We start from the raw sequence: 238,206 nt of genomic DNA on the forward strand, positions 1-238,206 counted from the left end.
TTTACTATCCGACAATTACACCACTTGTTGACTAGAAAAGAATTCATGATACTAAAACTGATTATTGACATATTCCAGTTGGTCGAGACATCACCGATATAGCTACAGAGCGGTGCATTATTTCGCAAGTCGAGAATTATTTGAGTAAAAATAGCTCCATCCGTCCTAGGCAAAACCTTAAATCATATTTTTTACAAAAATGCGGTATAACTTCTAGTTTGAAAACCGTCAAAATATAGCACAGCCCAGCCTGTCGAGAAGGCATAACTATTTGAAGTATTATACCAACAATAAATAAATTTAGACAAAACAACTAAACATATAGGTAAACTTGTATATTGATTAACATGTTTACAGTTTTGACTGTTTACTTACTTTTTCAAAAACAATACATGTGTATCACATTTTAACCGGCATGATTTCAAATCAGAGGTTAACTGTAAAATTGACTGTTAGGAAAATGTCATGAATGCTGGCCAGTTTTATAACAATAAAAAAGAAAACAAAAATGAATATAAGCGATAGAATTTGCAGTGAAGTGTTTTAATCAATTTTGTTTAAGACCTAGAGCCGTCTAAGGTGTCACCAAATTGATTCTAACTTATGAACACCTTAAAATGATCTTGGAATTATTCTAGCTGCTTTAATCCAATTGCTCCTAATTTGTTATGTTCAACTCCTTGCATATATTATTTTATACAAAGATGACGTCTTATTCCAAGGGGTCACACAGAACTGCAACTAAAAGACTAAAAGATGATGTATTACTGATATACTCAAAATCAAATTATACTATTTTACCAGTAACATATAAAACAAAATATACTCTTTAGATCTCAATATGTGACTTCTTTTTTCCCATACTTTATTTTTTGTCGACTGAACTTTCCTCATTTCCTAATTGCAACAAAAACAGTTTAAGGAATAGTTTCAAAATGTTGTCACTACAATATTTCGATATACATATTAAGCAGATTATTCATTCCATCACGCAATCGTTAAAAACGTAGCACCAGTATTTTTAGACAGAGGGAGAGAGATACCACCCCTCTTATTCCCCGTTTGGTAAATGAATGTAAATAGTGAGAGTTAAAAGTTTAGTGTATATAGACTGCCTTAAACCTACTTTGGAAATTAGACTTTATCATATATTGAGTTGGTCTTTCTTTAGTTTTACTGGATGAAAGTTAATGCACATTTGTAAATGAGATGCACGCGTTAGTTATGTACATTTATTGTTCACGGAAAAGAAAATCAAGGGAACCAAATGAATAATAATCACAATGATATAATCCTAGGACAAGACAAGGAAATAGTCACACACCACAAGAAACATAAAACAACCAAAATTACACGTACAAAAAAAACAAAGGTAATTACGCAACTCGGATTCAGTCTGTAATTGGAAGTTCAAAAATCATTGTCCAAATGAAAACTTGTTATCATTAAATCTTGAGTATAATTAATTGTTAGACAAGAAAATTCTCAATCAGATAGTAGTTGAATGACATTCGCAAAAATAAAAACTAAATTGTCTATTTCGACAAAAAATGCTTTTCGGGTATTTATTATTTTCCTTTTTGTTTTGGTTTTAAGTTCACATAAAGAATATAAGAGTTCGTTCTGTCACTTAGGACAATGTTCACATTTCCTGACATATAGTTTGATATTGTTTTATTTCTTAGCATTTACCGCTTTAATGTTTACATACATGCTTTGCTATTTGCAATAAACTATATAAATTTCATGTCACATCGCTCACCCTCAAAACAACCCAATTTCCGTTTTTATCATTATTGAATGTGGTTTCATAGACCAGTTTATGAAAAAGTTGTTCATTCTATAAATGCCTTATAATAGCTCCAATAGCATTTAACATTTGAATGTGTTGACTAAACACTAAAATTGTCATAGAACTTAATTCAACATCAGAAACACAATTCGTTTTCCTATTTCATTTTTATAGACACAAACGATGATCAAGTGTCAACGCACACTTAAGCCTAATAATAAGTGTTAAATTTGTCACGTGTAAAAAAATCAATGACCGTAGGCGTATCATGACCCACTATATTTCTTACCACATCTGTAATGTGTATATGAACCAATGCATGTCAACAACAACAGAAAAGTTGCGTGAAGGAGATAAACATACCTGTCTCATATAAATTTTAATGACAAACGTTGTTTAAATCCACAAATAATTTAAAACTTAATTGCTACAAGCGGGAATACAGATTACACAATTTATTTCTAAACCGCGCGACGTGATGCAAGAGATGAAATGGTATTTAGAAAATGGTGATTTACTATATTTATACGACAGAAAATGTGGACGAATGATGGTATCATACTGTCGACTTTATTGTGTCTTGTTTTCATTAATTTATGATAACTTGAGTGAATCAAATCTGATCCAACCTCTCTGAAACTAAGGAACTAAGATTAAGAAACAATACGAAGTAAATTTAATTGATAGAAAAAAATTATTGTTTATCTGATTTTGATGATGTCTTTTGAAAAAAAAATTTCATTTATATGATCCAAAACCTTGTAACGTCTTAAAAATCCAGAATTTGTGTCGAACTTTAATTGCATTTGATTGTGTCAACAACTGAAATTGTGTTCCACTTGCTTACAGCAAAAATACTTTAACATGTTGCGACTGTATTATGCTGCACTTTCCACAAAAAAAATTGGAGCAACACAAATGAGTTTTAAAACGAAATATTTTTATCATTCTAGTAAGCCTTTCACTTCACAAATAATTTGTTTCATAGCATTAATAATTAATGATTACACATAAAGCAGAACACGGGTTAACATTTTGTAAGGTGCTTCCACATACGTCCGTGTTTAAGAGATGGCATAAAATAGTCATACAGACCGTGATTATAACTAAGAACAGGTAGTCGAGAAAAAATCAATGTACCACGAAGACAGGCAAAACACCAAAAGAATACAAACAGAAACGAAAGAATAAAGGAAAGAGTAATCAAGGGCACCTAGGTTAGAGCGGAAATCAAAAGAATGTAATCCAGGGACAAAGACCAGGCTTGGAAAACAGACATACACTGCAAAGAACATAAAGGAACTAAAATCATACATACAAAGTAACAAAAGCAATTGAGCAACTCGGAATCCACTAAAAAATGGGAGCATGAACCAGGTGCACCGGTAGGGTAAGCGTCCTCTGCTTTTATAGAAACACCCGGGGTAGACGAAAGAGGAAAGGAAAACTATGACACGTTGAACAAATCAGTTTTCATGGCGCAGATGGATACATCATGATGATCCACGAATTCATGATCAAGACTATAAAACTTCTGGAGTGTTCATATCACAACTCATACGTTATGCCAGAGCTTGCCGAGGCTACGCAGACCTTTTTGTATCGCGCTAGAACTCTAACAAATAGGCTTCAGGAACAGGGTTATGTTGCTACAAGATTGAAGTCATCACTACAGAAGTTTTATGGTCGTCATCACGAACTCGTGGATCGTTATGGTGTATCCATCAGCACCATGAAAACTGATTTATTCAACGGGTCATAGTTTTCCTTTCCTCGATTGTCTACCCCAGACTTGACTTTTTATGAGCAACTCGGCTGGTGTTTCTAGGAAAGCAGATGACGCTTACCCTACCGGTGCACCTGGTCTATGCTCCCAGTTTTTAGTAGAGTCCGAGTTGCTCATTTGCTTTTGTTACTTTGTATTTATGATTTTAGTTACTTTATGTTCTTTGTTGTGTATGTCTGTTTTCCATGTCTGGTCTTTGTCCATGGATTACATTCTTTTGATTACCGCTATAACCTTGGTTCCCTTGATTACTCTTTCAAAATACAGATTTTAATTTACGCTTGAATTGTTTGGTCTAATCCATATTTCTGACTTCTGCAATGAGTATTCGTGGCCAGTTATCGATTTCCACTGGATGCCTTGTGCGTTGTATGACGTATTTTCACTTTGCTTGAAATCACCATACACACCATTCAAATTAACTTCATGACATGCTTTATACCACCATCCGCCATGGTATTTGTCTGCACAATTTTCGTTGTTCAACGAATCGTGATCAGAATCATAAGTTGAAAAAGGCATTTCATTATGTAGTGGCATATTAGAGCCTGCTTCACTCTTATTTTTACAATAGCCACTTATGTATAGTTTGTAGTGACTCTCAGAGTCTCCTACTTTAAAATGTGAGTACCATACATTTTTGGTACTTCCATTGTATGGTATGAGATCGAACCGTACGGAATAGTCACGAGCTGATGTAATAAAATGAATTTTTTTGTTGCCCAACCAAAAATCAGAATATAAATTACCAAATCCATTCTCATAATCCATCCAGTTTCTCTCAAAACTTGTTGAATTATTCCATCGCCTTTGGATCAAAAGCAAATTCGAATCAACATCATCGTTTGAAATGTGACAATAGACATCGAAAACAAATTCGGGAGTCGGCGAAATTTTGTACACACCTTTACTACAGTGTTTTGGTATAACGTTGCAGTCACGGGGTCTGTTTCTATTCATAAGTGCTGGGTCTTTTTTGATACAACAATTTGGTTTTTCTATCCAAGCCCCTTTTTTATTACAGATAATAAGTGATCTTCCTGCCATGTAGTAACCTTCGTTACACTTGATTCTAAATGCAGTTCCAATATCTCTTGACACACCAAATATTTCAGAGAATGTGGCGTGCTTAATTATTGGTGGCTGGTCCTTACAGTAGGCGGGTACACAGGTTTTTTTGCCATTGCCCCATTGGCATTTTTTTCCCTCGGCACAACCATGATTAGCACAGTTTCCTGCAAGTGACTGAAAAGTAAAACAAAAAGGTTTAATGATGTAAACGTATGCTTTGTATATATTCTCTTGGTTATGTTTATGTTCTTTGTTGTGTGTGTTTGTTTTCCATGTCTGGTCTTTGTCCTTGAATCACATTCTTTTGATTTCCGCTAGAATCTTGGTTTCCTTGATTACTCTTTTAAAACACTTCAATTAAAAATTATTACTACAACTGGCTAAAACAGAGTTTACATCTTAATCAAACAGAATCGTCGTCTTTGTGATCCTGACCAATATATATATAATTATATAATTGTTTACCGAAATTTACGGTATAACACATTTAAAAATTAATTTAAAAAAATGTCATAAAGAAACAGTCGATCTGTCGAAAACATGGATTCCTATATCTCTAGAACATATGCATGGAAAATATTCATCGACATTAGTCGCTCGAAATTGACAGAAACAGATAGTTTTCAAATACATTGCATAAAGTGTACAAAATAAAGTTTTGCAAGACCCAGGACTTTAAACTGTTTTAACACTAGTAAGCCATGGTGAATAAAACATTATATTTGCAATTTTTTTGTTCTTTTGTTTTTGTTTTTTGTTTTTTGTTTTTTTTATTTTTTTTTTTGTTTTTTGGTTTTTTTTTTTGTTTTTTTTTGTGTTTGTGTTTGTTTTTGTTTTTGTTTTTGTTTTTGTTTTGTTTTTGTTTTTTTTTTTTTTAAGTTAACCTTTTACCTTTGTAAAGAGTCTTACACAAAACATGATGTGATTGATAATTAAAACCCTCTTTCCAAATAAATGACCAAGACCTAAAACCTAGGGAAAGGGCTAAGATAAGGAAATGGGTCCGAGTAAAAAGTTTTCTTTTTGAAGGCAGAAGCTTTTCTTGTAGCAACGAAACAACCTGTTTATTAAAACTAATGAACATCAAGGTTTCATTCCTTGTATTGCAGTGGTAGAACAGCTTGGTACTGCTTTCTATTTCTATTTCGATACTTTTGGTTTAGAGTACGTCTTGTATATCCAATGAAAATTTTTCCCTTTTAGAAATCAAATGACGATTTTAAGTAAACTGTTCAAGCGAGGCAGAATTCGTATGTATTCTTAAAACATTGTCCACAACTTGTTTCCATTGAGTTAGAGAAGGACTTTTTATAAGAAATGGTAAAGCGTTTTCAATATAAGACAAAATGGACAAAAAAGCAGATATTTCTACAAGACCACTCAAAAATCCATTTATACTTGGAGAGAATATGACATAGCTGATCAAAAAAGTAGTATATAGTATTGAAGGATTATCTCCTAAGAACAGACATATTGAAATGAATGGTTATATATTTCATTACATAGATCAATGAAACAACTCAATAAAAAAATAAAATTTCCACGAATTATGTTAATTGAACGGATAACGGTATCACTTACCTTAGGCCATGTTGAAATGTCGCTAAAAGCACACCCCTTTTCATCTAGCAGGTCTTCCAAAGTTGCATTAGTTATAAGTTCGCACAGATTCCAGCTCTTTCTGTAATTGATAGCCTCACATGTAGAAGTAATAAGACACTCAGTGACACACTCCAGTAAACTCGTTTGCTGTTTTCGAATGATGACATTTCCTTTGTGGGACTTTCCCCGAAGCAGAGTCCCTAGATTGCTTATGTTGTCCGATTGTTGACATTTTTTATCCCCTTTATCACAGTAGTCTTCTTTGAGACCATCACAGTTTTTAAATAAATGGATAAAAATATATATCACAATAATATATCTCATGGCAGTGTGCCTTAATTTTTTAAATAAATAATGAAAATATGGAACCTTTATACCATTGCATCGAATCTCGTCCCCTACTTATAATTTGTTTAAGTCCTTTCACCCGTTTTATACTGCGTCAATCAGTACTTTTTATCACACATAATTCTATTTTTTACATCTGTGATAAAACGGCTTTAAATCATTATAAAAATACAATTTAAATGATATAAGTAAAAATAAAAAAAACACGCACAAACCAGAGGAGAAGAGATAAATAAATTAATGTGCAGCACAAGAAAATGGTTTATGTTTAGAGGCACATTCATGTATTTTGAATAGTTGAAATACGATAAACCAAACTCAGATCAAATTGAGTATTAATACATTTTTTCATAAACAAACCACAGCGAAATGCAATTTACATTATAGATTGTGTTAAATATGATCACGATAATTCATTATTCACGAAATGTATCATCGCTTAAAAAAGAGAGAATAATTATTCCATCTGACAGTTCTGGGATACATAATTTGTAAACATTATTTAATTTTGAACCAATATGCACGATTCTTAATTCTTTGATAACAAGAGCTTTTTATTTAAAACGTTCAATTTTGGAAATCCAGGAGACAAAACATAGTATCAAATAACAGTTGCGCTAATTGCTTTGGGAATCGCTTTGATGTTCAGACATAACGTCGTATAATAGACTATCAGTATAGTCTGTCTTTCAATTCACTACAATTCAGTACTAAACTTAAAAACCACTATAGGATCTATTTGAATATTTAACTATTTAACTAAAGAGAATAATTAAAACCCAGATGAAATGCGAGTAGATAATTTCCGCAATACGCATTTAATCGATAGCCATACAATGATTTGCAGCTGGAATTTGATTCATTACCACTATGTTTTATCAAAAATACATGATGGACAATAATTGTTACTTTAAAACTCAATGACTTTCAATACTGCGTCCACTGAAAAAAATATATTGCATACTGTTTAATTCAAATGAGTAAGACTCGTTAGAAATTAAATGAAAATATAATACAAAAAAGAAATGGTATAACGATATTCTTTCTTTCTGATCAGAAAGTTATCACAAAAATATGGTTTCTGAATTATTTAAAATACACGTACAAGTTCTTTTTTAATGTATTTTCAGTGAAGTTTATTTATCAATTTAAATGTATTCTAAATCTTGGTAAACTAAACACCTATCTAAACCAAATCTATAAGGTTTTATAAATCTCGTTCTTGTTTCCTTTTTTCTTTTCGGAATTTCCGAGTGAGAACGTATTGAAATCCGAAGACCGATCTCCATTTTATTATTTTTACTTCCGGAATATCGAAACGCTGTTCTGCAATGCAAAATGTTTTAACAGTTAATGCTTTTCGTAACATTTTTATCATGTAGAACTAGAACATTTTTATCGATATTTTTACACGGAAAGATGAGATTCACATAACCAATAATAGACCAAAAGGGATTCGTTTGAGACATATTCAATGTGTTTGTATATATATATATATCTGGTCGACCAAATTTCAAGTTTTCACGTGAAATGTACAAAAATTTGGTCAAACTAACAGTGACACTCAATAGCATACTGCTGTGACATCCATGACAACATCTCCTGCAATTATTCCAGTGCCCTATACAACTCGGGGAACTAGGCTAATCCTTTAGTAGTATCCTTTATCTCAAGTTCTTTTGGGAAGATGCAATGTATACATTTATACAATGCATTATCCCCGAAACTAGGATTGTGTAATGACTTGATATCTTTATGATAACTTGGTGTATGACCCTTACAAATACGTCAATTTAAAGATTAATTAAAAAAAAAGTGTTTACCTACAATTCTGTATTTTGTGAGCCACTTTTTTTTAAATAGGACAGGAAAAATGTTAAGGTGTAAGTTGTCTGCAAATCGATTTATTTTTTTCTGTTCGTTGTTATAATCTGAAAGAGTTTGGTCAGATATGTAAAACGCTCATTCGATCAAAATAAGTGATACATTTATTGTTTTTTTATATTTATATAAATGAGTGAATGACAGTAGTGAGTCTTCAGGTTGCCAAATAAGTTACCGGGGGTTATTTTTCCTTATCTAACACCACTTTGGTAAGAATAAAATGAAAAAAAAGCACAGGATTCATAACAGTAAAATATAAAATGCTCTATAAGATTCAAGAACATTTCATTTAAATCTAAATTTGATTGATGAAGGTGTCACTACGTAATTGAATTGTTTAAAGGCAAATATTTCAGTATTTTAAAAATATTAAAGTATTCGGTCGGAGCCATATTAGACAACTCTTTGAAGAGTATTTGTGGTATGTCACTGACTTCCACATGCATACCTTGAGCTTGATGTTCTGTTCTGCACTTTCACCTGCTTTTAAATCACCATAGAGATCTTTAAATTTACGTTATGAAAATGTTTATACCAGCACCCACCGCGGTACAATTTAGCACAGTTATGATCTTAATCAAACGTAGAAAAGGGCATGCCATTATGGGGAGACATTTCTGAATTAGCAGTAATATTGGTGAAATAGCCGCTTATATCTAGTTGATAATTACTTTACTTTAAGAATTCTCCTTACTTTGCAGAGTGACTATCTGACGTATTTGCTCACTCCAGAGTAAATTTTTAGAAGAAAAATCACAAAGTAGTCAAAGAGTAATCAAGGGAACCAAGGTTATAGTTAGTCTTTTGTTGGTGTTGAGGTATTGATCTTTTTGTTGCCCAACCAAAAGTCAGTGTATAACTTACCAAACCACTTTTCATAATCCTTCCAGTTACTCTCAAAACTGACCGTATTTTACAAACGCATTTGAGTCAAAGGCCAGGCAAATCATTAAGTGAAATGTGACAATAAGAATCGAAAACAAATGCAGTTGGAGAAATGTGTAAATCCCGTGACTACAGTGTTTTGGCAATTACTGGGTCTGGTTTTGTTCAATGGAACGGCCCTTTTTGATACAGCAATTTGATGGTCAATTTATCCAGGTATTGTCATTGCTACAGATAAGAAGTGGTCTCCCAGCCATGTAGTAACCTTCGTCACACTTGATTCCAAATGCATCACCAAAATCCCTAGACATCCTGAATGTTTCAGAGAAGGCAGCGTTCTTTATCATCGATGGTTTGTCCTCACAGTGCGCTGGTGCGCATGCATTACCTGACCATTTACATTTTTTGCCTGTTGTACACTAATGTTTGACGAAATGTCCTGTGAGAGACTTAAAGAGCAAGAAATCCAAGATGCCAAACATAAATGTATTCACATGAATTGTCTTATTATCATGCTGCTGCTGCTGATGATGATGATGCCAAACTGTTACCAGGGTATTATGTCTATCTATGTGGTGATGTGGTAAAAACTCTGCAAACATATGTCAACATATTTTTAGTATATTAAGAAAATGAAAACGATCGTTTTTTACAAAGTATTAACAATCTTTACCAAGCACTGTTTTTTAAATTGTGTGTGTGTGTTTTTAGTAACAACAATGAATGATGCTTTTGCGTCAGGATTTCAACTTAGTAGGGTAATAATAGAAATATAGAATTGAGAAACCATAGGTCTTGATGCTATGATATTCCGATAACAAAAAAAAACATTCAGGGTTTTCAACAGATCTTTTAAAATTTTCAGGAACTGAATTAATACCATTACTGGAGTAACAGGTTTCGTAGTAAGAATGAAGACCCTCTTTGACAGTTGTCAGAATGCAAGCTAATAGTTTCGAAAGAGATTTAGTAGTACATTTTTTTAGATCCAGCTATGAAGCATATTAATCTTATTATTTTATTGATTGATTATTGGGGTTTAACGCCCCGAGCAGCAATATTTCAGCTATATTCAGGCGATGAACATGAAATGGATGATAAAATGAACATGAAATGATGATGATGAAATGAAAAAAGGGATGGGACACAAGGATAAAAGGGTCGAAAAATTTTGATTGACACAAGATAAAAGGGGGGATGGGTAGGGTCGGGCAATTTAGCCTCATGTGGCGGAACGCAAAGGTTCCTACTCCTACTACCACAGCAGGGTTCTTTAACGTGCGAGGAACGTGGCATCTTTCCCACCAGGGTGCACCACTATGGTTTGCCATCAGGTTTTCCGTATTATAGCCTGACAACCCCAGCATGTAACACGCCAGGGGTACCCCATTCTAGCACCTGGGGCACAGATTCCAGTTGCTCTATGGACAAAGCGCCTAGCCCCCGGCTAGGTTTCTGAGCACTATTTAGTCGCCTTTCACGACAAGCTTAGCGCTGCAGGCCTATTCTTTTGACACCCGGACATGCACGGGGCCTTATTTTTGAGGCTACTCTAAGAAACATCATGCAGATCTTAATTTTGTAAACTCTAGGCAGTAGTCAAAAGGAATAACAAAAAAAAGGAGTCAGTAAAATAAAGGTAATATCATGTTTCAACTGAAAAGTTGGAATCCTCCGCAGTGATCTTGTGGAAATGGGGGAAATCAAATCAGGTTTTATGACGCACTAAACCTCCCGCTTCCATAACGGTTAATTATTTCCGTTATATTACAAGAAGGTACAATAAAATTGCCCCAAATAAGAGATGGTAAAACCAATCATCGACTTCGGAGGATTTAAACATACGTTGAGAGCCTTACATTGCAGCCTTTTTAGTGTGTAGTAAACCTCAACTTTTACTACATAACATATCTTGGGCCATGTTTCAATGTCGCTGAATGCGCATTCCGTATCATTAAACAGGTTCTCCCAGGTTTTCTAAAGTAGCATTGGTGTCTAGTTCACACATATTTCAGAGTCTACTGTAGTTTATTTCTTCACATTTAGAAGTATTAAAACACCTAGTGTTACTTTCTGCCGTAAACTTGTTTGATGTTTCCGATTGAGAACATATCCTTGTGACTTTTTTCCAAAAAAGCAATGTCCCGAGATTTTTTAATACATTAGACTGCTGACATTAGGAGCATTCTTCGAGACATTTTTTTTCGGCAATTTAAATTAATACTAAATATAATTTAAATGTAATGCTGTAACTCCATTACCGCAGTTAAATCTAGTAAGATTGATTTTATCTATCAAAGGAAAAAGAGAAAATACAACTGTATTAAGTAGTTTTACTCTTTCTTTTTTTTATAACCAAGAGAATGCCAGTTCTTAATGTTTTGTCGAGAAAACAGCGGCATGTGTATGCATATCATTTTGTTTTTCAAATGATCTCAATCATAGACAGAGTGATGTTGCTATGCCGTAGTTAAGTAAATGTTGAGATAGAAACCAACTGATATGAGGGGGTAAGGAGTTTTATCAAAAAATAGTTTCCTGTAGTAGTGAACAATCCGTTATCGACGAAAATGTGGTTTTATTATTCGGCACCAACCATTTTTATAAGCGGTGCTGGAAGTCTTTTTGCAAAACAATTTAAAGTATTTCTTTTTTAGTTTTTCTAATCAGTTATGGACAGAAATAAATATGAATCATTATTTCCTATTTATTTTTAAAAATCGGCAGGTCTTTCTAGAAAAGCAAAGGACGCCTACCCTACAAGAGCAACTGGTCCAAGCTTCCAGTGTTAAGCTGAGTATCATTTTCATTTATTTCTACGTCCGTGTCCTTTTTGTTATTTTGAATTCTGGTGGATTGATTTTCCTAACATTGGTAACATCATGGGAAAAAGTTAGTTATGAAATATTTATGCATTGAAAGCCTGAAAGCGAAAAGAAAAGAAAAGACATAACAATATAAACTTATAGTTAATAGTCAAATTATTCCTTGCTAAAGTTGAATAATCACTTGCACGGTTAAATTGTCGCCCGCCATGATTGACCTTGGAATTATCGGCCTATAAATGTTTTATGCTTGAGAATGCCCGTCAATTATTGAGGAAATATACAAATCAATTAACAACGAAAAATTTACGACTGAAGCCAATCGTTAGATAATGATGACATTTCCAATAAGATTCTATATTAGTCACCCGACAAGTTAATTTTAAGGGAAGTGCCAATCTGATGAAAATATTTAGAGTGGGCCAATCTAAACTGCTGACAATGGTCAATGGTAACTCAACCTTGACCAAACGCATGTGGCTAATCAAATTTCAAGAAGGAACTTTGCTGAATTTCATCAGACGTAAATTATCAACTCGTTCTTCTTAAGCAAAAGCAAAACACATGGGATGGCCGGCATGCATATTAAATTGAAATACTTTTTATCCGATATGTATTCGTCTATTTTTTTCTTTTTTTTTTTTTTTTTTTAATAACAAGCATTTTTCATTACCATTCTTGTTTTCCTTGTTTTGTTTATTAAAGAAATATTGCTAAGTTTTGAATATGTTTAACGATGTGCTTTTTAAAATTTAGAACGTTCCTTATAATACCAACAAAGCTGTAGTACGTGGGTTGAGACAAACCCACCCCCAACCCCTGCACCCCACCCCCAATCATAAACCAAAATATGATTTTCAGGTACCATTATACCTCCCATTTACGAATCCTATTGCCGCCAAAAATTAAACAGAGGCATTTTTGTACTTTTTTACTTCATTTTATACCTCGTAGGGGCAAAAATCAATTTTTAAAGTTGTTTGATTCTACAGAAAGAAGTAAACTGACATGTGTATGTATCAACATGTAGCCTATTGTCTCAACTTTACAATTGTACCAAGAAATACTATTTAATCGCCTTTTACGACAAGCTTAGCGCTGCTGCAGGCCTATTCTTTTAACACCCGGACCTGCACGGGGCAATTTAAAGTTGGTACCACAACTTAATTTACCTATGAAGCCATCCGTTTCCAATACAAGAAACGACCTCACTGAAGAAGAAACCGTTGAATTTCAGTCTGAGCAGGGTTCGAGATGGCATTTTTGTGTGTATTTGTTAGTTCTTTGTATGTTGTCCTTTTTCTGTCCAACATGATTTTGTTGACGGATTTCCTAATGTTCATTCCTTTGGGTATTTATTCTTCTTCGTGCAACCAATTTCAGATTTTTATCTGAAACTTAACTACCTATATCTGAGAGTAAATTAGTTTACGTGTTTTCATTGACTGCAATTCAGCAAAACAAAATTATTTAAAATCGATTTGCTTATCTATTTTCTATTTTTGGCATGCCTAAATTTTACACGGATCTGTACAATACCGCTGTGATGATCCCGTATACCACACCACATTCTATTACTTGCAAAACAACTTTGTTGATGGAAACGGTATACCGACAGGAATAGCGTCCATTTTTGAAATCAACCATCGGGATGCTCATGTCATTTTCGATTAACAGGGTGAAGTTACTGAAGGGGAAAAGCTCTATTAAATGATCATGTTTACTCTATGTTAAATAATTATGTTTTAGAGGGGAAAACGACATAAGCATTTTCTTTCATTAAAAATATCGAAAAGTTACAGTATTTATAACAGCAAAGTATGAAGTACACGATAAGATGTAAACGAATCTAAAGTAATAGAGAGGTGGTGGGTCATAAATATATATGCTATACAATATAATTGTTTAAAGACGGATTTCTAAATATTCGGTCGAATCCATATTTGAGAACTTTTTAAGGAGTATCTGTGGTATGTGACTGACCACCTTTGGATATCTTGAACTCGGTATTCCGCATTTTCGCTTTCCTTGAAATCACCATAGAGACCGTTTAAATGTACGCCATGACAAGCTTTATACCACCACCCACTAATGGTACAAATTAGCACAGTTTTTATCAACACTCATATCATGATCTGAATCAAACGTAGAAAATGGCATACCATTATCATAAGACATGTCTAAGTGAGTGTCTCTACTTGTGTGATGGCCGCTTATATTTAGTCGGTAATTACTTTCAGAATCCCCTACTATGAAATGTGAGTATTTAACGTATTAGATATCTCCAGCGTAAAGTTTTAGATAAAACACCACACAAAAATCTCATGTTGAGGTTAAAAGGTGGATCTTTTTATTCCCCATCCAAACGTCAAAGTATAGATCACCAAAGCCATTCCCATAATCCAACCAGTTTCTGTCAAAACTGACCGTATTGTACCATTGCGTTTGAATGAAAATTAAGCAAATTGGGATCATCATGTCCTTGAGAAATGAAACAATAGGCATCAAAACCAAATTCGGGAGTCGGAGAAATTTTGTACACGCCGTGACTACAGTGTGTTGGTAAGACATTGCAATCATGGGGCCTGTTTCTACTCATTAGAGCTGGGTTCCTTTCGATACAGCAATTTGGTAGTCTATTTATCCAGGTACCATCATTGCTACAGATAAGAAGTGATCTTCCTGCCATGTAGTAACCATCGTCACACTTAATTCTCAATGCAACTCCAATATCCCTAGACATTCCATATATATCAGAAAATGTCGCGTACTTAATCATCGATGGTTTGTCGTTACACATGATCTACTGCTATTTGACCATTGACATTTTGCAACTGCTGTACACTCATGGTTGACACAGTATCCTGCTAAAGACTGAAAGAGCAGAATATCAAGTGATTACCAACATAAGTATCCTCACCTAAAATAGATGATGATGATGATAATGATGATGATGATGCTTTTGATTATCATGACGTTGAGGACTACATGTTATTTAAAAAATTACGAAATCGTTGTAACGGCTGCATATGCGGTAATGTGATAACAAATCGGCAAAAATAAATGCTTTTCATTTTATTTGCCTTTTTAGAGTATTATAGACCAATCTTATAATTACATACATCATACATCATTCAGATCTGAATTATTAAGGACAAAAGAAAAATCAGGTTTTAAATATCAATGATCAGCCTCACATTTTTTTAATAATTTATACAAAACAAACCTTGGGCCATGGTGCAATATCGCTGAATGCACATTTCTTTTCATTAAACAGGTACTCTGAAGTAGCGTTTGCGAATAATTCGCACAGATTCCAGTCTTTTTTGTAGTTAATAGCCTCACATTTAGAGGTAATAAAACACTCAGTTACACACTGCAAAAGACTCATTCTTTGTTTTCGAATAAGAACATATCCTTTATGGCACTTTCCGAGTAGCAATGTTCCGGCACTTTTTACCACATTTGACTGTTGACATTTTATATCACCCTGGCTACAAAAGTTTTCTTCAGGGCATTCGCATTTATTTAATAAAAAGGTCAAAATAAATATAATTAAAACGTTAGAACTCCATTATCATAAGTAATTGAATCTTTTGAAACTTTTGAAATAGATGTGTCTTTCTGTCTTCTTTGCTTGTCGTTTACCTCTTCTAAGCTTCATTTGTTATAATGATTTATTTTCTTGTACGATTACCTGACTGCTTGGAAAACATGATTTTTCGATGACTGTATTAAATAATACAAAGTTTAACATTCGTTACCAAAGACAATATTAATTAACAATATAGTGTCGAATAGGGGTTATCGACGGGTGCATATCCTTTTTAAAAAAAATGTTCAATAAACTGTCATAGGCAAAGTTAATTTTCATAGCCGTAATAACTAAAAATATTATTTCATGTTCCTTGTTGTGTGTGTTGTGTTTCTTTTCTTGGTCTAGTGGTTATCCCTGGATTATTTCTTTTGATATCGTACGAATCCTGGTTCCCTTGATTTTCCTCACATTGCTTATTTGAAGAAAAGTAAATATTAATTATTTATCAATTGGAAGCTTAAGAGCTAGTAAAATGAGATAAAAGCATCATTAATCATTATAGGTAATATCATGCTTTGTTAACTTCCCATTACACATAAAATATTAACTGGTAAAACAAAAAGACATGTAGGATTGTCAATATGCTATCTGACATTCCCATATCCGATATGTTCGACAAACTCAATTAAACAAGTTTTTTTTAATAAGAAGCATTTCTTATAATCATTCCTTTTTTTATTCAAGAAATATTTGTTTTTTAATAGGTTATACGATGAACCTGTTCAAAATTTAGTAAACATGCCTTATTAGTTAATTTCTAATGGAGTTCGTCACAATTACTAAGTCGTTAAGTGTGAACAATTAGGGTCAAATAATAAAAAAAAACATGAAATCAATAAACAGTTTAAGAACAACTTTTGTATATAAAGTGCCTAAAGCAGTTTTTGTTTTGTTTGATATTTTTTGTTTTTGTTTCAATTATTTTAGGTTTTTCATTTCTTTTTCTTGTCTTATTGTTTTGTTTTGTTTTGTCCATGCATGTCACATTGTACAATTCAGTTGCATTTGATTTTATATTATTGCTGGCAAACTAACAGAACTGCCTGTGTGTCTTTAAATAATGATTTGAAGTATTTGAATACAATAAGCAGCCCCGAAACTTTGGGGAAAATGTCAGGAAGAGTTCTCAACCGAAAGCACAGATTGTATCATCGGTAGATGTTTTCTCACTTTGAAATTAGGAAGCTGTCATAACTCTTTGATGAAAAAGGGTTGCATGTTTAAAGACATTTTATCATGACCGAAGATATGTTATGCACATTTTGAAAAATACCATATCCCGAATGTTAAGTTCTCAAAAATATTCAACAGCTTTATTTAAGAGTGAATGTAGTTAGGGTCTGTGGGATTCTTTTTATCAGATGGAAAGCGTTCATTATTTCCCGAGTTTCATAGATACTCGTGTACAATAGAAACAGATCATCTCGCAGTCAATCGATTTAAAACATCATAGACAACTTTCTTTTGCGCATGGAATTCAAAGATTCAAACGTTTTTTTTTTCTTATACCTATGCTACATTCAATACTAAAACCCGCGATTTTCTGCATATTAGTACAGGCACCGGAAAAAGCTTCACGGATCTCATTTTTATCATAATTCATTTTACATTCTGTATTGTAGAGTATGTTATGCAGCGGGGGACATGTAATGTCAATAAAGAAACGTTTATAGGTCTGTGAAGGAGACTGAAATATGATCGTCTTGAATCATTAAACTGCGACGAATTGTCTAATTAACATTTTCAATAGATGTCGACATGTTAAGAAATAACTAGTTTTCTTACTCACCCTTGTGACACTGTGTTCAGAATGGCTCCAGAAAGGTATAATATATCAGTGGTCATATGATAGAAAAACAAATGTATCGGCATACAGGACAAACTGTTTTCCATGTCTGGTCTTTGTCCCTGGATTACATTCTTTCGATTTCCCCTTGAATCTTTGTTTCCCTTGATTACTCTTTCTACAATCCATTCTTGAAACTATTTAACTTTACATGCAGCTCAAGCAATATCCTGTTCAAATTTATGTATTTATGAAAATAATAGCTTTCTTCGACTGGCGGGAATATTTTACACATAATGTGTGGCGTTAACAAATGCACACCAAACTGACGCAACTGAGAGGTCTAGAGATTGTCTTTCCTATCTTATAAAATTTTTTGCGTCGATTTGAAAAATACAGTCAGGGCTATATTTTTCCAACGCGGGTTAGGTTCTTGAACAGCAAGAGGAACAGGTACGAAATGTCAGTGGATGCAGCCTTTCCAGAACTTTTCCATTAATATTGCATGGAACCTGTAAGAATAAAAAATAGTGCATTGAAAAAGACTATATTTTCAATGATAAAAATTAACTATACATTTCGGATTTTCTTGCAACGGAACTTCCATGGAAAAGACACAGTATTAAAAATAGCAAATAATGTAATACACTGTACAATCTAAATGAAAGTCATAAAAATCGTTAGTCGATGGATACGGGTTCATAATGAACTTTTAGACGAATATCTAAATATTCGGTCGAATCCATACTTTAGAACTCTTTAGGGAGTATCTGTGGTGTGTGACTGACCACCATTGGATACCTTGAGCTCGGTATTCCGCTTTTACACTCTCCTTTAAATCACCATAGAGACCATTTAAGTTCACCTCATGGCATCTCCTGTACCACCATCCGCCATGATACAATTGAGCACAGTTGTGATCACCCAGCATATCATGATCTGAATCAAACGTTGAAAAGGGCATGCCATTATGGTAAGACATGTCTGAGTCAGCGTCGCTATTTGTGAAATAGCCGCTTATATTTAGTCGGTAATTACTTTCAGAATTCCCTACTTTGAAGTGTGAGTATCTGACGTGTTTGATATTTTCAGAGTACGCTCTTAGATCAAATTTCACGGAGTAGTCTCTTGTTGAGGTTAATATATGGATCTTTTTGTTACCAAGCCAAAAGGATGAATACATATTTCCAAATCCATTTTCATAATCTGACCAGTTTCTGTCAAAGCTGACTTCCCTGTTTCGACGTTTTTGAATCAAAAGCCAGTTAGGATGGTCATCTCTTTGAGAAATGAAACAATAGGCATCAAAAACAAATTCGGGTGTCGGGGAAATTTTGTACACGCCATGACTACAGTGTTTTGGTAAGACATTGCAATCACGGGGTCTGTTTCTGTTCATAAGATCTGGGTCCTTTTTGATACAGCAATTTGGTGGTCTGTTAATCCAGACCCCTTTATTGCTACAGATAAGAAGTGATTTTCCTGTCATGTAGTAACCTTCGTTACACTTGATTCTAAATCCAGTACCAATATCTCTGGACACCCCAAACTTTTCAGAGAATGAGGCATATTTAATTGTCGGTGGTCGTTCCTTACAATACGCTGGTATGCATGTTTTACTGCTACCTGTCCATTGACATTTTGTACCTGCTGTACACTCATGGTTGACACAGTATCCTGCGAGAGACTGAAAAAGCGAGAACACCAAGTGATTACCAACATAAGTATGATGATGATGGTTGTGATTATTATGACGATGATAACTATATGTAATGTGGTAATGTGATAAAAACTCGATAAAAATGAATGATTCACATTAGAATTATAGCATATTAGCTAAATAAGATAATTTGAGACCACACTAAGATACATCATGCAGATCTAAATAATTCAGCACAAATGGTTAATCATTTTAGTACAAAAAAAATTCAATGATTCAATGCTTTCGTAAGGATTAAACAGATGTTGAAAGTATATGGTCTTAAAATGTAGCCTTTGCATTGTGTATTAAACCTCAACTGTTTTTCAATACTGTAACTAATAAGTAACAAACCGTGGGCCATGATACAATGTCGCTGAATGCACATTCCTTTTCATCAAACAGGTTCCCTGAAGTAGCGTTTGAGACTAGTTCGCACAGATTCCAGACTTTCCTGTAGTTAATAGCCTCACATTTAGAAGTTATAAAACACTCAGTGACACACTGCAATAAACTAGTTCGTTGTTTTCTAATAAGAACGTATCCTTTGTGGCATTTTCCCATCACCAATGTCCCGGGACTATTGACCACATTTGAGTGCTGACATTTTATATCACCCTGGCTACAGAAATTATTTTCGAGACATTTGCAGTTTTTCGTTAAAAATGTCAAAATGAATATAATTGAAATGCAATTCCGGATCTCCATGAATCTTTCCATTGTTTAATCTTCCGAAACAGAATTTATGAGACTTTGGTATCTTTCACTGCTTCTCGTTAACGTCTAATAAGCTTCTTTTCGTATATTGATTTTTCTTTTCATAGGAATACTAGATCTCAGGGAAAATATTTGTTTTTCTATGACTGTGTTCAATAATTCAAACTCCCTTTCGCAACTTAAGATATGTTAATTAACGGTAGCAATGAGCACATACATACCCTTTTTAGAAAAAATATTTATATTATATCAATAAGCTATCATAGGCACAGTGTGTGTTCATTGTCGTAATAATTGAAAATATCAAATCTTCAGCATTTTTCTTAGACATAGACTGAAAACAATTATTATTATATATTCCTCCGGCTGCTGATTGCAAAATTATTATATGCTTTCAACAAAAAAATCAGGCTTCCCATACAAGATATATGCCTAAAAAAGATGTGAGGGCAAAATTATAAAAAATACAACTGTAAACATTTTTTAAAGATAAGTTATTGTTGTTATTGATGCTTTTGTAAGACAAAGCAGTAAATGGTTAATAACCAGTTATTTGTTATTGTTATATAAAATAAAAATATCAAACTCGGTAAGTATAGTATTTATATTAAAAAATAACAAAATATGACTAAGAGTAATCAAGGGAACCAAGGTTATAGCGGTAATCAAAAGAATGTAATCCAGGGACAAAGACCAGACATGGAAAACAGACGTACACAACAAAGAACATAGAGTAACTAAAATCATAAATACAAAGTAACAAAAGCAAATGAACAACTCGGACTCCACTAAAAACTGGGAGCGTGAACCAGGTGCACCGGTAGGATAAGCGTCCTCTGCTTTTCTAGGAACACCCGCCGAGTTGCTCATAAAAAGGCTTTACATGCAGTTTTATCATAGTTGTTTTTTGTGTAACAAAATTTCAATTGTTTGTGTAATTCAAATTTTATACCATGCTGTAAGTTGTATAGAAGGGGAAGTATTTTGCTTGATCATACCGTTCTCTTTCTTTTTCCCTCTCGTGTTGATTTTAGGGATAGTTCTTGGTTTTGAAATTTAGAAATACACCTGAATTAATTTCATTAATTAATTTATAAGGAATGTCAATCACTATTGACATTTCAAAAGGGCTCCGTTCAACGTTGAGAAAAATCCCAATAAAGGGCAAACAAATCGTAGAAGTTTCATTCGATTTAGTAATATGTTGCTATACAATTCACAATATTTTTAAATGATTTCCATTCCAAGATGGTCGCCACTCGCATATGGAAAAAAAATCCTAAATATTTTTTTACAAATCATGAAAGCATAGAATTTAATCCCGTATACTATGTTGCCTAATGGCAATAACAATATAATTTTATAAAGGATAAAAGCAATAAATCAATAAACCTTTTTTGAAAGAATCAACGAAAGTAAGCTAATTACCGTTAAAAAAAATTAACTTTGCATTCATTTTTTGGTTTTTGTTTTTTGTTTTTGTTTTTGTTTTTGTTTTTTTTTTTGTTTCGTTTTGTTTTTGCTGAAAACCCTCAAAACTCGATTCCTAGTAATTGTCCACTCGTCAACCAACGAAGTAGTTTACCAGGCTGTATCAATGAAAGGTGTTTTCTGACTTCTAACATCTGGAATATGTGTTAACTTTACTCTAGAAAACCTCTGTTGGAAGGGCGCATATTACCGACATTTCAACATTATCCAAGGCATGCACAGTTTTTACAGAAAATTACTTCATTCCAAATGTCAAGCAATCACTAATATTGGAAACGATAAATTGATCCTTTTGTCGTAAATTTTTAGTTTTAAGGTTACCATGTGAAATGGAAACAACCAAATCCAGAATTAAAACTGTCTGTATTAGCTTTATTTAAAGTCAAATCCTTTGTGTTAAGAGTATTTGAAACAGTGAGGATTATTTGAGTACAAATATATTTCTTATTTTTTTTTCAATCTTGAACGTATTTTGTGTATTGCTGCTGATGAGAGGTTACATAAAATACGTGTACAGCATACATGAATCAGCAGTACCAATAATATTTCTGTATAAAGCAATTTCCAAGCTTTTATTAACGTCCTCAGTACTACAGTACACCGTTTTATGCAAATCAGTATATTTCACTAGAAAGAGCTTCACGGATTTAATTGTAATAAAACGTTCTTAATTCAAGATTATTATCAGAATATGATAGCATTAAAACCTATGATTTTTCAACACTGTATACTTCTATTTTCCATACTCAGTTAAAATCCCGACTTAAAAACATTATACATCGTTGTTTCTCAAAAAAAGATGGTACATCTACATACAAATAGATAGTTCTTGGTAGAGATTCCTCATATTTTGTAAAAAAAAATAATTCCTAATCATCTTCCAAATATACAGAAGATGTTTTCAAAATGCTGGAATTTTTTATCGGCAACATATGCATCTAGTGTGGTGGACGCGGTTTTCAACAAACGGTGGCTTTCCAATGGGAACAAATTGTGAGACTGTTCTTGTTGACCTATTCCTTCACTCTAATGAGGCTGACTTTATAGCTGATCTGATCCGAAAGAAAGAAGTTCGTTTAGCCAGATCCTTTGATCTCAGTTTCCGCTATATAGATGTCGTATTATCTTTAAACAATCTTTGTTTCGGGGGTGTGATGCATCGCATCTTCCCCAAGGAACTTAAGATAAAGGATACTACAGACACTGTAAAGTCAGCCTCATATCTTGACCTACACTTAGAGATCGATGGTAAAGAAAAATTATTGACCAAACGTTACGACAAACCTAATGACTCTTCATTCAGAATTGTCGACTTTTTGTATCGCGCTAGACTTCTTACAATTAGGCTTCTGGGACAGGGTTATGTTGCTACAAGATTGAAGTCATCACTACAGAAGTTTTATGGTCGTCACCATGAACTCTTAGATCGTTACGGTGTACCCATCTGCACCATGGAAATTGATTTTTTCAACGTGTCATGGTTTTCCTTTCCTCTACCCCGGAGTTGACTTATTATAAGCAAGTGCGTGGGTGTTTCTAGAAAAGCAGAGGACGCTAACCTTACCGGTGCACCTGGTCCATGCTCCCAGTTTTAGTGGAGTCCGAGTTGCTCATTTACGTTTGTTGCTTTGTATGTATTATTTTGGTTACTTTATGTTCTTTGTTGTGATTGTCTGTTTTCCATGTCTGGTCTTTGTCCCTGGATTACATTCTTTTGATTTCCGGGAATATTTGTTCCCTTGATTATTCTTATTGTATGTTCATAGAAGAGGTATACCGGCAGGGCTGTTGTCTTTTTCTAGAAACACCAATCAAGTTGTTGTAACATTTCTTGTTAAAAGGGCGATTTTAAAGTGAGGAAAAAATGACAAATCATTATGCTGGAGACAAAAAGCGAAGTTCGCGTGTGACGACTTCTATATCCTAACCTATCTAAACATCATATATGACATAAATCACGTGAAACACCGTCAAAACATGGAAAACGTATTTTAAATATACGCATGAGCAGATGAATATTTTAATTTACCAGTATTAAAAATTGATGATGCACATGTAAATGACGTAGTTATAACGTCTCAGTGGCGGAACCAGATGTGAGGGCGGGGTGCTGGAACCCCCTTTTTATTGGCAACTTTGTCAATTTCATGTGTAAAATTGACAAAAATAGCAAATTAAGTCCTAGAACCCCTTTTTTCTGAAGAACCAAGGCTGGCACTTTCCTCGTTTTGTTTGTAAATTTATAAAGCTAGAAAGCAGAATATGTTATGTCAGTGGTGATGAACAAAATAACTTAATGGAGGACGTCGACGCAACTCTTTACTAATGCACTCTATTCCATGTTTTCTAGTATTAATAGTTTTTATACAAAGTTCAAGAGCAACGAATTCCACGTGAATGTGCATGTGCGAATGACATCAGAGTCAAATTTAAGTAATGCAATATTAGTATGTTCAAACACCGATGCGTACAACTTCACGTCAAACTTAAAACTCTATACACGTCTTGTCTTTTGGTGCCGAGAGGGTTTAATGGTCCAATATTTCTATCCGAAAATAACATTTTCATCTTATGCAAGCGTGGTGGCGCAAGATCCAAATCATGGTTTTTCAGGTGGATTATAAGTCGACCCTCGGGATCCGCTATTTTTTTTTAGCAACGAATTCCACGTGAATGTGCATGCGAATGGCATTGCTTTTTATCTTGGCATTTGGGCTAAGACCGTGTTCTCCTTAAACGCTTTATGGTATATTTTCACTAATTTTGTAGCAGCTTGCTTCAGTATGTGCTTTGTCCATTATTGACGCCCGTGTGGTGACCCTTTTGTCTTATTAGCAATCATACCACATCTCCTATTTTCATATTTATTATAAAAGTAAGAAAATGCAAACACAATTATAAATAGCCATGGCATTGAGGGCAAACATTTGATCATCAGTCTGAAGGGGGCCTGACCGATTTTGAAAATAAACATTCTGACCTTGCAAGAGTCGAAAATAAATGTTATGACCTACACCTCCTTTAAATAAATATTTTTTTCTGAACTCTATCAAGATACTTCATACAGTGAAATGCCCCGATGTGGTTGAAAATAAATTTTCAGACCTGCACAACTTTGAAAATTAATATTCTGACCCCACCAAATTTTCCAGCCCCACCCCCTCAGACTGTGCACTTAGCAACAACCAATAAGAGAAACTGAAATCACATCCTTATATATCCGATAATTTTTGTTTTGTTGTTTAAATGCTGTACTATTCATTTGAAAAAAAATGTCTTAATGGAGTACTCAAAGTTAGATAACTCTGAAGAGAAAATAGAAAATTAGGTATCCCATATCCTTAAATTGCCTGAAAAAAGTTGTACGATTTCTTTGAATTTGAAGCAGGAAATTTTAAACATTCATTCATTCGTTCATTTGAAATATTTTTTTTTTTAAATTCGTGATACAATATATGTGTATTACAAATCCGGCAAATGATTTTTATGGGGGCTAGAATTTAATTTGAAGATAAGGTAGGATGGTAGGATATGGTAAAACAAAATCCAGGATGACCATTCGGGCAAAAAATAGGAAGGAAATATTTGGAAGATGAATTCAAAAGTTTACGTAAAAAGCAGTGTCTTTCAGAGCGTTGCCTGCAGCTAATTTGCAAATATCGTTCTTAAAGCCGGATATTGTTCCAATATACTGGAATATACAAGACTGTATAGACAGCAAAATGTGCATTTAATGAAAAAAAAAAGGCTATCGTAGTCGAAATTTCTTTGGTGAATAGGAGACAATAGATTGCGTGCAAATTGTACATTTAATCTGGCCAACGGATTACAACAAATTCCTCTAACTCTTACGAATTAAACCAAATTTACCTGAATTATGCACGTATATTTCAGAAGTTTGCTATTTTGAAAATTCTCTATTTTGAAATATCGCTGTCTTAAAAATTTCAAAACGTTCGCTATTTTTGAACAGCTCCCAAAGTAATCGGTCGTTAATTATTTGTACCGGAAGTTAGTATTTTTCACCATTTCTAAAATCTAAAAAAATAGATCAACATAGAGTTAAAACTTTAATAAGTAAGTCTTCTATTTACGTTCAAACTATGCTTAGATATGCAGTTAAAGCAAGTCGTACATAAAATCTATATACATTCGTGTGTACACCGCAGAACGGAGATTTAAAATCCTTTCAGATCGAACATAGTATGTTCAGTCAGACTCCCACGTGACCTTTAAGTTTTACGGTTGATTGATTTAACTGTTTAATGGATTAAGGTAACTGAAAAGGTATGGCAAATTTTATTTTTATACATTTTTCTTTTTATTTTAAGGTTAAATTGTATGTATATTCGATATTTTGTTATTCTAAATCAACTTATCTATTTCTGTTCATTGTCAACACTAGAATCTGTAATGGCAAATCAATACTGCGTGCACATTCAACTATTTAAAATGCGCCATTTTCGTATATTGACTTCTCCTTTTCAATATAGGGTTAACCTTATTCTGAAATGTCCCCAGACATATCAGGATTCATCTCTCAGAGTATTTAAATGGTATTTCTTTTATTGTCTCTAATCACATTTTCCCGGCTCCAGTCATTAGGTTATTATTTACAGCAATTCACATCAAAGCGGAACTAGGGTATCAAATTTCATCAAAATCATGTTAATAAGCAAACCTTTAGACGACGTTCCTTTCATAGAACAAAATAGAAAAAAAATAACATCATTCAAATTTACGTTTTAAGTTTATTAAAATTTTAGTGACTCAACTATAGATAAAGTTCAATTTTCGTGATTCATTGGTGAGACATAGGTCTCTGTTGAGATGGGAAATCCCATTGTCTAAACATACATGTATGACACTGGAATGAGATGTTTCTTACTTCATAGTTTAGATTCGTATTTTTAAATCAGAGTCCACTGGTGAATCCAAAAAGGCCAACATTTTTTTTTTCATTTGAATTTAATACTGTAATTGCCTTCATGTCTTTTCTATATTTTTTTATTCTGATGCGATGTTCCAGATTCTCTCATTTTTAAATTAAAAATCTATGGAAAAATTGCTTGATACATGTATGTATGTTTATAGCTATATGATGGAAAAGAAATGGCAGTGTACATGTATGCCAAGTTAGGTGTAGGAATATTTTAAATGTTAATGGTGATTTTGTTATGTGTCCACACGTTCAATGAACTAATAAGGGACCATTCATGCGTTGAATATGACCCATATTTAAGGACATATATAATAACTATATTTCGTTATAGTAAGGGTCAGTTCCTGGTTAAAATGATCGAATCTCTGCTACCAATCAATATACATGGCATTTTATGAGCTTGTTCAATTATAAGCTAATGCATGCCACCATCATATCTATATAAAAGTTCTTTCGTTAAAAAAGCAAAAATAAACAAAGTTGTTTCGTAAAGAATTTTTTTATTTTTTTTAAATTTATAAGGTCTTTGACTTACTGGTTTCCGCCTTTTAGCTTTAAGATAATAAGAAATGAATGTATTTTTTTAGAAATTCTTTTATTTTCACTTATTCAATTAGTGCTTTCTAATACGGGTTAACTGAAGGATTAACTATTTAGATTATGTCAAATTAGATAATTCATGTGAAAGTCCTAAATTGTAATTGATTAATCTATCGATATATTGCACCTGATTAATGGCAACGTAAGATTACGTACAATTTAGTAATTTTATTATTCCCCCCTTTTAATCGAAGACAATACTAATCTATACATGTACACGTATGAACTTTTGAGGATAAATATTGATTTAAGATCTCTAATAAACCATTATTTAGACAATATTGTGTGTAGGACGAATAAATTAGCTCTAAATATTTTAGTCCCATTTTAAATATGAGAAACGTGCATGGCCACTACAACGCTGATAAGAAATGAAAAATGCAGTGTGATCTAAAAATGCGTATTAAATGACATTTCTCCTGCGCAAATTTATTTATTCAACTTAAAAATGAATTTGTTATCTTTGTATAAAATAAGAAATTTTTAGGGATGCCTTTTTTTCCCAAAACTCAAACTATTTTCTCAGCATATATAGTCAAACGGCATCTGGTTACGACTGCTGATGTTTTTTTGTCTGCTGTATATATAGACTCTATTATATTGTTTGTTTGTCTGTTTTTTTATTATTGTTATTATTTTGCCGTTTGTCACTTGTAAAATATTATCAAAGACAGGGAAAAGTTCATCCCAAAATTAGCCATATAAAGTTGTTCTCTGTTGGTGGTCGTATTAACAACTCACACTTCATCTGTATACAGATATGGTCAGTTTTCTTTTTTGTTTACAAACATTTCCTACATGTATCAATTATTGATTTGCATCCACCATCTTTGTATTGATTGAAAAATTCAAATATGGATACCTGTGTTTCTTGTTACCTTCGACAGGTGAGAAAAAAGGCGTACAAATTCAAGTAGAAAGACTTTTCTAAAGGTTTAAATTCTTTTACGTTGAATTTGTGTGTCGCTGCATGATAACTTCTTTTTCGGTCATTAATTTCCTGGTGATGTTTTTGTAAGAAGTTTAGTTTTCATTTAAACTCGGCCAACTTTCATTCTATCAATGATGCAGTGTTTGCCTACAAAGTAGAATTTAATTCAAGGTTGATAAATGAAAATGATACTAAAATATGATGCATTATTTAAGAATTGGACTTTGCGGCTAAAATTTCTGAACTGATAAACACATTCGTGAAGTTTAGGAGCAACCGTTTGATTTTTCTTGGATGGAGAGGTGGGATTAGGATGAAATTTACTATCCTACTTTTTTTTATTTTGAGAGAATATATATATAGGTCCTGCATATTTTGTGTGCAGATTATTTTTTAAATATATGTTATATAAATATTTGAATTTAAAAATTCAAATGTTATTTTTATATAACACGTGCACAAAAAATAACAAGACAGTAGATCCTGCCTTTTTATATTTTTATGGCCCGTCCTGTCTTTTTATTTCTTGAAAATTTCAATCCTACAATTTTATTTCAAATGTGATCCTAGCCCATCCACTATTCAAATAAAAATCAAATGGTCGTTGCCTTAACCTCATGATGTAGCCGTTTTTGTTTGTTTTTGTTGTCAATTGTCTCTCTAATTTAAAAGTATTGTTTTTCTTTCTGTTGTCGGATATGGTGTTGTTTATAGTAAGTGTTTGTTGTTCTGGCTTAGACAATACGTTCGAATTCCTTTATATGGTTCTATCCATTATGTTTTTCTCCCTTTTTGGATTTTACTTTTTAGTCGCATGCTGCATCATGGTTCATGTCTGTTGACAACTTGTCACATTATGAACTTTACCATTCCAATCGTCTGGCTATAGAGTGCACTACTTTTAAACAATGCTTTATATGACCTGGCCTTTCAACGATTCGCCACACTAAAGTTCAGGCCTACTGTTACCTATATTCTATGAACTTTTTGAAAATTTGTGTCAGTGACTGCAGATCAAGTTCAAAAGTTAAATTTTGAAATTATTCTGAAATAATTCCTTGGTTCTTATGCCATTTTTATATACAAAAAACGACGAGGGAGAAGCGATTATTTACTCTTCTATAACAAAAAAAAATTAGTGCTTTGCTCATGATAAGAAAAAAAAATATGAGAAGCATATTTTTGTAACTTTTTTTTCATTGTTAAGGCAGGAAAACAACTGGTGACAGCACACCATTCAAAGAAAGGAAGACCTTTAACAAATAAAACACTTTGTTTTTGTTAAAAATACGAAACTAGTAAAGATCCTTACTCGGTTTTACAAGTTAACTTCCTGTCACGACTGAAATCGAGCTCTCTGTGCTTCTAAAGTTAAAGGTTAAACTCAAATTGATTATTTGTCCTCCATTACTGTATGTGTATATTGCGTAGATTGTTATCTTTATAACACCGTTAAGAAAATGTATTTTTTTTTGCATGTTATTGGGTTACCAATAAGCATACTCTTTAAACGTGATACATGTACTATAGCAGTTTGTTGTGGTAGATCAAGTTTTTTTTTATTTAGAAGGCCATATACAAGTCAATCTTTTACTGTGTACAACACACAGAAGAAGTTTGAAATTTCAATCCAGAATTTCTTTGTAGAACGCGCAACAGGAAAGACGGTTTTAACGAGCTTTTTCCTAGTAACAACCAGATCAAATGAAATGTCAATATGTAGAACTTGACATCTGACAACAATTTTACAAATTATTCCTATTCTGTATTTTCCTATCCAATTACAGAGGTATGGTTTCAGTTTGCAGAGTATTTTGGAAGACCTTTGCTCCCTTATCTCAAGAATTCAAACAACACTTAACAAAAACAAACAAACAAATACATTTAATGATTTAAATAATGTTAATGAATGCATACTTCAATAAACTTTTACATTGTCAAAAATGCAGGGATCACATGACACATCCGAGAATACCAAACCGAAAATTGTTTTCTATCTACAGATGCTCTATCGCGTTAAATATGATCACAAGGCATTGAACTTAAGTATGTATACAAACCTTGGAAAGTACCATGCACCCAAGGACTGTAGAAAATTTATAATTGTTAAATCACGGGTACTGACATTTGGGTCGAATTGTTTTGTGCACAGAACCAATTTTTTCGCATGTCATGGCTACATATAAGTATATTTAACTGGGCATTTTTTCTGTTTCATTTATCGCTACATTGTACGGACTGAAAAATAAACAACGTAAAAATGCCAAAGACACAAGTTATCTGTATAAATACAGATTTCTTTCTTCAAATTGACATATCTAAAATTACGTAATTTTTTATTCGTAACACTAATTTAAAGCACAACTGAGGACAGTGCGATACCGTACACTATTTTGAACTCTACAGGGTTCCTCGAATGATTTTTCCAATGTAGTATTTGGAAGACTGTCACATTCAGCAAAACTCAGGTTTAGTACACAGCGTTGGAATACCGTTGCCTTGCAGTAATACTGGAACAATCGAAAAGCCAAGAATCCTTTAAACTGAGTAAAGAGTGCTTTAATTACCTTTGCATTCCTGTAAACTTTTGACTATTAGTTTGGCTTGTTCGTCTACTTTCACTTATGCGCTCTTTAAATATTCTTAAGATGTCCGTAATTATTTATATAGCCCATATAGCATAGGGTGTATTATTTCATGAATGATGCTGTTGAGACTGTAACTGCTATAACGACTTTATGAATTCTAAACACGTCACACGTCTTAGCCCATCGTATTTTATCTTTACCTATTCTCGGGTGTAGAACAATTTCGAGGAAAGTAAATCCCAGAACATCCTTTCCGATCGAGTCAGATCTGTCTCCGAAAACGTTTTGTATTCTACTATCGTTGGGGAACATCATACAAACAAACAAACAAACAAACGGAAAGCTATACGACAAATTTAAGCTTCTATAATGTTTTTACACAAACAAGTATACAACAAAAAATATACATCTGCTACCGGCGAGTAAAAAGCTCAACCTAAATTCTATCCGGAAATCGGAACAGACCCGGAACAGACCCCCGAATTTCCAGAAACGGAAAAATACCGTTATGTGAACAGACAACCATCCAAAATAGACACACAACAGTCGAATAACATGCCCTGATCGGCTTGGTCAAACTGATATGATCGTCAGTGTGAACTCAAACCTTTAGGAACAATTTGGGCAACATGATTTCACAAGTTCGAATTCAATCTCCCCTTTTGACTGAAAAGAGATGAACATTTCTTTATAAAATTATCACTATGTAGATTATTATGAACATGTAGTTGTGTATATCAAGTATGATTAAATCTTTTAAGATCCACCTACAAAACATGCCATGAGGAACTCTATCGTTGAACTTCTTTTAAGACCTGATGGGTAAAATGTAAACAAAACATGACACAGCGTACAAATTATTGCCAAAACCGTTTAACTACATGTCATTTATTTAAACAATCCTAGTTTACGTCCATGAAATATTTTATGTAATACATGTAATTATGCAATAATAACATAGAAGAAATGCTGTATCGAGAGGTGAAATTTCCATACCGATCTACACCCGCGAAATGCATTTAACGGTGAATTGAATCTTCATATTTGGTCATCTGGAATAGTGCAGTAATAAGATGTATTTACTACTGACACAATAATATATATATGTGCATACATACATACATATGTTGTTGAAACCCCGTTATTATATACCGGTGTCCTAGCAAGGGCAAAATGGAGGGGGTATAGTACCCATGTAGTTGCAAAGAAGAGCAATAATAGTCACATAGGTCTAAGTCGACACATGCTTTGGAAGGATGACATCCACATAGAGTTAAACTAATAAAGATATTATAGCGTGACAAGAATATTCTTAGTGAACTACACAAATCAATTATGTAAAGGAATATATATCCTTGAAAACTGCAAATAAGAGCTTGTATTCGTTATGGGTGAAATATAATGGTACTAATTTCATTATTATCTATTGCATATTGGACTTCGGAATTTGCCACCGATTTTCCATTACTCTATTATATGGACGGTTTGAACCAGAAGTGAGTAAATTGATTTACATTTTCTATCAGTATAACCCGATGGGGTTGTTATCTATTTGACATATTCATCATATCAATTCTCGTTATTTGTGTAATCAGATATGGCATGATTATCAAGTCATAATTTTTATGGTGTTTCTAGAAATCAAAATGGTGGAACAGCTGATTACGGTCACGTGACGCGAGTCTTACTACTATTGCCGCCTCTGTTCAAATTAGCTTTAACTGGTTTGTGTGTTTGTTTCTGGTTGTTTGGTTCTGTTAATTTAGTTTTGTGAGAGTTGAAGATTAGTGAGACGAGATATAAAATGGAATATAAAAACTTAAGGGGTAAATGTTAAGGAAGTAGAAACATTGGGTGAGAATTGACAGAAACTTTTAATTGCCTATCTGATCGCTTGTGCCATTTAGGCGATAGTCATAAACCTATAAGCCTAATGGGTATTTTTATTTATTTTCCAAATAGTTTGACTTAAGTTTCCTTGTATAAGTCTAAACATTAATGTACTACTAAAAAATTGATATTTAGTAGTAGGACATTGAAATTCCCTTGTGATAAAAAACAATGCATTGTAAATGTTTGCGGAATCTAAAAAAAATTAAGTTTTATCGCATTTTACCGAGAAACAACGCATTTTACATGTATTACAACTTGTCGTGGCTTGTAACATATTGCATAACTTTACAAATTCATCTTAAATGCAGGTTCACTCCGGGATGTTTTGATAATATTAGATGTAGAAGGTCTCCCTACAATGAAAATTAATTAGCTATTATATGTTAACAACAGAAATTACTTTTAAATTTTCCCATAGAATTACGTGCCTGTACATGTAGTGAAACAATGCCTATCTCCGCATGAAAACATTGTACGAACAGAACTTAAACCTTTAACCTTATTTTATTTTTCTTCTGGGCCAGTATTATTCTTTAACACCAACTTTCTGAACAAAGTATGTAAGTACATGTAATGCAACGATTTTCTTACCCGATGTATAACGATTGATTTGATAGGGAGGAAGAATAACCGATGGAAAGTCCAAAAACTACCCTTTTAATGCATGGGCACCTTGTCAAACCGCAATTGTATATTTGAAAAGTGGAGAAGAACGTACTACCGCTCGAAATTGTTTAAAGAAAAACGAAGGATGTGAACAGATTTTTTTTTAAATCAAGAATGGAACAGACAGACGGAGTAGGCTATCAATATGAAAAATACGTTTAAAATTTAATGAAGGTTCTGACGTCAGATAAAGTGCATGTTATCCACGGGTACTATTGCACCGCGAAAGGACAGTGGTCTATAAATCTACCATTGTTTAATTTTCGTGAGCGGTAAGCATTCATAAATTACCCCTCATTGAAAATGTACTTGCAGATTCGAAAAAAGTAAAAGTACTCTTGCGTAATATGATGCTTAGTTTAACGAACTGCATTTGTTCTGACTTGTTGTGGATTATCCTTATTTTGTAAGGTAAAGTCAATGCTCTCTTTCTTTATATGTCATGTGTTCGGCATTATGCTTTTTGTTTTTTTTTCGGTGTGCATATGTTGAAGTTTTAGTGGCTGTTAACATCTTGTGCTGTTTAATTTAAGCAACTATCGATATTTATATTTATAGGCATTCAGGAGCGGATCGAGAAATTTCAAAAGGGGGGAGGTCCGATTCAGAAATGAATAAATGAGAGCCCAGGTTATCATTTGCTCGACTTGCGCAAAATTTGCATTATGTCAACCGGCCACCCAAGGATTTGTTGTTCCGTTATGGTGAGATTGCTTTATCTCAGAGAGTACCACGTTGACATCCACCGGGAAGGATTCCTTACGTAAACACCTGTTTTTTTAATTGTCAGTGGTGTATTTTGGGGATAGAAGGGGAACAAAAATTGTATGGTAATAGCCTGAAATCACCCTATCCAAATGATTTATACGCCTAATGCTATTCCGTCAAGACAATTGCTATACAAATGTATATATTTTTTTTAAAACACACACACATTCCCCTTCAACCGTTCCAATCAACAAACTTTCTCTGTAAAAAGTCGACTTTGTCCCTTATGCCATGACACTGATAAAAGTTTAACAGGCACTAAAACACATACAGGAACTTATCTACAAAATGCAAATTTAATTTTATCTCTCTTACGTAGTACCTTTAACATCAGGGTAATAAAAAACCCTAACCTTTGTCAACACGCTGAAGTGCATTGGATATTGTCTTTATCTAAACTTTCTATTTAAATTGATATCAAAAATCACTATTTAAACCCATAAACTATTTATCAAAGGAAAACCTAAGGGTTATTAATAGTGCATTGGAGTATTGAGGGTTCTCACGTCTAGAGTTATTGGTACCCATAAATCAGTTCAATTTGTCGTATTTTTGTCGTATTCATAACTCAGTGGTGTGGATTCGCGAATGTGGCACATCAATCTTTTGTGCGATTTGTAAAAGATGTAGAAATATTACATTTATTCAATATTCAATATTTTTATTTTGTACAAACTCGATCAACAATAAATTGTCAAAACCCATTGTACATAACATCATAATTAACGATGTATACAAACATGAACATGCATATTTGTATCATAATCAAAAATATCGATCTAATATTACATAGTTTTATATATTGAGTTAATATAGTTTCTATTTTCTCATTGATTAGTGTTTTCTGATAATTATAAGAGTTTATTTATTTCTGCAATATTTCCTTTCGGTGGCATCCTAAAAAAATGCCAAATCCATTTCGTAGTGTTGCACTTACATGCTTACATACAGAAAAGGTTGTCAATACAGACGGACGAACATCAAAAGTTTATACCTTAAGTTGGGATGTAAAATGACGTTCGAGCTGTTAAGAGAATGACGGAACTACGCACCTGTACAAAGCAATTTCCTGGTGTTATGGACGTGTGACACTAGTTTGTATAGTTGTGTAGACTGGCAGACCATTTCTTTTCCTACATGTATCATTATAACATTAAATAGAAATAACAAACAATAAAAATTATGTTCTTCACTTTTTTTCAGATGTAATGTACAATGTTGCTTGTCAGACTATGCATGATATTTGGGGCAGTTCTGCTGGCTAACACCCAGACAGTCACCTATAGTAAGTAAAATCGTCATAAAATAATATAAAATGGAAACTCGAAACCAAAGCGATCGAATGGTTCATTCACCAGGTTCTCTGTATCATATTATATTATGGTATTTGAGTAAGAATAAGTATACATGGTTACACAGCCAGGGAATTGTATACGTAAGCAAGAAGTCTGGGTTACACTTCTTGACATAATCCAGGCCATTTTTTCTATCAAACACCGGTTAGTGAGAAAAAGGGTGGGATGGCGTCAATCTACCCAGCGGCAGGCGTTGGTTTCCTTTCTTATTAACTAGTCCAGTGTCCACATGTCTTTCGAAATTCGGTCGTGTGAAACCATTTATACTCTCCCGACTTTTCCTGAAAATACTCTCTGTATCGTCAACGTCTGGTGCTGTTTGAAGCTCTGGGTAGCGCGTTCTGCACCTTGGTTCTGGATCCGGCTTATAATATGTTGGCCTCGAAATATTTTATACCAGATCATGCTGCTTTAAAGTACAAGTGCGAAAATGCAGATATCATTTGCATAGGCGTATCCAAGATATGGTATGATCTATCAGTTTGCAAAATTTATAAAAATAGCGTATTTTTGTGTGTATGCATGCATGAAAATGTATTCATCAAGGTTTTTTGTGGGCCCCTAATGGGCTCTCTTTGGACGAATCTCTGGATCCGCCACTGAATTGTTCCATTTTGGCCATTTTTTTTTTCGTCCTCGAAAAATGTCTGCTAATGACGCATGAAGCTAATAGATTAATATTTAGTCATCAAGTAAATGTCGTGGTAACTCCAATAATTAGTCAACCTAATTAAGAGAGAAATACTGCGCAGTATCCCATGAAGTCTCGACCGAGAACACGCATTTAAAACCATCAGGTGAGGATAATGAATTGTCATATAACCGTCCTTGTGATTCGCGTCAAGGACGTTCAACGCCCACTCATCAACACCAGTTGCTTATATTTTGAATACCTTGGTAATGAGTTAAATCCTTGGTCTCGGCCTCTGTGTCTAAATGCCATGTACAACCTCCTAAATTAAGAACCAATATTATTACAGACGCACATGCATACAATCAAACAGAACAAAAAATCAACTTGCTCAAGTACTACCCGCATCAAACAGTTGAATTTGAAAGTCAAAGGCTATGGAAAAATGTCTCTCTTCTACAGACGAATTGTTCACGTTGTTTCCCAACAATTACTTGTACTGATAATGATTTATTTATTGTTTCCTTCCCCTATCTTGCCTTACCCCGGTATGTGAAGGGCCTGAATTCCTGACGAGGTCGGGATCTATGTTGTAAACAAACATGATTAACTCATCTTCAAAAGAGTTGTCACTTATAAACCAGCTAGGATTATATTAGTTTTCTACCGTGTGTATGTTTTCCTCTTATTGCCAATTTCATTTCAAATTGTCAAAATCAGATTGCAAAAATGTTTTGTGATTTTACTCTATTTAGGGTCATTTAATGTTCATCATTACATTTCAACAAGAATATTGGCTAAATTTCAGCACAAATTTCCCTCTGACTACACAGCACAGTTAAAGTTTGGTCAGTTTTGTATATAATTTTACATAAAATTAATGTAACTTTATCATATCTAGGGCATGCCTTACCATAAAATGTGTCTAGATACAGAGGTTTGTCTAAAATTTTTATAGAAATTGAGCCCATATATATCAAAATGTAATGAACCTAAAATACAAGACAGGAAATTGTTATCACTTGATACCCATGAGGAATGAGGAGTGCTCGATAATAAACACTAGCTAAACACAATTTTACTTTCCTTTGGTGAGTTGGCCAATGAAGGTTTCACACACTGAATTAAAGATTAAATTTACGAAAGTGCCTGTTTAAGTTTGTAATATATGGTATGTTAATAAACAAATATTGCGTAACTTTCACCTTCAAGTCATCTTTGTATGTCACATAAATTGCTGAAATAACACCTACTAAATGATTCTTTCATCTTTTTAACAGACTTCTATTTATAATAGTCTATTTATCTCATTCTTGAGCAGGTTAACCATTTATGGCACTTCCAAAATTTCGAAATTCTCACAGGGTTATTCAAGTGCAACAATGATTTGAAGCATATACATTTTAGCACCCAAAAGGTAGTTGTAGGGTCAGAACTGTACCAGATGCTTATAAAATACTGTTTTTTTTTAAGTTCTTTTCTTGTACCAGTCAAAAATAGGTACAGCTGTCAGAGGCATTTGACCTGTGTTGCATAAACTACTTGGGACAAGGATGGTTCTGATCACCTATTTTTTCCTCTGTTACCATTATTTCTGTCTGATTCAATAGTCTAATGAAAGGTGGTAAGTATTTTTGCAAATTTCTTGGCCCATTTATTGAAGATATAATTTGCAAGTACATAGTGTGTGTTAGGAATTTTAAAATTGTTTTTATGTGCTTGTGTTTTACATTGCATTTAATCCCCCCTATTTTCAGACTGCCCAGAAGGATGGGTCACAGATGTAACTAATAAGAGATGCTATAAGTTTGTTTACTATCCAAAACAACCGTATGTGCTGGCTGCTAAAGATTGTGCGGTAAGTTATTTACTGTAAACAAATTGATTTTGGCTGTTCCTAATTTTCGTTAATTCTGTCAAGAATATTCACGTGTATCAATTTTCATGGTTTTAAAATATTACAAGCGCTATATAGTGTTAAAAATCAGTTTCATGGGTACTATTTTCATGGTTTTCTATTCACTGTGAAAATAGCTAAAATTAGTACACTGCGAAAATTAATACATTTACGATATTACAAGCAAATATTTTGCTGCTTTTTTCTAGTTCACTTAATACACAGACCTATTCAAAATAATTTAGAGAATAACATTTCCATAAAAAAGTTCATTTAATAGAACAAATATGGTAAGTTTTGATAATGTTCTGTATTTACATATTGAACTTAATTCCAAACCTAAACTTGCTGTCGAAAGCCACCGATTAAAAAAATCCATGAAATAAGACACCTTTGCTAACAACTATAGTACAGATACTCAGGAAGCTATTTTCTCTATTTCACGATATCACAGTAGGTATTTCACTAGTATTCATCCTCTAGAAATCGCATTTTTCTCATCCAACTAGTACATCTTGATGTTTTCATCAAATACATTTTTATAAAAATTTCAAGAATGGAGCCAACAATATTGATAGTCCTTTTAAAGCATTTTGCATGTACATGCATCTTTTTTTCATTCTTGTATGTAAAATTATTTTCAGGAGTCTTATGCAACTTTACTGAGTGTAGCTACCTCAACAGAGCACAGTTTTATAAATAACCACCTCATGACCTATGACCCTAACAGGTAAATAATGTTACAGTACCATTTCAAAGATACATGTACTGGTACAAGTATACATGTAATAACCCATAAATTCAGAATGGAATAATTGCTCAGATATTTTTGATATTTTTGTCAGTTGTGCGCTACTATTCTGATTGAAAATTACCCTTTCATGCGCGTCTGCACTACAAGAGGTCAACTGTTACTCCTCAAGTTACAGTTGGATTACCGGGAAGTTTGATGAAATAAGATATACTGGTTAAAAATTTTTTCTCATGTAATTATAGTGAATTTTGTTTTAAATGTCTGATATGATTTTTTTTTAAATTTTTCACAAACACATTTTTTTATACTCTATGGACTAGGAAGATCTTGTTTTACAAATTAAATTTCAGTCAGTTTAAACTGCTTGTAATTTAAGCAAAAAGATATACCCATAGTCATAACTCAAGTTGACTATCAATAAATGAAATATGAAGCTATAATAGCCAGAGGACAAATTGTTTGAATTTTAAACCTTTTTTAATATTGTTTGGTGAGTTTTATCAGTTTCATCAGCGACATAACATGTCTGTCACATGACAGTTTACACATGTTATATATATAGGTGAATAGATTTTAACAGCCCCTTTGACCTCTTGTATCGTTGATAAATTTATTCACCTGGGTGAAATGAAACTGCAGATTACTATTGAAACTTAAGTATCATTCTTTGTAAAAATCAGGCAATGGATGGCACATTACTTTTCTCGGTTTGCTCTTTTTTGCTTAATATATAATCAGTATACCTATAAAGCTGCCTAAAAGCCTTTTGAATTAATCTATAAGCATCTGTGACGTAGATATTTTTTTACTGCTTATATAGGAAAAATGTGTTGTTAAATTTTCCTACCATTTTTCCATTGTGCATTACAACTAAACTTCACCTATCAATATCTTAAAAAGGGCAAACTTTACAAACACTTTGATGTTTATTTCTGGAGGTTATGAGGGATAAATTCTTGGATAATATAATAAAATCTATATGTTTTTGTTACTTCTTATGCCACACCTTATATAAATTTTGCCTGGTTCTTAGACAGAGAAAGTACTCCATAAACTTTTTAGTAAATTTATAAAGAGCTTATTTAAAATCTGCCATTGAAGTGTACAACAATTTGATTTTTATGTGAAGTGGGGAGGGGGGAATAGGTAATTGTTTGTGGTATCTTGGTGTGAAATCTTGTAGTACTATTTTATGAGATCCATTAGACTTTCTAATGTTGAGTACAAAAAGGAGAGTGGTTGTAACCTTACAAGCCCCATGTGTCTGTTATTGAATGCTTGTACCTCCATAGTACATTAAACAAGTGACTTGGCCAGGCTTTCATAAAAAATCTCAAATTTAGAATTAACTCATATTTTTTTTATTTCAAGTAGTATGAGCCAAGTTTCGCAAAGAATTTAATGTTCATATTTTCCTTCCTGAACTCAAATGTAGACCAATCAAATTACTTGAAATAGAAGATTTGTGGAAAAACCCAAGGATTTGAGGAAAAACTCAATTTGAGTAGGAAAATCATAATTAATTAGAGATTTTTTATGAAATCAAGGCCTGATCGGTAAAAGTGAGTTGTGAATGACTTTGAGGAAAATCTCACAAGAATATTTATGAAACAAGGCCCTTACATAAATATAACTCTGGTCTTATTCTTTTTATTTAGGTTAGAATGGTATACAAGTGGTAAAAAAGAATCCAATAATGAGTACATCTGGGAGGGGGATGGTCTTGTTATCAGAGACATCCGACCTGAAATTAATTTCTGGATGACAGGTTATCAGTATGTTCCTGAGGATAGGATAATTTATAAATATGATTATAGTTGTAAGTATAACAAATTTATCTTGGTACAATTTCACCAAGAAAGAAGTCTGATAATCAACAAAATATGAAGTAAAAGGATGACACAGTACATCTCTGGATAGGATTTCATGAGTATTCTAATTTTGAATTGTTGTTTCATGGACATATACACCTTGCTATAGTTTTTTTTCATTGGTAAAAAGTGTGGATGGTCATATTGTGTGGCAATTTGTAGGAGTTACTACAAGTTACACTAGTATAACCCAGACTCATCTTAAAACAATGACAACACACTATGGAATAGGTGCACTCAGATAGGGTTAGAGTCCTCCGCATTTTTTTAGAAGCACTTGCCAAGTTGCTCATGTGATGTCAAGTTCAGGAAAACCAAAACTGGTAAACTATAACATTGTGAATAGATCTGTTTTTGTGATGGAGATGGCCTTTGTTTTAGGATTCCCCTTTCCTGTCACCTGAAGCAAATGAAATTTGGGTCAGGGAAAATAATTTTTCAACTGCCGGTTTTTCTTTGGAAAGAATTTTTTATAAGATATTTTAAGCTTGGAAAACAGATTTTTTTGATAAATGGAAAGACGAATTTCAAATGGAACTTTCCTGTGACCTTTAAACAGACATGGCTCCAGGAGTGACCTGATGCTGCAATGTGCATTCATAAGTCCTTGATCTGCAACTAGTTTTAAATCTTTGTGTAAGGAAAAGATTTACCTTTTTTTTCCTTTACAGCAAATGATTATAAGTGGTATATTGGTGCCAACACCATGAAAAGGTCTTACATCTGTGAAATTGGGCAGGAGGATGCATATAGGGTATTAATACAGAGAAGAGATTTCAGTAAGTATGTTTAGTTCAAATTGTGACAGGATTGCCTGTCCGCATGGTAATTGGTAGTAGATTTAGATAGGCAATACAGACTTTGCTAATGGATTAAAACAAAGTTGGTTTATGGAGGAGTCTAGCATTCAATCCTTGGTGACAAATGTATTATTTTGTGAGATTAATAAGCTCGCCCTTCACAAAGAATTTTTCTAATTTTGATTGACTATATGTTATGGTTAGAAACACATACCCATTAATCTCTGGAACAGTTCATTTGGGTGATTCTCATTCATTGACACCGTCTTATGTGGGAGATTTTATATAGAAGCAAATTTTTAAATTTTTTATATAAAAATTCAATTAATTTAGTATGTTGAACAGAAATGTATTAATTTTAACCAAAAAACAATCCACAAATTTTTGTGTGGGAGATTCTAAATTTCCATTCATTTAGTGGGAGTTTCCCCTCTCATGTGAGAGAGTTTACAGGTATAGAAATGGTTAATGAATGTAATCAATAAGTTTAGCATAAGAAAGCAGTAAAAGTGTCTTTATTGAGTTAAAGTTATGTACATTGTAATATTTTTAAAATTTGAAGTGACGAAGCATGCAAGTACAAAGCTCAGTTAGATTCAGGCAAAATTGAGTCAAATAAAGTATACATGTTATAAAACCTCTGATCTGACCATATTCTTTCACTCAGGTAAGTCTTTTCTTTTGAAAATACCAGTATAATATTTTATATCAGCATCGTCTTTTTTTTTTAAATATTAGAAAAGTGGGATTTTTTTGTTATTTGTCTTTGAAATGTTCATTTACAGTGCTTTTCAGTGAAATTATTTCTCAGTTTACCAAAATGTTATAGAAAATCTTGTGTTTATAAATTGGTTCTATTGGTACCAATAGTAAAATTATAATGTGGTTGGTTATTTCATTCCATGTTTCACTCCGTCCCATGAATCACATTTTGCATGATTCTTAGAAGGAGTTCTACTCCACAGATTTTGTATCTAATATAACGAGAATGAAAATGGTGAATATGTCAAAGAGACAACACACCAACTGGGATGAAAAATGTCAGCTCAAGGCCACCTATAGGTCTTCAGTGATTGAAACCCCCACACCACAGGGCAGGCTGCAGCTACCAGTAGATCCAAAACAACATTATACACAGCTACAGCAAAATATTTGCTCCTTTATGCTGCAGCAACATAAAAGTAAACTAAAATTGAAATCAAAACAATACATACTGTGGCCAGAAATTCCTGACTTAGGACAGGCGAAAAAAAATGCAGCAGGGTTAAAGTAATTTTGTGTTTATCACAACCTTCTCCCTTTTAAAATCTGGCCACTATGGAAAAAATATTAGACAATATAACATGTAACATACATAATTGATACAAACCTTTCATTATCTGCCGATTTTCTTTAATTTTACAGCATTTGGAACTCCTTATTTGAATGAAGATGAAGTTGCTATTGGACCAACATTTGATCCAGATGGGGTACCAGAAAATATTTGGTATTTGTCAACCACAACAGCTCTATATTTGGAATGCTTAGCTGTAGGAAACCCACAGCCTTCTTATAAATGGCTACGTGGAAGTACAGAAAGTTCTATAAATGAACAGGTAAACAAATAACTGTGTAAATTATGCTGCCCCTGATTATTGTTTAAGCACAATTGTTGTTGGGTAGCACTTTGTGTGTTATTTTGGCATAAGAAGAAGATTTTGTGGGTGGGATGAGAATCATTATTTCCACATTTTTCTAGGCTTATATTTTTATTTACAATAACTGTCAGCCCCGTCCCTTCTCCAGATATCCCATTAAGGTCAAACCATGAATTTGAGAACCCTCAAAAGTATGTCTTCTAAATTTAAACCAAGTAGTATTTAGGGCAGGGTATGTTACATTATAGATGCTAAATGAGGGGACTTATCAATAACACACAACAATAGCAGTCGAATAATAGCCAAATACAAGAGGGCACCACCTAGTCTTCAAAACAGAGTATGACAAGAACTAAATGGAACCTACCATTGATGGTTGACAGTGAACCCTTACTTAAATACCTACTGATTCATACAAAAACAACTAACATTTGTCAAATTTTTTAAAAAGAGAAAACACAACAAAACAAAGGGGAAGACAATCTGAGGACAAGTTATAGACCTAGAACAGATATAAAATACATAGAAGCTCTACACATATCATGAAATCTTTGTTACAATCTTGTTTGTCAAATTTCTTGATGTGAATGTTGAAGATTCTATTTGGAGAAAATCAATGAACCCTTCAACAACAAAAGGGCTCTGAAAACCTTGTTGAGCTCAGCCTCTTATAACACTCTTGGACCCGCTGCAACACTTTTTAAACCATGAGACCTGTCTAATCTAAACTTTGAATCAACTAGATACCTGTAAAAATTAGATTCTGTTTTTTTTTTTTTTTTTTTTTTTTTTCTTGCATTCTGAACCTGTCTTTTGGGAGTTAAACCTAGAGTAAGGGGTATAACTCTTGAAATCAGTGATATGTTTGTATCATATAAAATTTCACCAAAGCCTATCAAGCTTTCATTTAAAACAAAATGAAATCAGTCCAAGTTACTTTGATGCTTACACGAGATTGATGTAAAGTGCTGAATACAAACGTTCCAAGGATTTGTAAGAGTTGTATCCCTTATATTGATCTACCTCCTTTGGCGATCAAATACTGTAAAGTTGATTATTTTCACAGGGTGCTTATTTTGGCAGATAATTTGCCAGGTTGAAAAAATCAAAATAAATTTCGCTAAATATTTACTCCAGACTGAAGAACTTAGTGCACCATTTTCATTTGTTCATGTACTTTTTTTGCCTTATAATTATGAAATTTTACACCCGCCAAAATAACCCACCATATGGTATTTTGATGTGAAATGGGTTCAGTTTGGAACTGTTTCACTATCTTATATACTACTGGGTATTTTAATTTTTTCTATACCTTACAACCTTGTTTACCTTTGTAGATTGACAGTACCACTAATGGAAAATACACAGTAACCAATGGGAAGCTTACAATAACTAATCCTGACGCTAGTGATTCCAAGTACTACATGTGCCAAGCATCCAATACAGAGGGAACTATAATAAGCAACTTTGCTAGCCTTTCTCTTGGAAGTAAGTTTAGTGTAAGTATTTGTAAGAATCAGGCAAAATGGGAAAAATCAGAAACATGCATGTCAAAATCCCACCGATTTGACAATGTAATATCACTCAAGGATACTTCCTCTATTTGAAAAGACCATTATTTGATCTCTGCTTCACTGGCTTTGCTCAGAATTTTTTTAATTAGAATCTTAGAAAAATGAGGTTTTTGACAGAGTTATCTGCCCTTGAAATGTTCATTTTCAGTGCATTTCAATGAAATTGTAACTCAGTGGTCCAGTATGATATGGCAAATCTTGTTTGTTTACCTTGATTCTGATGGTACAAATAGTCAAATTACACTATCAAAATGATTTTTTTTTCTTTACTTACCATTTTTCACCTACTGCCTGATTCTTACAAGGACTGACACTTAAGTGCTTATGATGTCAAATGGTTAGTTTGGGAGGGTTGGCTACAACTGAATTTTTTATACAACCACAAAGAATTACTGTCATATATTGGTATAGCACTGTTGTTGGCAACATCATCCGTAGACACTTGGTTTTTGTACAATTATTTGAGTATTAGTTGGTCAATTCTGTAAAATTTCACAACAAAGTTCCAAACTACAAAAACATGGTTGATATTGATTTTGGGGGTTATGGCCCCTATCATTTGATATTGCTCAACAATATTGTGTTCAACAATGGTCAGACTTGGATTGATTTTTGGGGTCAAAACTTGAAATTTTCATAAATTAGGGGGTTAAAAAGGGGATTCAGAAACATGTATTTTCCTGATGTCCAGACAATAAATTGACGTTTAGTAAATGAATCTTTTTAAAATTGTATTATCAGAGGCTATACCACAGAAGGAAGATAGGGATTGACTTCGGGGGTTAAGACTTGAACCTTTAGGAATTGGAGAAACAAGCATTTTAATAATGTCTTTATAACAACTTAAGTAAAGTTGAATAGATCTCATATAAATTTTATTACAAGGTGCCGTACCACAGAAGGAAGACTTGGATTAATTTTTGATTTTTTTACTTGAAACAAGTAAGAGAAGCGGGCAACAAAAGGGGCCAAGAGCATTTTGTTTTTGATTTCAGGACAATAACTTGAGTGAAAGGAAAAATGTGATAAGGAAAAGCTCAATGATAAAAGATTTTATATAAGCCCCCATAAAGATCAAATAGTTGTCCCAAGCCATTCATAAAATAAACTCAATTTGAGATTTTTTTTCAAATCCTTATTTACCTCAAATTCAACCAATCAAATAGCTTGAATTTAAAGATTGAGGAAAATCTCAATTTCTGATTTTTTATTAAATGCAGGCCAAATTGGTAGTGCTGAATAGTTTATCATATACCAGTAATAAGCTTCTATCATTCTTACCAATCAGCTTTTCACCAACAATTGCATAATCTAACTAGTTGTAGCATGCTTGCTTAGTGTCCATACCTATTAACCCTCCTACAAAGGTGGAGACCCCCCCGCTGAAAAATTGAGAATCTCTCACATAAAAATGTCAGATTTGTGGTTAAAAGTACTATATTTTCTGTGGAAAGGACAATTGAATTTAGGCTGTCCAGCGGCCCTCAAATTCCTAAGAATTCCTTAGAGGCCCTATATAGAAGCTGATAAGACATGCTACTGGAATGGTGCCATTTTCCAGCTTATATCTGAATAAGTGGAGGTAAAAACAAGCATAGAGTTTACATAACAAAATATATGCATGATAAAAATATCTTGTCCTATCAACTGTCCTATCAAATGTAATTATTTTCGTAATTGTAGAATAAATGAATGATGTATATTGTTGTTACATGTCCTGGTGTATCATAATCAAGCAACTACTTCTTATATTTATGGGATTAGGTCTCTTGTTTTCTGATAAAATATATGAAAAGGTCTGCATTTTTCAAAAACAAAACATGAATAGGGTGGGGTTTCCCCCCTCCCCCCTCCCCCCCCCCCCCACACTCTCGAGTCCAAAGATTAATTCAGATTCAGATTTCAATTTTTTTTTTATTTTAATAAAATAACCAAACATCACTTTTGAAGGAGGAAGCTCAGATGGGAATATGTATGTCTGTTGGATGTTCTTGGTATTTTAACATTTTGTATTTCAGTTTTCCATTTAACTACTGATACTTTTTGTTTTATAGAGTTGGGAGAATTTTCCAATGTAGCAGACGCTCCAGTTACGTCATACGAATATGAAGGAGCTGTCATAGAATGTAGTAAAATCATGTATGAACCATGTAAGTCTGTTTTTTAAGTAGTAGTCGTTGTAAGAATCATGCAAATTCTGTAATATGTGATACACCTTAAAAAAAAAAAATCTACAGATTCTTAGCTTATCTGGCCATAGGCCATGTGAGCTATTGCCATCACTTGGCATCTGTCATTGTCGTGGTTGTTAACAATTTTTCATACATCTTCTCCTCTGAAACTACAAAATGGATTTCAATGAAACTAGTCTTGATTGTTTTTTAGGGTATCATGCACAAAATGACCCTTTTGATTTTTGATTTGTGAAAAAACATGGCTGCCATTAGTAAAAATAGAATGTAGGGGGTCAGACAGCAGTTTTTTACATAAATCTCCAAAACCATTAGGTTTAACCAAGTTTTGACCTGGGAGTTAAAGTGTTCGGCATGATAAGATCTATCTGTGGTCTAATTTAGGTGAAAATCTGTTGACTCATGTTGGAGTTATTGCCCATTTTTGATGTTATTTACTTCATCTCCTCAGAAACTATTGTGCCGAATACAGTATGAGAGTTGATACGATTGTTTCTTAGGATATTCTCACAAAATGACGGTTTAAATTTTTGATCCATGAAAAAACATAACTGCTTTTATAAAAATAAAAATAAAAAATAGAACTTTATTTTGCAAATAACTCAAAAACTGCTGAATTTAGCATAATTCTGATGGAGGGTTTTATTGTTCATCATCAGAAGATGGACCTATGCCAAAATTTTCAAAATGATTTGTTGTTTTTGTTATGAAGTTGCTTTATAGGTCTAAATGATGAAATATATAATTATTTATTCCAGTCTGTCAAAAGGAAAGTCCATATAATCATAAAATGGCAATATCTGGATAAAAAACTGTAAAGTTGGAAAAACACTACAATTATCTTTACTTGTTAGTGTTAACTTTCCAACACCTGTATACATTGACTTTCTAAAAGCATCTGACTTTCAGAACTGCTGCAGTCCTTTGGAAAATTACATGAATCTTGAAATGGCAGGGAAAAGTGTTTGATTTTATGCCCCATTGTAATTTACCTACTTTTTTTAAAACAATTAATGCTTGATTTGATTACTGTCAAAGAATTGCAACAGGCCTGTTAGCAGCAGTTTAGATAATGAACCTAAACAGCTGTGTAAAGCTATATGCTCAGCTACATTTCTAATTCTTATATTTTTCAGCCATTGTTTACAATTGGGAGAGAGATATTGGAAGAATAGAAGATATCTTTGTAGAAAACAATGAATATATTTTCATTTCATCAAATGGCCGCTTGTATTTCTCTGAAGTGAATGATAATGACGCTGGAAAGTACTACTGTAGGGTCTCCTTATCAGGGATATCTCGGACCATCACTGGCTCGGCCCAGCCACCTAGTGCTATCAGTAGACCAATCGTTCTGAATGTTCAGAAACAAGGTATTATTTCACTATTTTTATCATTAGAATTTAACAGATTCGAGTTTTTTCCAGTATGATTTTTTAAATACAGATTTGACCATTGATATTTGTTTGTGCAATTTATATTTACTTCTGATAACATAGATTTCCAATTTTTTCAGTCAGAAAAAGAAAGTTCATGGTCACATTAGACAGGTGGTCTTTATATGCAGGTTAATTTTACATAGAATGCACTATGAAGGGATGTTTTGACCTATGTCTTTTAATGAGGTAGACCTAGGGTAAGGGACACAACAATTAGCTTGAAATCATTGAAACGTTAGTAATCAGCATTTTACATCAATTTCATGTAAGCATCAAAATAACTTAGACTGATTTCATTCTGTTTCAAATGAAAGCTTGATAGGCTTTGTTGAAATTAAATATGATACGAAAATATCGCTGATTTCAAGAGTTATGTCCCTTTCCATATACCCTATGTCTATCTCCGTAAGACAGGTTATTGGTGAATACAGGTGGTCAGTAAGACAAGTTTGATTGTAGTTAACTTCAGAGGAAAAGGTTGGTGTTCCCTCTTGTTTGAATGACCATTTCCTGATAAAATGTCTTGGGTAGTTAACTGGGGACAATTGATATGGAAAATTTCAATATTATTAAGCTAAATCCCTTTGTCATTTGTCCAGCTAAGTACTTAATGATGTTAATTAAGTGATTATCATTTAATCAAGGAAAGAGATAAAGTTAACTATATAAATCCCTGTATTAGACTAAATTATCACTGCATTTTGTGTTTCTGTAGAAATGGTTAATGCTGTATAAAACGATAACTTATGGTTTGGTGAAGTGTAAAATGGAGTCCAAATATCAAAATTTAACATATCTCATGATGTTCATTTCAGCGGCTAAAGCTAATTGGGGTCCTATATTTCAAGATGACTTTATCAACGTGTTTCCAAAAAGTCCTGGCCGAGGGTCTGATGTTAGATTAGAGTGCTTTGCTTATGGAACGTAAGTATTTTGTGTCATGGTTTTTTTCGTTTTTGATTTTGTTTTGTTTTTTTTTTTTCACGGATTGAAATAGTTCTTATTTTAGTTGTAAAAATAGATGAATTTATTTTTTTGATATGTTGATTTTCTTGGTCATTGAAAGAATAATCAAGGGAAACAAGACTCCAGCAGAAATCAAAAGATGTAATCCAGGGACAAAGACGGACATGGAAAACAGACACACACAACAAAGAACATGAAATAATACTTACAAAGTATGAAAAGTTAATGAACAACTCGGACTCCACTAAAAACTTGGAGCATGCACCGGGTGCTGGTAGGGCAAGCATCCTCTGCTTACCAAGTTGCTCATAAAAATTTAAGTTCAAGGTACATGAAAGAGGAAAGGAAACTACTGTGAAACTATTATTCTTCCTGCGAAATTTGGTTCTCATTAAAGAGGAAATTTTCCTTTAGTTTGTATGATCAAATCCTCCAATTCAAGAATAGGTAGTTGTTTCCTAAACCATGAAAATTGGTACCCATAAATAAAAGTACTTTCACAATATGACACATTGAACAAATCAGTTCACATGGTGCAGATGGATACACCGTAACGATCCTCAAGTTCATGATGACAATGATGAAACTTCTATAGAGATGACTTCTAATCTTGTAGCAATAAAACCCTGTTTCGGAATCTAATTGTAAGAAGTCTAGCTCAGTACAAAAAGACTGCATAGTAGCAGCAAGGTCTGGCATAACATATGAGTTGTGATATGAAAATTCTATATGCAGGTGCTGAAGGGATGTTGCCACAGATGAATATACCATATACTCAAAAGGAAGAATAACTCTTAATTTTGGGGGTAATATTTCACAGATTTTTGCAACATGATGCAAATGCCAATATAAAGCGGAACTAATTCATCATTGGGAAAAAAAAACTAATTGGCTATGACATTGTACACAAATTTGGCATCCATCAATCTGTAGTGATCTTGATTGTTGGGGCTGGGGGTGATGTTCTTGACTACTCAGTAATTCAACTTATTTTGTTGATGCTTAATTTTTTGTTTTATGATATTATTAGGGTTCAAGTAAGTACTTAGGTCCTTGGACCCTCAATATCTGATGCAAGACCATTAAAATTTCATTTACTGAGGTCCTGGACCTACCATACTTTTCATTTACTGTCACTGAAGACCTTTCACCTTCTGATGTCCTAACAGACATCCATGGATTCAAACTAGCGCTGGTCCTGGACAGTTAATATCTGATGCAGGACCATTAAAATTTCACTTACATAGGGCCTAGGCCTACCATAATTTCATTTACTCTTATTTAGGAATTTTCACTAGCTTCTGGTGGACCTCTAATTTTGGAATAAAAAAAAGCCCAGGATCATTTACTCTTAAAAGTAAATTTTATCGCCTAATTTAAATTCAGATTTGTGGCTATTTAACTTCACACCTTACAATCACTACCTTGTATTGTTTAATAAAGGGACCAATTTCAAGGGATTTATTTTCATTGTTTTTTGCTAGTTTGTGCAAAAACTTAGCAAAAAAGAAAGACAGATCATGAAAATAAGTGGGTATTCCAGTACAAAATTATATGACTTTCAACATCATTATGGCATATCATGTTCTTCTGATTTTTATTATCAGAGCTACAGGATACAAAGACAATTGGAGTTTTGTGTGGTCCAGAAAAGGTGGTATTCCTAATAAGGTCAAATTTGAGAACTTGAATCGTGTTTTGATTATAAAGAATGCACAGGCTGAAGACGAGGGAATATACACTTGTGAAGTCACCAGGGGGAGTAACAGAGTCAGCAAGCAATACACACTGGTTCTTCAAAGTAAGTTTAAAGGCTAAGGGACACTGAGGTTCTGTCGTAGCCCGGCATGGATTTTATGAATCTTTACATGAGATTTAGTATCATATGTGGATTTGCATGCATGAAAGAAATTAACTTCTTTGAAATAAAAGAAATTAAGATTCTTTGAAATAGTGATAATGTAGCTACAGTTGAACCTCAATTTGTCGAACTTGGATTAGTCAAAATCTCAGATAACTCGAACTAATTACAAAGTCCAGCAAAACTCCCCTTACTCCAATACAATTTTACCTCGGATGACTCGAACTTTGATGAATCGAAACCTTGGATAACTCGAGGTAATTAATCAGTCCCCTCGATAGGACTTCGAGGTTAATTAACCCTGATGTCTCGAAGTCAATTAATTAGTCAGAAAACTGATTGCTTTATTACAAACCATGATCGAAGTGTGTTTTAAGAACAATTAGCGTGGCTTAATTAGTTTGTTGACACTCTTTATGGTTTGATTTATTTATTTAATTAATTTAAAATTGCGCGTGTTGTTAAAAAAAACGAATTACAGATATCGGATATTTTGATATTTTGAAAAATTTTTATAAAAAATATAGATGAATTGAAATGGTATCTGACTATTTAATGAAACATCAAACAGACGATAGTAAGGGTATTTCAATGACTACATTCCTTTCGCTAGTGAATTTGAAATTTTATCGTAATGTTGTAGAGCACATTGTTTGACGATACTCCTGATTGTGAATCAAACAAAGCAGCATGTTATGAACTATGACGTTTTTGATATAGAAAAAATAAAAACGAAATTTCACTAAAACACTCGGTGCCGTTCAGTATTTCTAACATGATAAACAACATACAAAAAATATCTTCCGATATGAAATGCATGACATTATGAAGTACCATGTAAAGTGAAGTACATGTACATGTACAAGCACAACAAATGATGTGACTACAGAAACAATCATGGACCAAACTACTAGTATTTCCGGTTTGTCCTCAACCTTAGATTACTCGAACCTCGGATACCTCGAACATTTTTGCATGGTCCCTTCAACTTCGACTTAACGAGGTTCGACTGTAATTGTTTACATGTTGAGAGTTAAAGTTGAAGAAGGAGCATTCTTTTGTAAACCTGCATACAGTTCTTAGGCTTTACCTTGAAGTACTACCTAGTCAAATCCTTTACATGTATTTATTTTTATTTCAGCCAAGCCATATTTCTTAATGCCACTCCGTGCTCAACATATTGACATTGGTAGCCAACTAACTTGGCAGTGCTTAGCTGATGGTAATCCATCACCATCATACAGCTGGTATCACAATGGTGTTCTCATTTTACCATCTGATACAAAATTTCTCGTTAGGCGAAATATTCTTATTATACAGAGTGCTGATCCTGCACAACACAATGGCATGTATCAGTGTGGTGCTACAAACATCCGTGGACAGATCCTCAGCTCAGCCCAGTTACGAGTTTTATGTAAGTACGAACTCCAATAAAAAAAACCAAGAGGGTGAGTTGATGACGGTGTTCCTTGAACTCCTCTTTTAGAACTTTTTTTTTGAATTGTCATTTAATTATGGAGTTGATAAAAGTTTTGTTGGACTTGATAATGAAACATTAGTGTGATGATGTGAAGAAAAAATAAACGTTTTTATCTATTGTTCTCATATATTTTTTTTTTCATTATACATGTACTTTTTATTATTTTTTTGCCTTACAGATCAAAAGCTATTTCATAATTCAGTTCTTTTCATCAATTTTTCTTGAAATAAAAAAATTTCAATATTTCTTTAGCATTTGCCCCAACATTTACCAAGAATCCCCTACCAGCCGCTTTGTCTGGGGCTGTACGAGGCAACATCACAATTCCTTGCCGCCCAGAAGGTTCACCCAAGCCAACAATAAAATGGAGAAAACGAAGTGCAGGTGGTGCTATTACTGATATATCAGTCACTATAAATTCAGGACAACAACCTACTGATAACACAGCTAAATTTGAGATGACGCTGAACGGAGATCTTATCATACGGGATATAACAAGTAGTGATGCAGGAGATTACATCTGTACCGCTACAAATGACCAAGGGGAAGATAACAGTGCTTGTACCCTTGAGGTACAAGGTGGGTTTCAGTATAAAAATGTTTACAGAATTAAAAAACAACAAAAAAATACAACAACCATGCAAATAGTGCAAGTATTGATATCCTATACACTTGTTTCATGGAGTAACCTCTCATCAGCAGCATAAGACCAGATACGTGGGAAGATCTACTTGTAAATCCAAAAAATTAATTGTATATAAGAAATATTCAAAACAAAAACTATCGAAGCCATGTCCATTACCTAGAGTTTTTTCCATGAGGTTCAAACTAGCACAAAAAATATTACCCACAAAATTATGGAAGTCTACTTATTTTTTCAAAGAAAAATATTGATACCTGTGAATATGTTCAATTTAATAAATCCACAAAATGAATGGATTTACATTATGTTATGTTTTTGGCATGCAAGTGTAACATGGTTTGCACATTTTTTTTTTCAGCTGGAACATCATTATCTAATAAACCTCAAGTCCTATATGACACTTATTATCAGAATGATACGCTATTTATACGATGTGAAGCCACATACGACAAAGACCTCGACCTTATCTACGACTGGAAGTTCAATGGAAAGAGGATTGACATTGAAAAGGAGTCATATTTCTATAAACAGGTAAATAATTTAGTAGGGTATGCCAGAGTTTCAGTGATGTCCTATATGTGTATGCATCTGGAAAAATATATTTATATTTATATTTTGTTTGTATGTAGTTCTTTTTCATCTTTTAAACGTGGCTATTGTTCACTTATATATTATTCTAAATTTACACTTAATTTGAGCCACTTCACAGTATATTTTATTTTTAATTTTTTATGGATTGGATAATTTTATAAAAGAAATATAACTACATTTGTATCATTAAATATCTAAACTGTTATTTAATAGTAATATAACATATAATATAAAATGATTAGTCAGGGGCGGTTTTTTTTTCTTACAGATTTTGGGGAGGAGGAGGGGGGGGGGCGTACACCCAGTACACCAGTCCTTGGATCCGCACCTGCCACGCAAAAAGGAAACAGTTATCATTCCCAATCCATTAAAATTAAACATAAACATTTTGACAGAAAACACCAAAAAATACTGGAGACCAAAATATCCCAATTTACAGTAGTAGAATGTTTATACCTGTGTTTTTATGTCTTTGTCTTCTCTTCAAAGAATTTATGTCTCCTTCAAAGTAGAGAGACCTTTTGATTAAGTTTGGACTATTCATTTCTTCCTGTATAAAAGTTTTTCTGACAAATACCCTTTTTTGTGTCTTTACCGAGGTTCTTAAAACTGTTTGCATCTTGGTTTATTACCTTTAGTCGGCTACCATGGTCTTAATATGACCTTGAATTTGAACTCGAAGAGACCAGTAAGAACATGAAAACTGAGTATTTTTACATTTGGTAAAATAATTTCTGAACAACGATACTTTCAATTTTGATTAGCTATTTCTTTATGGATAACCTAATTGTTTGTTTTGTTTTTTTTTTTTCTGTCCAACAACCATGCATCATTCATTTGATTCTCAAGTTGCTCTCGCTCAAAAGATGACTTTTTTTCATCTTTTCAGTCCTACAATCCTGTTGGTCTGTATATCAAGCCATTACAGTACTACCATGCTGGTACATATGAGTGTACTGCTTTAACTCCACTTAATTCTGTGAGTGCTTCAGGAAGAGTCGTTGTAAAAGGTATGTGACAAAAAGAACATGTTCAGGATTTGTATACAGTGCTCCATGATATACCTCCACCTTTAGGACCATGCTAAATTTAGGCGATATGCGAGATTGGCAATAGATCGTGGAAATATTTACATAGAAACTTCAGTAATTTTGGAAAAATGGACCTTGGAAAAGTGTAGCGATAAGTGAGGGACCACTATTAAAGAGAGGATGATATAACGAGGGTGCACTGTACATGTTATCTATTAGATTTTTTTTAAGACTTTTACTTGAAGCTAGTTAAGTCTTGTACATTAAGTATATGTATTAGAAACTGAACAGATTAGCAGTAAGATTTGCTTGTACATGTATCACAAATTAATGGTTTAGTTTTTCCTGATAGAGGATAATAATTATTATATCATTACATTGGTTACCCTGTATAAATCAAAACCCTGAATATACCTGTCTAAACCAGACCCGAATATACCTGTTTAAACTGAAACTTGAATAAATCTGTCTAAATCAAACCATGAATACACCTCTCTAAACCGAAACCTGAATATACCTGTCTAAACTGAAACCTGAATAATCTGTCTAAATTGAACCATGAATACACCTCTCTAAACCGAAACCTGAATATACCTGTCTAAACCAGACCCTGAATATACCTGTCTAAACTGAAACCTGAATAAATCTGTCTAAATCGAACCATGAATACACCTCTCTAAACCGAAATCTGAATATACCTCTCTAAACCGAAACCTGAATATACCTGTCTAAACCAGACCCTGAATATACCTGTCTAAACTGAAACCTGAATAAATCTGTCTAAATCGAACCATGCATACACCTCTCTAAACCGAAACCTGAATATACCTGTCTAAACCAGACCCTGAACATACCTATCTACCCGTAGTTTGTGTTTGACAGTTACATTTTGTTCTCTTTGTGAAAGAGTTTGAACAGTATTGATTTCAGTTCTTTGATGTAACAGGTACTCAATGACCATTGATACAAATATGTAAACATGATCATGAAACTAGAAATTATAGCCAACATGCTTTTACCATATATGTTTTTGATTGCATTGAATGATACGACTCTTACACAAAGCGATGTTTCTATTCAAAATTGTGGAAACCATGATTAGAAGTCAAAAGACTTGGTAATATGAGTATATTTTCGCTGGTACTAATTTTCATGTTCTTGGACAACCGCAAAAATAGCAAAAGTTAGTACACCACGAAAATTAATATGTTTACAGTATTATGGAATTTGCATGATTCTTACAAAGACTGCTTCTTTAAAAAATTATCATTAACCCTGAAGGGGCACAGTTTGGACTGGTTTCACTGTAAAAACATCATTAACCCTGATATTTGCACTTATTTTCAGGAGTTCCTGAGGCACCCTCAGGGATTTATGCTGATAGTGGGAGAATAACCACTAACAGTCTTATATTATTTTGGACAGTCGGAGATAAACGAGGAAATGCAATATTAGAATACGAAATTATGTCTAATGTTGATACAGAGCCTGGAGAATGGTACCCTGCCACTAAAGGTTTTGAAAGTAAGTGAATTTAAAGAAGAGTGCAAGTAAATACAAAAATACCAATCATATAACTATCGAGTTTCGGTATTCTGTACATATGTTAAATTGTAACCTCTCATAAACAGTATTAAAAATAGAACCAAATACTTATGCAAGTGGTCTTTGTTGATATATTATACAAGCTGTTTATTTTTCGCATTGTTTGTTTAGTTTCTGGATTTTGTTGATATTTAAAAAAAAATAGTTAGGAAGGCATTGAGAACCTAAGACATGTAGCTTTTACTGTTTGTTAATAGAATACTGTGGAACATCTTTTTATCACAATTCCCCAACTTTTCATGGAGTATCAATTTTTCTTGTTTCGATTCAAATTGCCAATGAAAAGTGAGAAAATAAAACTGATGACTGATGCCAATATTATCAGCCTAAAATCTTATACTACAATTTTGACTGATTATGACAAATTACAATTAAATTGTTTTTGAAACATTTTAAAAATATTCTGGTTAATGGTACACAATATTTACCTTATTTACTTCATTGCATTTTGAAATATTTCAGGAGTATTCCATGTAGATACTGCTATACATGATACTGATGTGTCACAAGAGAAACGAACATATCAACTGAGAAATCTACTTCCTGGAAATAACTACGCTTTTAAGATCAGGGCCAAAAATATCAAAGGATGGGGTGAATACAGTTTACCTTCAGGTAATTTCAAATTTTATGTCATAAAAACCTTTTCGGTTTCTGTTGAAGAAATTAGTTATGTTAATATATTTGTTTGAATTCTTTTAGGCCATTTTTTAGTAATGAAAAACATAAAAACTATGCTAGTTTGACTTATTTTGATATACTTACAGCACTCAAATTCGTGTCAAACAACATTTTTGTATGCTTTGGCAAAACCATTTATTGTCAAGTTATTGAAATTCCCATGGGAACCACTTATGCACCACTTATTGCAGACTTCTTTCTGTACTGTTAAGAATTACAATTTATGACTAGAATAAATAAAAGACCCTTCCAACATTTACAACATTTGGTAAAAAAATATACTAACACTTTTAGATATTTGGATGTATTTTGGCTCTAAACAACAATAACTTCAACATTTATACTAAAGATATATATCCTGTAGAACTGTCTTGGAATAAAGCAAATATTGATAATAAAGAATGCCCGTTTCTTGATTTTAGTATTCATATCAACAATGGTAAACTTAATACTAAAATTTAAGACAAAAGGGATAATTTTTCATTCCCTATTGTCAACAATCTGTTTTTATATGGTGTCACCATCATATGATGTGCTTGTAAAGAATCAATATGTGTGGGTATCTCTCACGCTTCTTTTGTTTTACAATACTATTCTACACAAAGCATGGGAAGCTTGATACTCACCTGATAAGTTAACTAAACAATTGAATATAATGCTCATTTGTAAGGGATACATTTACGGTATTGTTGTCAAATTGTTAAGGATTGCATTTTTAGCTCACCTGGCCAAAGGTCATGTGAGCTATTGCCATCACTTGGCGTCCGTCATCGTCTTTAACAGTTATACAAAACTGTTCTCCTCTGAAACTACTTGACTGATTAAAACCAAACTTGGTATGAATGTTCCTTGGGGTATCCTGCATAGAATTTTTGTGGGGATTTATGATTCGTTGAAAAACAAGGCCGCCATTACTAAAAATAGAACATAAGGGTCAGACAGCAGATTTTAGCATATATCTCCAAAATCATTAGGTTAAGCCTAATTTTGACTGAGTTAAAGTGTTCAGCATGATGAGATCTATCTCTGGTCAAATTTTGGTTTTAATATGTCAAGCTATGTTGGAGTTATTGCCCTTTTTCACTGTTTTTTGCTATTTTTAATGTTATTTCTTTCAAAAATCTTCTCCTCTGACACTACTTGACCAATTGAAACCAAACTTGTTATGAATGTTTCTTTGGGTATCCTGCATAGAACTGAAGTGGGGATTTATGATTTGTAGAAAAACATGGCTGCCATTACTAAAAATAGAACATAAGGGTCAGACAGCAGATTTTAGGATATATCTCCCAAACCATTAGCTTTAACTGAATTCTTTCATTAGCAGAAATGATCCTTATTATTAGGAATACAAAAGTCTTCAGAAATAAAAGTGGTCAGATGACTCCTTGTAAGAGTTATTGCCCTTGAAAGGGGAAAATGACTTTTTTTTTAACAGTTTCAGGCAATATCTTGAAAGCTATGATAGATTAAAATGATCCTTACGATAAGCCCTACCGAAGACTTCTTGAGTCAAAATTGTTGGACAACTTCTTGTTAAATTTATTGCCTTTGAAAGGCAAAATTCAACCAGGTGGGCAATTTAGTCTCTTGGGAGCCTCTTGTTTGGTATTAACATTGATTCTTTCATAAGGTCTTTACATAGAAATTAAAACATTATATTGAACAGAGTTTTTGTCATGACATGGTTTGTGTCCTTATTGTATGACTTATGATGTATTGTGATTCTCAACCCTGCATGGGAAGAATTGGGATTGATTTTAACATACGATTGCGACATAACTTTTTGTAGGCTTAAATTGGTCTGGAGCTGGCATGTCAATTAGCTGCTAGAAGTCCTTAATTTCTACATTTGTGTAATTTATATTCAGTTTCTTTATTTCCATTGTAACAAGGGACTCTGACCATTATGAACTAATTTTTATGTGTGTTTAATTGTGTAATGTTTTTTCCAGTGGCCAGATTTTAAATGGGGAGGGTTGTGATCATGTCAAAGTACTTTAACCCCGCCACATTTTTGAACGATAGGGAAAAATCTCTGAAATAAGACAGTGGCATTTGGGGAGAATCTCTGACATGAGACAGTGGCATTGGGGAGAATCTCTGACATGAGACCATGACATTGCGGGAGAATCTATGACATGAGACAGTGACATTGGGGGAGAATCTCTGACATGAGACCATGACATTGGGGGAGAATATCTGACCTGAGACAATGACATTGGGGGAGAATCTCTGACATGAGACAGTGGCAATATGGGAGAATCTCTGACATGAGACAGTGACAATGGGAAGAATCTCCAACATCAGACAGTGACTTTGGGGAGAATCTCTGACATGAGATCATGACATTGGGGAAGAATTTCTGACATGAGAAAGTGACAATGGGGAAGAATCTGTGACATGAGACAGTGACATTGGGGGAGAATCTCTGACATGAGCTGTTTGTAATGAAATTATGAAAATTTACAATACAATAAATACATGTACTGCAGTTACAGACATAATTGTGCTGTCTCATTTTTATTGATAATGCAATGATTCTAATTATGCATAGCCAAATTTTTCAAAATTGCTAATTTGTTCAGCTTAAAGATATTATTCTCTTGTACTTCACCCCTATGATTCACTTTCTGTATGTACATATATATAGACTTAAGATTTTGTCAATTTCCACCTTTTTCTATCTACATAAAATCGGTGATCAATCAATCAGTCAAATTCTTATTCTAGCATACTACCAAACCAGATCAGCTGCTCCAGATCTTGACTATAATCAGATTTCTCTGAATCTCACTGGTGGTGGAGGGAGTGTTGGAGATCTTACTGTCAAATGGCATGTAAGTATTGAACCTTGGAATCTGTTAAGAAATGTATCAGTTTAGAGGCCTTTTTGTCTTAATCAAGAAAACAGTCACAGAAAAAAAAAAAATAAATATAAATATATATAAGGAAGAACTTTTAAAGTTTTTGAGTAATTCCTTGAAAGGTTACATGCAGTCATGAAAAATTATTGACAACTATGGATAGATGCAAAATGGCTTGAGCAACACCAGTGTCATTAGAGTTTAATGGTAATAGAACTGTACTAATTTGTGAACAGAGATAAAAATTAGCAGACGCCCAGTAGCCCACGGCTACTAGATTTTGAGATGGGCTACCAAACTTTCAGGTAAAATTTAGTTGAACATATAGAAAATATTAAATAAAAATATGGTCTGGGCTACCGGCTTGTGTTTCCTAATTTTTATCCCTGTGTAGTTCAATGAAATAATTATTTAAAGATTTTTTATTACTGTTCTTGTCGTGAAATTTAGGGGGCAAATTTTTGCAGTTAATGTACCTCATCTCCTGTGTATTTACAGCCATTGCCAGTTAAGTATCATGGTGGGGCAGGACTTTACTATACTATATTTTGGAAAAGAACAACTACAGATGTTTGGACTGCTGTAAGTATTATAGCACATGAAATGATAATGTTCATGGAATAGAGTTGGTCTTCCCTTGATTGAATGACCATTACAGATAATTGACATGGAGATGTAAATTTTCTATCAAATATAAATTCAAATACCAATGGAATAATAGAAAGTATGTATCTTCATGTTAGTCGTTCAGTTTGCTATATATATCTTAGGTCATTCGTCAATTTATCAAGGGTTATTTATGCCCTGAACATCCTTACTGAAAGTTTTGTGTTTGCCAGAAATGTCTACCACAATATCATAGTGTTAAGTGCATTATTTCGCTTGATTGAGAATTTGCTAAATAAACAAAAATCTTAAGAAGGTAGACCTAGGGTAAGGGACATAACTCTTTAAATCAGTGATATGTTTGTATCATATTCAATTTTACCAAAGCCTATCAAGCTTTCATTTGATACAGAATGAAATCAGTCCAAGTAACTTTGATGCTTACATGAGATTGATGTAAAATGCTGAATACAAACATTCCCCTGATTTGTATGAGTTGTGTCCCTTTCCCTAGGTCTACCTCCTTAAGTCATATTCATATGAAATAAAAAGCATGTATACTGGTATATATTGTAATATTTTTAGAAAATTTAAAACGTACTTTAATTTTTTAGCGAAATTATACTAACACAGATAAAGATATTGGTAAGAAACAGCTTTCATTTGTGACCCTTGTCGGAGAAAAAAATTATTATCTCCCTTATAATGTGATGATTATGCCTGGTAACAACTATGGAAGGGGACAGAACTCTACTCAAAAAGTGATATATTCTGCCATGAACAGTAAGTATTGGTATTGAAATACCTTCTTTTGCTCAGGGGCTAATTAAATTTCATTTATATTCGACAAATGTAATGCTGAATACTACTGTGAAAGTACTTTTGTTCAATGGGTACCTATTTTCGTGTTTTTTAGTGGTAAGGCCAAACCACAAAATTTGGTTCCCAATGAAAAGGAGAATCCCATTGATGTATATACTAAAAAACCTTAAAACCACAAATTCAGTAATCCAAGAACTAGTGTTTCTTTCTTAATCCACGAAAATTGGTATTCATGAAATAAAATACTTTCACAGTATTTCCTTTTTGCTGATAATTTACTTCATTTAAGGAGGTAGACGTAGGGTAAGGAACACAACTGCTACAAATCATTGTAACATTTGTATTCACAACTTTACATCAATCTTATGTAAACATCAAAGTAACTTGGACTGATTTCATTCTGTTTCGAAACAAAGCTTGAAAGTCTTTGGTGAAATTGAATATGATACAAACATATCACTGATTGAAAGTTATTTCCCATACACTAGGTCTACCTCCTTAAATGTTGGTTCATATGTTGAACACATTCATTTATGATGATTTTTGGTGACCTTTGACCTTCAAATTGATTTGGATGAAATTGTAAAATAGAAGATTTAAAGTGGGAATATGTACCGTAACAAAGATTCTGTGAAAGTTCCATTAAGTTTTAATCCGTGGTGTAGGAGAATGGGTCCCCACCTTTAGGACACCCCTATCACTATATACCCCTACTAAAAGTATTTTAATTCATTATTAAATATGTACAATTATACCTTTGTTTACAGTGCCAGGTGTATCTCCAGTTTTAAGTCACTGTATTGCCATCAACTCCACAGCTATGGATGTATACTGGACACCGATTGAGAATACAAGGGAGAAAGTTGGTGGACAAATTGATGGATTCCAGGTATGTTTTCATACTGTAAACCAACTTATATACCCCCACTCAATGATTGGGTGGTATTTTTTGGAATCACTGTGTCCATGAAAATTTCATTGCAATTATCTCAACTCCCAATAGATGGGTTGATTTCAAATTTGTTGTGTGGCTTCATATAGATTGGGTGTACATGGTCAAGTTCTGTCTGATATCAACTTTTTGTTGTGTTGAATTTTGTCATTTTTCACTATATGGAATGATAGAGAAAATTTTATCACAAAAATCTTGGCTTCCAAATTAATGAATTGATTCATATCTTGTAAGTGATTTCTGTTGCTCTTTGATATCAACAAATTTGCCACATGTGATAATCATATGGTGCTCAATTCATATGACAATCATATGATATTTAACGTGGTAATCATATGGTTATCATAATTTAATTTTAGCTTGAAAACAATTGATAATCATGTGTTTGTGAAAGTATGATTATCATATAATAATCATGTGATAATCCTATGTAAATCTAAACATGATTTTTGTGTTTCAAGGCGTTAATTTGACTTTATCATTATTAATTTCTCCAGCTCACATTCATTTTGATATGTATTAAGTAATGAAGGGACTTATTCAAGTGATTTGTTGTCATGAATTTGTCTTTCTTGTGAAATTATGGAAAATAAATCAATTTAAATATTAAATAGGTTATATAACGAGAATAGGTATGGTCAATATTTCAAAGAGACAACAACTCCGCCAGGATGAAAATGTCAGCCCAAGGCCACCAATTGGTCTTCAATGAACAATGAGGAAACTCTCACACCACTGGGTAGGGGTCATCTGGCCCCAAAACATCATTGTACACAAAATTAATAAAAAAAAAATAAAACTGAAAATCAAATAAGACATACAGAGGCCGGAAATTCGTGAGTTGGGATAGGTAATAAAAAGTAAAGTACAGTATATTAAATCTTGTAAAAATGATTTTTAATTATTACGTAGCAGTCTTTATAAAAATCAGACAGGAGGTGATTCATGTATGTCTGAAACCTACCAAATTTGCTTTTATTTCTGATTCAGAAACAGTTACAGATCCCATGTAAACCAGTCTTAGTTTATTATTTGGTTTTTGCAGTTTGGATAAATAATGATGTAGATGTAGATCTTTTGCTTTTAATAGGTCAACTACTGGACAACACAGCCTAAAGAAGACAAAACTATTATATATAAGCAATTTATTCGGTTTAACTTGGAAAATGGTGTAGTTCCTACCCATGGAATTGTCATTGGTCTCAAGATCAACCATTACTCTACATTTGATGTCCAGGTTTTTAACACAGCTGGACTTGGACCAAAGTCTGACCCATACAATTGTGAAACTGCTAATGATCGTAAGTTTTTATAGCAAACAAAATAGTTAACTTCATTAGTTGGAGTTGGTCTTCCATTGATAGGATGACCATTACCTGATGAACTGTCCTAGGGTGTTAACTGAAAAATTAGCAGGGTTATTTAAGGAGGTAGACCTAGGGTAAGGGACACAACTCTTACAAATCATTGGAACGTTTGTATTCAGCATTTGACATCAATCTCATGTAAGCATCAAAGTAACTTGGATTGATTTCATTCTGTTTTAAATGAAAGCTTGATAGGCTTTGGTAAAATTGAATATGATACAAACATCTCAATAATTTCCCTTACTCTAGGTTTACCTCCTTAAACTTTCTTTCAGACATTGATTCAAATACATAAGAAGCATTGAAAAGAAAGTTTGAAGGGACAATATAACTTTTTATTTCAAAGCTATGTCATATTTTGACAGGTTGAAAAAATTGGAAGATTTTAATTTAGCATGATGTCATTTTTATGATCCTTGAATCTACCTTCTAAACACATTCATTCTGGTGTTGGTGTGCTTTTATTTCCTTGCCTTGATGTCTTGATGTCTACTGGAAATTTAGCCAAAAAACCTACGGTTTTAGTTCTTAAGTAGCACTCCACATAAGAATCATGCAAAATGTGATTCAGGGTTGGAAAGCCTACATATTTTTATTTTTGATATTTTGTTTGAATTGTCATAGTAAACAGAAAGTGACATGGTGGCTTTTCATATAGCCCTTTTTCATAGGAGATAAAACTTATATAGAATGTACTTTAGAATTCAAATACAATGTATAGGGAAATAACTCTTTAAATGACACTAAGGGAGATAACTATAAATGATGCTAAAATATAGTAGAAACTATTGGATTTTCCATGTAGATTATCTCCTAAGAGCAGAAAGATTGGAATGAATAATTATACACTTCACTATATTGACCTGTAAAGCAAATTAACAATAAAAATAAAAGTGTGTTGCTTTTTTGAGGTGTATCACATTTTACAGAATTTGCATGATACTTACAAAGGCTACTACTTAAATGGCTCTTCATTTTCAGCAACGCACCATTACCCAACAGAAGTAAGAGTTCACCCACATGGTTCTACTTCAGTAGATGTTACATGGAGAGGAGTATTGATTACGACCGATGAAGCTACCGTCATAGGTTATAAGGTATGCCTCAGTGAACTAGTGGTAGCATGCTAATATCTACTGCCAGTGGTCATGGGCTCCATTGTAGACCATGTCACACCAAAGACTGTAAAATTTGTGGTCAATGGTATTCAACCAATCACAGGGTTTAACTATGCAGTGTTAGTCGGGAAGCTTCCCCACAGATAGCCCGATAGCATACAGGACTCAAGCAGGGAAGGATACCACTGCGGTAGCACAAGAGCCTATGCGGCTTCAGTCGGGAAGCTTAGTTGGATGACTAGCCAACATGCAGGATGTTGCTCCTGCGAGCAAGCAAAATAAAAATTCAGCTCAGCATATTCCTAGTCTTGCATTTTCTAGTGGTGTTTGAATATTTTTTTCACTTTTAGAATTAAATTTGTGATTATTACATCAGTAAAAAATGCTCTGCTTGCCGAAATTCCTTTCAATTTACAGGACGTCATAAAGAGTTTTATTGTGACATAAAAAAAGTCTCACCTATGGGTGAGATAAGGGTATCTCAGCTATGGGTAAGATAAGGATATTTCACATGGATAAAAATAGGAATATGCTTGTGTCTTTTGTGAGAAATAATTTTGTTTTTATATTAACTTCTAATTTTTTTTTAGAAATGTTTTATATGCAATTAGAAATATGCTAGTTAAAATTGCTTTCTGGGACATAAGTGTGAATATTAAATAAGTACCATATTTTTTTACCTATAAGTCGATGTTGGGTATAAGTCATAGCTAAATTTTGACTTAAGTCAATGAAAAAAAAAACAGAAGTTAAATTTAATACCACAAATTTATATTTAGATTTTCCTGTGGCCTTCCAATGAGAATTTCCGTACAGCTTTTGAGTATGAGACTAATTTCTCACCAACTCGTCACACCTTGAACAGCCTAGAACAGGGAGTTGTTTATGCACTTAGAATAAGTGCAGTTAGTTCAGCCGGAGATGGACAGAAGTCACCAACAGTTTATTTTGCAATTGGTAAGGCTGATACAATGTTGCTCATAATGTGATATTGAAAACAAAGCACAAGTTTGTTAATACAAAGGATTATTGAAGAAACCATAAAACATTTAAAATGATGTATTTGTGCGTTTCTTGTAAGTATTACTTCAACCCTATAGGTGTTTTTTTTTTCACAGGTTGAAAATTTTGCATTTCTGTTGTAAAAATTGGTAACAATATTTTTGCATAATGTAATTTTCATGTTTTTGTAATGTATCAAATACATGCATTAGATGCAATAACTCTTCATTTCGTTTGCATGTTTTTATTTTCACATCCAGAAACAGCAGCAAATAGATTGAGGATTAAATCATCGCCGATGAATCAACTAAATTTCAGAAAAATATGAATAAGTGTACAGTCTCAACATTACTCAGTCACAATTATTTATTTTTTATGTTATGTTTCAGTCATTCTAAACTAATATCTGATTATTTATATTTTCAGCTGGAGGGCCAGCCACATTGATAGATCAAACAGTCACAGAGTTCTCCTTCCTTAGTGGGTCTTCCATAACATCGTCCATTGTACTTATTGCTATAGCAACACTTTTTGTTTATTTTATGTCATAACAGTAGCAGTGTGCAATAATTCATACTCTTTCACAACTTTTTCCATTAATCAAAAGTACACATGTAACAGTCATGTCTAATGTTGAAGATTGGTACATTTATGAAAATTTGACTTTAAATTAAGATTTTTCACAAGCCTATTTTCAGCGATTCAATTGCTCAATATTTGAGTTAACAGCATATGAATTTTGAAAAGATTTGAAGAAAAACTCAACTTGTAATATTTTTTATTAACTCAGCCAAAAAACTGAATATTTCACTTATAAATTTATATGAAGGTTATCACTAAAGTTATATTATGTTTAATCATTTTTATGATTATGATCTGTGCAAATTTGTGATATTTTTTTTTTTGTGGTGCAAAAATGTGATCTCAAATGATTTAAAATTCCCACAATAATCACAGTAATTAAGATATAAGTTAAAAGAAATATGTTAACCAGAAACTGTCTCGTTTAGTTAAATTGACAAAAAGTCACTAAAATATTACTAGGCCATTTTTATTATTTCAGCAGTTAAAGTGCTTAACTTATGAAATTTATACATGTATCTGTATATTATATTACAATGTAGATGAAAATTGTAGTATTTTTATTAGTGATTATTTTTTATTAAAGGAGGTAGACCTAGGGTAAGGGACATAACTCTTTAAATCAGTGATATGTTTGTATCATATTCAATTTCACCAAAGCCTTTCAAGCTTTCCTTTGAAACGGAATGAAAACAGTCCTAGTTACGTTGATGCTTACACGAGATTGATGTAAAATAGTACATACAAACGTTCCAATGATTTGTGAGAGTTGTGTCCCTTATCCTAGGTCTACCTCCTTTATTGCTCTATTTCTTACATTCATTGATAAACATGTTTGATGTCTAAAAACTTTTCCAGTGAACCATGTTAAAAAAAATTTAAACCACTTTCTTAACTTCGGTTTTGTCCTTTGTTATAACAGGTGCTGAACTTTACTTAGTATCAGAAATTTTCACCTGCACATTTTTCATTTTTCATTCATTTTTCAAGAATCCACGAACTTGTGTTTTATCCCTGATCCACGAATTAAAGAACTTTCACAGTATCAGATAGATACTTCTGAACATTTTTTCCTTATTTACATTACATAAAATTCAGAGTTGTTTTGTTTAATTATCTAGATATATTTAAGATACATGTAATACTGGCATGTGAAAGGCAATACCTTAATTGTCAGCAAAGGATTTTTTTATTCTTGGCAAAATTCTTGGCAGAGTTTGTGCTGTGCCAAGATGAAAACCTGCCAAGTTCTTCTTAATTTTACTGTGACCAACAATAATTCCTGTGTTTAAGTCACATTATTGGCAGAAAATTTTACCACAGCACCATGCAAAATATATATTTCACGTCTGTACCATACATGATACTTGACAGTATTGTGAAAGTACTTGAATTCATGGATACCAATTTTTTGTGGATAAGGGAAGAATTTACACAAGTTCGTGGATTCTTGAATTTGTAGTTTTAATGTTTTTGAGTATACACATCAATGGAAATCTCCTTTTCATTGGGAACCAAATTTTGTGGTTTGACCTACCCACGAAAACCACAAAAAATGGTACCCCATGAACAATAATACTTTCACAGTATCATTTGTATTTTCTGTGAACATTTATAGAATACTACATTGTGATCAGAACTATAGCAAAGTACAAAACCAGATTTAGAGGTAAAGGTTTTTATGAAATGGTTCTTTAGAACAGCTATAAGTTCTGATGAAATCTATGTCTTTGTGATGATTATTTAATATGAATATCATAATGTACATGGCAGAGAGTTAGTGTCATTGTCTACAAAGGTTTTTGTTTGTAATTCAAATGGCCAATAGCTTTTAGGACCATTTTTTCATGTTAATGACATAAATGTTATTGAATGTACATGTTTGTCTGTTCTGTTTTAAGATATGAAATTTTACTTATGTAAGATTCTCAATTTTCATAAAGATCTGTTGAAATCTATTTTTATAAAATCAGGTCTCATTTGTATATAGATTGTTATATATCAATTTGTTCTTGTATTTATGAATGTTGAAGATTGCTTGTTATTGTTGCTAATTCAATGATATCATCCAAAACATCATTATTTTTTAACTTATAAGATTCAAATCTTAATTACCATATTTTCTGTTCAAGAATTACCCCTCTGTATGTTTTGGTTTCATATAAAGATTACCTAGTTTTTGTAAAGGTATTTTTCAATATTTGTAATTTCCTTCTAAATATTTTGAACTGTTGACAAACCAGACAGAATTGTTAAGTCCAGTTTTTTTATTCTAGATTTTAATGGTAGGGATAAGTGTATTGTATATTTACTTCTTTTATCAGTACTTCTGATTTTTTGTTTTCCTCATAAAATTATGTTTGAAACTTTTGGGAGGAAACTGTCCCTTACATGACCCTGAAAAAAAATGAGTTTGTACGTATTTAGACGCAAATTCAATGTGATAATAATGAAATCCAACCATTGTATACTTCCACATACATGTCATTTTTTTCAGCTAATATTTATTTTATATTCTTATATTATGAAATTTCATTCTCACTTCATCGTCTCATTTTCGCCTTTAAAATGTTTTATAGATTTTTGTTAATCATCTATACTGACAAAATTTAAAGCCCAGGATGCTTTTCTAGACAATACTGGTACAGAATCTAAGCATATGTGTTAAATACATGTACAATTATAAGAACATTGGTAAAATAATTCTCTTAAATGCTTTTGTTTTGCTTTGAATAGAGCACATACATGTACCGGTATACATTTTGATCCGACTACATTTTACAATGTAAAAAATGATACGTGTAATACTAAAAATGTTTTGATTTTTTTAAGATTTTGAAAATCAATAGGATTCTCTTCCATAAGAGAAGGGATTTTTAGTGCAAATGTACTTTGTGTATTGGAGTGTTAACACATATTTTACATATCATTTTACCATTGTACTTTTACATCCATTTTTAATGCCACTATTTTATAATAAATTTTGATGACATAACCTAGTATTTTCCTCATTCCAGGCTAAATTTTTTGCAAAATTTTGCACAAAATTAACAAAACATTTCCAACACAAGAGGCTTCTAGGAGCCTGAATCGCTCACCTGGTTAAATTTTTGCCTTTCAAGGGCAATAACTCTAACAAGAAGTTGTCCGACAATTTTGACTCCATGAAGACATAGGTAGGACTTATCATGAGGATCATTTCATCAATCAAAAGTTTCATTCTGTCTACTATAATTTCAAGATATTGATTGAAAACTGCAAAAAAAAAACAGTAATTGATATGGAGTCGTCTGACAACTTTGATCCCTGAAGACTTTTGTTGGCCTTATAATAAGAGTAGTTTATATCATAGTTTTCATGATATAGGCTGAAAACTGTAAAAAAAAAAAAGTCATTTTTCACCTCTCAAGGGCAATAACCCTTACATGGAGTTGTCTAACAACTTTGATCCCTGGATACTTTGGTAGGCCTTATAATAAGGATATTACAGCAATTGAAAGATATTGGCCAAACCTATTGGTTTTGGAGATATATGCAAAAAACTACTGTATGACCCCTATGTTCTATTTTTTAGTAAAGGCGGCCATGTTTTTTAACCGATCAAAAATTTAAACGGTCATTTTGTAAATGGTACCCTAAAAAACAAAAAATACCAACTTTCATTGAATTCTGTAAAGTAGTTTCTGAGGATAAGATTTTTGAAAGTAATAACATCAAAAACAGCAAAAAATGCCTAAAAAGGGCAATAACTCCAACATGGGACAACAAAATTTCACCAAAATTTGACCACAGATAGATCATCATGCTGAATACTTTTATCCTGTGTCAGAATTTAGCTACACCTAACGGTTTTGGAGATATATGCAAAAATCTGCTGTCTGACCCATATTCAATTTTTAGTAAAGGTGGCCATGTTTTTTAACTGACCAAAAATCCAAATGCTCATTTTGTGTATGATACTCTAAGGAACAGTCATTATAAGTTTCATGCAAATCTATTCAGTAGTTTCAGAGGAGATGTTTGAAGAAATTGGTAACGACGACAACGGACGACAAGTGATGGCAATAGCTCACATGGCCTACGGCCAGGTGAGCTAAAAAGGGAGGTTACAGGGTCCCCAAAACCCCCTGGATCTGCCACTGCTTATCACACATCAACTCAAATCTTTACTACTGCAATTGTACACGAAGATGAAAATGTGACTCCAGGTATATTGCAATGTCTTATTGCAAAAAAAATGTGGAAATCAAAAGAATATAAGATAAGATGAGGATAAAGACCAAACACTGACAAGGAAAACAGACACACACAACAAAGGACATAAATAACAAATATCAGAGAAACAAAAGTGAATGAGCAACCCATACTTCACTAAAAACTGGGAGCATAGACCATGTGCACCAGTAGGCCAGGGTAAGCATCTCTGCTTTTCTAGAGACACTTGCAGAGTTGCTCATAAAGTACTATTTTGAGTAAAATGAGTTGTATTCATTTCTGCATATACAGATTTATTGTTATTGCATGTAGTTAAAAGACCTTCATTAATCATAAAAAATAATTAAGCAAAGATATGGATAAAAATTAGTAAATTAGCTTGTGGAAATACAAGAAAAAAACCTGTCATGCAGAATACTGAACATGAAACAATTATTTGAAAGTTAACAAATTTTACGCAACCAACACTCTCAGTACAATCCAATTATTTTTCTTAGTACCATTACAGAAGCTTACAAAAGTGGGTATCGCAAAAATTGACCTTAATCCAGATTTTTTCTAAATTAATTTAGAAAGTAGATTTATCTTTGCCAAAATTAGTCACACAGCCTAGAGTATTGGTCCATCAGTCTATCAAAAATTAGTTTTCTTAATAACTTTTGTGTGTCTGTATTGCATTTAATACAGCCAAAATTTATCAATACTTATATTTTTTTTTCAATTTTGCAATGGGTAGGTCAAAGATCAAGGTCTCCTTTACTTAACACAGACTTATTGACATGAAATAAGTTTTTGCTACCAATATCAGTTTCCTTTGATGGTTATACTGTAAATTTGAGATTGTTTATATTTGGATTCAAGATCTTATATTTCCTACATGACTACATCAGCTTTCAATTTATATGCTTATAGTAACTTAATTCTATTTACTAATGATGTGCTTATTTTTGAAAAGTTCAGTATATCTATATATTGCATGACACTAAATGTTAAATTGTCCCATTGAAAGTTCAGCTCTGTTCAACTACTCTGAGGTAAAATTTTAACATATAAAATCCAAAGCTTACCAGCAAAAGTACAGAAACTGAGATTCAAGTAGTTTAAAGGGTTTTTTTTGAGCGGTTATTTATCCAACTATGAGAATTTGTTCCTCACTTTTTCCAAAAATTCTTACTTCTTTAACCCTGTCCGCCAAAAAATGTGGGGTTAATTTAAAACATTATTTTGAACTTACATACCAAGTTAATATTTTCAATGTTTTTTTTTTCCCACATACATACAAAATAGATTTGTGCAATATTGATGAAGTAGTTAACGATTTTTTTCATTTTGTAACTCTATTGGTGACCCCTTTATATTGAAGTACAAGAAAACATCTTCCTGATGTAGTGTGTTTCAGTTCATTTTGAATAGTTTGCATGGTGCAGCATGATATGGCCACAAATGTCAAAAACTATTTTCAGTGACAAGGATGGACACAACATTCAAACTTCAGCTTGATATGACCACAAATGTCAAACTATTTTCAGTGACAAGGATGGACACAGCATTCAAACTTTATACATCTTTTTATTTTGGATGTGATGAAATGTTCGAAAAAAAATTCTGATCAGAATAATTGTGACCAAAGAATTTTGAATTATACAGCTACAAATAAAAGATAATCAAAATATTTATCTCTGACCCCTTCCTAAATGGTAGGGTCTTAACCTTTTAACCCTACTTTTGTAGTATGGAACCTAGTACTACAACTTCATAGCATACACTTTTATTCACATTACTGCCTGGACAGCCATAAAGTATTTTTCTGTCATTGGCTGCATCACCAAGCCCAAAATCATTAACAGCCTTTTTTGCCATGAACTGTGTGATACATTTTTGTAAAGAATGATACCGATATTTTTTTTTTTCAAGTACTTTCTTTCCATCATTTTCTTTAACAGTTAGTTACAATTTAAAAATCAATCAAAACATTTCTTTTGTTGTGGTATGAAATCAAATGTTACAATTCCATAGAGATCCATACTTTTACTTATGCTAATGTTTGGAAACAAAAATATTACATGGGTTTGGTCCTTTACAATTCATAATGCTGACAAGATTCAAGTCATAACCTCCAAAACAAACCAAGTCATAACCTCCAAAACAGTCAAAGCCATAACCTCCAAAACAAACCAAGTCATAACCTCCAAAACAGTCAAAGCCATAACCTCCAAAACAGTCAAAGCCATAACCTCCAAAACAAACCAAGTCATAACCTCCAAAACAGTCCAAGTCATAACCTCCAAAACAAACCAAGTCATAACCTCCAAGACAATGTCTAACCTTTGAGGTATAAATAAAACATCTTGAACAGTATCATAGAAATCCATTTGCTTAAAAGTTATACAGTAAAAATTTAATTACATGCTTGTCAAATATAAAACCATTCAGTCAAATTAACCCACTTTGGAGATTTCCTAAATCAATTATTCTCCTTATTGCACAAAAACAAGAAACCCAATCTTTTTATAAAATTTCATCAAAATCTCTAAGAGTTGTGCTTACAATTTTACCATGATAAACCCTTAAGGAGGTAAACCTAGAGAAAGGGACAAAACTCTTAAAATCATCATATTCAATTTCACCAAAACCTTTCAAGCTTTCCTTTGAAACAGAATGAAATCAAACCAAGTGACATTGTTCTAAAATGGTGAATACAAACGTTCCAATGATTTGTAAGATTTGTGACCCTTACCCTAGATCTACCTCCTTAAGTTGGATACTATGACAGAAGCTGAGAAATCAGTTACAGAGAAGTGTAAAAAGGCGGTCACAATATATCTCTCTGTGTAATGACTATAATGGTAAAATAAAATATTCATAAAAAAATTTTCATATTTTAATCAATTTGACAATACATAGCACAATAATCCCATATAATAAATATCTCAATCACAGAAATTTGACAATTTAATAAATAATATCTCTCAACATACTAAGACCATGGCTGTAAATTCATTTATCAAGATAAGATGTCTGTCCTCCATACTGGAATAAAAGTTTCACTTTCTCAATACTGATTTGTACCAACAATATCAAATCATTAGATGTATTTTCCATATGTTTTAATCCAATATTTCAACTCTAACTCCAAATGAAAAATTCAGTTACGTCAATAATAACTAACATGTTTCTTTTAGTCAACAATAGATTATGTCCTAAATATTAACCCCATCAATGGTCTTAAAAATTGGAAAGATGCTCATCTGAACTGAATCGGACTAATTCTTAAACCAATGCAATCTTTTCCAATTTCTGTCACCTGTAAGAAAAAGAATATACCATGTGAAATTCTGAAAATGGCTTCAGAAGAAATCTTAAACTCTATGTTTCTGCTTACAGTTCATTCTTTTTTGGCATTTTATTATACGAGAATTTCAAGATACTGAAAAATCATAAAATAAAAGATGCACTTTTTTTTTATGAAAATAAACCCACCTGTGTTACTCTACATGTTTGACCTTTGAACTCTGGTAAATAACATGCCCCACTTAATGGACATTTTGCAACAGGTTTTCCTCTGAAAATATAATAAACCAAAATATAGTCATGTGCCATTTTTAATATTAATTTGGTTCATTTTAGTAAGAGGTACTTCTATAAATTCTGTAAACATACTAATTTTTGCTATTTCTGTGTTTGAAGAAAAAACTACAAAAAACAGCACCCGCCAAATTGATTATGAACACTTGGTAACGCATATTTCTGTGAAACCCGGAAAATTGATAAACGCGAGCATGTTCAGTTGACATAATTCGCAAAAATTAGCAACTGCTAAAATTAATACGTTTACAGTAAATCCAAATATATTAATGATGGACTTGGCTTTTTCTGCTTAAATCTGACTACCATATGACTATCATTTTTGTTGGTTTCATTAGACTTGACAGGAGCCCTACATAAGCTATAAGGCATAGTTAACTCTGCCAGTGCACCTAATCCATGATCCTCTTTGCTCCAACTTGACCCAGTTTTTGGTTAAAACCTTTCTACATTCATCTCATTTCAGTTCGGATACTTGTGTCTGTGTTTTCTAGACCTTGAGTTTTAGGCATTTCAAAACCCTGCTAGAAGCCTGTTCATACACGCACCAATGGATTTTAACCGCATGTTTACAAAGACCTGAATCATCCAAATAAAATCTGAAGTCCAACAGATAAGTCCAATGGAATTATTTTAATCTTATACAAACCTATAAATAGGAACATATGTAGCAGCACATATATCAAATGGATTGTGTTGGTCATATTTTAATTCATGTTCATCTGTATTTTTCTGTTCACAAGCTGCTAATATTTTTCTTGTCTGAAATGAAAAAAAAAAAGACAAATAAATCAATAATTGCACAACAAACAAAATGTAGTATATAGTCCTGAATAAGAAATAATAGATTTATAAAATCACTTAAAGAGCTCAACTTTAAAAAATCTCTCCTGATGCTATTCAATTGATAAAAATAGCTAAAATTCCAACAAACCCCCTGTACCATATCTTAATTTTCACAATAAGGATATATGGGTACATCTCAGATTTTTAATGCACAGTTTTGTTTTGTGTGTGCTTGTGTTTTTTGTTTTTTTGTTTTTTTTTTGGCATCTTTTTTTTTGTGCTAGTGGAGGGAGGTTAACTTTACAAAAATTTGGGAGATCACGCAATCTCAAAGGAGGGACATACACTGTGTCAGCTTCCTAGGAGTTTGTACCTGCTGAATCTAAGTTATGTTCCACTTCAGTATATTTTTATTGGTAAAACTAGGGCTACTCAGGGGTTCAAATTTACTTTCGTGAGTGAAAGGTCCTAGACTTTTTTGCATCCTACATGAAAGGTCCTATATAACAAAAAAAGATTCCTAATAAGAGTGAACATAAATATGGTTAGCTCCAGGACCAAGGCAAATGAAATTTCAATGGTCCTGCATCAGATATTGGGTATCCAGGACCTTGGACCAAAGCTGATTTGAACCCCTGTTACTACCCTGAATCTAAAAAAAAATTCCTATTTTACATACCTGTGTGGCTATATCTGGTTTTGGTCCTAGCTCTAATAATCTCCTGGCAAATGATGCTGCTGTTTTATAATTTTTTAATTTGAAGAATAAATTGAGTGCTGTACGTAATGTTAAGATCATATGGATGGGTTGAAGATTACAATGTGTAAAGTAGGCAGCCATCTGAAATGAAGACAAAAAAATTGAGCAAATAATGTAAAATGAGGAATCTAATTATGAAATGTCTGAACCATCATGTGTTTTGAATCTATTGTACAAAAGAATAAAACATACAGAATAAAAACAGTTTTGAAGTTGAGACAGAAATATTACAGTGGGCCTGTTAGGACGAGATTTAATGTTCTGTCGAGACTTTCAAAACTGAGGTTATTTGTTAAATTTGACATCAATGTCAATTTGATGTAATGTTGTCAATGGAAATTGCAAATATTTTTCAGTATCATGGCAGTAGCCTGAGAAATTCTCGACCAGTAGAACAATAGAAAATCAATAAAGCTAGTAAATGAGGAACAACACAGAACCAGAAAATGGTATACTGTAAAAATATTAATTTTTGCAATGAACTAATTTTTGCTTTTTTCGCATTGAACATAAAAACATGAAAAAAAAAGTACCTGTGAAATTGATTTCAAACACTATATCAGGCTTATCACTTTTTTTCATATCTGCAAATATGTTCACTTGACAAAATCCTCGAAAAATAGGTACCGCAAAAATGAATACATTCACAGAAATCAAAATTGATATACAGAACTGTAATGATAGAAAGCCAAATCTACAAATCGGCTGAATGACATCCCTACAGAGATGTATGATTTATTTTCCTGATCACACTTCTAATGGCAGTAGTGATGTACTTTGTACTTGGAATAAACATATTATCCATCATTAAAATGGCCATAGAACCAAGAATGGAATGGCCTAAATACAAAAAAGTTTAAATGCTAGTGAATAAATAAAGTGCATAAATATTTTTTTTATGTTCATGTGCAGCAAAAAGTATTATCTATACATAGCACAAAATAATTATTTAAGCAAATATAGATTAACTAGAACTTTTCCATGACCAATCTATCAGCCGAACAAATAAGGATGTTTCAACATAAATGTATATTACCTCACACAATCTTTTCTGTTCTGGTAACGTAGATTTAGGTAATTCTTTTCTAGTTTGTTCCATGGTAAGACCAACAATATATTCTCTACAGATCTCTATTAACTGCTGGGCCTAAAAATAAATAGATTCTTTGGTTACTGTCAAAGTATTATTATTCATGGGGTATCAATTTTTGTGGTTTTCATGGGTTTGCCAAACCACAATATTTGGTTCCCTACAAAAAGGAGACTTTTATTGATGTGAATATTGAAAACCTAAAAACCACAAATTCAAGAATCCATGTACTTGAGTTTCTTCCCTAATCTAAGAAAACTGGTATCCACAAATTAAAGTACTTTCACAGTATTTGGACCTACAAATTCAAAATTCATCATGGCATCCCAAAATAACATGAGGGACATTATATACTGTTATTGGAAAGTATTCTCCACCAGATATTCTAACCCTGAAAATTTACTCGTACATGGAAGTTTTACATCTAAATCTACTACTCTAAACCTTTAGCAAAAAAAAAAAAACCTGTGTCATTAAATGCACAAACGTAAGCATTTCAAAATTCAAATTAATCCACCCATTTTACCTTGCCACTGTAAAAGCATGAGAATTCAACATAAGAAGTTTTTCTTGTACATTCAACTTTTGACATTAAATCCCCCTGAAATTTCAGTTGTACATAAGAATGTTCAAATGAATATGAATAGCCAATTTCCTTTAAACTAAAGCAAAGACAACCACTACATCGAGTGGTTAAATAGGAGTCTTTATAACAAAAGACAGGAGGTGATACATGCATGTGAAAAACCCACCAAATTCACTTTCATTATTAATTCAAAAACACTTACTGACCTCATAACCAATCATAGTTTTTCATTTGGTTATTGTACTTTTGAGATAAAAATTGTAGATGTATATGAAATTGGCACTTTGCAAGAGTGATTTGGTTGATTTTTGTGGGATGTGAATGTAAGGTTTTCTCAAAAATACAAATCTGAATACAGAAAGGACTGTCGCTACTTAAAATAAAGTATATGTAGACCAAAAAAGAATCATTCGTTAAGTAGTTTTTTTTACACCATGAGTCATCTCTACCATACCATAGAAAGTGTCTGAATTTTATATGGACTGGTACTTGAGGAGGTAGACCTAGGGTAAGGGACACAATTCTTACAAATCATTGGAAAGTTTGTATTCAGGCTCTTTATATCAATCACATATAAACATCAAAGTAACTTGTATTGATTTCATTATGTTTCAAATAAAAGTTTGAAAGTCTTGGGTGACATTGAATATGATACAAGCATATCACTAATTTCAAGAGTTATGTCCCTTACCACACGTCTACCTCCTTACGTTAACAAAGCATAATAAACATTATATGTTTACCTCAGCAATTTCCTGTTTATTGTCAACCACCAGTAATGGAACACTGAGAAGTATAGTTCGGAATTTTTCTATGGCTTCTGGAAACTTTCCCGATGTTGTCATCTGGTAGGCTACCTGTAACTGTTGAACTAATGACTGGAGCTTCAGACCTACAGCCGGTACACCATTTCGGGCTCCTGCTTCCTTCCTACAAAAACAACAATGTGAAAATAAAATTCCTGATAATATGAACACCTTCTAAACAAACTCACAAGAGTTGAATGAACTATTTGTTATGAAATTTTATCATTTTTAAAATACCTATGAAGAACCCTTGCTGAGCATAGATCACCAAATACAGTCAAAATAATTTGATTTACAATAATGGTTTTTTATGTTCCTTTTTACTTTGAACTGTTGTGGTTTTTCTGTGTTGTACAATTTGTTTGTTGTGTGTTGTCTGTTTGGTGTTCCTTGCTTTGTTTGTCTAAGAACCTTTCTTTGTATGTTGTCTGCTTGGTGTTCTTTGCTTTGTTTGTCTAAGAATCACTTTTCTTTGAACCTTCCACATTACTTCTTCTCATATTATGAGAAGCAAGAACTGAAATTGAATTTCAGATAAAATTACTATTTTTTTGTATCTGTATTTGGGTTTTTATGTTTGGTGTCAAACTTACCAGTTTCTATGAGGATAACCAAACAATGGCAGTGTGGATGGAATTCCTTGGAAACATGTTCTACTTCTGCTGTATGTCTGTAGAAACAACTGTTTGTAGGTATCAAAACTCACTACTCCTACTTGATCATGAAGTAACTGGGGGAAAGAAAGAAACCATAAGTAACTTTACCTTGAGCAGTTTCAACATGTAAAACCTCTTGTTTGCAATATCTACGTCTGCAAACATCTGGTGAAAATTAAATTTCATTATGCACATTCTGATATGATGTGTCACCTTCATATAAAAGTTCATCAAAATCCTTAGAATGGTTTAGGATAAGATTTACTTAAAAGATTAGTGGACATACGGGATTAAAACAGACAAATTGAAAAAAGAAATTTTTACATACTCCCCCAAAATTAGTTTGAAAACGGTATAATGCATGTAGTTTCATATGTAATCTTCATAAAAGGTCTATATCTACATCATTTATTTTATAAGTTTCTTGATTAATACTGCTGATATAAATGGCAAGCCAGTAAATTTCATGAGCTATTAAAAGTATGGTTCGGCCATAGATGCTTTACAATAATCAATAATTTGACTAAACTGTAGGTGGGAAATGAAACTAAAAACTCATAACGTTGTAGCAATAAATATGAAAATTTTCTGCTTAGCAGAAATTGGGGAGAATGTAATAACAAATATCTGTAGCCAAAAAAAAAGACAAATGGTAAATGCAAAATGGCATGGCCAGGGTACAATATAGAGTAGTAAAACAGAACCTAAACTTACTCTCATAGCTGTCTCAAATGATCCAGCCAACACATGATCCACAGGTAATTGAGAATTATTGCACCATACCTAAAAATAGAGCAATTAAAAATCATAACTAAATCAGTCCAATTGAACCCTTTTTGAATCCTAACTAATAAATCTTGCAAATCTAAGTATCTGAAACATCTGCAGAAATGCATTCATAAGAAATAGGTTAAAACTGACTTTTTTCATATCAAACTAATATGTCTACTTTTTTAAAATATAAAGATTTGTGAATAGCTTGCATAGTTACTTAAAAAAAAAAGATTTTTTAAGACTTATGGTACAATACAGGCAATTCAATACAGTGCAATCACACAAAGTTGTTCCTTGGATCTAAAAAATAATCTCCTAATAATTACTACTGATATGGTAACAAGTATTATAAAATCCTTTTGTTTACAACTAAGTTACAGGAAAAACTTCCATCAATTAATATTCAAAGTCATAATTTAAACAAACCACTTTTTTTACATTTTTACCCTCCCCCCAAAAATACTAAAACAACCATATTAACATACTTGTGCTTGACTGGTTCCTTTGGTTGGTGGTACAAAATAACCTTCACCACCATCTGTTGTGGGGCCTACATCTAGGTCAGCAGGAAGTTCAAGGTCATCATCAACATCCCATCCACCTCCTTCCTCATCCCCTCCAGCAATGCCTTCCTCATCAAGTCCATCACCTCCAAATCCTCCCTCTATTAAAAAAGTAACCACAAACAGTTTTAAGACTCATGCATAAATAAAGTGTATGAAACGCAGCATTACTTTATGATGTCCATAAATTTTTTTTTTAACATTCACATCACAGAGTGTACAAACATTCATTTTGAACACAATACTATAAGACAGAAAAAAAAACAAAACAATAACTATAATCCAAAACAACTTCAGTATGCATAAAAAATTAATTATATGAAACTTTCGTAATTCAGCTGACTATGAGATGAGATTAATATATATATTCTAATATGACATGCTTCAAAGCTCTTTAGACCCCAACCATGGTAAAAAAAAAAGATTAACACAGGACCAACATTTCATGCAACTCATAGTCTGTGTCTACTAAAAAATAGGAAAAAAGGTAGTCCTATTAGAATCGAAAATAAATAACAGAAATTCCATATTTGTTCAATAACAATTTACATAAATGGCCAGCCCGTGGTAACACAATGATAAAATGGAGTTTCTGTGATTAATTCCTGAATTTTTTTGTCACTGTAAAAGAGCCCAGTTGTAATGAACTACAGGTAACATAATAAAACAAACCATCATCAAGTACAAGATCAGCATCATCACCCCATCCTCCCCCAGCACCAGCCATGTCATCCATATCAACAGCAGCCAGACCACCAGCAGCTTTGGCTGAAATATACAGTATTTTCATGTCTGACATTATAATTTCAACTTTACTCTAGCAAGAAAAACTATCCTACTTACGATTTTTAAATTTTAGTTTAAGAATGTGGCAAGCAGGGGTCAACTGAAGATTTTTTTAAATAAAATAAATAAAAAAATCACAGGTAATAGATATGACATGCCCACTTAAACCCCTAGAGAGCACCATTTCTGCTGAAAACTGACAAAAAATTATTAAAAAATCATATTAAGGTGTGATACACCCAATTAATCATGTTAATTTTGTCACATTTTCCCAAACTTCACTTTTATACATGTGCTGATGACAACAGGATTCCAAACCATATCTACCTACAAAGAAGGAGGCATAAAAGTGAACTACACAACCTACCTCCTGTGGCAGATACTGCTCCTTCAAAGAATCCCTTAGTTCTTGTCAATAATGGCCAGTTACTCTCCTGTTGCATTATGGGTACTGGGGGCTGAAGTAACATTGCATTGGGAAAGAGATCTGGTACTCTTTCATTTTCTCCAAACTGTTCCTTCAGCTGTTCTGCTTCCTCATTGAGGCCATGTGTAGCAGCTGTCACATAAGCTAGAGATTCTTAAATGAAAGAAAATGTTGGATGTTAAATATCTATCTTCGAGACAAATAGAAAAACAAGCCTCTTTGTATACGTATTTTTTAATTCTGTTTAGTGTTCTTACGAAGTTTCTGTTTGTATTAAAATGAGTCTGTGTATTCTGTGTATGTATTTTTTTTTTCATTTTTGTTTGTTTGTTTCGTTTTTTAAAAATTCTAATTAGTTTTTTTAAGGGTATACTCGTTTATATTTGATGTTGTATTTCTTATTACCAGAATCATTTGAAATTTCATCAATGAAATAAGAAAAACTGCCAGTAATATACTTTTTAAAAAGAAAACAAAATGACTGTTTTTAGATATATTTCCTTTTTAAAGAGTGTATATTTAACAACTGTTATCATTTTATTGATCAAATATTGTAAAACAGAAACAAAAAGTTAAAATGTTAACAATTTTGAAACTAAATTCCAACTTTTACACTTTCAGTACTAATAGAAATATTACTCATAATTGATAAAGTAATTTCTCATGGGGGTGGGGGGGGGGCTTTTGTCCTGATGCCAAAGTACAAAATATAAGTGTTACAAAAATGCTAAACTGTTGTTGAAAAACAATCTCTTTGCTGATATAACTGATGGAATGGATTTCAAAATAAGTAACTCACTCTGTCCAACATTTTTAAGAATTTTGACTCTTTCTGAAGCATCTCCAAGGAACATGGCATTCTGGAAATGGCTGCTGGTATCTTTTCTAATCTCAGCTAAAATAAATGATTTTAATCAATAAATATCATCCAGTATCATTCAAGTATGTATAACCAAGTATTTTCAATTTTCATTCTGCTTAAATAAGTTTCAAGCCTGAAGTCATAAGACAAATTGTCAACCATTTCCACCACATTTTGTATGCGCTGATACAATAATGTCTAATTTGTTCAAAAAAGTTATATGTAATAAAAGTGACTTACATGTATTTCACATGTAGAGTCAATATTCCCAATATCTTGAAACTTCAGTTAATTTTTCAAGGTAAAAAAAGAAATTCTCTTTCAAAACAATGCTCAATATTTCAAATAAATCAAAAGGTGAAACTTCATAATTCAGACTTACCAATTTTCATCATTTTCCTCAGTTTCTCCAAATTTCCAGTGATAAGATAAAGGAAAGAGAGTTTGTCAAAGTTTTTGGTTCTCTGGTAGGCCATTTCTACCACCTGGTGATTTCCTTGCAAGAGAGCAGCTTCTCCTAGCTTCTCCCAACAGGCAGGGTCATCTAAAGCTCTTGCAGCCTCCAATGCAATCTGTTGAATTAAACAAGTACTAACATTTATTTTTAGCCAAATTAAGAAGACTTGAAAAGTCAAGATATAAAATATTTATATCTTCTGCATTTAAATTATCTTATTTTAAGGCATAAATCATTCTATCCTGAAGTAGTATGGTTTTAGTTAGATAAAATTTGCTGATGGTTTGTAGTATTCATGAAGTGTTTTTGTACTCTGGAGAAGAACTTGAATCTTACCTCTTTCCAGTCTCAAGTTTATAACAAGTTCTTTATTCTCCATCATGCATCAAAAATAGGCAAATTACAATGAATGCCCTATAAGTACATACCTCAATGTTTCCGCATTCCAGAGCTAATCCAAATCTAGTTTTCTCATCCTTGACAAAGTGTAAAGCCACCTCTGGGTAACCTTTCTTCTGTAGGTAAGAGATGATGCTCTGTCCAACAAGCTTAGCAGATCTCACCATGTGCAATACCTAAAATTTAGAGTTATATACATGCATATGAAATAAAAACCTCACTTCTTTCAAATGGATTTCTAAGCTTATAAAATAACATCAGTAATAGTAAAATTCTGTATGTGAACTTTAGTGTAGAAATGTTCAGGCATTTCCACTTGTAACTATTTTTTTGTGTTCATGTATTCACTGTGCTGTAAAGTTTGAAGAATACAAGTCAATTTCATTCCAACCTATTACTAAGGTATAATCAACAACGAGAGCATAACTAGAAACCAAAAGTCTTCTATTAAACTATAGGTGTAGTGTTAAAATTGAATCTGCTTTTTTTTTCAATCCTTACTTTACCTCTTCATATTTTCTGTTGACAAGTGCAAGTTTGAACTTGAACTCAGTAGGATCAATGCTAAGAACCCTCGGCCTTGCCTCTCTGTCTAGACAATACACACTGTTTCCTTTGATTCTTGTGATGTATATCGGTAGGTCTAGAGTTCTGATGATTCCATGATCACTGCATAATAAAAAAGTTAAAAAAATCATGAAATGATAGAATTACCACCTTTCACCATGCACCAATAAAAATTAGGAATCAAATATAAAGACACTCAAAGGAATCAATTTGTCCAAATCAATCGTCAGTAATGGAATCAACTCATCTAAATCAATCATCAATAAAAGAATCAACTCATCCAAATCAATCATCAATAAAAGAATCAAGTCATCCAAATCAATCGTCAATAAAGGAATCAACTCATCCAAAATCAATCGTCAATAAAGGAATCAACTCATCCAAATCAATCATCAGTAATGGAATCAACTCATGCAAATCAACTGTCAATAAAAGAATCAACTCATCCAAATCAATTGTCAACAAAGGAATCAACTCATGCAAATCAACTGTCAATGAAGGAATCAACTCATCCAAAATCAATCATCAATAAAGGAATCAACTCATCCAAATCAACCGTCAATAAAGGAATCAACTCTCCAAATCAACCGTCAATAAAGGAATCAACTCATCCAAATCAATCGTCAGTAATGGAATCAACTCATGCAAATCAACTGTCAATAAAGGAATCAACTCATCCAAATCAATTGTCAACAAAGGAATCAAACTTTTCATGAATTTGTGTGTCTGTTTTCCATGTCTGGCCACTGTTGCTGAATTACATTCTTTTGATTTCCACTGGAATCTTGATTCCATTGATTACTCTTTTAAATATAGAATTTAGCCACAAATTTTTGTTTCAACATGTTATAGATAATTTACCAAAACCAAAACAAATCAATATCAGCCCAATTAAAATTGTTCATTTTATTAGCTTTATAAATTGACTCCTATTTCTTTTCTTTATGAAAAAAGTTAGCCCTTGAAAATTAATGTTTCATAAAGAAATAGAAGTCATTTGAAAGCAAATTTGAACAATTTTAATTTTATTTGCCTTCAAATTGACTACTATATTTTTTCATTATGAAACAGAAATTTCCAAGGACTAACTTTCTCTTGGCTTCGTTAAATCACCATGAAGTAAAAAGTACAAAATTACATTTAACAAAACATTAGTTATCAAAATTCAAATTGATGAGTTCTGAAATATTCAGTATACTAACCCATTAGTGAGAGCATATTTGATGTGATTACTGGTAGTATAGACAAATACACCACTTTCATCCCAAGCTCCACTCTTCACACGAATGTTTTCATGGATTGTACACAAGTTCTCAAGCTTTCTGTTACATACAGAGATTACTGTAAGAAATATAGTATTGATAATAAAATCACAAGTCTATATTTTATTTATTATATTTGTAATTAGTTGTGAATAACTTGAAAATTTTAAGACCTGGCCCTGGCATCACTAACAACAAAAATACTTAAGTACCAATCCATATAAAAGTCAGACACTGCCCATGGTAAAGTGATTCATGTTATAGAAAACCCATGGATCAGATTATTCTTCTTTGGTCTACATATGCTATATTTTCATGTGACAATAGTTTTTTTTCTGTATTTAGATCTGTACTTTTGAGAAAATCACACTTTTATTTCCCACTAAAATCAACCAAATCAAACCAAATCAAGAACAATAACTCTTGTAAAGTTCCAATTTCATGTACAATTTATATCAATTTTTTCTTAAAAGCACAACCACCAAATGAAAAACTATTACTGGTTATGTGATCTATAAGGGTTTCTGAAGTAGAAATCAAAATGAATTCAGTTAGTTTTTGACATGCATGAATCACCATCTGTCTGACTTTTAGAAAGACTGCTACTTAAGTCTGAGAATATATATACATAACTTCCACAATAACTCTTATCAAAGTCTCACAATTGGGGGATATATAACATCACAAATAATTAAGAATTGTTTCCGACTTACGTGATTTTTCCAGTTTTGTGGCCCTCGAGCCTGCATTTTCTTGTTTTCAGACACAGTGAAATGCTATTTGTAGAACTTTACAGTACCTAAGAGATTTTCACTCATGTTAAAACCTGTGGAATTCATTTGTAAGACTTTTTGTTTAAATTAAATGATGGAATTAAGTATAAACAAAGAATAACTATCTACACCGTATTAAATGTCTTACCATGTTTACTGAGCAGAGCTACATAAGACATATCTGAGGACCAAACTACATATTTCACTTTGGAGATCTTCACAGAGGCTAGGGATCTGAAAATAACAAAAGTTCCAATAACATAAATGACTACAAATTGACACATTATATACCTCCATATATGAGTACATGTAAGAATCTGCAAGATAACAAAACAATATATGAAATTTCAAAATATCATTTAGAAGATGAGAATATGTTGAAGATGTACTTCCTAGAATAATTCACATATCTGACTACTTCCATTTCTTTACGATCTCTAAAGCAGGCATTTTATAACACTCTGAAAATGTTATCCTCAAAAGTCCTTTACTGCCAGTTGAAAAGAACCAGCTCCAATTTCAATAAAAATCTTGGTTGGGTACTAAATAGTCTAAATAGCTCTCTAGGTAGAAATGTGCCCTACATTATACCAATGTGTCCTACTTAACTACTTTAGAACACCTGTGTGACCTTTTGGACGCTGAAGAGCTTAACCTCTAAATGTCAAGTAAATACAACTCACTGAGGCCATTTAAATCATTGCTAAATTTTCTATTTTCTATACTGGTACATTTTCAAGTTTATATTTTACGGCATCTTATAAAAACAGTAACTGAAAATCAAAAAAAAATTTTAAAATGATACTAGTATTTACAATCACTTCACATTTCTTTAACGTTTTTTTTTTTTAAACTGTTTAATATTAAGAAGGTCCTTAAAAGGACTGGTTCATGCATTTATATTGCAAACTGAAAACATGGCCATTTTGCAAAAGTGTAATGAATGTTACCATAACTTTAAGCTCTTAAAACTACTTCAGCTAGAAAGAATCTCAGTATAACAATGTATGAGCACCAAATTCTTTCTAAAAGAAGTTTAATCATTCAATTCAATTAAGTAATTGAAACTAAAAATAGGCTTGGTCTATGAATATTTAAATAAAATGAAAAGTGTCATCCAATCAGAAACAAGTAAATCACTTGTATATAGAGTACAAGCTACCCAAACACAGTGATGGATGGAATGATATAGAGGTGAAGGTCATCATAATTGACAGCTATTCAAACTTAAAAGGCAGCATCCAAAAGGTCACACATGTGTTCTAAAGTAGTTAAGTAGGACACATTGGTATAATGTAGGGCAGATTTCTATCTAGAGAGCTATTTAAACTACTTAGTAGCCTACCAAGATTTGTATTGAAATTGGAACTGGTTCTTTTCAACTGGCTATGAAAAAATTATAAAGAATAATTTTAAACCATGAAAGACCAACCTTTTCTGTTGTACGTCAAACAGTGTAACACCATCAGCATCCTTCAACAAGAGACAGCCAGTACCAGCATAGAATATGTCCTCACAGTTAGGGGCTGGTACTTTTTTAGTGATCTCATTCTTCAAATTCTTTATTACAATCTGTCAACAGAAACCAATACCTTAAATTTAAAGTCTAACTGGTTCATTCTGACAAAATTTTAGTATTTTAGTACCACTGGTCCTGGCTAAAATTAAAGCATTTTTAGCAAAACCGATTCTGGCTACAACATTTTATTATTTTTGGTCCCATTGGTCCAAGCTATTGAAATTTAAGTATGTTTGAGATTCATTTGTTACTTGAAAATCACTAACAATGAAATAATATGCACAAACATTCAAGTCAATATTTTTAATTCATAACAAGAAAAAAATTATGTGAATGAAAGTCATTTAACCAAGCAAAGTAAACATATCTATCAAATTATTTTAGACGAAGTTTTTTTTTTCAACATTTCAACAAACAGTCCTTACTGAAAACAATTTTATAATTTGACATTTTTATATTTTAACCATTAAAAAAAACCAAGAATGAAGAAGACAAACTTTCCATACTTACACTGTGTGTTTTATCTAACACAGCAAATCTATTCCTGGCAACCCATACTGCTGTTAGTCCAGCTGATCGTTTACCCTCAGGGGCTGAAAATATAATAAAATAATTGATAATGTAATATTTCCATCAGTTTGAATGAACATTGTTATAAAATCAGTTTATTTTCTAAAACTTGTTAAAACAGCTTTACTTACTCAATTGTAAAGTCAGTTGTTTCTTCTTTCCTAATGTTCCAAAACATCATATAAAGAACTTTAAAGTGTAAGTTTTTGTAAGAATCAGGCAAAATGCCATGTTTCACCCAATGCCTGATTCTTACAGAGACTGACACTTAAAACAAGAAAATATGACCCTCAAAGGTCAAGTTGAAACCATGACAGATGAACACTTTAACAGATAAATGACAGGAAGCTCAATCATATACCTAAAATACATGTATATTTCGTCCATTCAACAAAGACATGAATTTTTAGCGACCAAGTAATGATAAAATATATCAGTGAAGTGATTCGTGCCATTATACACAAGTGTGTTTTTCGTTTGTTATCAACTAACATCAATAGACCTCCATTACAAAAGTCTGTACTTTAAATATTTCACCATTCTCAATAGAAAAATTTTAATTTAAACATGCCCTCCTCATGCTTGCATGTTTGAAATCTAAAGTTACAATCTAAAAATGGAGAAAAAGTTTAAACAACTACTACAGAATAAAGAAAATATATATAACAATATTCTGTATTTAAGCTTACTGTCATAAATCTAAATTTTATCATCTGGAGTTGAGAAATAATATAAACAATAACTACATAATGAAGATAAATTATAATACGACAAAATTCTGCAGAAGTGGTATTTAAAGTTTTCCCTGCTTCATATACTTACAGTCAGGGTTCTGTGAGTCACTATCTTTAGGTATAGAGTACAGATCATATGTGGAATTCTCTACGACATTGGTTCTCTGAAAAGAATATAATAAATGATTCTTCAGCGATAATATAGAAAAGCTTTAAAGCAGTGGCATACAATACCATTCAATGTTTTGGGGTATGAATAAATACACCACATATCTTGGATCTTTAGGCAAATTAAAAAATCATGGCAATTTGACGTTGAGACAGAAAAAAAATCATGAGTAGCACGGTAAGTCTGATGGAGTTACAGATAATCAAACATGTTACTTACAGTGCAGAGTAAGACAGCATTTTCAGCAGGGTTGTATGACATACTGTAGACAGGTGATCGGCTTCCACTGAATGTTAAGAGACAATATTATAAATCAAGGAATCACATTTTTACGGAAATGGTCATGTGATTAAAGAGCAATGCAAAACTCACCTTTTCCAAGATTAATTATTAGCTAATAATAAATCAACAAAATTTATACAATTAACATATTTTGTGAAAAGTTCTAGTTTTTACTGTTATTTAAATGGACAAATAAGTGTGGAAAAACAGCTAGCATGAGAAAAAAACTGATTTTTCACACCATGAAACAATTATCATTTTTCAAAACCACAAAATTTAATACCCATGGATATGTTCATTTGACAGGATCGGCAAAGGTTAGCAACCAAGAAAAGCAATACATTAACAGAAACCTACTTTCAACAGGGATCGACACTAACAGTTTTTGAGAGAACTACGTGAAAACTTTTCATTGTAGTTGGGCTTTCTAAATTTTGCCTTATTTTTCATAAGATCTAAGAACAGAACCATCATTACCATCTGGGGACTACTGTTTTACCTCTGAAGTAGTCCTGTTGACCACCAAACAAATGAAGTTAGTGTCAAAACCTGTTCAAGGTAGACTTACCCTCTAAGTTGCATGACAGCACCATCTTTGGATGTATTGAAATCTAACTTCCTCAGATACTTGTCTTTGACATAGAACAAAAAATTATTGTGAACAGCATGTGCTGGTCGTTCCCGTTCCAGCTTGAACACGATCATACCGCTATCATGACCTGCAGCAAACAGGTTCAGTGTTGGATGAGCAGCCATGATCCAAAATCTGTCATGTTCTCTTCTGAAAGTCTGTACACCAGTTCTTTAAATAAAGACAATCATTAACAATTTATCACAGATGTTCTTAGTTTGTCATGGCCTGTACTATGTTGCTATATTTCAAGATATCCCATGTAAAAAGGTATAAATGCTAACAATCAGTATTATTATAATAACTCAATCAATAGAATAGAAATATGACCTCAATGTCAATGAACTTCAAATGAATGGATATACACCCATTAAAACTTTTAACTCTTTAAGCTCCTGTGAAAATACATGAAAAATATTTCATTTATTTCTCTTCAATATCAACCATTTTGTAATGAACTGAAATAACATCAACTGGAACCTTAGCAGTGTGCACCTTCAACCACTAGCCTAATGCCTAAGTCTAGTAAAACTTGATTATGGCTAGTTAAAATACAGTGATTTTTTCTGGCATTATGAGCAATAAATAAAGAATTACTGCTTGGGCTAACGGCCAGAAAATAACTTTGCCCACTGGCCTTAGACATCTACCTTTTACTCATATCCCAGACTCTAATGCTCTTGTCCTCAGAGTTACTTAGTATCAGTTCCTGTCTTGGGTGGAACGTACAGCAAGACACATTGTTGTAATGTCCTCTGCATGTGTCTACTTCCCAGGCTTTAGCATCTGAAAAATATAATTTCATTTTTGTAGCTACATTCTAAGTTTGTTTACAGGCTTCTTTTGTACAAAAAAATCAGCAAAATGCATACAATATTAATAACATTGAAACTGACAGCAAGTATAGACATGTTCATACAAACCAATTTTACAATCTCAACAAACAAAGCAAAATCGAAAAAACTGGTTGTAAATATACAGTAAAAATAGGACTATAACGGTAAAATCCAAATTTGGAAAAGGGGAATTCCACTTTAAAGCAAAAGAAAATCAGGTCTGATTATATTAAAATGAATATACATTTGGTCTCTTTTTTTAAATCATACTGAAAATTTACTGATTTGTATATTGCCAGGAAGTTGACTGTCTTCATTACTACATATTAAGCTAAAACAATTACCATTCATCCTCCACAGTTTGACTTGTCTATCATCAGCCCCTGACACAATGAGGGGGAGTGTGGGGTGGAAAGCTGCCCAGTTGACTCCCCTGTCATGTCCTTCTAAAACATGCTTTACAACAGCATCAGACATCCCAAACAAATCTGTCTGTCCAGTATTACGTAACCTATCTTCAATACTGGATGGACCAGGAGATACATTCTTCTTTCTTAAGCCTGAAATAAATTTTGACTAATTTCAAATCAAAAACTTTAAAATTTCAATGTTAAATTCTACCTTTAACTGTCTTAAATAAAAATTAAACTATACATATATAAAACTTCAATTCCGATGCCTTTGAAAGCTATTTTCAATTATTAAATGAAGATATAACTTTAATTGAGGCAATTTTAAATTTTTGTTTGGCCTTTTTTAAATGGGTTACAGGTTACTAAAAATGTTCAAGATGCCAGAAGCTAGATATTCATAACATCTACAGTATGCATTTCCTTGTATGTTTAAAGCAATACCATCCAAACATACCAGTACTATATGGAGAGTGGTAAAAACAAATAAATCAGTACATACCGGTATATTAAAATATGGAGGCCACAAACCAGTTTTTTTTTCTGTTTATCAGAATTAACCATGCCCAGCATGCAAACCATATTAGTAATTATAGATCCTTGCAGCAAAAATTAGGATATCATTTTTGACATATAAAAATCTATGAATATATGCAACAAAATATTCCATGAAAATGATGTACATGTATGTTTAATTGTTATATTTTCATTAAATGGATATTTTCTTCAAGGCAAAATCATGATGCTTTTGGACAGAGAATGATTTAAAAAAAAAATAAAAATTTAATGCATTAACCTTTATTATCTCTCAACAAATTTTGTACTAACTGGGTATGAAATAAAACCGAAAACAAGTTTAATCAATACATTTAAACTCAAATCAGGACAGTACTGAAAACATACTAATTTTCGCTATTTTTGCAGTAGACAGAAAATCATGAAAAATAATACCCTCGAAATTTATTTCAAACATAAAATAATGCTTATAATTTTTTAAATCACGAAAATTGATACCCGTGAATATGTTCACTTGACAGAATCTGTGAAAATTAATACATTTACAGTATTTAGAAGAGCTTAACATAATGCCAGAATTTAATGACTGTAGTATGCACAAGCTAGCAGAAGGTGAGCCTTCATTTATGTTTCATATTACCCAGAGTTAATCACCAATACACGAAAAAAATTAAGAAATTTTATTAAAAAAAACAAATATATTTACAATGGTATCATTCATTTAAAAGTACTTTTTTTATTAACAATGAATTTAAATTTATTTCCTAATCAAAAATAAAGTTTTTAAAGTCGAGTTGTACAATGCAGTCAATCAACAAAATGCCATGGATATTTTATTCTTTATATCTAGCACATAATCATTCTGGACACCACAAGATAAGTATAGTTCTCACCCTCCCCGCTAGCTGATTTGCTGACAAGGCCTAGAAGAAAATGCATGAAGATTACAGCAAAGCAGAAAGATAAAATAAAGATTGAACTTAGTACATGTTGCTCATAAAAGAAAACACAGCCAACTATTTCATAGTTCTCATGCTCACTCAAACTTTAATTGGGCCTTCAATATTATTTCTGTCATATCGATCAAAAGCATCTCCATTGTCAGTGTACTAGCTAGGATTTGAAAATAGAGGGGCACAGGGAAGAGGGTACTTTAACGTGTAGCATGTTTTTTTAACCAAAAAAGGGACATTGATCTTAGTTTTTTTAAGATTTATGTTCGCATTACGTCAGAAGTATCTTCCTTTATTTCTTTCTTTTCTTGTATGTTTGTATTCTTATTACATTCCTGCCAACTTTTGAAAATGAAGGTGGGACAATGTGTGAATAGACAATGATGCATCATATTTTGCAAACTGAATAAGAATTTGTCATTTTTTATGCTATGCCTTATGTCCAAATTTTAAAGACAAAAATGTATACAAAAGATCATTTCCCTATCAGTTTTAATTGAAAAATAGCCTGAGAACCAAGAACCAAGAAATTGACTTGAAACTGCCAGTTTTTTATCAGCAAGAGACAACTGATCCTACATCATAAAAAAAGAAAAATGCTACCAGATACCAAAAATTACTATGTAATAATTAAAATTCTTAAATGATAATTTTTCCAACAACTCAGCCCCTACTGTTCCCTGAAATGATCAAATGTCAATAAACTACATTATATTTAACACTTTTCTATATTTAAAAAATATTTTTAAAATATATAAGTTTTAAAAGTAGTTATCTCCCTTTTGATATTTGAGGTAATCATAAACTTGATACTAAATCAATCCAACTTAAAAAGAAGAATCTTTTAATTAATGAAACTAGTCAACAAGACCATGATTCACTCAATGCCATTACAGAGAGAAGTTCAATAGTAGCAAGAGCACCCAGCAGCTAAAACAAAACAAAAATATTAGTACATGTAAATGTAGTAGTTCAGCACCTGACCATTCACCTGAGCTGCCAGATTATAAACTTAAAACCCAGAGAGAATGTTCAAATAAGATAATGCTTTGGCTGCTACACTAAAAGATGTGGGATATTGCAATAATTGTATTCTTTTCTACTTAAAAACTTCATATGCAAGCATTACAAATTGTCATTAAAAGTGAATTTTGGGAAAGAAAATGACTCTGACCAGAGGCAGACACACTGTTTTGTAAAGTTTAAACAAAATACAACAAATTAATCTAAATCTACAGTTATCCCACAACTATACATTAATAATAATTCATTAATAATAATTATTTTAATTAATATATCATTAAAATTAATGTTATCAAAGATTCAGACCAGCCCTTATAATCAAGTTCCAAAAATGAACTAAACCAGATACTTTAGACTGCCATTTTGAAAAATCCCTAGCACCTCACAACACTTAAAGAAAGACTTGAGATTGCAAGTGTTTTAAAAAATAATTTTCCTAAAACTTTTTTATTACTGTCTACACAAGCTGGTCTGTGAACATGCTGTTAGAACTTCTTCTGAAAGAATATTTACCCGAGATGTCCCACACTCTGACTGTCTGATCTAGAGAGGCTGACACAATGAGATCTTCTGATGGATGAAACTGGGCACACATTACAAAATGACTATGACCCGCAAGGACACTATGAAAAAAAAATATCAATTTACCAGCTATACTACAAAGTTCTTCTGTACAGCAAAATGGTTTTAATTTAAGCATATGTACACTAATTTAATACTATACAACAGTTATTCCAATAAAAAAAAAGGGCATCTAATGGTAAATTAAATGATACCCACCACACTGCAAAAACATTTAGGGGGTAAAACAATTTAAATTACCCATAACTTTTATAAAAAAATAATTCAATCAAACAGCAATTTGATCCAAATCTGTATTTTATGATACCTAATAAATGTACTAAGTTTGAAAAAGATCCTTCGATATCTTCTAACGACTGGCAAATTTCATTGTGGCAGGGTGATATAAAGCAGTCTTTCCGAAGGTTCATCGGACTGTTGGATATCACAGGTAAAAATAATGCCAGACCGGAAGACCTGAAATATTAGTCGATCTTGATTCAGCTAAAAATGGACATTAAAACTTGGTTTGGTCCTGAAAACAGTATGTCGTCACAGGACCAAATGTCCTGAAAAAAAAACTGAACCTTTGGAAAGACTGTTTAAAGTACAAAACTTACCAAACACATGTTCTTGACTGCCAATTCCATACTCGGATGGTCTGGTCATCTGATGAACTTAATATCCAGGGGTATTCCTAAAATCACAAAAATTATTTACCTAAACTGTCAAAACAAATAAAAACACATACAATAAATTTAAAGAGATGTAAAAGTATTAAAGTATTAAACAGTTATTTTTTTTTATTTTAGAAATTTTTTTTTTAGACAAAAATTTACAGTCCATCAAATGCATGTGCAAAACTAAATACTAAATCTGCCATCAACAAGTGAACAGAATTTTCTTTTAATGTTCCCCATCATTGACATTTGAGAAAACATAACATAACTATATACAAAATGTACTTACATGATGAAAAAATGTTGTTCTGATGTAATCCTGATGTCCTAGCAGTGTGAACAGACATCTCTTTTGTTTGTAGTTCCAAACCTGAAAGAAAAAAAAGGATCTAAATTACACAATCTAAAGTCAATTTGTCTTTGTCTTTTCTAATGGGACATTAACTGACAGGTTTAATTTTATGGTTCATATAATAATTTTTAAAATGTTCATAATATAATCTGCAATTTTTCAAAGTTTCTAGATCTGAGGTTGTACAAGTTTCAATCTCAACATTACAGTACACAAATATATTATTCCTCGAGGAGTTAGTCCTAGGCTAAAGGACATAACTCTTATAAATCATCTGTACGTTTGTGTAAAGCATTTTACAACAAAGTCTTGTAAGCATCAAAGTAACTAAGATATAAACATATTACTGATTTAAAGAGTTATGGTCCTTACTCTAAGTCTTCTTCCTTAAGTGGCAACTGAAGTTCAATTTCTTGAAGTTTATAATTATCAGATTTCTTGACCAGTTTAAAAATTTCTGATAAAAACACTTGTCTATTGAATGTGTTTTAACAGCCACAGGTAAACATGCAAAAACTCAGCAATGAGAAAATTTCTTTTGACACCAAAATACAATGAAGTTAAAAAATTTTCAGATTTTTTACAAGTCTAAAAAATTCTGATAAAAAATTCAATGTGTTATAACAGGTATCCATTGTGCAATTGAGAAAATTTCTTTTAACACCAGTTTATAATTTTCTGATCACTTGACCCAAACGTCAAATGTCAGTAAGAATGTCAAATTCTCAAGTCTGAACAGACAACCATGCAAGAAATCATAATTATGTTTATTCAAAAATATTTTACTCCAACACTTAAGATGATCATCAAAAAGGGACGTCATTCTTTTAACCTCTATAAAGGATCAATACAAACCTTTATTTTATAATCATCACCACCAGATACAAACAATGGCTGTTGATTGTGGAAGCATATTCCTCTGACTGGACCTGAAAATAAACATGTATTAACATTTATAGTTTTCTACCTACATTTATTTCATATAGAAATTTTGCCAACAATTTTAGCTTACTTTTCCACATTTGTCTATTCGTTTGTAATGTTCAAAATTACGCCCTTCCTTGATTTTTACTACATGTACAAAATATTGCCCTTTTCTTATATTTTCATCTATTGACAACGATATATGTGTAATTTTTATAATCCAACTTTGTATCAGAAATAATCCTTAAACAATGTTATTTTGGCAATTGCTGTTTAAAATTTATAAAATAATTATACAAAAGGAGCATCAGTTTGTGGGAAGAACAGTTATTTTTTAAATCTATGGGTTCTTTTTGCTAGTTTCTGTCTCCCACTTCAAACCAGGAAAGAATAGTTAAGAGTATAAATTTACCATCATGTTCATCAAATTTGTCAATCAATGTACACATTCTGTAGTCCCATAACTGAATAACACCATTGAATAAACTGGTCAAAACCCATGGTCTCTTTGGATGGAAGGTTAGACCTAAAAAAACAAAATATAAAAAATAATAAGATATGTTGTATGCACAGTTAACAATAATTAAGTGCCATAGGGTTAACAAAGGAAAATAGAAAGTTTTATCCTGATTTCTCTTTCAAAACGTAAGTCATTAGTCTTGTATAGTCAGCTCTACGTCAGTTGACATATCCAATGTTTTGCCCTGTACACAGGAATCAAATTTTACTGGAAATACTTGCTAAATGCGAGTGGAATTTCAATTTAGGGAGTTGAAGCTACATCATGCAGGCAAATTTTAGCATGTTTTTTTTTATTGCCAAGTTTCGTTTTCTAACGTCATGATCATTAGAACGCTTGATACGAGGGTTATTTCTCCTGCTTTAAAGGGTCTTACTGACCAGGATAATACACAAGAAAATTAAACAGCCTTAAAAGGTCAATATTTATCATACCGGCATGAGTCGACAAATTACAGTTTTTTTTAATAACTAACAAACAGAAGCTCTCAGAAGTAGGCTTAAATCATGCAGATAGTGGCACCACAAGCCAGCCGGACAATAACAATAACACTGTCATTAATCAAACTGTTACTGCTTCTTTAAAGACTGTTAGGAAATGGGGGAAGGAATTTCAAATCATTTAATGAGAATTGACATGTGTGGGAAGGCACTGGACAGTTTCGAGTTAAGGCCATTTGTTACACGCTGAGGTATAATGGACAGAAAACAAAGAGGCCAAACACTGTCCCTTATGGCCCTAACCAACAGTTGTTTGTTGTATTGTACTGCCCCGTACGGCCCTAACCAATATTTGTTTGTTGTATTGTACTGCCCCTTCTGGCCCTAACCAATAGTTGTTTGTTGTATTGTACTGCCCCTTATGGCCCTAACCAATATTTGTTTGTTGTATTGTACTGCCCCTTATGGCCTTAACCAATAGCTGTTTGTTGTATTATACTGCCCCTTATGGTCCTAACCAATATTTGTTTGTTGTAATTTGATTGTATTTATGTTGTTTAAATTGTTTAAATTTACTACATATTAAAAAATTTAACAAGTGAAAATTTGTTTTAGCAAGTAGAAAAAAAATAGCACTTGCTTTTTCTAGCAAGTGGTAAAAAATGAGAAAATCAATCACTGGTACAGATCTTGAGACAGGCTGACTTTTACAATTTCACTTTTCATCAGTGTCACATAATTTACAAAAATGTTAATTGATTTGGAACATACATTGTACAGTTTCAGTTGACAAACCATTCCACTGCAGTGCTACCACTTATATTAAATGAAAGAGTATGTACAGAACAGGGTAGTATTGTATCTGTAATTTCCAATACATGTGTGTATAAGTAAATAACTAACATAAAGCTAAGCTCTGTACTGGTCAAAGAGTAGTTCTCCAAAACAGTAATTCTCGCTAACAGATTTTCTGTCCTCTCCTGTGAAACAAGTTCATGCCCAAAGTTTTAGACAAAACATCAGATAAATTGCTGACATTTTGCTCTAAAAAAAAAATGAGGTATTATACAATGATTTTCATAGAGGAAATTAACTTTTGGTGAGCATATTGACGGAAATCACTTCTGTCATGAAAACGGTGAGATCTACACTCCGACCAGGAGAGCTTTTATACTGATATGTATAAACCATTCTGCATTTCACAAATTTGCTGACATCTAGTATTGTAGCCAAGCTAGTGAGGAGGAAAGCTTGATACGCTTTTGGGAGCCTAAATGGCTGTATTGTCAACTGGGTCATGTATACTTATGGGCAGAAAAGGCATCAATATCCAGTTTGTGCATGTAAATTCAGGAACTTAAAAACAGTATAATGGCAGCTTCATTTTCGTACACTTTGAAAAATGTGACTGAGAACAGAACCAGTCTCAGTAGCATTTCTGATTAAGTTCAAAACATATCATATAATTTCCAAGATATGGATTGTCAAAACAGTCAACAGAAGGCGCTCCAATGTTTACGAAAAATATACCATTACCCATAATTCCATGGGATTGCCAAAACGACCCAAAGATATTTCAGACCATGACAATCGATCCAATAACCGTGACTCACGCAATAACGCAAGGCACAGTTATATATACGTTTTTGAGTTAGTTTATACGCTTCCAAAGGGAGCATTTATGGTTGTATTATCAACTTGGTTCTGTATACTTATGGCAAGAAGAAAAAAATCAATATCCGGTTTGTACCTGCATTTTCAGTAGCTGAAAAACAGCATAATGGCAGCTTCATTTGTGTATACTTGTATGTGTGCGACTGAGAACCAAACCAGTCGCAGAAAATATTTGCTAGTTTCGATAATTTATACAAATCGAATCTTAGCTTTCACAAGATAGGGTTTGCCTTATAATCTGCAGTATGGTGCCTAGATGTTTACGAAAATTACGTAATCAATAATACCCATAATTCTCGGGTCATAAAAATTGCGAAACGAAAATAATTGATAAAAGAAAGAATCAAAACGAAATTAAATTAAATGAATCAAATCCTTATAAAAATATAATTTATCTGTACAAAATGAAACAGAATGAAGCGAAACTAAATGCATTAAAAGAAATCTTTTAAGATGTTTCGCAAATTTAAGAACCATAATGTTAGCCAGTGCTGGACGATTCGACCAAAAGACATTTCGGACCATGACAACCAATAATTCCTTATGAATGCCAGACATTTCGGCCAATAGACATATCAGACCATGACAATTAGCATAGTGCTTTAGGACAAATATATGTCATTACAAAATTTACCATACTTGAAGGTTATGAGTATAATATATCAAATCAGAGCATGAGGAATGAAGCAAGCAATCTTAATCAACATTTGTTTCTTCATCACTTGACTGATAACCAAAACTGTCCACACTGTAGGGACCACATTGAAGATAATCATCATTTCTTGTTATCTTGCAATTACTATGCTCACCACAGGTAATCAATGCAGTCTGTCTGCTTAGACCTTAACATTATATTGCTGACAGACATTTAATTTTTCACAAAATATTGATTTTATATAAAAAAAAATACTAATTTATTGATCTATTCATCAGCATAATAAATGATATATTATATGCACTTTAATTATTGCTAGATATTAAAAATCATCATTTCAAATCAATTCCATCTTCCTTAATGAAGGGATCGGTGTATGATGTCTAGAAAACATGAAATGTGCAGAAAATACCTCTTTTTTCAAGATCGAGTTAATAATTTTCAATCTTTGAACTTTATCCGTCAATGTTTACAAAAAATGTATACTGATAATATTCTAAAATAAAAAAAAAATTTTTTAAAAAGGAGTTTAATTTGAAGATAATGGATTATAATTTAAATTGCACAGAGAATTACTATTACAATTTGTTTAGAGTAAAATGTTAATTTAAATACAAAAGTACTTGAATATAACCATTATCAATCAATGTACTCTTTTATATACATGTATATAGAAGGGTCTGAAAAATTCCCAACTGTCAAATTTGCCGTTCCCTCCGCGGGATTTGAACTCGTATCGCAGTGACATCTATGGCAACACCGCTCTAACATCGTTGGGAATTTTTCAGACCCTTCTATAAGTTTATGTTATCTTCCTGTATCAATTTGATCCGATGGAGCAGTGTAGTGAATAGAGTTGTCACATTCTTAGACGTTATATACATATATATCTGTGTGTGTGTGTTTTCAAGTCATGTGAATATCTTCCATCTGCATGTTGTATTTGTTGCCTTGTATGGAGAGGATATATATAGGCCATGCCAATCCTATTCAATTTATTCATTGAATAAAATATGTTTAAATCATCAAATCAGAGCTGACAAAAAAATATCGAACTAAGTTATTTTTTATTAATGTTTCTTCGGGAACGTTTAAAGGTTTCACCTTCCTCATATTAGTCGAAAATGGTAAATCAGTAAAACCCAAGCACCCCGTGCTAATGAGTAATGTAGGTGCCTGCAGTTCGTTGATGTTCTTTATTGAAGAGAAGAAAGAGAAACTCAGAATGTTATTCAAAAGGTACATTTGCAGCTTTGTTCCCAGGAACCACACATATAGCTTCTGAAAATAATTGAAAATGAAACTAAAGGATTTCTGCATGTTTACCTTTCACCCTTGCCGATTTTGTTTCAAACTTCGTTAACATCTTCAAGCCGTATTTTTGTGATTAGTCCAACCGGCGGAAGTTCCACCGTAGCAAAATGGCCACGTAACCGGAAGTAGTGCGCGTTTCGAATTACTACCATTTCGGTCCATGAATAAGTCATCCCATTTTACCAGTAAAAAGTTCTGTCCTATCAGTTTTAATTAATTGTTATCCCATGATGTCAAAAACGATTCCCAGTTTCGTATCCATAAATTACAACACTAATATCGTTATCATAAAAATAGTTTCGTTGCAGTATTGTGATTTTTTTCTCAAAATTTTGTACAGTACCGGCAAGCCAGTATATTATACAACATTTTGAAGAAAAATATCAGTATGATGGAAAAAAAAAAATACTGGAAAAAACACAATACTGTCTTTGAACAACGTCTGTGCTGGTAGGGTCTGTCTAAACACCGCTTAGCCCGGGCTAAGTGCACTTAGCCCCTAACAGTGCACTTAGCCCGGGATGGGAACATTTATGTGTGCATATTAGTATCAATAGACAAAATTTGAATTATGAAGATGTTGTATTTCAATTTTTGTAAGTATCGCTGCAGCAATTATTGATTTAAACGTGTTTTAAGATATCATAATGACACGTGCCTGTATATCCAAGTTCAGTAGACCGTGAAGGATTATCACACCTACGCATTTTATTACTAATTATTAATTGGTGTAAATAACAAAGTAAATGTAAATTATTTTGAATGATTTATTGCATCTTTATATTGTATAATAACATGTAAAACATCAACAAAATAAAGACATTTGCAGAACTATTGTCATGTTAAAATCTTGGCTTTGTACGGCAGTTTCTAGGTCTTATTCTTTGGTATGGTTTGGCAGCAAGTCTTTTTGGTTGTGGAACTTCAAAGTTTTTATATGAAGACTTAATGCTGGTATTCTTGGTGGTAACATCATTTAGAAGTCTATGCAACAGGTTGTTCTGTTGTTCTTGTGTTTTGGTTTGCCAACTCTGGTAACTATGTAAGTGTTTTCTGTAACGGCCATACAATTCATAATTCCCACTACCGTAAAGTGAACGTTTTAAGTCTATGAAATGCACGGTAACAATATCATGTAAGTCTTGTATCAAATTCGGAATTGACTTTGGTTGCCAGTTTACTGCCTTCTTGAAGACGTGATTTATGGATTCGCAGTTGTTGTTTGTCCATAAACGATTGTAGTCCAGTTGCCAGTTTGGAATGTTAACATAATGAAACAGTCTGTCTTTTAAACGGGTTTGAAAATACGAATCAAATTCAGTGTAGTTTCTGCTAATATCTCGAGCCTTGATATGAAAATCTGAGGGATCTATCGCCGATGTCAGTCCGTTGGGCCCAAAAAGGTTATTTAGAATATTTGTTCGCAATTGGTCGTTGCATCCAATTTTATTTCTAAGGTGATCGGAAACATTGTCTTTAATGTGTTTAGTGCACAAAAGTCGTTCTATGTTAGGAAAGACACTGTCAGTTGCTTTTGTCAAACCACTCTCATCGTCGCTTCCAATTCGTAAATCGATGCATTTCACACTTTCCTGAATGCGTGCTTTTACATGAGATAAAAATGTGTGGTACGAAAGGAACGAACCTTCCCAGTGTAAGAACATAGGGCCTATGAAAATCGGATGATCACCAGTTTCTTTTGACACCACCTTCTTGTTTTTGTATACTAGATTTGTGACATAAACGGTTAAAAGTTCTATCTATACCTAGAATGCAATCTTGATCGGTCATCAAAAATTGTTTCAAATCATCTAGTTGCTGTTTAGTGTAACAAATAATGGACGGGGGTTTGTTGTTGCCGTGTGTATATACCACTTCTTGAACAAAGCTGTCATTGTTTACCATCGCCAAAACTTCAATAATTTCATCAGCAACGTTTCCAATGGCAGAGGAAGACGATTTCTTTTTTTTGTTGTACTTCTTGTTTCTTATTTGGTGTCTGTCCCTTGGTGCGTTGTCTGAATCGGTTAGAACGAGATTTTTGTATATCAGAAAAGTTATTGTTTTTAGATTTTTGACAACGGCTTATACTGACACTGTTATTTAGTAAAAAGTAAACGTTGTCCTTGTAACCATCAGGTATAGATTCTACAACTGTCTTGTTGTCACTAATGACTGCCTGAAACACTTGAGAAGCGGTAAGTGTCTGCCCATTCGGAAGTGGAGTTGAAGCAAAAACAGGTTGTGCGGATTCATCATTTTCATCATTTAAAATATCACAATCGGTATCAGATTCTTCCATATGGCAACCCTCAGCAGAATCGGTGTGTTTATCAGGAGTGTCATCTACAATGTGAACTTGTTGTGGGTTTGAAGTGTTGATAATATTGATTGGTGTTGCTGATGGAGAAGATAGTGGTGGAAAATCTAAATCATAACTCTTAGATTGCAAATCTGTTGAATCGATTGATGTACATGTATCTACGTGCAGTATAATAGGTGAGAAATGGTTTGCAACCCACATTGAACCTTTATGACTAGTTGATCGGGTCCATAAAATCGTAACCATATCATTTGGATGCATGTTGTTTCTTGGGGTAGCTTCTAACTTAAGCGTTTTGTAATATATGTCTTGGCCACCATTTAAAGGAGGATATACAGATTTGATAGTTGTACCTATTACTTCAGCTAATGCATAAAATGTCCATATGGACGACCAACCACGTGCATGTGCACAATCAAATGTAGATGTGATGTAATTAGGCGAAACCCATAGTAATTTGTTTGCATTAGGCATAGATGTATATATGTCTTTCTTTGTAACCATTTCTATACAAGTACGGACACACAGTTCTGTAGATAATGTCTCAGTTCCGGATAAATCTACCGAAACGGCATTGAAAAGACAACTACCATTATCTTGAACATAGTAAGGGACACCAATATTTTGCATATTACACTGTTGTAGATAGGTCTGTGATAAGACGTCAATACGTGATGGTGCAGTCACTGTAGTTGGAAGCTGAAAAGGTGGTAAGCGGTCACGCTCTGCTATGGCAACATCATGTAAATGTAGGAATCCATACTGGCAGGCCTGAAATAAATAACAAAAAATAAATATTTCTATTTATTTAAAAGTAACCAGAGCATGGTTTATTATTTCACGTAACTTGACACCATTTTATATGATTGAAAACGATGTTGCAAGAATAAGGATTCAGATATATCTTGTTCGATCTGGATATTCTTTTATAAAAGATCTATGATACCAATACGGTAGATCCCGACTTTCTGCTAAGAGGGCCCACATGGTGATTTTGTTGTGTGTGTATTTCCAAAACGACATAAAGAACAGAACAATGCCTTTTAGTTTTTACGATATTTTTTTTCAATGTACAAAGTGGACTTACTGGCGGAGGGGAAACGACGGTAAGATAGAATGTGGGCAATAATACTCAGCGGTCAGACTTTGTTCAGATATTTATTTCGTTCCGTATCTGTTTTATTTATCAAATGTCCAGGATACTTTGATGGCTGTTTTGTTTGTGTTTTAGGAACGAAATGAATAAAAGAACAAAGTCTTACTGGTCAAGCATCGGACAAAAATCAAACTTAGTTTTCAGAAGTTATTCAGATCATTGCGTTCTTTTAAGGGGTATATTTCTGGACAAAAAAGAAACAATGATCAAATAAATCTTACTAACTGAGTTAATTTCCATTGTGCAACAAGACGACGGGCGATACATTGGGGGCGATATATATATACTCAGCGGTCAGAATTTGTTCAGATATTTATTTCGTTCCATATCTTATAATTTTATAATTTATATTGTAAATACGGAGAGTGATAAATGCATTACCTAAAAAAGAAACAACAATCTTTCATCTAAATTAATAATAATTAATATATATATATATTTATATATACCTCTTGCAATCTATGTAAGACCATGTCATAATCAACGGACGTAGTTGGTGATCCCCAAGGACGCCACATCTCGTATATTTTGTGAAATTTATATTGTATATTGTAAATGCGCTCGCTATGAATGTCCAGAATACCGATGTTCCATATTTAAATGATATTTAATTCTACTCAAAAAATCTTACCAAAACAAGAAATCTTTTTAATATTGCGACAAAAAAAGACTGTTTTTATATTTTATTCTTTATCGTTCTTTGTCTAAACTTAAAATGTTTTTATGAGATGAACATCAAAGACCATTTGTCCAAGCTAGTGCACATTTATTTTTCGCCAATTCTATTGAATAGGTCATTATTGCATATAATTGAAGACAAACAATTAATCATAAATTAATTGACAAGCCGTATATTGCTTGATTAACTTGTTAATTTGTATACGCATGATAGCACACGAAATTGCCGACACACAGACAGCGCGTGCCGTTTTAAAAACCGTTTTTTCCTAAAATATAATAACAATATCTCTAAAAAATGTTCAAATATATAACCATATCTGGCATATCTTTTCATCCCAACCTTCAAAAATATAGATATTAATCAATATTTGTGGCTAAGTGCACTTTTAAGGGCTAAGTGCACTTAGCCGGGGCTAAGCGGTATTTAGACGTACCGGTGCTGGTATTGTGTACAATAATGCTATACCAGTATCGCCCCAGTAAAACAATATACGGGCCTATGTAGGCGTTTATAAACACAATATACACGTATATATCTATATATCAAAGAAATATACGCTTATATAACAGGGGTGTCCAGAATTTTAGATTAGGGGCGCACAGTTAAAATTTCGCCGAGTGGAACGATGCGAAACATTTTTTAGGTTAAATTTTTGAAATATTCTTCCAGAGTAGATGCAATGTAGATATCTTTTGTGTTTAAATTTGCGAGAAATTAATGTTTCAACCTATAACCGCCTAAGTCTACCCCTGACAACCCATTTTTTTGCAAATTTTAGGGGGAACGCACGCCCGCCAAGCCCCGCCTCAATCCAACCGTGTATAATACAAATATATACGCGTATATATACTTCCATTTCTAATTTTATTAAACCTATGACGACATATTTGTTCACCTTTTTTATCATGGATATACCTTTTCAAGATACTTTATTTAATTGGAAAGAAAAATGTTAACTTTTATTGTTAATTGTCAAACTCATATAATCATATCACATGTATTATATCTGTAAGTTTGGTTGTTTGTATATGCTTTGGATTATTGTAATCCCTCACTAAATCGATTATTTAAAGACAATAAAACATGACAAATAAACTAACAATTAATTATTTCTGTTTGAAATGAAGCCATTTCACTGTAACAGTTATTTTAACAATTTACAAGCACCCAGAGTAACTGTCAATTAGAATATGACAACACATCCTACCATATTGTGTATGTTTGACATGTATATTCAAATTTGTTTTTTTACAATTATTTCATGTCCATTGCATATTGTTTTGAAAGGGAAATCCAGACAAATTGGCTACAAATGTAACTTGCAAGAAGCCCTACTTTAATTGGGACATTTGTATGGCATCCTCTATGGCTTCCATCCTTTTTGCATATAATGTGGAGCAGATTTCAAATGTCATCACAACCAAAATGGAAATCATCACGAGCAACAAGGGCGGTTTGAAGCTCTGCTACCAAGGCGTCATGTACACCAAACATGCTACCAGAAAGACCAACCAATGGTGGAAGTGTGTTAAATGATCAAGCATCGGCTGCAGAGGGTCCATCAGCACAACACTTCAGAATGAAAATCCAGTTCCTGCCCAGCCACACAACCATGCTCCAAGTGACACCAGCATAAAGTACTTCAAAGCAAGAAACACCACGAAAGATCAAGCCAGCACACCAGAGACAATCCTAGCCAGATATTTGCCCAAGTTGTTGCTCAGTGTGAAGACGACGTCCAAGCCCCGATGCCAAGAGAAGGGAACTGTAAGAGAACCATGCGGTACCAACGACCAGCACCTCCAGTTCCAGCCACACTAGCAGATGTCAATTTGCAAGATGACTTGAAGAAAACATCAAACCAAGCTGACTTTCTACAGTATGACAGCGGCACAGAATCACAGAACAGAATCTTAGTCTTCTTCTCACCAGACAGCCTAGAAAGATTAGTAGATGCCGAGACACTTTACATGGATGGAACCTTTACTGTGGCTCCCCGTCCATTCAAGCAGCTTTACACAATCAGGATCCCATTTAAAGACGTATCCATGACAGCAGTCTACGCCTTCCTACCAAACAAGCGCCAGGTGACATATACAGAACTCTTCCAGGCCATCGTTGATAAATGTAACAACAGAAACCTTCAACTCAAAGTCCATACCATAGTCACCGTCTTTGAACACGCCGTTCTACGTGCTGTTGCAGCTGTATTTGGCAACCGGATTTATCACCAAGGATGCTTCTACCACCTGACCAAAGCCACATGGAGGAAGATACAGCATCTTGATTTGGTCCCACTCTACAACACAGACGATGACGTCAGACTCTTTTGTGGTATAATAGATGGTCTTGCCTTCCTACCAGTACCTGACCTGACCAATGGTATGCACCTTCTTCGCAACTTATGCCCAGATGACCCACCAGAGGCAGCAGAACTACTAGACTACTTTGATGCTACATATGTGAGTATACTACTGTCATATACTACGACAGCAACATGCAGTCCAGGACCAAGCCAGACTCCTATTACGCCGTAACCCACCCATGTTTCCACCAGCTATCTGGAATGTCCATGACGCAACAGTAAATGGTGACGCCAGGACTAACAACGCATGCGAAGGATAGAACAATCAATTCTTCAACCTCGTCGGACACGCCCAACCATCCATTTGGAGAGTCATCGAGTGGTGCAAGAAAGAAGAATCAACTGTAGGAACCATGATCCACCAGGACGCCATCGGCAACCCACCAGTAAAGAGACTCCAGCATCGCCACGTCCAACTGCAACAACGTTTACAGTCTCTGCACTGACCTTACCACTGGCCAGAAGACTATCCAGCAGTTTCTCCGGGGTGTGGGATTCAACATCAGACTAAACCACAGACGTTAAGACTTTCTGCCAAATGAACAATCAAAATCTATGTGTTGAGTTGAACATTCAAGTTTATGCGAATAAGTTGAACACTATCCATGTTACATGTGATGAACATTGTGATAGTTAATCTCTGTCATTTGTGTATTCTTTGTTGTTATGTCTTGTGCTACTTGCATAGTTATTATTTATTGTAATTTATTAAATGTACAAAAATCAGTTGGTCTCTTTACTTATTATCATTTATATCTAATATAGACTTTCAGAAACTTGTAGTTCATACAAAACAAGACAACAAAAGAAGTAAAAAAATCAAAGATGAGCCAATCAAAAAAGACAAGTTTCGAAAGAGACAACAAAATAACACTGTGTGAGTAACCACAACATCTAAAGAGAGACACGACAATCTAAATCATGACTTTTAAAAGAGTGATCAAAGAAAACTCAGCGAGTGAGAAGACAGAACATCTAAAGAGACAACAACCTAAAAAACTATTTGAGTGAACAAGCACAATATCTATAAAGAGATAAAGAGACAACGACACAAAACAAGACCAATTACACGTCAGGACCTGCGTCACATAATATACAAGTTGTGTACTCAGAAATTCTAGCATGAATTGGTGAAAAAACAATTACTGCTGAAAAACGAGTATTCTGAACAATTATGCTCCTTAATTTGAAATGCCATGAAAAAGGTTTGGAAATTAAAAAAATACAAATTATGCTGAAGTAAACGTTAAAACATGCAAGAAAATATGTCAAATATGTCACAATAAATCAGTGTTTTACCCACATTTTATACTTGATGTAAATCTATGTTCACAGCAAAAGTTTCGAGTAAATCATACAAAGTCAGAGTACTAATATTACTGTGACTTTATTTTTTTTTGTGTGACTTTTTTCCTGTAATTTTTGTGACTTTTTTTTCCTACCAAAAATTGTGACTTTATTCCTGTGACTTTCTTCCGTTTACCTAAAATATATACGTGTAATGATACTCCGCCAATAACATGAATTGTTCGAATGTCCTCTGACCCTGCAACTTTTTTTGAAAGGGGAATTGATGTCGGATTCCAATTATAGGGGACGACCAATTAACATTTAGGGGAGGGCTTGTAATATTTTTTTCTCACAAAAAATGTTTTCAACATGTAAACGGTTAAAACATTTATTTTTTACTTACATCGTATTAAATTGTTTATGTTCATAAGAGTAAAAGCATAATGATTTGGATGGAACCAAATATTTTTCTCTCCCATCTTGATCCATCTTCAATTAAAATAAAAATGTTTATTTTCAAAATGGTCGATCCGAGTCCAAATTCTTCCAAGCTTCCCCGTCAAAATGAAAGGATCGTCCCACCAACCCTAATTTTGGACAATTCATATTCTAGCATGACCATATATTGCTTGTGCTCATTCAAAGAAACTGAAACAGAAAACAAATACACCTGACACGCAAATATCAGAAAAAGTGTACAACGATTATTTTATGGAGATAATACATGATTTTTTTTTCTCTCTCATTTGTTATCATAAAAGTTTTAAACTATACATGTATCTTTTGTATTTTCTAAGTTCAATTAGAACTCTCTCTACTGACCTACGACAGTCTCAAGTATATTTGACTCTTATAGGCACCGTATTTTTGTCAGACTAATCCACGTTTAAATACATACACCGTTAATTTGCTTTAAAAGTATCACAAACATGGACTACTGGGTACTATTTTGAGAATGTCACATAATTTGTTTCAAGAACTAGCACAATACAGTTTTTGACACATGCAGTTTCACCGATACTGAAACAAAAGCTGTGAAGTTCCTAACTTTCGCTTTAATTCACCACAGGATTCTATCTCATGGATCACATCTAGTGGTTAATTTAGCGGCCTTAATATCATAGCAATTATATTTCATAATTAGACATTAATGAACTGTGAAACATATATGAACGACATCCATCAAAAGCATTTAAGATCACTGGCTTGACGCCAGGCTTTATGAGGTGAAATTTACAAATACAAAAATACAGTGACAAAAAGTTTATTTATGCATAATTGCAATTAAAAAATTTAATGTGTGTTGTTAGTCATCAGGGATGTGATGGATGTAATTGAGGGTGAAGAAAACGGAAATAAAAACAGCTACGCATGCCAAACAAAACTTCACTACACAATTTCTGAAAAATAAACTGGTCTCGTGGACACAAAGTAAATCGCATTAAATTGAAACATCGAAATAACAATACTACGGTTTCAAACCTCATTACAATTTCTAAAAAGAAACAATAGATGGCATCAACTCATAACCAAACTATGTTCACTACCAGTCACTAGATGACGCACTATTCTAGATTGTAATAAAATTTCGTTCAACAGTTCACAATATGAAACTTGCATTCTAGCTGTCATTCCTAACTTTTCCCAAATGTTGATCAAGAAAATCACAAAAGGCATTTTCTAAAACTTTAAAATATCAACAAAGGCTTTGATTTCATTAAAATTGCTGGTCATACAGTTAAGATTGATTGATTGTTGGGGCTTAACGCCCGAGCAGCAATATCTCAGCTATATTCAGACGATGAACACGAAAGGGATGACAAAATGAACATGAAATGATGATGATGAAATGATAGAAGGGATGGGACAAAAGGAAAATAGGGTCGAAAAATTTTGATTGCCACAAGATAAAAGGGAGGGATGGGTAGGGTCGGCTAATTTAGTCTCCTGTGGCGGAGCGCAAAGGTTCCTACTCCTATCGAATACCACAGCAGGGTTCTTTAACGTGCGAGGAACGTGGCATCTTTCCCAACACGGTGCACCACTATGGTTTGCGGTCGGAATTTCCGTATTATAGCCTGACAACCCCAGCATGTAACACACCAGGGATACCCCCATTCCACCTACTGGGGCACACATCCCAGTTGCTCTGTGGGTAGAGCGCCTAGCCCCCGGTTAGGTTTCTGAGCACTATTTAGTCGCCCTTTACGACAAGCTTGGCGCTGCCGCAGGCGTATTCTTATAACACCGGGATCTGTACGAGGCCATACAGCTAAGGAAACTATGCCTGCTTAATTTGATAATAGTGAACCCCCATCTATTTACTATATTTACAAAAAAGCCAACCCGTAAATATGTCTTTAATTATAGTGAATTATACAAAGATGTGAACATTAAGGGAAATATGCCAATATCTTGAATAAAATCGAAGTAACTCAAATATATTTATAGATCAACCGAGAGTTGCAAATCTTTCTTCAAAAAGGACATAAGTATCGTACTCCAGCCACTTCAATTTGAACAAGAGGCTCCCAGGAGCTCGAATTGCTCACTTAGTTACATGTTTGTTTTTCAAGAGCAATAAATCGAACAAGGAGTTGTCCGACAATTTTGACTCAGAATACTTTGGTGGGACTTATCATAAGGATTATTTCATCAATTGAAAGTTTCATTCTATCTATCACAGTTTTCAAGATATTGGCTGAATACCGAAAAAAATGTCATTTTTCACCTTTCAATGGCAATTAATCTTATATGGAGTCGCCAGACAACTTTGATCCCTTGGAGACTTTTTTGGGCCTTATAAGGATCATGTCAGCAATTGGAAGAATCTTAGGCTAAACCTAACGGTTTTGAAGATATACAATGTATGAGAAAAACTACTGACTTACCCCTTTGTTCTATTTTTAGTAATTGCAGTTATACTTTTCCACGGTTCAAAAACACAACCCCCATACCAGTTCTGTGAAGGAAATTTCATGCCAAATTTGGTTCCAATTGGTCAAGTAGTGTCAGATTTTGGAAGATTTTTGAAAGAAATTACATTAAAAATAGCCAAAAAAACATCGAAAATGGGCAATAACTCCAACATGGTTTCACAGATTACGACGAAATTTTCACAATAGATAGATCTCATCATGCTGAACACTTTTACCCATGTCAGAATTTGGCTAAACCTTACGGTTTTTGGAGATAAAACGAATGCGAAAAACTACTGTCTGTCCCATATGTTTTATTTTTAGTATTGGCGGCCATTCGATCAAAAACCCCCGTATCAATTTTATGCAGGATACCCCAAGGAACATTCATACAAAGTTTGGTTCCAATTGGTCAAGTAGTGTCAGAGGGGAATTTTGAAAAAATAATCTTAAAATAGCAAAAACATCGAAAAAATGCAATAAGTCCAACATGGCTTCACAGATTAAAACGAAAATTTCACCACAGATAGATCTCATCATGCTGAATACTTTTACTTGTGTCAGAATTTGGCAAAACCTTACGGTTTTGAAGTTACATGCGAAAAACTACTGTCTGTCCCATATGTTTTATTTTCAGTAACGGCGGTCATGTTTTTTTGTTTTTTTTTGACGGATCAAAAATCCCCACATCAGTTCTATGCAGGACACCCCTAGGAATATTCATACCAAGTTTGGTTCCGAACGGTCAAGTACGTAGTGCCAGAGGAAACGAGTTTTGTAAAATTATCAACGACGACGACGATGTAAAGTGATGGCATTAGCTCACATAGCTTTTGAACAGGTGAGCCAATGAATGTTGTAACATCAGGACTCACTTCATTCGTATTGTATAAAATGGATAATATGTGAGAAATTTACAAGTAAATATTATAATACGTGGGCTGAGATAAGCCCTGTGAACCCCCCCCCCCACTGACCACCAAATTTGATTTTCAGGTACCCTTATACCTCCCATTTACAAATCTTATTGTCGCCAAAAAATAAACTGAAGCATTTTTGTATTTTTGGCTACTTTTTAAACCTCGTTGAGGCAAAAATCTATTTCTAAAAATCTAAAAATGGCTTATTTGGTATATTCTGTTTAGTATTATCACAATTCATACTTCTGGGGTTCTTTTGATGAATTTTTCGTAGTCAGAATGTATCAAAAAAGCGAAAATGGGATTTTCGATACTTCGGTCAAAAGTCACATAAATTCGACTCTACTAGTTATTGTTCCGCTAAAACGGTTCAATTATATAGTGCTGTAGCTTCAAAATGAGCCCAAGTGATGAATATTTGAACTTTCCAACTCCAGTTAAGTGGAAAATTGCCACCCCTACCCATGAAAAAAATGCCTCAACATGAACCCAAATGTTAATAATTAATATACAAACGGTATACAATAGACATGTTGGGTACTATTGTTTTAATTATCCGATTCGATGTATTCAACATATCTTCTCATTTCATTCGCATATTTTTCAGTTTTAATGTGACACTAATGAATTTTTCATAAAAAAGGGAATTTTCGGAATTTTATATTTTCTTCAATTTCACCTATGATTAGCAATTTCTTTCAAATACCGTACTTCAAACAAGCTCTGTAAATTCAAATACAATAATATAGTGTCTTAGCTTTGAAGCCACTCCCACCCTTGAAAAGAATACTGAAATATGAACCAAAATGTTAATTTTTAGCACTTATACGATGGAAAAAAAGGACATGTTGGGTACTATTGTTTTAATTTTTGATGTATTTAACATATTTTCTCATTTCAGGGGAGTTACTTTCAGTGTCAAGCTGACAATAATTCGAGTTTCAGTTTTTTTTTTTTTTTTTTTTTTTTATAAAATTAGGAATTTTCGGAATTTTTTCCAGTTTACCTGTAATGGGCAATGTTTTTCAAGTACCCTACTTCAAACAAGCTTTCGTATATTCAAAACACCTTTATGTAGCATCTTACCTTTCTAAAGAGCCAATGTAATGCAAAATTAAACGTATTCCAGGCCTTTTTGGTGCGAAAGAATGGCATCCTACCCACTAAAATCCGTCCCAATGTGAAAGAAAATGATCGTTTATAGCATACACAACCTGTATGCAATGTCTGTCTGGCATTTATTATGGAGATCTTCTTGTAATAATCACACTGTGAAGCAAAATTATGCTTTTATTGTCCCGAAGACGACAAAATATTCCAAAAAATGGAAATTTAAGAATAAAACAGATTATCACGCATTTTAGCACGTAAATTGTATAATTTTTATGTAAAATATCACAGTTTTTACATGATTTGATTTTGTTTGCTATCATTATTTTTATACAAATAAGGTTTCAAAGAAGCAACTATGATGAATGATTGGCCAACAAGTATCCAACAGCATTTAAAAAATGCTAATCTACCACATACGAATTCTGTTTTTTTTCAAGGGAATTTTAGTGGGTATGGGATACCATTCTTTCGCCTTTATGGCTTGGAATACGTTAAAGTATGCGATCGTTGGCTCATTATAAAACGTAGACGCTATATAGATGTGTTCGTATATGCAAAAGGTTGTTTGAAATAGGGTATTGAAAAAAAATGCCAGTTACCGTTGAAAAGGAAGAAAATATGAAATTCCGAAAATTCCTCTTTTTATGCAAAACTCATTATTGTCTTATTGAAACTGAAGAATACGCACCTGAAATGAGCAGGTATGTTGAATACATCAATAATTAAAATACTAGATCACAACATGTCTATTGTACACCGTTTGTATGCCTAAAATTAACATTTTAGTTCATGTAAAGGCATTTTTTATCATGGGTAGGGATGGCAATTTTCCACCTAACTTGACTTGGAAAAGTTCAAATATTCATCACTTGGGCTCATTTTGAAGCCAAGATACTATATTATTTAACGGTATCAAACAAAATCTTGTTTAAATTACGATATTGTGAAAAAATACAATATTGGATGATATAGTAGAAAATTCTAAAATTCTGAAAATTCCCATTTTTCCGATCTGGTAATTATGTCACCCCAAAAGGAAAATTTAAGCGCCTGAATTGGTCAGATATAGGTACATCATTATTTTAATTATGAATGCCTAAAATATTATTTCTATACAATATCAGTATGCTGTGAATGAGAATTCTGTTACTGAGACCAGTTTTGTAGGGGTAGAGGTAATATTTTAAACATTTTTTTTAAAATCCTTTCTTAATTGAAAATAAGTTTTTCGTGTTTCTTCATTGTAGGAAATTAAATTATCTATCGAATGATACCAATTTGAGACGTTTCAGCGGAGCAATAACTTGTAGAGTCGAATTTATGTGACTATACGATGATACCTAAATTTGTTTAGTTTGTTCAAACATGCTATCCCAGGAAGACTAAGACGCTCAAACAATTGAGTCACAAAAATCTTGGCTTTTTGACCCAGCGGGTTACAAATATAGGCTCATACTGAAAAAGAATCCGAGAATATTCTTTGGCGACAAATTGATTCGATAATGGGAGGTATAAAGGTACCTAAAAATCACCATGAAGTTGATGAGTGGGGGCATGCACGGTGGATCCTCCCAGCCCATGGACTATTAGATTCTTTCTTCAAAACAGTTATGAAAATAGTTGATATCCTAATAAAACATTTTGAGGAACACTTTTCTCCTAATAAACAACATCAAAACCGTATTTCCCGAATAAATCACAAATTGAAAGAACTCAGCAAGGAATTTGTTATTGTTCCTGTTTGTAAGGCTGCAAGTTGATACGAAAGCCGATTAGGGCCACTTGAAAAAAATATTATGTCGTAATTGCGACATTCTATGTCGAAATTACAACATAGTTTTGTCGCTATAACAATATTATTGTCAAATCGTTAAGGATACCATTTTTTTTAAATTAAGATCGTAGATTAGAATTGATAAAGCAGTCGCCAGAACCTTTAGATTTGTAAAGCCTGATAGCATCTTCAGTTATCTTTACACTACCGCAGTAAAATAGTCCCACTTGCATACCCCATTCAGGTACAAATACAGATAGTTAGGTCCATTTTATAGATACTTCTAATATATCAAATTTAATTCTATGTTATTTACGACAATATACAAACCTAATAAACAACTTTTACTGTGAACTAACTATGCTGATTAATTAGGACTGTACATTTGTATTAACAACGATCAAATTTAAAATAGTTAATCTCTAACCTCTTATCAGTACCTATTTATTTCTATGCAACCAGTCGTTCACTGTCCATATACTCAAGTTGTCCATCATTTATTTTTAGACTACATGTATTCAATATTTAGCTAGAAATGAAAACCTTGCGAGACTATAAATATTCATCAATCATAGAAATGAAAAATAAAGAGGAATGCTGGAGCTCTCTTCAGATATTTCGTGCAGGCTCTGGCGGATCCAAATATTTACATGGAGCTGCGAGTGCTCCAGGTGTTCCAGGGCCTTAAAAGTGCATGGTTGTATCTGCACCCGACATAATTGTTGAAATTTTATTCTGAGGCCTTAGCGTTTTTTATTAATGTCCGTTTTAAAAAGCACTTTTAATGACACATATAATAACTTGCAGCACTTGCTCTATAAAGCATATCTGCTGAGGAATGTAGCTAGTTGAGAGAGACATGTATCTGAGGCGGTGATCTATTTCAATGAAAAACAATGATGCGGCTTAAGTTTGAATGATTTGACAGACAGTTCCGACCTGAAGGTCGATAATTTGAATTTCTACTTGAAAATTTAGAAACTGGGAAAGTCCTACTAGTAGTTTGTTGTTTAATTAAGCAGTATTGTGTTTTTCATGTAAACCGACATCGAACCTGAATATTAAGCGAACTGGCGCACTGCTTCGATGCATCATGAATTTGGTGTGTAATTTTTGTAATAATCTTCCTAATCAGAATGGGAAATTTAAAAAAAATCAATGAGTTCAATATTCACCATTTACAAGAATGCAATGAGCTTATGTTTAGATACGTTTGAACTCGGTCCCCTTATTTTCCTTTTATCCGGCCCAATTGTTTGCAATTTGATGATTATTTGCGGCGTGAAAATTTTAAACGATCGGTATAAATTGTTTCAGTACATGAGTACTTTGATTTGTTTTAACATTGATTAGCTCATAGGGTCTTGACATGAAATTAAAACACCATATTTAAAACCAGTTTTTGGCATGACATGGGTTGTGTACTTATTGATGTACCATGATTTTCAACCCATCATTGGAAGAATTGGGATTGATTTTACATACGATGGGGACATAACTTTTTGTAGGTTAAAACTGGTCTGGAGTTGGCATGTCAATTAACTGCTAGTAGTCCTTAGTTTGTACATTTGTGTAATTTATATTCAGTTTCTTTATTTCCTCTGAAACAAGTGACTCGGACCTTTTTGAACTGATTTTAGTTGTGTTTAATTGGGTAATATTTTTTCCACATTGGCCAGATTTTATGGGGAGGGATGTAATCATGCCAAATTACTTAAACCCCCGCCGCATTTTTTGCGGCCCCGTGCTGGTCCGGGTGTCAAAAGAATAGGCCCACAGAAGCTCTAAGCTTGTCGTTTAATACCGCTAAATACTAGTAATGCTCAGTACCCTTGCCGGGGGCCAGGACGCTCTGCCCACATAGCAACTGAGTTGTGTATCCCAGGCGGTTGAATGGGGTATTCTTGGCATGCTACATGCTGGGGTCGTCAGGCCATAATACGAAAAATCTGACCACAAACCACAGAGTGGTACAACTTGCTGGGAAAGATGCCACGTTCCTAGTACGTTAAAGAACCCTGCTGTTGTATTCTATCGGAGTAAGAACCATTGCGTTCCTCCACAGGAGGCTAAATTGCCCGATCCTACCCATCTCTTCCTATTTCCAGTGGCAATCAAAACTCCTCGACCCTACATCCTTGTGTCCCATCCCATTTTTCATTTCATCATCATTTCATGTTCATTTTATCATCCACTTCATGTTCATCGTTAAACACCAACAATCAACCAATAAATCATTCAATCAATCGTTTTTGCGCCTGTTTCAATCCAGGAATTTCTGGTTTCTTTGTGTCTTGTTTCGTTTTCACCTGAATTTTTTTTTTTTATGTCACTTAAGTATATAGGGGTAACCCTTCCGCTGTACTTGTGTATAATAATGTGTTGGGGCCAGCTGCAGCTTGCCTAGTGGTGTGAGGGTTCCTTGTTGTTCATTGAAGACCAATAGGAGGTCTGGCATGGGCTGACATTTTCATCGGGGGGGGGGTGTTGTCGTCTCTGACATTTACACCTTACCTATTCTTGTTATACACTTTTAAAATTAACACCAACAACACATATTTTGAGACATGGAAATTCATACAATCAATGCGACAATCATGACGTTCGACCACCCACTGTAACTCGTATCATATTTTGTTTACTGGTAGATCGCTTGTGGTTATTAAATTTTTTTATCGAAAAAAAAAGAATAATTAAGATCAGATACTTTCAAATATACACTCCCTGTTTAGAGCAATAATTTTACATTATGTAAACATATTGAAGTTACCCCGGTGAACACAGTTGGGTTAATATTGAAACCTGCATGTACTTGTATAATATGGATTTTTTTACACTAACACACACACAAACACACACACTTGAGGGCTGTACTTTTTTGCAAAAGTTTGGGAAACATGAGCACCTAATAGCCTGGTACACACGTTTAAAATATCTTGATACACACCTGCCAATCTATACAAATGTTCCCGGTTTGTGTTATTGGTATTCTAGGCTGTTCCGAAAGTGTCTTATTTAAGTAAATTATGACAAAGTTGCACCACGAGTAATTTGTGATAAATATTTGATTAATATTGTTACAGGTATTTTTTTGTTATACTTTTTTTTGTTTTGTTTTGTTTTTTTTTGCACCAGTCACGAGGGGGGTGCATAAAAAGCCATAGTATTTCCCCAAGCAACTTCCTGGCTTTCGGGGCCTCCTACAATTTGGTCAAAATATATGGAGAAGATCAATGTTGATTACTTTATAAAAGCACCCTCATTTGCTGGATCACAATTGTGTAGTGTTTCTGTTCCTCTGGACTCACTGCTCGACAGCAGCAAGCTTTTTTTGGTGGGGGGGGGGGGACAGCTGCAGACTATCCAGTGGTTTGAGGGTGTCCTTGTCGTTCATTAAAGACCAATGTATTGGCAATGGGCTGACATTTTTCGTCCGGAATGGTTGTCATCTCGTTGACATAATCACCATATTCTTTCTTATATCACACGAATGAACCAATACTTTAAGATATATTTGTACATCACGCCTATCACACTGCAAAGCGAGAAAACTATTTATCGAAAGAGTAACCAAGGGAACAAAGAATCGAGTGGTTATCAAAAGAACATATTTCAATAATTAAGACTAGACCAGGAAAAGAGACACATCTTGGTTTCCTTGATTACTCTTACACAACCATGACATAATCAAAATAACACGTACAAAGAAACAAATGTTTATGAACAACCTGGACTCTACTAAAAACTAGGAGCATTGACCAGGTGCACCGGTAGGGTAGGCGTCCTCTGCTTTTCTAGATACACCCGTCGAATTGCTCATAACATTTCACGTCCGGGTTAGACGAAAGAGGAAAGGAAAACTATGACATGGCGAACAAATCGGTTCTCATGGTGCAGATGGATACACGATACACCAGAACGATTCACGATTTCATGATGACGATCACAGAACGTTTGTGGTAATGACTTCAATCTTGTAACATTGTAACTCTATTCTAAAGGACCAGGCAATAATTTACACCGGGATGGGACCTGTATAAACGGACATGGGGCATTTTTTTTCTTCTTGGAAAACTATGTGACAAATATTTTTTTAGATGAAATGAGTATGGTACAAACACTTTTTTGTTTGTATTTGATTGTGTTTGATAATTGAAAAAATATAGATGGACATATTTGTCTTCCCCATTATTTCCCATGCAATAACAATCAACGTGTGAAACCGCAGTTTTCACAAATTCACTAAAAGCAGGTGATCTAAACAAATCACGTCGTTTTCAAAGTGTGAACGAAATAGGTATTATTTTTGTTAGCACTTTACACGACTATTGTTTCCAATTTCAGGCGAGTTACTTTAATATCTTGCATAAATATAGATTTTTAAAGAACATCGTATATAAATGTATATACAACCACAATTAACAAAAAAAAAAAAAAAAAAAAAAAAAAAACGACCCCTGTATTATAGATAAATGTTTGGATTTTTGTCTAGAATATAACTGGTTATCAGCTAACGTTTTTTGTCCGAAAGCTGAGTATTTGACAGGGTACGAATTCTGGGTCTGATTCTTTTTCTTGAGTTGTAAAAAGGACCAAAATAAGCAAGTAGTAAACGAGGGCACGCCGAAGCCCCACATGGACATAGTTCTTTTGTTATGTCCTTCTTTATTTCATATTTTTATAAATGATGTATATAATGGTAGGTTTACGTAGAGTATTTATGGAACCATGCTATGTGTCAACACGATGCAACCATGGTCAATATTATGTAAATATGCACCATAATTAGTATAAAGGGTGAGGGTTAAATTGTAACTGAGTTGTGCTGATATACTGCAGTAATGATGCTGTTTATCTACTAAGTGTGTAGGAGTCATTAAAAGTTTAAACAAAAACAAAATAAAAAAAATTAAAATAAATTGATAAACAAAACAAAAACAAAAACAAAAACAAAAACAAAACAAAACAAAAACGAACAAAAACAAAAAACAAAAACAGAAAAAGTACAAGAAAAATGGCAAAATAAAAATACAAAACAAAACAAACGAACAGAAAAAAAACTAAATCAATATTGCTGAAGGAAGAAGTCGAGAATATTTTGTAAAAGTGTTACCCATCTGATTTCAGAAATATAAATACGTCATAGAAACAACTATCCCCAAAGACATTTACTAGTCGGTACTTTAAAACAAATGCAGAATACAAGTGGCCATTTTAATGTTGAAATTACATGATTTTAGAACTTCCAATTCACAAATATACCGTTCTATTTGGTGAAATAGGATAGAAATCTTAGTAAAATATATCCACTAACATTTTTAAAAATGCATAGGACGAATTTTTGCCTTTTTGTATTTTCTGACAAACTGTTAATTAAAATCAATGACGCATTATTCTCTTTCTTTGTCAATTGTAATAAATTCGACAGACATCTTTGTTTTTATTGAAAAAGATACATTTTTGATGCAATTGTTCAAAAAGAACCCACAAATGTATTGAATAACAACAATGAAGACACGTCCAAGTACAAACTCCAAATACTTTATTTAATTTAACACCGTATACTATGAAAAAAGTCCCAAATACTACGTATTATGTCTCTGAAAGAACTTACATGTATAATGTGAAAATGGATAATGAATGGTTTGATCGTGAATAAGTCGAAAAAAATTAATTTAGAACGTTTTATATAACATTATCTGGTTACAATCAATTCTCACAGAGTCCAACAATCGAAGTATTTTTTCATATTTTAGTTGTTAAATAACGAAAAATTTGCTTAATGTGGCCTTGCACTTTCTTTATGCAAATACAAGAGAAAGGAAAAAACATGAGTTCCCCGAAAGGTAAATTTCCTGTGACGTCACAAGAAAGCAAGGCTGCCATTTTCTTCGTGCATATGCCGAGTTGTGAGTTTTCTTTACTGTTTTGAAGAATACAGAATACAGATAAATTATTTTCCAGACAAAAAATGTAAGTGTGTAGTTTAATGATCATGTCCAAACGAAAAAGATTGTCATACATGCTTTTATTCAACAATTGTACTAATGAAAACACAGATGTAGTAAAGCCGGGACCATACGATCCTAGCCTGTCCTCATCTCGATTATAAGCTTTTAAGACAGTTGTCATCATATTTTAAATCCAATAGATTTTCAATCATTCAAGAAAATAAACACTAAGTCAGGACTTTGTATTAGGGCATTGTGTTATTTTTCTTTGGCAAGGAAGGGGACATAAACAGGATGGGACAGTGACACTGATTTATTTGTATGTGCCTTAACTGTAAGTTGTAACTGTGTGCTGATTTGACATAAAACTGATGTATGAATGAGGCGATTCACTGGGAAATGCGAGGCTTTGCATAGGCTTGAGCCAAATTTGTATTTAAAAGTTCGTGTACAGTTTTTATAATGCAACAAAATTTCAGACGAAAAATGATGTTTTAATCATGGAAATCTACAAAGCTGGTAACATCCTGGCAACTTCAAAACAATGTAACGTTCATGACATCACAACAGAAAAGTTATAATCAGTCAGTGACTAGTGACTGTACATGTATATAAATTATAAAGATACGGTCTATGCATTTTGACTGCGCAAATAGAAGGGTACATGTAAATGATTTATATCTCATAGTCATTGAACATATAGCCCCTTTCATCTTAGCTAGATGAGCATGCTCAGTATATACTTCCACATGGTAGGGCTTGGGTAGAACAAATGAAATTTCCCCATGGAATTGTATAATGAGCATGCTCATCAATTATCCCACAGTTAGCATGAAAGGGTCTACATTCGTAAATACATTCAGAATTTTGGTGAACCTTGCTCTGAATTCTTTGTATAAAATCTTACGTTTACAGGACTTATTCAGCTGTAATGTTCTTTTAGCATATGGAGCATGACATCTTTAATCTTATTTTCCAAAACAAGTCGGAAGAAAATTCTTCTTTTATTTTTTAATTTTTAGTAGCTGGAATAAAAGTGGTAAATTTATCCTTGGCTGAATTTTTGCTAGGCAATTTTATTTGTGTACATTCTAAATTTAGTATACTGTAATACTGTATTCAAATGATAATTGTGATGTTGAACTTAACAGTTTACGTTCCCTTTAAAATTCCTGTTCTTAGTTTACATAAATTGACATTTATATCACATTCATAATCAAATTTATGTTTTATACATGTATATATACTACAATGAAATTCAATACACAGACTTCACAAAACTTTAGAATTTTCTGTCAGACATAGGCCTGACACTGAGGAAAATCATGTTAGATCTTAAAAAATTCTGCTGGACCTACAAGGTTACAGACCACCAATTCAACCAATGAGCATTTGGAACGTACGCAAAAATAGTCCTACGCAGAAATTACCCCTGTTCCTCATAGTGCTGTGAAAAAAGTTCTCATCTTATTTAAAAAATTTAAACAGTTTCTGAAAGGAAAAACATTTCTGTACATTTTATAGGTGCATTTTGCTTCTTGTGATGTGAAGCCTAATCTCCATAATGATTTTTAAATATACCCCTATCTTGTGAAAACACTGGGATTTCCCATGCTATTTATAGACCCTTCACTTCTGGTGACCAGTACTGCACTGCAAGTCTGCTAACCCCACATGCCATTCTGAGGATTGTGAGCTGACATATGTAGAATCATGCTGATATATAGTCCTCTGCAGGTTAAAGTTAAGGTAAAGTCTAGAGAAGCCATTGAATATTATGAAATTAGCATAGAAGCCTATGAGAAGTGGAATTAGTGGTTTTTAGCCTTAAGCTGAAGCCATGGCAAAATGAAAAGTTTCTTGAAATAGCTTTAAACTACTTAAAGATCTTGTTAACTTTGCCATGAGAGGAATACACTACAAAAATCCTTCAAAATATGCATTTTTTTAAGTTATAGGTCCAAATTATGGAAAATTGGTCTTTTTGGCTGATTTTTATGTCCTATCTTGTAAAAAGTGTACAAAATTTAGTAAAAATATCAAATATTAAACTTTGAGGGCTATATTTACCTAAATTGGTGGTGATAAGCACTTGAAATCAAGTTTTGTGTAGATTTGAGCAAAAATTAGGTTAGGAATGAGGAAAAACTCGCTTTCATTACTGCGGTTAAGGCCATATAAGCATTCCCCTATGGCAACATGGAAAATCCATTATTGAGTACTTTTTTTGCTTTAGGTGCCCTTTACTGGTCATGTTTTAATGTGAAAACACTGTATTTACAAATTTAAAGCCAAATATATCACCTTTTGTGAAAATTTAAAGATTTAGGATTTTTGACATGTGATCAAGAAAAAGGGGGAGGCATGTCAGAAATAAATTTTTAAAAATAGACCAATTTCTCAGAAAATGATTACTTTTAAAACTATTTCTTCATTAATATTGTTAAAAAACAAGTTGTGATTGATATTTTTTATTTGAAAAGTCAGAAAAAGTTCTTTGCAAATATTTAATGCATTTAAGTATGGTAGAATATTGTCACTTTTTTGCTCGCACAACTTGGTTATCCTATATTTAAAAATCAAATATTTAAAAAAGTGCTTGTCACATTTCACTGAAACTTTGCAAATGCATTCAGTATGTGTGTAGGAAGATACCTGTATAGTTATTTATTTTTTCTAAGACAAAAAGTGACTCTCTAGGTTACAGACCACCAATTCAACCAATGAGCATTTGGAACGTATGCAAAAATAGTCCTACGCAGAAATTACCCCTGTTCCTCATAGTGCTGTGAAAAAAGTTCTCATCTTATTTAAAAAATTTAAACAGTTTCTGAAAGGAAAAACATTTCTGTACATTTTATAGGTGCATTTTGCTTCTTGTGATGTGAAGCCTAATCTCCATAATGATTTTTAAATATACCCCTATCTTGTGAAAACACTGGGATTTCCCATGCTATTTATAGACCCTTCACTTCTGGTGACCAGTACTGCACTGCAAGTCTGCTAACCCCACATGCCATTCTGAGGATTGTGAGCTGACATATGTAGAATCATGCTGATATATAGTCCTCTGCAGGTTAAAGTTAAGGTAAAGTCTAGAGAAGCCATTGAATATTATGAAATTAGCATAGAAGCCTATGAGAAGTGGAATTAGTGGTTTTTAGCCTTAAGCTGAAGCCATGGCAAAATGAAAAGTTTCTTGAAATAGCTTTAAACTACTTGAAGATCTTGTTAACTTTGCCATGAGAGGAATACACTACAAAAATCCTTCAAAATATGCATTTTTTTAAGTTATAGGTCCAAATTATGGAAAATTGGTCTTTTTGGCTGATTTTTATGTCCTATCTTGTAAAAAGTGTACAAAATTTAGTAAAAATATCAAATATTAAACTTTGAGGGCTATATTTACCTAAATTGGTGGTGATAAGCACTTGAAATCAAGTTTTGTGTAGATTTGAGCAAAAATTAGGTTAGGAATGAGGAAAAACTCGCTTTCATTACTGCGGTTAAGGCCATATAAGCATTCCCCTATGGCAACATGGAAAATCCATTATTGAGTACTTTTTTTGCTTTAGGTGCCCTTTACTGGTCATGTTTTAATGTGAAAACACTGTATTTACAAATTTAAAGCCAAATATATCACCTTTTGTGAAAATTTAAAGATTTAGGATTTTTGACATGTGATCAAGAAAAAGGGGGAGGCATGTCAGAAATAAATTTTTAAAAATAGACCAATTTCTCAGAAAATGATTACTTTTAAAACTATTTCTTCATTAATATTGTTAAAAAACAAGTTGTGATTGATATTTTTTATTTGAAAAGTCAGAAAAAGTTCTTTGCAAATATTTAATGCATTTAAGTATGGTAGAATATTGTCACTTTTTTGCTCGCACAACTTGGTTATCCTATATTTAAAAATCAAATATTTAAAAAAGTGCTTGTCACATTTCACTGAAACTTTGCAAATGCATTCAGTATGTGTGTAGGAAGATACCTGTATAGTTATTTATTTTTTCTAAGACAAAAAGTGACTCTCTAGGTTACAGACCACCAATTCAACCAATGAGCATTTGGAACGTATGCAAAAATAGTCCTACGCAGAAATTACCCCTGTTCCTCATAGTGCTGTGAAAAAAGTTCTCATCTTATTTAAAAAATTTAAACAGTTTCTGAAAGGAAAAACATTTCTGTACATTTTATAGGTGCATTTTGCTTCTTGTGATGTGAAGCCTAATCTCCATAATGATTTTTAAATATACCCCTATCTTGTGAAAACACTGGGATTTCCCATGCTATTTATAGACCCTTCACTTCTGGTGACCAGTACTGCACTGCAAGTCTGCTAACCCCACATGCCATTCTGAGGATTGTGAGCTGACATATGTAGAATTATGCTGATATATAGTCCTCTGCAGGTTAAAGTTAAGGTAAAGTCTAGAGAAGCCATTGAATATTATGAAATTAGCATAGAAGCCTATGAGAAGTGGAATTAGTGGTTTTTAGCCTACAATTCGGCCTGTAAAATCAAGCTTTAAATTTTCTAGACAGAAGTATGGGCGAACATTTCAATTATTGAGCATTTAGAGCCTGATGTCCTGAGTTATTTCGTACTACATTTGTTACTTGCTACTTGAGTTATTTGTGTGCTTCTCCCTTGTCATTTTTAAAGACTATTGTTACATTTGGAAATTGTTTTTCTCTGTACAATGAAGCTTACATTTTACTTAATATCAGTATATTTGTCTGATTTCTGGTATATTTTTTTCTTGTACTTCATTGTTTAAGTTCAATAATAAATTTAACCAATTATTATTTCAAACAAATCATTCATCAGAAGCTGATTTGAAGGGTGTACTTGAAAGGAAAATAGCCCTATAACCCTATCTTAACATCCATTGTAGAATATACTATAGGGTTAAACAGTTTTTTTTTTCAGAATTTATCGATCTGTAAAATCGGACCATTCTTACATAACAAATAAAAGTCCGAAAGGAAATGTGTGTGAAAGGTCTGATTTTACACATCCATAAATTCTATAAAAACAGTGTTAAATCCGTATAAATCCAATCCCTTACTATCTGATATATATTGTTTTTTTTTTCTTGAAGACTCTCATTCAGTGAAATTGACATTGCAATTGGCAGCATTCTACCTACAACGTGACATGGTTGTCAGTTTCAATATTCAAAGTATTTATGGGCTACTGATGACAGTAGTGTATTCTTTCGAAATTTGTTGTTACGAATATTCCTTCAAAATTTGTTGCTTTGAATATTCTTAAAAAAATTGTTTTTAATATACAATGCCAAAAATGAATGGAATAAAGCAGAAATACCATTTTACGCCTCTAAACGGCTTTTTCTTTTGTTGAAGCAATGGTAGCCACTTCGTTTACGATTTTTACATGGAATTTACACTATTGTAAAAACTGTCATGGCCGAGGTTGTAAAAGGTGAACAACCAATCATAACGCACAAAGAAGGCATATGCTAATTGGATTGTAATTATATGCTCACTCCTGTTTAGGCAAACAAAAAAATCTCCCTGTGTTTCCCGTAGCATGCTCTATAGGGTTGGTAGGTTAAGGTAGGCAAATTGAAAACTTTTTAAGTATTCAAAAGCTTTTAATATGGTTGTTTGGTAGACACATTTAGATAAATACTAAACCATTCAATTTTTTATTGATTTTATTTTAAATCCGAATCTATTCTTCATAGTCTTTCAAAAATGAGTTAAATTTGTGAAACACCGTGTCCTCTGGAACCTGGTTTTCATCTGCTTCATCATCCTCATATTTTTCACTACTCCAAAAGGCAGTGCTACTCAATAAAAGTGGTTATCATAACCTGTTTAAATAAAAAGAAATCATTAACTTGTCACAATACATGACTGAGAGATAAATTTTTGTATCAGTTAGCCTGAATCAAGAAAACAAGATCAGGAACTCAAACATTATACCCCTTGATATTTATATAAAAAATTCAACATGCACATGAAGAATATGGAATGGAAATCCACTGAGGAATATCATTGTGATGATATGTGTCAAAAAGACATCCTAAACAATGTTTGAAAACCCACTGTAACAAATAAAAAATGAAATGCAATATGTTCTTATCTGTTTTACTGCTATATCGTATATGCATCAAATTGACAAAATTGGCAACTTGTGGAACACTTTTTTTAATTTTGTATGAAATGTTCATTTTTTATGATAAACACTTAAAAAAAAACATTAATATTGTACATGTAAGTAATGTTGAGACAGAGCGGGAATGGCCCCATCTTGCCAAATCAAACTTGTTCTTTTCTGCCAATCTTTCGTCATTATGAACAGATGAAAGGAATGGTTACATTCCTCAGAACAAACTTCCTTTTGTAAAACTCAAATACCGGAAGATATTAACAAACAACAATTATCCAAAATACAAAAAAAATATATATATGTTTTATTACACAGTTGCATATAAACTTTTCTTGTTCCCATCATGGCATTATGTTGTGAAATTTAGCGGTTCATTATATCTTTTATTGAAAATAAAGACATTAACTGTTGCCAAAAATTACTGCTGCTACATACGGACATTAGAAAATACTGCTGGTTATTAGATCAATCTTGGAACATTTGACTTAGGTGCAAGTTTACACGAAAGGGCAAAAGGTCGTGAAAAAGAAACATAAACCAGTTGAGATACAAATATAAACAAATGTTTTCATAGTGAATACATTGTATTAATTTCAGAATAAGTATCTTAACCTGAACCTAGAATTATGCATAGCAAGTGCATTATTTTTGTGTATAATCTGATCAAAAGTAGTAAAAATAAAGCTAAGAATGTGTACTATAAAGTCATATAAGTAATTAACTACAAAAGTGTATGAATATTGATTACATGTGTGAGTAATTTGCCTCCATGCTGTCAGTTAGCAGAAAAGGTGAAAATGTGGATTTTCATTATTATTTATTCAGGTAGATTTTGTGAAGAATTTTTACAATTATTGTACCATTAGCATGATGATTTTGAAAGCCTTATTTTCCAAACTTTGCAACTTAAAGATGTCATTTGTCCTGGGAATTCACCGTGAAACTTTGAAAATTACCTTTTTACATGTAAAGTAATGGAAGCGTTTGAAGTGGTTAGTGAGACCTACATGTATGAGACAGTAAATAAGTATAAAGCTTTAAATTGTAAATAAGATGAAACAACAAGAAACAATTCGTAGAATGTTATTATCCACTCTTACCTCAGAGTTTATATACATGGGCCTTGACCAGCCCCCAGACCCCCAGTTGTAAAGTGATGTGTTTCAGAGAAATGTGCCCATAGTTGAATTATTGAGGAGCCCTAATATTTTTTTTTTTCTTATATTTGTCTCAGCTGTCATAGGATGCTGGTCAATTAAAATTACTAAACATTTTGCATTTACCGTACCATTCTAGAGTTGTTGCCCTTTAAAAATTTGGAATGCTTGACTAAACACTATCCCTTGATCGAGTTTCTCTAGTTATTCTATATATGTACAAAAACAGCTACTTAGAACTTTTTCACAGTCATTAAACCTCTTTTATTTCAAAGTAATCCAGTCTCTGGATAAAGGGAGACTCCAATTTTCAAGTTATTCTGAGCTCATACATCACAATTTTATGTCACTGCTGCATCTGATCATCTGGAGTTACTATGGTAACATGTCAACAGCATTCTTGCTGATTAAATCTTAGAAAAATATGTTTGTTCTTGATGTATAGACTAAAACATGAAAATAACCCTAAGATCAAGTTTTACTAAGAAAATCAATAGCATGGAGTTTGCAGAAAATTGTCCTGAACGCTTTATTGTTTTCTTTGTTACACTGATATGAAATGGTCTTTTTCCGCGGTGTAATTGCATTCAATATTGTTAAGTTTTTGCTAATTTTTAGTCAAAGCCATTTAGTGCTAGTGGTGAAAATATTTTAAAATGTTTTTAGAAGTTTAAAGTAGAAGAGAGGGGAAATAGTAGAATGAATTGTCCAGAATGCTTTCTTTCAATTTTGTTCAGTAATACTTTCACTGTTGCTGACAGTTGTTATTTCAGTTTTTTTTAAGAAAAATGTTGGGCAAACTAAACAAGATAAGTTTCCAGTATGTGATTTTTCCACAAGTAGACCTTTTTGTGCTAGGTAATAATCTAGGCAGGCACTGTTTGGTACTTGGCAGGGATGAAAATCTGAACCAATTTTGAGTGGTCTAGTCATGATAAACTTTCATGTTGCAAATTTAATACACTCATGTGTCCTGTGCACTTCTTGAATCCTTTTACATGTGCATGTACATGTAATACCATTGCCCTTGTGGTCATAAGCTGGTTGATTATTTAATTTGAGGGGGTGACACATTCCAAACTGGTCTGAAATCAAGTTATCCATCCTTTAAACTGTATCTCCCTTGCTATTTATTTTATGCGTGAAAGTAACATTTGGTGTCTCTTTGACCTTTTCATTAAGTCTTCTCACATACCTTAGGGAGAAATTATTGTAGCTGACTCTCCTGAATTTGTCACTAAAAGATAATTTTAATGAAATAAATGTGAAGTATTTAAGTTATAGTAGGATGTATATTATACTGAATTGAATTCAAAGAATTCTATAATTGGTTCACTTCATATTCCGGTCAACATTTTTTATCTTACAGGAGTTATCTGACCCTGTCTCTAAGTATGTGAAGGTCATTCAGAAATTCCAAACATAAAATCATCAATAGTTTTCAGATTTAACTGTAACAGACAAGACCATTCAGTTTTGATAGTCAAAGGAACAAATTCATGTATAATGAAACTTCTTTAAATTGAACCCTTTTTGGGTATAGGAATCACCCCATTTGCCTGTCTGTCTGTGTACATTTCTTGTAAGTTCATTTCCTCCTGAATTGCTCAAGGCATTTTGATGATAGGAAGAATGTTGGGTATCTTATGTAGATGTGTATGAAGGAATATAATAACTGTTGGATGACACCAAAGAGATTACATGTATTTTTACATTCAAATTCATTTGAAGCACGGGGAATTATTCTTTGAGCTTGCTCTCATCATTTCTAGTTTAATTTTAGGGTTGGGTATAGGCAGGTTTCATTTTAGTATGAGTAGAACAATCGGAGTTTGAAATAGGAGCCTGCCCGCCAGCCCGAGACTGGCAATTTTTTGGCAGGGCTGGCTAATTTTAGCAAAAATCTATATAGCCATACAGTAAATGTATTGAAAAGTTGTATTCAGGACTGGCTAAAATTTGAGTGAGTTTCCTACCCTGGAACAATTCATTGTACTGTGTACTTAGGATTTCAGTAATATATATAGTGACAAATACATGTACAAATGTATTTATATGATAAAAAGTTTGTTTTGAATAGAAATTATGGAAAAATGGGGAGAGTTAAGATGGACTACTCTTATCTGAGTTGTTGGCTCATTTTGTCCCAGATCGTACTATTTCCTGTTTGTTTTTGGAAAGGAAAAAACGAAGTAAAAATATTGGTGTCCATGATCTTGAAGTTTCACTTGACAAATTATTGTACAAACTTAATGTTCTGCATAAAAATTTTATTGGCTATTAAATTATTTATTAGAATGTGTATCTTCGTTAAAAAATGATAATAAATTATATTTTTGGAGTTGTTATCAATTGTGTAACAAAGATAGCCTCTGGGGAGAATGTTTTGATTAACAATTCAAATAGACTATTTAAAGGATATGGTGCATATTTTAATGATAACATATATTGGTTTTAGAATCAAACTATAAAGTGTTAATTGTCACATTTTATTTTCTTGAACTTTTCAAGTACTAATTAGGAGAAAGGCAAGTGCATTTTTCCCCACATAATGATCATTTATCTCTATATTTAGTTTTATATGTATAATTTCTGTCTTGTATTCTTGATAATTGGTCTGCTCAAATATGTTCATGTACTTTTAAAGGAACCAATCTCAGGCTATGACTTACCTGTTATGATATCTTGGTAAGATGCCTGCTGGCAGTCAGTGGTAGCACTTGTGTTTAGACTTGTATGCAAATTTTGCCAAACTTGTTTGTATTTGGAGCCCCTGTTCCCTTTGGCTGTTTGTGTCTCTGTGGGAATTGAAGATTGTGTAATACTTTCACAATCTGATCTGTTTTTGTAATATCATTGTAACTGTTAGATGTTCATAATATGCTTATTTTGCAGTTGGGACATAAAGCAGTTCATAAAATATAATGATCACATCAAGCTTTAAATGTTAGCCTATCCCTTTCTTTGAAGATTTAGTCATGGTAGAAAAAAGCTAAATTTACATGTATCAAGTCAAATTATATTTTGCAAGATTCCTTCTGCATATTGCTTGTGACTGGTTAGTCATTACTGATAAAAACTCCCAACTTTTGTCTCCTAAACTTAACGGTTTACAAATTGGACACTTTAACACTAAGAGCACAATATGATTACTTTGTTCTTCATGAAACTGTTTGCATTCCATCATTTATAAACCTGGAAATCACAACCAAAGGGAGATAACCCATTTCCCACATTTTTTTCTTTAAATCATATATGGTAATATTCAGACATTTGCAATGCATATGATTTGGAACGCTGAAATGTGAAAATTTGAATTTGAATTTCCTCAAATTTTAGACACTTGTTTAATTGCATTGAAAAGTTACTTTTTAGGTGCTAAGTTGATAAGAGAAAGTTGCTGATAGTCTTTTTGCCTTAAGTGTTTTTTTATTTTTATTTTAAAGACAAAACAAAAGAAGAACTTATGGGATGCCTATTCCAGTAAATCTGAAAGTCAAAAACTGAAATTTTTCAGCCGGTATATGAAATGTGTTATACATGCAGTAATTTAGAGCACCCTAATTACAAGATGTGCTGCTAGAAATGTTAACATTTTTTTTTAAAAGCTAGCTCACATATAAATTTTCATTTCAATTATCAAAGTAAATTTGAATGTCTGAGGCACTTTTAAAATCAGAATTGAATATGTTGAATTGTAAATTTTCTTTGAAAACAGTTATTTTCCAGTATCTGGTAAACATTATATACAGATGATTATTTTGCCTTGAGGTAGACAAGGAAGAAGATGTTATTCGATTTTTTTTAAAAAAGTGGTTTTGACGTCATTCGTTGTGTGACGCAGATTAATTTCTCAGTTAGCTTTATTCCAATCAACAATTGATAAAAAATCAATGAATACGTTAAGTTTACTACCAGTTTTTCTGTGAAGTCCTGTAATTTCTTCTGAAATTTATCGCCCATTGGCTTTTTTTTTTCAGTTGGTGATAATCAATTTCATGTTATGTTAATCTTACTTGATGCGTTTTGTCTTGTCCTGTATGTCTGTAAGAGATAACTATTCTGCCAATCACATCAATTTGGATACCAGTGTTATGGAATAGTGATTAACATTTTACTTTTTTTTCAGGGGACATTTCTTATCTCATATTAGAACCTTTAATTTTTCCCCACTATTGTCAAGATGTTATTATGCTTCAGAATTATCATGTGATAACATTTATGAAATTTTCAAATTGTATTAAAAGTTATTATAACATTTCGTATATTATATTTTCCATTTAAACAATGCGTTTCCGACACACCCATATTTTGCTTGCTTGACATTTTGATTTCAAGTGATATTGCACGTTTGAGGTCAGCTGTTTACATTCATGGTACAAGTCTTTTATGGAGCAATATATTCAAAGTGAATATCAATTGGTCTTATATATCTACTAGGTATTTGCTTAAATTTGCTAACTTTGAAAAAAGGGCATCCAAATTAAATGTATACCAACACACTGAGTCGAAAATTCTTTCAACTTCTACACAGAAATATAATAAAACAATTATGTCAGCTTGGTGCATGCAGTATTATGTTTTATGGAACACTTAAAAGAGATATCGACCTGGGTCATGGTTTTAGGTCAATATCTCTTTTAATTGTTCCATAAGACATGATATCGCATGTACTGAGCTGCCATATTTTGTAAAGTATCAAAAATAGGTATAAAGTACAAGTAGTTTAGGGAAAAGATGTAATTTGAACTAATATTTTAATAAAAATGTAACTATGGCTGAGCTGTAGAAAATTGTTGGATCTTCCAGACCTGAGCCTACTTTCATGATCCTGAAATCCTTGCATTTCTCAAATTTCAACCATTTCAACATGCTTGAAATTGAAAATTTTTGGGAACTTTTAAGTTGACATGATACCCTGCCCTTATGGTTAGTTTGATTGGAGGGCCATAATATTTTCTCTTAGTTATATAAGTTTACTTAAGAAGGACCATGAGGAGGTCTTGTAATCTTCATTTAATAAATTAAGTCTACTCTTTGGGAACGAATTCTTAGGATAAGGAAAGCCATTTAACTAAAATCATTTAGGTGAGAATAACTTGTAAATTTTTCACATTTGCTTAAAACCCGAGAAATAACTCTTGGAACAGTAGGACTATATAATGGACGTGCATTTGATGAATGTAGATACATGTATTATTAACCCTAAGGTAACCACAATACATCATAATTATAAATGACACTTTAATGGAATCATTCAGGCCTTATGAGTTATTGAAGCTCTAAACTAGGGTCATCTTATATTTGGAAATCTAATGATCATATAAAAGTTCATATTATGCCACCAGCATTCTGGGTTTATTTCACATATGTGGGTTCCTGAACCCGAGTGGTTTTTTTTTTCTTTTTCTTCAGGAATTAAAGTTACATGTGTTATATGATTAACAGTTTGAAATAATTGGAATGGTAAAATTAAGTTTTGGAAACAATTGGCAAAATGATATTAAAAATAACTTAGATTTGATAAGTTCAACTGTATTCAGGATAATAGAATCCTTATAATGGAGCTTTGAGAAAATGATCAGACATCTATTTTTTCCCATTTAAATCTGAAATCCTATTTTTCAGTGCCAGTTTTTACCATTAGGTTTGTTATTTTCAGTTTCGTCTATTTTCTATTTTACTTTTGTTGGCTTAATAAAATTTTGTTTGCTTTTTTTATATTGATATTTTGAAATTATAGGACTTGCATATATATCATTTCCATTTTATAGATCATCACTCTGCCCAATCACTGAAACCCTTTCTAATTTGATAAACCAAACAATTAATGGATCAAAACTTCATATCTCTGTACATGTATTTTGTCACATTTCGGGACTACACTCAAATAAGGCCTAGCCTAGCAAAAAAAAAATACCAGACTAATAGCTGATTCTTTTTTTTTCACTAAAAGTTAAAATTTTTTTAATAGCAAGGTCATGATTTATTCAACCATTTGATTTTTACACAGGTATCAAATATGCAGTCTGACTAGTATGTAAACACAAAAAGGATGATCCTTAATTTGGGAGTGTCTTGCTTCAGCTCAGTTTTGTTCAAATCAATTCATATAAAATATTTATTTTTACTGCCCTACAATCAGTGATAAATCCAATGAATAAACTCTGGTTTCACCACCATATAATTTAACTAAGATAAAACAAGGATTTTTACATTCAAACTCTGCAGCCTGTAAATGGGCTGAATGTGAAACTTCACATAGCTGGACAACTCTGGTTAACTTGATGTTTGATGACCCCAGAGGAGATAGTGTTATCTTACACAATACAATTCTTGGTCAGTTTTCAAATTTAATGGTTTAAAAGAAACAAAACCAAAAAAGAAAAAAAACTTACTGACCTACTTTATTATTGGAAACTTAATTTTAAATGCCTATGGTTGGTTGTTTGAATCAAGGTTGGAAAATTTTGAATAAGGACTAAATTATACATGGTTGTCCATGGGATACTCAGTCAGTGGGTCTAGAAAGGATTCCCTCGCATGTGGCCATTTTCAGAAACCCACAGTTCATTATGGTAAAGGCAATGCCATTGGATTAGTGAGTTTCTGACAATGATATGACCTATAGTTATAAAGCTTTATTGGTTCCAGTTTTTATTTATTGTACCCCACAAACAAAGTTTGGGAGGCACTGGGTATATAAGAATCATCCTGTCTGTCAGTTTGTCTGTCCACATTCCTTGTAAGCGCAACTCGTCCTAAACCACTCAATAGGAAGGTTGGATATCATATGTAGATGTGCATGAAGGAATAAAAATACTGTCAGTGGACTCCAAAGGAAAATAATACAAATTTAAAGGCTTTACAAGCTCAACTCCTCCTTAACTGCTCACAGAATTTTAATGAAATGTAATAGGAAGGTTAGGCATCATATTTAGATGTGCATGAAGCATGAAGGAATATAAATACGTCAGTATATTATCATATGTAGATGTGCTTGAAGGAAGATAATTATTTTTTTGATGACTCCAAAGGGAGATAATCCAAATTAAAGGTTTTGTGTGTTAAAACCTCTTAAGCGCAACTCCTCCTAAATGGCTCATGGGATATTGATGAAATGTAATTGGGAGGTTGGGCATCATATGTAGATGATGTGCATGAAGGAATATGATTAATGTTGAATGACTCCAAAGGGAGTTAATCGAAATTAAAGGTTTAACATTTGAGTCCATTTGAAATGGTGGGGAGGGGGGGGGGGGATATTCTCTTTGTGAGCTTGCTCACAGTATTTCTAATTTAGTATTGTTGTCATTCCTTGACCTTGAAATTTCAATTTGTTATCAGTAATAGACATGATTTCTTTCCACTTTTTACCGGAATTCCGCTATTTCAAATCTGGATTTTATGATTATGATTCTTTTTTTTACTGTATATCTACTGTGTATGAACTTCCAAGTTTTCCAATTTCCACTTTGTTTAAATCATCTCTGCAGTAAGCATGAAACTAACTGAATAATATTTCTTCCGTGTGTGTGAAATTTAGCTTTCAGTTTTTTTCCAAATCGGACCCTTAGAAAACCGGTCTTCCTTTCAAACTGGCTGTTTTCATAAGTCTCGGCCGATATACCTTAAAACCTGTGTGTTTTGTCTTCAGTGGACCGGCCACCCCCCAAAACTGTACATTTGCCGGTTTTTCACAGTTTTAGTTACATATTTCAAATAAAAACAACCTCTCAACTCCGGCCGCCAGTTATTGTTCACCTGTAATAAATGTGTTGACAAAACTGTAAATGATTACATAATATTACGTAATTAATAATTCATTCATTGGCCGGTTTGTATTTTATCAGTGGACAGATGATAATTGAAGGGGACAGTAGTTTAAACAACAAATTTAATCCAGACATTACATTTTGTCACTGGTATGATCTTTACGATCTTTTAATTGTCAATTAATGTGACCTGTACCCAAGCCAAAACAACATTGGGATGAAACTATTAGACTTTGTTGATAGGTAATTTACGAAAACAATACAAATAATTAATTACTATCAATGGCTCTTTGATCTTTTTTCAAAAACTTGAACATTATTTTGTCGGCAGTACAGTTTGTAAAATCAAATCATATACAAATGATGCAAGCTTTGAAATGTAATAAAAGGCCAAAAAATTTGAATTGACATTAAACATGTCTCGACCAACAAACTGAAAAGGTGTAGGGTTATAGAACACATTCATGGGAACAGCTCTTAGAATGCATCGCTATTTTTCTCAAAACCGGCCACCCCTATAAACTGGCCATTTTTTCTTGTCACAGTGGTAGCCAGTTTGGAGAAGTTTCACTGTACATGTATAAGTCCAAGTGTTTTATGCAAGTACACTTATACTGAGTAAAATTTGGCACAAGATGTTATTTATGTTTTTGTTGAAAATGATAACTATTTCCATCAGGTTAAAGAACTTTACGGGTCCAATGGTGAAATGTTAAGCATTATTCCTGATTTTTAATATAGAATGTTACAGAACTTTTCCAATTTCATACTTAAAGACTTTAAATTAAGTATTGGTCTCCGAATAATATCAATAACAATTTGAGCCTCCTTTGGTAATCCATATCTAATTTTTACAAGTTCCTGATTTTATTCATAGCAGCCTGATTGATCAGAGGTATTTTTGATTTATTTGAGACAGTGGACAAAGCTGTGCTCAAATGGTTAATGGTTTATGGAACCGGAAGAGGGGAGGGGTGTCTTTAAAACAGAAATGGTCTTTTAATTAATCCATCTTGCTTAATTGAAAACAATGTACTATGTAAAATATATATGTATGTATATTCAAATATTGCAAGTACAATCTTAAACCATAAATGGTCCTATTCTCCTGTTTCCTTTCCCATTTGTTTGACTGTAGTTGTAGAAACTCAAAAAGAAAACACTGCATTTCTTGCTTATAATAATACTGCACAATCAATGATGCACAACAATTCTATGCTGCTATGTAAACATTATGTAATTGATTAGGATTTGGTCAGGGTTTTAGGTTGTTTCTAATTACTCTGTAGATTGTTGAACAATTTACCTACCAAATAAACAAATGAATGTCAAGTATTACAGATAAGGAGAGGAAGACCTTGCGTCCTGTCATAGACATTTATATTTCTGAGATTCCGTACACCTGGTAGATTAGGACAGGTAGCAGAATGATCATAGCCCCGTCTATTATTTCTGAGCATGCTTATTAAGACGTATTGATCAGAGGCGGCAAAGTGTTTTTGTTATTTGCTCATCAGCCAATACTGTTTCCAAAGGGTAAGAATTTGACAGAACAATTAACAGTATTGTAAATATTTTTATTGTTTTCTTTTGGGAGCCTTTCCCGTTTTTTGCTAGCAGTGATTAATTAGTCTTTGTTAAAGTGATGTGAATATACTTGGTTCTTGGATGTTTTTTTTCTTCTTCTAGGTATGTAAGGCTACTGATATAAATTGAATTGAATTCATATTTATCAATTTGCTATTAATTGGTAGACATGTATATTTGTTTGTTCTTATATGATGGATAACATCAGTTGTCAGTGCCAACAACCTTTTTTTTACTTTTGCTATAGTCATTCATGTACATTGTAGTACACATTAGTTTCCTTGCAAGATATTTGTTTATTCTTCATTGATAAGAACTAGAAAGTTTTTGTACATGTTACTGGCACCAATCTTTGTGTTTCAAAATTAGAATTTAGGTTTTGTATAATTGTAAGATTTTTTTTTAAACAGCTAAACAGTATGTACAGACTTTGTTAAAATTGTTTTGGGGGAAAGGGAGGAGTAGGGGGGTGTCCAATGTGGTAACGAAGACAACAACTGAGGACTCAACAGAAAATAAATGAGCCTGTAGCTCCTCTGTTTTTGGAGTACATGTTATCTTGTTTCTACCCTAGGCCTCTTGGTCTCTTACTGTATGGTGAGTTATTTTCATGTGTGTAAAATGTGGCAATTTTAAGCAAAAAAGATATACAAAAAATTTTGGTGAATGCTAAACGATACAGTAAGTAAATATTTTGCAGATTTTATTTTGGCTTTTTCAGACAGACCGCTAAAATATGCCAAAATTAGCATCCTACAAAAATTTTTACTCAATGTACTGTATTTTTGCCCCAGGTTTTGCTGTTTGGTCTCTGCCTTGTGCTCCTAGGTCTTTTATTTCTGTCATGTCTTAGGCTTCTAGGGTTTTATTTATACCCTTGTCTTTGGGTCTTAGGTGTCTTAATTCTGTTTCTTTTGTTCTATACTTGTCTTAAATCTTGTGTCTGTTCATATATTCAACTCCTGCTTTGGGTTAATTTCAAAATAGAAACAAAATTGTTTCAGAAGTTGTCTGAAATACAACTTTTACATTTTTTCATTGTAACCATGGAACTAATATGATTTTAGGCTATGCCTGCAATAGTCGGAGCTCAATGTGTGCCCTCAAGCTGTTTCATTAAAACACACTTCATGTACCTGTTTTGGACGACCTGTTAAATCTTTGTTTATAAAATCATATCCATCGACATATTAGGCGACAAAACAACACCTCTGCACTTGCACAATTGTCTACTGTGTGGACAAATTTCGTTGCCTCCTGCAGAATATTTTTTAGCCATTCACAGTTTTGGTCTTACATTTCACATATATAGAATGTGGCTGACGTTCAGTCCATGTAAATTAATGTCTTAAAATTTCTGTCTGTTCAACAGGTTTTATTTCCAGACAATTGTGAGACAGTCCTACTATGTTGGCCATGACTGTGGACTGAAGTTTACATGGTGTAGTTATACCCCATTACTAGAATATCCTTCTTGTTCTGTCCAAATTTGGTTTTCTTGACTCCCAATGTATGAATTGATTTCAAATTTGGTATGTGATTTTATATAGATGGGGCATACATTGTCAAATATCAGCTTTTTGTATTTTGGAATTTTGCCAATTGCACTGTATGAAATGATGGAGAAAATTTCGTCAGACCTACCATAGATGGAGCATATGTTCATTGTTAACGATTTTGGTTGGTGTTCTAGGTCAACTTCCTGTACAAGTGGGAGTATACCTAGCACTACAATGCATGCAACTTTATTTTATATACAGTACACTTTTCTACTTGATACATTTTGCAGTCTGTGAAAGTTAAAAGCTTATACTCCTGGGTGAAGAGATCCTTGACATAATTACTGATTCTAAACAAGTGAGAAAAAATAAATTTATTTCTAGTATTATTTTACACATTTTATTGGCTGGTTATGCAATTTCTGTGAATGTGATTTGTGAGCCACTCACACCTAATGCATAAGCGCTATAATATTCCAGAATGAAAGCAAATACATTATAGACTAGTGTAGCGGTATATGCATTGCCATTTCCACACGCTCATGGTTGACTTTTTTTTCTATAAGTTGACTTATATTTTAAATGTTACAAAAAATGGCATTACTTAATAAAATTAACAGATTTGTAGTGTTTTCATCATATATTGGCAAAAGGAAAATATTACAGTGGATTCTTGTTACTGTAATCAAATAGCCTATTTTTCAGAAAAAAATTATGCAATTAACAGATTAGGGAAAATATCTTATATGTTCAATGCTTAAGTGGGATTCTCCTGTCTCCCCAGTAGATTCCTGCCTTAGTGTCTACTCAAATGAAAGAGAAAATATTGTAAAAACACACATCTAAAGAAAATTTCGGTATTTCACTAACAATGTATTATTTTACCCATTTAGGTACATTTTTGTGTAAATTATGAAAAAAAATACATGCAATTTAAAGGAATTTTCTTATTTTTGGTCTTATGATATGCAGATAAGAAACATATTTTACATGGATAAGATTGGAAATGGTTTTGTTCTTTGAGTTTATATGCAATTAACAGGTATGCGATTAAGTGGAATCCTATCATGTGACCTTTTCCACATAGAAAGTAGAGTAGAAATAGTAAGCTGTTAAGCTATAGCTCTTGAAATGTTGGATAAAATTGTGTATGTTTTTCTACAAATAAGGTGTCATTAAACAGCTCAACTTGATACATGCTGTGAATTCAATTTACCAGTTTAGTTGTACTGGCTAGATCACTTCTTGTTGAATATGTTCATCGTTTGTCAAGTTTTGACCTGATGGTTGATTATTTAATAAGCTCCTATGCAATCCATATATTTTTTTATGTATAATCAGAAAATAACCACCTTTAAGCTTTGTTTACGACTCTCCTTTTTTATCTTTTTCCTATAGAATTCATAGAAATTCACCCCACTCATTAGATGTGAGTACAAGAATAATTTCTTCGTGGCAATTAAACTTCTCCATTTTCTTTCCTGGTTTAATGTCAAAATGGGTAAGAAAATGTCTTTTGAGTCATTACCAGGAACCTATGGCATTTTGCTTGTTTTATTGTATTACAGAATGCAGATAAAATCTTCATTCTGCCGAGGATTTTCTCTGCCTACAATATTTCGTTGCTAATTACTTTGTACACCTACTACTGGTATGGATCTAAACCTACCAATCATTGCCAATTAAATTCTAGTCCTTCCCATACACATTGATAGGAAGCCAGTTCCGCCAATCAAATATTTTATCTGTCCCGGTTCCGATAGTTTTCTTTGTGTTAATTAATTTTCACAATGATTGAATGATTGATTGATGTTCATTCAAGTTTACAAATTGTCATGATAGGAATAACTATTTAAGAGTTCATTGTTTTATCATTCAGGCAGTGTTTGACAGTTCGGTTTTGACTTACATTAATGAATGTTGTACATTTCTATGAAATGGCTTAATTTTTCTGTATGTTTTTGGTTTGAAAATTGAATAAAAAAGAAAGAAAGAAATCAGAATTCAAGGTCTGTTCATCGGCATAGGTAGTGAAATTCAAACAAGCGTTTCATCAAGTTTCTTGAAAAACTTTAAATTTCTTAATCTTAGCATGATTTCTAATTGTTACTTAGTAAAAATGAAGAGTTAAGACCCAAAATCTGTCATGTATCAATTTATTTTTATGGTAGCCCTGTGCAGGTCTGGTTGTCAAAAGAATAAGCCAGCAGCAGTGCTAAAGTTTTCATAAAAGGAGAATTGAATAGTGCTTAGAACCCTGGCTGGGGGCTGGGGCACTCTGATCACAGAGCAACTGGGTTGTGTGCCCTAGGTGGTGGAATGGGATACCCTTGGCATGCTATATGCAAGGATAATTAGGCAATAATATGGAAAACCTGACCACAAACCATAGTGATGCAGCATGTTGGGAAAGATGCCACTTTCCGCCTATCTTTAAAGAACCTTGCTGTGGTATTCGATAGAAGTAGGAACCTCTGTGCTCTGCCACAGTTGTCATCCTATCTGTCCTTGTTTCCCATCCAATTTTTCATTTCATTATCATTTCATGTTAATTTTATCATCCATTTCCTGTTCATCGCCAGGATATGGCTGAAATATTGAAAACACAAACAATCAATCAACCAATCAATCAATCATTTTAAAGGGCCCAATACTGTTGATTAATTGAGTGTTTCAGCAATTGGTAGATTTAAAAAAAAAGATATGAAGTGTCGCTTTCACTGCTATTAGGAATCTTTTTGCTTTCTCTGAATTGATTAATTCAATTATGGTACTAGAACTCATATGGAAGTTTTGTTAACAAATCCTCAATATGTGATACTGACTTGTGAATAATTATAAATATCAAACTGTCAATTGATGGAGTTTGGTGAACTGTTCTAGGATTGTTTAAGATGGGAATTAATGGAATTAAACATTTCCCTTAGTGATATTGCTAAAAAACAAAATAAGAAGCCAATAATTTCATTGCAGTAGTTGACGCCTACAATAAATTTCAAATTTTATAAGGATTGGAAAAAATTGACTTTTTAGCATGAGTTATTAATGAGTTGTTGTTTCTAATGAAGATCAGGGAAGCTTAATGTATTTCTGATTGGTTGTCCAAATTTGGACAATAAATCGTTGATTTGACGGGATTCAATTGAACAGTTTTATTGTTTTAGTGATCTTCCCATGTCATAATCCATCAATTGACAGTATATTTGTGTTGTATATATTTTGGTCATTATTTTTACTAATAATATGACGTCCTTAAAAGGCTTTGAGACCACAACTGTGTTTGATTTTGGATATGAGCAGCACCCAACTAAATTGGCGTGTCTTTTGTGTGTGTAAATTACTGCCCACCTTAAATCGTGTAAACAAACACAAAAAAACATTCCGATGTTTATCAGCAGTTTTTATTCATTTCAGTAGTTCGAATGAACATCAAATTCATATTTGATAAAAAAACATTAGAGGTTACATTTTAGAATTATATTATATTCAGTGAAAATCACTTACATACGTACATGGTAGCACTCTTCATGTGCACCATCATGTACGAAACGGACAGTAACAATAAATGAAACATTTCAGTCCAGACATTGTACTTGTCCATGTGTGACCTTATACTGCAAACAACTTGTGCCATCTCTAACACCATTCTACTTAATTTGCCCTCTCTTCTATTATGAATAATAATACAAAGCACTAAGTTTCAGTACCGACCATTTCAACTGACATAGTGTAAAGTGTATCGTTTTTAATTGCTTATCGATTTTTTATACCCCTGCTACAAAGGAGAGGGGGCATACTGTTTTACACTTGTCCTTGCATCTGTTTTTCCATTTGCTACAATTTTTTTTCCATTAGTATTCTCAGCAACTACTGATCACAAGGGGTTGAAATTTTAACACATTCTTCCTGTAGGTATGCCATGTAGTGGGATACTTTTTTACGAAAAAATATAACTTGCTTATTTTCCTCATGATTGAAAGTGGGGATATCACTAATGATCCCTTGAACACAGATTTCATGTTGTTTCATGAGTTACTGGGCATTAAAACATTGGTGGAACCATTATATTTTGTGCTTTAACCTTAGCTGTTTATTTTAGAATGAGGTTTCTGGATATGTTGCTTTTTTTTCCTAAAATACCCTGCAGTAACTTGGTATTGAGACTATCTCAACCTGTGTAGGTTGTTTTATTGCTACAAGTTCATCATCAAGTGGAAGAACATTTCATAGGATTTGTCTTTACTAATTTAATGAAGATTTTTATTGATGCTTAGGTTGTCATTAAAAAAATTGATTAGAAAAAAATACATTGCTGAATCAATATAACTTGTAGCTTGAAATTTACTTTTGGGGCCACGCATTGATGCTCGAAAAAATACTGAATGGAAGATACTGTAATTTTTCATGTTTACATATCTTTAAAAATCAATAGTGTGCCTGAAAAAACAAGGATGTTTGAATTTTTTTTAAACCAGGATATTGACTCAATATTTAATTTTATATACACTATTTTTAAGTAGACTTGTCTTGGATTTTAAACTTGGAATTCCTAGAAATTGAAGGAGTGCTACTTCAACCTTCGTTTACCAGGATTTAGTGAACATTTTATTGATGTATAAAGTATCAGGTCACTAGAATTGTTTTGAATGATAGAATTCAGTAGGTGTGATGTTTATGGAGTTCTGTCTAAAATCCAATAATTTTGATGACGAGAATTTAAGACCTTTCACTTCATCAGTAGGTGGGTGCACCAAAAAATACACCAAGGAGTTGGCAGGATTTCCTGTGAGTGGATTTTTCTTGAAAATTTGCTTGGAAGTAAGTTAGTCTATCTGGATGTTATTGTGTCCAGTTTCTGGGTTAGTTTCTATGAATAAGAGTTGTTATGGGTTATATATTCTGACATGGAGATGCTACACAAGTGCATTATGCAGGCTGCATTTGATAAAGTGTAGATACCCTTGTAATCCCTAATATTGTTTTGGCAGACTCATGTAAGTAAGTTTTGTTGCATTTCTAGTGTTTTATAGCTGTATTACTATGGCAATCTTTTTTGAAATCTACTTGACATTTTGTAGTAACTTGTACTGTACATGTATAATTTTATTAAAAAAGCCAATCAGTTGATGTATATTAGATTTAAGACTCCCAATATATACATTTTTTTGGAGCCATTACATGTACTAGAAGCAGTTTGGTCTGTGTTGTATGCCTAAGAAATTTTATAGACCCTTTAGTGCTAATTTGAGTAGGATCTGTTGTTACACTTTGTTGTTTCACCTGGGTAAATGCTACACCTACTTGTAAGGATTCAGTTTTAACCCAACATCTCCAAATGGAAAGTACCAACTGGGTCTGCTCAGAAAATTAGCAGAAAACGGCCTATTGAATAGGTCTATACACTCAAGTCCATTGTATTTCCTTTGACAGGCAGACATTAGCTACTTTCAGTTTGAACCATTAGAGCAGATCCCATATGTTTTTTTTTAAGGAAACTATACATTAAATTATGACCTACAATTAGCTTACTCTTAAGTTCATTTAAGGTCAATTGCTCCCATGTAGACAATTGTAAAATGGTATAAAACACTTGTTTTATCATTTTACAAGTTGAATACAACTGAAGAATATAGAATAGAACATGGTGTTTCATATTTGTACATTGGGACTTTGACTTTTTATCGCTTTATGGATTCATAAAAGTTTGCAACAAGGCAAACTTTTACATGGAGATAGTCTCAAAATCTCCAATTGTCTGGCACAATTGATAAGTTTGGCTCAAATGGCTACTTACTTTCTGATAATTTGATTAGTCCTCTTCTGTGAAGAACTGCAGCATTGCTCTGTGTCTAAGGCAATTGGTCACCAGATATTGGATTTGGAATTGTAGCTTAAGTTCAGTGTAAAGTAGATCAGTGATAGAAAAGAGTGATTGAAAGACTTATTTATGTAAATTTCTGTGATCAACTGTGTGGTTATTGTGAGACAAAGGTGTCTGTTACTTTAGTATTCTATGGTATTTGCTACATTGAAATGTGCCTAACCAAACTCTGGATATACCAGGAACTTGTCTTAACGGGACACTTTTTAAAGTACCTTTATATCAATTTAAATGTATTTGAACCTTGGTTGACCAGATACCTGTCTAAACCAAACCAATTCTAAAGTTTAAAAGGGGTTTTATTTAGACAGGTTTCACTATTTTACACATCTAGTATAGGAATATGCATATTTCCGCATCATAGCAGGCAGGTAATTAAGTATTAAATTAAAAAAAATATTTGTGTTGAAAAAATTCAGAACTTGATTAAGACTTCTCAGCTATAGTCAATATATTTTAAATTATATCATGATGTAACTAATTAAGAATGATCAGCCTATGAAATAAACATGATCACTGATGCATGCTACATTCCAAGAGGAAATCATGCATGACCACTGCAGTAATATGAATGTATCTTTTCTACTACATGTACATCATACATCACACCATTGTAATCTCGTGTATTTCAGATATGTCCTACACAGTTTAACGATGGACAGTGGACAAGGACAAGAGTGATTTAATGTTCTGCCTTGACAGATCAGGTGACAACAGCCACGAGCCCAACATTATTGTATTGCTCTGTTTGATGGTGTGTGCACGTACCACTGCCATTGACAATGATTATAGCGAATCATAAAAACTGACCACTTGTTGAAGAGGAGTGATTATTTTGTAATACCAAGGATATTTTTTTATGTGCAATATTTTCATGATTGTGATCTCGACACTTTTCTACGTATTTTTTTAAAGGTAAGCTTTTTTCTTATTTCTTATCTGGGTAATTATGCTATTGTTTTACAATGTTTCCTGAAAGTAATTTGCTATTTACTGGGCATTAGACCATTTATCATAATAATCAAATTATTGCCTAATGAAACCAAATATTTGAGGATTTTGTATTCCTGAAAATCACTGATTTTCTTGAATTTTGAAACTTGGTTGATTTTATATTGTTTTACGCTCAGGTTTTGTTGGTGAATGAAAATTTTAACAATACTTCATTTATGAGAAAATTTTATGCTGTTGAGGAATTCAAAACATAGCAAATTTTGATTCCAACAGGCATAAAAATTGTAAAGGAAGACATTTTATTTGAATCCTATAATGATAAAAAGATGGAGGGGTTGATATATTACAAAATGTGAATTTAACTTACGAGATTTAATTTTTTAGCTGGAAATTTGAACTTGAAAATCTAAATTATTTTGACAAGTTGAAGTAATTTGAAACCTTAATTTTTTTTGTTCTATCTATCTCATTCCAACCAAAAAAATGCCAAAAATGGTTTTATAATGAAAGCTATTCTAAGTTAAGTATTAAGGCGAATTAGTGTGGTTAGACCATTGATCATGAACTATCAATCAATGCTATGTGTACCTGGTACTGAGTCATAAAAAAGAAATACTGCTGACCAACTGGTCACACAATTGTAAATTGACAACTTTAGCTTTGTGATTTATTTTTGTTGAATTTGCATTTTTTTTAATAGAAGGATGACGATTAAAATGGAGGGGGGGCATCTTTTTTACCCTGGAATCTTTTAATTATTTAAGAGGGCAAAATAGTTTTGCATCTGTTACATGTAGTTATCGACTGAATAAACAGGCAGATATTAATCAAAGTTTGATGGAAAGTCTCTTCATTTTCCTCTTTGCAAAATTTATCATGGCCCCATGTTTACTTATTGAAGTGTACATGTGGGATTTCCCTATGAGTATTGATTATATGGATGGATATGCAATGTTTAAGTTAAGGAAAGGCTACATTTTAACAATTTCCCTTCATTATACAGTATACATTGTATTTTGGTGTACATGTTCTTTGTAAGTTATTATGTACAGCGGTCCTTTTCACAAAAAGTCTGAAGTGTAAAATTAGCTGTAAGTTATGATGATATAATAGATTAAAGTATTGTGACGTCACAACTTACGACTTATTTTAGTCTTACGATTTTTTGTGAAAAAAAAGGGTCGTGCAGTTGAGGACTTGGAACTTCTGCTGAAATGTTGGAACAGACCGTTGCTCATTAGAGTAGTCATTGAATTAAGTTGATCATTAAGGAGTTAGACCTTGGCAAAGGACATAACTCTTGAAATCAGTGATATGTTTGTATCTTCTTCTTTTCTTAGTGTCTTCCTCCACTTATTGGAGTACACCAATACTATAATTGGTTTAAAATATAATAATTTCATTCTTAATAAGCAGGAACTTTTAAATTCTGGAATGGTAGGTGCAAAATAAAAATGTACATGTTCATTATTAAAAAGTAAAACAGTTCTTAGGATAGATTTCGGTGCTATTTATAAAGTGACAAAAAGTTAAAGGGTACATGTAAAATAAATGACGCTATCTGCCTGCTGGTTATCACACATAATTCAATATAAAGCAGTTTCAAGAAAGCCAATTCAAGCCCAGTACATAAAAAGTTGAGAAGTTTAAAGATCAGAAAGTGAAAGAAAACTTCCAAATTACACTCAGGAACAGATTTAGTACTTTATTAGATCTTGACAACGAAGAAATGAACAATGATATTGATGACATCTGGAACTCAACAAAGACAGCCATTCTGGAAGCATGCGAAGAAACAGTTGGTTTCATTCAAGTGAAAAGAAAGAAATGGATGTCAGATCAAACATGGGATACAATATCTGAAAGAAGGGAAATAAAAGAAAAGTTGATGAGTGCCAAAACCAGACAGCAAAAGAAAAACCTGCAGGACCTTTACAGCGCAAAAGACAGAGAAGTGAAGAAAAGTTGTAAAAGAGATAAAAGAAACCATGCTGAAAAGTTAGCAGTAGAAGCTGAAAACGCCTGCTTAAAAGGAGACATCAAAACATTGTATAACATCACAAGACAACTCAGTGGAAAGATCTCTCAAAATGAAAATTTACCAGTCAAAGATAAAAACAACAATACCCTCACAAAGCTAGAAGATCAGCTTGACAGATGGAAAGAACACTTTAGTGAGGTATTGAACAGACCACCACCAACAAATCCACCAATACTTGAAGAAGGTCCAACACTTAACATAGAGACTGACAAAATTACCGAAAATGAAGTAAGAAAAGCCCTAAAACATCTTAAGAATGGGAAAGCAGCGGGAATCGATGGCATACCACCAGAAGCCCTCAAGTCCATGAATGACACTACCATTCAATATCTTCTTGGGCTATTAAACCAGATATGGGAAAAAGAAAAAATTCCAAAAGACTGGCAAAAGGGACTCTTGGTAAAACTACCTAAAAAGGGGGACAAATCCAATTGCAACAACTGGAGAGGAATAACTCTTTTGTCCATTCATAGTAAAATCCTATGCAGTATAATCTTACAAAGAATGAAAGAAGAGATTGATAGCAAGCTGAGAGATGAACAAGCTGGATTTAGACAAGAACGATCATGTGTCGACCAGATTGCTACACTCAGAATAATTATTGAGCAAACGATCGAATGGCAGTCATCCCTATATCTAAACTTTATTGACTTCCAGAAAGCATTTGACAGCATAGATCATCAGGTCTTGTGGAACATTCTAGGACACTATGGGATTCCACCTAAGATTATTTCCATGATTAAGTTACTGTATGAAGAATTCTCTTGTCAGGTCATACATGCTGGTACATTGACGGATCCTTTCCCTGTAACAACTGGCGTAAGGCAAGGATGCATTCTCTCTCCCCTTCTCTTTCTCATAGTCATCGACTGGATAGCAACAACAGCTTACAACGACCCTCATGGTATACAATGGACACTAACATCTCGTCTAGAAGACCTCGAATTTGCAGAGGACATATGCACACTATCGCATCGTCTTCAAGATTCCCAACACCAGGTCAACCATCTTGAAGAAACAGCTAAAAGAACAGGATTGTATATCAACACAGCCAAAACCAAAGCCATGAGAATCCAACAAAACCAGATGGATCCAATATTGGTAAATAACCAACAGATAGAGAATGTAGATAAATTTACGTACCTTGGAAGTGTCATGAGTACAACTGGAGGCACTGACGAAGATGTACAAGCCAGAAAGATGAAAGCATTACAGGCTTTTTCTATTCTAAAGCCAGTATGGAAAAGTAGAAAACTGAGAACGGCTACTAAGATCAGAATTTTCAACAGCAATGTTAAGTCTGTCCTGTTACATGGTTGCGAGACCTGGAGAGAAACAGAAAACACCATGAAATCTATACAAGTCTTTGTTAACAAGGGCCTAAGAAATATACTGAATATCAGATGGCCAGAAAAAATAACAAACAAGAAACTCTGGCAAAGAACAAAACAACAACCAATAGAAAACACCATTCGAACCCGAAAATGGAAATGGATTGGTCATACTTTAAGGAAGAACAATAAAAACACTACAAAGCAAGCTTTAGATTGGAATCCCCAAGGGCAAAGAAAAAGAGGAAGACCAAAGAACACCTGGAGGAGGGGTTTGAACTCTGAACTGAAGAGAGTAGGACTAACGTGGAAGAATTGTAACACCATCGCCCAAAACCGAAGCGAATGGAGAGAAACTGTAGTCGCCCTATGTCCACCCATGGACGAAGTGGAATAAATCAAATCACATAAAAAGCAATCTTGACATGCAGTGTTATATTGCTCTTAGTTTAGGGCTTATCATTAATTTAGAGCTGTTATAATGCATAGATAAAGATTTTCTCTCCATAATGTGTTCATTCGACTGGAGAGAAAGAGATTGTCTCTTGAGGCCTGGAAAGAATGGATATAGGGCAGAACATCCACACTGACCTTATTTAGTCAAAGTCATTTAGTTAATGGTATATAAATTGAGGTTCTTGAGTTTTTATGAACAGAAATTTCAAATTCAATTTCACCAAGCTTCCATTTGAAACAGAATGAAATCAATCTAAGTTATTTTGATTCTTACATGAGATTGATGTAAAATGCTGAGTACAAACATTCTAATGATTTGTAAAAGTTGTGTCCCTTACTTAAGGTCTACCTCCTTAAAAATCCTGTTTATTGGCAGTTTATACCAAATATATCTGCAGCAGGCCTTGATTTGGTCTTTTACTTGATTTGAAGACTTAAGTCAAAGCTGAAGAAATTTTTTTTGGTTAAAATTTCAAAATAACAACAAAATACCCTGTACACTTCTACAGTTGTATGCCTTCAGTATATGTTCAATATAAAACAGACAGGATTAGCTGTCATAATTGGTTTTCATTCTACTGAAAATTTTCAAGCTTTAATTTAATATTTTTGTTCGTTAATTTTTTATTGGTTGGGATTTTAATATTGACATTTGATAATATAAAACCCTTGTTTGATATTACCGGTATACCTCCTGAAACAAGGTGTGGGGTGTATAAAATTCGTCCAGTCTGTCCATTTGTCTGTCCAAATCTTTTTCTGAAGGGCTTGATGAATTTTGGTTTAATTTATGAGGAAGGCTAGGATTCATATGTGTGTGCAGTAAACCAATTTTTATTAGATCCCTGCAAGAGAAGACAATCTTATTTGAAAGTTCATGTAACCTGATGATTTGGCTTAATTTTAGATGCGCATGAAAGAAATAATTATTGTCAGATGTTAGCAAAAGGATGTCATGCTACTTTGGGGTTTTAAATGTTGAAATTCACTTCTAAATCTTTTTTATGGATTTTGATGAAATTAATGGTGAGATTAGTGACTTCATGTAGATGTGCATGAAGGAAAATACAGTTAAACTGCACTTACTCAAACTCAGTTGGCTCGAACACCCGGGATTTATTGAAAACAGTTCAAAGTGCCAAACTTTTTTCCCATATAATCAATACAAGTAACCTTTGATTTTTTATAATTTTGATTTCATGAACACTTGAACTGACAAGCCAGTCCGTTGGGTAATAAATCTCAGAGAATAACCCTCACTAACTCAAACTCATCAGCCATTTTGTCAACTTGGGTAAAAAAAAGGTCTGAATCCCTATCATTGATCAAAGTGTCATTTTAGTTAATGACAGGTAATATGCTTGTCATCACTAAGTAGGTAAATTTAATTTACCATTGGCTTTCATAGTACTGATTGAAGTTCTAAAGTCTACATGATGGAAGCACCACAGAAAATTAGATGAAAACAAATTATTGACCCAGTTTGGGAAATCATTTTTTTCCCCAACTTGCCATTCTGGCTAGTGGAATATTGATCTTGCTAGCCAAATTGAAATTCAACTAGCCAATTTTTTTGGTTTTTTTCTGTACTATCATCAGTTTTCTCTTGGATTTGACTATCTTCTGTCTTTCTTTTTCATTCTTCAACTGTTGTTTCATTTGTTTTTAAATTTATGAAAAACTTTTTCATTTTTGAATATTCTCTCCCATGGAAGTTTTTCATGTACTTTACAATAACAAAATAAGTACTCCATTTCTGAATTCATATTTTAAAAATAAAATTATATTTCAACAGATTCATCATTATGAAACAAGAAAAGGGGTATCATTTGCTTCTTGTTCATTTTTAATTTGCTAGGTAACAAATCTGAAATTACCAAGATATTTTTCGTTTGATTCCTAATACGAGATCGGGACCGTCGCGTAGGTTTTGGCACATTCCATTTACCGGAAATTAAAATGGCAGATCGTAAACAATGCTTTATAAGTCGATAAAATTGTGCATATCATGCCAAAATTCACTTGACATATTCAAGCTAAACTTCTTAAAATGTAGGGAACATATTTTTAATGTATGATGTTAAGGGATGTTTTACTAAATAACCGTGTTGGCTGGTTAATTTCCTTGGAACTTGCCAATCAAATGACAGTCGCCACATTGACGAGTGTAAAGCTAATGAGAACTTGCCAAAATACACATCTACTTCTATTTGGCGAGCTGGCAAGTGGTGGTTTCCCACACTGTTGACGAAGGAACTCGAAATCTGAAAGTTTTTTTTTTAAACGCCAACACAGAATTTTTAATGCTCACAAATCAACATAACTTTCTGAGAGTGAATTAAAAATATCAGAGAACTGACAAAACTTTATAGGCAGTAAGCAATTTCTAACGATAAAGTCAAATTTGGACCAGCGACTTCAAATTTCTCTTAACTCCTGTTAACTAGGACACATTTCAGTGGTCCTGTGACGAGCTACAGAGTATAGGTTTTGTTGTACTTGCATAGGGAAATACTTAAGGGTTTTCATGTGCAACTCCTACTAAACAATTCTGTGGATTTTGATGAAATTTTATATGATAGAAAGGCATCATATGTAGATATGCAAGAAAGAAATAACTTATGTTTGGTCTCAACACTGAGTGATTGTCCAATTTGAGTGTGTAACATGATTAAAGTTGTTAATATTTGTTAGGTACCAATTCAAGGGTTTTTTCTTTGGTGGTCTGTCTAAAAATGCAAAAAAATTCCTCCAAATATTTTCTCTGGGTTTAAATACTTATTTACCGGTAAGTTTGGGCCAAACATTTATCGTAAACATCGCCAAATTTTCCACCACCAAAATAATCTACCATATGATACTGTATCATTTTTGTGAGCTTTCTGACAATTGTTTTAATCATTACTTTAGTTGTAATATTTTTCTGAAATGTAAATAATGTTTACTTTTATAGTTATTTATGTAAAACTTGCTTAATAGACAATATCAAGATATTTCTTTACTGGAGGAGGTAGACCTAGAGTAAGGGAAACAGCTCTTACAAATCATTGAAATGTGAGCATCAAAGTAACTTGGACTGATTTCATCCCGTTTCAAATGAAAGCGTGATAAGCTTTGGTGTAATAGAATATGAAACAACCTTATCACTGATTTCATGAGTTACGTCCCTTACTCTAGGTGTACTTTTTTTAGTTACAGGAATCATTGGCATAATAGTTGAAAATTAATGAAGAAGCAATTTTCTCTATGTGATAAATCAGTTGTTGTGCAACTTTCACATCAATTTTTACATCATGATAAAACTCAATCTCAGTAATGGAGCGATAAGTTACTGTATTCACTGATTACTGTATACTTTTGTAAACTGTAAGAATTCGGTGAAGGATAAACATTTATGTTGAATCAAACAGTGACTTTATTGATTGTTATAATGGAAGCAAGTTATTGTCTGTCTGGGTTGCTTCAAAATTAAAAATATGACTTCTTTTGTCGAAAGGGCTTTAGCTAGAGGAAATGTTTTTTCCTGATGACTCACAGCTGAAGCTAAAATGGCTTATATTACTTGTTCAGGTGGTTGTGCTGTCTGAAGTTTATTTTATTGTTATTGTAATTTTTATGTTTCTTAGTGTTAGCTTTTTTTCTTGTAAGTGATGTCACAAATGATCTTTGTTGTGTTATTTACTATAGATGGTAGAAAAATAAAAAAAAGAAGTCTTCTAAGAATGTTTGGAATCAAGTTTGATTTATTATTCTTTATTGAAAAGTGCTCTTTTGGAGGAGTTACTTTGGAACTTGTCTTGCCAATGCATTAGTCTAGAAAGCCTTTTAATCTTGCTAATATAGTTCATGTGGGAGATTCCCCCCTCCATCAACCTTGCCTAATGGGGAGATTTCAGAGTAAAAGCAAATTTTTCATGTAAAAATTCTATTGTTTAATATTGTGCACAGAAAAATGTAGTCATTTTAACAAAAAATATCTCACAAAGACATGTTGAAAATTCCAGATTTTTCATTGATTTTGGAGACGGGTCTCTCTACCAATATGGGTGGGTTAAGCTCAGCTCCTCAGGTGGCCCCTAAAATAAATAGGCCCTTAAATGATTCAAATGGAAAAACTAGGCCATTTCCACTATTCTAAGAAATTAACCCTGGATGCAGAAAGAAGAAATTCTGGAATTTTTTGCCATAACTTAATATAATATTATCCACCAGGGTGCACTTTATTTCACTATTTATAATGAATAGTAAGCACTCCAGGAGAAAAAAAGCCATGGTAAAAAATTCGACTTGTTCAACTTTAATTTTAGAATTGGATTTAACAAATTCTGGACAGATTTTTCCAAGGCAGAGTAGTTTTAACTGGTTTTTTCTGTTCTTGAAGACATGTGGGCTTATTCTAGATAAATTTGTAGACATTGTTTTGTAAGTTCTATTTATATAAGGTTTGTAAGGTGAATTCTGCAAGGTGTTTATGAGATCTTTAGAAAATGACTTGTAAATGAGATTCTACAATAATCATCAGTTACACCTGCTGGTGGATGGTGTCAAAATAGGGATAGATGTCATCTCTGTTTGTACATGATTTGGGTGTTAACTTAACGGCTTAAGACTTGTTTTGACAAGCTTGTGGTTGGGGAAAATTTTCTACACGGAAGTCTGATGCATAGAGATGCACTAAAAACATGTTCAGACACCAAATTTGGAAGTAGGCTTGTAAAAGGTCTCTTTTGGACCACTAACTTAAATTTCGTAGCAAATCACTACTTAAATTTAAGAGGTTTGAATTATGTAGTCTGTTTGACTTTCTTGATTTTTTTTAAGTACTTCTCCGTCTAAGAATCAGGCAAAATGTGTATAAAGTGTGGCGCATGAAAAAATATTATTATTTGATTGCATTATCCAATTATTTATACCTAATAACCTCAAGAAATTACTGTCATAGTGTTTGTTAAGTTTGTCTTTTAAGATATTGATAGGTCAAATTTAGATGAAATGCACTATGGAAAATGGCTGGAAAATTTTCCCGAACTGTTTCTTTATATAAGCAGTCAAAAATATCTACGTCAACAATGATTCAGGATAAATTTAAATAGTTTTTCAGTTGTTTTCTAGATGTATTTAAATATGTTTGAGGCAAAAAAGACCAAATTGAGAAAAAATGATGTGCCACTCATTGTCTGATTCTTACACAGAATGGTACTAAAGTACATGTAACTCAATTGAGAATCTCATTTGCCGTTTGGCAAAAACAACTCTAAAAAGTTTGTACAATCAATCAATATTTTAAGAATTTGATATGATTAACTTTATATAGACTTATTGTTTCTTCAGTTTTATCAGGTACTGACTTCATGCAGGGATTGTGTTTAAGTCATGGTTCTGTTTAGACAGGTTAGTGTTTAAGTCATGGTTCTGTTTAGACAGATTTTTAGTCATGGTTATGTTTAGTTTTGGTTATGACAGTTTTTTTAGTCATGTTTCTGTTTGGAAAAATGAGTGTTTTAGTCATGGTTCTTTTTAGACAGGTTTGTGATTTAGTCATGATTCTGTTTAAACAGGTTAGTGTTTTAGTTATGATTCTGTATAGACAGGTTAGTGTTTTAGTCATGGTTCAGTTTAGACAGGTTTTTTAAGTCATGGTTCTGTTTAAACAAGTTTCTGATTTAGTCATGGCTCTGTTTAGACAGGTTAGTATTTTAGTCATGGTTCTGTTTAGACCGGTTTGTGTTTCAGTCTGGTGTTAGTGATAAGACAGGTTTTACTTAAAAAAAATAGTTGTGGCTGAACTCAAGTTCAGTCGAAATACAGTCGAACTTCACTCGCTCGAACTTGGATGGCTCGAACACCCGGGATTTCTTGAACACAATTCAAAGTACCAAAATTTTCTCCTAGATAATCAATATAAATAACCTTGGATTTCTCGAACACTCAAACTGACTAGTCGGTCCATTCGGTAATAAATCTTAGAGCATAACCCTTACTAACTCGAACTCGTCAGCAATTTTGTCAGCTTGGGTTATAAAAGGTGTGAAAAACTGAAACCCTATCATTAATCAGTATCATTTTAGTTAATTACAGGTAAAATTTATGTCATCACTAATTAGGTAGTTTTGAATGTTCCGAAGTTGATATGATAAAAGCATGAAAGAAAATCGGATGAAAACAAATTATTGACCAAGGAACTCGAACTCTAAACGTTTTTAAAAGCGAACACAGCATTTTTAATGTCCACAAATCAAGATATTCTTCCAAAAGCGAGTGAAAAAGATCCATGAACTAACACAACTTTGTAGGAAGTAGGCAATTTCTAACGATAAAGTCGAACTCAGACCGGCACCGAAAAAAAATCCGGAAATATACGAACTTCAATTTCTCGAACTCCTGATAACTCGAACACATTTCAGTGGTCCCTTGGAGTTCGAGCTACCGAGGTTTGACTGTACAACAAAATCAAGGGGGAAACACCAGATCATGTTGTGGAAGTCAGATTGAAGATTAGCAGTGTTTGTTAACAATATTCTGCACCACAGCCTTAGTTTTACCCTGTGACGGAAAATATGACATCATACTGATTAGGTCATGTGACAACATGATGGACACACACAAACATTTGTTTATGATCTTCCACTCCACAACCCAGACCCCTATATTGTAAGCAACTAAGATTAATGATTATCTCTTTCTAGAATGTTTATGGAAGTTATGAACAAATAAAAACAATCTTAGATTGATCAGGGTTACTGCTTAGGGTCAGGAGGTCACACATTGTTATTTTCTTTTTATTGTTGACCTGTCCTCTCTTCAGTGATCACTGGCAGAAAGATGTACAGTATGGCCACCTAGATGCCAGAAATTTTTGTTCTTTTTGACTTACATAGGTAGTATTTTGACATCCTTTACTCCTCAATTTTATGTTTCAATGTGTACCATATTTTGGTCTGTATGATACACATTTATTGCAGTGTGAAAAAATGCTTCTTAGTCATAGATTGCAGTAGAATTTTGGTATTTTGTACATGATCGGTCAATTTATTTACCTTGATAGTGTATTTTCAATAAAAATGTGAAAAAGAAACATGTAGAGGTCAGTAGCTACACAAATTGGATAATTTTAATTTTGAAGCATGATGAAATTGACATGGAATGTACAATGTATGAATTGGCTTAGAAAACAAAATTGAAAGTCGAGAAAATCAGATATTTCTGGTTTTAGTTGTAAAACTCAAATTTTGTGATTTTTCGTTTTAAAACATACTTTTAAAGAAGAAAATTGTCAGAAACGATCAACATTAGTTTCAAAATATAATTTTCTGCTGCAAAACCATTCAATGAGGAGGGTTTGACAAAAAACTTTAAAGGACCTTGTTACTTTTTGGTTTTTAGTCGTTTCATTTTAATCTCGAACCATGTTTTATAAGAAAGAAATATTGTTCAACCTATGTCAGAAACATGTGATTAAGACATTTAAACATTAATTCAAGAAAAATATCATTTAAAATTCAGTACTTAAAAATGTATTTGATTAGATAAACTTTCTTTCAATAACATTTCACTTTGGGTTTCTATGTTTACATTACACAATCTCTTTTCTCTTAATTCCTTGACTGAATCTTACATTTTGATGGATAATTCGCAATGGCATGCTCTGGAAATGATTTCTATGTACAAATTCACACATTATACACTCCAAAATATTGTACATGTAAGTTTTACATTTGATTTCAACTCTTCACTGTCTTCAAATTTTAGACCTGTTGTATATCGGTGTTAGAAATAGTAGCCCTGGACTGGCTAGAATTTTAGTGAGTTTGCTACCCTGTGTATATCATGCCCAACATCAGACCACCAATTCTTCATGAATTAATCCAGTTCAATTTATCAATAAATCTAGAAATTTCAACATAGCAGAAGATGACATTTTAATCATTGAATAAAGAAGTCCAAGCTAGTTCACTTTCAAGAGTTAATGTAGTGTGTGGTATAGATGTGCATGTGCATGCATACAAACATGCAAGTGTAGAGGTCAGCCCACCATCATGTGATTGACATTGGAATTAACACAATGACCTCAATGGTATGTTAGATGGTCATTGTTATGATGTATGGGTCATTTTCCTATGGACATTTGGCAGCTACTGCATTTACTGTATGTAATATTTTGGCCCTTATTTCCCTCATTATTTTATGTACTTTCCAAAATGTTTTGACAGTGTTTGCTTTAATCAAGCCAGCACTCCACAGTTTAGTTTAATTTCGCACTTTTGGCTAGGGATGAAAAATGACATAAATGGAAACCGGTGGTTGCTATAGTGATTGAAAATGAAGAATCTATTGTTGATAAAACATTTTTTGAAAAAGGATACTTTTAAAAGTATTTTGCAATGTTTTATATATTTTCAATGTTGAAGGGGCTTTTTTCAATGACAATTTGACTTCATTGTGAAAGTGAAAGTAAGTTAATTTTTTACCATGCTAAATTTAGTAAGTAGATTACAAAGTGAAATAGCTCAAAATCTAACCGACGATGCTCATATGAGGAAGGGGTTTTGGAAGGAAAAAGTTTGAACAGTTTCAGGGGATGAAATAAAAATTTCAAATATTTTGCGGGAAATTTGATATTTTCAAACCTGATTTTATGAACTTGTTTGCAAATTTTTGCATATTTTTGCATATTTTTGCATGGTTTCTATGGTAACCTTATATGCTGTGGGTTATTTTTTTCCAGAAAAAATTAAACTGCATCCTGAAGGCCTTGGCTTGAGCTATTTCTAGATATATAGATTTACAGATACTTGACAATTTTTTAAAGTGATAAATGTTACAAAGCATCAGATTACTAGACCAAAATTAGGCAGTTCTGCAATACTGTGGAGTGCTGGCTTAAAGGGAGCTGCCAATACCCCTACACATATAAAAAAATGCTTTACATCTTAGAAACTAGTGTTTTTATGCTATGCTTTGATACAAGGGTTAAAAAAATGTAACTTATGGTATGGACCTATGTTGTTGTTAGCTAAGAAGTCCCTAGCAACCAATTATGCAGATTTTTTGAAAAGTTAACAGAACAATCATTGAACTGATTCATGTGTGAATATGGCTCTTGCCATCAAAAAGAATGAAATATATTTTTTAAAAGCTAAATATTTGCGCAGGTTACATGTAAAATAGTTAACCGGGCAACTTTTAAGTGCACAATAAGCAAAGGTTTAATAACCTTAGACCTGGAGTGGACTTTTTAGTATTTGGTTTTCAGTTCATTCAGATTTCTGTGATTTTTCATGCGATGAGCTTCAAGTGCACTATCTTGGCCTAAAACCTGTGTTAAAAGCTTACAAAACCCCAAATTTAGGGTTTATAAGTACATATGGGTTGTAATTTGTATGTTTTAAGTAGAAATTGTCATTTAAAAGATGATTATAGCAAAACAAGTGAAATGCATATCTGCACTTAGGTATAAGGAAAGTTCTCCACTAATGAGGAGGAGATAGCCTAGTATGAGAATGTCTCTAAAAATGTTATCAATTGTCCAATTATGATACATTTGGTATCATTTTACTTGTAAGAAGGTAAGCTTTCAAGAAATAACTGGAAAATTACAATATTTAATATTGCCTTCTGTTTAAGCAAGCACTCCACAGTTTAGTTTAATTTCACACTTTTGGCTAGGGATGAAAAATGACATAAATGGAAACCGGTGGTTGCTATAGTGATTGAAAATGAAGAATCTATTGTTGATAAAACATTTTTTGAAAAAGGATACTTTTAAAAGTATTTTGCAATGTTTTATATATTTTCAATGTTGAAGGGGCTTTTTTCAATGACAATTTGACTTCATTGTGAAAGTGAAAGTATGTCAATTTTTTACCATGCTAAATTTAATAAGTGGATTACAGAGTGAAATAGCTCAAAATCTAACTGGCGATGCTCATATGAGGAAGGGGTTTTGGAAGGAAAAAGTTTGAACAGTTTCAGGGGATGAAATAAAAATTTCAGATATTTTGCGGGAAATTTGAAATTTTCAAACCTGATTTTATGAACTTGTTTGCAAATTTTTGCATATTTTTGCATGGTTTCTATGGTAACCCTATATGCTGTGGTATATTTTTTTCCAGAAAATTTTAACTGCATTCTGAAGGCCTTGGCTTGAGCTATTTCTAGATATATAGATTTATAGATGCTTGACAATTTTTTAAAGTGATAAATGTTACAAAGCATCAGATTACAAGACCAAAATTAGGAAGTTCTACAATACTGTGGAGTGCTGGCCAAGAATTTTGGTTCAAATAATTTTTTTAGCATATTTAGGCCAAACAAAAAAAATATGTATGGTTCCAATTGCCCTACCAGTCTAGTTTTGACCACTTTTGCCAAAAAAAACTCCAAAAAGTATTAAAAACTAACAACTGACCCTACTCACTGTGAGTACTCTGAAATTTTTTTGATAACTTCTCCAGAACAACTTGTTACTGTAGTAAATAGCAATGGCTGTTCACTTGCTTGCTACTGTGGCCACAAGACAACTGAAAGCAGTAAAGTTATAGTCTGGTAATGTTTCATTCCTATTTATGATCAGTTATTGTAATGAATGTTTTCATTTAACACTTTATAGTTCATCATTTAGTGGTATTTCAAACCTATACAGGAGTTGTTTTAAAAGAATTAAAAAATAATAAAAAAAAATTATTTCCTTTTATTCAAGGAAAAGACCAGAACTGCACATTTTTTTTCTTGGACCTTACAATGCTTTTGCTTGTTTTAGCCATTTTTGTCCCTGCTCAAACCAAATTAAGGATGCAATCTAGTGTTATTTAATAACATCCTTGTGCACTCTACATCTTTCAGATGATTTGGTAAGTTCTTAGCACCACTGAAATTCTGGTAAGGTCATGTTGTACTTAATTTGTCATTTTCTCTATGGACTGAACAGCCGGAAAATAGTATCCATGTAAAATTAATTTTTTAATGCTATATAACCCTGGAACATGACCAAGCTATAAATGTTCTACTATCTGTGAAAATTAGCAGCCATGAAAATTAACACTTAATTACAGTATGGCTTTTTATTTTTTTCAATATAGTAACTGTTTTCTTCATAATCTAAACTTTATGGTGATTTAGCTGTCAGGTTTCGATTAAATTGATAGAGTAGCCCATTTACTAAGAATTCTTGAAGTGTCTGAAATAGTTGAAGGTGTTTTAATATTAATTCCCAAGTTAATTTTTTGACATGATGATCCATCATAATCTCCTTGTTTGTTTACTAATTTGTTACATTGTTTTTGTTACTCTGTACTATGAGAAGGTGTTAATGTCATCATAATTAGTAATAATGAATGCTGTGATGTTTTAATTTACGAAGATGTAAAGTATTTAGGGGAAAAACAGCTTTCTTTTGCTAAAAAATGACATAGGTTAAATTGTGCTTCCTCTATGTCTATGGTGGCTGTGGTAATAAAAATTGCCTTTTTAATATCATATGATATGAAGTGATTCCTATTTTTACTGTCTACATAGTTAATAATAGTTTCATGCAATTTTTTAAATAATATTTAATAGGAAGTGTGGCAGTGCACATGTATCATTACTCTTTGATATTTAAAGAAGTTTGAGTGGCAAAAATTTTACATGAAAGGCTATAAATGTGGAAAAGGTCAAGAAACTCTAATGTCATAAGTTGAAGTTAATTTCTCTTTTCTCTTTCTAGCTTACAAATGTATATTGTTTCTTTTATATCCTCTTGTAAAATCTTGACTTCAGACAAAAAGAAGCTCTTTTGAAGTGTCTTTTATTTAACAATCTTCTTCACTCAGGTAGAGTCTGCTAAAATTACAAGCAACAGTGCATCCTGTCCTGGAGTTCCAGTCATATTAATTATTGAAAACCGTGTGACGACATCATAGTTTTTAAAATCTGTGTTCTTTTATTTTGTTCACTTGTACTGGATAAAAAATATTGATTTAGACAGATTTTGGCATCATGTTCAATACTTTGGTATGTTTGCCAACCTAAAAACTCAGGTTACATAATAAAGGTAATTGAAAAACTGCATACACAATGATTCTGCTGCAGGATCTGGCTTTATCAGGTGGTTTATTACAAGAAATATCAGATGTAACAAATGTATGTATTTGAAACTACAAGAATTGGATGTATCTGTTTCAAAAGATATTGGAATGGAACCAGTTGTTTGAGTTGCTGAGTGCTTGTGTTCTTGCGGTTTCACATGCATCAAAACCTGAGTAATTTTGTATCTGTATCCATAAGGTTTTTGAAGTTGATTTGTCTTGTGGTTTTGTCTCTGTGTTGTGGCTTGAGTTGCTAATAAGTATTCTGTGGTATTCAGGGAGGAATGCTCATTAAACAAATAAGCCAATGGTATTAGGATAAAGCATGTTGTGATAATAGACCAATTCAATAAGTATTTTAATACTAACACAGAAAATAATGCATTCTTTGCAAATTTCATTACTGATTAGTGGTTTGTATCATGGTTTGCACTTCTAGACATCTAAAACACCATTAAAATGGAAAATCATAAAAATCTGACTAGATAGTTCAATAGTCCAATAAAGAGAAAAAGAATTAATGTCATTATCTTAAGACAATATTTAGTGAAGGCTGATTGGTAATACAAGTTATGTACATGCACAAGGAACTTGGTTTTAAAACTGTCAAATTTTCTATTATCATGCTAGTTAGTGTGTCTGAGAATTTATATTTTGAATCTTTCCTTTTAAAAGATTTATATTTAAGATGAGTGAAACATTTGTGGCCTTATTATGACTAGGAGTAACTGCAAGTACTATATTAGTGAGTATGTTCTATTTATAAGAAGACTTTTAGAATTTGTTATGTTTCACCAAATCCATTCTTTTTGTGGTTCATGGCTGAAAAGCCTACATATTTTTATTTTTGATATTTTGTTTGAATTGCCATAGTAAACAGAAATTAACATTTGGCTTTTCATATTACCTGTGTTCTTAAGAGTTAAAATTTATATAGAATGCACTGTAGATTTCAAAATTAAGGGAGGTAAATCTGAAAATGACACTGAAATACAATAGTATCTATTGGCTTTTTAGTGTTGATTGTCTCCTAAGAGCAGACAGATTGGAATAAATAATTACAAATTTTATAATATAGATCCATAAAACTACTTAATTACAAAAATTATATGTATAGCCTTTTTGGGGGTGTATCGCATTTTTCAGATTTTGCATTAGTCTTACAAAAACAGCTACTTAAAATCTACATGTTGTCTTGTGAATTGTAGGAAGCAAGGTGTTCTATATTGGTCCCTCTTAAGAAAAGAACTCCCCAGAAAAAGCAAGACAAGAAAATCTGCCTTTAGGCCAAAAAAAATTATATGTGTGTTTCCTATTACACTTTTTGTTAGGGTAGGTAGGGATTTTTTTTGTTGTTTACATTGTGGCTATTGGAGAAATATTCTGACTGTTTTTTGAAGAATGACAAAATATTTTTTAGTGTATTATATTTATAGCTGACAAAAAATAAGGTAGTTATAGTATTAGGAAACACCCTTTTATTTTAGTTTGGCCTTATATGATATCAATGATGTGCAATGTTAGCAAACTTGAAAATTTACCCTTGGGTGTACGACACTTCTATATTTTGTTCTCTCTTTTATGTTCAACTTTTGATTTCTCAATTTTAAACAATCTTCTACATTGTGTATCTGGTACATAAAATGACAAGGCAGTCTAGTCCTTTTATCTGTGTATGTTAAAGCATAAAAAATAAAACAATGGTTTCCATAAATAATTTTGATCATGAATCAATACTTATGATTACAGTAACTGGGATAATCATCCAGGCATTTCTGAAACTTATTAATCAGCTTAGACATAATCATCTGTAAAAGTGCAGGTTGGTAGAATATTTCTTTGCTGTCTGTTCTCAGTAAATTTTACAATCACCTTGTCTGCCCATTTGTCCTTCCAATACACTTTCTTGTAAATATTGGCAAAAAAAAAAATACTGTGTGTTTTCCATAATTTCTTATTTCTATTGTTAACTGGTATCTGTCCAGTCCATTGCAAGTTTATCTTCAGATGACCTTGCTTTTAGATAGAGGTTACTTAACAGATATGACCAGATATGTACAGGATCATTTATTTACTGATGGTTCTTTTCTTTGTTTGCATTTTGTAGAGAAGAGATTTTTTTCTTTGCTGTCTGGCTTACTATGTCTGTGCATACACCAAGTATGGTAGATGTGTATCCCTCTAAATAGACATTCTGAACTCTAATTGGCAGAGGAAAGTTCCAAGACAGTCTTGTATTGGTAGAATGTTTATTTTTAGCTTCAATTAATTACTAATTAGCAATGCATCAGCTGAAGTAGGAACATTGAGTTGACAGAAGTTTGATGATTTTATAGGCTAGATATGACATAGATGTGTGTAGCTAACACTATCAGTATTGTGATTTAGGACCTCAGTAGGTTAACCTCAATCTATTCAAGTCAGTGATTTTGATTAATTGTCCCTTTGTTAAAAAGGGTGAGCCTTCAAAGGGAAGATGAAAAAAAATACTAATAAAAAGTTGAAATTAAGGGTAAAAAAGTTTTTTTTTCCCTCAAGTTTGTTTGCCTTTATGGTATAAGAGGTTGGTCTTCGTTTAACCATTAAACATGAAATATTTAGTTTTCATATTACATATATTAACCAAATTTCTTCTCTCCATGCCCTAATTTTTTCTTCTGTATTCATTCTTGGAAAATTTCAAACATGACAAATAGATTTATTTTCTGCAACTGAAATTTTTGTGGTTGTCTGTCTCTGCCAAACTGTAATTTACTATCTCTGAGAGGGTAAATGAACTGGCATATACATCTTTGAGGCATGTTTCTTCTGAGGAGGAAATTTCATGTGGTTTTAAATACTAGAGCTGATTTATTGTACCAGAAAATAATTCAGGAACAGGACTTCCTCAAAGTTGTCCTGAGTACAGATTTCACCTTGTCAGCTAGCTTCATTGAACAATGTTTATGGGGGAATATTCATGACCAGTTTATTTACAAGGTGTCTTGTTTTCAGAGTGATGGTTATGGCATATTATATGAATGAAAGATGTTTTTGTTTTTGGTTAGTTATAGCTAAGTTGACTCATGACAGTTTTAAAGATCATGAAATTTAAAGCTTAGTTTTAAAGTTTCAAAAGATTTATTTTAATTTAATTCTGAAGAATGTTTTTTGAATTCTCTTGTTTAAATTGCTTATACATGTAATACTATTCAATTATTTGTTATTATTGAAAATGATTAGAAATGTTTGCTGTTTTACTGTGCTCTGTTTGCACAGAAATAAATATGAGTTTAAAATTTTGTATAAATGTCTAATATGATGCAGTGTACATGATAACATATCAGGGATGTTATTGAACTTTTTCAAATAGGTCCCCCATCAGTTCATTTGGGAATTTTCCCTTGGAATTGATAATTTTCAAACTATAAAAATACCACAACAAGTACACCATGAAGTAAAATAACACATAAAACATTTAATTTTATTTTAAAAAATAACCATAAAATGATCAAAGTAACTGTCTTTGTTTATAAACAAGGTCTTCACAAAACAAATCTGGATTTAAAAATTTTGATACTGGCGATTGGGAATTTTTCCAGCCACCCTGCAGCCCAAAATTCTATAGTAGCACCAACCCTGCATATGGATATTTATCTTCTAGATAGCTTTTAGTATAATTTGAAGTTGAATTATAACAAAAAAATGCTTTTTGCACCTAATTTTCTAAAATTGTCAAAAAAAACAAGCAATTCATTTTGAAACACTTAATGTTATTACTTATTTAAAGTAAAAATACTTGTAAAATGTACAAGTAAAAATAGCACAAGATGTTTTTTGGTCCTGTGATTGTTCTGATAACATGTAAATAATTATCTAATAATTGAATACAAGAAATGAAATACACAGAATATTGTCATCTGGGTACAGAATAATTACGATGATTGTAGGATTACGATTACAACGCATCAGGTCACCGATATGTATAAAACATCAATTAATTTGACACTAGATCTGATTGCTTTGACAGAAGGAAACTGTTTTACGAGACAAATTTCTGGCATATTTATATTTTATGTGTACATGAGTAATTGTGATTAAAAAAGGTTACATGGGCCTTGTATCTGTTATTGCTGTAAATGTAAGTTACACTTTAACATACTGAAGACCAACTGATTTTAGCAGATACTTCTTTTCCATTTTTAAGATCAATTCTTTTTTCACTGCTGTTTATTTTTGCAACTTACAGTGGTATCATCTTTTAAAAAATAAAGTGACTTATTCCAAACCAATGTGTTTTCACAAATAAGAAGACTAATGGCCCCACTTCTGAGCTGTTTTTCCTTTCTCTTACGATCAACCCATTTTCTTGCCCTCAAGTTAAGGAAAATAAATTGCTCTTGAAAAGGCAGTTCATTTTACTGGGCTTGGATTATAACACTAGATTTTGATTTTACTTGTGAAGCATTGGATGGAGACGTTTTTGTCAAATCATTCTTTTGTAAGCTTGCAAAAATGGTAAACTTGATATCCAAGCACATGTCAACTCAACCTGTTTTTTTTTTTAACAGAACTCTGTATCTGAAACAAAATAGTACTTTAGCTTAGCTCCCGATGGAGGGATTTATTTCAAATTTAGTGTTTGGCATAAGATAGGAGGAGCAAATGTTACAAGCAGTTTTGTATGCTGTCGTATCTTAACTTTCTGTTGTGTTCGACTTTTTTCACTATATTGAATGTTCTTGGCTCCTACTGGATGGATTGAATCCAAATTTGGTGTAAGGCATATGTTATAAGCAACTTTGGTTGTTGTCTGATATCAATTTCCTGTTTCTTGGGACTAAGCCATCCTACACTACATGTATATGGAATGATAGAGAACATTTATTTTCATTACAAAAATATCGGCTTACAATAGGTAGATTGATTTTAAATTTAGTGAGGCATTGTACAGATGGGACATATGTTATAAGTCACTTTGGTTGATTTCCTTTATCAGGTTCCTGTTTAAGTAGGGGTATACCTAATTTCTTTAGGTTGCCCTACCGGTGCACTTGGTCTATTCTCCCAGTTTTTTAGTGGAGTCTGAGTTGATTATTTACTTTTGTTACTTCATACATATTTGTTAGGTTATTTTATGTTCTTTGTTGTGTTTCTTTTCCATGTCTGGTCTTTGGCCCTGGTTACATTCTTTTGATTTCTGCTAGAATTGTGGTTCCTTTACATTACTCTTTCATGTTGTCCTCGTCCCTGAGAAAACCTCAAGAAAAGAAAACGTGCATTTGTCTATCATAGAGTTTCCACAAAGTTATGAAAGCTGTGATTTTGTTTATCTGCTTCGTCTAAATTGAACAAGATAACATTGGTATGACTTAAAAGGTAGCTTTACCAAGAGCTTAATTACATTTTATAGTTTTGATCATACTTCTTTTTTTTAGAGGAGATCTAATAAATGTTCTAAAAATGTCATCAGTAATTAAGCCTTCCCTTAACTACTTTTATGGGTCAGAATCACCTTAATGTAATGAGATCGTGATTTAAGACGATATTGGCACATGCAACCTTGCTTCCATTCTTAACAACTTCCTGCATTGAAGACTGCAGCATCTAAGAATCTAACTTAAAAAGTGTAGATACAATATTGATTTACGAGTTTTTATCTAATTTGTCCTAATTAAGGATGTAGGAACTGGCACTTTTCAAGAGTACAATGTGTCATAATTGACAATCATTAGACAATTTGGTAAGATGTGTGCTCAGAAGCAATTTAACACTTTCTCCTTGTAATGGAAAATATTAGGTTAGAAAAAGTTACTTCCTGAAGTAGTGAACTTTTAGCTAATGAAAAATTAAAACCGAAAAATTAGGTTAAAAGCTAACTATACTATAATGACTTTAAAGTAACCATTGTGTTGATATTCAAATTGCTGTTTTATTAGTTAATGAAGTTGTTGATGCAGTTTCTGGTGATCCTATTTAAACATCCATAATGAACAGATGCAATTACCTTAAATAGGGTTTTAAATTGGCTGTCTGATGAAGTTCTATTCAATCCATATAAATGTAGGGAGATTTACAAAATTTGAATGTTCTAGGATCTTAAAAACTTTTCAAGAATCATCTTCAGAATTTCAATTTTATTTCATGTTCATTTTATCATCCATTTCATGTTCATCACCTAAATATAGCTGAAATATTGCTGCTCAGGCATTAAACCCTAACAATCAATCAATCAAAATTTCAAGTTTACCGTCTGCCAGAAGAATAGGATAACAGTCAACCAACCAACTTTCCCTCACCAATTCTAGAACTTATGGAAAAAATCTTGGAAAATTAAATGATTGGTCCTTACAATCCTAATAATTGTTGGAAGTTGCATTCTATTCTGTGGATATTTTCAGGTTATTTTTACATTTGTAACAGTGTGAAATTAGGTCATATGAAGTCAAATCTGGTCTAAACAAACGAATTTGGGATGCCACTGGCAATTTGTGATTAGACAGTGTAAAATTTTGAAAACATTAAAATATTCTTTATGGCTGTAAGTAGATTGGCAGTAAAATCCCGCCTTTTATGGAAGAAATAGGTACATACTCTCATTCTTAATGAAACTGTTTTTCTCTGGTATGAATACTGCACTTCACCCATGCAAAAGACTGAATTTCTCGACACACTTGTAAGAAGTCCCAGAAGTTTAATAGGGATCATTTCTGTAAGTACTAATGTACCTGTAAATATACAAAATAAAAAAAAAAAGAGAAAAACAAGGAAAGTTAGGTCTTCATCTTCATCATTACTTTGTTGTGCTTTGATTTTGAAGACTTGTCATCATGTCGTTACTTTTATTTTATTATTTTTATTGTTAGGGTCTCTCAGAGCTTACATAGAGGTGTGTTTACACTTGTTGAGACCCATTTGGTGATCTCTGAAAGTATTTTTTATTTTGCATTTAAGTTACATGCTGGTGCTGTAGCATTTGTTGCAGTTAACTGTATCCCCAATATCAGTTCTTTTTTTCCATCATGTATCTACTGACATCATGTGATAAATGAGTTTCACAGTCCTCAAATCAAATCAATTGAATTAGAAGGGAATTTGATTACTTTTGCCGCAGTATTATCTAGTCTATATATACTTTGGAAATATTGAATACTGAAAGAAAATCAATTTCATGCCAACCATTGGTAATAATCGGTGTAAACACAGTCTTCTCTTGAATTTGAAACAGTATCTATATATTTTTAAGTCCTTATCGGATTTAATGGGTTCCACATTGAAATTAATTGTTTGAATGTTTAAATTGAAGGTTTTTGATATAAAATGATTGTTCTTTGAAGTAGTAGTGTTTTTAGAAGAACAAGGACTGTTATATTTGACATTACTTAGCATTTGCTATTGTTCAGGGCAAAAGTTACTTTGGATTTTTCTGTTTTGTATCTGTACATTTATGTAAATAAGCAAACAGGATGTCCTGAGAGATGAAGTTAGGTTTTAGAAAAAAAGAACCACTTGGGATATGTAAACAATATTGATGACAAGATCTTTTTTTGGTGATGATAAGTTCTTTTCTATAACAAAGCAAATATAGTGGAAGTTACAAAATGTAAGTATTATCTGCAGGCATACAGGATTCAGAATGGTGTAGCTGATTTAGAATCTTGAGGCTTGTTTTAGCATTAAACATTTCTTCCAAAACTGTTGATTTGCTTTTTTTTTATTTCCTTTTTAAGATGGTGGTAGATGAGGCCTTTGATTAGTATGTCTCATTAAAAATTGAAGTCAATCCCTTTTGTCACCATCCCTATGTCTGAGTGTAGTAAAGTTTGACTAAAGCTAGTGGAAATTTAAGCCAGAGTAAAAATTTGTTTGTTTATGGTTATCTACCTTAAATAGACATATTTTTTCTTGGCCTTACTTACTTGTACTGGAAAGAAGTTGAAATTTATGATTTAGGCTAGTAGCTGAATAAAGATTTTGGCACAGATTAAACAAGTTTAAAGATACTACTGCTTATGTATAGGACTGGAAAAAAAAGAGGTTACTTTTGGCACGTCAAAAGTCTTGATAAACAAATGTATTGAATTATACCTGTGACTGGAAGTACAGCATCATTCCATAAGATATTGTCTAGATTCCATGAAGAACTTATCTTTGATGTATAATGTCTGGTTTAGGTACACAGATCAGTATTAATTTGATAACTCTCTGTTAGAATGAATCCTGTTTAAACAAACCTCCATTTGTTTGCTTTTGGAAGGTGATTGGTTTATACAGGTTCCAAGTTCATTGAAATTGACCTAAGGGACTTCAGAAGGAATCTGGTTTGTATAGGTTTCTGGTTTACTTAAGGTTAGCTTTAGACCGTGTTACTGCTGATACATTTTGTAATATCTGGAAGAGAGAAATTTTCTATGAATGCAGGTTTGGCAATATTCCTGTTTCATTCTTATCTTAGAACACATTGTACATCAACTATAGACATTTACTGAAATGAAATTATGTAATTTTTTTTTCCATTGTGAGATAACATAGTGTCCTAGTAATTGACCCCTGTTTAACATTATACTATAGGTTACAATAGCACAATTATGTCTCCTCGGTATTCAGCCAGATCTTTACCCCAACATGCAGCCCAGTGGAAAATACAGAAACGTTCACGATAGGTGGATAATAAAAAAGATATTTTCATGAAAAAATTGTACGAACAGTAAGGAACCAAAAGTATTGAATTTGAAAGCTAGCAGCACATATATGTGTATTTTATGGAGCACTTAAGGCTTAGGGTTGCTACTGAAAAAATGATGTTTGAAAAAGTATCCCCCTTTTTGAACTTTAATTTATGGGCAGAAATGCCGCATGACATGGTGGTTTTTATTTTAAAATTTAAAAGCGATATAGGTGTATTTTAGCAACATTGCGTTAGATTAGAGAAATTTCACCTGGATCTATTTTTAGATTTAAGTGGAAGTGAGGACCTCCATACAGAAATTGCATTGTGAATAATTGCGCTATTAAAGCTCAGGTGAATTTAACCTTTTCCACTTTCAGTGGTAGAAATAAACTTTAAGCCAATTTTCTGTAGGTCTTGGTTTCATAAAGTATCTCTTTAACAGGCTTGCTATTAAGGCTAGGTAAACTTCCTTATCCTTCATCATAAAAGATAAAAGTTGAACTGAACATGTGTCCTTTATGGATGGATGGAAAATGTTCCCATCAGCTCCATGGTGTGTATTTGTGAAATTCCAAATAAGAAATTGTAGCAGTCAAAATTACTCCAGCATTTGACTTATTGTATTTTAACTGTTGTTTTGTGAACTATGGGTCAGTAACTACAGCATACTCGATGAACCTACAGATAGATTTCTACATGCAATTTGTTCAGATAAGGCCTTTGGATGGGTGAAAAAAATCGGTTCTTTGTTATCTGGTAACTGGACTGTAACATTGCAAAGTTAGTAATTGCATTTAAAATGGTAAATCAATTCTGTAACTAATGATCATTTTGCCAGATAAAGAAACATTATCTAGGAAATAGCAGTTACATTGTAATCAGACAGTCCTGGGTCAATATGAACTAATCAATTAACTCTTGGGTAGATTTACAGGGAATAACAGAATAGAGTCGGACTTAATTCAATAAATGAACTTAACTTTGGAAAAAAGGTTCGCATGGGTCAAAAGAAACACTCTCTCACTGGCCCCTGGCAGGCAAATTTAATGAAGGGCAAGTCTAAGTTAATAAAGTCAAACAGCTAGCCAGGAACTGGTTTACCTAATTTGGATGTTTTTTTTGTTCAACATATGATAAGGAGTAGTAAACTTCACTTTTACACCCACTTGACCAGGTGGACATTACTATCCCTTTTGAATAGTTACTTCATAGTTTCTGGAGTTATTTCTTACTACAAATGATAAAGTCCAGAAGCTTTTATAGATTGTATTTTCTGTTATAAACAGGGATGATTTTTTTCTGCTTTTTAGCGAAATTCCACTTTTTCAAATCCTGATTTTACTGTTATGATATATTTTTTTACTGTATATTTACTTCAGATTTTGCCAATTTCTGCTTTTTTTGTAGACCTTGTAAAATCATTCCTGTATAAATGATGTGAATGTACAAATTGATTGATTACTTGCAATGATATATACAGTATATATTTGTTTCTGTTATGATGTACATATATGTATTTTTAAAAAATTGCAGGCTTAGGTCCAAAGCCGAGAAACTACTCAAGCTGAAACCCTGGTATCAGCATGTAATCTTGAAAAAAAAGATAGCTGACGCAAATTCTCGCTTTGTAAATACCCAAAACTGATTAGGATTTTATTTGGTGAACTGTGTGATCATTGTGATGTTTCGTGTTTTAATTGATTTATTGGTTCAACTAGTAAACAATTTCCAATTTTTCAAGACATGTATATAAAGCATTATTCGATACAAAAAAGTGATTGAAAATATTCCAGATAATGCCCCCAACAGAGCCTTAAACTCCACGGTTGCTATCACATTTGTCCAATGAAATGCCAGGTTGTAAGAGCATCGATTATTTTGCCATGGTTTGGCATTATGGATGTCACATGATGTCATAGCGAACTCAGTACCGACTGTGTCAGAAAAAGAATTTGTAAATTTAGTAGTGATTACGTGCAGAGGATGTTGCCCAATCTTAAAAACCATTGCATTATCAGATAATATTGCTCTATCTAACAAGTCACTGCTTCTTCAGAAAATGTTGCTGAACTTAGAGTGTAAAAACTATTGCATCCACAGAAAATGTTTCCCTTTCTAAAACCCATTGCACCACCAGGGAATGTTACCCTATCAAGATTGTAAATGACACTGCACCTCCAGAAAATGTTGCCCTTTCTGGAAGATCAAAACTGTTACGCCTCCAGGGAATGTAACCGTATCTTGAGGGTAAACAGAACTACTGCACCTCCAGAGAATGTTGCTCCATCTAGAGGATTAAAACCAGAGAATATTACCTTAACTAGTGGGTAAAACCCACTGCACCTCCAGAGAATTTTACCCTAGCTAGTGGATAAAACTCACTGCGCCTCCAGAGAATATTGCTTAAAGTAGTGGGTAAAACTCCCTGCACCTCTAGAGGATATTAATCTTACTAGAGGGTAAAAATCACTGCATTTCCAGAGAATATTACCCTAACTAGTGGATAAAACTCACTGCACCTTCAGAGAATGTTACCCTAACTAGAGGTTAAACTTACTGCACCTCCAAAGAATATTATCTTAACTGCAGGGTAAAACTCACTGAACCTCGAGAGCATATTACCCTAACTAGAGGTTAAACTTACTGCACCTCCAAAGAATATTATCCGGTAAAACTCACTGAACCTCCAGACAATGTTGCTCTAACTAAAAGGAAAAAAAAAAAAAAGTTCCCAAGTGTTCATTATAGAGAACAGTTATTAATGTGTTTTACCACTAGATCTTTAATAACAGATAATTTTCTGTATCTTGAGCTGGCTGTATTGTCCAAAGTGATTATTTAGTTTTGCCTGTTAAAGAGCTACTAACTCTTATATATGCTCTGGTGGGTGGATATCCTAATGGATTTCTTTACTAGAAAAACACATCTCCACTTAGAAGAATAATTTGTTTACGATGACGTAGTTTGTCTCTTGACGCAAAGACTTCCCTATTTGATGATTCTATTACTTTGACTTGTTGATACGTTGTTTTTTTTTACGTGGTGAAAAGTGACGTTTCCATCAGAATCCACTCGTAAACACTGATTATAGTTAATCTTGTGATTTGGAAATTGATATAAATTCTCTTCAATTGTATGATAACCCACTGTTTTTTCCTAATTTAATTTTTTTTATTTCATTTACAGCGGATGGTGACTAACTCTTTCTGTTGGTTTTGTTACGTTGGTGTCAGAACATATATTTAAAAGATTACTTTTTAGTTCCGAAAGTGAAATGTTTTAACCAGAGCCTGTTTCGATGTGTATGTAGAAGCTTGATGTTTTTCAAGTTAGTCAGTATGATAATCATGAATTCCTGAGAGTAAATGTTTCAATTAGGATAAATTTCAGGTTGGATTTTATGAATTAGACAATTCAAAAGGTGAGAGAACTATAACTACCTTCAGTGGTTCAGTTTAAGTTTTTTCTTTAACTCTTCAAGAAGGGAGGTAACCTTTGGTATATGTATGTAGGGGATTGTTAGTTGTTCTTTAACTACTAGGTACTATCCAAACAAATTATTCCAGTCCACTACAGGAGTTGAAGTTCAGCCATGCAGTTGTAGTATGTTGGGGTGTTAAGTTTTTAAGACATCAAATTTAGCCAATTAAGCTGACTGTTTCTCATAATATGGGGAATATATATCTGTATAATCAAGAATTGTTAAAAAAAACAAGAAAAAAAAAACAAAACAACTTTCCCTTTGTTTTAGCTTGTCAATCTGCCTCCCTTTCTAATCCTCATACTTTAAATTCCTTTATCTGCCCCTGGTTACTACTGTACATGTACTTTGATTGTGGAAAAGAACTTCATTGTAGAATTATACATGGGCATTTTGTTGTAAATGTGACTAGTGAAGTATTCTAAGAAAGAAATAATTAACCCTTTTTACTATTTTTAAAACTGGAGAAAAATCAAAACAAATAAAGGCTTGACAACTGACCTATCTTGCATATATATCATACAAGTCAAGTGCTAGTTTGAAGATCTACACTATATTAAATTCTGAACAATGTATGTACCTGTCACAAGAAATGGAATGAGACTGTGGTAGTGTGCATAATGTACATACATAGAGTATTTGATTTTTTACTTGATATAAACCTGTATCTTTCTACTATTATATACTCTGCTTTGAAACTATAAAGTATGTAGTGATCTTGATGTCTGTCAGTCTGTCCACCACCTTTTCATTACAACTCATTCATAATTGGCATCTGTCTGTCTGTTCACCACCTTTTCGTTACAGTTTTTCTGCAACTTCTTTATAGTTGCAATGGGGGATATAATGTGATCTTAGTGTCTGTCTGTCCACCACCTTTTCATTACAGTTTTTCTGCAACTTCTTTATAGTTGCAGTGGGGGGTATAATGTGATCTTGGCATCTGTCTGTCTGTCCACCACCTTTTCATTACAGTTTTTCTGCAACTTCTTTATAGTTGCAGTGGGGGGTATAATGTGATCTTAGTGTCTGTCTGTCCACCACCTTTTCATTACAGTTTTTCTGTAACTTCTTTATAGTTGCAGTGGGGGATATAATGTGATCTTGGCATCTGTCTGTCTGTCCACCACCTTTTCATTACAGTTTTTCTGCAACTTCTTTATAGTTGCAGTGGGGGATATAATGTGATCTTGGCATCTGTCTGTCTGTCTGTCCACCACCTTTTCATTACAGTTTTTCTGCAACTTCTTTATAGTTGCAGTGGGGGGGGTATAATGTGATCTTAGTGTCTGTCTGTCCACCACCTTTTCATTACAGTTTTTCTGTAACTTCTTTATAGTTGCAGTGGGTGATATAATGTGATCTTGGCATCTGTCTGTCTGTCCACCACCTTTTCATTACAGTTTTTCTGCAACTTCTTTATAGTTGCAGTGGGGGATATAATGTGATCTTGGCATCTGTCTGTCTGTCTGTCCACCACCTTTTCATTACAGTTTTTCTGCAACTTCTTTATAGTTGCAGTGGGGGGTATAATGTGATCTTGGCATCTGTCTGTCTGTCCACCACCTTTTCATTACAGTTTTTCTGCAACTTCTTTATAGTTGCAGTGGGGGTATAATGTGATCTTGGCATCTGTCTGTCTGTCCACCACCTTTTCATTACAGTTTTTCTGCAACTTCTTTATAGTTGCAGTGGGGGGTATAATGTGATCTTAGTGTCTGTCTGTCCACCACCTTTTCATTACAGTTTTTCTGTAACTTCTTTAAAGTTGCAGTGGGGGATATAATGTGATCTTGGCATCTGTCTGTCTGTCCACCACCTTTTCATTACAGTTTTTCTGCAACTTCTTTATAGTTGCAGTGGGGGATATAATGTGATCTTGGCATCTGTCTGTCTGTCTGTCCACCACCTTTTCATTACAGTTTTTCTGCAACTTCTTTATAGTTGCAGTGGGGGGTATATATGATCTTGGCATCTGTCTGTTTGTCCACCACTTTTTCATTACAGTGGGGGTATATATGATCTGGGTGTTCGTTTGTCCATTTGTATGTCTAAACCTTTTCACTTTGGTTTTTTTATTCTGCAGTATTTTTCTGCAACTACTTACCTCAGCCACTTTCAGGTACTTTCACAAAAGCCTTTTCATAGGTGTACCATATTGTGGAATCTTAAGTCACATCATTGATATAAAGTCATAAGTCTTGTTAAAAAACTAGTAACATTATGAAATATTTTGCATTTTTTGTGTTTTAGAATTGATTTCATAACATTGAATTTATTGCTTAGGGATACTTAACATCCTGGATTCCATTGTCTTTTTTTTGTTAGTCTTCATATACAAAATTATTTTTTAGTCTCCTGTATTAATAGACAAGAGACTTCAGTCTTCAGTTTCATCTGTCAGTCTGTTATTACAATTACTCAGTTGTCTTTGGCTTTATATGGAAATAATTTGAATTATTGGTATTTTAAATGTACAGGTAGATTCTGTATATCTTGGTATGTATGCCATTGATTGTAATTTGCCTATGTTGGATAATTTTTTATGCAGTTGTGGCCCTTTCACACTTTACTGCACAAGTTTATAGCCATTATTCTCTTACCTGCATCACTGATGGTGAAATCAGTTCTAGTAACCTCTCGACTAAATATGCTGTCTGTCACACTTAAGGATACCTACTTTTTGTAATCTGTAACTCAAAAAAGTATTAAAGCAATATTATTAAAACTTTGCACAGTGAAATATTCATATTGAAGATGTGCAGTACCTATTAGGGATAGATTTAATATATTTTTGCTACACTTTAGCATGTTGAACTGAGCCATTTTTTCAGTGGTATATGCTATGATTGGGACATTACACATGGGAATGAGTAACCCACACTGTAGTTTTTTAACTTGCTAAGTGTTTTTATACATATTGAAGACTCTTATGAGCTGACAAATCTATGTTATTGGTGGCTGAGATCAAGACATACATGTATTAGTCTTTGTTTTTCCATTTGAAGTCTGATATTGAAAGTCCATTTTTTTTTTAGTGAAAATGCTAAGTCTGTGCGTCATATTTAACTTTTAGATGCAGGTGTTTTCATATGCTATACCAATATAAGGTAGAAATGTAGAGTTGACTTTTGACATGGTGCTAATTGAAGAAAGTTTCAATTGAAATATAAGCAGGTAAAGGTTCAAAAACGAAGAATCTACGTCATTTGTCAAATTGTACGTCATTGCCTTGATGTTTGATTGAGTTGCTAATGCTACATTAATATAGTCTGTTTGGTTGACATTGGATTATTTTATGTATTTATTTAAAGGTAGGAATCTATTTGAATATGCATATAATGAACATTAGCCACTAATACCCTAAACTGGCCCTGAAAATTTTGAATGGTCATACATCCAACAATCTGGCTCATTGGCATGGTTGTACTCCTGCAAATTGGTTGATAGAATGGTGCATGTCAGTCAGGTAGCTGATGGGCAGGGAAAATATTTTCCTAACATTTTTTTCAGTAACTATAAAGCTCAGCCACTTGATAATTGGTATGAATCTACAGTAATATTGTGGGTTGTGATTTTTAGATCTGTCATGCTTCTGCTTCCTGTTTACAGCAACCTGACCATTTCTGTCTTTTTTTACCTATTTTTTGGTGTTATTTGATAGTTGATTGCATAACTTAGAGTGTGTAGAGAGAAATTAAGGCATGGAGACAGAGTAAAGTTAGAAAAGCTACTGGTAATCAAATGCATTAAAAAGAAAAATTACACTTCTTCTTGAAAATATTAATTTTGTGGTATTTCATTATCTTTGTTAAGTTCTGTTTTTGAAAAAAAACTTTTCATGAACATTTTAAAACATGATTTAATTTATTTATGGAAACAAACATTGCTCAATTAATAAATTATCTTTTTTCAGATAAGCTTTTCCACATGACCATGGCAACTGACCAAAAACTTGATGGCAGAAATAATAAAGTTCCATTACGGAAACAGTCTGAAATTGAAGAGGAAGAGGATCAAGAAACCAGTCCTGGATCTGACCAATCAGATTCCACCATCACTACAGGTAAGTTTGTCAAACATTTCATATCTGTTTGAGGCACATTTACCGGATCTGATATTCTCTGCAACCACCAAATCTCTAGAAAGCCAGAACCAGTGGGTGTAATTACCATGGCTGTATATTATTTCTCTCATACATTGCATTTTAATTGGTCTGGAGGGCTGTTATTAGGGATTTATCCTATTTCAAAGAGACTTTTAGAAAATAAATCTTATGACATAATTTATGTCATTTCTATGATCTATGTACACTGAAATTATAACATGTTCATTCATCTTTCACCATGCATCAAATACAGGAAGCATTTGTAGATATTTAAGAACTGACATGTACAGAGCTAGTGTTTTCACTGGTTAAAAAATGATCCAGAAGTAATTGCATTATAGCATGACTTAAAAAGCTTTCTTGGCATTCAGTGGAACAAAATACTACAACCACCCACACATTCAGTGAGGATTGTATCTTAAGTATTCTGGCTCAGTAGAACAGACTTGATTAATGTGTCTTGTATATGGTGCATATGAAAAGGGATAGAAGGTCTATCATTGGGGACAAAAATGAATCTTTTCCCTGTCATGAGAGAGAAGTGTTATTCTTGAAATTCAGCTGAAACATTTAATTCTGTAGCTTATCAAAATTCCAAGGTGTTCCAACGTTCACATCCATGTAAAAAAATAACATTTATTGAAATTGAGGAATAACTCAACTGAGAAGGGTATTCATAATACTGGACACAGTCCTCATAAAAGTTACCTATACATACCTAAGATCCAAGAACCACTGAGGACCTACACAGTGATTTTTTGGGGGGCAAATACTAATTGGAACTTCTCCACCTTTCTTGTTATATTTAAAGTGTAGTGATAAAGACCAAGTAGTTCCAGTTGTGCAAAGATATTAGATAACTCAACCCATGGACATGGTGAATTAAGTTTCGTAAGGTCTACTGGTACCTAGGATATCACCCTCTCTAGTATAACTTCATCCACTTGCATGCTACTTCTGTCTCATTAAAAAAAAAATATATAAAAAACCCCAAACAAACAAATTGTAAATGAGGTGTTGTATTTTATAATCTTTTTTTTTTACTAATTTATCCAAGGTTTTCAACTAATAATGTTTGAATTAACCAAATTTTATTTAGTACCAATCTTGATAAAAATACATTAGGTAAATCCATTTACTGACAAAAGTACAGAGATCAAATTTTATTAAAGAAATGTTCATCGTCACTCCCACACAATATCCTGGTTTTTTTTCTTCTCTTTCTCTTGTTATTTCGCCAATGATCAAAATACATTCCTATCAGCCCTATGGGAAAAAACAGTCTAAATATAGATTTACTCTGGGTCAAAAATAGACACATTCTGTCATTTAAAAGTTCTATTATCTGTGCAGATTTGCCATGTATTCAAACATTCAAGTGATCTGTTGTATTTGGATTGTACTTCCTGAACTGGGTCCTTCAACTTGAAAGGATTTTTAATCATGCTAATGTAGAAGGGATATATCTGAAATTGATCCTATGATTGATATTAATGTTGAATAGTGTACACATAATGATACATTTATCATTAACATTATGATGGATATTTTGGAAGGTAAATATGTTCAGAGAAGTTCAGATTCTGAGTAAAAAAAGTAGATAAACATAAAAATGAGAGAAGAGGGAGTTTCTTTGTTGGGTTTCAGGTTGATACATGAGCAGTAAAAATGTGGATTGCTGTAAATGTAAGGGCAACTTGTGACGTAAATGTGGCTAGGACAACAGCAGGGTTTTATGTTATATATATGTATGGATAGCATGAAGTCTATGTATTTTTCCATTAATTGTAGATCAAGAAGTGGTGCACACTGTAACAGTTAGTACAGAGCAAGCAGATTCTAGTCCTATTATTGAAGAAGCTACACAGAACAACTCACCTGATTGTAATCATGTTCAGGTATACTACATATGTTAAGACAAACTATATACGTATTTTTTTTTCAAAATATAATCTTGGTTTTTTGTATAATCCAGACGTGATTTTATTTCACTTTGAAATGGAATTTAGGTTTTTAAATTACAGATTTTACTGTTATTTCACTTTTAATTGGGTATGGCTGAAATATTGCTGCATGGGTGTTAAACCCCAACAATCAATCAATCATTTAACTGGAATTTTGGTTTTTAATTACAGATTTTACTGTTATTTCGCTTTAAAATGGAATTTAGGTTTTAAAATGACAGATTTTACTGTTATTTATTACCATATGTTTAGTTTGATCTTGTAAATACCTATCATTCTTGGCCTTGTAAAAATCATGTCTGATTTTTTATATTTTTTTAGTGTAATTTTCATTGTTATTTCATTCAGATAACATGGCAACACCAGAGTTAGTATCCCCATTTGTTAAGGCTTCATCAAATAGTCTAGTCTTAGTGACAAATTAAAAAAAATCTTGTTTATGCATGGTAAGACCAATGATGATTAAATTGTTGGTGGACTTCAAATTTTGGCTTGATAGCCCACAGTTTGAAATATGGTAGCCAATATGTTAAGTTCTTTACCAGACATGATTTTCATCCGCTTTAAAGCAGAAATATGTTTTTTTTTAAATCTGGATTTTACAGTTACTGTTTCTTTATTTATAGTGTTTGACTTCTGGTATGGCCATTTCAGCTTTTTTCTCGGTCAGCGAAAATCAGGTCTGTTTACAAACACAGTAGAAATTTCAGCAGCCCACACACAATTTAGGGGCCATTGATGAGTGGGCCCTTGCTTATTTCAAACCCTGATATATGTGTTGAAGTTGAGGACTTTTCTAGTATTCTGGTTCAGTGAATTTTCTTTTCCTGCAGTGAATGCGTTTGATGGTTTTATGATGTCTTTTTACTGGTTCAGTGGATGGTTTATTGCATAAGCACTGCTTTACAAAACAATTTACAGTATGTATGATCACTTCATTTGAAAGGTTGTCAATTCTAAAATTATCCATATGTTAGCTACACAAGCAGTTAACTGTTTATGCATGTATAATGGCAACCTATACCTGTATATAATGATGTTATGGGGCCTGCTGCAGCCTGCTGTGTGGTTTGAGGATTTCCTCGTTGTTAGTTGAAGACTAATGGGTGACCTTTGGCTGACATTTTCATCCAGATTCTTTGACATATACACCATACTTATTCTCATTATAAGTATTAATTTTAAAAGCATGCCAATAAGCTTTTGGAATATATATGTCTTTTTGTTGGTTTTTAATTTTTAAATTCAAATATGTGTTGATGTCTCTTTCAGAACAATCCTAAGTTATGTAAATTAACTCGAAGTAAGGCTTTTGAGATTACATCGCCACCATTGGAACAACAGAATTTATTGGAAAGTCCATCAAATGGCACATTATCGAAATCATCAGTAAGTAGAATTACTTATTGCATTCTTACCTTGCATATATTGCATCCTGGTATATTTTGAACTTGCAGGCAAATTCAACTGTTGAAATGAATGTCTTCTTTATACTGTTACAATTTGTTGTCACTTGTGTCTTAACTGCAAAATACAAGTATCATGGGAAAACTTTCAAAATTTATTGTAACATGTACATAGACATTTAACCTATGTACAAAAACTAATTCTGAGGTTCTTCATAGATTCTAATGAAACTTAGCAGAAAGAAACTGAAATGACATGGAAGACCCCTCTCTTTTGAGATTACTAAATTAAATTTTGGAAATATCATAAATTAAAACATTTATTTTCAAATTGGACTCAGTCCATTACAGAATTGCCTTGATAAACTTTAATGAGACTTGTATTGTAGCTAAGATTGCTTCGGTTAAAAATGGAAGAAACTTATTGAACTTTAAACTCAGGTCTCACTAACCACTTCTAACGTTTCCATTACTTTACATGTTAAAAAAGTAATTTTCAAAGTCTAACTGTGAATTCCCAGGACAAATGACATCATAAAGCTGCATACCATTGCAAAGCTTGGAAAATAAGGCTTCCAAAATCATTATGCTAATGGTACGATGATAGTAGAAATTCTTCACAAAATTTACTTGAATAAATAATACTGAAAATCCACATTTTTACCTGTTCTGCTAACTGACAGCATGGAGGCAAATTACTCACACATGTAAACAATATTCATACACTTTTGTAGTTAATTACATATATGATTTTAAAGTACACATTCTCAGCTTTATTTTGACTACTTTTAATCATAATACACACAAATAATACACTTACAATGCATATGTCTAGGTTCAGTGTGTTTTTGGTACTACATAGGGGGGTGGCCATTTGACCCGGAAGTGGTTTGTGAGACCTCAGTAGATCATTGGTCAATACATTATTATTACTACAAATAGATAATTGAATGGTGGGTGACCTAGTGTTTAGGTTCAGTTGAGATGGGTAAAGAAAAACTAGGGTAGTTAGGAAAATTATGTTATTTTTAAAAAAAAAATATTTTACATGGAGCTAATGGGGAAACAATGTAGACTTTAATGGTGCTTGAGCCAAAAAGGCCATAAAATGTTCAGGGTAGGCACAAAAGATAGGGTAGGTAGTGTAGCAGGAAACACATTTTATTTTATTTTTGCCTTGAACTTATTGAAGATTTCTTGTTGATTTTCATTGGTTTCTATTCAACTAGAGAAAGGTATAAAATGCTGACAATTTGGTGGTAAACCAAAAGGCTCTTTTCCAAACTAGAAATTGCTTAGTAGACAGTAGATGAGATTGTATACAATACTGATTTATGTAACTTCTGTCTACACCCACATTGTGTTACCTAATCACACTGTTATCCTAAAAAGATATTATTGAAATAGGGAGGTGGTATGCCAATCACAATTTTTGATATTAGTTAATATTTATGTCTGCTTCACAGTGACAATTTTTTTTTTCATTTGGTTTCTTTAGTAGGTGTTGAAATCTGATTAATCTTCAGGGATATTCATCTGCTATTAACAACTTTATTCACAGTAGAAAATAATTGTTATTAGTTTTTTTTCATTTTTTTATTAGGTACGGAGAGGTGATGCTTACATAAAGCTCACAACTTTTGATAAATACCTGTTATCTATATTTAATCTAGTATACTTGTAATGTAGATGGCTGAAATGCATATTTTTACTGACAATTTTTTTACATTTCAGTCGTCATCACGTCTGGAGAAGAATAATTCACAAAGTTCGGAGGCAGGTACTTCATCTAGTCTTTCAAGAGGTAAGAACTAATGTATCATCAAGGCTGAATGAAATCTTGCCTTAAAAAAGGGAAAATTGTATTGGCCAACTTTAATGAATGAAGCTTATACACTTAAATTGCAAAATTTTGAAAACAAACATTTAGATAATGATTTTTGATGCCATGAAACAGGATCCAAGGCAAAAAAAAATTGAATACATTCCAGAAACACAAAACTTAATCTGAAGGAGACAGAAAGTAGAAATTGAAAATATGATGAAGCATTTAATTTGGGGAAATTAACACAACCAATAGTCAAGTAAGATGGTGAAAATACAAGGGGATGTCTAGTTCTGCTTAAAGTAGGATTCTCACTGCAAGCTGTCATAGGTCTCTTTTTTGAGTGTCAATTAAAATTTACAAAACCAACATGCTCAAGACAATTAAGAGAATAAAAAATTGCAACCACTTAATACTTCCATGATTATTTTTTTTATTAAACATACACCTTACAAATTATGGAACAATTACAACATATGTTGCTACATATGTTTAAGTATAAAATACATAATGGAATGACAGGGATTAAAACTGCTGCCAAAAAAGTTCTGAACATTCTTTATGATTAATATTGAAGTGCGAAAAAAAAATTAAGTTGGAACTTTGACAACATTTACTTGAAGTGTTGGAAATTTTTCCTCTTGTAGAAACCTCAGCTGATTCATTACCTAAAATTTTGTTGGCTTGTATGTTGAAGTTAAACTTTAAAATCATTATCCTCATTTCTGCAAATTTATGATCAACATGGACCATACTGTTGATCACTGATATTGCTTTTGATGTCATGGAATTGGTCTTGTTAATCTTCCTCTGATAGTAGTTGATGAATGTAAACCAAATTATGTTCATATCTATTTCAGATTCCAGTTTTGATAAAAGTCCATACAAAGATTCTACTGGTATAGATTTGGAAGAATTTATTCATAAGACATTAAATAAGACACAGAAAGATCGTAGCATGTTACTAAAACTTGAGACTGATATTAACAATTTCATCAATGAGCCAAAGTAAGTCTCTAATGTGTATTCACCAAACATAAAAATACAGTCGAACCTCGATGTGTCAAACTCGGATTAATCGAAATCTCAGATAACTTGAACTATTACAAAGTCCCAGCAAAACTCCGCTTACTCCAATACAATTTTACCTCGGATGACTCGAACTCAGATGAATTGAAAACCTTGGATAACTCAAAGTAATCAATCAGTCTTCACGATAGGACTTCGAGGTTAATTAACCCTGATGTCTCAAAGTCAACTAATTAGTCGGAAAACTGATTGTTTTATGACAAACCATGATCGAGGTGTGTTTTAACAACAATTAGCGTGGCAAATGAAATTAATGTGTTGACACTCTTTATGGTTTGATTTTTTTATTTAACTAATTTAAAATTGCATGTGTTGTTAAAAGAAACAAATTTTATTAATAACACGTGAGAATTTGCACTAACAGTGGTATCAGATATTTTGATTTTTTTGAAAAAATTTTAAAAAATGCAGATGAATTGTAATGGTATCTGACTTATTTAATGAAACATCAAACAGACAATAGTAAGAGTATTTCAATGACTACATTTGTTTCACCAGTGAATCTGAAATTTTATCGTAATATTGTAGAGCACATGGTTTGACGATACTTCTGATTGTGAATCAAACAAAGCATCATGTTATGAACTATGGTGTTTTTTATATAGAAAATATAAAAAGGAAATTTCATTATAACCCTCGCTGCCATTCAGTATTTCAAACACGATATACGTTTCGATTTGAAACGCATGACATTACAAAGTACCATGTAAAGTGAAACACATGTAGATGTACAAGCATAACAAATGATATAAATACAGAAACAATCATGGACCAAACTACTAGTATTTCTGGTTTATCCTCGACCTTGGATTACTCGAACCTCGGATAACTCAAACATTCTTGCATGGTCCTTTCGACTTTGACTTAACAAGGTTTGACTGTAGAAAGATATTAAATGATTTGTTGCTATTGAATTAAACTTTTTAAAAATGATTATTGACAAGGTTTAGATTCTTTTTCCATTATTTTATTTTAAAATGTTTTAGCAGTTTTTCTTCAAAGATTCAAGTTTTTTTTAAAAGGATTTCCTTTCTTGTCATTTTTATTAGCAACTTTTCCTAGAGCTTCTCTTATTCTATTTTTAACCATTCCATACCAAAAAGCAGGCAATCTTGAAAGATAATGGACTGAATCTGCCTTAAAACACTGATGGAAAAAATGAATTCTTTCGACTGACCTGTTTTGCTGAAATTTTGTAGGATAGTTAGACCCCATCTGTATTTGATCACATACAGCCATTTGGGTTTTGGGAAGTTTCGAGAGTTGCTGGACTTGAATGTTTTTATGCTTTTGGTATTTCACAAGTGACATGGAATAAATGGCTATGAATAGTAATCTGATCGTTTTTATTTGCAGGCACCATTACCTCAAATTTCCACAGATGTCATCTTATGACAGAATGTTAGTTCACAGAATCTCAGCATTTTTTGGTCTGGACCATAATGTGGACCAAACTGGAAAGTGTGTCATTGTTAATAAAACTTCAAACACTCGAATGTAAGTTTGTTCAAGTACATTAACCAACTTTCCGTGTGCATTGGTGATTTACATGTATTGCATTTGTAAAATAGCAGTTTTTCTGAGGTTGAAGTCGTACAATTTCAGTACAAATAAACAATTATTTTATTCCAAATCACTGTAGCTTTCAGACTAGAATTTATAGATGTTTTTTTTTTTGTTTTCCCAGACCAAATTTTAGCTTTAAGGATCACATAGAGTCAGGTGAACCAGGACATAGAAGACCAAAGATGATCATGAAGAGGAGTGTCAACAGTCTGGATGATAGAGAGGTAGTTACTAGTATAAAGCATTATGGCACTGAAACATGGTTTCTGGTCATCCAGATTCACACTTTCTATGTGCAACTAGAGAGAGAAAAATAACATATTGTCAGCTTGAGATTGGAGAAATACCATAATTCATGTGTCATAATGCAGGACATCACTTCTCCTATTTTCAAAACTCTAAAAATCTATTGCTATTAAAGTATACTGGAATGGGTGAACATTTGCATAGTCTGAATGAATAGATGTACTTCATTTTTTTTTATTGAGGATTGTTTCATTTTTCAAAAAAATGATTCTGTTCAATGATAAAACATATATTTTTGGGGCTACAATCCAGACAAAGATTTATCGTTTATAAATAGTTACATTTGCAGCTTAGTATTTTGGTGCACATTCATACTTATGTAGAAGATATTTGTACATGCAAAATTTTTGTGGTAACATTTGTTATAATTGTAATTTCAGAGTGGTTACAAGCTGTCGGCTAAAAGTTTAATGAATACTAAGGCTAAATCATTTGAAGAAAGGAAAGAGGAATATGAAAAAGTTCGGAACAAGATTTTCCAAAGTGTTGATGACACTGGTTTGCAGGTGTGTTTTTATGTAAGCACTGAAATCAGACCTTATTTGCTTTCGCTTTTTCAAATATTGAATTTACTACCAATAGGTTCTTATTTTATTTTATGTTTACTTCTGAATTTGGCTCTTTTTGTTGGCTCTGTAAAACCAGGTCTATGTAATGTGATGAAGTTATTCAAAATAAATATCTTGGTTTTGCTATTTTTTTTATTAAATACAAAAAGGGAAAGAGGATTTCTTCTTATCATTTTATTGTCAAAGTAGAGTTGAAGGTGCATTTTATATACATTGTTTATTGACAGAAAAATGCAAAAAAAGAAAGAGGAATCTGAAATTTGATTGAAAAATGCTGGCAGGGATTTTCACAAGGAATCCAATAAAAGAAAAATATTACAAAATCATACCAAAATTTAAAAAGTTGATTTTTTTGGGGTGTGGCCTCTTTGAACCCATAACACTCAAAAACCCTAAGAGGTATCTGAAATCTGATTGAAAAATGCAGGCACAGATTTTCATTAGGTATCCAATAAAAAATAATATCAAAACAGGACAAAGAATTAAGTTGTTGACTGGACATCTGGAAAATGCTTGTTTTTGACAAGGTGGGGTGTTATGTGATAATCATCACTATTCAACCTTTTACTATCGGTGTGTTTTTTTACTTCTTTTGTCAATACGTGCCCTGTCTGTTCAGAAAAATGAACAATGACTTATAGCACATATCTTAATCAATTTTAGGCTGAAGCGTTTACAGAGGAAGAAATGGCAGGCACGCAAATGTAAGTGTTTTGAAAGTAGTTATAAAATAGAGTGAAACCTGTCTAACCCGAACTCTGAATTTAATGAAAACCTGTGTAAACCAGACATGTTTTGAAGTCCCATTGTGTCTGTTAACATGTATTTTGAACCTGGATGAACTGAACACCTGTCTAAACCAATTAAATTCTACAGTCCAAGAGTGGTTCTGTTTAAACAGGTTAACCTATACAACATTTTTTTGAAAACTTGTTTTTTTAAGTTGAGAGTTGATTCTGTTTGTATAATATAGTAAAACTTGTCTTACCTAAACCCCTGGATATTAGAATTGGTTCAGTTTAGACTGGTGTTTGGTTTACTAAGGTGTAATATAAATTTAAATTGTATAGGGACTTTTTTTTGGTTCTGACAGGTTTTACTGAATAAGGTACATGTGTATGCTATAATTAGTAATGAGTAGTATTTACACAAGAATCTGAAAAATAATGAGAAAGAATGATTAGAAGAACAAAGAAGAAATAATTTTAAGGAAAAAAAACATTTTCATAACTGAAATTGAAATTAAAGTATCAATACATTTAAAAAATGGACATCTAAAACTCTGATTAAAAGGGAGAAAACATTTAGTGCTGTACCGTAGCTTGGGAACACATGCTGAACATCAGCTGGGGAACACATGCTGATCCTTAGCTGGGGAAATCATGCTGTACCTTAGCTGGGGAACACATGTGCTGAACCTTAGCTGGGGAACACATGCTGAACCTTTGCTGGGGAAACATGCTGAACCTTAGCTGGGGAACACATGCTGAACCTTAGCTGGAGACAACATGCTGTGCTTTAGCTGGGGAACACATGCTGAACCTTTGCTGGGGAAACATGCTGGACCTTAGCTGGGGAACACATGTGCTGAACCTTAGCTGGGGAAAACATGCTGTGCTTTAGCTGGGGAACACATGCTGAATCTTTGCTGGGGAAACATGCTGAACCTTAGCTGGGGAACACATGTGCTGAACCTTAGCTGGGGGAAAACGTGCTATGCTTTAGCTGGGGGAACACATGTGCTGAACCTTAGCTGGGTGAAAAGTTGCTGAACCTTTGCTGTGGAAACATGCTGAACCTTAGCTTGGTAGGAGTCAAAATAGAACTTGTCTTCATTGGAATAGAATGTTCTATTTTTTTTTTTGTTCAGAAATAACTTTTACCTCTTGAATTTATCTCTTCCTTGCAAGGTTCAGTAAGTTTGACCTTATGAACTTAGTTATACCTCATCAGTCTTTTTAAATACTTTACCTCATGGTATTTTTTGTAATTCATTTTAAAGTGTAAATACAATGCTGACTTGAATTTGAAACCTGATGAAATTTTAAGTGGTTTATATTTATCCTAGTTATGAATTTCTAAACATTAAAGAGCCTGCTTTGCTTGCATAGTATATCAAAATTCATCTTGTGTTATAGTTACAAGGCAGTAGAAGGAATGCCAGTTAGACCAAACAGCTTAAGTAAGAATTCTGACGGCAACCATTTAGGAAGTAGCACAGACTCTAGTGGTTATGGCACAGATGAAAGAACTTCATCAAAAGTTCGTGGCATCCCTAAAGCCAACAGTTTTGGTGGAACAACACAAATCAATCACAAATCAGGGCCATACAAAAGTTACAGCATGAACAAAGCAGGTATTAAATTAGGAAAATCAACTAAATTTCATTTCATGTGACCAGCCCTTCAGGGAATATTTCATCATTGAAACAGAAAAAAATTGTAAGAAAAGCTCACTGGGTGATAATACTTGCTCCCCTTCCCATGATAATTCAATTTGTATACATGTAATGATCATCAAATTCCATACAGCAGTTTAAAGAGGAGAAGTGAATGAAAACTAGGGATGTATTGACAGGCAGACAGCAAATAATGGGCAATAAGTCTTAAGTAGTAGTCTTTGTAAGAATCATGCAAAGTCTGTAAAATGTGATACACCTATAAAATAGGCTTATTTTTATTTTGTTATTAAGTTGCTTTATAGGTCTATATGATGAAATGTATAATAATTCATTCCAATCTGTTTGCTTTTAGGAGTTAATCCTCGTGGAAAATCCAGTATATTCAATCATATTTTAGTGTCATTTACAGACTTATTTCCCTTAATTTGGGAAATCTGCAATACATACTGCATAACTTTTATTTCCTATAAACAAGGGTTATATGTAAAGCCGCCACATGTTATTTTCTGTATACTATGACATTGACAAAATAACAAAAATTATAATATGTAGGCTTTCCAATCATGAATCATATTTTGCATGATTCTTGTGTGGAGTACTACTTAACTAGTCAGGATTGACTAGTAAACATTAATAATCTGTTGAGAACCTTCAATTTTAATGGACCGTTATACCAAATTATAGGTGCTTGCTATATCTATCCCAGTGTAATGAAAACTAAATATATACATAAACAATTCAGAATTGACTATTTTTCAAATTAATCATTATTTTTTTCTATGCCAATACTTTTTGAAATATTCTAGATTCAGTTAGCATGTTGAACATGATTCCAGTTTAATTTTTTCTTTTTTTTTCATTAAAGATTCATTTAACTGTGGTATGTCATTGGGAAGTCCGTTACAGAGACCTGGGGTACCAACACCCCCTGGTAGTAGAACAGATAGTTCACCTTTGTCAAGGTGTAGCTCGTCAGGGCCAGTGCAGTCACCAGTACAAGGTAATTATACGAATGGGGTTAATTTAAAAGTGAATAAGAAAAATTGGCCTATACCGTAATTGTGTATGAAATAAATTCGCATAATTGAATGTTGTGGAAGTTTAAATGGTATAGAACAAAAATTAGTTGATATTATAATCTCAAATGATAAATTGAAATAAAAATTGCATAGGTTTTTCGAATATACAGTATGGGGAATTACAACCATAAATACTCACTCATGAATTTCAGATTTCTCTGACAGCATAAACCTCTTTATTTCAAATTATTCATTACTAGATTTTGCAATGGGTTGCTCGTCATTTTTCTCAATTTGGCCTTTTTTTTACCTCAAATATTTTCAATTCATCTAGAAACCAACTGTGATCAGATATTTTTTACTGCATAAAATTTGTGGGAAAATTTTCCTGCCATTTTTTTCTAGAGAGCATTTCAACTAAATTTAGCCTATTAATATTGTAAAATTGCAAACTACATATGCTTTGATGGTTGTTTCACAAAATTTTGAGGTGTGAATACATAGATAATGCAATTGCATTTTATTTCTTCATGTGCCACACCTAATGAACATTAGGCAGAGAATTACTTTTTAATGCACCAAATTGATGTAGATTAAGATAAAGATTAATGTATTGCATTTGCTGGAACTTTGTTGAAACTGATCTTATTGATAAGGTTATTAAAAAATTCATCTTTCAACTTGACAACCACTGTAACATGTTTATTCTAGGTGTATTTCCTACTCAAAGTGGGCAGCAGGTCTACATTGTAGCCACAGATTTGAACAACATCCCACCTGGTAGTGTGATTATAGACCCTCGTACAGGTAAGGGACATAACTCAAAATTTGAATTGGTATACTACATTGAAATCTGTCTAAACCAACCATGATTAATCTGAAAACCTGTTTTTACCAGACACTTATAAAGTCCTGTTTATATCAATTTATTTGTATTTTGATAAGCCTTACACCTGTTAAAATGGAACCTATTTTAAAGTTCTGGAGGATTCGATTTAGAAACGTTTCATTGTAATACAAAACAAATGTTTTCAATTTCTCTTTAAATGTTCTCAGAAAATTACATTTGTGAAAGGATTTGTTCTTTAGTATCTGTCATAATAAGAATCATGCAAATCTATACACCCCTAAAAAAAGGCAACACATTTTTATTTTTATTAAGTTGCTTTATAGGTCTGTATGATGGCATGTATAATCATTCATTCCAATCTATCTGCTCTTAGGAGATAATCTACATGGAAAACCCAACAGTATCTATTGAATTTTGGTATAGTTTTCAGAGCCATTTCCCTTAATTTTGAATTCTATAGTGCATTCTGTGCATTCTATATAATTTTTATCTCCTAACAATATGATTTCTATGAAAAGCCACATAATATTTTTTCTGTTTTCTTAAGCATTTTCAATAAAATAGCAAAAATAAAAACATGTAGGCTTTCCAACCATGTATCACATTTTGCATGATTCTTAGCTGGAGTGCTCCTTAATTTATCAACTTATTGGTAATGTCAAGTGTTACGATAGCTATACACACATTCTGCTTCTGAATAAGTAAGAACTACTGCTATTTCTTAATTTGGGAAGGTTGAGACATGACAAAGGAACATATGGCTGAATTACTAATTTTTATTTTATTGTTCAATGACTGGCCGTAAATATTATTCCAATGAAAAAATAAGCAATATGCGATTTTTGTCTAGGTTTGAAACAATTAGAACTGCTATTTTCCTTTTGAAACAAAGTTACAGTTGTAAGTTCAATATTTTTTTAATTTATACAATGTTGTGCATATTTTTTTTTAATTTGAAATATTTATTGCAGTATTAGATTTATTGCTCTGTGTTATAGGTCAGCCATTTTCTAACTCTGATGGTACGTTATATCACCACACCCCAGGTCAACCCCCTCCACAGCAGGGTATGATGGTACATCAACAGATGTCCCAGGAAATGTGGAACAATGTAAGCTTTACTTAGATGGGCATAATCATCTCTATTGCCAAGGGCGAACAGTTATTCTGGGCCTAATTTTTTGGGGTTTGTGTGTATGTGTGTGTTTGAACATCTTATTATTACAACACTTAGCTTTTGCTTTAATAAGGTTTTTTTTCTGTTTGTTTATTAGTACATGTGTATGTATATAGGTATTTCCTGTAAAATTTTCATAGCAAAAAATTGACAATTTTTCATTGGAAAGTTTGAAATCTAGTGTATACAACTTCTGCATAATTGGTAGTGTCATACCGGTATGTGTGACTTTAGTCTCAGGATTTCAATGCTAACAACTTTCGATTTACTGGAGTGACAGCTGAAGAGGCAGTCCACACAAAAACCAGGCAGTGGGTGTCACATGACAAATTTTAAAAAAAAAGAATTCCTTCATTTCATATCGCAAATGCAACCTTTCTCAAAGTTGAATGTTGGTTTTTGATAAACTGCAATGGTTAAAGAGAAATGAATTACATTTAAAGCTTTGAAATTTATTGAAAAAGGGAGAGTTTTGTGCAAAATTTGGTTGATTTCTTAGAGAAAATCATTTTCTGAGCCATCCATTGTCCATTGAAAAAATAGTCCTTGTACAATATGACATACATATGATATAAACATTACATTGGAATGAAAAACTTTGGGACAAAATTTACTATGTGCCATCCATATCATTGGAACTGCTTGGTTTCTACATGGACAGTCTCTTGAAATTTTGAAGTAAAAGTAGAGGTACCAGTGTCCAGATTTCTTTTGGTGCTTTCTAGCAAATAGTAATAGCATTTTATTTGAAATGATTTTGTTGTTCAACATTAAGAGTGTAATCCTGTGCCAGGAATGTGCCAACATTTATTGTCCTTTAGTTACATATTTGTTATTATACCTCACCACACAAAATGACGAGGTATTATATGACACTCTCCCAAAATTCAGAGTCCATCCGACTGTCTAACTCCCCCCCCCCCTTTCCGAATTTCCGGATGATAACTTGAGAATAGGTCATTGAATATTTTTTTTTTGTTGAAATTATAAACAGTTGTTAAGTATCATAAAATACAGATTTAAGTTTGATTTTCAGCAAATTCCATTAATGAAGCCATTTCAAGAATTTTGCTATCCTTTTTTTTCCCCATTACATAGCAGGCTATCACTTAATGTTTCATTGATGCCCTACTTTGAATGATACCTTAGGTTCGGCATCAAGAATGTAATCCTATGCTAGAAATGAGCCATCCTTTCTTATTTCTAATAATTCATTTTTATTAATGATTATATAGGTTCAGCATCATGAGTGTAATCCTGTACCAGAAATGTGTCATCATTTATCATCACTCAGCCTTAATCAACAATCATCGCTAAGTGCTCAGAATTCTATTGACAGTAGTACTGGAGAACCTCCGGGTACGCCCATGGCAGGTGGACCTCAAATTGTCATGGCATCACAGCCACAGATGCATACAATAATTTCTCAAGGCCCCATGCCACAGGTAATCTGTTGTGAGGAAAATATTTGAGAGAATTTATTTTTAGTAGTACAACTAGGGATTTAAAGACAAAAACTTAACAACAAAAATATTCTCCTGTGTCTTACAAAGACAACTGCTAAAATACACAATAATTGACCCATAATTTGGACTGCATTTATACAGAATAAAACACAGCTGCATTCAAATTTACAAGACGCTCAGTAGAAATGATAGAAAATGTTGCACATGATATAAGATCCATTATAAATTTTTTTTTTTTTTCTTCAGAATTTTGTGAAGAAAATAATGAACATGAAATTGGTTTTACTTATAAAAATGAAATTTTTTACTTTTGTTTTTGCATGATGCTTATTAAAGTAGGATGATCAATAAGTCTTACATGAGTTCAAAATGAAGATTGGAAGCCTTCGATGAACTTTTCATACTCACATCTTTTGTGGAATGAGAGAAAGCGAAAAAAAAAAAAATGAACAGAATATTTAGAAGAGTAAAATACTTACAATTTCTTTATTTTTAAATCAGTGTAAGCCCCTATTTCTAAAACAAGAATATTTTGGCATTGGACTTTTAAGTATTTTCATTAAAAACAATTGAAAAGGTGAAGTAAAAGTTAAATAGATTTGTCTATTGGCACAATTAACAAATGTTTTAAGAATTTACAATTGGTGTCAAATTGTTTGAATTAGAGCTTGACTAGGGTTATTTCAAATTGTTAACAGCCATTTATAACAACAATAAATTGTGGAATGTCCAATAGACTTACATGTTCTGTTTAAATTAAGACTCATTTAGATTTTGACATTATTTATAGTGAAAAATATAAATATTTTTAGGGGCAGTATTGTCCGTGCCCACAGGGAATGCAGTCTTCTAATGTCCGATATGTGTACCCTGTGCAGACATCAATGGCTCAAGGCCAGCCTTCTGTTGCCATGGACAACCAGACATATACCCAGAATGCACCATATCCATCACCCATGGCAACTAATTTTCCCAATTTTCAGGGAAATACAGTACAGACAGTCGAAACAGTTAATCAAACTTCATATCCTGTTCAAGGTGTTTCATCAGAGGCTTTTCAAACATATCCTGTTCAGTATCCTAGCCAAAGCTCGTGTAATTATGGACAGATGCAATCAACAATGTATTATAACAGTGTACCCACCTCAAGTCCACAAATGGGACTTATTTACAACGGAAATCAGGGACAGTTTCAAAGTCAAGTACAACCTAGTCAAACATCAAACCCTGCCATGGCAATGCAGGGTTCAGCAACAACTATGTTGAACATTGGCCAGCCTGTTGCTGTGGGCAATGTGCAAGCGCCTAACACTCACAATTTCATTTACCCAACAGTGGCCCAAATTGGGCAGCAACCACAAGCCCAACGAACACCAAGTCAGCAAATTGTGCAGATTCCAAATGTTCAAGTGCATAATGCGACACCAATGGTCAGAAATATGCAATTGAATATGCAGATTCCAACACAAGTCAACAGTGTTCAGCATCAAGGGATGGTTGCTGGTCAGCCATCTCAAGTGACAATTAGTGCAAAAAATATGGCAGTAGATGGATCAATGCCAAAATTTGAATCAGACAATAAAGATTGTGTGATAGGGAATTTGGGTTCACCTGTAGTGGCTGGTCCACCAGCAAGACAATTCATACCAGGTTTCCGAACAGCTACACAGATTACAGGTATGAACAATAATAACAAGGTTATGGCACTGCAGTCCCAAAGCTGCTACTCTTTATACCTTATGAGATATGGTCTCTTCACTTTCACACTCTTCAGTCTGTTATACACCAAAGTTTTAGATATTGTGCAAAATTGTGATGATATCCAAAATGATTTTAACAGATGTGGGTATCATGTCAAAAGCTTTTCAGAATTACTCCTTTCGTTTTTGGGTTAACGACTCCTGTGTTATTTTTAAAAAAAGGTAAAAGGTAGTAAAAGGTATATTAGTAGATGTGAAATGGATCTGGAAAACCCCTATTGTACAAAATTCAAGCCATTTAACAACAGAAATGAAAAGGAGGGAATTGTTTGTAATAGAGCTCATTCATATTTTGGATAATGAGAAAGTAATTTTCACATTGGTTTGTGTATAAAACTTAAACGTCCAATTAAAAAAATAAGAACAACTTTCACATGGGAAAAACTGCACATATGGGCATTTAACATATGACTAGGGAATTAACTGTATCACATACATGTACTTTATCTAGATGTTCTATTAGTAGGCCAGCCAACATTTCGTCCACCGGTGCAGCAAGTTCCAATTCATCCTCAATCATTTGTACAGCCACAGAAACAAAAGTAAGTCTTACAAAATTGATTACCCCTATATTCCTATAAATGTAAAAGGCACATAATCTATCAATGAAAGCATTCAAATTATTTTGAAGTTGTTGCCAACATCAGATTTTAAAATAGTTTGAAAAATGGAGAAACAGCATTCAAAACTATGACTTGTGATTTCTAAGATTCCAGAATTACCATATCTGGACCGGATTTAATTTACCAATCATGTGACTTCTGAGTTTTGATATCAGAATGAAAAAAATGACCTGTCCCAGGTAATGCCAGTAATATTTTGTCAATGTGAAAATTTATTTAAGAATTGGCAATAATAAAAATTTTGTCTATTGAAAAATAACATAAATTTTCCATGTGCATATTGTTTATTGTGCGAATCCTTCAAAGTGATTGGTATCTAATTAATGATCTAGAAATCAACACAATAAAAAGTTTTCTCAAAATACATGTAGATTGATAGGTAACCATAAATAAAAACTCAGTGTAAAACTTAAATTCTATTTTACAGCACTCCAGTAAAATATGGTATGCTCTGAGTTTGATAATCAGATAGAAACATATACTCGGAGCTATGATGATTTGCATTGATTTAAATGTTTAGTTGTGCCATACTAAGATATACTTGTACTTAAAATACTATGTTTATGAGCCACTTACAGAGAAAGCTCAGAGGATGGGATAAGATGTACAGCTTTCTTTTGATTTTTTAGAAGTCTGTTGCTTCATATATGGCTACTTACCATTTAAGGAATACTATAAATGAACTTTATTTATTTGTATGATTTGGCATTTTTTTTTTTAATTGAGCATGTTGATTCACGAATTTGTGGTTTTCTTTTACACGTTGATGTTTTCGATGTTGTGTTACCTAACTTGTATACATTGTATTTGTATTTAAAATGTGTATAGCTTATGGTACCTGACACAAATCTAGGTTCAATGTCTCCACTGAACTATGAACTGATGAATGATAATGGATTGGTTGCCACAAGTCTTTACATAGTCTGACTGGATAAGACATGTTACTGATGTTCTCAGGTTGTGGTTTAGACAGGTAACTGGTTTACTCTGGGTCTAATTAAGACAGGTTACTGGTTTACTCAGGGTCTGGTTGAGACAAGTTACTTGTTTACATAGGGTTTTGTTTAGACAGATTCCTGTTTTACTAGGGGTCTGATTAAGACATGTTACTTATTTACACAAGGTTTGGTTTAGACAGGTTACTGGTTTTCTCAGGTTTTTATTTAGATATGTTATTGGTTTACTCAGGGTCTTGTTTAGACATGTTACTGGTTTACTCAGGGTCTGGTTTAGACATGTTACTGGTTTACTCAGGGTTTGGTTTAGACAGGTTACTTGTTTATTCAGGTCTAGTTTAGACTGGTTACTCATTCATTCTGGGTTCAGTTTAGACAGGTTAGTTTTTTAGGGTTTGGTTTAGACAGGTTACTGGTTTACTCAAGGTTTGGTTTAGACAGGTTTCACTGTAGTAGAATCAAGTAGTGCATTAGTGTTGTGTTGGGCAGACTCTTGTCTTTAATTTTTTAAAAGAATTTTTTATTCTTTTGTTTAGAAATACTGGTACAACTTATGCTAGCAAACAACAAAAATTAAAGAAATCAAGAAGTAAAGACAGCGATTCTTCTCATCATAGTATTGACAGTGCTGATGGCCAAATAGGTAAGGTAATGAATGTTTTTTATATAAATTAAAATTAGAAATTAAAGAATTTGTTTATCTCTTTCTCGTGTTAAACTCAATTTTAACACAAGTGTTTATCTTTTAAAGTCATGTGTGTTGATGTAAGCTGTAGAAATTGTTTTAACGCAATATTTCACTTAGTTAAATTTTTGAAAGCTTTGCACAAGTTAGTGTGTAGATAACTACCACCAATAAAATGAGAGCTACCTGGGAGCTTGATACAAATTTTACTTGTATGATTTTAGGCAACGTATTAGAAGTTTATGACTTGCCTCCTGGAATCACTCGTGCAGACGCTGATAAACTGTTAAAGGATCTGGTCACAAATGGAGCACATCTACAGTTCATACATCAAGAAAATGTTCAGTACCAAAACGATACTGGGACAGCCACTTTTCAGAAGATTCTCGCCATTTTTCCGTCAAGTTTAGGCGCTAATCAAATTCTTCAGACTCATTCTAGTATCAGTTATAAATTGCGACCATCATCTTTAGAAAATATAGGCGTTAGGACATAATATTATATTTATGGGAAAAAAAATATTGTGATCTGTTCCATGTTTTTTATCAGAAGATGTAGAATGTTTTTATGATATTTTACATGAAGAAAATGTTAGATAATATATTATCTCTTTGTTAATTTGTTATGAAGGAAGAAAAATGAAGACTTAATGTTCCCCATACTTGTTTTTGTGCCATTGAGAAATGTGTTAAATTAGTTGATATTTTTATCTGTGAATAAGTTGTAAAAGGTTGTCCAAAAGTGATCTCTGATGGCCATCTTGAAATCAATATTGAAATTCTCTATTATTAAAAAACAGGTTTTTAATGTGTTAATAATAATGCTAGTAAGATAGATAATTGCCATCGGATCTGTTTTCTTTTAAATAAAATATCACTTATTATTATTAAATTGACTTAATTAAAAGTAGTGATATAAATTTATACATTTTATTAACATTCACCTCAAGTCATTCTAGTCAAAACTTAATTAACCATTTTAGAATTTCTAAATTTAATTCAGAATCAATTATTTTTATGAAAAGTTTCACAATTCATCATCAGCTATTCTTAGCACACATCAATAGACAAGAATTTCAATTTAAATCTCATAGGCCAGTAGAACTACTGCAAACATACAAATCTGACATTATATACAGTAATGTTAAATGCTGACCATTTGCAAACACACAATTATTTAAAAAAAATTCTAATGTATTGAAACTCATCTTAAATATGTACTTTCTAGAACAACTGTCATTTTAAATATTTGTCTCTGCAATTATTGCAGCAAAATTTAACTTAAAATGGAAAAAAGGAAAGAAGGGGAAGTAACTGTGTTCATTCCATTTGGCATATTTTGCAGTTTTTTTCTGTTAGTTTGAATCTACCAAGAATCTCTTCTTTTGTGACAATGTGCATAGTATGTGATACAGTTTTTTATACATGTACTAGTTGATATTTTATAGTTTTGATAGCATAACTTCTGCAAATATAAACTGGGAGATTATAAAAAAAAACATTCTATTACTATGTTAAAAAGTATGATTGTCTAAAGATGTATGAAAATATTTTTAGTTTTTATAGCTGGTGATTGACAACTGAACTTTTATATTTATGAACTTTAAAAAAGGAGACTTATCTTCATTTTCTTTGATGTTTTCTGGTTTATAGAGAATACAGTCCTTGAACCGATCCACGCAATGATTTGACGGATTGATGACCGTTGACTGATTGATCGCTGACGGATTGATGACCGAAGACCAGTGACCGATCTGATTGCAGTTTTGTTATGTAAAATGACGTAAGATCTGTTTGAAATAAAGGAAATGTAATATAAAAGTATAAATTGATGTTTAAATCTATTACATTATGTAAATATGTGTAAAATTGACAAAGAAGACAATAAAAACTGTAAAATACAGTAACTGCTTTGTGGTCATGTGATGCGATCACCATTTTAATTGATCGGTTTGACGGATCGATGACTGACTGGAAACTGATCGATGACCAATCACGGATTGCAATTTTTGTTGCATGGATCGGTTCAGGTACTGTAAGACTACTTCTTATTTTTTCACTAGAATTGTTTGGAATTCCTGCAGTTAAATGGATCATTTTTGAAATATTAACTACAAAACATTTGACATTTTATTCCATTATGGTGTTTTAAAATATGAAATTTAAAAAAAAAATTAACATACAACTGAATGTAAATGTATTCTTTTTCTATTTTTGATACTAATTCATAGCCTTATGAACATGAAATGCTGCCAATATTCTGATTGGGCCTCTTCAGTCAAATTGAAATATTTCATGAAAGTTCAGCATATCCCAAGAGCACTTATATATGTATCATCTGTTAGGCTGAAATTTCCATTAAAATGAGCAAGTATTTTTAAAGTGCCTTTATTGAGAAAGGATGATGCCTGAGAAACTTTATTCTTAGTATGGTATGGTTGAACTGGTGATCATCAGAATTATTTGCCTTCATACATTATGGAAATACTTTAATTGTTCCATTGTTTTGTACGAGAATGGAGAATGTTTATTTGTTTACATAATAGGATGCCCATAAAACTTCTAAGACAAAACATTGATTTATGTACTAAAGAGAAGCCATATATGTACAATTGCTGATATCAGGCATATGCTTACGGAGAAGAAATCTAAGGAGACTTGTATAGCTTTCAATCTCCCTCCCATTAGGCAAAAAATCTAAGGAGACTTTTATAGATTTCAATCTCCCCTCCCTCTACTTAAGTTGTTCTTGTCATCTCTGATTTATTATAGGGTTTTGTTTTTATAAGTAGTGATCAAAATTAAATGGTTTATATTCACATAGAACAGAATTTATTTATAGATATGATCTTCAAAATTAAATTGCAAGAAAATTATATTAAAGTAGTCTCTAAGTTTGTCCTTTGGAATTTTGTATGGGATGAAATCAGTCAAATTTTCATAGGGCAGTAACAGTAAAACATACGAGGGACAGGGGAAGGCACTTTTATTCTTTGTATATTGGTGGGTATTCAGGTCTCATGACAAAATACAGTTTTTAATACAAAACATAAAAACAACTTTTTTATGGGTTGCAATCTGTTGAAAAAGTACCTTCCAGGGTACCTCATATCTATTAACTGAACAACCCTTACTATTTTTAAGCTGTTTGTTTATATGCTTTTGTAACTAGACCAGATATAGTAAAAATTAGAAACTTATATAAAAAAAAAATGCTAGTACAGTTCAGGTGGATTTTTATTGTCATGGAGTGAAGAGAGTGAACAGACTAGTGCTATAAATATTGGAAGTTTTTATATTTTTTGAATAAATTTTCTGATTTTTAAAAAAAATTCTGTTGGTTCATAAATTTTAAGTTAATGATTAAGTGTTATATTTTTTTAAACACTGTTACCCTTTAGAAACAGGAGTTAGCTTCATAGATAAAGCTTTTAGATTGGTACCAGTAAAAACAACAATCTTTGACAATTAGATGGAGGGAGACAAATCCATCTTAGCTGTACTGTATGAAGTTACATGTTTCCTCTAAATTTCCTATAGCTTGTAGATCCTAAGGAGGTAGACCTAGGGTAAGGGACACAACTCTTACAAATCATTGTAATGTTTGTATTCAGCATTTTACGTCAATCTCATGTAAGCATCAAAGTAACTTGGATTGATTTCATTTTGTTTCAAATGAAAGCTTGATAGGCTTTGATGAAATTGAATATGATACAAACATATCACTGATTTCAAGAGTTGTACCCCTTACCCTAGGTCTACCTCCTTAAATCAAATATTATTCTGTTGTGTACCAGTTTCTTTGTGGTCTGATATGTTCTGTAATTTGTCTATGTAATGTAATCAAAACATCTCCGGTGAACTTGTTCTCACTTAGTGCCTTACAAAAGATACATATTCAAATTTGAATTTTTCCAAATACACAAGAGCTGCTATTATATTTCACCGAAAACAATGTAAGTTTGCTAGGTAATTATATTCCATTATAAACTTCCACATTGCTGTTGATAAGAGTACTTGTATCTTGAAATTGTATAAAAAGTTTAAGAGAAGAAAGGCAGGATTTTAAAATTTCATTCATTCTTTTCTTGTCTACAAGTTTATCACATGGGGGGACATTGCCTCTATGATTTATATTTTATTGATTTCATATGTCAGAAATTATACTATTGCAGTTCCTTTAATTTTCATGCATGTTGGTTTGTTATTGATTTCCTGCAGTTAAGTCAAGTTGACTTTTTGATTTTCTTTTTAATTTTCGCTTTGTTTCGTATTTTAAGTTTGCTTTAAAAAGGAAATAATTTGAGTCTGCTTGCTTTAAATTCAGTGCCTGTATATTTAGCATCATGGTGCATAACATAATTTATTTTTGTGTGGATATACCATCAAATAATCTTCCTTGCATTTTAAATTCTAAATTGCCTTGAAATCATCCACGTTTGGAAATACGTGTCCAATTTACTTTATTTAGTTTTTGTTTTATTCCTTTCATTTTGATATTTTTAGCTCTCTAAGTGATAGTTTGTAATTGAGACAAAATTTTAAGCAGAGCCTTTTTAAAATCCTGCCATTCTTGGTTTAAAAATGACTTACTGTTACTGTATTAAATGTCAGTCCTGTAAGAATCAGGCATTGTGTGAAACATAGTATGGAAAACCCATCATTTTGATAGTGTAATTTGACTATTTGCACCATCAGAGTCAAGGAAAACAAACATGATTTTCCATATCACGCTGGACCATTGAGTTACTAGTTCATTGAAATGCACTGGAAATGAACATCTCAAGGGCAGGTAAGTCTCAAAAACCTCATTTTTCTAACATTCTATTGAAAAATTTCTAAGCAAAGCTAGTGATGCAGATTAAATAGTGTTATTTTCAAATAAAGAAGCCTTGAGTGATATTACATTGTCAGATTGGTGGGTTTTTGACATGCATGTCTCAGATTTTTCCCAATTTGCCGGATTCTTACAAACCCTTACACTTAAATGTAATCGTATAAACCATCACCATCTCTGTTATTTCTATTGGTTGAAGAGTGGAGGCTTGTAGTGAGTCCCATTGTTTAGCTGTCTGTACATGTTATTCCATATGTCCTTAGTACTTTTGGCTAAAGAAACTGCTCAGTCTGGTCTTATCAAACTCTAATACAATGCAATGTACCAAAACTGGTCAAGATATTGCATTTATCAGTATTCAGTAGCTAGAGTTCCAAAAAGGGCATTTTAATTTATCAAAAGAAGGTTTACCAATTATGCATGGTATATGGGGATATTTATAATTCAGAATTTGTTTTCATAGTTTCTTCTAGAATTAATTTTTTTCCCTAAAATTTTATTACAGTGTTCAAAAAAGACATGTTATTTATTATTGTATGCAAGTCAGGCGGAAGGGCTGGGCCCTGAATGTGTGCCCATTTAAACCAATAAAAGAGTATAAATTCACTTGGTAGGTTTCATAGTAACAGAACACTTTCTATCAGTACACTACCAGTTCCTAATAGTAGTTGGAAAATATTTGTGACCCACTTATATATGTAGTCTTCACCTATTAACTGTTTAGTGTGTATAGTGTTACCATAGAAACTGAACACTCTGTTGGTAATAACATCATTTTCAAGTCTTTTTTAGTAGTATATAAGGAATTGAAAACAAGACCTATTGAAGTATTTGGCCAGAACAATATCCTTGCTACATTCTGAGAATCTTCTTACATGTTTAGACTTACATGTATAGGGTTTTATCATAATTTTTTTTATATAAACTTTCAGAAACATGAAAGGATCAACGTATTTGTCTTGTAGAAATGAACACAATACATGTACTTGTACAACTGGTGATTTCGTGATAACATACTTAAAAATTTACATACAAAAAGTGCTATTATAAACTTAATTCATATCCTCCTTAGAAATACAAATAATAAAAATTTCTATTATTTCTGATACTTTCCTCCTTAAACATATACAGTATTATCTACATACATGTACCATTTATAAAGGGTATAATTCATCATACATGTATTCTGTCTTGTATTACTGTACCTTTCTCAGTCTTCCTTCTGTTGTTTCACCATGACCTTCGACCTTAAATCAGTGCTTAACATGTTGTAGATGTATATTCTGTTAAATTTCTCAGTGTTTTAATAAAAACATATCTATAATGTTGTTGTGTATTTTTTTAATGTAGAAGAGGTATATATTTCATTGGTAATTTGAATCTAAGGGAGCCCACTGCCCTCCTTTGTGCTTAAAAAGTTGCAGACTATAGAATGGACCCCCACTGTATTGTATTAGAATTTATTTCTCTGATTTCCAATGAATTTAACCATCTCTTGACCAGTTGTGTCAATAATGATATCTCACATATGAGATATTAGACCAGTTGTGTCAATACTGATATCTCACATGTGAGATATTAGACCAGTTGTGTCAATACTGATATCTCACATGTGAGACATAAAACCAGTTGTGTAAATACTGATATCTCACATGTGTGATATTTGTTTCAAGCAGATGATTGGTTTAAATTTCATTGTAACATCTTTAGCTTTATCACACTGTGGTTGGGAGAAGTCGAAATTCTACTGTAAATTTTGTTGTGTTGACAAATTAGAGAAAGTGCATCTAACATTATACTTTGTGAATTATCAGATTTCTCCAATCTCATTAGTTATATCTGTCAACCTCCTCAGACCAGTTCGGACTGGACTTGATTTTCATGCTCTGCTGTCTTTCACTTGTATAAGCACATCTACTTGTTTAAATCTGTGAAAGTACTCTTTCTAGTTAGGACAAAGAGGCAGGATGAAGTACTGAGCATTGCAAGTTTTCATTGTTGATCGTGGTTTAAAATGCCAGATTTTTCATTCATTTCAGAACTAGATCGATTTATCAATTCAACTGACACTGCTATGTACTAGTTGACACATTAAGCCAAATGTTTTATGTGTTAGCTCCCAGAAGCAACAACCAGCATGTAGTTATGTCAACTAAGATAAAATTTCTGTATCTCCAATATGTCATGCTTAATTAAGAAGTGGTGACTATAAATCTTTAGGGTTAACATAAATGACATGCCCAAGGTAGTAAAAGCAGTCATATACTTTTTATACCATTGCAAAAAAACAAAATGATGGCCATATTATGATCTGGTATCATTGTTTAAAGACATTTCTTGTTCAGACCTTAACTTCAGTAAAGGTGCCATTCCACAAAGAAAGGCTAGGATGGATTTTGAGATTTTTACTGTAAGAGAATGGATCTTCTTGAAATATAGTACCACTATTTTCAGTACCATGAAATAAGATTGCTGGATTATCACCCTTCTATAGGAGCATACTATATCATTTACTGGATTACCACCCTTCTATAGGAGCATACTATATCATTTACTGGATTACCACCCTTCTATAGGAGCATACTACATCATTTACTGGGTTACCACCCTTCTATAGGAGCATACTACATCATTTGCTGGATTACCTCCCTTCTATAGGAGCATACTACACCAATATTTTGACCAACATATTTTGTAGATATGGAACTTCAGTATTTCCTACATTTACTAGAAGGACTTGTAGACACATGACCTTTTGAAACCTTTTGAGGATTTCTTCTGGTTTTGTTATGTTGCGAATTGTTTTGTCATGAAGCGTACTGTTGTATGCCACTTTTTTGTTCCAACAAATTTTGTAGGGTGTAAACATTTTCTCTTCACCATATTAATATTTCAAGTATCCAAGTAACATTAGACACAAGAGTAGGCAGCTACCAGATTTACCAGAAAATGTCTACTCTAATTGCAAAAACAAAAATGTTTCAATTTCATTCCCCATGACTTATTTAGCAAAATGATTCTGCTGTGGCTTGTTACAGTTAATTTCAAAATGGTAAATAGTAATTTTTGTTTATTTTTCACAAAAAAAAAACTTTGACATGCATTTGAATTAGGAAAATGTAGGCATTAAGACTGCTTATTTGGCAAAAGAACAGAAAAATAATGACACATAAACTGCAAATAACATTTTAATTGTGCAAATAATTGCACTTAATAAACAATTATTGTGAAGTACAAAAAAAACCCATTAGATTCAATTCTGTCATTCATGAAATTAATATATTAGCACTAGCATAATGTGCAAAAAAAAAAGCATAAATGGAAGATATGTATTATTCAATTACTGATCCATGAAAGAACAGGCAGACCTTATAGTCAGTGAGATACACTTTATAAAGTTTGTATCCCTTTACTGAGCCCCAGATACAATGATAAAATTTATGTCAGGAGTGTTTTCTAAACTTCCTGAATGCATTTAGTGATATACAATAAGCTTCATAAATTTCTAGGAGTATCACAAGGTTCCTGATTATTAAATGGACATACATGTACTTTTAATTACTCATTTTAAAGGATAGTGAAGACATTGACACTTTTTTAACAATAAAAATAGAATGAGTTGTAACCAACAATGTATCTAGCATTGCCAAGATGTATTTTCTTCTACTGAAAGATTAATCATGACCAGACATGGAAAACAGACAAACTCAACATGAATTAACTAAAATAATACATACAAAGTAACAAAAGCAAATGAGCAACTGGGCTCATAAAATAGAAAAAAATAAACAGCTGAGAAATCGGTTAACAGTCTTAACATTTGACATTACAGCATATAGTTTAGAAACCACACAAAATTCTTATAATATTGGTAGAAAAAATCAAACCAGAAAATTCTACTTTGACAAAATGACAAAAGTCAACAATATTTCCTATCACATGTAGTAAAAAATAAAGAACAGAAAAAAACATTGATATATACATGTAATACTGTTATTTTGAACACATAAGGTAACTAAATGAGATTGCTATGTATTAAATGCATGGTGAGCAGTTTAACAATTTCTGACAATATCAAAAAGATTGGGGGAAAAAGCCCACAAAATATTACATTCAAACAAAACTCTTCACATATTCAATTTGAACAACATAACATTTTCAAGTACTTCTCCGTCTAAGAATCAGGCAAAATGTACATAAGATGCGACACATGAAGGAAAAATAAAATTTGCCTTCAAAGTTTACTTCACTAGGTCAAATGTAGTTGAAATGCACTACAGAAAAATGGCGGGGAAATTTTCCTGCACTATTTCCCTATATAAGCAACCAAAAAATATATATGTCACAGATGCCTTAGAATAAACTAAAATAGCTTTTTGGTTGTTTTCTAGATGTACTGAATATATTTTCGACAAAAATTACTAAATTGGGGAAAATGATGTGCCACCCATTGCCTGATTCTTACACAGAAAGGCACTTAACACATAAAGAAAGTAGCAATTTGTTATATAAATAAACACTTGGATCATCATTTCTATACAAATCAAGCATCAACTCAGCACCATTCGAACAGTCTGCTATTTACATATATATCTTAAAGAATCAACAAACTTATACTTAATAGGCAACTTGCAATGTGATGTACTTTGGAAATCCTAATTACTGCCTTACTGCAACAGAGTTTCAAATGTCTTATTATTCACCTACAAAAAATTCACTCTTTTTTTCTTCCATTCTATGCTGGTAATTTAAAATGCATGTGACTTGCATGTAAAACCACCAGGGGTGGTTAAATACATTTTTGTAGAGTTTTTCTATCATTTATAATTTTCCAAGGTTTCTACAGATATCATTGAAGGAAAAACCGTTTCTCCTTTAAAAGCCTATTGTCGCTAAAGCTCGCATACTGAAAAATGGAGAAATAATTAAAACAACTCATAATAAAAGTAGCATCTGTATGTTTACTTAAGTTTTATTCAATAAACTAACATTTACTGTCAGATTAACACATGCATCTTAGCAAAGGACTCTATGCTAGCCAAAAAATTATATTGTTATAAAGTATATGCAACACAAAGGAACTCATCACCTTCAGAAATTGAAGAGCAGATATTGAATATTGATTCCAATATAAAACACTTGGCATGCAAGATGCAATATACAATGACATTATTAATTCACAAACAATGAACAAGAAATTGAATTCTTATGCAGTGATTACAGTAAGGGTCATCATAAAAATTTCCAAGATGCCATCTAACATTTTTTCTAAATGATTTTTTTTTTTCAAATTTTTTATCAATTTAAGTGAAAAATGCTGTCGAAATTGAAAGAAATTGACCTAAATTGGGAAAAAAAGCAAATAATTTTTCTAGGAGAGTGAAAGTGAAAAAATTGAATAGAATGGGATGAAATTCTAGGATAGATTTTCATTTTTGGCATAAGGATGAACTTTAGTAATAATCATCTTCACCATTCAGAATTGCCAGAGCATCATGAACTTCTGGATCCCAAGGCTTTATACCCTGGCAGGCTAACTCATAGATATCATCGTCATCCATACCAAACGTACAACTATCACCAGAATCGTCATCATCATGGTAACCAGGGCCTACATGTAGACCACCTTCCTGTAGAATTTTACCAAGTGCCATCAGCCTGTGGAAAATGTAATACAAGTATTCTGGGAGGAATAGGATTTATAAGTCTTGTTCTAGTTTCAGTTTCCCTTCTGGAATTTCCAATGTAAAACTTATTGAAATCTAAAGACCGATCTACATTTTATTGGTTACCTTTGGAATATAGAAACGCTATATTACCATGCAAAATCTTCTACTTAATGCTTTTCTGAACTTTTTTATCCTGTAGAACTAGATATTTTTCATTTTCTATCAGTATTTTGACACAAAAAGATATTTTGCTTTTAATATTGAACTCAATGTATGTTAATGACGAATCTCCATGCATTTGAATGGTAGACTACGACCCATTCTCGTGAAACAACTGACTCATGTGACAAGACTTACATACCCTATTGTCCAGAAGGTTGAACTGAAGACCTTCCAAGATGATGCTAAATAAAAAAAAATATGTGTTGTTCCAGTTGCCCTACCAAACTTGGTTTTTACTACCCATCCTAGACTTATTTTGTCAAATAAAATAAAAAACCAACTATAGCTGCAGCCATAAAGAGAACTGAAACTTCAGAAAGGTGTAAATTTAAAGCCTTTGAAGTTTTATTCCTGTTTATGATGACTGTCTTGTCATCAATTGTAATAAATGTTTATATTGAACACTTATGCATTCATTTTGCAGAATTTAGCAACGTTTTAAGCCAACATCTTGATTTGTTAGAAAAAAAAAAAAAAAAAGAACCCGGACCTACGGACCCTATCTTAAAAAGAGGTGACCAGAACCACACATATTTATTCATTTGGCCTGCTGTTCAAGCAAACCAGAGATCTGATGAGTGTTAGACCAGAATGTTTATAATGGTGCCTTATCTAAGGAACAATTTGAAATGACAATTTTTTCTCAAATTGAAAACAACAGCCATCAAATTGGTAAATATTAGATTGAGACAGGATTTAAGGAGGTTGACAAAGGGTAAGGGACATAACTCTTGAAATCAGCGATATGATTGCATTACATTCTTATATAATAGGCAGAAATTCATCAAATAACCATCCTTAAGAGTTAACAGTACTAACTAGAAAAGAAACTCCAAGCAGAAAAAAAACAACAAAAAATTCATTGACAACATGTAAACATCCAATTTCAACACTTCTGGTCATCAAACTCCTTACTCACAAGACTGTCTTGCTGTCTTCCTTCTGTAACATACTAACAGGCTATCTTTCTCAATACCTGTGACACTGAGGAGCCCAGGGTACGAGTAACAGATTATCCCAGTAAATTTGATTTGCACTTACACAACCAGTGTCATACACACATTGCAGATTAAAAACTCACCACAAAGATGAAGTTTTACCAGACAATACATCTGTTGATTACTCTGTTTATCAGTGTGAGAATTTATAATTTATCAGGTAGTTGTACTGACAAACCCAGTGTCAAAAATCAAAGACAGGCAATATCAAACTATTACAACAGTATGAGAGTGGCTCTTGATAAACTAAAATACAGAAACATACTACCAACAAATAAATACATGTATTTATTTACGTATCTCATCCTTATATCAAAAGATACAGAGATAAATCCAGGTCCATGTACACCAAGATGGCCATGTGGGTCATGCAGAAAAGCTGTAATGTGAAAACAAAAAGCTCTATGTTGTGACTCCTGCAATACTTGTTTCCACATTAACTGTCAAGGAGTAAATTCGGAACAGTATGCATGCATGGACTCATTTAATATCTCATGGGCCTGCATTAAATTTTTCATCAATTCTTAGTACATGTATGTTGACTATAGAAACATCAAATTAATACATGTCACTTAGTGATCACTCATGTAAATGTATGATTCCTGGTGAACCAAAGGCAGCCTCCTCGCCTAAAAAACAAAACCACAATCTAGGCAAAATGACATAAAAACACACCACTACCCGTTCTGAACATAAATTTTCAGTCAATTAGAAACAAAAAGCTGGAATTAGAGGAAATATGACATTCTGTAAAAACATATAATACTGGGAACATAAACTTGGCTAGACAATGAAACATCTTCATATGATTATTTTCCATATCAGATTACACTGTATATTAGTGAGACAGAGCACCAAATGACAAAAACCAAAGTCACAGTGGTGTACCAATAGCAATATCAAAAGACATCATATCTGATGAAATAAAAGAGCTCCAAACAAATTATGAAAGTGAATGGCCCAAAGTTAATATAGTAAACCAGGGTCGGAAACTCACTCAAATTCTAGCCAGTCCTGAATACAATTTTTCAATATATTTACTATATGGCTATATAGATTTTTGCTAAAACTAGCCAGCCCTGCCAAAAAATAGCCAGTCTCGGGCTGGCGGGCAGGCTACTATTTCCAACTCTGAGTAAAATACGGAAAACTGATTCTAGGTTGCTACTACCGACCATTCACCGACACATCATTAGAACAGCTAATTGAAGCACTGAACAGAATAGAAGGAAATTAAAAATCCACCATTATAGTTAGGGGAGATTTTAATTTAGGTCACATTGACTGGCAAATACCAGCAGAATTACCAGGCAAGCCAGATATAAAACAGCATGAAACACTTACAAACCTAATAAATGACCATTCATTTGAACAGAATGTAGATATAAATGTAAATCAACACGAGGTACTAGAACACTTGACCTCATACTTGCAAATGCGCCAAACATAAAAAATAAACTGAAAGTAATGAAACCTACTGGGAAAACAGGCCATAACATTGTATTCATTGAATGCTCAATATCTCTGAAAAGAATAAGAAACCTCCAAGAAACATACATCAATTTCATGAAGGTACATGTAACTGCAATAACATCATAAAAGACTTTCAAGAAATAACAAAATAAAAGAATAGCATTCCAATGTACCCCACGAAAATAAAAATGTGGAAAACTTGAAATTCACTGAAATTTTCAAAGTCCAAGGGCCATAACTTCCATGAAAATCTACCAACCTTAACCAAAGTTGAACTTAACCTGTAACTTTTCATACTAAGACAACATACAAAAGATAAAATTAATTGGTAAAAGCATAACAAAAAAAAGTGTGGACAACTGTAAATTCACTGAAATTTTCGAAGTCCAATAGCCATAACTTCTGTAAAAATGATTCAACAAAATACAACTTAATCTGCAACTCTTCATAATAAGGCCACATACCAAAAACAAACTCATTTGGTAAAAGCATAACAAAAAAAAGTGCAGAAAACGCAGACAGCATCAATCCAAACAAGGCCACTGGACCAGATCAGGTATGTGGCAGAATACTTAAGGAAAAGAATATATTCGTAAACCAATCACTCATTTTTTTCCAAAATTCAATACACTCACACCATACCTACAGACTGGAAACATGCAAATGTCTGTCCAGCATTTAAAAAAAGGAGACAAACATGATGCTATTAACTACTGCCAAATATCCTTTACATGAATACTCCGTAAAGTAATGGAACATATCATAGCTAGCCAGGTAATGGAACATTTTGAAATGAACAATATACTACATGACTGACAACACCGTTTTTGATCTAAACGCTTCTGTGAAACTCAATTAATATGCAGAAATATGAAAATAGACAGATAGATATTCAATTTCACCAAAGTCTTTCAAGCTTTCCTTTGAAACAGAATGAAATAAATCCAAGTTACTTTGATACTTACATGAGATTGATATAAAATGTAAAACAAAAACATTCCAATGATTTGTAGGATTTGTGTCCCTTACCTTAGGTCCACGTCCTTAAGGAACAAATCAATTTGATAGTCAGGATAGAATTAGTGGAGGAAAGTCTTGCATATTTATCATGGGATATGATTATGTTTGCAGCAATATCAAAATTATTTTGCTATGTTGGCCGATATTTTGATCTGAGTAATAAAAATGTTATAAAACTTTATTTATCCAACCAATTTTTTTGCAGCTAGACCTTTACTAACCAAAACATCAGAATGTTCATTAAAGTTTTAACCACTTAATATAAGAAACAAATAAGAATCAATAACTTATACAAGGGAACATAACTTATCCAAAACCAAAAATCTAGCACCTTTATAATCAGACATACCATTCTCAAACAAAGCCTCATCTTCAATTACGCCCACAAAGCCTTAACATCTAAAATCTAACACCCTAATACAGAGACATAACTTATCCCAAACAAAACATCAACATCAGGACCAAGTTGTTCAAAATTTTATACATAGGATAAATAGTTATCCACTGAATAATATGAATATAATATACTATACCTATAGAAAGGATAACTTTTGGCTAGCAGATAAACACTTCAAACAACTGAGCCAAAAAAACTATCACTCTAACCAGTAAACACAACTTACCCAAACAAAGCATTAATGCCATCGGTGTCACTATCATCATCAGAATCCAGATCAGAATCTTCTCCTTCATAGGATTCAACAAGGTGTAACAACAAGGAGTCTAACATCTCCTTTTCATCAGACAAGCCAAGGTCTCTCTCTAAAATATATCATTAAAACACCAGTATTTTACTATCAAAGTATTTTAATTTGTGGATTCAGGAAAAAACACAAGGTTGTGGATTCTTGAATATGCTGTTTTGAGGTTTTCAGTGTATACATCAATGGAAATATTCTATTCAATGGGAACCAAATTTCGTGGTTTGGCCTACCCTCAAAAACCCCTGAAAAATTGGTACCCAACAAACAATAGTACTTTCACAGTATGTCAGTAAATGTAATCTCAAAAAGTTTACAATTAAAGAATCAGCTACATGTATATCACTTTCATACCATTACAAGTCATATAACAGGTTATTATTTGGACAAGAAGTCAAGGAATTTGAATTCATGGTCATATTTCAAGGGTTCTGTTTAAAAATCATGCAAAGGGAATTCACCATTAACCGATTTTTTAATGATAAGTAGCTTCATTCATTTTAACAGATCTCAATCCCTGCAGTGTTTGTTTCCCAAGAATTTTTAAATGCTTTATATTATGAGATAATGTTTGACTGGCTATATACATAGTTCTTATGATGTTATGACGTGGAAAAGAAAATGTTCATACTTTATCACTAATTCCTTTTTTTAGCATTAAATTTCTACAAAACCTATTTTTCAATGTTGTCTCGCAGCCTTTTGTACTGAAGTCAATTAGATTGTATGTTTGTGTAAAAGATAAGCATAAATCACTTGTTGTCTATTTAAGCAGCAGACTAGGGCTGAAACTATACAGTGACCTCACGATACTACAAGACTCGTTTTACTTCCAAACCATACTACATTGTGTATTACTTTCGATATGATTCAATACATTTTAACATTTTGTGATTTTTACTATACTTATGGATTTTCATTGTATTGTTTTATCCCCTGTAATCAATTTATATCCAAAGTACTTCCAAACATGTAATCGAAAGGTAGCAGGGGGGTCTTTTATCTTTATTTGATCAGAACCCAGCTCAGCCTTGCCATGTGAGGTGCTATTTTGTTAATGAAATAAATTCCAGCCTCTACATTGAAGATTTCTCACAGTGTACTTCTAAAAATAATGACTTCCAGTCCCAAGCATGTGTAATTTAAGCGGCAAGTTGCACCTTGTACCAAAAATGGAAAAAATATCATCATTTTTTCGGTACCTTGGAGTATTGTTTTATTCCTACATAAATCTTAAATACAATTACATATAAAAACATGAAATTATTTGCTTTCAATTGCAACTACTATTAAATGTATGCAATACAACAAGAGCAGTTTTAATCAATAACTATGAGCTGTTATATAAAAAAAAAAAAAACAGTAAAAAGACAAATTAGATATCTTAGGTAAATAAGCCAGGCATACAAAAGTTTACCCCAAAAAGCCATTAGGAAGGCCTCCAAGAACTCATCATGCATTTTCCAATCATTTTTCTTCGACTTCACTTTATCTGTAATGTGTGCTAATAAAGATTTCACTCTTACAAAATCTCGCCCACAGACACCACAAGAGGTTGGTAACTTGAACCTGGGGTCTTTATCCAAAAAAGACAAATGACTCTTGTCAAGTTTCAGGAACATCTCCTTGTAATGTTTTTCTAGCTCATCCTGGAAGCTATCATCTTCATTTGATGGAGGGTCAACATCCTTTAGCACTATGCCACATTCACCTTCAAAAACATTTAAAAAGATGATAAATTCATATATTAAATAGCTATTACTACTATTTGATAATTAATCAACTGTTATGACTATAAATATTTTGTCGTCAATATGAAATTAAACAAAGCTACATACATATAGATTTCGCGAGCTTATGTGCATCCAACAGTTGCTGAGGGGGGTTGGGGGGGTGGGGGGTGGGGGTGGGGGTGTTGTGGTACGATATGGGCAGAGTAACAATGAAGACTTAATAATTTGTATCCAAGCAGAGTCTTCCAAATTGGTCAAATATACTTTTCTTGAACTGCCTGAAACACCTGTCTTGGAATGTTAAACAAAGTCAATCAATCAATCAAACAATATAACTCACCAGACAGAAAATTTTCAGTTTTGTCGTCTTATATTTTAATAAAATGCACTTTTCATTTTAGTCACATTTTCAAATAAAAAAAATCATTTTAATTTTGTAAATTATTTGATACATTGTATAACAAAAAATTGTCAAGAATTTTAAATTCTGCGATTGGCGGATTAATATCTAAGTTGTGGCGTTTTGGCAGGAGAAAGTCTGAGAGTGAAATTACCGAATTTATTTCACAGTGTGAATTATAGAAATTTTTTCATTGGGAATATTTGATAAAACACTGCTACATGTATCTATATAATAAAGTGGTTTAACCTGTTTATGGTGTAACCTACATCCAATGCAATCACAAATTCTGATTTTTTTGTAATAAAGAACAAGGTCTTGCACATGTGGATCATATGTCATTAAGGTCAGGTCAAGGGGTGTTTACTAACATATTCAAATCAGTTCAACATTCCATATACATGTATGGTATAATATTCCTTATATAAGATCGCCATTGTAATTGACTGTACACCCTAAAAATCCTTGGATGCATTCAAATTTAAATAAAAATTTTAACATTGATTCTATACCAACAACAGAATTAACAGAACTGATTAATGGTCTGCTATGTAGGATGAATTCCTTACCGAAGTCAAATGATAATTAAATGTACACCTTCACACTGGAACAAGTTTAAACTAAAACAATAATGGCAGTCAATGACCCTCGTCATTCATGCATTCCTCAGGTAACTCAGCATTTACAATCATAATAAATTTTTCGAAATTTATGAAATATCCAAACTACAAAATTGTACAGAAGCAAAAAATGTTCAACTGTTTGTTTTGATTTTTTATCGGAGGCTTAATATTATGGGGTTAACCCACCATAATAGACAAACTCTAACTAATCTACGACTTAAGCCAATCATAGATTCACAATATTCAATTAATTTAATTAGTCACCTTGAAATAAATTTTCATGGGAGGTGTTCATCAGATGTAAATATTCACCGAATCCAATCAAAACTCATAACATTAACATAAACCTGGCCACATACACATCTTGACAGTCCTAATAAACCACATGATATTCAGAAACTAAATTACACAGGCAAAATTATTTCACATGATTTTCATCTGAGTTGAGCAAATAAATTAAGTGACAGAGTTCATGTGAAATTCAAGTGAATGGAGCCTTCATGTGAAATTTACCCGAAATGTTCACACAAAATTTGTGTTTAGTGAATTTCACATGAATTTCATGTGAAGCTCGATTAGCATGAATTTCACGTGAAAAATATTTGCCTTATGTTTATTGATCGTCTCTGTGTCATGTGTTCATGTATGTGTATTTGAATCATCCCACTGCTGAAGTCACGAAATCGTGTTTACCTCTAAAATAATACATTCAATCCAATCCTCAACATTTATTTCATAACGAAGTGTTGAAAACACTTTGAAATGCAAGGATAAATGAAATTGGACAACTGTTGTTTACACTCTTCAAAATGCTATGTGACATTTATTGTAGGAAAATTGGCAAACAAATATAAAGGAAATTCCCTAAGTCTAAAAATAAGCACAAATGGTAAAGAAATGTGCATGATGGAATACTGATTGCAGCCTTGGCCAAAAAACAAGCAGTTTTATTCTGATATTATACAGGAGTAAAAGAAAACAAGAGAGAACATGGTTGCTTGCTTAAATTTTATTTCCCTCAATGAAGAGAAGATGGAAGCAAATTCATAATCTAGAAAATCAAATTAAATTGTAAACAATTAAATAATTCACAAAGGACAAAGGTCAAGAGGTATAAAATCTGGGACTATTACTATGAAGGTTATTTTGATAAATTGACAAAGATAATTCATCAGTGGACTAACTGTTCTATTTAATATTTTTTTTTTTGAAAATGTCAAAAAAATATTGGAATATGGAGATTTTGAAGTTTCTCACAACAATTTTTGGCAGACAAGAGCAGCCTTTGGTAGGATTAAACAGATGATTTTTTTTTCTCTGGCTAATGTCATTTGACAAGTGCCAAACATGGATAAGGCAAAAATAAATAAATAAATAAATAAATAAATAAATAACAATACATTGTAAAAGTCTTGTTTCCTGCAACCAGCAAGAAAAAAAATAGGGTAAGTAGGTAGGAATTTTTTTTTTCACGAACATTTTAAATATCAGAGTTAATTGGGAAATAATCTCGATTTAAACAGTGCTTGAGCTAAACAGTCATAAAATTTTAGGGTAGGCACAACAAAAACTAAGGTAGGTAGGGTAGCAGAGAACTGACATTTTTTAGGCCTAATACCAAGGTTATAGTTTGAACATGGAATATATACATATAATTACCACACATAATTGTTTTATTCTCCTTGTTTGTGTCAATTTCCTCGACCCCCTCCCCAAGATCCTCCACAGCGTTATTATTTCTGTCTCCTCCCTCACTGACTATTTTCTGTTTGGCTGATTTAATTGGTGTGCTGTCATCTTTAACTTTGTTGTTCAACTGTAATGTAATAGAATAGAGAGAAATTAAAAGTAGTGCTCAGAAATCAAAGTTAACTTTGTATAAATCTACATCATTTAATAGACAATTACTTAAAAAAAAAAAAAAAACAACATTAAAGCAATTTTAAAAAATCTGAGGTTCTGAGGTCCTCTTTTCTATCTTTAGAGGGTGTCTCATATTGCACATTTTTAATGCCATGTTAAAAGAACATCATCACTTTTTGGGCAATAAAATAGAAAAAAAGAAATGCTTTAAGAACCAAGAAAATATCTTTTAGTAGCATTTAATTGATCTTTTGAAACTAGTATAACATTTTAAACCACTTTAAAACAGATTTTGAGAAAGGCCTGTATATACAAGTGCACAGTGTCTGATCACATGTGTACATGTACATCTAAGCCCAAGGAAAATAAGGCAATGCTTTACTGACCCAATCCTGCTAAAAACATGTATTTATCTTTTATTTATCTTATATGCTCAAGCTGTTTTGTGTTGATCAATAGATAGAAACAACTTCACACACCTTATATTTATCTACACATCAAAGCAATGTCAATAAAAATATCAGGCACACATTCTATCAAGCTACATGTATATTGTAACACTGAAAGGTGTGGTTCTACTTGTCCTGGGAAATGTCGTGACATCCTCCAATACCATTCTCTGGATTCATCAGTGTTTATATGCCCCTTCCCATTTCTGAGTTCTTTTTTGTCCTACTCTGAGAGTTTGTAAACATTGAAGCTATAGAAGATTACCTTAACTGAGAGATATTTTTCTTTATTTTTCGGAGATTTTCTTTGAATATTTTTCTGCTTCCCATCAGAGCTGCCACCAACTGCTCCAGCCATTTCACCACCAGCTTCTAACATACCTATACAGTTGTCCTTCACAGTTTTGGCTTTGACAGATGTTGCATTTATATTTTCTATTTTTGGACCACCAGTTGATGATTCTGGAGGGTTGGAACTAGAGTCATTGTCATGACGGAAGAAACATTGGTCTTCATACAGACAAGTGTCAGGACCTCTGGAATGGAAATGTAGTTATATACGACTGAATAATTAATTAACTACTTACATTCCTCAATTACCTGCAATCAACTAATAATGAACTTATTTTTCCCATTCAAAGCATGTACATGTTTACACCTAGAACACTTTGTTTATACTGTACAATGTAAGATGGTGAGACATTTTCAATGGCTTGTTACACACAAATCAATGAAATTCAAATCAAATCTTCACTGTCTGTCCCCTAAAATGTCTCACTAATTTCAAAGATATTTAACAGCACAATGAAGGTTGCAACTGGGGTTGTTAGCAAGTATTGAAGCTGTAAAGATATTGGATAGTTATATTGAGTACATTTATGAGGTAAGAAAGAATCTGATATGCAATTATGAATACATCTAAACTGACCACAGCAGGATTTATTTTAATATTCTCAGAGTTTAAATTAATGGTGGCCCAAGGTCAAGGACCCTCATTTTCTTACTTACATGTAGATTCCTTGAAATTTTATTTACATAGATCCTGGACCTTCAGCCCTAATTAACTGATACTTTATTGTGGAATTTTTATTTTCTTCAAGTGAACAATTGATTTGAAATCTGGAAAAACCCAGGATCTTCCACTCTTGAAAGCTTAGAACTATACGAGGACAGGATAAGAGACTATCCATGTAGAAACCAGACATATCCTATGTTAATAATGGCACAGAGAAAATTTAATAACCACCAAATTATTTGTTCCAATGTAATGTTACTATGCTAATTATGATGAAACTGACAGGAAAAACTGCCAGGATTATTCTGTATCAAAAGTGGATGACTCAGAATATACATGTATGTTCAAAGTTCCCTAACACATCAACTCAATCATGAACAGATAAAAGATTTATTTTCCTTTATTTTAAATTTTGAAGTGCTTTCTATCATTCTATGTAGTTAATTTATTTTTATAATTTCAGTAAATTACAAAACAACATCAATTTTTTTTTTGAAAACATGAGTTTGTGACTTCAAATGTATGAAAATGTAAGGATGAAATAATTCATCGTGATATCGATGTATCCCGATACTTTTGGTCACAATATGATACATTTGACTGAGGTTTTGATACGATACAATTTGGCTCCAAATACAACCTTTTTTCCAACAATAGATGAAACTAGATATCACTAAGATGGGAGCCACCTCTGTGCTCCCTGCTGTCAACGGTTCTCAAGAAATAGAGCGAACACAATTTGTTAAGAATGGACGGATGGACAGTACGATAGACAGACAGACCTTTGACCTAGGAAGTTACTAACATTATGACATACCCTCTGGTGTTGGTTAATATACATGTCAAGTATAAACTTTGAAATCATAACAGTTCTCAAGATATAGAGCAGACATGATCTTTACCAAAGGATATGGGGTTGTCAACTGAAACCAAAGTTTTTGACCTTGACCTTTGACCTAGGAAGTTGTACACACATTATGACACACCCTCTAGTGTTGGTTATTATACATGTTAAGTATAAAGTATGAAATCATTACAGTTCTCTTGATATCGAACGGACACAAATTTGTTACGGACAGACGGACAGACAGACTGATCACTATAATGCGGCCCGCCTAAGCTAATTACTATGCAAAAAGTAAAGTAGGATGTCTTGTGAGGAAAAATCCATTTATCTTTGTTAAGATCAAAGTAATAGCCTCAAAGTATGAAACCTGGCTTCAACATCATTTTCAAACCTGTAGAATTTCTTTTATTCCAAATTGAAGAAAATATATAGAACAACATGCTGTTGTGTAACGTATTGTCATCCTTGTATCACGATATGTATTATATCCTGAGGTACATGTAGGTGTATCATTACCGGAAAAGCATTTTTGTTTTGAAAACAAAATTTGACTGCCTGGATCTTCAATTGACACCCTCTTAAGTTTTGCTACCATACACATTGTGTGAGGATTAAGTAACTTATTAAGTCAAGACATACATACATTTTACATTTACAAAAGTACCTGTAATATCTACATTTTGGCATTGATGATTTCTCCATCTTTGTATGTCTGAATGAACAGAAGTCTCCATTTCGACATCCATTCTTGGTGTTATAGTACCAGCACACATTTCTTTCCATACCTCAGACCTAAACGTAATAAGAAGAAAATATTATTTAAAATTTTCAAATTTGCATACGCATTATAAATTCATTTAAAATTTTTTAACATAGTATTGAAGGAAGATTTAATAGCAAAATTTATCTACTTTCCATTCATTCTTTTACACCAAGTAATAAAAGTGAATACTATGTTCAGGATGGACATACATTTATTCCATTCAAAGGCGGCTGTTAAAATGCATGCAACTTTTTAATCACCAGGTGATGATTTAATTTCTGCATGACTTTTTCCGCCATTTTAAAATTTCCTAATTTTTTACAGATGTCATGGGAGAAACAGATTCTCCTACAGTCAATTCTTTACCACTCTCTGTGGTAAAATCAAGGTTTTAACATGTTCACTAAAGCTTGCATGTTGAAAAACTCAATTTTACCATCTTGAGTGGAGAAATACTTTAAACTGAAGAATATATATGTAAATCATTCACTTATATTGCTCACAACTGCAGTTTTATAAAGTAGGTATCAAGTCCAAAGTCAATGGAAAATTTGTGAGTTATAATTAGCCTAAATTGAACCCACATTTAGATCTGTTGATCTGTGTTTTGTTATTTAGTTTTCCGAAGTAATAAGTACATTTGTAAGCACAGTGTTCTAATCATAATTTAAGTAGCAGTCTTTATAACCAGGAGTCTGAAACACTCATCTGGTTCATTTTTCGCCTTTCATGGGCAATAACTTTAGTAAGGTGTCTTCCTGCAACTTCAAATCAATGAAGACTTTTGTAGCCTTTCAAGGATCATTTAACCAATTAAAAGTTTTTATCTGTCTAATATAGTTCTAAGAAATTGGCTAAAAACTGCAAAAAATGTCTTTTTTTTTGCCTTACAATGGGAATAACTCTATCAGGTAGTCATCATACAATTTTGACCCAAGTCATTGGTAGAGCTCTCTAAGCTGAAGGAGGAAGGTCACATTCATTTTCCAATATTGCTTATAGTTTTTGTAGAAATATATGTAGATATTGGTGACTTGACCTCTGTGGTCTACAAATGGCAATGGCGGCCATGCTTGACCTAAATAATTCATTGAAACAATTTCAAAGTAGATACCCTAAATGAGGACAGTGGTGACAAAGTTTGGTTACATGTATCTTCGACAGAGTGGTTTCAGAAGAGAAGAAAGTAAAGGACGAGAGACAACGCTGGACGATGACAATAGCTCATATGGCTTTAGGCCAGACCCCAGCATCATCAAACTTAAAAATTACTGAAGTCTGAGAAAAGTCTTAATCTTTGTGACGTCATTAATATCAACCATTTTGATTAGAGTGCCCAAGGAGGTAAAGAATATTCTTAGACTTCAGCATTTTTCAAATTTTGTGGTGCTGGTGCCAGGTGAGCAAAAAATAGGTCATCTAATGGAACATTAAAAGATACCCCACTATGTCGACAAACATTTTTTGCGATAAAAAAAAAACTTCAAATTGCCATAACTTTTGTGTAAATAATCCATTCAACTAAAACTCAAACTTGATCTATATTTAATGATACTAAATGACTTTACAAAGTTTGAAAAACATCCTTCAATATCTTCTCAAGTAATCATCTAGAAACTGTTGAGGGGAGGGACAGACAGACTTCTTGTGGCTGGATATAAAAAATCAGATGCATGTGAAAAACCTATTGTATTCACTTTCAATTCTAATTCAGAAACAGATCACATAACCAGATTTTGTTTGTCATACAGTAGTTGCACTAGTGAGATGCAAATTATAAAGACTGTGTATGAAAATGGCATTTTGCAAGTTATTGCTCTTGATTTGTTTCATTTTAAAGGGAAATGAATGTATAGTTCTCTAAAAAAACAGATCTAAATACATAAAGAACAATATTGTTACAAAAAAATTAAGCACTTGTAGACCAAAAAAGTATTATTTATTCAGCAGGTTTTTCTAAACCATGAATCATTTCTACAGCAAGTAGTGTTTGAACTTTATTTGGACTGATACTTAACCCTCTGTGCCCACTTTACTGTTGGAACAATGTTGAACCAAGATATGATTTTTTCCGGAAATTCTAGTCTTCATTTTTCAAAACCAGGAAAAAAATATTAGGGTTGAGAATGTGACCTAATTCCAATCCATGTTCTTATTTGCAACATTCAGATTTTTTCCTTATGTTCACTTTGTTCAGTCTAAAATGATCAAGTGGGCTCCACTTTATTATTGCAAGAATGTTTTTATTGTTTCTCTCAGATCATAACACAATTAATTGAATTGCATTTACTTGCCATGGGTACATGTAACAGGAAATGGGAATCCAAAAGCACTGAGTGTAAGTATACCTCAACTAATTTGTATAACCAGAGAATATACTGGTCAGAGAGCAGATCTCATTGTTTTAAAGACATATGCAATTCTCTCCAATCTGCACACCAAATTTGTATTCCTCAATGAAAATCGTTGCATGACAACTCCTTTTTGAGCACAAAATATCATTAACCTGTTGACATTTTTTTTCTAAAATTTTCGGCATGAACTTGTTTCACAGGAGAAGACAAAAAATTAGTTCATGAGAATAAATATAGAGGGAGCCACTTGTAATAATCTACATAGAACACTGTTGTTTCTATTTGGCTGTTAATTAGCCAATTTTCTCAAATTTCTCTGTTGAAAATAGGGAAACTTTGAAAAGGGTGTTTATAAAAACCACAATTTAATTAAAAGCCGATCTCGCAGTTTTCTCCCGGTTTTCTGTTATATGCGACATAACAGGAAACCGGGAGCTGCGAGATAAGCTTTCAATTAGATTGATAAAAACCACTAGTGGATTTTGATGAGTGATGAGCCAAATCAAAGATAAATTAAGGGAGAATGGCAGCATGCATTTTTTATTTACTGAAAATAAAGACAATGTTACTATTTTTACATTCAAACTAGGTCTTTTTAGACAAACAAGCAAAAACAGTCCTTTCCTTCAAAATTCTCAACAACTAGCCCGAATTAATTTTTACTAGCCCTGGGCTTCGGGGTAGTGGCTTAAGATGAGCACTGCAATAAAATCATTCTTAAAAGGTTCATGAAGGATGATTTGTTATTGAGTGTTTGTGAAATCCAATGCATTTATTAACCCTTGATTTGCTGAGTATTTCTGAAAAAAAGTCTAGATTTCGATATTTTGCATACTATGATTGTTATTTATAAGTTAAAGATGGGTGATCGCAGGGTGGGGTGGATGGGGTGAGGAGGTGGTGGGAGAGTGGGTGGGCAGCAAATTGGGTCTGTCACTCGAAAATGGTTATTTTTGTCCATTTCAGGCCATTTTTTGCTAAATGTGGGGTTCAACAGGAGCAAAACAGGAACCAAAGCACATTCATCCCACAGCCTGTACCTGGTGATATTACAGGCATGAGTAGGGGGTCAGGAGTCCCCTGAAGGATCACTCGTTTGAAAAAATGAGGATTTTTTTTTTCCCAATTTTTAGCCTCAGTTTGGCCTAAAACGAAAGTTGTCAATACAGGAGGTCGACATAGAAATGGTGATGACAGATATCATTCTTATTTTTATTCCAGGCAACATTGAGCACTATTGATTAATTCTGCTCTGGCAAGGGCTGAGAAATTAACTTTTTTGGGCAGCAGAAACTCATGACCTCTTCTTTCAGCTCTCAAGTCATTATTTTTTTTTTGTATATCTGTTTTGTATATCTGGTCTTTGTCCCTAGATTACATTCTTTTGATTACTGCTAGCCTATAACCTCTGTTCCCTTGATTACTCTTTTATACACTGTAGTAAGGATAATTTTGGCAATTGAAAGAATTTGGCAAAACCTATCGGTTTTGGAGATATATGGGAAAACTTCTGACCCTTTTGTTCTATTTTTAGCAACAGTGGCCATGTTTTTTCACAGATCAAATCAGATCTATGCAGAATACCCTAAAGAACATTCATACATGTACCAAATTTAGAATTGCAACTATCAGTTTTTAGATCAAGATTGTTGATAGCTCTTTTTGTGTTTTTTGTACAGAAGATGATGAAACAATAGAACATATATTATGGAGTTGTGAACATACTAAAAACATGTTACAAGACATTAACAACTGGTTTTGTCTGGTGGTACATGTATAAGAAATTTGCCTCTAAGTAAATGTAATTTAATTTTTAGAGATGTCTCTAAACTTCAAAAGAAAGATCAAGTAAATTTGATTTTTCTTTGTATAAAACAATACATGTATATTTACAACAGCAGATGCTTTTCTAAAGATCTCTCTACACAAGCTTGAATTAAGAAATTGCAGTATATGTATGAACTTGAAAGGATCACTGCTGCTAAAACTAAGCATCAACACACATTTGAGATTCTATGGAATCCATAAAAACATGATCATAGTTAAAGAAAACAAAATAAGGAATTATGTATACAACTAGATATTTGTTCACTTGAATATCTGTAGTATTAACAGGATTAACAGTGCAAACTATAAAACACTCTGATTTGATATTTTTTCTTTCTTTTCAATTTTCTCTAAATTCTATTCTACATGTATATTATTGTAAAAAACCCAACTACAATATATTTATATTTATTAACAATAATACAATAGTACTGGTAAATTGATTGTATCATTTGTATGTAGATTGTAATTCTAATATGTATGTTAGACTTAGAAAAAAAAATAAAAGTTTGGTACTAATGGGTCTAGTAGTTTCAGAGGAGGAGATTTTTTGGAAGAAGTAACACTAAAAATATATCACACCATGCTAAACACTTTATCCTTGTCAGAATTTGGCTAATGATTTTGGAGATATATGTACAAAAAACTTCTGTCTAACCCTATGTTCTATTTTTAGTAACAGTGGCCATATTTTTTTTAACAGATCTAAAATCCCCACATCAGTTCCATGCAGAATACCCTAAAGGACATCTATATCAAGTTTGGTTCTGATTGGTCTAGTAGTTTCAGAGGAAAAGAGTTTTGAAAAATTGTTAATGACAACTATGGATGCCAAGTGATGGCAATAGCTAATAAAATGATGACTAAATGAATGTATGTATGTCTTAAGAAAGAAATATGAATATTTTCAGTTTCATAAACTATACCCCTGTAAGCTGTTAATCATTGTGTCTGTCTGTTTGTTTAAATATATGAAATTACTACCAATTAAAAGATTAAAGAAACTTCCTTAAAATGATAAATTTTGTATTACATGTAATGAGTTTGAAATATTAAAATTAACAGTTAGAAGTTGACCAAATTCATTAATTTTCCCTGATAATTATTAATAGTATTTTAAGTAATTATTGACTTTTACAGGTAAAATTTAACACTTTAATGTTTTAAGAACACAACCTTCCCCACTATTTTCATCATAACTTTGTCATTATCAATTTCCAATTTCATAACTTACAAATGTATAGACATGTAACTAAAACAAAACCCACCAAATTCAGTATACTTCTTATTCGGAAACAGTTATAGACCACATAACCAGTCCTAGTTTTTCATTTGGTTGTTGAAATAGGAGTAAAAACGTTCGTACTATAAAGATAAACAACCTAATTATTTGATTACATATCCTATGAGAGAGTTGACTCATTACTCCCATGTATCCAAACTAATGGAACTATGCATGAAATGACACCTTCTTCGTTTCGAAGCTCGAAAAATAGGAGCAGTTTCTTTTTCTTTCTATATGATGTAGCTTACAATGTTGTATTTGGTTAAATGGTTTGTTTATGTTAGCAGTTATAAAGTTAATAATATAATTTTGAGATAATCACATGTATTGATTTGCTATTTTATTTCTTGTTAGCGGGAGGGGATGAATCTTGCATAGTACAAATTCTCTCAAAATATCGTTTTTGATCTTAAACTTTATGAATTAAGCTTATTATTCGGGACATTGAAAGGAATCCTAAAAAATTTTGTAAAATCTCAAGAAAATAAATAACCTTCATGTCAATGTTCTCTTTTCTCTAATTAGTCAATACTTGGCACTAGTTCATGTGAGAAGATTAATTTTCATAATTATATGTTTAGCTAACAAAATGTTCCGTGCAATCGAAGTCAACTTTGAGTGAAATCATTGTGCAATATTTGCGATTTTATCAATAATAAATACATGTACATAATATATTATTGAAATTATATGTTTATATAGTTCAAAACTTATCATTAGTTTTTTTTATGTTTTGCGTTTTTGGGTTTTTTTTTTCGTTACTTCTTAGGAAATACATGAAAAATAAATGTTAATTTAAGTAGATTGCACTGAAGGTAAAAACAAAGAGAAGTAAATTAAATGTGAATATTTGACCAATAGATAATGATGAGTAGAAATAAAAACAAAATTTGCAAAGAACTTTTCTGGCGCTGTTTTAATATGTATAGTCTACTCTGTGAAGCACCCCAAGCATCATCACATTCAGAACTGTAACGTCAATGACATTTTTGCTGAACAATCGACTTGCTGATTGTGTAGACAACAGTTGCTAAGATACATGTAGGCTCTTGGCAACATACAGGAGTATGAAAAGCCTATTTATAGGCTCTTTGGCATAGTAAGGGTTAAAATTAGGCCGTGGCTATTTTGCCAGATCCAGTAAAACAGCTTATTTCATATCATTTCGCTATTTTGCTGGATCCAGCACAATGGCCTCCGAGACTGTTTTGCCTGATCCAGGAATATAGCTTATTTCAGATCATTTAGCTATTTTGCCAGATCTGGCAAAATAGCTTATATAATGTTATTTGGCAATTTTGCCGTCAATATTTAACAAAAATACAAGACTTCATACATACAAAACTTTAAAAACATAAAAGTGGTAATAAAATTGGAAATGTGACATAGAATGAATTTTTATAAAGATTCATAAAATTTTGAACGAAAAGTGTTAAAAAATTTACACATAAATTAGTATAATAGGAATTCTAATCATTGGAAATTTAAAGACTCTTTGTCATAAAAATGGTTAAATATGTTGAAAATTTGCATAAAAATTTCTAAAATTTTACACATAAATTAAAGTAAAATAGAAATTCTAATATTTAAATATTGACACAGATTTCTTTACATAAAATTATAAATTTTTAATAAGTTGAATTTAAGATTGGATGACTGATTGTTGTGGCTTTAATGCCTGAGCAGCAATATTTCAGCTATATCTAGATGATGAAATGAAAAAGGAATGAGTCGCAAGGATAATGTGGTTGACAAATTTTAATTGCCACCTGAAAGGTTCCCACTGGAACCGCGAACAGGCCGGAATTTATATTATACGACATCTGACAATTTAGCTTCCTATGGTCAGTTTACCATATTATGGCCTGACAACCCCATCGTCTGAATATAGCTGAAATATTGCTGCTTGGATATTAAACCCCAACAAACAAACAAGACAACCCCCAGCATGTAACATACCAGGGGTAGGAAAGTTAGGAATAATCAAAGACTGAAGTCTTCAAAGTCACTAATCATCAAATATTCAGTCAAACAACATCTGAAATGGTACAAATGCAATATGTTCTAAAGTTGGGTACTTCTTCTGCAAAAATCTTGGTTCCCTTGATATTATTGCGTACTCTTTCGTAAATGTTATGACCTGAATGGCTATATATAGATATCGGTGTACTGATAATATATATGACCTTTATATAATCAATTGTAACAAACGCCTGTGTTTGAATCGGAAACTGGGTATTATTACATAAATTCAATGCTAACCGATCATTTTATCTTTTAATGTAAACTTCCCATTCTAATACAAGCAAAAAACATGCATAGACATATGTATGATATGTTTTTAAAAAGGTATGTTGTAGCGATCTTTGGGTCGCTTTTGATATTGACAGAGAGCCAGTTTTTGAACCAGAAGCAGCTGGCAATGAATATTCAAAAATATCGGGGCGTGCGAATGCATATGACCTGTAAAGTCTTGTGACCAGCCTCACTGCCTGAATCGGAAACTTGGTAATGTTCAAAGCTAATTGATCATTTCATGTAAACTTCCCGTTCTCATTCAAGCAAATTACACACGTAGAACACACGTGTATGATATTTAAGAGGTACATTTTCATCTCGTATGAATCTAGAACTATAACGCTTTGGCGGTGAACACGGCGAAGATCTGCTGGATTTTGTGGCGTATAATGCAAATGAAATGCGAATATAAATACAGAAATTAGGAGTGCAAGAAGTCGCTAACACTATTAGTGACATAAAAATGGATAAAATTTTACACAAAAATTAAAATACAATAAGAATTCCAAATGTTTAAATTTGTTACAGATATCCTTGTATCAAAATAGAACTGCAGTTGAAAATGTTTTAAGTTAAAATTGTAGTGAGCCCCGCGAAGTAGTGTGAGCTCTACTGTTATTACGTGTACTTTCTAAATTTCCCTTACGGTTCCCCAATATACTAACAAAAATAAAAAATCATGTCCCGGAAGTAACAAAAAGCGACTGTCCTTACAGAGAAAATTCATCATTTCCTTCAATCAAACAAATAAAAAAATATAGGTTAAGATTACGTTACAGTAAATACAAATTCATCTTTTCTGATAGTTTTCAAGTCTTTTTCTTATTTGTTTTACTTATTAAAAGAAATGAACGTAATGTTTATAAAAACTTCGGAAAACATGTGGATGTACGTACGTGTATCTCCACTGTTGCTGTTGTCAAGAGCCTAACCTGCCTCGGAAAAAGAACATAACTCCAATTATATTATCAAAATCGAAGCGTAACTTTTCTAAGATAGGAAAGGCAATCATTTTCTTGTTTGGAATTTTGCAGCTGTCGTCTGAATTTTGTTTACGTCACATGATATGAGTAAAATATTCCCACCGTCCGTGGAGAACTGTAATATTTCCAGTATCTGTACAGATTGATCTGACAGGCCAAAACTGAAATGGATGTTGGTAAAAATGCACTCAAGCAATAAAAAAATGTAAGGTATTGTGAAGTGCTATTTAGTTATTGACCATTTTGAGAGCGAGGGGAAAGTGGGGTTTGTGCTTGGAACTTTGGGGAAAAAAATTGTTCAAGTTATTCATTTATTGAAAAAAAAAAACATTAATTAACAAGACAGATTTGCAAATAGAAATATTGATCTTCTTTGCTGGTTAAATATAAATAAAAATATTGCGCTTGTGAAGCAAAAATTTTATCCAGGTTGAACCCCCCTCTTTATAATGTCCATTTTCATTTTTACAAGTCTCGCACAGACGGTACATGTATGGTAAAGCTCACGGTGTTCGCTGATATAGGCAATGCCTACCCCATATTAATATTACATAGCTTAAAAGAATACTTCATTTGCAGTTGATACAGAACCAGTATATTGTGCTTTGGGAATTTGCTTAATACATATAGGTGTATAAGAAAAATGCTGCCATTCCAAGCATGAACTGCACTTTATGGTCTTTTCTAGATTACCTGCATATTTTCGTCACAAGTTTAGTTTACATACATGTATTTATAATATTTATATAGGATGATCTGATTTCTGCTTAAAAAAGTTATACTTCTTTTAAAATCATATAAAGAAATTTATGGCAAGTCAAAGTGGACAAAAATGATTTTTTAATATTACAAATTTATTTTCCAATATTACAAATTGGATTTCTTATATCACAAAATACCATTTTAATAATAAAAAATCATTTTTGAATATTAAAAATTCAATTGAATTTCTAATATTAAAGAAATATTTTTGAATTTTAGAAATTGCTTTTCTAATATTAGAAAATGGATTCGTCGTATTTAATGACGATTTTTTAATATTAGAAAATCATTTTGTAATTTTAAAAAATGTGACTAATTTTCTAATATTACATATTCAATTTGTAATATTACAAAATGTATGATATTTTATAATATTACTAAATCGGGAATTTGTAATATTAGAAAATGAGTTTTTAATATTAGAAATGAAATTGTAATATTAGAAAGAGTAAGGAAGGGAACCAAGGTTATACCGGTAATCAAAAGAATGCAATCCAGGGACAAAGACCAGACATGGAAAACAGATATACACAACAAAGAACAGAAAATAAGTGTTTTCTAATATTAAATAATGATTTTTTTTAATATTACAAATTAGATTTCTAATATCACAAAACACTTTTTTAATATAAGAAATTGATTTTCTAATACTAGAAAATGGGTTTTCGTATTCAGTTACGATTTTTTAATATTAGAGAATCATTTTGTAATATTAAAAAAATGTGACTGATTTTCTAATATTACAAATTCCTTTTGTAATATAAAAAATTCATTTTCTAATATTACGAATTCATTTTCATTTTCTAGTATTACAAATTCATTTTCTAATACTACAAATATAATTTGTAATATTACAAAAATGTGCGATATTTTATAATATTACTAAATCAGTAATTTGTAATATTAGAAAATGAATTTTTAATATTACAAATTGAATTTCTAATATTAAAAAATCTTTTCTAATATTAAAAAATGATTTTGTAATATTAGAAATTCATTTTCTAATATTACAAAATATTGATTTTTGTCCACTTTGGCTTGCCATAGAAATTGAAATGTACTCAATATACCTTATATACATATAGTCAGTAAGAAGCTTGTATATACAATTTTAAAGAATATATATTGTATATTAACAGCATATCGTCATTAATCAGTATACTTTAATGAGGTCCGGCAAAATAGCACGTGCAACAGTCACTGCCTTAAAATTAACCCCCCTTTTGTGCAGTTAGTGTTGTTTACTAATATTTACATTCTTATCAAAGAGTGATCAAGGGAACCAAGGTTATAGCGGTAATCAATAGAATGTAATCCAGGGACAAAGACCTGACATGGAAAACAGTGTTATAATACACACTCAGGGTATATCAAGCAACTAGATCAATCCGTTCATATGTGTCTCAGTGCTCGTGATAAAATTTCATCAGTCATCAGAACTATAGGTCTATAAATGCTGCTTGTCCGTCTGACTCTGATTTGAATTTCAGTGAGAAATAGCGGGTAATATCACGAGTTTATCCTATAACCAGACTGCAAAATAAATAACAAAGGAAAGCAGAAACGGTCCAATATCCAGCCCTTGCAAATTATAATTATTTGTAAAATATGAAAATACATTGAGGGATCATATATAATCAGGAGTGTATAAGCCCCTGATAAATACAGTATGATATAGTCCGTGATACATTACATAAGACGTAATCCAAAACTTTTATTAAAGATTTTTAGCATATTTCTCTTTAGCTATCAACTAAAATCTTTAGAATTTATCAATAGGTACTTTATATTTTTGGTTTTTAATGGAATTCCTCATCAAATGGGCAGTATCGGATTTTTGAAATAAAACAAAATCCTCAAACTATCATTTCTTCGTTGGTCAACAGATTTGAAAGCAAGTAAGTGAAAAAATGCTTTATAACTTCCAGGTTCCAATCAGAAGCATCTGTAATGGATACTTAAAATTTTAAGGAAGTCTGAAAACGCATCTGAGAATGGATAAATAAGCCAAAATCCCAGAATTAATCCAAATTTTGTTTCGTGTCCATATATTGAAATTGAAAATTCCATTTATCTCTATAAATGACAACAACAGCAGGGTTCTATAACGTGCGAGGAACGCGCCGTCTTTTCTAGCACGCTGCACCACTATGGTGGTCTGGGTTTCTGTGGCTCTCCACCACAGGAGGTTAAATTGCCTGATCCTGTCCACCTCTCCCTGTTCATATTCCTGTTCATCGCCTGGATATAGCTAAAATATTGATGCTTGGGCGTTAAAATACAATCAATCAATCAACAAAAACCCATTGCCTGATTTTTAAACAGAATGATACTTAAATGTTCTTCATCTTAGAGGAACAAAATAACAAAAGTAATTTGCCTTTCGAGCAATTTAAAAAAAAAAAAAAGGCTGAAAAGTAAGAGTATCGTGATATCTAAATCATTGTCCATGCATATCACAAATATGTTTATCAAGAATAGTATACAACAAAGTTGGGTAATACTTATTTGTTGAATAACTTTATATTATAGCAGTTTGTCAGGACATCACTCAACAGAAACATAACTTAAAGAAAAAAAGATTAGAATGTACAAATCTGAAATCTCCCATTTTTCATCATTAGACTACCATTTCAAATGAAGTATTAGCTTTAGTTCACTTTATAATTGTAATGTGTAACTAGTTCATCTTTATGATGATTTTTTTTTGCGATTACAGTATAGTTATGGAAATTTGTAACACCTAAACTACCATAAGGTGAAAAATGGAAGGACTCAAATCTTCAATCCTATAATTTTTTTTCTCACAAAACCCATAAGCCTCTTCGAACAATTATAATTCATACGATCCACTAGAATGAGTTTTACAGTCTTATTATTATAAACATAAAAATAAATGGTCAATTATTTTCATATATACGATACATCAATACATTCATATTGCCTGAAATTGGAGTGGGGGGTTATAATATTGAACCTTCATTAGACGCTTACCCTACCCGTGCACCTGGCCCATGCTCCCAGTTTTTAGTGGAGTCCGAGTTGCTCATTTACTTTGGTTACTTTGTATATATTTAGTTACTTTATGTTTTTTTTTGTTGTTGTGTATGTCTGATTTCCATGTCTGGTATTAGTTCCTGGATTACATTTCTTTTGATTTCCGCTAAAATCTTGGTTTCCTTGACAACTCTTTAACGCTGCGGTTATATTTTAGCAAACATGTAGGATTTTATTCTATCAAAACCAGGCTTTAAAACTATACATGGTTACAAAAAGTTCTGTAAGGGCTTCCCAGTTTATAGTGTACATTTGTAATTTCCGAATTCAAGGAATTTTTTTTTGTGGGGGATTATTTTTTTTTTACTTTTTGGCTATAATTTTATGATAACAAATACAAAACAATATACTCATTCTAAAGCTTGATAGAAAAACTATTTAATGGTATCTTACAATTTTTGGGGTTTAGTTTTTCTTTATTAGAAAACTCAGTTTTAACTAAATTCCTTAAGTTTGTACGTCACAGCCTTCAGGATTTCTTTAATCCTGAGCTAGCGCTTCACTTATTTTTTAGCAAACAGATATAAATGTGATTAAATTACATTAATAATGAACGCTATTTAGGTCTACAAAAACCCCTCGGGATTGGGTGGGGTGGGTTGCTGGTCCATGGTCTATCATTTTTTTGTTTTTATATTGTTAAACTGTATACAAATAACCAATTATACCTACAATGATCGTAGATGTGGCGGTTAAGAAGTTTTTAATGGTGACCCATTTACTTGATTTAGTGTGCAACTTAAAAAAAATACATCATTTTTTGTTTAATTTGTCATGTTTAAACATATTTAATTGTCAATACAGCAGCGAGAATTGAATCAAGCGCAAGTCACAGGACTGAAAACTCATTCTGTACTACATAACACAAATTACATTACAACATATTATCGTGCTTATGTAGGTACACTTAACAGTTAACATACTAACTTACCCCAAACAAAGTGGGGGAATATATAGTTATCGTATTCACTTCCATGATAAAATGCATAAGACGAAGTGTTGCCTTTTGCATTTTGTGACAAACTGTTTATCAAAATCAGTGATACATTATTTATATACATTGTTAATGGTGATCATTTTGACAGACATCCTTGTTTTGTGAAACTTGCAGTTTTGCTGTAATTGTTGAAAAGTAACAAAATGAACCGAAAAGCTCCTAATTAGTGTTTTACAATCCTTAACGTCCTCCATTCACGAGTTTTAGTTGACAGTGTGATGGAGGTGGAATTATAAATTAGAGGTAAAAAGTTGTCCAAAACCATTGTTACCTTGAAAAACAGCATGTTTTTGCACGTTGAAATAGATGGTTAATATTTTCGACTTACAGGGAAAATCTTTATTTTTAGAAATACCCAAAAAAGAAAAGACAACAGGTAAATATAAATCACACATGACACAAATATTCAAAACACAGAATTCTACTTACACTGGTTGGGGACAAACTCTGGTGTGCAGTTCGTCTTCCTATGTTTCACCATGCATTCTCCCCTCGTTTTCATGTTGGATTAAAGCTGTTTAAAAGATGGAGACCATTTGTCGTATTAGATACTGACTATTCACATTGGCGAACAGATTAGAATTTTATATTCTTATATGGTAACATATTCTTTTTTACTTTTCTCAAACAACTTAATCTTACTCGGAAAGTCGATGCAATGACTGAAATTTACTAGAAAGCGTTCTGAGATTTGAAACGCTATATAATGGAGGAAGAAGTTGTAATATTTCTACAAGGACAGGATAGTTGACAATGAGAAAAACGAATTCGTAGTCCTAGTTATAGAGCATATTTGAGTAAGGTCAAAATGAGAGATAAGTATCTGAAGTTCGGCTAAATCTAAAGCAAGAGATGACACGAAGATAATCATGGAATTAAGACTTCAGCTGCCCATGTGACATAATGTAGAATAATATTACAATGGCTGCAAAGGTCTCGATAACATAAAAGTAACCAATAAGATGCTGCAACACCTTAGTAACACAATGCTGAACACACTGCTCGATATAAAAGAACTATCACAGGTTATTGAAGATGTCTTCATAGCCAGAAAAGTAAATCTTGCTGTTTTCATAGATCTACAAAATGCCTTTAATAGAGTATGGAAAGATGCTCTCCTAGTAAAATTGGGTCACAGTCACAGTCATAGTGGAAGAATGTTCAAATGGACCGAATCATACTTAAATACAGAATAAAAACTGCTTTGGACAAGGTAGTGACATGGCCTGAGCAATGAAGTGTTAACCATTAACAGAGTGGAAGAAAAAAAAACAACTGGAATTATATCGAATCTTCCCAAAACAAGCTGTTGGGCTTAACAGTTAACAACTTGAAATTGAAGACTATCAGGCATATATTATATGTGTAATCTTTGACAAAAAAATGACAGGGAAACAGCATATAACATCAGTTTAATCAAAGGCAAGGACGAAAGTTAGCATCATAAGGAATCAGACAGGAACAAAATGTGGTGCAAATGGACATAAATCTTGAAATCAGTTTACGTAGGGAATGTAATTGGGAATGCCGCAAATCAACCACCAGACCTTAGATGAAGTTCAGAACCAGGCATTGATAATCATCACAGGTGTAATGAGATAAACTCCAATACAGAGTATGGAGAAGATAACGAATATACCATCGAGGATGGAGTACAAAGCAATGTTACAAGCCACAAAATACCAGTGTACTCAAGATCATACAATGAATACTAGACTGAAGCAAACATAATACATCAAGTTTAATATTAGAGACGAAGGCTTGAATTACAGAGTCAAACCATATCATTTTTGCGTAAATATAGTGAAGATGAACTGTGAAATATTAAAATCCAGTACAAAACATTACTTCCAAACATGAACAGTCTGATACTATTAAGAAAACTCTGACTATACACATGTTAGAAAAAAAAGCGTACCTACCTGGATCTTGCACAAGATTATTCACCGATGGGTCGGCCACAAATGCAACATACAAATGAACTACATTCTAAAACTGAAAGCGACAATCTGAAGCAATGCTATCAGACTTGCACTGTTCCTATAACAAATTGAAGCTAAACAAGAAGCTATCATCCGTGCTGCACGTATAAAACAAATCCAGTTGTTTTTCTGACAGATTTTCTCCTTGTAAAGCTTTGACAAACTACGGGTACCATTACTGAAACTTGCAATACTAGAGTTCAACAAGAAAAGCTACACAACAGTGCTACAGTGGACCACTTTTCACTGTGGAGTTTATGGTAATGAACTAGCTGACATTTTAGCAAAATGTGGCGCCGGACAATATCTGGAGGAAAATACAGTCTGCTTACCAGAGATGGAGACCTCCATCAAATCTTTTGCACATTAAACATCAACAAAAAGACAGTTATCAGCAAATTTGTTCAACATCTAACAAAGATCTTACAAAAATACTACAATCTCCAAAGTGTCCCTGTGGTGAGGCAGAATTAGATACAACCCATATTCTACACACATACAAGAACAATCAAACATTAAGACAACAGATATGGCCATTAAAAGCAATTTTTCCCTGATTGTTGATATATCATGTACAAATTTGACTCAAGTGGAACATATTGATGTAGTCTATCTGAGCAGAGTTTACGCCTGATAACTACGTACAATTAGGCTTATTTCTTACTTCTCGATCATTGTTCAAACTTGACAATTTTAGTATTGTCAGAGATTGGAAATGTCCTGGTCAATAATCGTTCTGAACTAGAACTATGATAAAACGTTCTACAATCTTCAGAAATCGTTCTGATTTAGAACCACCAGAATTTGTTCTGACCTAAACTTCAATTGGAAATGACGTCACGCCGAATTATGTTTTCATAACTGACCATTCAACGAAGTCATGCGGTGTCCAAATCGTAGACTTGGAAAAACATCAGAGAAAAAAATTCATTCGTTTTGGTCTGGATTATAAGAAAATGTTTTTCCCCTAAATATTGTAAGATTACAGAAACAATTTTATGTCATAGAACTGTCAAATGCCATTTTAAGCCACGTTACAATTTGTATTAATTTGTTCTAAAATCTAGAGCAGGACAAGTCTAGGATAATTGAAATTCTGACGAATAATGGAACTCCTTGCGAGAGGTTCAAAGTGACATCCACTACTAGGGTTATCAAGGGAACCAAGATTAAAACAGTAATAAAAAGAATAACGTTTGTAGATACACTGTATTGACGCATTCGTACATAAAAAGATGCAATACACTAGTGACTTTAAAAAGGAGCCAAATGCATATTTTAAGCTATCATGAAAGATTCAGGCCCTCGCCGGGTTCGGTTCACTTCTCTGCACAAGTCGGCTGTTTTTATCAAACCTACAAAACTAAAATCATGAACAAATGAGCAGAAAAAGTACACTTAGTTTTTTGGTTTTTGAAAATACGATGCCTGCTTACTTTCAGGCAGTTTTTAAGTGCCATATATTTAAAGAAACATGTTTTTATAGCTAATTTTTGGAAGTCACCCAAAATTTGTGAAGAAAACTGATATAAATTTTTTTTTCTCATGGATCTCAATAATATAATGATTTGAAAAATATATACTTTTTACAGAAAAAGATTAGTTGGAATTGTTTGTTTAAGTGTCTCAAATATAGTTTTATATCCATCAAATAATCTGTTTTTGGAACCTAAATAATCTTTGCATAAAATCACTCCATACACATTATTTATGAAATTTTTCATGCACATTTTGTGTGTAAGTTTATTACGCAATTTCATATAGAAGCAATACATATACATTATATATTCAGTTTTATTAACTGATATTTATATAAACATTGTACATGCACATTTATTACTTATATTAAACTGTCCCTTTGTAAAATCACACTACGCATATCCTACACACACTTAGATATACAATGATAGTTCTTCTATGAAATCGTCCCAACCAAACGCAACGTATAATTCTATAATGTATTTCGAGCAACCCATTCAGACATTCTTCCATCGATTATATGTAATAGTTTTTTTCATAAGTACATTATTCCATTGACACTAAACGTGCATTTTTATGTATTTGTTTGTATAATACATGAAATTTCACTTAAGAACTACTGCATAAAAATGCTAGTCTAATATGTAAGATTTGATTTTAACTAATGCATTGTAACATTATAACAAGAAAACCATCATAGTGTAGCGAATAGAGTTGTCACAACGGTACCAGTTCGAGTCCCGCGGAGGGAACGACCAAAAATTTGCTTCGCAAATTTGACCGTTCTAACATCGTTGGGAATTTTTCAGACCCTTCTATATATATATTGCAATGGTTTATGCGCCTTTCAGTCCGAGTGCCTTATTTGTATTGATTAAAAAGGCCAAACCGAAACATTCATTTGAATGAATCCCTTTGATTTGGTATTTGGTTGATTCAACACAAAGTCAGGATAGGTTCATAACCTTTATAT

The 238,206-nt window shown here is 32.6% G+C and overlaps 7 protein-coding genes and 1 pseudogene across 19 annotated transcripts; 3 read left to right on the forward strand and 5 right to left on the reverse strand.

Moving 5' to 3' along the window:
- Positions 1-374: 374 nt before the first annotated feature.
- On the reverse strand, positions 375-6,901 carry LOC148612631 (techylectin-5B-like). The gene is made up of 2 exons (XM_088594275.1): positions 6,231-6,901; positions 375-4,823 (listed from the first exon to the last, which is right to left on the reverse strand). Exons 1-2 carry the CDS (start codon positions 6,573-6,575, stop codon positions 3,849-3,851), a joined length of 1,320 nt encoding a protein of 439 aa, XP_088450401.1. The 5' UTR covers positions 6,576-6,901; the 3' UTR covers positions 375-3,848.
- An 11,324-nt stretch (positions 6,902-18,225) lies between these two features.
- On the reverse strand, positions 18,226-20,045 carry LOC148612632 (fibrinogen alpha chain-like). The gene is made up of 2 exons (XM_088595391.1): positions 19,631-20,045; positions 18,226-19,264 (listed from the first exon to the last, which is right to left on the reverse strand). The coding sequence occupies exons 1-2, from the start codon at positions 19,994-19,996 to the stop codon at positions 18,302-18,304; spliced, it is 1,329 nt and encodes a 442-aa protein (XP_088451517.1). The 5' UTR covers positions 19,997-20,045; the 3' UTR covers positions 18,226-18,301.
- A 5,585-nt stretch (positions 20,046-25,630) lies between these two features.
- Positions 25,631-69,191, forward strand: LOC148612633 (contactin-3-like). 2 transcript variants are annotated; one of them, XM_088594276.1, is made up of 26 exons: positions 25,631-25,771; positions 35,076-35,157; positions 37,616-37,716; positions 38,400-38,485; positions 40,168-40,328; positions 41,052-41,159; positions 42,585-42,775; positions 44,155-44,305; positions 46,446-46,541; positions 47,720-47,956; positions 48,838-48,946; positions 50,596-50,789; positions 51,991-52,263; positions 52,582-52,908; positions 53,331-53,503; positions 54,453-54,573; positions 55,942-56,118; positions 56,662-56,814; positions 59,614-59,720; positions 60,246-60,329; positions 60,968-61,136; positions 61,943-62,064; positions 63,218-63,428; positions 64,476-64,591; positions 65,392-65,569; positions 66,041-69,191. In XM_088594276.1, exons 2-26 carry the CDS (start codon positions 35,088-35,090, stop codon positions 66,163-66,165), a joined length of 3,840 nt encoding a protein of 1,279 aa, XP_088450402.1. In that variant the 5' UTR covers positions 25,631-25,771; positions 35,076-35,087; the 3' UTR covers positions 66,166-69,191. The 2 variants fall into 2 exon arrangements, with proteins under 2 accessions (XP_088450402.1, XP_088450403.1); XM_088594277.1 differs by lacking the exon at positions 25,631-25,771 and adding an exon at positions 27,892-27,913.
- A 4,087-nt stretch (positions 69,192-73,278) lies between these two features.
- On the reverse strand, positions 73,279-100,457 carry LOC148612634 (coatomer subunit alpha-like). 2 transcript variants are annotated; one of them, XM_088594278.1, is made up of 31 exons: positions 100,326-100,440; positions 96,123-96,236; positions 95,642-95,715; positions 94,724-94,804; positions 94,375-94,451; positions 93,707-93,816; positions 92,111-92,140; positions 90,636-90,851; positions 90,106-90,241; positions 89,393-89,626; positions 88,762-88,828; positions 88,462-88,537; positions 87,580-87,662; positions 86,983-87,122; positions 85,699-85,784; positions 84,718-84,856; positions 83,455-83,617; positions 82,978-83,124; positions 82,475-82,664; positions 82,030-82,125; positions 81,171-81,383; positions 80,690-80,785; positions 79,940-80,118; positions 79,395-79,463; positions 78,618-78,754; positions 77,962-78,148; positions 76,579-76,689; positions 75,462-75,623; positions 74,646-74,758; positions 73,892-73,973; positions 73,279-73,715 (listed from the first exon to the last, which is right to left on the reverse strand). In XM_088594278.1, exons 1-31 carry the CDS (start codon positions 100,363-100,365, stop codon positions 73,656-73,658), a joined length of 3,708 nt encoding a protein of 1,235 aa, XP_088450404.1. In that variant the 5' UTR covers positions 100,366-100,440; the 3' UTR covers positions 73,279-73,655. The 2 variants fall into 2 exon arrangements, with proteins under 2 accessions (XP_088450404.1, XP_088450405.1); XM_088594279.1 differs by lacking the exon at positions 92,111-92,140 and having other exon boundaries at positions 100,326-100,457.
- Positions 100,458-101,155: 698 nt separating this feature from the next.
- Positions 101,156-104,310, reverse strand: LOC148612635 (uncharacterized; annotated as a pseudogene).
- A 1,912-nt stretch (positions 104,311-106,222) lies between these two features.
- LOC148612636 (uncharacterized) lies at positions 106,223-107,011 on the forward strand. Its single transcript, XM_088595392.1, has one exon. It carries the CDS (start codon positions 106,223-106,225, stop codon positions 107,009-107,011), a length of 789 nt encoding a protein of 262 aa, XP_088451518.1.
- Positions 107,012-120,715: 13,704 nt separating this feature from the next.
- Positions 120,716-199,978, forward strand: LOC148612637 (R3H domain-containing protein 2-like). Of its 10 annotated transcripts, none has more exons than XM_088594281.1 (20): positions 120,716-120,827; positions 145,482-145,764; positions 177,744-177,893; positions 179,727-179,833; positions 181,172-181,288; positions 183,040-183,109; positions 183,991-184,138; positions 185,576-185,716; positions 185,907-186,009; positions 186,472-186,609; positions 187,324-187,364; positions 188,799-189,016; positions 189,927-190,061; positions 190,792-190,887; positions 191,929-192,041; positions 193,343-193,552; positions 194,386-195,250; positions 195,797-195,875; positions 197,449-197,555; positions 197,822-199,978. In XM_088594281.1, the coding sequence occupies exons 3-20, from the start codon at positions 177,758-177,760 to the stop codon at positions 198,091-198,093; spliced, it is 3,096 nt and encodes a 1,031-aa protein (XP_088450407.1). In that variant the 5' UTR covers positions 120,716-120,827; positions 145,482-145,764; positions 177,744-177,757; the 3' UTR covers positions 198,094-199,978. The 10 variants fall into 10 exon arrangements, with proteins under 10 accessions (XP_088450407.1, XP_088450409.1, XP_088450412.1 ...); XM_088594283.1 differs by having other exon boundaries at positions 186,472-186,597; XM_088594286.1 differs by having other exon boundaries at positions 186,472-186,597; positions 195,800-195,875.
- A 5,629-nt stretch (positions 199,979-205,607) lies between these two features.
- On the reverse strand, positions 205,608-231,223 carry LOC148612638 (uncharacterized). 2 transcript variants are annotated; one of them, XM_088594291.1, is made up of 8 exons: positions 231,079-231,223; positions 220,111-220,238; positions 217,850-218,120; positions 216,932-217,088; positions 213,934-214,227; positions 212,439-212,577; positions 209,244-209,266; positions 208,004-208,091 (listed from the first exon to the last, which is right to left on the reverse strand). In XM_088594291.1, the coding sequence occupies exons 2-8, from the start codon at positions 220,227-220,229 to the stop codon at positions 208,087-208,089; spliced, it is 1,008 nt and encodes a 335-aa protein (XP_088450417.1). In that variant the 5' UTR covers positions 220,230-220,238; positions 231,079-231,223; the 3' UTR covers positions 208,004-208,086. The 2 variants fall into 2 exon arrangements, with proteins under 2 accessions (XP_088450416.1, XP_088450417.1); XM_088594290.1 differs by lacking the exon at positions 209,244-209,266 and having other exon boundaries at positions 205,608-208,091.
- Positions 231,224-238,206: the final 6,983 nt, after the last annotated feature.

This window comes from Perna viridis, chromosome 7 (assembly GCF_037379345.1).
Source record: "Perna viridis isolate PV_CMFRI_1.1 ecotype Kerala chromosome 7, ASM3737934v1, whole genome shotgun sequence".
Taxonomy (NCBI): Eukaryota; Metazoa; Mollusca; class Bivalvia; order Mytilida; family Mytilidae; genus Perna; species Perna viridis.

Coding starts and splice junctions, on each gene's coding strand:
- LOC148612631 (XM_088594275.1), bottom strand. CDS start 6,575: ATGAGATATATTATTGTGATATATATTTTTATCCATTTATTTAAAAAC. Junction 4,824..6,230: donor ACATTTCAACATGGCCTAAG/GTAAGTGATACC, acceptor TTTACTTTTCAG/TCACTTGCAGGAAACTGTGC.
- LOC148612632 (XM_088595391.1), bottom strand. CDS start 19,996: ATGGAAAGATTCATGGAGATCCGGAATTGCATTTCAATTATATTCATT. Junction 19,265..19,630: donor ACATTGTATCATGGCCCACG/GTTTGTTACTTA, acceptor TCGCTTTTTCAG/TCTCTCGCAGGATACTGTGT.
- LOC148612633 (XM_088594276.1), top strand. CDS start 35,088: ATGTTGCTTGTCAGACTATGCATGATATTTGGGGCAGTTCTGCTGGCT. Junction 41,160..42,584: donor AATACAGAGAAGAGATTTCA/GTAAGTATGTTT, acceptor TTAATTTTACAG/CATTTGGAACTCCTTATTTG. Junction 53,504..54,452: donor AGTCATATTTCTATAAACAG/GTAAATAATTTA, acceptor TCATCTTTTCAG/TCCTACAATCCTGTTGGTCT.
- LOC148612634 (XM_088594278.1), bottom strand. CDS start 100,365: ATGTTAACGAAGTTTGAAACAAAATCGGCAAGGGTGAAAG. Junction 90,852..92,110: donor CAAATCAGCTAGCGGGGAGG/GTGAGAACTATA, acceptor AATTTATTTCAG/GCTTAAGAAAGAAGAATGTA. Junction 88,829..89,392: donor GCTGTCATGCAACTTAGAGG/GTAAGTCTACCT, acceptor CTTAACATTCAG/TGGAAGCCGATCACCTGTCT.
- LOC148612636 (XM_088595392.1), top strand. CDS start 106,223: ATGCCAAGAGAAGGGAACTGTAAGAGAACCATGCGGTACCAACGACCA.
- LOC148612637 (XM_088594281.1), top strand. CDS start 177,758: ATGACCATGGCAACTGACCAAAAACTTGATGGCAGAAATAATAAAGTT. Junction 179,834..181,171: donor CTGATTGTAATCATGTTCAG/GTATACTACATA, acceptor TGTCTCTTTCAG/AACAATCCTAAGTTATGTAA. Junction 197,556..197,821: donor CAGTGCTGATGGCCAAATAG/GTAAGGTAATGA, acceptor GTATGATTTTAG/GCAACGTATTAGAAGTTTAT.
- LOC148612638 (XM_088594290.1), bottom strand. CDS start 220,229: ATGGAAAGAAATGTGTGCTGGTACTATAACACCAAGAATGGATGTCGA. Junction 218,121..220,110: donor CCAAAATGTAGATATTACAG/GTACTTTTGTAA, acceptor TTTCCATTCCAG/AGGTCCTGACACTTGTCTGT. Junction 214,228..216,931: donor GAATAAAACAATTATGTGTG/GTAATTATATGT, acceptor ATGTTTTTGAAG/GTGAATGTGGCATAGTGCTA.